This window comes from Saccopteryx leptura, chromosome 5 (assembly GCF_036850995.1).
Source record: "Saccopteryx leptura isolate mSacLep1 chromosome 5, mSacLep1_pri_phased_curated, whole genome shotgun sequence".
Lineage (NCBI taxonomy): Eukaryota > Metazoa > Chordata > Mammalia > Chiroptera > Emballonuridae > Saccopteryx > Saccopteryx leptura.
The window spans coordinates 90,761,184-91,037,491 of NC_089507.1; the positions used below are offsets into that span (position 1 = coordinate 90,761,184).

The window sequence follows — 276,308 nt, forward strand, 5'->3', positions numbered from 1 at the left end:
GTCTGCTCTGGCCTGCACCAGTCTTCCCCATTCTGCTCTGGCAAGACATCGTCAGTGTTTCAGCTGAGCCAGGAAAACACAGTCTTCAGTGAAAAGGGCAAGTAAGCTTCCCAACCCAGAGGAGAGCTGTCTTATATACACAGAAGTCCCCGCTTTTGGTCCCTGATTGGTTGATCATCATGTAAATGAGGACTCCAAATCCTGGTGATCCCTATCTCCATAGATCTTTTAGTACTTTAATTTTTTTATTGATATGAGAGAGATGAAAGAGAGAGAAAAAGACATCAATTTGTTGTTCTACTTTATGCATTTATTTGATTTTTTATTCATTTTTAGAGAGAGAGAGATAAGGGGGAGGAGCGGGAAGCATCAACTCTCATATGTGCCTTGACCAGGCAAGCCCAGGGTTTTGAACTGGTGACCTCAGCATTCCAGGTTGACGCTTTATCTACTGCGCCACCACAGGTCAGACACTATTGTTCGATTCTTATATATGCCCTGACCAGGGATCAAAACTACAACCTTGATGTGTCAGAATGATGCTCTAACCTACTGAGCTACTGAGCCAGGGCTTTATTTTGTTTTTAAAAGATTTAGAAGATAGTTTCTATACACCAGGCATTGTCATCGGCATCTGAAGTTGCAAAGATGGTATGACAATCTTTGGCCCCAAAGAGTTCAGCAGATCTATCAAGAAATGCTAACTCCCTCTACATTAAAAGCACCCACACTTAAAAGTCACAGAGTTGCTCAGATCTCTGACCTTACAGAAAACAGTCTGTTTTAATCTGAAAATCAATTACATTAAGAGGAAGAGAAACTATTTTAAATCATCTTGGTGTTAACTGAATGGTTTATGAATTTGTGGGATTTATTCCTGCTTAATGGTAATTTATACTCTCGAACTAGTGGGTATATGTTGATGTTGTTTGTAGGCATTATGCCACAGACTTTCATATGCTAACCTCCGATAGCTCCCATGTTTGAGACCTTGGTTTATTATGGGTCTATGTATTAGTCAGAGTTCTCTAGAAAAGCAAAGCCAGTAGGATGTATATATAAAGAAAGAGATTTTATTATAAGAAATTGGCTTATGCAATTATGGAGACTGGCCAGTGATGCTGATGAAGTCCAAAGGCAGTGTGATGGAGAATTCCCTCTTGCTTGCATATGCTGGTCTATTTGTTCCATTCATGCCTCTAACTGATTGGACCAGGCCCATCCACATTATGGAGGACAGTCTACTTACAGACAATTCACTGATTTAAATGGTAATCTCATGGAAAATATCCTCCATGTAGACACACAAAATTAACCATCACAGTTCATTGAGTTTTAAAATTTAACTGTGTCATTTAGTCCTTATCATCACCCTCTGAAGCAGGCATACTATTCTCTTTTAATAGATAAAAAAAATAAATCTTAGAGGGTCAGCAACTTGCTAAAGGTCACACAGCTAGTAAGTGGGGAAACTGAGATTTGAAACCAGGTCCGTTTGACTCTTATTATGTGGATAAGATAGAGGACTCTGGAAATTAGGGAGAACAAAAATAGAAAAGGAACTAACTGCATTATGAAATGACACCTGCATGTCTGCAAAGTAAAATAGCTCTTCTTCAGACCACTTAATGACTGTAAACACTCAAATAATCAGTCTGTAGTCAATTAATGACTATGCAATTAAAATAGCATCTTGGATAGTCATACTCCATAGAACATTTCCCTGGCTAATGGTTTATGGTGGAACATCTTTGGCTTTCGATACCCAGCCTTTGTGGAGCATATGCATCTTTCAGCTCATGTTTTCATAGAAAGAATTTATTTTTTGTATCCCTAAAACTCATTGTGTTAGGGCTCCCCAGAGAAACAGAATGAATATGATATATACAAAATGTGTATATCCAGTGGTGGGATTCAGCCAGTTCACACCAGTTCTGCAGAACCGATACCTAACTTTTTGTTGAGTTCGGCAAACCAGTTGTTAAAATGGCACTTGTAATCAGAGTTCTCTCTGAGGTGGGTGTCTGGGCAGCCATCCAATGTGGAAATCACACATTTACATTCCTTACTGTTTTTTAACGTTAATCTGCGCAACAGCGTATTCTAAGCGCCTGTAATAATGTTCATTCTGTCCGTAGGTGAAAAAAAAAATTGCAGGTGAGGATGTCAATCAAGAAGCAATATGGAAATATCTTAAATGAAAGCTGATTGTGTTCAGTCTGCATCTGAAGATCTGAAGGCGAGGACCAGGGGAACCAATGATGTAAGGCCAAGTCCGTAGGCTCAAGAATCAGGAAGCCAATGGTAAAAACCCTGGCAAGGAACCAAAGGCCAGATAATCAAAAGTGCTGAGGTCAGAGGGCAGGAGAAGATGGATGTCTCCACTCAGAGCAAATTTGCCTTTCCTCCTCCTTTTCGTTCTATCCAGAACCTCAGGGGATTAAAAGATGCTCCCCTGCATGGGTGAGGTCAATCTTCTTTACTCAGTTTACCAATTAAAATGCTAATCTATTCCAGAAACAAGCTCACAGACACACCCAAAAATAATGTTTTACCTGCTCTCTGGGAACTCTTTAGCCAAGTCAGGTTGATACATAAAATTAACATCAAACTTACTACAACATATTAAAATACTGGATAGGAAGATCCTACAATTCCAAATACGAATGTCAAAGTGTCAGACTCTACACAGACTTTTTTAAAAACTGGATTCTCACAAAGGGGAAGTACAATGTGCTGCTACATGCAAAGCAACATATTTATTAATCACTATTTTTATTTTATTATACATGAGAAATATATAGATAATTACTGTTTCAGTTCCTTTTAGGAAACTGGCAAGGAGGGAGTAATATATTGAAAGACAGCAAAACATGCCTCCCCAAAATATGCCACTTTAGCATATTGATTATTTTGAATTAAAGTTATTTAAGAAACAGTTGGTGCAAGGACACTCTGAGCCTCCTTTGTCCACCTGAGAACAGGAGATAAATATCCCATGTTGCAAGTTAGCCTCCCTGTGCCAAGAGGGTGGAAGTCATTCTCATCACCACAGATAGGGAATTTAAAGCCAAGAAGGGTATATAAGCAAATCTTGTTACTTCATTAAATTATTATCCCAAGCCCAAACCCTTCTGTCTTGCCAATTCTTCCAAACTTGTTTCTTTGTCTAAAAAGTACAAAAGCCGCCTGCTTGGTTCACTTCGTTGAGACTCACATTTTTATGAGTTCCTGCACATTCAAAATTGAATTTGTTTTTCTCCTGTTAATGTTTTATGTCAATTTAATTATTAGACAAACCAAAAAACCTAGAAGAGAAGAAGAAAAATGTTTTCTTCCCCTATAATACCATACTTGTATATCTTATTTAAAGTAATGGGAAATGAGCTCTGAGTAGACATAAATTAGAGCTTCAGAAATGAACTTTGGATGTTAAGAAGGTTATGTGCAATTTTATTTTAATAATTCAGGTGGCAGTGAGGTTTTACTGATACCATAACCCTTTCTTAAGGAATACAGGCTAGAAATTAGCAAATTTTAATTGCTTCCTCCTTTTGGAGGACTTGATTTCATTAAAATCATGAGCATCAGTGGATAAACAAAGTCAGAAGATTGCTCATTTTTCCCTTCAGCAAGCACCATGATGGTGAGCTGGTCTTTGTAATGTTGTGAAAACTCCTATGGAAGGTTGCCGATGCTGTAAAAAACGTTTGCACAGATGTTGTCTGGCAGGACTCAGTAGCCTGGAGTTAGAACTTCCAAATATTTGCTGTGTTAGGCAAGTACTATGATTGTATTAATTGCTTAAATACAGTTAATTAACAGAAAGTCCTGATACCTCTTCCCTCAGAGTCAAAAATGGACACACAAACGTGGACATGTACTATCGCAGCTTTCAGAAGTGGAGGAAGCGCCTGAGATAGTCTGCAAGATCTTCTGTTTCACCACAAAAGATATAGTCTCCACTTTGTGAATGAGTAAGTTCACTATGGTGAACTTTGAGCACAAAAATGTACTCAAAGTTGCTGGAACATTGTTAGGTGACACTTCGAATTTAGACCTTGATGCTGTCAAAAATACAAAAGTAATCATTCCTCACAGATAAAAGAGAATGATAATAGAAGGGCTGCTCTTTGTTTAAATCCATCATGTCTCCATTTGGAAACACGTGAGCTAAAGGAAAGTGTATTTTTAAATGGATCAGTACATAAAGTTAGATCTGCTTCTATATGTAGAGATAAGAAAGCCATCTGCTTCAAAATCTCTGTATTTTACAAATGAAAAAGTTTGTGATTCTCTGTTTTTAAATCAAACGTATACAATATAATAGATTTTCATCAGTAATCTTACCTTCCATTATCTCTGTTTGTGGGGAGGACAGATTATAACTGTTAATCTCAGTTTGCAACAAAACAAAATGAATTTACTTGTCCAATCAGCACATTAAGATATCTAAATACAGAAACATTCATCACATTTTAAAAGGGGGCTGACAATTGACTCTTCAAAGCAAACATATATTTTTCTCTCCATAAGAAAAAAATGCCTGACCTGTGGTGACATAGTAGATAAAGTGTCAACCTGGAAATGCTGAGGTCACTGGTTCGAAGCCCTGGGCTCACCCGGTCTAGGCACATATGGGAGTTGATGCTTCCTGCTCCTCCTCCCTTCTCTCTCTCTCTCTGTCTCTCTTCTTCCTCTCAAATGAATAAATAAAATCTTTAAAAAAAAAAAAAAGAAAAAGAAAAAAAGGTTACATAGATATTCAACCAAATACACACACACACACACACACACACACACACACCTCTATGATCTTGTATTTTCAAACTAAGGAGCACATATTTACATATTTAGAACATAGATTACCTTCCATATGCTGTATATTAGTAGTTTCCTTCATTGACCATGCCACATGTAAAAACTAAAGCATATGCATACAACACATTCTCTTTTTTCTTCCCCAAACATTCAGATATGGGGTGTCTAAACTAAAGTAGATACTCAAATTTTTGTTTCTTTCCTTTCTTTATAAAGAAATATAAAAATATACAATCCCTTTAGGTACTGTAATGAGAAGAGACAACAGCTCATGATTGTTACAGATGGAGAGACTTTATGGCAATGGAAATTAACTTCCCAGATGCCTGTGACAATAGGAATGAGTCCCATCAACATAAAATCGAGTGTCAGAATCCAGACAAAGGAATACACACTGTGACAGCATATATATAAAGTTTTAAAAGCAGGCAAAACCAAACTCTAAGATTTAGGGATAATTGCTTCAGTGATAAAACTATAAATAAAAGCAAAAAAGTGCCTCCCCAGGAAAAGACTGTGGTTTCCTTTGTGGAGACAGGAATAAATGACTAAGAGGACATGAAGGGCACTGTTGGAACACTGGCAATGTGAGTAAACTGGTGTTTGCTGTGCAATAAATAGATGAGAAATGAACTGTGCTTGTGGGGGTGTGCACTTTTCCGAAAGTGTGTTTCCTTACATAAAAAAAAGTTAGAAAAAATAATTTATGAATCCAATTACACATCAAGAACAATGATATACAGTGGTACCTTGAAATACAAATTTTTTTTATTATTATTAAATTTAATGCAGTGGCATTGATAAATCAGGGTACATATGTTGAGAGAAAACATCTCCAGATTATTTTGACATTTGATTATGCTGCATACCCCTCACCCAAAGTCAAATTGTCTTCCGTCACCTTCTATCTGGTTTTCTTTGTGCCCCTCCCCTCCCCCCACCCCCTCTCTCTCCTTCCTCGCCCCCTCCACCCCAACCCCTCACCCCATTATCATCACATTCTTGTCCATGTCTCTGAGTCTCATTTTTATGTCCCATCTATGTATGGATTCATATAGTTCTTAGTTTTTTCTGATTTACTTATTTTACTCCGTATAATGTTATCAAGGTCCATCCATGTTATTGTAAATGATCTGATGTCATCATTTCTTATGGCTGATTAGTATTTCATAGTATATATGTACCAAAGCTTTTCAATCCACTCGTCCACTGATGGACACTTGGGCTGTTTCCAGATCTTCGCTATTGTGAACGATGCTGCCATAAACATGGGGGTGCATTTCTCCTTTTGGAACAGTTCTATGGTGTTCTTGGGGTATATTCCTAAAAGTGGGATAGCTGGGTTAAAAGGCAGTTCGATTTTTAATTTTTTGAGGAATCTCCATACTGTTTTCCACAGTGGCTGCACCAGTCTGCATTCCCACCAGCAGTGCAGGAGGGTTCCCTTTTCTCCACATCCTCACCAGCACTTATTCTGTGTTGTTTTGTTGATGAGCGCCATTCTGACCAGTGTGAGATGATGTCTCATTGTGGTTTTAATTTGCATTTCTCTAATGATTAGTGATGTTGAGCATTTTTTCATATGCCTATTGGCCATCTATATGTCCTCTTTGGAGAAGTGTCTATTCATTTCTTTTGCCCATTTTTGGATTGGATTGTTTGTCTTCCTGGTATTAAGTTTTACAAGTTCTTTATAAATTTTGGTTATTAACCCCTTATCAGATGTATTGTCAAATATGTTCTCCCATTGTATAGTTTGTCTTTTTATTCTGTTCTTATTGTCTTTAGCTGTGCAAAAGCTTTTTAGTTTGATATAGTCCCATTTGTTTATCCTGTCTTTTATTTCACTTGCCCCTGGAGATAAGTCAGCAAATATATTGCTCCTTAGGATACAAATTTAATTCGTTCTGTAACCAAGCTCGTAAGTCAGTCAACTTGTATACCAAACTACCAATACTGGACCTGTGTGCCAACGCGGCAACTAGCAGCAGCTTCCTGAATCATGACTTGTATCTCAGAATTTCGCTCGGATCTCAAACAAAAATATGGACCGAGTCACGGCTCGTATCTTAAAAAAAAAAAGCGTTTGTTGGTCTGTTTGTATTTCAAGGTACCACTGTATAATAAAATGTTAAAAATGAGTTTGGGGAGTGGGGTTCTAGCAGATTTCTTCGTCATGTTTTACCTGATTTCTCTATTTTTCTCTTGTCAGCCCTTATTGATTTAATTTTTTTAAATAGACTGCTGCTGTCCAGTTTGGAAAGACCTTTAATAAGATTGTGACTTAAGACTTATATTTGCCTGTGCAACATGTTGTAATGTCAAAAGCCTTACTTCTTCAAAGCCTCCTATGAAATTTATAAAGAAAAATTATCATTCCTTGGTTAGTTGAAGTATTAATAGTAGAAGCACATGGTTTATAGCACACAATCAGGAAGTAGGGGATCCAGGATTTAATCCTATTTTTCTTTTTTCAAAATTCTGAAATTCGTCAAATTATACCATATCTCTACATAGGGTTCCACAAACACAATTAGATATAAATAATAAGAGTAACTAAATCCCTCTTAAAAATATAGTAATAATGTCCAATAGTGAGATCCCAACTCACTGGGCAGATATTCCGTAACCAGTGAGTCTCAATGTATTGTGGGAAGGAGGCAGGTGCCTGTAAGACTCTTTTGAAAAAAAGAAAAGAACACACACGTGTGCACACATGTGCAGTTTTATTCCATATAATTTCAGGGGGTTCATGAAATTAATGGCATCTATCCATATCCTCCTGGTTTTAAACCCTGCCTACATGAACACGAATTTCAGAAAGCAGTAGACTAGGACTGAATATCTGAATGGCTGGGGAAAGGCAGTTTAATTAGGTAGAAAGGAATTAAAACAAACTTTCTTTTCTCCTCAAGTTTCAATAAAATTCCACAGCAAAGACAGTGAAAACAGCCCCATAGTTTGACCACTTTTCCCTCCTGCCCCTTTGTATTGTAGGAAAGAGACACCAAGGACTTTCTCTGCAATTACTTCCCGTGCACAGTCCTGGATCCAGATGGGTAAAATAGGGATATAGTAAGACAAAGCTGATGAGAAAGCTCCAGGCATGGAACCAGCCTCTCTTGTTCAGATCTTCCCTGGCAAGTGGATCTGAGATACTTGAAGGCAAGAGCAAAAGAGACCCTCAGAGCCCTGATGTGATCCAGTCCACGCTTGCCAGGAAGCTCCCAGCCCACCACCCTGGGCCAGATCAAGGCTCATACATGTTTGGCCATATTCTCTCATCCTCGCTCCTTACCCCAAAACATACTCATTGGGTTATGACTCAAAGCCAATTTATGTTGCCCTGTACCCCACCATCTCACCCCCAAGATAGAAATACTCAATTAAAACTTGGTAATATTTAAGGTTATAAATATAAATATCTGGAATCCCACACATCACAACAAACTGACTCCCATATGCTGTACCACAGAGTTGGGGACCAGGTTTATAGTGCTTAAACTGGTGTCTGTTTTCTCATGCAGCCATGACCTGAATCCACACTGCCCACTTCCTCCAGAGAGGAAGAGGCTCTGACCCAAAAATATGGGAGGACCACAATAAAATACAGAATTAACATGTATGAATCTTACTATGTGCCAGCTGCTTTCAAATAGCTTACCAAACCCAAAATCTTGTGAGATCCCCATTCAGCCAACAAAACTGAGGCTCAAAGAAGTGAAGTGACTTTCCCAAGGACACACTGGCTTTGACTCTTGCCAGGAAAACAGAGCATTTGACTCAGAGTCTGATTGAAATAAGCTGTCTAACAATTACCAGCCATCGCATGCAATCAAGGACACTGTCAGTTTATGAGCTTAAAAATCAAGATAATACTTTGATAAAATCAAGGTAATACTCAACAATACTTTGCTAATGGATCCTTCCCAGACTTATCTTCCACGTCTCTTGGGAACTTCACCATTATGACAACTGATTGCCTGACAGTCTTACCTAAGGTTTCTATGCTTCTATTTTATATAAAATGGGGGAGGTGATATCAGACTCTTACTTCCTAAATTTATATCAATAGCAAACATAAGTTATGTGGATTAATATAATAAGTTATAATAATATACATAATAAAGCATATAATATATAAATAAAATTTATGTAGTAAAAATTAATATAATAATAAAGACTAACAGAATTTTTAAACAGAATTTTTATTTTGATGTCTTATTTGATTCAGGCACACAAAAATTAACCTGGGTTATAATCTCTGACCTGATGTAGAAGCCCTGAATAGGAACATAGAACAGGAACAGAGTTCAGTGCCTTTAGGCAAAGGCCACAGTGACTTTACTGACAAAAGTACTGAACACAGTACTGTGCTGAACGCAGCACAATAAGGATAGAATTAGGAATTCTGACTGATCAATAGGTGGGGACATTTGAGCTACTTCACTTGCCCTTTAATCTTCTCTGAAGTAGTTCCCCTCCCTGACCTCCTCATTCTCTTCTCTGCTTCCTGAATTCCTCATTCTTTTCCCTGCTTCTATTTTGTGTGTATCAACAAATACCATAAGGACTGAGGGTTATGGCCATCTCATGAAATCTGTATAGGGGATTGTGGAGTGGTCTCCCCTGGTCCCTCAGTTTGATACCACGTGGTCTTTGAGAAGTCATTGTTTTCATGACAAGCCAGCACAATGAGTGGATGAATAGAGCAACTTCACTTGTACAATAAATAAGAAAAGGATTTCAAGCTTATAAAACATAAATAGTTAATACAAGATATCTCTCACTCATTTTCTCATTATCCTAATTTTATTATTCAGTTATTATTTTATTATGCTTTCTCATATGAATTCTCATAATACATCTAAATTTGGCAGGGGAAATAATCAAGATTATTCTTCAAGTTGTAACAGACACTGGCTAAATGCTCATTAGTCTCTAACATTTCCTAAGAATTCAAAGAAACTACATTTCCCAGCCTTCCTCGCCATTAGTTTGGAGTCATGTGACCAATCCTTGCCAATGGGATGTGGATAAGAAGCAATAAAGGCCATTTTCAAGCACCCTTGCTTGATCAACCCTGCTCTCCTCTTCCAAAGTAATCAAGGAGGAGGTTCTCTTTAAGGAGCACACCCATGCTGTGCCTTTTCCCAACCCCTTACTCCAGGCGTGATTTCCTTGCCTATCTCTGTAACTTGTTTCCTGAGTTAACTTCTACCTCTGTGACTTTACAAATAAATGTTCTCTAATTAAAAAAAAAAAAAACATGATCAAGGACTGTTTTTGTATTGTTATTGAGAGTTTGAGATTATTGTTATAGCAGTTAGCATTGCTTTTTCTGATAATATGGTAAGAAAATTTTTATTATTCTACTTTTTAAGGCTGGCAAATAATAGGTAGAAAAAAATAATGTTTGAAACCCTGGTAAAGACTTATACAAACTTATGGATCATTAAGTTAAGCTCATGTTTCAGTTTTTGGCTGAACCCTTACTATGATCCTCTGTTACTCATCCTGGCTCCATATATTTGGCCTTTTCTTTTCATAAGCTGACAATATTCTTTTAATATCTTGGGGTTTTATGGTTCAGTGGTATTTACCCTGCCAACCACACTCCCAAAAAAGATATATTTACAACCTACTCCCCAGAACCTGTAAATGTGAACTTACTTGGAAAAAAGGTCTTTGTAGATGTAATTAAATTAAAGATCTTCAGATGACAGCATCATGAATTACTCAAATGGATCCTAAGTTTGATCCATTTATGAGTATCTTGCAAGAGCTAGAAAGAAAAGAGACACAGACATGGTTGAGAGGGTGTAAGACCTGTGGTCATGGCCATGTATGTTCCACCTTGCCACTGTGGGGCAATGCTCTGCCCATCATCCACATGCTGGGCCAACACTCTACCACTGAGTCAACTGACTAGGGCTTAACCATTTTTTAGTGTATATTTCAGTGGCATAAGTACAGTCACAGTGTTGTGATATCATCACCATTATACATTTCCAGAACTTTTTCATCATCCCAAAGAGATATTCTGTAACTATTAAGCAGTAATTCCCCATTCCCCTCAGCCCCTGGTCACTTCTATTGTGCTTGCTGTCTCTATGCATTTGCCTATTCTAGGTAATGCATATAAAAAGAATTATACAATATATGTCTTTTCATGCCTAATTTATTTTACTTAGCTTAATGTTTTCAAGGTTCACCCATGTTATAGCATGTATCAGAATTTCTCTCTGCCTCTCTGCTTCTTGCCTCTCACTTAATATAAATAAATAAATAAACAAATAAATAAATAAATAAATATCTGCTGTGTAGCCATTTGCCATCACCGAAAAGAATAGCAAATTTGGAACACTCATCTTTTGTTTTAAAAAAAAAATGAAAAATACATCTTTAAGTTAAACAACTTTTTAGTATTTGCCATGAGAAATACAGTTAAACTGTTATGGTACAAAATATTTCCATATTCTTTTCCCATCTTATTACAAAATCTCCTATTTTATTTTGTTTCTATAACACTAAGCACATCAGTATGCTCTGTACCAGGGAAAAGGCAATACTTCAGGATAGGGTTATAGCAAATGAATGAGGGGGGGCACCATCAGGCCCACTGCTTGGTGGGATTCCCACCTGTGACAAAGTGCAAAAATGACCACAAGATATCTTCCTCCTTGTATTTTTACAATCCAGGGATCCCCAAACTTTTTACACAGGGGGCCAGTTCACTGTCCCTCAGACCGTTGGAGGGCCAGACTATAAAAATACTATGAACAAATCCCTATGCACACTGCAATTATATATTTTTTTTTGTATTTTTTTTTCCGAAGCTGGAAACGGGGAGGCAGTCAGACAGACTCCCGCATGCGCCCAACCAGTATCCACACGGCATGCCCACCAGGGGGCAATGCTCTGCCCATCTGGAACACCGCTCTGTTGCGACCAGAGCCATTCTAGCACCTGAGGCAGAGGCCATGGAGCCGTCCTCAGCGCCCGGGCAAACGCTGCTCCAATGGAGCCTTGGCTGCAGGAGGGGAAGAGAGAGACAGAGAGGAAGGAGAGGGGAAAGGGTGGAGAAGCAGATAGGCGCTTCTCCTGTGTGCCCTGGCCGGGAATCAAACCCGGGACTCCTGCACGCCAGGCCGACGCTCTACCACTGAGCCAACCGGCCAGGGCCTCACATTGCACATATTTTAAAGTAAAAAAACAGGAACAAATACAATATTTAAAATAAAGAACAAGTAAATTTAAATCAACAAACTGACCACTATTTCAATGGGAACTATGCTCCTCTCACTGACCACCAATGAAAGAGGTGCCCCTTCCGGAAGTACAGCGGGGGCCGGATAAATGGCCTCAGGGGGCCACATGCAGCCCACAGGCCATAGTTTGGGGACCCCTGACTTCACAACTCCTTCCATCAATCAATAGAAAACTACACCCACTGCCCTTGAATTTGGGCCACCTTGTTACTTCTTTTTTAAGTGAGAGGAGGGGAGGCAGATAGGCTCCTGCATGCACCCAACGAGGAACTACCCGCAAGCCCCTTACAGGGTGATGTTCTGCCCATCTGGGGAACTGTTCCATTGCTCAGCAACTGAGCTATTCTTAGCAGCTGAGGCAGAGGCCATGGAGCCATCCTCACCACCTGGGGCCAACTCACTTCAATTGATCCATGGCTGTGGGAGAGGAAGAGAGAGAGAGAGAAGCAAGAGGGGGAGAGGTGAAGAAGCAGATGGTTGCTTCTCCTGTGTGCCCTGACCAGGAATCAAACCCAGGACATCCACACACCAGGCCAACGCTCTACCACTGAGCCAACTGGCCAGAGCTCCTTATTACTTTCTTTGGCCAAGGGAGTATGGCAGAATCACTATGGTTTAAGTTTAAGTCTGGCCTTCTAGACTCTGCATGCATCTGTTCTTCCTCTTGAGACTAGGCCTCTGGGTGGTCAAGCGGGGGCTTCTTTGACATACAGATCCCCAGGCTTCTCTTCCCAAACATTCTGATTCGCTGGGTCCAGGTATTTACATTTTATCCAGCATCAGAAGCAATTCTGACTCAGGAAATCTTCAGAAAACAGAAAACCCTATGAGTCTAGATTATGAAGCAGCCTCAACTCCAAGCCTATTAAAATAATCAGAAAATATACATAAACTAGTGTCCACGTATAGCGTAAAATGTGAGCCACCCTTACAGAATTCCTGAGTTTGAATCTAGTCCTGATTTTGCATTTTACTAGCTTTGCAATTTTGAATAATTTCCCTAACTTCTCTGGGCTCCAGTTGCCTATTTATGAGAATTTTACCTAGCTCTTAAGTCTATGACAAGAATGAAATAAGTTGTATAAAGCATTTAACACAGACCCTGGTACATACTAGACGTTCAACTAATTATTATACTTGTCTTATTATATGGTTATCTTAACGTACCTACAGTTTTCAAAGGGCTAATTTATATTTTTGAACATTTCTAAATTCCTCTGGAAACTAATTCATACATAGGCAGACTCTGGAATCAGTCACGACTTGGGTCCTGTCCATCAATGATTGGTTTGTGACCTTAGGGCTTTATCTCAGTTTTTGCCTCTGTGAAATGGGTACAAGGAGATACATCCAGTATTTGGAGCTGACCCAAGAGAAACAAATTTGGTTTTGCTGGGCTCACCCTGTCAAAGCTCCCTATGAGTGAACAATGAAGCTTGAGCACATGCAGCCACCAAAGAACAGGTCAGGGGGATAAGGCCCAGGGAATTGTTTGGGAAGATGGTAAAGGCATTCTATTCTCTCTTCTCCACTACCTCTTTCAACACCTAAGCCAGGTCCCCCCCCACCCCCTGTCTGAAAAAGGATGGCCCTTTTACCTGGTCCCTCTGTGTCTTGCTCTTTAGTTCCCTCTCTCCACTCAACACACCGTGGCCAAGGTTACCTACCTAAAATCCTGCTTGCTTCACGTCACGCTCCTGGATAAAAACCCCTGGTGGCTACTCCTACCAGGTCAAGTGTAAACGCTTCATTCTTGCTGCAGTAGGCCTCACCCCTGCACACGCATGAAATTCCTCTCATTCACAGCACGAGTAATCCCCCAGCAGCCCCTGGTGGGGAGAGGGCGGTGCTCTCCTGAACATTCTGGTAGTCCAAGGTAGATGGCTTGGAGTCGGCAAAATTTCCCCACACAGTCACACCTTACATCTAATTTCAATGCATTCTAGCCCAAATGAAACATGACCCTTCAAGTTGTTTAATTTGTAATAATAATGAATCTAGTATAGCTGAACATTTTCCCATTTCTGTTTTCACCAGTTATATTTTATTCTTATTTTTTGTGACAAGATTTTCTCAAACACTTTTAAATGTTTTTCATATTTTAAGCTAGCTCCCAGAACCAGAAGCCCTGGTTATCATAAACAGTCACTTGCTTGGTTAGATTCTGACTTCTGACCTCCCCTAATCAGGTCCTGTGGCTGGAGTGGAGGGTGGGACTCTCCACCGATGATTCTTGGCAGCGAGCTATCTCTAGTGATAAATTGATGCCTAGACTCCACAAAATGTGACAGAGCTGCTTTGCATTCCTCTGAGCATGAAGAAAACTGCAGAGAAACAAAAACAGAAAACCGTACCGAGCATTTTTCCTGAAACTGAAGTGATCCCTCTAATACAGTATCTTATTATCGTTCCATTGTGGTGGGATTGCGATGGAGAAAGAGGGGGAAATGCAGGTGAACTGGGAGACTGGCTTGGCCCTGAAGAGAAAATGCCTGTGCTGTGTCTCCAACACCTCAGCCGAGAGAGCAATGGGAAACATTGTACCACATGGGGCTACGCCACCTCATTACCTAGTGCCGTGGTCTTCTGTGGCAGGATCCACTATGAGGGAGTCTGGAGATGTCTACAGACACCTCATAATGCCTGTGCACTGTCCCTTTTTTGAAGTTGAAATCTCATTTAATTGATTATAAGCCTTTCAGCTAAGGAGCCTGGGCTACCTAGAGAGTGTTTGTCAGTTCCTGGAGATAGAATTGAACTGAAAACACCTGAAAAGGTAACCTAGGATCCAAAAAGAGAGACATTAAGAAGCGTTCTTATTGTTATTGTTAGTGGTGGTCTTGTTTTGTTCCATAAAAAGATTATATGAACGCTTAGTATTTCAGTAATCTCTGAGAATTATTAATGGGACAGTCAATATGGGTTAACATTTTAGCAAAGGAGAAAAATCTTATAAAAGCTGGTTCAGGAAGGAGCATCCCTGTTTCCTCTTCGGCTCCAGCTGGGAACACGGCAGTTACTCTCAACTGAAATAGTCTCAATGTGCAGAGGAGCAGAGAGCCAAGTCCAAAGCTTAGTGCAGTCTTTCATTGGAATTCATATCTAAATTAAAATATATTATAACTTTTAAAGAAAACTATTCAAAAGAACTATCCATCTCAGCTGTGTTGGCACCAGATATCAAACTTCAGGATACATAAGAATGGCATGCAAACGCAAAGTTAAAATGCATATTCCTGGCTTCAACCCAGAGGTAGCAACCCAGGTGATTGTAATACAGATGGCTAAAAATCACAGTTTGTAAAACATTTTTTAGATTTTTTTTTTTTAAAAAAACTAAACTAAAAATGAATTGCTAAATACCATTCATTGTATGTCAAAGAAGCATTCTTAAGTCTGCCTACCAGACAAAAACAAAAACAAAAAGGACCTGTCATGTGGCTAGCTATGTCTCTTTTATGAGGAAAGCAAAGCCTCCACCCCGACAAAATTCCTCTTAGTCTCCTTGGCCCGAATTGGTCTAATGGCCAATGATAGCGATGATGGAGGCTGGGAAAGCTAGGAACAGACTGTCAGGGTCAGTCTAAGAGCTTCATGACCCAGCCCTAAAGACTGACACACTGCCAGCTGCAGCACGTCTAGATCCTGTCTATAGAGAAGGTGGGAAGAAGACCAGACACTCACAGTGCGACCTCAGAAAGGAAGGCAGCAAACATATCCTGAATATCTGCTACATGAAAAGTTCTGGAACAAGAGTGTCATATATTTTTAAATTCTCGTTTAACCTAATACCTCCAACTGCTGAGGAAGCAGAGCTCTTTGCTTTTACCACATTACCTCTGTTCTCTTTCCGAGTCATCACAGTGGAAGTCATCATTCCAGGCCCTTTTCTATAAAGATTGCCTTTTTAAAGTTTCCATGTAATGTAATTTTAATCACTCAAAACTGAGTTCTCAAGTTTGTCTCTTAGCTATATACAGTAATGCCTCAGTTTTTGTTGACTTTGGTTATCGTAAGCTTTGGTTTTTGTCGATTTTTTTCCTCAAAAAATGTGTCTCGGTTTTCATTGGTTGCCTCAGATTTCGTCAGCGTGCCCATTTGACCTCACTGCAAATTTTGCGAAAACAAAGGGCTATCCACACGTTCTCCTGCTCAGTGTGGTGTTGTTTCTCGTTATATGAGCATCAACCTGTGCATCTAGCCAAACAATTCCATTGCTTTCCAATGTTTTATTATTGATTACAAGTGCTAATACTACAATTACATGTAAGTGATTACTGCATATACAGTGTTCGGTGTAATGTTTATTTTGCGTCCTGGCCGGTTGGCTCAGTGGTAGAGCATCGGCCTGGCGTGCGGAAGTCCCGTGTTCGACTCCCGGCCAAGGCACACAGGAGGGGCGCCCATCTGCTTCTCCACCCCTCCCCCTCGCCTTCCTTTCTGTCTCTCTCTTCCCCTCCTGCAGCCAAGGCTCCACTGGAGCAAAAGATGACCTGGGCGCTGGGGATGGCTCCATGGCCTCTGCCCCAGGCGCTAGAGTGGCTCTGGTCGCAACAGAGGGATGCCCCAGGTGGGCAGAGCATTGCCCCCTGGTGGGCATGCCGGGTGGATCCCGGTCGGGCGCATGCTGGAGTCTGTCTGACTGCCTGTTTCCAGCTTCAGAAAAATACAAAAAAAAAAAAAGTATATAACACATGTAAGATAAAATCACATGTGTTCAAATCTCATTGTCCCTGTTAAGTGTTTCCCTTGCTAATAAGTTAACCCTTTCCTTTTTGCTCCATCATGGGACCAAAGAAAGTTTCCAGAGCCAGCAGCCCTTCTAAGAAGAAGGCCAGGAACACAATTGAGTTGAAGAAGGACATCATTGAAAAATACAAAGCAACTTCAAGATTGCTGAAATTGGCTGAATGTATGGAAAGTCACCATCCACAAGTTACATTGTGGCAAAAAAAAGAAGCAATAAAGGAGGCTAATGTAGCGAAAGGCATGAATGTGCTGACAAAACAGAGATCACAAGCAATTGAAGATGTCAAACAGTTAATTATTAATTTGGATCAATCAAAAACAGTTAGATGGCAATTCTGTTTTGGAGGCTGTCATATGTGAAAAGGCCAGACTGTTGTATGCCAATCTCATTAAGAAAATGCCTGGGACGAGTGCTAGTGTACTTACTGATTTTAAGGTAAACAGAGGCTGGTTCAAAAAATTCAAGAGGTGCACTGGCATGCACAGTGTTACTAGGCACGGTGAAGGTGCGGGTTCGAACTAGTCTGGGACTGAAAAATTTGTGTCCAAATTCAAAGATTACATAGAAGTTGAAGGATTCATTCCCAAACAGGTCTTCAACTATGATGAAACTGGTCTCTTCTGGAAGAAAATGCCAAAGAGGATGTTTACTACACAGGAGGAAAAGGCACTGCCAGGACATAAGCCTATGAAAGATAGGCTAACTCATTTGTTGTGTGGTAATGCTAGTGGTGATTGTAAAGTGAAGCCCTTACTGGTATACCACTTAGAAACTCCTAGAGTGGTTAGCAGAAACAATGGGATTAAAAGTAAATTGTGTGTGATGTGGAGGACAAACAAGAAAGCATGGGTCACAAGGCCAATTTTCATTGAGTGGATGAATGAAGTGTTTGGCCCAAGTGTGAAAAAATACCTCCAGGATAATCAGTGGCCCCTTAAGTGCCTCCTGGTAATGGACCATGCTCCTGCACATCCTCCAGGTTTGGAAGACACCTTGTTGCAGGTGTCAGTTTTATCACAATGAAGTTCTTGCCCCCTAATACCACACCACTCATCCAGCCCCTGGACCAGAATGTCATCTCAAATTTCAAGAAACTATACACAAAAGCAATGTTTCAAAGGTGCTGAGGTGACATCAGATACAGAATGGTCCTTAAGAGAGTTCTGGAAAAAACATTTCAACATTCTCAACTGCATTAGTCTCATAGATAAGGCTTGGCAGGGAGTGACATGCAGGACGATGAACTCTGCCTGGAAGAAATTATGGCCAGAGTGTGTGCGTGAGATTTTGAAGGGGTTGAGCCTTCCCCTGATGACCCTACACAAGTGGTGCAGTCCACTGTTGACTTGGGGAAGTGCATGGGTTTGGAGGTGAGGGGTGAGGATGTGGAAAAGCTGGTGGATGACCACAGTGAAGAACTCACCACTGAAGAGCTGCAAGACCTTTACCCAGAAGTGCAGCAGACGGCAGATGAAGAAGTTGCTCCAGATGAGGAGGAAGATACAGGGAGAATGTGCCTTCTTCAGAGATTAAGGACATCTTCTCCGTGTGGAGTAAGGTACAGGGGTTTGTGGAGAAAAATCACCCAGACAAAGCTGTTGCAGGCCGTGTCTGCAACTTGTTTAATGATAATTTCTTGCCCCATTTTAAGCAAATCTTAAAGAGGCGGCAGAAACAAACCTCTTTGGACGCTTTTTTTTGCGACATGGGTCCACTGACTCTGATGCTGGTTCTAGTGCCAAAAGACCAAGAAGGGAAGTGACCTCAGATAGTGCCTTGAATCCTAAGGTCCTATGGAGGGTGATTTCCCTCCCAAACAATAATATCTGCACTTTTCTCTTCCCTCCTCACATTCTTCCATATGCCAAGAAGAGTCTTCAGGAAGGAAAATGCCATGTTAAATGTTCATTTATTCTTTGCATTAGTCTTTTAGATTCATTTTATATTAATTTCTTATTGTTTTTAGTATTAAACACTACATTTATTCTCTATAAAATATGTTTTGGGTATGTATTTTGGACTGTCTAAAAAATTAATTGGATTTACATTGATTCATATGGAAATAATTGCCTCAGTTTTCATCGGTTTTGGATTTCACCGATTGTTTTCAGACTGATTCACTAGGGAACTTTTTTTTTTTAATTTTCTGTTGCATGAGGTTTTAGAACTGTTTCTATATATTTCTGCATTGCTGATTCCAAATCTGTTTTTCTGTGCATGCTCTAGTTTTTATGCAATTTTAATTTTTTTGTTATGGTTAATGGCATGCATTGGTTTTTCAATTGGAGTTAAAGGGCAATGACTCTTGGATTGAACATAACCACAAGGCAATTAATGTTTTTATAAACATCACTTTTACATAATTGTAGTTGTTTTTAAATGTAAAAAATTATTCTCTGATTAAAACACCCTCTTATTTTGTTTTAAGATTGAATCATGGCTTCTTCGAGTATGCGTAAATATATATAAGAATAGTCCTGACACCTTCTGTTATATATGTGGCTGTTAAACACTTTAATGTCAAAGGCGCAATATTTCATCATTTGGGATACGTGCATATTGCCTATTTTCAAGTTCCCCTTGGCGATCAAGACAAGAATTGGGCTCCTCATATTGTGTGTCATAATTGTGAGGAAATGCTTCGTGACTGGACAAAAGGAAAATGCAAAGAAATGTCTTTTGGTATTCCCATGGTTTGACATGAAACCTAAGGACCACAGCAGTGACTGTTATTTCTGTCTGATCCATACAAAGGGCATTGGCAAGAAAAAATGGCATATGATCACATATCCTAATATTCCTTCAGCAGTACGACCTATCCCACACTCTGAGACACTCCTGGTTCCAGTTTTCAATGGTTTTATTTCTTCTAAGGACAAAGAAAGTGAGCATGGTGATCAAGTGTATTTTGAGAAGACGCATGAGGCAATAAATGGTTGTAGAATCTGAAGGGTCTTCTTCTGATGCCAAGTAGTCATTAACCCCTCAGCAGTTTAGCCAACCCAAATTGAATGACTTAGTAAGAATGACATAAAAATTGTCCTCAACCTTCTGAAGTATGAGGAGCATAACTGGATCATTTGTGTGGATCTTAAAATGGTAAATTTCCTACTAGGACAACAGAGAGGTTTCACGAAGTACCCTTGCTTTCTGTGTTTGTGGGACAGCTGAGCTTGGGAGAAACACTGGACACAGAAGGAGTGGCCGAAACATGAAGCTCTGGATGTAGGGATGCAAAATATTGTGAATGAACCTGTAGTTAATCAAGACAGGATCATTTTCCTCCCACTTCACATCAAACTTGGCATAATGAAGGAGTTTGTTCAGGCTTTGAATAGAGAAAGTGAATGCTTTCAACATATTATTTCTGCTTTTCCTGCCTTGTCTTTTGAGATGATAAACGCAGGTGTATTCTATGGACCTCAAATTCGAACCCTCATACGTGATGATGAATTTGCCAGGAAGATGAATAAGGAGGAAAAGCAGCATGGCAGTCTTTTGTGGCAGTTACAAAGAACTTCCTTGGCAACAAAAAAGCAGAAAACTATGAACTTCTGCTTCAAAGGATGCTGTTGGCTTTCTGTGACATTTGATGTAACATAAGCGTTAAGATTCACTTCCTGAACAGTCACCTTGATTAGTTTCCTGAAAATCTTGGAGCTGTTAGTGATGAGCAGACTACTGCTGGAGCATTAAACAAGTTTGTCCTCAACAAGTACACAAATGCAAGAGCTAAAAACGCAAATTTTTGCCTGAATAGAATTTAAGGAAGTTTTACGCAAATTTTATGATTAAAATAAGTGTTTTAATATGTTCTATTTTGAAATTATAGACAAATTCTGATGTAATATCTTTTAGTGTATTAGTGTATTTACTGCATTATATAAATTATATTTTCACAAAGGTGATGCCCAAGAAGACATTCTACTTCATTATGTTAAATTAAATGTTGAAAATTTTACAATAAGATGAAAACCCAAAATTTTGAGTTGCAAAAAAACTGTAGCTTATAGAGAAAATATAATGTCAGATTTGAGATCAGTACACTCGAATTAGGTAAGAACAAGTGTTTTTGTGGATGCAACAAAAATTTTGTTCCCCAGTGTTATCAACGAAAACTGAGGCATCACTGTATTTTCTTTTCTTTACTGAGGTTCTTTGCTCTTTTGTTTATTTGTGGCAGTAAAAGAAATAATTTTATGCAAATTTGGAGCATAATATTCTGAATCCATTAGCAATATGAAAAAAAGGAACCAAATCCTCTCCTTATTATTCCAAAGATTAAATATCATAAAAATCTTATTCCTCGATGCAGCTATTTTGTAGTATATGGTAATAGCCCTTCGAGTTTGGGAAATTAAAATTTTTTTGTTCTCATTCTTTTTAAAGGTAAGTAGGCAAAAGGGAAAATGTTTAATACAATGCACAGATTACAAATTAAAGATGAAAGTCAGGAAATGTAAAGGTAAATATTCTCAAAGGAACTTTAGCTAATGTACCCTGACTACATGCATGATGATCTGTCAGCACTACACATTTGGTGTTTCTACTGATGAATTTGACATTCCAGTCACCAACCTTAGTGACGCTGTAATTTATTGGACACTAATTTAAATGTAGACATGAAAAACCTACTATGGGAATTATTGCTTATTAAAATTCATATTTATTTTTATTCTCTGCATTATATCTCTGGATAATTAAAATTAAAAATCTAATTATTTATATTCACAGATTTTTACTTCCCATTACGAGAAGAAATGTTGCTGAATCAACATGATGCTAAAAACTGATCTACTTGGTAAACTGTTCAGTCAACATAGCCCAAATTCTAGTCAGAATGGATGGCTGACACTTAATTGAATCACTGAGACATCCAATCTCACTCACTTAATCGGAGGCAATTGAGTATGTGCCACCCTAAGCTTTGACTTCAAGGGGATAAATTCAGTAAAATTTCTGGATATCTTCTCTTTTGCCATCTCCCCTTATCCTCCCCCTACCCTACAAGTCAGAGAAGGGAACAAAAGGGTGAGATAATGCAGATGAAATATTTTGTGTATTTCACGCCGGGGTGGATGACGTCAGAGTAATGGCGCAGTAGGAAGCGATACCAATAAATCTCCCCAAAAACTCAACAAGATCTTCAACCAGAAACAGAAAAATCTATCCTTGGAGCCTCCAGATGTTCCGCAATACACCTGAAGGTATGGTGGAGCGAAAAATTGGTTAAATATATAATTAAACCCCAAAGGAAATAGGGAGTAAGAAATGCTCTGCATTCCTCACTAACCTAAATAGGGCTATTTCACTGGGAACTGAGAGTATAGGAGCTAAGGTAGGCAAAGGGGGTGAATAGATCCAGGCCGCGGCACAAACAGCCGAACCAGGCTGTGGCACGGAGATCCAAGCCAAGGAAAAACTGTGCCTGTGGCAACCCAGGCAATACAAGCTACCACTCGCGCCAAACCCAGATAAAGAAAGACAAGTGGGGCAGCCATTTTCCCGATCTCCTGGTCGGCACACACAGATAGTGGGCAAGAGATTCCTCCGAGCGCCCCGGGAGTGGGCACCCGTGTTACCCCACAGAGAGGCAGAGTCAGAGGCCTTTGTGTGGGCTGAAAAGCAGAATCTCGGGACCTCCCCAGCGCTCTGGAAAAGCTGTGCACGGGGAGGGAGCGAGAGCTAATTCCAACACTGAATCTTTTCCGTGCGGGCGTGGGTTTCACTCGGAGTGTGAGACTGCCATGCCAGCCTGATATCCTGGTCGGCACGCACGGAGAGTGGGCAAGAGATTCCTCCAAGCGCCTCGGGAGTGGGCGCCCGTGTTATCCCACAGAGAGGCAGAGTCAGGGGCCTTTGTGTGGGCCAAAAGCGGAATCTCCAGGCCACCCGGTGCCCTGAAAAAGCCGTGCACGGGGAGGGAGCGAGAGCCAATTCCAACGCTGGAACTTTTCCGTGTGAGCAGGGGTTTCACTCAGAGTGTGAGACTTCCGGCCAGATATCCTGGTCTGCACACAGATAGTGAGTGAGAGTTTCCTCCAAGTGCCCCAGGAGTGGGCACCGCCCGTGTTACCGGACAGAGTGGCAGAGCCAGAGGTCTTTGAGTGGGCGGAAAGCCCTGCCTGATTATGCTAGCAGCTCTGACTGACTGAGCCTTACCCAGAGCCCTGTGCTGAGTGGGAATAGAGTGGGGAGTGACCAGCTCTTTGAGCCTCTTACTATCCAGGCAGAGGCAGCAGCAACCCCATAGCTGGATTATCAGGCTACTAATTGAGGAAGGAAAGACTAGGACAGAGGCTCCGGGAACACGGACTTTCTCACTGTCAGAGCCTACAAATGCTAATGAGCCTCGACTGCCAACGAGACTGAAGCCCAATACATGACATTGCCATAGAGACAACTGCAAACCTCTACCTGAGCATGCCACAGGGGCAGAACCCGGGGTACAGAGTTACTGACCAGGAAGAGGGAGAGAAAAGAAAAAGCAAGAAGATAACCTCTCAAAATCAAGAATAATCCACAGACTTTATAACCTATCCCATTTTATTATATTTGTTTGTTTCTCTTATCTTCATTCTTGATTTTTTTTTTTCTTTTTCCTCTTCCAATTTGTTCGTTTAATTCTCTGCTGGTCTTACTCTCTCCTCTCCTTGAACTACACTACCTATAAGTGTTACATCTCCCATTATCTTTTCTTTCCTCTTCCTTTCTCTCTATGAGGGTTGCACTCCAAACTTAACTCTCTCTCTCTCTCCTTTTTTTCTTTTTTCTTCTTTTAGTGGTTCCCTCTTTTTTTCTCTCTCTCTTTCTTTTCTCCCTCTATATTAGTTTCTTCCTTTCTCCTTTACGTCTCCTCTCATTCAATCCTCAATAACAAACAAATTATCTTATCTGAGACTCAAACTTATGTTTGTGGCATTTGGGGGGGGGGGGGGTTTACTTCACTTTTTAAACTCACTAGCAGTGCTCCCAACCCTGGATCTCAATTTTATCTAGTTCTTGTTCCACTAAATACAATAGTAATTTTTAAATTTTTTTCTCCCCATTTTCCTGTTTCCCTCTTATTCCTCTCATCATATCTCTTAGTCAACCAACACCTAAAAGCAAATCATTTTATTCTTGACCCAAATTTTTTCCTTATTTGCATTTTGTGGGTCCACACCCCCTTCTTTTGCCCCTTTATTACTTCTCCCCAACTCAGGCCCTCCACTACAGGCATTGTTTGTTCTATTTAGTACAATATAATTCACAGTTCACCACAAGATTTTCTCAAGAAAGAGGGGAGAGGAGAGGAGAGGAAAAAAGGAGGGGGGGGGAATAATTTTCTTTTTCTTTTTTATTAATTTTTAATTTATTAAAAAAAACTATTTTCTATTTTTTATTTTTATTTTTTTAACTTTTTATTCTTTATTAAATCTCATTAATACTATCAACAAAACCACCCTCAAATGCCAATAAGGAAGATAAAATCGAATATCATGGATACAAAAGAAAGAGAGGTAACACAGCTAGATGAGGAAAAATCTATGGAGAAAAAATTTAATATATTGGAAACCTTGGAGCTAAATGACAGAGAATTCAAGATAGAAATCCTAAAAATCCTCCGAGATATACAAGAAAACACAGAAAAGCAATTTAGGGAGCTCAGAAAACAACTCAATGAACACAAAGAATATATTTCCAAGGAAATTGAAACTATAAAAACAAATCAAACAGAGATGAAAAACTCAATTCACGAAATGAAAAACGAGGTAACAAGCTTAGCTAATAGAACAGGCTAGATAGAAGAGAGGATTAGTGAAATAGAAGACAAGCAACTTGAGGCACAACAGAGAGAAGAAGAAAGAGACTCAAAAATTTTAAAAAATGAGATGGCCCTATAGAATTATCTGACTCCATCAAAAAGAATAACATAAGGATAATAGGTATATCAGAGGGAGAAGAGAGAGAAAATGGAATGGAGAACATATTCAAACAAATAATAGATAAGAACTTCCCAAGCCTGTGCAAAGAATTAAAGCCTCAAATTCAAGAAGCAAACAGAACTCCGAGTTTTCTTAACCCCAACAAACCTACTACATCCTAATGAAATTGGCACAAACCAACAACAAAGAAAAAATTCTCAAGGCAGCCAGGGAAAAGAAGAATATAACATATAAAGGAAGGACCATTAGATTATGATCAGATTTCTCAACAGAAACTCTACAAGCTAGGAGAGAGTGGACCCCAATATTAAAAGTCCTGAAAGAGAGGAAATTCCAGCCAAAAATACTATAACCATCAAAACTATCCTTCAAATACAAAGGAGAAATAAAAATATTCACAGATACAGAAAAGATGAGGGAATTTATCATCAGAAAACCCCCAATCCAAGAATTACTAAAAGGGGTTATCCAACCAGATACAAAGAACAAAACAAAATAAAACCACAAGTAAAAGCTCCAATAAGAAAACAATAAAACCAAATTTAAACTGTGACAACAAAAACAATCAAAAAAAAGGGGGAGAGAATAGAAATTAACAGTAGCAAAGGACGTTGGAGTACAGAAGTACTCACAAAATAGTGCATGACAATGAACAGGGTGGGAACCCTTTTCATTACTTAATGGTAACCACCCTTGAAAAACCACCACAGAAGCACATGATTTAAAAAAGATAACAAAGAAGAAAGAAGTATGGAATACAACAAAAAAAAACAAAGGATAAAAAAACAAAACAAAACAAAAGAATCAAACAAGACACAAAACTGACAGAAAGCAATGTATAAAATGGCAATAGGGAATCCACAAGTGTCAATAGTTACACTAAATGTAAATGGATTAAATTCACCAATAAAAAGGCACAGAGTAGCAGAATGGATTAAAAAAGAAAATCCAACTGTATGCTGCCTACAAGAAACTCATCTAAGCAACAAGGATAAAAACAAATTCAAAGTGAAAAGCTGGAAAACAATACTCCAAGCAAATAACATCCAAAAAAAAAAGCAGGCATAGCAATACTCATATCTGACTCATATCTGATAATGCTGACTACAAGACAGGAAAAGTACTTAGAGACAAAAATGGCCATTTCATAATGGCTAAGGGGAAACTGAATCAAGAAAACATACCAATCTTTAATATATATGCACCAAACAAAGGAGCAACAAAATATATAAGACAGCTACTTATTGACCTTAAAACAAAAACTGACAAAAATACAATCATACTTGGAGACCTCAATACACCACTGATGGCTCTAGATTGGTCAACCAAACAGAGAATCAATAAAGATATATTGGCCTTAAACAAAACACTAGAGCACCTGGATATGATAGACATCTACAGGACATTTCATCCCAAAGTGACAGAGTATACATTTTTCTCCAGTGTACATGGATCATTCTCAAGAATTGACCATATGTTGGGCCACAAAAATCACATCAGCAAATTCAGAAAAATTGAAGTTTTACCAAGCATATTTTCTGATCATAAAGCCTTGAGACTAGAATTCAACTGAAAAAGAGGAAAAAAAACCCACAAAAATGTGGAAACTAAACAACATACTTTTAAAAAAATGAATGAGTCAAACAAGAAATAAGTGCAGAGATCAAAAGATATATACAGACAAATGAAAATGACAATACAACATATCAGAATCTATGGGATGCAGCAAAAGCAGTGATAAGAGGGAAGTTCATATCACTTCAGGCATATATGAACAAACAAGAGAGAGTCCAAGTTAACCACTTAACTTCACACATTAAGGAACTAGAAAAAGAAGAACAAAGGTAACCCAAAACCAGCCAAAGAAAGGAGATAATAAAAATCAGAGCAGAAATAAATGAAATAGAGAACAGAAAAACTATAGAAAAAATTAATAGAACAAGGAGCTGGTTCTTTGAAAAGATCAAAAAAATTGACAAACCCTTAACAAGACTTACCAAGGAAAAAAGGGAAAGAACTCATATAAACAAAATCCAAAATGAAAGAGGAGAAATTACCACGGATATCATAGATATACAAAGAATTATTGGAGAATACTATGAAAAACTTTATGCCACTAAATTTAACAATCTAGAAGAAATGGATAAATTCCTAGAACAATATAAGCTTCCTAGACTGAGTCCAGAAGAAGCAGAAAGCCTAAACAGACCAATTAGTAGGGAAGAAATAGAAAAAAACTATTAAAAACTTCCCCAAAAATAAAAGTCCAGGCCCAGACGGTTATACTAGTGAATTCTATCAAACATTCAAAGAAGACTTGGTTCCTATTCTACTCAGTCTTCAAAAAAATTGAAGAAGAAGCAATACTTCCAAACACATTTTATGAGGCCAACATAACCCTCCTACTGAAACTGGGCAAGGACAGCACAAAAAAAGAAAACTACAGACCAATATCTCTAATGAATACAGATGCTAAAATACTAAACAAAATACTAGCAAATCAAATACAACAACATATTATAAAAAATAATACATCATGATCAAGTGGGATTCATCCCAGAATCTCAAGGATGGTTCAACATACGTAAAATGGTTAACGTAATACACCATATCAACAAAACAAAAAACAAAAACCACATGATCTTATCAATAGACACAGAAAAGGCTTTCAATAAAATACAACACAATTTTATGTTTAAGACTCAACAAAATGGGTATAGAAGGAAAATATCTCAACATGATAAAGGCCATATATGATAAGCCATCAGCTAACATTATATTAAATGGCACAAAACTGAAGGCTTTCCCCCTTAAATCAGGAACAAGACAGGGTTGTCCACTCTCTCCACTCTTATTTAATGTGGTACTAGAGGTTCTAGCCAGAGAAATCAGACAAGACAAAGAAATAAAAGGCATCCATATTGGAAAAGAAGAAGTAAAGGTATCACTTTTTGCAGATGATATGATCCTATACATCGAAAACCCCAAAGAATCCACAAAAAGTCTACTAGAAACAATAAGCCAATACAGTAAGGTCTCAGGATACAAAATTAACATACAGAAGTCAATAGCCTTTCTATATGCCAACAATGAAACATTTGAGAACGAACTCAAAATAATAATCCCCTTCACGATTGCAACAAAAAAAATAAAATACCTAGGAATAAACATAACAAAGAATGTAAAGGACTTATATAATTAAAACTATAAACCATTGTTAAGGGAAATCAAAAAAGATATAATGAGATGGAAGAATATTCCTTGTTCTTGGTTAGGAAGAATAAATATAATCAAGATGGCCATATTACTCAAAGCAATATACAAATTTAATGCAATTCCCATCAAAATTCAATGACATTTTTTAAAGAAATGGAGCAAAAAATCATCAGATTTATATAGAACTATAAAAAACCCCAATTAGCCAAAGCAATCCTAAAGAAAAAGAATGAAGCTGAGAGCATTACAATACCTGACTTCAAACTATATTATAGGGCCACGACAATCAAAACAGCATGGTATTGGCAGAAAAATAGACACTCAGACCAATGGAACAGAATAGAAAGCCCAGAAATAAAACCACATATATATAGTCAAATAATTTTAGATAAAGGGGGCAACAACACACAATGGAGAAAAGAAAGCCTCTTCAACAAATGGTGCTGGGAAAACTGGAAAGCCACATGCAAAAGAATGAAACTGGACTACAGTTTGTCCCCTTCTACTAAAATTAACTCAAAATGAATCAAAGATCTAAACATAAGACCTGAAACAATAAAGTACATAGAAGAAGACATAGGTACTAAACTCATGGACCTGGGTTTTAAAGAGCATTTTATGAATTTGACTCCAAAGACAAGGGAAGTGAAGGCAAAGATAAATGAATGGGACTACATCAGACTAAGAAGTTTTTGCTCAGCAAGAAAAACTGATAACAAAATAGACAGCCAACTAAATGGGAGATGATATTTTCAAACAACAGCTCAGATAAGGGCCTAATATCCAAAATATACAAAGAAATCATAAAACTCAACAACAAACAACCAAACAATCCAATAAAAAAAATGGGAAGAGGACATGAACAGACACTTCTCCCAGGAAGAAATACAAATGGCCAACAGATATATGAAAAGATGCTCATCTTCTTTAGTTATTAGAGAAATGCAAATCAAAACTGCAATGAGATATCACCTCACACCTGTTAGATTAGCTATTATTATAAGACAGGTAATAGCAAATATTGGAGAGGCTGTGGAGAAAAAGGAACCCTCATACACTATTGGTGGGAATGTAAAGTAGTACAACCATTATGGAAGAAAGTATGGTGGTTCCTCAAAAAACTGAAAATAGAACTACCTTATGACCCAGCAATCCCTCTACTGGGTATATACCCCCAAAACTCAGAAACATTGATACGTAAAGACACATGCAGCCCCATGTTCATTGCAGCACTGTTCACAGTGGCCAGGACATGGAAACAACCAAAAAGCCCGTCAATAGATGACTGGATAAAGAAGATGTGGCACATATACACTATGGAATACTACTCAGCCATAGGAAATGATGACATCGGATCATTTACAGCAAAATGGTGGGATCTTGATAACATTATACAAAGTGAAATAAGTAAATCAGAAAAAAACAGGAACTGCATTATTCCATACGTAGGTGGGATATAAAAGCGAGACTAAGAGACATTGATAAGAGTGTGGTGCTTACAGGAGGTGGGGGGAGAGGGAGAGGGGAAGGGGGAGGGGGAGGGGCACAAAGAAAACTAGATAGAAGGTGACAGAGGACAATCTGTCTTTGGGTGATGGGTATGCAACATAATTGAATGACAAGATAACCTGGACATGTTTTCTTTGAATATATGTACCCTGATTTATTGATGTCACCCCATTACAAAAATTAAATTTTAAAAAATATATTTTGTGTATTTCTCCATTCCCGAATCCTGTCACCTCTTTCTAGAAGTAACTCTGATGTAGAAACTCCATACTAAGGAAACCAGTGTCAGTCTAGAGCAGCAATTTTCAACCAATGTGCTGCAGGAATTTATTTTTTTATTTAGAAAATTAATTTTAACAGGATGACACTGATCAATAAGTGTACATAGGTTTCAGACAACTACCACTCCATCATTTGAATAGTCAATTATGTTTTATATCCATCACCTAAAGCCAAATTATTTTCTGTCACCTTGTATTTGTCCTTCCTTACACCCTTCCCTTCCCCCAGCCCTTTCCCCCCATCCCCCTCCCCTGGTAACCACTGGACTCTTATCTATGTCATGAGTCTCAGCTTTGCATCCCAACTATGTGTGAAATCATAGTTTTTAGCTTTTTCTGAAGATCCATCCATGTCATCATAAATGACCCTATGTAGTCATTTCTTATGGCTGAGTAGTATTCCATAGTATATACAATATGTACCACTTCTTCTTTATCCAATCCTCTATCGAGGGGCACTTTGGCTGTTGCCATGTCTTCTGCAAGAAGTTTTAAAACATGCAATACCTATTTAGTCAAGGGCACTGACCTCTTTTTACTTAAATTGTCAAATAAAAAATAACAACAGCCAACAATAGCTATCCAGTGTGAATAAATCAAAATTATACCTAATTTTTGTCAGATTGGCAAAATATATTTTTTTGGTATGCCACAGAATTTAATTATTAGTTTATGTATGTCATGAGATGAAAAAGGTTGAAAATCACTGATCCCAAGCAAGAGTCAGCACACTGTTCCTCTAAAGGGGCAGATAGTAAATATTTTCAGCTTCTCAGGCCATAGGGTCTGTCTCAACAACTCAGCTCTGCTGTTGGGAACACAAAAGCAGTCGCAGACACCACGTGGACAGATGTGTGTGGCTGTGTTCCAATACAACTTACTTACAGAAACAGGCAGCAAGCCAGGTCACAGTTTGCCAGCTCCTGGTCTAAAGAATTCTGCTTATCTGATTTTTTCCTATTTTATTAAGGTTATGTTCTATTTTATAGTTGGAAAACTCAATGCTGTTTATTTTTTTAATTTTTATTTACTTTTTTTTACTGTGTAACCCACTTTAGTGCCTGCAGCCTCCAGGCAGAGGCCAGGCAGTTGTTCAAGCCCATAGTTGGCTCTGGTATGGGGCACTATGAGATACCCAGGGGCAGGCCTGCCATAAATCCAGCGATGGGATTCAGCCAGTTCGCACCAGTTCAATAGAACCAATACCTAATTTTTTCCTGTTTGGTGAACCAGTTATTAAAATCACATTTATAATCAGAGTTCTCTCTAAGGTAGACTCCTGGGCAGCCACCCAATGTGGAAATCACAAATTTAGAATCCTTACTCTTTTTTACTGTTCATCTGCGCAATAACGTATTCTAAGCAACTGTAGTAATGTTCATTTTGTCCATAGGTGAAAAAAATTGCAAGTGAGGATGTCAATCAAGAAGCAATATAACTTGACGTGTGGTGGCACAGTGGATAAAGCATTGACCTGGAACGCTGAGGTTGCCAGTTCTAAACCCCAGTTTTGCCTGGTCAAGGCACATATGGGAGTTGATTCTTCCTACTCCCCGCCCCCTTCTCTCTCTTTCTCTTTCCCTCTCACCTTGCTGTCTAAGCTGAATTTTTTTTAAAAAAGAAGCAATATGGAAATTGTTTTTTGTCAGGTATTGTTTAATATTTTATTAACCTTTTACTTTTTGATTAATTTTAATGGGGTAACATTGGTAAATTAAGGTACATATGTTCAGAGAAAACATCTCTAGGTTATTTTGACATTTGATTATGCTACATTCCCATCCCCCAAAGTCCAATTGTCTTCCCTCACCTTCTAAGTGATTTTCTTCGTGCCCTTCCCCTCCCCCAGCCCCTCCCTCTCCTCCCCACACCCTATAACCCCCACACTCTTGTCCATGTCTCTGAATCTCATTTTTATGTCCCACCTATGTATGGAATCATATAATAATTAGTTTTTTCTGATTTACTTATTTCGCTCGTATAATGGTATCAAGGTCCATCCATGTTGTTGTAAATGATTCGATGTCACCATTTATTTTTTTATTTTTTATTTGTTTTAATAATTTTATTTTTTTTAATGGGGTGACATCAATAAATCAGGATACACTTATTCAAAGATAACATGTCCAGGTTATCTTGTCGTTCAATTATGTTGCATACCCATCACCCAAAGTCAGATTGTCCTCTGTCACCTTCTATCTAGTTTTCTTTGTGCCCCTCCCCTCCCCCTTTCCCTCTCCCTCTCCTCCCTCCCCCCGTAACCACCACACTCTTATCAAAGATGTCAGCATTTCTTATGGCTGAGTAGTATTCCATAGTATATATATACCAAAGCTTTTTAATCCACTCGTCCACTGATGGACACTTGGGATGTTTCCAGACCTTCGCTATTGTGAACAATACTGCCATAAACATGGGGGTGAATATCTTCTTTTCAAACAGTGCTATGGTGTTCTTGGGGTATATTCCTAACAGTCGTATAGCTGGGTCAAAAGGCAGTTCGAGGCCCTGGCCGGTTGGCTCAGCGGTAGAGCGTCGGCCTAGCGTGCGGAGGACCCGGGTTCGATTCCCGGCCAGGGCACACAGGAGAAGCGCCCATTTGCTTCTCCACCCCTCCGCCGCACTTTCCTCTCTGTCTCTCTCTTCCCCTCCCGCAGCCAAGGCTCCATTGGAGCAAAGATGGCCCGGGCGCTGGGGATGGCTCTGTGGCCTCTGCCCCAGGCGCTAGAGTGGCTCTGGTCGCAATATGGCGACGCCCAAGATGGGCAGAGCATCGCCCCCTGGTGGGCAGAGCATCGCCCCCTGGTGGGCGTGCCGGGTGGATCCCGGTCGGGCGCATGCGGGAGTCTGTCTAACTGTCTCTCCCCGTTTCCAGCTTCAGAAAAATGGAAAAAAAAAAAAAAAAGGCAGTTCGATTTTTAATTTCTTGAGGAATCTCCATACTGTTTTCCACAGTGGCTACACCACTCTGCATTCCCACCAGCAGTGCATGAAGCTTCCCTTTTCTCCACATCCTCGCCAGCACTTATTCTGTGTTGTTTTGTTGATGAGCGCCATTCTGACTGGTGTGAGGTGATATCTCATTGTGGCTTTAATTTGCATTTCTCTAATCATTAGTGATGTTGAGCTTTTTTTCATATGCCTATTGGCCATCTGTATGTCCCCTTTGGAGAAGTGTCTATTCATTTCTTTTTCCCATTTTTGGATTGGATTGTTTGTCTTCCTGGTATTAAGTTTTACAAGTTCTTTATAAATTTTGGTTATTAACCCTTTATCAGATCCATTGTAAAATATATTCTCCCATTGTGTAGTTTGTCTTTTTATTCTGTTCTTATTGTCTTTAGCTGTGCAGAGCTTTTTAGTTTGATATAGTCCCATTTGTTTATCCTGTTTTTTATTTCACTTGCCCGTGGAGATAAATCAGCAAATATATGGCTCCTAGAGATGTCGGAGAGTTTACTGCCTATGTTTTCTTCTAAGATGTTTATGGTTTCACTGCTTACATTTAAGTGTTTTATCCATTTTGAGTTTATTTTTGTGAATGGTGTAAGCTGGTGGTCTAGTTTCATTTTTTTGCAGGTAGCTGTCCAATTTTCCCAAACCATTTGTTGAAGAGGCTGTCTTTACTCCAATGTATGCTGTTACCTCCTTTGTCAAATATCAGTTGTCCATAAAAGTGTGGGTTTATTTCTGGGTTCTCAGTTCTGTTCCATTGATCTATATGCCTGTCCTTATGCCAGTACCAGGCAGTTTTGAGTACAATGGCCTTATAATATAACTTGATATCCGGAAGTGTGATACCTCCCGCTTTATTCTTCCTTTTTAAGATTGCTGAGGCTATTCGTGATCTTTTTTGTTCCATATAAATTTTTGGAATATGTGTTCTATATCTTTGAAGTAAGTCATTGGTATTTTAATCGGTATTGCATTGAATTTATAAATTGCTTTGGGTAATATAGACATTTTAATGATGTTTATTCTTCCTAACCATGAGCATGGTATATGCTTCCACTTGTTTGTATCTTCCCTGATTTCTTTTATCAATGTTTTATAATTTTCCAAGTACAAGTCTTTAATCTCCCTGGTAAAATTTATTCCTAGGAACTTTATTTTTTTGGTTGCAATGGTAAAGGGGATTGATTCCTTGATTTCTCTTTCTGACAGTTCATTGTTAGTGTATAAAAACGCCTCTGATTTCTGAATATTAATTTTATATTCTGCCACCTTGCTGAATTCATTTATCAGGTCTAGTAGATCTTTTGACTGCGACTTTAGGGTTTTCTATATATAATATCACATCATCTGCAAATAATGATAGTTTTACTTCTTCTTTTCCAATTTTGATGTCTTTTATTTCTTTTTCTTGTCTGATTGCTGTGGCTAGGACTTCCAGAACTATGTTGAATAAGAGTGTTGAAAGGGGGCACCGCTGACTTGTTCCTGATTTTATGGGGATTGCTTTTAATTTTTGCCCATTGAGTATGATGTTGGCTGTAGGTTTGTCATAGATGGCCTTTATCATGTTGAGGTATGTTCCCTGTATTCCCACTTTGCTGAGAGTTTTGATCATGAATGGGTGCTGGATTTTATCAAATGCTTTTTCTGAATCTATTAAAATTATCATGTGGGACTCTTCAACCAAGGAACACTGAAGAAGCCACACTGAGACTGGTAGGAAAAGTGGAAATGCGGAAAAGCAGAGAGGGCTGCCCAGCTCCCCAGAGCGAACAGCACCAGGGAGAGACTCGCGTGGCAGGAAGTGAGTTTAGCAGAGGAGAAAGGGTCCTGAGCCCCAGGAACAAAGCCCCAGCCTGCAGCCCCAGAGCCCAGAAGAGGCGTAAGGACAGTATTTAGCTGGAAACAAGTCAGGATACTGTTTGTGAGAAAGAGTCTGATTTCTCAGAACCAGGATCCTTCTTAAAGGGACCGCGCAGAACACCTCTCTCACAACCACTCACCCGGGGCTCCAGGGGATGGGGGGGAGAGAGGAGAGGACCAGAGTAACAGGAAGAGAGTGTAATCTAGGAGGCACAGGGAGAAACATTTTGGGAGATAGCCACCCTAACCCCTGGGACGAGTCACTCCCCAAAGCTGAAGTGAATAACCCCCCCGAAAACAGCAATACCAGTGAAGGGAAGCAGGAGAGCAGCCAAACAAGCTCCCCCATGGCACTCAGAGCAGAGTCGCATAGAAGGAGGGAGCTTTTGGGTCTACAGTAGCGAATCTTAGGGTCCGAGCTGCAAAACCCCCACCCACGCGGCTGAGGGCACGCCGGAGGGCGGGCGGCAGCGGGAGACAAAAGCGTGGTTCTGCTAGCAGGGGCGGAAGCCGGCTGGCCACCACTCGGCTCAGGTGTGAGCTAAATCTTGCCTGGCTGGGGAGAAGGGGGTGTGCAAAAGTGGTCAAGCTCAGCTGCCGGCAGCCTGTAATCCAGCCTGTGGGAGAAGGGTGGGAACCCCAGAAAGGGTGGAGACCAGCCCCTGAGCAAGGGCAGAGGAGCACAGCCTTGCCCCACCCGTGTAACACAGGCTTGCGGTCTGACTTGGTATCTGGCTCCTCCCACGAGGGTGGAGCCAAAAGGCCAGAAGAGGTGGAGTTCCACTACTGAGCTCAGCTTGGGCACGCAGTCCTGCCCGGCGGTAGAGCCAAGGCTAGCAGCTGTTCCTCGAGTGGGCTCCTCCTGTAAGGGCAGGGCGAAAGCCCGAAAACAGGCAGAGACCCGCAGCTGAGCAAAGGTGCACGCCAGTGCCCTCAGGACAGAGCATAACGTCACACACGGGGGCGGGGCAAAGCCCAAGGCCACCAACGCTTGTGCACCCGAGCACGTGATCACAGCCACTCCTGTGAAGAAAATGCGGAGGCAGAGAAATACAACACAAATAAACCAAGAGAAATCCCCAGAAAAGGACCTAAGTGAATCAGATATAACCAAATTACAAGATGCAGAGTTTAAAATAATGATTGTTAGGATGCTCAAAGATATTAGAACAACCATAGATGGCCATTACGAAAACCAAAATAAAGAGATAACAAATATAAAAAAGGACATTGAAATAATAAAAAAGAATCAGTCAGAAATGACAAATACAATATCTGAAATAAAGAATACAATGGAAGGAATGAAAAGCAGGATGGATGAAGCAGAGAATCGAATCACTGAGTTAGAGGACATGATAAATAAAGGCACGGAAGCAGAGCAGAAAAAAGAAAAGAGACTCAAAAAGTCTGAGGAAACTCTAAGAGAGCTCTGTGACAACATGAAGAGAAATAACATCCACATCATTGGGGTTCCTAAAGAAGAAGAGAAAGAACAAGGGATAGAGACTTTGTTCAAACATATTATAGCGGAAAACTTCCCCCAATTAAGGCAGGAAAACATTTCACATGTTCAGGAAGCACAGAGAACTCCATTAAAGAGAAACCCAAAGAAACCAACAACAAGACACATCATAATTAAAATACCAATGCTAAATAATAAAAAGAAAATATTAAAAGCTGCTACAGAAAAAAAGACTATCACCTACAAAGGAGCCCCCATAAGGATGACTTCTGACTTCTCAACAGAAACACTTGAGGTCAGAAGGGAATGGCAAGGAATATTCAAAGTAATGCAGAACAAGAACCTACAACCAAGACTACTTTATCCAGCAAGACTATCATTTAAAATTGAAGGAGAAATAAAAAGCTTTACAGACAAAAAAAACCTCAAGGAATTCACTGCAACCAAACCAAGGCTGCAAGAAATGCTAAGGGACCTGTTGTAAACAGATCAAAGGAAAAAAAGAATATAGCAAAAGAGGAATCCAGTTTTAAAGAAAAAAAAATGGCAATAAACAATTACATATCAGTAATAACCTTAAATGTTAATGGATTAAATGATCTGATCAAGAGACATAGGGTAGCTGCGTGGATAAGAAAACAGGACCCATACATATGCTGTCTACAAGAGACACACCTTAAAAAAAAAGATGCACACAGACTGAAGATAAAAGGATGGAAAAAAAATATTTCACGCAAATAGAAATGAAAAAAAAGCTGGGGTAGCAATACTTATATCAGACAAAATGGACTTTAAAACAAAGACCATAGTTAGAGATAAAGAAGGTCACTACATAATGATAAAGGGAGCAGTCCAAAAGGAAGATATAACCATTATAAATATCTACGCACCTAATATAGGAGCACCTAAATACATAAAGCAGACTTTGATGGACTTAAAGGGCGAGATCAACAGCAATACTATAATAGTAGGGGATTTCAATGCCCCACTCACATCACTAGATAAATCCTCAAGAAAGAAAATTAACAAAGAAACAGCAGACATAAAGGACATATTAGATCAACTCGATTTAATAGATATCTTCAGAACCTTTCACCGTAAAACAAGCAGAATATACATTCTTCTCAAGTGCTCATTGTACATTCTCTAGAATAGACCGCATGTTAGGGCACAAAAGTGGTCTCAACAAATTTAAGAAGATTGAAATCATATCGAGCACTTTCTCTGATCACAATGGCATGAAACTAGAAATCAACCACAATAGAAAAATTGAAAAACATTCAAACACTTGGAAACTAAATAGCACGTTATTAAATAATGAATGGGTTAACATTGAGATCAAAGAAGAAATTAAAAAATTCCTAGAAACGAACGATAATGAGCATACATCAACTCAAAATTTATGGGACACAGCAAAAGCAGTCCTGAGAGGGAAGTTTATAGCATTACAGGCATACCTCAAGAAGCTAGAAAAAGCTCAAATAAACAGCTTAACCGTGCATCTAAAAGAACTAGAAAAAGAACAGCAAGTAAAGCCCAGAGCTAGTAGAAGGAAGGAAATAATAAAGATCAGAGCAGAAATAAATGACATAGAGGCTAAAGAAACAGTACAGAGGATCAATGAAACCAGGAGCTGGTTCTTTGAAAAGTTAAACAAGATCGATGCACCTTTAACCAGACTCACCAAGAAAAAAAGAGACAGGACTCAAATAAATAAAATTAGAAACGAGAGTGGAGAAATAACAACTGACACAACAGAAATACAAAATATTGTAAGAAAATACTATGAAGAGCTGTATGCCAAAAAACTAGACAACCTAGATGAAATGGACAAATTCCTTGAATCATATAATCTTCCAAAAATCAATCTGGAAGAATCAGAAAACCTAAACAGACCAATTACAACAAATGCGATTGAAACAGCTATCAAAAAACTCCCCAAAAAGAAAAGTCCTGGGCCTCATGGCTTCACAAGTGAATTCTACCAAATATTCAAAGAAGAACTAACTCCTATCCTTCTCAAGCTATTTCAAAAAATTCAAGAGGAAGGAAGACTTCCAAACTCCTTTTATGAGGTGAGCATAATTCTGATTCCAAAACCAGGCAAAGACAACACACAAAAAGAAAATTATAGGCCAATATCCCTGATGAACTTAGATGCAAAAATCCTCAACAAAATATTAGCACACAGGATCCAGCAATATAGGAAAAAAATCATACACCATGATCAAGTGGGATTTATTCTTGGGAAGCAAGGCTGGTACAACATTCACAAATCAATCAATGTGATTCATCACATAAACAAAAGAAAGGAGAAAAACCACATGACAATTTCAATAGATGCAGAAAAAGCATTTGATAAAGTCCAGCACCCATTCATGATCAAAACTCTCAGCAAAGTGGGAATACAGGGAACATACCTCAACATGATAAAGGCCATCTATGACAAACCTACAGCCAACATCATACTCAATGGGAAAAAATTAAAAGCAATCCCCTTAAGATCAGGAACAAGGCAGGAGTGCACCCTTTCAACACTCTTATTCAACATAGTTCTGGAAGTCCTAGCCACAGCAATCAGACAAGAAAAAGAAATAAAAGGCATCCGAATTGGAAAAGAAGAAGTAAAACTGTCATTATTTGCAGATGATATAATATTGTATATAGAAAACCCTAAAGTCTCAGTCAAAAAACTATTAGACCTGATAAATGAATTCGGCAAGGTGGCAGGATATAAAATCAATAGTCAGAAATCAGAGGCATTTTTATACACTAATAATGAACTGTCAGAAAGAGAAATAAAAAAATCAATCCCCTTTACCATTGCAACCAAAAAAATTAAGTACCTAGGAATAAATCTAACCAAGAAGATTAAAGACTTGTACTCGGAAAATTATAAAACATTGATAAAAGAAATCAGGGAAGATACGAATAAGTGGAGGCATATACCGTGCTCATGGTTAGGAAGAATAAACATCATTAAAATGTCTATATTACCCAAAGCAATTTATAAATTCAATGCAATACCGATTAAAATACCAATGACTTACTTCAAAGATATAGAACACATATTCCAAAAATTTATATGGAACAAAAAGAGAACACAAATAGCCTCAGCAATCTTGAAAAGGAAGAATAAAGCGGGAGGTATCACACTTCCGGATATCAAGTTATATTATAAGGCCATTGTACTCAAAACAGCATGGTACTGGCATAAGAACAGGCACATAGATCAATGGAACAGAACAGAGAACCCAGAAATAAACCCACAGCTCTATGGACAACTGATATTTGACAAAGGAGGTAAGAAAATACAATGGAGTAAAGACAGTCTCTTTAACAAATGGTGTTGGGAAAATTGGACAGCTACCTGCAAAAAAATGAAACTAGACCACCAACTTACACCACTCACAAAAATAAACTCAAAATGGATAAAATACTTAAATGTAAGACGTGAAACTATAAGCATCTTAGAAGAAAACATAGGCAGTAAGCTCTCCGACATCTCTAGGAGCAATATATTTGCTGATTTGTCTCCACTGGCAAGTGAAATAAAAGACAGGATAAACAAATGGGACTTTATCAAACTAAAAAGCTTCTGCACAGCTAAAGACAATAAGAACAGAATAAAAAGACAAACTATACAATGGGAGAATATATTTGACATTGCATCTGATAAGGGGTTAATAACCAAAATTTATAAAGAACTTGTAAAACTTAATACCAGGAAGACAAACAATCCAATCCAAAAATGGGAAAAAGAAATGAATAGACACTTCTCCAAAGAGGACACACAGATGGCCAATAGGCATATGAAAAAATGTTCAACATCACTAATGATTAGAGAAATGCAAATTAAAACCACAATGAAATATCACCTCACACCAGTCAGAATGGCACTCATCAATAAAACAACACAGAATAAGTGCTGGCGAGGATGTGGAGAAAAGGGAACCCTCCTGCACTGCTGGTGGGAATGCAGACTGGTGCAGCCACTGTGGAAAACAGTATGGAGATTCCTCAAGAAATTAAAAATCGAACTGCCTTTTGACCCAGCTATACCACTGTTAGGAATATACTCCAAGAACACCATAGCACTGTTTGAAAAGAAGAAATGCACCCCCATGTTTATTGCAGCATTGTTCACAATAGCAAAGATCTGGAAACAGCCCAAGTGTCCATCAGTGGACGAGTGAATTAAAAAGCTTTGGTATATATATACTATGGAATACTACTCAGCCATAAGAAATGATGACATTGGATTATTTACAATAACATGGATGGGCCTTGATAACATTATACTGAGTGAAAGAAGTAAATCAGAAAAAACTAAGAACTATATGATTCCAAACATAGGTGGGACATAAAGATGAGACTCAGAGACATGGACAACAGTGTTGGGGTTACAGGGTGGGGGGAGGAAAGGGAGGGGTTTGGGGGAGGGGAGGGGCACAAAGATCATGGCTTTTCAGCATTTGCCATATTCCCCCCTTAATCTATAGACAGGCAGCAAATATTTACTTATGGTGTTTCCACTATAAAGAACGCTGTCTTAGGGACAAATGCTGATGAACTATTTCAGCAGTTCCTCCTTCTTCAAAGACTTATATGTCAACATAGAGCTCCATGTTTCATAGGACATACTCAAGCTCACTCCATGCTCCCTGGAGCTTTAGCACAAGGGAATGCCCTTTTTTTTTTTTCTTTTTCTCTTTTCTTTTTTTTTTTTTTTTTGTTGTATTTTTTCTTTCCTTTATTTCTTTTTTGTATTTTTCTGAAGATGGAAATGGGGAGGCAGTCAGACAGACTCCCGCATGCGCCTGACCGGGATCCGCCTGGCATGGCTACGGGGGGGGGGGGGATGCTCTGCCCATCTGGGGTGTTGCTTTGTTGCAACCAGAGCCATTCTAGCGCCTGAGGCAGAGGCCATGGGGCCATCCTTAGTGCCCGGAGTGGCTTTGCTCTGGTGGAGCCTTGGCTGCGGGAGGGGAAGAGAGAGACAGAGAGGAAGGAGAGGGGGAGGGGTGTAGAAGTAGATGGGCGCTTCTTCTGTGTGCTCTGACTGGGAATCAAACCCGGGAATCCTGCACACCAGGCCAATGCTCTACCACTGAGCCAACCGGCCAGGACCTAGGAATGCCCTTGTTGAGCAAGCTACCCAAAAGAAAATTATATGGAGCAACCATGACAGACCGAGCAAGTCAGTCTCATACTATTCATCACCAGAACGCTGCAGCCCAGTGTAAACAGTTTCAACTTTCTCAGGAAGCAGCACGGCAGATTGGGAAATCCTGTCCAAGGGGTCCTATACTGCCCCTTCATTTGGAGTTAACCCTCAAGGACCCCTACCAGGACAACTTTGGCAGATGGATGTTACTCATATACCTTCATTTGGCAAACAGTCGTATGTCCACATGACAGTGGATACATATTCCGGATCTATAGTAGCCTCTGGCAGAACAGGAGAGGCTGCTAAGCATGTTATAGCTCATTGTCTGTATGCATTGTTCTATTATTGGATTTCCTAAACTGGCTAAACTGAAAATGCTCCTGTATATGGAGCAAAAGCATTTACTGTATTTTGTCATGCTTACAATCTTTAAAGTTAAGGTATTATTAAAGTGTACTCAGCAAACATTTTAAGGTCAATTAAAAAAAATTTAAAAGGGGGTAGGCATATCCTGGAACTCCTACAGGTCTACCATATCATGCTTCTTTCTTAAAAAAAAATAAAAAAATTTACATTTCTTTTGAATGCTGATGAACAGGAGACACCAAATCTTTTCACCTGCAAACTACTACCTTCTTTATTAGATCCAGCTAATAACACTGTTTTGTGTTTTTCCAAATAGCTCCAGATATATGGAAAAGATTTATATAGGTGGATGGGGATCCTCAAACCCCTCAGCGAGATCTTCTGAGCATGGCTTTTAAGATACCTAGAGGCAGAAAAAGCCCAATAGAGATCAGGGGAACTACTAGCTTTTAGGATACACCCTTAAAAGCTCCAATGCCCCAAAGGGGTCTCATAGGATGCCATCTGGGTCCTGCTTCAATAGTAGAAAGGAAGGTCATTGAGCTAAAGCCTGCCAGGCTTACAGGCCTCTGCTGTGAGGAAACAGGGACACTGGAAGGTAGGCTTCCCCCTCGCTCCTCTAAGGGAGGGTTCAGTCTCTTCCAGCCCTGCTCCAGCCACCTATGACCTAACCTTGCCCAGAATGCTGGGGTTAGCCACTGAAGGCTGAAGGTGCCCAGGGCTGTTGGCCCCATCTACGACACTGTGGACGAGCCTAGGGTATTCCTTCCAAGAAGCAGGTAAACTGATCTCATTTGCACAAGGGCTACTTAACGATGTTTTTCCTGAATAGTCAGGTTTTTTATTCTTCCCTCAAAGATCTCTGTTGTGGGTGTTGATAGTCCTATTTTCTGCTGCTTTGCTTAATATATAGTGTTTCCTTTATTCCTCCTACCTCAATGCCCCACTCATATTTCAGGCTGGGACCTACTCCTAATTTAGAGCTCTCTTTCCCCCTTTTGCCAACTTCTATTATGAATCTACCTTTGCCACCCAGCTTAGTGTATCCCAAGGTTCTCTTTACCATGCCACAGTCGCAGAGCTCCAGGAAAAAGCAACCTGGTCTCATCTCTCCAGGCAGAGGAGAACAGAAGCTCCATATCCACGCATGCTGCAAATGGCCTTTCCAGTCTACCTGAATCATTACCAGCTAGAAGCAGTGGTCATAGGGACTTGGACATGAGCTGCAAAGTATAGAATGGTGACAACAATTCCAGTGCCATGAGGACTTTTCCTGGATGCAGACTTTTCCTGGACTCCTGCTCCCTGTGACAGCTCCTAACAGACTGAACTGTGGTTGGGTTGCATTTTTCAGGGATTTGGCATGGTGATGGGGGCCAACTTGGACTTGGTGAACATGTTAAGGACACTACTCTTTTATGGATTCTTGCTGTATTGGCCAAGAGCTTGCTTAAAGGCTTTTAATCACGATAAAAAAATTAGAAGACTGGATAAAGAAGATGGGGCACATATACACCATGGTATACTATTCAGCTAGGAGAAATGATGACATCGGATCACTTACAGCAGAATGGTGGAATCTTGGTAACATTATGCGGAGTGTAATAAGTGAATCAGAAAAAAACAAGAACTGCAGGATTCCATACATTGGTGGGACATAAAAATGAGACTAAGAGACATGGACAGGCGTGGGGTGGTTACGGGGGATGGGGGGAGGGGATGAGGGAGAGGGGGAGGGGGAGGGGGAAGGGTACAAAGAAAACTGGATAGAGGGTGATGGAGGACGATCTCTCTTTGGGTGATGGGTATGCAACAGAACTAAATGACAAGATAACCTGGAAATGTTTTCTTTGAATATATGCACCCTGATTTATTGATGTCACCCCATTAAAATAAAAATTTATTTATAAAAAAAAAATTATCATATGGTTTTTCTCCTTCCTTTTGTTTATAGGATGAATCACATTGATTGATTTGCAAATATTGTACCAGGGATATTGACCTATAATTTTCTTTCTTTGTGTTGTCTTTGCCTGGTTTTGGAATCAGAATTATGCTTGCCTCATAAGAGGAGCTTGGATGTCTTCCTTCCTCTTGAATTTTTTGAAACAGTTTGAGAAGGATAGGAGTTAGTTTTTCTTTGAAATTTGGTAGAATTCACTTGTGAAGCCATGAGGCCCAGGACTTTTCTTTTTTGGGAGTTTTTTGATAATTGTTTTAATCTCATTTGTTGTAATTCGTCTGTTTAGGTTGTCTGATTCTTCCAGATTGAGTTTTGGAAGATTATATGTTTCAAGGAATTTGTACATTTCATCTAGGTTGTCTAGTTTTTTGGCATACAGCTCTTCATAGTATTTTCTTACAATATTTTGTATTTCTGTTGTGTCAGTTGTTATTTCTCCACTCTCATTTCTAATTTTATTTATGTGAGTCCTCTCTCTTTTTTTCTTGGTGAGTCTAAAGGTTCATCGATCTTGTTTAACTTTTCAAAGAACCAGCTCCTGATTTCATTGGTTCTCTGTATTGTTTCTTTAGCCTCTATGTCATTTATTTCTGCTCTGAACTTCATTATTTCCTTTCTTCTACTACCTCTGGGCTTTACTTGCTGTTCTTTTTCTAGTTCTTTTAGACGTAGGGTCAAGTGGTTTATTTGAACTTTTTCTAGCTTCTTGAGTTATGCCTGTAATCCTATGAACTTCCCTCTCAGGACTGCTTTTGCGATGTCCCATAAATTTTGAGTTGATGTATGCTCATTATTGTTCGTTTCTAGGAATTTTTTAATTTCTTCTTTGATCTCATTGTTTACCCATTCGTTATTTAATAACATGCTATTTAGTTTCCAAGTGTTTGAGTATTTTTTAGTTTTTCTGTTGTGGTTGATTTCTAGTTTCATGCCATTGTGATCAGAGAAAGTGCTCGATATGATTTCAATCTTCTTAAATTTGTTGAGACCGCTTTTGTGCCTTAACATGTGGTCTATTGTAGAGAATGTACCATGAGCACTTGAAAAGAATATATATTCTGCTGTTTTAGGGTGAAAGGTTCTGAAGATATCTATTATATCGAGTTGATCTAGTATGTCCTTTAAGTCTGCTGTTTCTTTGTTAATTTTCTTTCTTGAGGATTTATCTAGTGATGTGAGTGGGGTATTGAAATCCCCTACTATTATAGTATTGCTGTTGATCTCGCCCTTTAAGTCCATCAAAGTCTGCTTTATATATTTAGGTGCTCCTATCTTAGGTGCATAGATATTTATAACGGTTATATCTTCCTGTTGATTTCTCCCTCTATCATTATGTAGTGACCTTCTTTATTTCTAACTATAGTCTTTGTTTTAAAGTCCATTTTGTCTGATATAAGTATTGCTACCCCAGCTTTTTTTCATTTCCATTTGCATGAAATATTTTTTTCCATCCTTTTATCTTCAGTCTATGTGCATCTTTTGTTTTAAGGTGTGTCTCTTGTAGACAGCATATGTATGGGTCCAGTTTTCTTATCCACGAAGCTACCTTATGTCTTTTGATCAGATCATTTAAGCCATTTACATTTAAGGTTATTATTGATATGTAACTGTTTATTGCCATTTTATTCTTTAAAGCTGTATTCCTCTTTTGCTATATTCTTTTTCTCCTTTAATCTGTTTACAACAGGCCCCTTAGCATTTTTTCCAGCCTTGGTTTGGCTGTAGTTTTCCTTGAGTAGAATTCCTTGAGGTTTTTTTTTTTTTTGGAAAGCTTTTTATTTCTCCTTCGATATTAAATGATAATCTTGCTGGATAAAGTAGTCTTGGTTGTAGGTTCTTGTTCTGCATTACTTTGAATATTTCTTGCCATTCCCTTCTGGCCTCAAGTGTTTCTGTTGAGAAGTCAGAAGTCATCCTTATGGGGGCTCCTTTGTAGGTGATAGTCTTTTTTTTCTCTAGCAGCTTTTAATATTTTCTCTATATCACTTAGCTTTGGTATTTTAATTATGATGTGTCTTGGTGTTGATTTCTTTGGGTTTCTCTTTAATGGAGTTTTCTGTGCTTCTTGAACATGTGAGATGTTTTCCTGCCTTAATTGAGGGAAGTTTTCTGCTATGATATGCTTGAACAAAGTCTCTATCCCTTGTTCTTTCTCTTCTTCTTCAGGAACCCCTATGATGCGGTTGTTATTTCTCTTCATGTTGTCACAGAGCTCTCTTAGAGTTTCCTCAGACTTTTTGAGTCTCTTTTTTTTTCTGCTCTGCTTCTTTGCCTTTATTTATCGTGTCCTATAACTCGCTAATTTAATTCTCAGCTTCATCCATCCTGCTTTTAATTCCTTCCATTGTGTTCTTCATTTCTGATATTATATTTGTCATTTCTGACTGATTCTTTTTTATTATTTCAATGTCCTTTTTTATATTTGCTATCTCTTTACTTAGGTGTTCGTAATGACTGTCTATTGTTATTCTAATATTTTTGATCATCCTAACAATCGTTAGTTTAAACTCTGCATCTGGTAATTTGGTTATATCTGACTCATTCAGGTCCTTTTCTGGGATTTTTCTTGACTCATTTGTGTTGTATTTCTTTGCCTTCTCATTTTCTCTGTGTAAAAGAAGGTTTTGGCCCCTGGAGTCCACTGGGTGTGGCCTCTGTGTTCCCTAGGTATGGTCTGTCTGCAGGCCCACCAACCCCTCTGCTATTGCTGCCTAGGTGCCTGCCCACTGGGGCTGTTGCTGTGGTTTCTGCCTCTCCTTCACGAGAGTGGCTGTGATTACGTGCTCGGGTGTACAAGCCTTGGTGGCCTTGGCCTTTTCCCCGTCCCTGTGGGTGGCATTATGCTCGGCCCTCAGGGAAGTAGTGAGCACCTTTGCTCAGCTGCAGGTCTCTGCCTGTTTCTGGGCTTTCACCCCGGCCCTTGCAGGAGGAGCCCACTCATGGGACAGCTGCAAGCCTTGGTCCCACAGGCCAGACGGGACTGCGTGCCCACGCTCAGTAGTGGGACTCTGCCTGTTCTGAGTTTTTGGCTTCACCCCCACGGGAGGAGCCGGCTCCCAAGTCAGGCCACAAGTCTCAGTTCCACAGGCGGGGCAAGGCTGTGCTCCTGCGCCCTTGCTCAAGGGCAGGTCTCCACCCCTTCTGGGGTTCCTGCCCTTCTCCTGCAGGCTGGATTACAGGCTGAAGGCAGCTGGGCTTGACCGCTTTTGCATGCCTACTCCTTCCCAGCCGGGCAAGACTGAGCTCACACGTGAGCCCAGTGGCAGCCAGCAGGCTTCCGCCCCTGCCGACAGAACCGCGCCTATGCTTCTCACCGCCGCCCACCCTCCAGCGAGCCCTCAGCCATGTGGGGTGCAGGTGCTGCAGCTCAGACCCTAACACTCACTACTGTAGACCCAAAATCTCCCTCCTTCTAAGTGACTCTGGTCTAAGTACCATGAGAGAGCTTGTTTGGCTGCTTCCCTTTGCTGGTATTGCTGTTTCCAGGGGAAATATTCCCTTCAGTTTTGGGGAGTGACTTTTCCCAGGGATTAGGGTGGCTGTCTCCCAAAATGTTTCTCCTTGTGTTTCCTAGATTACACTCTCTTCCTGCCACTCTGGTCCTCTCCTCTCTCCCCGTCCCCCAGAGTCCCAGGTGAGTGGTTGTGAGAGAGGTTTTCTGTGAGATCCCTTTAAGAAGAATCCTGGGTCTGAGAAATCAGTCTCTTTCTCACAAACAGTATCCTGGCTTGTTTCCAGCCAAATACTGTCCATATGCCTCTTCTAGGCTCTGGGGCTGCAGGCTGGGGCTTTCTTCCTGGGGCTCAGGACCCTCCCCTCTGCTAAACTCACTTCCCGCCACACGAGTCTCTCCCGGCTGCCATTTGCTCTGGGGTGCTGAGCAGCCCTCTCTGCGTTTCCACTTTTCCTACCAGTCTCGGTGTGGCTTCTTCAGTGTTCCTTGGTTGAAGAGTCCTCTTAGTTTAGTCCAAAGTTGGTTTTTCCAGATGATAGTTCTTAAAATTAGTTTGTAATCCACTTTGGTTCTGGGAAGTGGATGTTGGTATGTCCACCTACTCCAGCGCCATCTTGTCTTCCTTTATTAATATTTTAAAACCTTTTTATAACATAATCTAGTAGTGTGTACCTCTTTTATTGTTATTTAAGTATTAAATGCATAAAATGATAAACTATCTTTCAGTATATTGTTTTTTGTACTTAAAACAATCATTAGGGCAGAGAACCAGGTGTTACATTATTTGAATCCTACCACCGCATAAATTCAAACCTATGCATACCATCATTTTAATACACACTTTCGCCTAGTTGTGTTTCCTATCTTGCCACCTATTCTAATTGATTCTAGCATTGAGCCTGCAATAATAAAGCTTCTAGATCCTACTCCAGATTCCTTTATTTCCCTTTGAGGGGCTGCTGAGTATAACTGAGTTAGGGTACATAAGCTGTAATCCCTGTATTAATTAGTTATTGCTGTACAAAAAAGCAGCCCAAAGCTCATTGGTTTAAAACAACTTTTTCTTTTGCATGAGTTTGGGTTAGCTAGTAAGTTCAGCCTCCCTTACTTTTCTCGTAATTTTCTTGCCTATTCTTGGTATTTATTATTCTAAATAAACTGATAAAATTATCTCGTCCTAATCTTCCCCCTCAAACATGTCTTGAGGTTTTAACTGTCTCAACCATTTATTAATTTTAGGAAGGCTGACATTTGTATGATATCAAGTCTTTTCCCCTAGGACCATAGTACACTTTTCCATTTACTTTCAGATGTTGATTTATGTTCTTTCATAAAGTTTTATTGCTGTATTAAAACAGATCGTTTTTTTTTTCCTTCTTAATTTTGTTCCTAATTATCTTAAGGCATTACAAAGACATAACTTGGAGGTTCCCGTCCGAGAAATCTGAAGCCTGCCCTTTGTACTTGGAGGGCTAAGGAAAGACCGAAGGAAGAGGCAGGCCACTGCTTACGGGTAGGAGGTGGTTTAATAAGCAAGGGGACTGACATGCAAGGCTTGTTTTGGATGCCAAAAAATAAGTAGATCTCCACACTCACTCACCATAATCTTAAAAGTTTATAAAAAGGGCCTTACAGTTGTTCAGCCACATCTACTGTCTAGATAAGCGGTTCTCAACCTGTGGGTCGCACGACCAAAACACAGGGGTCACCTAAAGCCATCGGAAAATACATATTTATTATACAATATATTTTTAAATAAAATATGTATTTCTAATGGCTTTAGGTGACCCCTGTGTTTTGGTCGTTCGACCCCCGCCGGGGTCGCGACCCACAGATTGAGAACCGCTGGAGATGGTCAGATGATCTCAACACAGTGCTCTCGCAAGACTGTGTCCTTGAAATGGCTCCCACTCTGGGAACTGGGAGGGGGGAGAAGTGTGGCATGTACATTCTAAGAACCGGTGGGCTGGCGGTGAGGGAGGGGGGTTGAGGAGCCTCTGATTGCCCAGGTCCAGCTGACAGGTCAACTGGTGGTCACATCTTCTCGATGACCTTCTCTAACAGATATTTTCATTTGTAGTCAATCATTATTAATAGAGATTTTGGTTTTTGCACCTTTACTTATGCCCAACCTCTTTGTCAACACTAAATTTAATTTTGTCAGAGGGAAATGTGACTATAGAAGAGTGGTTAGAGAAATGCAATGTTGCTGGCTTTGGGGATGGAAAAGGGGGGGGGGCAAGAACCAAGGAATGAGGGTGGTTTCTAAAACCAGAAAAGATATATCGACAATATTTCATCATCAATCATTATTGAACATTCTTTGAAATCACTACTAGAGAGCCACTGTTTGGTAAGAACCACATTATGAACACTAACCCTGCCTGGCCTCACTTCAGAGCATCTGAGAGGATAACTGGGCCATATACACAATTCAATTAGGAAATCCTTAGTATTACCACACATCCATTCAAACGGCCAGTTCCAGAACACTGACAACTCCAAATGTTGACAGAGATGTGGAGCAATAGGAACTGTCATTTATTGCTGATGGAAATGGTACAGCCACTTTAGAACAGTCTGGCAGTTTCTTATAAAATTAAACATACTGTTACCACATGATCTAGCAATTGTGCTCCTTAGTTGTTATCCATATAAACTGAAAATGTACACACGCACACACACAAAGTTAGTTAATTTTAGTTTCTCTTCTAAAAATATCACACTCTTAATTCTTATTTCAATCCTTCAATCCTCATTAAAATTTTCTTTTGTTTTTTTCCAAGTATAAATAAAATAACTTGTAAAACAGTACAGTGACTAGCAAATAAAATAGTAAGCACTCAGTAAATGTTTGGTATTATTAAGATTTTGATTATAGAATTTATTCAAGATAAATTTAAATTTTATGCTATTTTTTATTGATCATCCTACTCTTTGCTCTGAGATCTTTCAACTATATGAACAGGGGGAAAAAGTCCTCTGTGGAAACTCTGGGACACATTATACAGTTTTGTATTTCATATTCCTCATACATTAATACCTGTTATAGAAGATACAAATAATTTGCTAGTACATAAAGCACTGCTTATAGTTTCAATTAAAAAATTAAATAGTTACTATTTTATGCTTTGATCAGTAGTATCAATATACTGAACTCAGCTTTTATATAAAAAGTATGACACTTACCTCAGTGACTGAAGTAGAGCTTCCTCATTAAACTCAATGTTGAGAATAAACTATCTTTCTCATCCCTATCTTCCACTCCTCAAATTTTAAGGTATACCTTCCACTTGATTACACTTTCCCAAAGTGTTACCAGTTTTGCAGTGATTTTTCTTTTGAATTAGTCTATGCTTGTTTTAGGGAAATGCGTATATTTTTTGTGAATTTTTTTTGTAAAAATGTACTTGTTTTTTAAATCTAGAAAGCATATTAGTTGCACACAAGGAAAAAGTGAGAGGAAAAAATTGTGGCTGAACAGTTTGTGGCTGAATACTGTGCTTTTAAATGCCTTCAGATTTGTATGTAACATGTCTGTATTCAGTGATTTTGCTCAGTGGGCTAGAGAATGGTATTATGAAGCAGAAATTAAAAGGTCTAATCTCATAAATGTTGGCATCAGTTTTTTGCCCAAATAATTTTATCTTTAAATAAAATAATTGTAATAATTCTAGAGCAGTGCTCTGCATGAATTCCTGACTATAACTTTCTTCAGATCAGGAAATCAAGGCTGCATGAAGCTTAAGCTCACACACCCAACAAGGAATCGGTCAAGTTTGATTTCAGAGCCTGTATACCAGGGGTCTCAAACTCGCGGCCCGTGGGCCGCATGCGGCCCGCCGAACAATTTTGTGCGGCCCGCAGACTAATCCACGAAGTTCAAAATATTTTGGATAAAATTAAGTAAGCCTAGGGCCTACTTGTATTTTTCATTTCTCTAGCATCCTAGCTAGATATTAGCTTAGTTAACAGCAGTTGTGATGCGAACTACAGTTTCTGGTTGTTTTGTGACCCTGAGTAAACTGCATGTACGATTGTGCTTGTTGTACTGATTTTTTTTTTGTTTTCAACTGCAGTGAGAAAAGTGTTGCGTAACAGTTGCCTTTTGTAGACCTAGTGCGGCCCGCCTAACGGCTGTGATCTTACTCTGCGGCCCACATGCTGAGTTGAGTTTGAGACCCCTGCTGTATACTTAACCTCAAAACTATACTCTCCCTTAGCTTGTGCCTCTGCTTAAGACAAAATATCTAGGTAACTAAGCTTTTAATTTATTTTTTACTCAAAATTCTTTAGTGGCTGCCCATTGGCATTTTCCCACATCTCAAAAGTCAAATTCTTACTTACGTACCTATATAAATATGCCCCTAGTTGGCACAAAATAGCACAGCCACTCAGATTGAAAGTCATTTATAGCAGCTGCCAGGCAGCCAGGCAGTGGACCCAGATATGTCAGACATAACTCAGGATTTCATTTGAATCACTTAAACTTAGCTGTTTTTTCTTGGGGAACTATTGTGCAGCAAAGCCTTAGCAGTGTATGCTTGCTTTTAACAGATGCCTAAGTTCTCTTGGGCAATAGTAGTTAAGCTCTTAGAAAGAACAAACACTGAGCTGTTGGAGGGAGAGCAGAGGGTCATCGTCCCAGTTCATTCCTGTGGAGGTGTTTTCCTTTCCTTAACAAAAGCAGATCCTATGGATGTTCAGGGCTAGCGCAGGCCCAGCAATAAGTGTCTGTGATAAAATTTTCCGTGTTTCCTATTTCAGTTCCTCTGATCTAGACCCTAAATTCTGATATCATTTTCCTTGGAAATCTGGGGAAACAAGGCGTCAGAATAAGGAGGCTTCAATCTTCACACTCCTCTACTCAGGTACAGTCCTCAAGTACATATCTTTAGTGAGGCCAGCTTTTATCTTGGTCCAGAAAAGACTAGGAGTTAGGTGGGCAAGATGTTTTTTGCACAACTTCTATATATAGTCATTACATTCAGGACAAGACTATGTGGAGTGGGGAATGAAATCTAGCAGAAATATAACCAAAGAGGATTGTAGGCCCTCTAAGAAACATACTCCACACATAAGAGTCCCAGTGGGCAAATACTTCTTTCGTAAGCAAACTCACCCCTGGATAAAAATATACCATATGTGAGAAGCATGACTTCCGAATTTTTCCTGGTAAAAGTAATTGAATGCTGACTTCTAAGAGATAGACATAATTGCTCCGCTCTTGGATGGCAATAAAATTCAAATGCGTGGTCTTGATTATCATAGTGGAATAGAGATTTGACAGATTTAAAACATTATATTTCTGCCAAATTATTGCAGAAATCCTTTTCTCCTTCCTTCAAAAAAAAATTTTTTTTTTCCATTCACTTTTCCAGCTGATGGATAGATTAAAATGACACTGAGATTTCCAAGACCACTTGGCAGGAGGGTTTTGGTGTAAGGGTTGAATGTTTTAAAGATTGGTTTAGGCTCATTATTGTGAACTAGGAAAAGGAAAAACGATTTCTGCATATATCAGATTTGCAAATTAAAGTCACACGCACCAACCAGTGGGCTGGTGGGGATAACTGGGTGCTTGCTTTGCTTTCCCATCTCTCTGGAACACTCAAATGGTGGCCAATACCAAGGGCGCAGGGGCCTAGAATCATCATGTTTCCATCGTGTCGCTTTCTGGTAGGTTGGAGGCCTGGGAGCACAGTCGGAACTAAACTCAAAAAGGACAATTACATGATAAAATACAAAATGTTTGACTGCATTTCACCAGAATGCTATTAATCTTGATTTCATGAGTATATTTTTATAGTTTTGAAAGAACATTAAATTTTTCTGAGTGACAAGTTTAAAAATTTTTTTATTTTCTGTATTTAAATTTTTTAATGCTGCTGGCTATAAAAATCATCATGAAATTTAGCGGTAGCATGATTTTTATGTAAAATACATTTCTTTTTCACATCCCACCTGTTATGATCAGGGTACTTGGGAGCAAACAATAGAAATTCCATGTAATTTAGATAGCAAAGGAATTAATTGGAAGGCTGTTGGCTATCTTATGGAATTGATGGAAAATGCAAGAGAATGAGGCTTAAAAAATGGTCAGGAATGAAAGGAGGCTGGTGGCAGAGGACTCGGCCAAGGTCATGACATTGTGATGTTCTAGATAAGATACTGCTTCTGCACAGGAGACCCAACTGCCACAGGTGCCACCTTGACTGGACACTCACTATCCCCAGGATCTCGTCACTGCCACCATAAACCGTGATTTATTCTGTCTCTGCACCTTTCCATCACTTCCTACACGTTCCCCATTTCAGGTGGGAGTGTGCGAATCAGTTAAGGCGCTGTTACACCTTAGCCCTCTGTGGTTGAAGAGGGAGAATCTACGTTGGCTTTCAGCCTTTGTGGACTTATATAAGAGAGTCCTTCCTAAATAAAGAGCTTAGATACTGTGGTGCAAGAAAGTAGTATCGATGATCACCTCTAATTTTTCCCATCAACATATCTGTCCATATAGCCTCTAAATCACCCACTAATATACTTTGTTCAGTACCAAAGTGAATATATCTATCCACCAGAGAATACCCACTCATAGTCTTCACTTCTTTTCTATTTATCAACTTTCTTACTAATTGGTTCCCTCTATCATTAATTTTACCTTTTTTCCTTCTATTTCTTTTCCAAGTAGCATCTTATTCCCTTCTGCCTTAATGACAATAAACTATATCCATGTATAACCTGCCATTTCTTTACAATGCTAAATTTTTAAGACCAAATCATACAAGATTATTTCATCAGAGAAAATATGATTGCAAATGCAAAACAATGGCATCTCAACCAAAATTGTATATCCAGCTCCTAAATAAGCATCTTCACTTAAATATTCAATGGGTATCTACAAGAGCAAATTTGGTATGTTGCCTACCCCTCCCCTAAAAATAGACTAATTGACAACCCCCTACCTCCATCATTCTTTATTACTGTAATCACTGTCTTAGTTGTTTAGGAATATTAGAGAGATATTTGGGGAAATGGGTTCAATATTTGAAGAGGCTAAGAATGCATTCTTATTTTCCCACTTAAAAATTAATTATGAAACACAGTGTTAGAAACTAATTATTAGATTCCAGTAATAAAAGATACCTGTATTTTCCCTCCTCCATTAGAAACTTCACAAAAAGAAAGAGTATGTATAAACAAAACAATACAAGTATCATATAAATAAGAAGTCGAAAGGTTTAATTTTATTGAATAAAGAAAGTTCATTCAGGGCTTACACAGATCATAGGAATATTTTAGATTATAACAGATAACAAATCAATAGCTGATTGGAAGGAAGGAAGAAAGAAGTTTATATTTTCAGTGTAGGAAAAAATCTAATTGCTACAGATGTCTTGTAAAATTCCCCAAACACGGTCAGCCAAGTTTATTGTTTAGTGGATATTTTTTTCCCACAGGGGATGAAAAATGAGATTTAATGTGTATACTACTGATTATAACTAGTATACAGCTTAAAAAGAAATCATGAGACAGAAGCATAAATATAATATAAAAAGACAAGATTTTAAAATTGTATTATAGGAATATTAACTCTTAAGAAGTGGAAAAGATATATTAAAACCAGTAGTGGGTTACACTATTCAAAACAGAACTCCTAAGGCAGACCAAAGCTGATGCTAGTTAAGGAAAATGGTCTGTTTCAGGAAGTGTGTCCATACAGACACCAACACACAAAGAAATGCCAATAGTAACTACGTGGTCCCCTCTGGTTACTCGGTGAAGTGTAAAGGCAGACGGGCTGTTGAGCAGATTAAGCCTTCTCCAAGGATTTATAGTACTCCAGCAGCACAGTCCAGGCCTTGGGAGCCATGAAACCTTCAGGAGGTTTCTGGCCATCTCGAGCAAGTTTGCGCATTCGTGTTCCTGAAATAAATTCAAAGTCTTCATGGCTGAAAGAGAAAAAAATTATTTCACATTAAAAAAACCTTATAGAACAATATTAAAAAGCATTTGTTTCTTCTATACACAGTAGAAAAACTTATTTAAAAAAATGGGTAATAGGCCCTGGCTGTTTGGCTCAGTGGTAGAGTGTCGGCCTGGCGGGCGGAAGTCCCGGGTTCGATTCCCGGCCAAGGCACACAGGAGAAGCGCCCATCTGCTTCTCCACCCCCCCCCCTCCTTCCTCTCTGTCTCTCTCTTCCCCTCCCGCAGCCAAGGCTCCATTGGAGCAAAGATGGCCCGGGTACTGGGGATGGCTCCATGGCTTCTGCCTCAGGCCCTAGAGTGGCTCTGGCTGCAACAGAGTGACGCCCCAGATGGGCAGAGCATCACCCCCTGGCGGGCATGCCGGGTGGATCCCGGTCGGGTGCATGCAGGAGTCTGTCTGACTGCCTCCCCATTTCCAGCTTCAGAAAAATACAAAAAAAAAAGGGGTAATAGTAAAAGCTTATTTTAAAAATCTCTATCCAAAGCAATTTGAATATAATTTTATATAATGTAAGCATTGTATATTAATATATATAAGTTTATGTAGCATAACCTTTAATTAACCTGAAACCTCAATCAATCATTTGGGAACATCACCCCAATGAGAGCAGATAAACAAGATGCTACTGTAGCATTATGCTTACTTTTCTGGCCCCACAGGCATGGTGACAGCTATTCACTCCCACTTAAATGACAGACATTAGCGGTCCTTGTACACTCCCTTTTTTTTAAGTCTGGATTATTCGCACTAGATATTTCTGCATGTCCTTCGTGATCTCTCCAGTAAGCATCTTCAGACTGCCTTCTTTCCGACCTCACACACCTCACTAGCCAGGGGACCCGCACACCCTTTTCCTAACCTGGCTCACTGAGTCTGTCTGTGAGCTCTTGGGCTGTCCACTCAGGAAGTCTGGGCTCCAGACCAAGAAAATAAGTACTGTGAGTTCCTCACGACCCAGAGTGCATGCCAGCTTCTGTCCCTCTGGCTTTTCTGATTTTAATTGCCTGTGTGTTCAATAACCTGCCTGTTCACTGGGCTTCTGAACCTTGGACCTGGGTGCTACACCTGGCCAGCCCCCATACCTGACACTGTTGTCAGTCCTACCTTAACTCCTGGTACTGGATCTAGCTCTGCCTCTTAGATTTGCTGCTCATAATTCTGGCCTTTCCAACTTCCCAGTGATGTACCCAGACTTTACAGAATGTCCCAGCCCCCTTTGAAAAATATCTCAGTTTTATTCTGGAATGCTATACATATAGGATATGAATGTCAAGTCCTCTGACTCATTTAACCAGTCACTAGAATATCCATGTTAATAATGTTGATGATTATCAAGCAGAAGGCATGACTTCTTTAATTCAGATATGTGACATCTTCTTCCACTCACCCTGTTTGCTCTTCCCCTTATCTGTACTACCAGGAAATCAAGAAGATATATCTGTACATTCAACTCAGGATTTCTTTTTTTATAGCTTAGATTTTGTGTGTCTTTTTTCATTTAAAATTTTTTTTAATTAATTTTAATTTATTCTGTTAACATGGATTCAAGTGTCTCATTCAATATAACACCCTCACCCCAAACTCCCATGTCCCCCATTACACCACCTTTATTCCCCTCCCCCTAACTCCCTCCCCCTTTCCCTCTGGGATTTGCTGTCCTGTTATCTGTATCTATGTGTTTTTATATACAATTTCACTAATCCCTTCACATTCTCTGTTCCCATCCCCTCATCCCCCTTTTCTCTGACAGCTGTCCCTCTGCTCCCTGTGACCTGGCTTCTGCCTCTATTCTGTTCCTCAGTTCACTTTGTTCATTAGATTTCACATATAAGTGAGATCATATGATATTTCTTTTCCTCTGCCTGGCTTATTTCACTTAGCATAATAATCTCCAGGTCCATCCATGCCATTGCAAAAGGAAGGATTTCCTTTTTCATGGCTGTGTAGTATTCCTCTGTATATATGTGCCACAGCTTTTTAATCCACTCATCCACTGACAGACACTTGGGCTGTTTCCAGATCTTGGCTATTATAAACAACACTGCAATAAACATGGGGGTGCATATCTTCTTTTGAATCAGTGATTTGATATTCTTAGGATATGTTCCTAAAAGTGGGATAGCTGGGTCAAAAGGCAGTTCCATTTTTAATTTTTTGAGAAAACGCCATATTGTTCTCCACAGTGGCTGCACCAGTCTGCATTCCCACCAGCAGTGCAGGAGGGTTCCCTTTTCTCCACATCCTTGCCAGCACTTATTGTCTGTTGATTTGTTAATGAGCACCATGAGGTGGTATCTCATTGTGGTTTTAATTTGCATTTTTCTGATGATTAGTGACATTGAACATTTTTTCATATGCCTATTGGCCATCTGTATGTCCTCTTTGGAGAAGTGTCTATTCAGTTCTTTTGCCCATTTTTTAATTGGATTGTTTACCTTCCTGGTGTTGTGTTTTAGACGTTCTTTATAAATTTTGGTTATTAACCCCTTATCAGATGTATTGGTGAATGTGTTCTCCATTGTGTGGGTTGTCCTTTTATTTTGTTAATGGTGTCTTTTGCTGTGCAAAAGCCTTTTAGTCTGATATAGTCCCATCTGTTTATCTTGTCCTTTATTTCACTTGCCCTTATTAGCAGCAAACTGAATCCAGCAACACATTAAAAAAATCATACATCATGATCAAGTGGGATTTATTCCCAGGAGGCAAGTCTGGTACAACATTCGCAAATCAATAAATGTGATTCATCACATAGACAAAAGGAAGAATAAAAATTACATTATTTTATCAACAAATGCAGAAAAAGCATTTTATAAAATCCAGCACCCATTTATGATCAAAACTTTTAGCAAAGTGAGAATACAGGGAACATACCTCAACTCAGTATTTTAACAGCTCTCATCTTCTTAGGTAAAACATCTTTCAAGTGTCTAAGCAAATTTTCAAATATGATTGATGAAAAAGAAAGGATAACAGATAATGATTCAAAGCAGGCTGGATTCGAACAGTTTAAATCTAGAGGGTATCTCCCATATCTACCATCTGTTCACTATGCAAGAGAAGTCAGAGCTACCTTACTATACTGGCCTGTGAAGATGAGCTAGTTCCCCCAGCTGATTCAGGAAGTCAGTGATCCTTTCTCCTGCATGAATGATGACATAAACAACTACAACTTGTAGTGAGAAAAAGAAACTGACTACATGTGAGACAGGCCTAGCAAAGAAACAAAACTATGAGAGATTCAAAAAGTTCAGAAAAGTCTGGGGTTAGTAAATAACATAAATAATAAATTTATAACACTAAAGTGAGAACTGAGTGTGAGGAAACAGATAAGCTCAGCAAAAGAGAACGTTCTTTGTCCAAGGATAGGAAGAAAACCAAGGTGATTATATGAAAGTCGTGGAGGAAGAGAAATTAAAATTCTTTAAGAATTAAAGAATTAGGGCTAAGGAAGATGACCATGAAGAAGGGGGATAAAACCCAACACTAGATTTACAAACCAGAATTTAAATTTTCTTTAATCTAAGAGGTTTAGTGGATGATGAAGAAAACAGAGGAAGTGGTAAAGTGACAGACACACACAGTGGAGAAAAATGTGATTTTTTTTTTCAGGAAAAGGGAGGTCTTAGTAAGTGTAGGCAGAAGAAAATACTGTATTTTTCACTCCATAAATATTTTTTCCACCCAAAAGTGGAGGGGAAAATGCCCATGCATTTTATGGAGTGAAAAATACGGTATTTTATTAATTATTTTAACACGCCATTTGGTTCAGAGTATTTTTTTCTTATTTTCCTCCTTAAAACCCTACGTGTGTCCTATGGTCAGGTGCGTCTTACGGAGTGAGAAATATGGCAAATGGCAAGAATGAGAAAGGGAGGAGGATGAAAGCCAGGAGAGGGGAAACAGGAGAGAAATGAAAGATGGAGGAGGAGGTCTGCAAGAAAGAACACAGGGAAGGGAGCTTTGACAGGGAGGAGGGTCAAGAATGAAGAAAAGAAAAAAGAGTGATGATCTGAAGTCAGAAGAAGGCGAGGCGGTGAATGTTTCAATAGACATATGGTTGACTTAAGACGGTAACAAGAAGCTGTGTGAGAATGAACTGATAACAGGATCCATCAGCACAGTCAACTTCTGCCCCGGCCAGACAGGTTACACCTAGCAAAGCCAAGCCTCAACTCAGGAGGCCCAGGGAGCTGAGGGGTCCACATCGCCTTCCAACAGGATCTCAAAATCCTTGCTCCATTCTCATGTAAACCTGGTTACTGAGCTCAGAATCATTGGACAGAACATTGATGGAATGTTTCAGTGCCTTAGGACATTCACTTACCAGCTTCCTAAATAAGCTTCACTGAGGAAATTATGATCCTGGAGCTTTCCGGCCATGCAAATTTTAAATTTTGATTTCAAAAAGAAAACCTGTGTCACAGGCATAAAGTGCTTTTACTGATGGCAATCAGAAAGACACCAAGCAGAGCAGCTGCTGGATGATTCTGACTTGACTTTTTGATTAAAGGAAAAAGCCAGACCAATTAAAGTCTTTCTTTCCCTGAAATGCCAAGCTGTCTGAAATCCCGAGGTTTGCTTGCATTCCTTCTGAAATTGCATTTTAAAACCAAGGTCCCTGGGTCCCTCTTTTCCTGACGCTATTTCACACTCCATCTGCCCTGCATGCCACAGGCATTTCTTCATCACATGAAACTGGGAGTTCGTGCTTCCACATGGTGGTGGTTCCACACTCCACCCTGACTACGAAAAACACATTTGTACTGCCAGTGGCCACAAGAGCCAAAGCAGTCGCTGAAGAGGAGGTTTGGGCTGAAGCAGCTGTCAGCCGGCTCAGAGCCGGGCAGGTCACCCAGAAGTGTCTCAGGGACAGGCACAACCCCCTCTGCAAGTACTGAGCACTCTGGGTCCCACCCTACACCCAAACAGAGCTGGTGGAGTTAGGGGAGAAATTCAGGCAGAAACCTACCAAGTCCCTGGCAGCTCGGCTGCTGTGGTTGTGGAACATAAGGGTGGTGGCATCATGTTCTCCGGAACAAAGATGGAGAAATTGGCTGCCATTACCATGCACTCCTTCTTGAGGCAGTGTCTTCAGAACTTCCATGACAACCCAGGAAACCATTCCCTATTACAGTGGATGAGGGCTGCCATTTGTATGGTCTGGCCGAATGCTGGGGACTTGCCAGGGGCAGTGAGTTGGTGGCAGTTGTATACTGAGCTGTAGCAGGTCCTCCAGGAATTAGGTATGAAGAATGCTGTTTTCAACCTGAGGTCCCATGGGCCAGATGAGGACGTATTTACAGCCGGGATGAAGAACCTTATTCTCTGTAGCACCTTGTCAACCCTTTTTGGGTCACTAGTGGCTACCTTGAACCCCTGTGTGGGGCAGCCCATCAACAGCATTACACAGACAGTGACAGATTTAGGGGAGGTGGAGGCAGCATGGAACCATAAGGCTACAGGTACGTGCCTTCAGGGCAGATTGAGAGGAACTATTTTGCTGTCTGTTAGCCTGCAGCTGTGAGAAGCAGTATTCCCCTGCCCTTTTGCTTGTCCGCCAACGCGAGAATCTACTGAAGAAGAATGGCCCACAGCGTTCAGGCTCCACACTTCCTCCATCATCTGCCCAAATCCAATGGGAAACTGCCTGGTCTCAGCCACTGGCATTACGTTTATTTTCCTCTACCTCATAATTGTACTTCTATTTCTCACATAAGCATCCTACTTTTTATCAGAAGTCAGGTTCAAAGACTTGACACAAGAGTCACTACCTGTAATCAAATCATAGTGTTTACAATTATATATTTAAATGATCATTTTACAGAAATAATTAAATCAAGGAAAAATGGACACATTCCAGGAATCATCTAAAATTAGCTCTGAACTTGACCTGTGAGGAATCAGGAATCTGCTGGAAGCAGATAAGGCTACTGAATAAAGGATGTTAGGGATGTTAGGCTTTGACTACAAAGCAATTCTAATTAGGCCATCTAATTTTACTAGTAACCAAACTCCTATGGCACTTGAAAAAAAAATCCATGTATGTTTTGTTCTTTTCCTTCTCAAAACCACTCAGTCATAGATCTTACAATCCACAGCGATGCCTGCTCTCAAAAAGGGGGGAGGGAAGGGGGTCATGTGCAGGAAGGGAAATAACCAAACCACCTAGCAGAAAATGTGGGACCCTGTGAGACCAGCATCTTGTCCCATGTGGAACACACTAACCCCATGTGGCCAGCATCTTGATTAACTCCAACATACAGTAACTCTTGGCCTCCTGCTGGAAATTTTAAATCTTTACAACCATTTGCTGTCCTTCAGCCCACATATGTGGTTATCAGCCGAAGCTGTTCACATTGAGAAGAGCTGGGATCAGCTGATAGCTCTTTAAGTGTATTTTCTGATGGTTCATATTCAACTAGGCCAGCTTTAAAATAAAACTGCTAACTAGATGACAAACAATCAGAGAAGCAAAGGAGAATTTCTTCTGTAATATAACTACAAATAGCCTGACCAGGTGATGGAATAGTGGATATAGCATTGGACTGGGACACAAAAGATCCAGGTTCAAGACCCCAAGGACACAAGCTTAACGTGGAATCACAGACATGACCCCAAGGTCGCTGACTTGAGCAAGGGGTCACTCACTCTGCTGTAGCCCCCTGGTCAAGGCCCATATGAAAAAAAGCAATCAATGAATAACTGAGATGCCACAACAAAGAACCGATGCTTCTCATCTCTCTCCCTTCCTGTCTTCCTGTCTGTCTATCCCTCTCTGTCTCTCTCTATGTCTCTGTCAAAATATATATATATGCATATAAATATATATCTATATCTATATATATACACACAAATAATGATGGTAACTTATAAGTAAATCTAATGGACTATTTGGGGTCTATTTAACTTTTCACCCAATTTGAAAGAAACATATATAATACACTGTACATCAAAAACCAAAGAACTCTTAGGAATGAGGTTAAAAAAAAATCACCTTTCAAAACCAGATAAATAGCTATATATGGCTTTCTGTCCAGGAACTTTTTTAAAGCATTGGTTGATATCATACATGACAAATTCAATGACTTTTATTTTCAAACCAAAAACCATCTGAAATACACAAAACATTTAATTACTAGAAACTAACCCAAATCCTTAATTCATCATGTTTTTCTCCCAGCACCCAGTCTTATAAATAAAAGTTAGAGAATAGCTTCTATCAGATATTCAATCAAGTATCGAATTGCCAGGGTTTTCTGAAGTCCTTGCCATCAACTCAACTTTCTTTACCATAAAGTGTCATGACTCTGGGGCAGTCAACCTTTTTATAAAAACCGCCCACTTTTGCAGTGCTGGTCAACCTGGGCCCTCCCATGAAAGCTGGAATGCCCATTAGTGGGCGGTAGGGACCAGTTAATCAGCACTGCAAAGCGGGCAGTTTTTATGAAAACAGAGAACAGAGTTTTTAGTCTGCTTACTTTTTGTTTGAAGTGTGTTTAACATAGTATATTAGTTTCAGGTGTACAACATAATGATTTGACAATTGTATTGATTGGGAAATGGTCACCACAATACATCTAGTTATAACACCTGTCATCACATACGATTACCCAAAAACAAAAGTTTTGTCTTGTGATGAGAACTTTTAAGATCTACTTGCTTAGCACCTTTCCAATATGCAATACAGTATTATTAGCTGTAATCACCACACTGTACATTACATCCCCCTGACTTATTTTACAACTAGAAGTCTGTACCTTTTCACTAACTTCACCCATTCCCCTGCCTCTGGTAAGCACCAGTCTGCTCTCTGTACCTCTGAGCTTAAGAACAGTGGTTTTTAACTGAGTGCCAATGGGCAGGTTTCAAAAGGACCCACAAATATCCTGATGGGCAAAACTGTGGGTTTCTGTGCTTTCAACTAAAAAAGGTGAATCATTTTTCATCTGTTCTAATAGAAGCCTCTGCTTAGTAAAGAATGGATCTCAATTTTCAGGAAACTAATCCTAGAAGCTCCCAGATGCCCATCACCAAACAAAACGGTCTGGGATGAGGCGCATGGCTGAGCTCTCAGGACTGCCCTGGACTACTGTGAGCAGCAACTGACATCCATGGATGCTGCTTCCCCTAGAAGGCCTGCAACTATGACAGGTTATAGAGACAGAAATCATACATTTTCAAAGGGTCTTTAAAAAGTGGTAGCTCAGGCTTGGCCAGTTGGCTCAGTGGTAGAGCATTGGCCCAGTGTGTGGAAGTCCTAGGTTTGATTTCCAGTCAGGGCACACAGGAAAAGTGACCATCTGCTTCTCCATCCCTTCCTTTATCCCTCTCCCTGCCTGCCTCCTCTTCTCTCCCACAGCTATGACTCAAATGAGCAAGATGGCCCCAGGCACTGAGGATGGCTCCATGGCCTCCCTTCAGGCACTGAAGTAGCTCAGTTGCCAAGCAACAGAGCAGTGGCCCCAGATGGGCAGAGTGTTAACCTGTAGGGGGCTTGCTGAGTGGATCCCGGTGGGGGGCACATGCAGGAATCTGTCTCTCTGCCTCTGTCTCCCCGCCTCTCACTTAATACTAAAAAAAAAAAAAAAAAAAAAAAAAAAAGTAGTAGCTCAAATAGTTTAATTTACAAGTTCATCAGAAAAACTGAGTGCATTTTAGGTAACAAGGACATTCGTCTAACTATATTAAACAATTTCCTTTATATTTGTCACCAAGATTTCTTTGTTATTTGCTTTCTACTTTTGTGACACATGAGAAATCAGGATTTCTAGTACTCTCAAATGTATTGATCAGCTCCAAATATGAAAGCAAAAAGAAGTCTGGGGGGGGGGGGAGAAATGCTTATTTTTGATTTGTCAATAATAATGAAACAATTAAGAGAATAAGGTATCCAAATATATCAGTATTGTTACAACACTGATTCTCAACAGAAGTGATTTTGCTACCTTATCTCCCCCTCCCCAGGGCCAACATCCTACAATAAACAGGACAGGACCTGACACTTGTGGATGCAAATGTCAACAGAGCCAAGGTTGAAAAAGCCTGCTAACTGGCATAACAGAAGGGGGTAAAAATCAATGCATGATACATACAACTTACAGCTACTTCCTCCTGACTCTGCAGTAGGTAAGATCATTGACTAAATACCGCACTGCTCTATAGTCAGGGGAGATCATAGCCAGGTCTCAACAGTGCAACCTTTGAAGGTACAGCTATAGAAAAACGGTACCCGTGTTTATAAGGGAAAGGGGTGGGAAGGGGTGGGAAGGGGTGGAACTGGATGGGAGAGGCAGGTGCCACCCGCCCTCAGTGACACCTAAGGACATGACTGAAAGCCTTTCCAGCCAGTCTCATTCTGGAGCACAAAGGGCACCTTCACAAGTGTCATCATTCATCCGCATGTTGTACACACCCCATCAGGACTTGTAGCACAGTGTAGTGCCACGAGTGACAATTAGGAGCCATTAAAATGTGAACAGAGAACTTCTAACAGTATAGGAAGATGCTCATAAAAAGTCAATAATAAAAAGCAAGGAACAAAATTCTACCATATTATACGCTCAATTATGTTAAATGAATGCATAGGAAAAAAAGCAAAGCACACAAAAATGATGACGTGTGCTATTTTTCTCCTTTTAAATGCTTTCATAATATTTTTATAACTTTTTTTTACTGTTAAACTGGAAGAATTCATTCCATTCATCCTTTATTCACCCAAGAATATGTCAAATCAGGGTATCCCACTCACTCACAAAGAAGGAACTTCCTAGGAACAGGGTTTTCAGAGGGCAAGCACACAGGACAAAGACCTGTTTTCCTCCCACCAGCTGGAGTATTAACAGCACCTTGTATGCTCGACTGGGAGACTCAGACCACTCCACCCTGGGCGCTAAGGGAAACATTTCCCTGAGAACGGTCTCATTTGCTTCTTCTACTTTTCCTTTCGCGCTGATAGGTGTATCCATTCATCCCACAAGAGCAGTCAAACCTGGTCAGGGTTTGGGGATAGAAATAAGGAGCAGACCACTGACCTCTGGTTCCAGGCTACACTGGCTTCTCTGGCATTAAAACGATCAATCTTCCATGTACTACTCTATGACAGCTCGCTAGAGTTCTAATTGGGAGCCTTACTCAGTGCATGCCCCCCCCCACTTTCTCTCATATATCATATTATGACTGATTAAAAGCAGCACATGGCTATTGCTGGGTTTTATACTGGAAATACCACAACACCTCCTTAGGATGTCCTATCATTCATTCCTAATGTCAACCATCAGAGAAAAAAGTTTACTTTTACTTTATTTCTAGAAAACATAAGCTTCTCGCCTTTCTAGAATGTTTTGCAAACAGGGGTCTAGGAAAGGATAAAGACAGATAAGGTACATTTCCATTTCATCTATTTCACTCTGATCAAAGGAAGTGATCATTGTCTACTCGTTGATAAATGACTCTCAATTAAGGGAGCAAAATGTAGAAAATCTTTTGTTCATGAAATTTTATAAATTGCAAAATCAGAATTTTGCCATCAGAACCCTTTCAGAATCAAAATATTTGTTGTTACAGAAAGCTTAAAATGTACCTTGCATACAATAATGATGTTGCTAGAAACATAATCACTATACTAATTCCATTGTACTTTTATACCTACCAATTTTTTCCATTAAAACCCCCTGCCTGTTACCTCTGGAATTCCAGAGAACGCTGAACTAAAAATGTTTTGTTGTTTGATTTGAAATATAGGGGTGAGGGGGACATGAGGGAAGATATTAGATTTATATATTTAGTAAGAAAATAAATCAGCCTTTATTTAATATAGCAATTATATCTTAAGTCCTAATCGGTGTGTCTCCTAAAGATGTTTTGAAGCAATCCCACTGTCAAAACCTACGCAAACCTAAGCTGCCATCAGCGCCTCCTACACTAACACCGCTTCACACTGCGAGTTTCACAGCACAGTGTTGTGACCAAATAGCTGGACCCTCTTCCCGATTTGGTCTTTGGCTCTGTCTGTGTGACTGAACAGCTTTGCAGTGTGGACTCTTGGAAAAACTTTGCAGTTTGAACTCCATGGCAAACCGCACTCCCTGTATTGACTGCTTAACCATTACTTATTCTACAAATTTGTTTTGCAAACTCCAAGGGAAACCCAGGTAGTGGCCAGTGTCTTGTGACACCCTCTACTGACCTTATGATACCAACCCTTGACCATAGCTCATGACCCTACATGCTGATCCTATATTAGCAAATATTGGAAAGCCTGGTTACTCTAACCAACCTGTTAGCAACCAATCCTCTTAAAGGTTAGCTTCCTGTGGCTTTTGCCCCTAAATACCCTGGTCCTACCCTCTCCCTCTTCAGAACTACAGTCCTAGATTGTACTGGAAGCTGTGTCTCCCTGGCTTACAACCCAAGTTTTTGAGAATAAACCTCTCAATTTAAATTCTAGGATCTTGGAAATTTCTTAACACTGACCACCCCTCCCATCTTTTTCTTTTCTATATTGCTAAGTTATTTCTGTATGTTTATATGCCATGTAATTTCAAACTTATCTTTGTTTTTATAAACACTGGAAGCTAAAAGAAATATGTCTGGTAATTTCCTACATGAAGTCTGCACAGGTCTGCTACTGCTGACTGTAGCTCCTCTCTGGCTTTGGTGCTCTATTTCCTTGTACTTTATCATTTTTGGCTGCAATTCTTCATCAAGCTTGGGTAATTATTTACTGGAATAAGTTGAGGCCCAAGAAAAAAGAGTAGCCCTCCAGAAGGATTTTCTGTTTGCTTCTGCTAAATACTTTCAGGCACGCCTAGTCAAGAACCACCTAAAATTCACTGTAGGGCAGGAGGACTTTTTATCTGTTTTGTTTTGATACCACACAGGTCGTATGTGTTTAGTCCACTGGAGCAGAGTTTTGAGCTTTTGAGCTTAAAGCTCAGCATTCTGCTCACGTTCTCCTGGAGTAGGAGAGTAGGCTGGGTTCACTGCCGGTTCCTCCTTACAGTTAGGTGGGAAGAAGTCCCAGCTCAAGAGGATTGTCAGACTCCCACCTAAGTCGGGGCCATGAAAGTCAACACTCAGGTCTGTTAGGTCCACCCAGACAAAAAGCAGCTTCGGTGCTCAGCTTACCTGAAATCTAGCTTTCACTTAATAGTTTGGCTTTACAGTTTTTTTCTCTTTTTTTAAGTGAGAGGAGGGGAGATAGTGAGACAGACTCCCACATGCTGCTGAATCTTGATCCACCAGGCAACCCTCACCTGGGGCTAATGCACAAATCAATTGAGGTATTTCTAGTACCTGAGGCAGATGCACTAGGACCAACCAACCAAGCTATTCTCAGTGCCTGGGGCAAAGCTCAAACCACTAGAGCCACCAGCTGCGGGATGGGTAGGGGGATGGAAGGAAGAGAGGGAGCTGGGAGAGAAGTTGATGGTCCTTCTCGTGTGTGCCCTGACTGGGATGGAACCCGGAACATCCATACTCCAGGCCAATACTCTATCCACTGAGCAACCCAGCCAAGGCCAGACTTGATGATGCTTATCATCTTATCAGCACCACAATAATTTTATGAAACGTTTTCTTTTAGCTAGCATTTTTAGTTAATTTCTCAAGAGATTCAATCTGTATAGTCTAACCTATTTACCAAAACCCTGAACTTCCTAATATCTAATGCACACTGTAACAATACTACCTTTTAAAAAATCAATATTATAGTAATTATGTACAGTGTCATGTGAGCACTGGAAATATAGGGAGAACACTTTGTAAAGTATGTGATTATCTAACAACTGATTAGTACACCTGAAACTAATACAAAATAATATTGAATGTAAACTTAATTGGAAAAAAAATGTTTTTAAATAAAAATCTATTCTAGTTCCTACCTTTCAAAGAACTACTTTATCTGGTCCCTGTCTATGTCATCATCCTCCTGTCACTCTGTTCTACCCCACCCCAACCTTCTCTCCAAACACTCCATGAGTCTTCTCACCTCAGTACCTTCCAGAATGCTATTACCTCCTCCTTTATCAAGGAAATGCCTACTAGTAATTTTTTGGAGCTCAGCCCAAATGTCATTTGCTCCAGAAACCTACCCGATAGCCCAGAGGTGGTCAGACAAGAGCTAGCAGAGCAAGTCTTCCGCAAAGCATGACCACCCTTAAACCACTGTGTTGTTAGTGGTTTCTTATCTGTCTTCTTCTCTAGAACGTAAGTGTCATGAGGAAAACAACAATACCTGCCTACTTCTAACTACTGTGCCCACACTAACACCTGCATGCACATAGTAAAGACTCTCAATAAATAGTTAATAAATGAATAAAGCACAGCAAAGTCAGCAAGTTTTGTACTAATTTCAATATAACTGTTGACTTTAAAAGACTTATATAAAATTATAGTATATAATTTTATCCTCAAAGATATACATAAGTACATCCCTAATTAAAATTCAAAGGTATAGTAAAACAAAGAAGACAGATAGATTATAAATTAAATCTTATCTATTAACTGTCATGCAGTAACTCTCCTTGGTAAAATATGTGCAAAATCTACAAACACAGGCTGAGACTCAGTAAAGTTATGCAATTACAGTCAAAACTTCTACAAGTGTTCAGAAGAAACATCAAAATTAATGAAAACAAAGTATTTTATAAATTAATGGAGAAGCAAGTTCCCTAGTACTCTAACAAAAATCCTTGTATACCAAAAAGACTATAATGGCAAGGAAGGGAAAGAGAAGAATTCACACAAGAAGAATTTTTCAGTGGTCAGCATGGCAAGACTTGGGTGTGAAGAGTGAGATGAAAGAATAAGAGACTCCCAAGATTCTACATAACGGGAGGAGCAAGTAACCAAGGATATTAAGGATTTGAGGATAGATGGATGGAGAGGTAAAGTTGCTGCTAGGCATTTTAAGTAATATCAAAAAGTCTACACAGAAATGCCCATTAGTGGGGTCGGCAGAATTTTAAGATAGCGTTCATGACCTTCACCCCATAGCATTACTACCGTGATATGTCATCATATATAGCAAAAGGAATGTGCAGACACAGTTAGTTACTAATGTATTGACTAAAAATAGTGAAACTGAGTGGGTTTAACCTAATTATTCAAGCCCTTTAAAAGTGGAGAATTTTCTTGGCTGACAGCAGAGGGGAAGCCAGGGAGATTTGAAGCATGAGAAGGATTGGCCCCGAGGAAGGTTCTAGGCTGAGAGGGAGGGGCTCACGGGGAAAGACTTCAAAGTGGCTTCTAGGAGCAGATAACAGTCCTCAGCCAACAGTCAGTAAGACAAGGGCCTAAATTCTAAAACCATAAGAAACTGAATTCTGCAAATAAGAGTCATCTTGAAAGTGAATTCTCTCTAGAACCTTCAGATAAGAGCCCAACCTGGCCATAATCTAGTATAGCCCCCCACACCCCTCTGACTTCTGACCTACCTAAAGAACTGTGAGGTAATAAATGAATATTGTTCTAAAGCTGCTAAATTTCTGGCAATTGGTTAGAAAGCTAACACAATTACCAACCTGGAAACAATGAAGTGTATATAGCTTTAAGAGTCCTGTACAGAAACCGCTTGAACAGATGAGCTCTCCTGTGGAAAGTATATAAAAGAAGGGAAGAATATATGAAAAGGCCTTGAAGAATACCTACATTAGATTTTTTTTAAATGGTGCTACTAGCACATGATTTCAGGTATACTCCAGCATCAAAACATGAAAGAACTACTCTGTGGATAATGTGAAATAACTGAACAGCAAACACTTGCATCCGCCTGACCTTCATTTACCATTTCCACACGGCACTGTCACTCACGTGTGCTCTCTTTCTGTTAGTTGCTATTTCAATCATGTGAATCATAATCTTACATCTAGCCAAATACAAAAAAAAAAAAAAAAATCACTGCATAAAATAAAAAATTACAAAATAGTCTCTCTTAAACTTTATAAAATCTGAAATAGGCTTTAATCTTGTAGTCTTAAAATTACTAAATTTCTGAGTCACTATTAAAGCTAATATGAATCCACTTAACTTCCTAACTGTAAACAGATGGATGTTATCATAATTCCTATCAATAATATCTTGCCTGAAATCTTTATGAAGTTGGTTTTTTCTCCTTAAGCCTTGTCTTACACTGGTATTTAGTCAAATCAAAAGCTATAAAATCATTAATTACATATAAGTTGGCATGGAATAACATCTATTAATCAAACTTACAACAACCTCACATGTGCATAATTATAATTGTTTTCGCACTACATCAAAGACTATTGCCTTTTCATAAAATTTTAATCACTATCCAACATATTCCCATCAACTTAATTATATTTGAACGCAATATAAAAATTTAAAAAACTAAGGCAGTTTTAAAGCTTCGCAAGTTACAATTTATTAAGACTTGCTAACTCAAAAAAATTCCAAGAAAATGAGCCACTCATGCAACTAATATAGAATTCATCATTGGAAAATCTTATGAGAACTGATGTAATTATTTAGCTTTTGAATGATTAAAAGAGAGACTTAAAGCAATACTACACAGAAAACATGAAAGTTATCAAGGGCCTTCCAGCACATCAGTCAACTAAGTACAGACAGATGGTTCTAGAGTCCTGCATGTGATTAAATCAGCTGATCATGCAAACAAGCCACAGTAATGAAACGTTTCGGCAGAAGGAACATAGTAAAGAAAAGTTCCAATTGTTTAGTTTTGTCTCCTTAACTCATAATAATGGAAACTCACCTAGGTTTTAAGTATTTGGCCACTAGTGGAATAATTTTTTCTCTCCTCACGCTGTAAGTGATTGATCATTACTTTCAAAGCATCTTGTACACAATTAAACAAATAAATTGCATGCTGGGTGCAAAGCAAAATGTTGGCTGGCCCAGCATTCCATCTCTGACACTATATGTGTTATAAACTTGTAGAAAGGTGATGCTGGGGAGCTTTCAAAAGAATTCCAAAGTAGGCTTCTCCCCAGACTAAGCTGAGTAGTCCCCCCTTTTATGAGGGGTATACATTCCAAGACCCCCCCCAGTGGATGCCTGGAACCTCAAGAGTACCAAACCCTATATATACCATGTTTTCCCCTATATATACATACCTGTGATAAAGTTTAATTTATAAATTAGGCACAGTAAAAGGCTAACAACAATAACTAAAAACAGAACTAAAACAATATACTGTAATAAAAGTTGTGAAAATGTGATCTCTCAAATTCTATTATTGTACTGCACTCATGTTTTCACTCAAAGCTTCTCTTTGGCATATACGAATCACCAGCATCACTACTTTTGCACATGAGGGCCTTTATTAAGTAAAATAAGGCTGGCTTGAACACAAGCATTGTGATACCTCGACCATCTGATAACTGAAAGGGCTATAAGTGATCCACAGACAAGGAACACAGCACAGGTACGCTGGGCAAGGGGATGATTCAAGTTGGGTGGACGGATGACAGATGAGATCGTGTGAGACTTCATCACACTACTCAGAATGACCCGCAATTTAAAACTTGCCAATTGTTTATTTCTTCAAAACTTGTCAACTGTTACATTTAATATTTTCAGACCAGAGTAGACAGAGGGGTAACTGAAACCCCAGCAAGCAAAACTGTAGTTAAAGGGGGACTACTGTAAGTTAGTATCTCTGTTGGTGACCCTTCATAATTTCAACCACAAAAGGAAAGAATTATATTCAAAAGATATCTACTTTTCTCCATATTTAATTTATATTTTCACTGTCAACCTCAACTTTTGTGGTAATATAATTCAAGGTTTACTATAATTGCTTTTATTTTTCTTAAAATTCCGTTTTTAAGCTTCTAAGGCATCTCTCTGGTAGGAATAGTTTATTTACAACTCAGCACACCACTTTGATAGCTGCATATCATTTTGACAGTGAAATCACAGTGTGCGCATATTTACATGTAAGCACAGACAGATGGGGGCAAAAGTAGGTTTACAGTTGTGAGGACACAAAACAGTTTATTCCTGTATTATTATTTATTAATTACTGTATTATTTCCTATACAAATAACTGTAAACATACTTTTGCCCTACCCTGTATCTACACTTATACATACGTGTGATTACTCACACACACGCACACATGTATGTATAAGTGTATAATACATATATATATATATACTCACACACATTTTTAGGCTAAAGCAAAGCAAATCATGTCACAATTCAGAACTGTTTCTAGGTGTTGGCAAACCCAAATTTTGTACTAGGGTAAAAATGTTCTGCTTTATTGCAAATTCTCTCATTGTGTGTTTCAGAAGTGAATCTGCGCCATACTTCAGATGTTCAGAAAAGAACAGTCTAGAACTGCTCTGGTCTTGAATTCCATAGGGCACACATAGCTGGTTTTTGCTTGCCCGCACCAGGTAAATAAGCCTTTTCTCCTCACTGACTCAAGATTCTCCTATATTTTAGGTACAGTTCATCACTCAGGAAAGCCTATCATCTAAAATTGTGCATTTTCTCCAGAATTATTTATGCCACTAAATGAGAAGCCAACAAATTCCTCTGATAATAGTCTTTCTTTATCCAGACAGCTTATCATTTATTCCAAAGAATTTAAACGACACATTTATATCCCTTTTAGGGAAGAAAATGTTTTAATTTTTTAAAAGGTTTCCTTTTCTTTCTTGCCCCCACCAATACAAAACAGGCTGCATCAAATGAAGACAGGGTCAGGGTTCAGTCAAGATCCTGAACACCAAGTCAGTTGTGCTCTACCATGGGAGAGAGAATGAGAGCCCTCAGAGTGAAGGTTATTATGGTCAATTTTCAATTAGCACCTGGCAGTAACGGAGACACTGATAAAACTTGAGAAAAAAAAATAATTATCAGTTTTATTTGCTGAACATGAATTGTAAGTTGTACTAAAAAAGCAGGTGTACTCAATTAGCAGATGTAATTATACTAAAAAAGCATCAGTCAAGAAAACAAGTCTTAGGTACAAGTGGCCACTAAGACATAAAAATAACTAGGTGCTACAGACCATGGAAAGAACTCCAGATTTCGAGCTAGGAGGGAATCACCTTGTCCATGGCCACCATTACGGAGACGAAGATACAAAGCCGGAGGTCACATCAGCCTCTCAAGTCACACAGCAAGGCTGGGCCAGAACCCACGATCTCTGATTCTAAAGCCTCGCCCTGCCACTCTAAATTACCGAGTGCAGTATCTCTGATATCATCTACAGATAGAAATTAATACAAGTTCATCAAAGGGAGATAAATCCATTCATAACACTACTACCCATAATTTATACTAAAAGCCTGTTGGTTTGTGGCTCCTCCTACGACCCTTGAAGAAAGAAGCTACACTCTCAGTGGTCAGGAGCACTGGCTGTGAGGCCACCATGCTTGGGTTCCATTGCTGGGCTGCCGTTTACTGGCTTTTATAATTATTTGACCTTTGTATGCCTCAGCTTATTGCTAATCTATATAACGGGAATCATCTCAGCACTTACCTCATAAGAGTGTTGTAGGGAATAATTAACTTAGTATCTGTAAAATATACATAATTAGGATGGTGCGGGCCACACAGTGATTGCAAGAATATGAAACTCTTTCTCACTACCTAGATGCTGTGGGCTTAGCAGAGTAAAAATTAATAATCATCACTAAGTCCCTGGACCACTTCTGTATGCTCTGTAAGATAAGTAGATAAGGCAGACATAGAAATGTCAATACTGCCCTTAAGTCCTTCACAACAAAATTCCTGTAATCATGAACCATGAACCCAGTTTCAACTGTTATTTCTAACTTCTGGGATATCGAGAAATGAGTTTGCTCAGTTTGTCTTTCCCTGAAATAGGTACGACAAAGCTCGTCATCAGCCAAGTTGTTATAAAGATGAGACAACGCATTAGAGCCCTGGGAGCAGCTCAGAACACAAGGTATTTCACAGATTCGTGCAGAGAATGTAAGACTTACTGTTCAGAGTCATAGTAGTCCATACGCTTCTTCTTTTTGTTGTAAGCTGCAACTCGAAAGGGAACTATTTCCAGAGTGATTAGGCCAGGGGCCATGGTCAGCACTTTGGCGCCATGGGTTGGCTCATACAGATCCTTCCCTGTTTCGGGATGGGGCATGCCAGCGGGGTCTCGTCCAACAATGTAAAAATTGGCTCCTGCAACCATCCGTGCTCTGCAATGCCATTGGACCTAGAATAAAAGTTTTTATATTAGATAACTATGCTTTTATTACCAGTCTAGAAGTTAATATTAGATAACTATACTTTTACGACCAGCCCTTTCATATTAGATAACTATGCTTTTATGACCAGTCCTTAGAAGTTTTACCATTAGATAACAATGCTTTTATGACCAGTCCTTAGAAGTAGTAAATAATAAATGAACATGCTTTTTATGTAATCCACATCTATCAATAGGAAATCTCAACAAATTTAAATGTATAATCTTGGAAAGCCAGAAAGAGAACTGGCAAGCCACCCTCCCCCCCAAATGAAACCTAAAAGTATAACTGTGTATGGGTGTTTATGCATACATATTTATATGTTTTTACTTAAAGAAAATATGTGAGTATGTATGTGCCTACATGTATCATTTTTCAAAACTACTAGATGTCATTTATATGTATATATAGTTCAAAATCTAATCCAGAAGGCTAGAAGTCAAGATAGTGGTTGATCCTTTGCAGGAGGCTTCTGGAAGGAGCTTCTGGGATAATAGTAATGTTCCACTGGGTTTGTTTTTTGGGGTTTTTTTTTTGTAGTTTTTTTGACAGATAAATTGACAAATAAAATTGTATATATTTAAAGTATAAAACATGATGACTTGATATAGGTATATACTGCAAAATATTTACCACAGTCAAATTAATTCACACATCTATCACCTTTCTGTACGTGGTGAAAACACTTAAGAGCTACTCTCCTAGCAAATTTCAAGTATATAACCCAGAACTATTTATAAACTATAGTCACCCTACTATACATTAGATCTTCAGAATTTATCCATCTTATAACTGAAAGTCTGTACCCTCTGACCAATTTTGGGAATAGGAGATAGTCCCTAATTCACTTTAATGTCAATTCTAGGAGTTCCTAGTAATGTTGTGTTTCTTGATCCAGGAACTGGGTGTTGGCAACCAGAATGTGCACACTGTGAAAGTTCATTAAACTGAACGTACACTGTGACTTATATACTTTTCTTATGTTACATTGTAATTGGTTAAAAAAATTAAGATGAAAATGATTTAAATGTTTTTAATACTGCTATAAACTGGTACTGAGAAAATCATGTAGCTAAGTGACTATGACCCAAGATACTAGGTAAGAATTAAGGCATTTCCTGCATCCAAAACGAGCTTTGAAGCTTATACTTTCACATTAAGCCATCATTTAAAAACAAAAACTAGTCTAACACCTAGAATATAGAAGTTAAAGTAACTGTAAAAGATTATCATTCTCATTAAAATGTGAAGAAAGTAAACCCAAGTATAAGCGACTTGGCCGATAAAGTGTAGGAAAAAAACCAGTTTTAGAGATCTGTTTTTAGCTACCTCTCTACGTAAGGCTCCATTACTTAGTGATTTTTACAAAACCACCTCCGTTCTATGTGAAAATAAGGTATTCATAATGAACACTACACATCCTTTTCATTTTCTCTCTCATGACCGTTTCTCTAACAGGTACTTGCACACTTATCGACATGTTTAGAAAGGGCAACAGCAGGAGGGGCAGTCTCACCATACACCTGAACTGGTCAGCCTGAGCACTGTGTTTTCTTCAGCTGTTTCTACTGACACCAACTCTTTACTTCCAAATGACATTCATATCCTGCCATGTCTTGACTGTTTAATTTTAGATATTATAAAATGTAGCCATAATTTTCCACATTATTTTTCCTACTATAAAAGATGACATTTGGCTTTCACTCCACCCTCATTCCCTACCCCATTTATTCAATAAATACAGTGATCTCTACACGTTTGGTGAAATCAACATTCACCTATAAAAATAAAAGTTATGAGTTACAAATATATGAAACATGTGAGGACTTAGAACAATAGCTGGTACAGAATAAGTAGACAATAAATGTTAGCTGTTATTATCATCTTTATTTTATTCTCCTCCTTGTACAACTATTTGTTTTTCCTAAAGTTAATAATTGTCTTGTGTGTTTTTTTTTCACTCAGTTTTCCGCATACCTATGTACCTTGTTGTAATGCTGGTAGCCGAGACCATGCAGGTCCACATTGGATGTGGGCAGACGGTAGAGGAACTGTGGGGCTGGAAAGCAATGGACCATTCCCATTTAATAGAATCTTGCAAGGGCAGTCAAGCAAACAGGCAGGAAAAACCGCTTCTCGGGCAAATAAATAAAACAACCTCTCACAGTGGCAGGCAGGCAGGCAAGCTGCCATCTGCAATCTGCAATCTACTATGCAAGGGCGAGCACACATAGCCTCACATAGACTATACATAGCATGGCCACGTGCTCATGCACTAATCAGGCAGTGCTTGTAGCCGGTAAACCAGAGAGCAAGCCTAACATAGCTGTTTTCCCAGCACTGTACTATCCTTTTTCCTGAGCACACAGTTGAATGCAATTCCCAGCCTCCCTTGCAGGGTGACCATGTGGCTGAGTTCTGGCTAAAGGGATGAGAGCTAAGTGATATGTACCACTTCTAACTGCGTTATCTTAGTTCTTCTCTCCCCATTTGCCAGCTGAATAGAGAGGACCTCAAGGTCCTATAACTATACCATTTTCTGCTACAGGATTCATTCTGTTTGCATTGAGCTGTAATAGTTCTGTCTGAATAAAACAGCAAAGCATGATGCTAAGACCTCCCTTCCCCACATACATCATTTCTTTCTCCACCCACCCTCAGATTCAGCTCTTCATGAAAATTCTGCTCAGTCCCTTCTGCCCCTTCATGGTAGTCACACAAAAGATCGTTCCTAGTTCATCAGGCAAAAGGTCAGAATTTCATTGTGAATTAACCACTCTTAAATTCTACTTAAATGAAAAATCTTTTATGCCGCATGCAAATTAATGGCTGCTTACACAGCGTTCAACTAAAAGAGTAGTCTAAGCTCTCTGAATTCAGGTGAACTTACTTTGCTCATTAAGTATGTATGTCCAGATAGTTAAATATTCAAGTACCAGAATGTCCCCATAAACTGGGGATGTATGGCTTAATTTTAATATTTAAGGAAGTTCAGATCATTTATCCATCTCCACCCTCTTCAAACAAGAGGAAACTGCCTGACCAGGTGGTGGAAGAGTGGAGAGTATCAAACTGGGACATGGATGACCCAGGTTCGAAACCCCAAGGTCCCCGGCTTGAGCGCGGGTTCCTCTAGTTTGAGCAAGGCTCACCAGCTTGAGCCCAAGGTTGCTGGCTTGACAAGGGGTCACTCGGTCTGCTGCAGCCCCACCACCACCTGGTCAAGGCACATATGAGAAAGCAATCAATGAACAACTAAAGTACAGCAACGAAGTATTGATGCTTCTCATCTCTCTCTCTTCCTGTCCGTCTGTCCTTATCTTTCCCTCTCTTTTTTTCTTTGTCTCTGTCAAAGATAAATAAAACAACAAAAAAAAGGAAACCAAAGTCATGAAAAATTCGCACCTTATAGGGTCACAAAGTATGTGATTAGTGGCAGTGGCCAGTTCTCATTTTGTCTTGTAAAATTACCAGTTAAATTGCTCTTAGACTTCTAAAGATTACATGAGTAAATTAAAGGTAAGCACGCCAAACAAGGAGTCAACAGGTGACCTGAATTATTTCAATTTACATTTTCATGAGTGGCTTCCCTAATAGAATACTTTTAAAACTGTAACAGACGTGAATAAGCAAAACACATGTAACTCTTCCAAGAATACCGGATGTGAGTTAACTTAGAATGTACTGAAAAGGTAATATGCTTTAATCAAGAGAGTACAAGTCAGTCCAGAGCCATTGCTGTATTCGGTTAGGCACACAGGCTTTAGAGTCAGGCTGTCCTAGATTTGCACTCTGACTTTGCCCTTTACTAACTAAATGCCCTCAGGCAATTTCCTTATATAAGCCTGTTTCTGAATTTATAAAAATGAGGATACTGATGGATGGAGACTTGACTTGGGGTGGGTGAACACACAAAACCATGTACAGATAGATGTATTATAGAATTGTGCACCTGAAACCTGGTTAATTTTGTTAAACAGTGTCACCTCAATAAAATCAATTTAAAAATTAAGATATAAGATAGACAGGAGATTTGACAGCACTCAGAACAGCACCTGGCTCTCAATAAAGGACGAACAGTGCTGCTGTTACTATTATTCTGTAAAACACTCCCTAACAATCCCATTTGAATTAATTGCTTCCTAACCAGAGCTTCTAGAGAAAATCATTTGCTCTGTGAAAAAAGATGACACACTGCCTAGAAGATAGTAAAAACAAACAAACAGTTGGAGCTGCCTGTTTCTCCAGCAGACTGAAGTCAAAATGCCCAGTGGCAAGCATGATGTCTGAACTCCAGTATGCATCTTGAAGAAATACAAGGGGGTAGCAAAGGTTTTGTGCCAGGCCCTAGCTTTCCTGGTCTCCCCTGCTGTACAGCCCATAGAGCCCATACTGCCCACACAGTGTGGGCACCTCAGAGCAAATGGTGTGGCTCTTGGGAAGTCTCTTGGCAGAATTCTAAAAAGCTTTCCTTCCCCAGTAAAATTTTCAACTCTCATTAATCTGAAATGTCCTTACTTTACCTTTATTTTTGCTGGAAAACAAAAATTTTAGAATAACAGGCTTCTTTTTTAGTATTTGGCTTGTTTTTCTTAGCGATGCTAATTCACTGCTTGCAGTTCCCACTGCTGAGAGGTCAGACATTCTTCCTGTCCCCTATCGTCCCCTCTCCTCCCCTCCCTCCCCATCACTGTGCTGCTGAAGTTCCTCTTTACATCATTAATATTCAGCAGCCTGACCACTATGGGCTTAAGTGTGGTTTCCTTCGAATTGATTTTTTCTAAGATTGTGGCCTTCTTGAACTTCTAGGTTGATTTTTTCACCAAATTCAGAAAACTTTCAACCATCATTTTTTCAAAACCTTTTTCTGCCACATTTCTCTCTCCTCCTTTCAGAATTCTATTATATATTTATTACACATTAGATGGCTTGATATTATTCACAGTCTCTGAGGCTCTGCTCATTTTTTCCATTGATCCCCCCCCCCCCCCAAATATCCATTAAGCTGACTTTCAGCTCACAGACCTTTTCTTTGGCTAACTCTAATCTGATCTTAAGTCCATCCAATACATGTTTTCACTTAAGATACTATTTAGTCCTGGACTTTCCACTTGATTTTTCTTATTTTCCATTTTTTTCTGAGATTTCCCCATCCAGAGACCATATTTTTCTTTAAAAAGCTTTAAGGCTCTTATTTGCTAATTCTAACATCAGCAGCATCTCAAGGTATGTTTCTAGTGACAATTTTTATTCTGCATTATAAATCACATCTTCCTGTTTCTTCATATTTCCAATAAATTGTTATTATATGCTGGACTTGTGGATGACTTGTTAAAAGGAGTCTGGATTGTTTTTTCCTTTAGAGTGCTAAAAGCTTCATTCTAACAGGCAGGTGATTTACTGACACCTCTTCTTATCTTTCTGTGCCTTGGTTGCTCTTAGACTTCTAAAGATTACACGAGTAAGCCTTGTTGGGCGGGTCCAGTCCAGCTTTTTATGCCAGCTATCAACCTATTGGCTCTCAACTCCAAATTCACCCTTCAGTAATTGAGACAATGGAATGCACTCTTGAAGCATTTCTCTTTAACAGCAAGCACAACGTTGTTTTATCAGCAGAGGGGCTGCATAGGGACACTGGAGAAGGAAGAGGCCGTCAGTGGTGTCTGTGAATGGGGATAACTGGTGGTGTTCTGGTCCACGAATAAGCGATTAAGCCCCAAGTGCACAGTTCCTCACAACTTCAAAGCCCTAGCCTGAACCTAGTGATCAATTTGCTGCAGCCCTCCCTTCTAATATAGACACTGGTACACTCGGCCCTCCCACCAGAAGGGCCTCCCTGACTCCCTTCTGTTCCCCACCCACCAGCCTGGGCTCACCGGTGCCCAGAGAACTGTTCCCTGCATCCCTCTCAACACAGGTATCACACACTGTGCACACTCTGGCAGCAGGTGGGCTCCCAGTCACCCTGACCCACTCTGGGCACCAGGCATTCAGCCTCAGCCTGTGCACCAGTGTTGTTCATGTTTTCTGGCTTCTGTGAACCAGTTGTGGTCCAAGCAATGCACTGAATTTCTCCATCATCCACTGAGATAAAACCATCCCTTTTTCATTAAGTTCTGGAGCCCACCCTTTCTTAAGTCTGTCCTTCCTTTGATAACATCTCTCAACCCCAGGGTACCCTTTAGAGTTCACATTACATTTTTACAATTACTCCCCAACTGAAGTTTAATGATTCCTTTTTTAAAAATTTTATTTAGACAATTTTTACAGGATGACACTGGTCAACTAGAGTACATAGATTCTGGGCAAACATCACATCATTTCGACAGTTGATTATGTTGTATATTCATCACCCAAAGTCAAATCATCCTCTGTCACCTCATATTTGTCCCTATTTATGTCCCTCCCTTGCCCCCCCTTCCCCTAGTAACACCACACTCCTATTTCTGTCCATGAGTCTTAATTTTGTGTCCTACCTATGTATAGAATCACACAGTTCTTAGCTTTTTCTAATTTACTTCTTTCACTCAGTATAATGTTATCAAGGTCCATCCATGTTGTTGTAAATGATCCGATGTCATCATTTCTTATGGCTGAGTAGTATTCCATAGTATATATGTACCACATCTTCTTTATCCAATCCTCTATTGAAGGGCACTTTGGTTGTTTCCACATCTTGGCCACTGCGAATAATCTTGCGATGAACATGGGGGTACATGTGTCTTTATGTACCCAAGTTTTCAAGTTTTGGGGGTATATACCCAGTAGAGGGATTGCTGGGTCATATGGTAGTTCTACTCTTAATTTTTTAAGGAACCACCATACTTTCTTCCACAGTGGTTTTACCAATTTGAATTCCCACCAGCAGTGAATAAGGGTTTTCTTTTCTCCACAGCCTCTCCAACATTTGTTATTACCTGTCTTGTTGATAATATTGATAGCTAATCTAACAGGTGTGAGGTGGTATCTCATTGTAGTTTTGATTTGCATTTCTCTAATAGCTAATGAAGATGAGCATCTTTTCATATATCTGTTGGCCATTTGTATTTTTTCCTGGGAGAAGTGTCTGTTCATGTCCTCTTCCCATTTTTTTATTGGATTGTTGCATTTTGTGAGTTCTTTGTATATTTTGGATATTAGGCCCTTATCTGGGCTGTTGTTTGAAAATATCTCCCATTTAGTTGGATGTCTGTTTGTTTTGTTGTCAGTTTCTCTTGCTGTGCAAAAGCTTCTTAGTCTGATGTGGTCCTATTCATTTATCTTTGCCTTCACTTCACTTGCCTTTGGAGTCAAATTCATAAAGTGCTCTTTATAACCAAGGTCCATGAGTTTAGCCCTTATGTTTTCTTCTATGTAATTTATTGTTTCAGGTCTTATATTTAGGTTTTGACTCATTTTGAATTAATTTTGGTGCAAGGGGACAAACTGTAATCGAGTTTATTCTTCTGCATGTTGCTCTCTAGTTTTCCCAGCACCATTTATTGAAGAGGCTTTTTTTTCTTCATTGTATGTTTTTGGTTCCTTTATCAAAGATTACACTGGGGAATAATTTTTTTTCATTTTCTGTTGCATGAGATTTTAGAACTGTTTCTATGTATCTCTGCATCGCTGATTCCAAATCTGAAATCTGTTTTTGGTGCATGCTCTAGTTTTTATGCTATTTTAATTTCTTTTTGTTACAGTTAATGGCATGCATTGGTATTTAAATTGGAGTTAAAGGGCAACAACTCTTGGATTGAACATAACCACAAGGCAATTAATGTTTTACAAACATCACTTTTACATAATTGTAGTTGTTTTTAAATGTAAAAAATTATTATCTCATAAAAACCCTCTTATTTTGTTTTAAGATTGAATCATGGCTTCTTCAAGTAGGAATAAATGTAAGAATAGTCCTGACACCTTCTGTTATATATGTGGCTGTTACACACTTCAACATCAAAGGCGCAATATTTCATCATTTGGGACACGTGCATATATTGCCTATTTTCAAGTTCCCCTTGGCGATCAAGACAAGAATTGGGCTCCTCATATTGTGTGTTATAATTGTGAGGAAATGCTTCATGACTGGACAAAAGGAAAATGCAAAGGAATGCCTTTTGGTATTCCCATGGTTTGGCGTGAACCTAAGGACCACAGCAGTGACTGTTATTTCTGTCTGATCCATACAAAGGGCATTAGCAAGAAAAAAATGACATATGATCACATATCCTAATATTCCTTCAGCAATACGACCTATCCCACACTCTGAGACACTCCTGGTTCCAGTTTTCAATGGTTTTCTTTCTTCTAAGGACGAAGAAAGTGAACATGGTAATCAAGTGTATTTTGAGAATATGCATGAGGAAATGGTTCTAGAATCTGAAGGGTCTTCTTCTGATGCCAAGCAGTCATTAACCCCTCAGCAGTTTAGCCAACCCAAATTGAATGACTTAGTAAGAATGACACAAAAATTGTCATCGACTTTCTGAAGTATGAGGAGCATAACTGGATCATTTGTGTGAATCTTAAAATGGTAAATTTCTGCCCTGGCCGGTTGGCTCAGCGGTAGAGCGTCGGCCTAGCGTGTGGAGGACCTGGGTTCGATTCCCGGCCAGGGCACACAAGAGAAGCGCCCATTTGCTTCTCCACCCCTCCGCCGCGCTTTCCTCTCTGTCTCTCTCTTCCCCTCCCGCAGCCAAGGCTCCATTGGAGCAAAGATGGCCCTGGCGCTGGGGATGGCTCTGTGGCCTCAGGCGCTAGAGTGGCTCTGGTCGCAACATGGCGACGCCCAGGATGGGCAGAGCATCACCCCCTGGTGGGCAGAGCATCGACCCATGGTGGGCGTGCCGGGTGGATCCCGGTCGGGCGCATGCGGGAGTCTGTCTGACTGTCTCTCCCTGTTTCCAGCTTCAGAAAAATGGAAAAAAAAAAAATGGTAAATTTCCTGCTAGGACAACAGAGAGGTTTCACAAAGTAACCTTGCTTTCTGCGTTTGTGGGACAGCTGAGCTCGGGAGAAACACTGGACACAGAAGGAGTGGCCGAAATGTGAAGCTCTGGAAGTAGGGATGCAAAATATTGTGAATGAACCTGTAGTTAATTGAGACAGGATCATTTTTCCCCCACTTCACATCAAACTTGGCTTAATGAAGCAGTTTGCTCCGGCTTTGAATAGAGAAAGTAAATGCCTTCAACATACTATTTCTGCTTTTCCTGCCTTGTCTTTCGAGAAGATAAAAAAAAGGTGTATTCGACCTTTCATGGGTTCCATATATTCACAGTGAGTGACAAAGCAGACATTTAGTTGTATAGTGATCATCTACTAAAATATTACACTACCTTATTCTTTTTTTTTTTGTATTTTTCTGAAGCTGGAAACAGGGAGAGACAGTCAGACAGACTCCCGCATGCGCCCGACCGGGATCCACCCGGCACGCCCACCATGGGGCGACGCTCTGCGCACCAGGGGGCGATGCTCTGCCCATCCTGGGCGTCGCCATGTTGCGACCAGAGCCACTCTAGCGCCTGAGGCAGTGGCCACAGAGCCATCCCCAGCGCCCGGGCCATCCTTGCTCCAATGGAGCCTTGGCTGCGGGAGGGGAAGAGAGAGACAGAGAGGAAGGCGTGGCGGAGGGGTGGAGAAGCAAATGGGCGCTTCTCCTGTGTGCCCTGGCCGGGAATCGAACCCAGGTCCTCCGCACGCTAGGCCGACGCTCTACCGCTGAGCCAACCGGCCAGGGCCTACCTTATTCTTATATGAATGAAAACTGGTATAAAATTTCTGAAAAGCATGTTGATCAAGGTCAAAAACCTAAAAAATTCCAATTCCAGATGGGATTGGTACAAAAACCTGGGAGACGAAGTTATACTTCTCAAGTCAGAGGTAATTCACAGCTGTTCACTCAATAATTTTCAAAAATAACATACACGCACATACACATACACGCACATACACATACACACAAACAACAAAACACACACACACATACATAAAAACACAACTTATGGCCCTGGCTGGATAGTTCATTTGGTTAGACCATCATACCAATATGTTAAGGTTGCAGGTTAGATCCCAGGTCAGGGCACATATAAGAATCAACCAATGAATGCATAAATAAGTGGAACTAATCGATGTTTCTCTTTCTTTCTCCCTTCATCTCTCTAAAATCAATCAATATATAAAAATTTTTAAAAACCTCATGAACTGGCTCTAGCTGGTTGGCTCAGTGGTAGAGCATTGGCCCGGCATGTGGACGTCTCAGGATCGATTCCCAGTCAGAGCACACAGGAGAAGAGCCCATCTGCTTCTCCACCCTTCCCTCTCTCTTTCCTCTCTATTTCTCTCTTCCTCTCCTGCAGCCAAGGCTCCATTGGAGCAAAGTTGCCCCAGGCACTGAGGACGGCTCTATGGCCTCCGCCTCAGGTGCTAGAATGGCTCTGGCCGCAAAGGAACAAAGCCCCAGATGGGCAGAGCATCGGCCCTAGTGGGCATGAGCCCAGTCAGGCTCATGCAGGAGTCTGACTGCCTCCCTGCTTTTAACTTTGGAAAAATGCAAAAAAGAAAAAAAAAAAAAAAAACCCAAAAAACAAAACACCTCATGGATCAATGATGACAGTGTACCATATACCACAAATTATGATTAATCTAATTCTGAGCATCTAAGGTCCATGCAAGATTGTTTAAAAAGCAATATTAATTTCTTTTCCACCATGTTTTACTTTTTCAAAGTAAGTGATGAAAAACTTTAAGTTTCCTATTTCCCAACAAAATTAAGTAGATAGGGTTTCTACACATTATTTAAAATAAACCTAAAAAAACAACAACAAGGAAACCATTTCTTAAAATGTAGCTTAAATTTTACCTAAATCTAGCCCTGGCCAGTTGGATCAGCGGTAGAGCGTGGGCCTGATGTGTGGAAGTCCTGGCTCAATTCCAAGTCAGGGCACACAGGAGAAGTGCCCATCGCTTCTCCACCCCTCCCCCTCCCTCTCTCTACCCCCCTCCTCTTGCAGCCATGGCTTGAATGGTTTAAGCAAGTTGGCCCTGGGCACTGAGGGTGACTCTATGACCTTGCCTCAGGTCCTAAGATAGCTTGGTTGCCGAGCAATGGAACAGCAGCTCTAGAGGGCAATGCATCATCCGGTAGAGGACTTGCCGGGTGGATCCCAGTCGGGGCACATGTGGGCGTCTGTCTCTACATCCCTGCCTCTCACTTAATAAAAAAATAAAAGAAAAAGAAAATTTTTTTATCTAATCTCTTTCATTGGGTTTCTACCTCACACTGCTTAAATGTGTTTCAAATTACACAAACCACAGATTTTGTATTCATTACCCAAGCTGGAAGAAAATTAAAGGATGTCTAAACTTTACAAAAATATTCACAAGAGCTAGTAAAGAGCTAATATTTCCATAACACTCTTGATTATATTTTTAAGGTTTTGCTTAAACTGTGTTATTTTTTTCTTTCCTTTTATAGTTTATTGTCCTTAACTAAAACAAGAATACTCCTCTATAACAGAAGACTTATAAATTAGTTTCTTGACTAAGGAAACCCACTCATTGTCTTGAAAAGATAATATGTTCCCTAAAAAATGACTGTCAAAAACAAAGAGTGGGGGAAAAAAAACTTGAGGGGGGAAATAAAAGGCTTGTATATGTGGTATATATTTGCTGATCTTTACTCCTTTGGATACAACTTAATATAATCCAAAATAAGGAATTAAAGGGAAAAACAGATGCACTGAAATTATTTTTTGCCATTACACAAAAGGCAAGAAGATCTTCATACGATACCTGAAATCAGTGACGTCTTCAAAGTCGCATGGAAAAGCAGGCTAATCAAAGGAACAGCTGGAAGGAAAAAAAGACCATTTCCCTCTACCTATTTCGCACTTTCTAGAAACTGTTTTTGAGCCAAACTAAAAAAAAAAAAAACCAATCAGAAATGACCAAAAGACCAGAGGGAAAGGGGACTAGAGGGAGGTAGCAGACGGTGAAGGAAGAATAAATGGTGATGGCAGGAGACTTGACTTGAGGTGGTGAACACACATGCAATGTACCGAGGAGGGAGCAAGCCTCTCTTCTCCCTTGAGAGGGAAGAGACCAGATGAATACAGGGAAAGGAGCCAACAAGGATAACCGAGTCAGCCAGTTATAACTTAACTACATCCCATAGTTTTCTAAATGGTTGCTTGGAGTCGCTTGCAACACAAGCAAGAAAAGTAGGATCTGTATGTAGCTATAACCAGTGATTCGGAAACCCCTTCCTCCATGCTGACCCACCAAAACTCCCCCTCCCCTCTCCTTGAGTCCTGGGAAACCCTAAACAAAGGAATCACAAGCCCACTGCTTGGCTACTGTAAAGGTATATAACCTGTAAGAAAACCTAATTCGGGGAGCTAATGTTTTGGTGCTAACAAGCCCCATGTGCTCTGCTGGCTACTAATAAATTCTCCCTCCTCCATTAATTAAATTGTCTGAGTGTCTCCTCTGTCAGAGTCATTTTCCTGCCACAATACAGATGATGTGTTATAGAACTGTACAACTGAAACCTATATAATTTTGTTAACCAATGTCCCCCCAATAAATTCAGCTAAAAAAAAGAAGTCACAATGGTTAACATTTTAAGAATAATCAAAACCACTAACAAAAATTTATATACTGGGAGTAACTCAACCCTATTGAAAGGGAGATCTATATACTGAGATAATAAAACCAAGAATTTATGTAAAAATATTATTTTATATAACAAAACATTAAAACACTCTTATCATCCAAAATAGTACAATTCTTGAATGGTTTGGAAACTGGTATTTCTAGGACTTAAAGACATAGGTTCAACTTCTGGTCAAGATAGTGGTATTGGTAAATGCAGGACTCAAATCCTACGACAACCACATCAAAATTACAACTAGACTACAGAACAACTATTCTCAAAACCACCTGGAATCAAGCTAAATAAATAGAGGTCCGACAAACTAGTGATTTAAAGCCACAGTGAGACTGATAGTGGCAGCAGAGACAGGGAAGGGCTGGTCCCACACCTACATGTGGTGGTTTAAAATTGGGAGGGTTAACTTGGCTGTAGAGGTTCCTGCTGAGGGGAAAGGGGTCCCAGAGCCAGGAAAAGAAGTTCCGTAAACAGCTGTGGAGAGAAAAGGAAGGAGGGGATGGGATCAAAGACCGTGAAAGGATTAACCAAATTATATATACATAACATAGATACAGACACCAGGGCAGCGAGTCCCAGAGGGAAAGGGGGGTAGAGGTAGGGCGAGGGGGTAAAGGGGTAAAACAGGGTAGAAAGAGACTGTGCATGGGGCAGGGGGGCACAAGGCTGTGGGTAGAGGGTGTTATATTGAGTGGGACACTTGAAAACATGTCAACACAATAAATTAAAAATTAAAATAAAAATAAAAGTCCCAGCAGGGTTTTAAGGGGAGGGACCTGGAGGACTGCTGGGGTCCCTGGCACTCCTCCGAAAGGGACCCACTCCCTGAGCTCCAGCACTGGGGCAGCAGCTTGAAAGGAACCAGGGACATACAGGGAGGAACTGGACTGCCTGGTATCAAGGCAAGCACTGGTGGGGGGCGGGGGGCAGCTCTCTGCCAAACAAAAGTGCTAGACTAGCACAGGTCATTGTTCCTTTTCTGAGACCCTGCCCACCCCCGCAGCACCAGCAGGCAGGCCTCATATCTAAGTTTCCATCAACCTGGCTCACCCAGGAGATTCCCTGAGACCCCACCTCACACAACTTGCAGACCCACTCAAACCCTTTCCAGTGGCTTTTACATACAATGGTCTCGCTTGCCTCATGCATCAGACTTTCCTAAAATCTCTCAAACAAGCATCATCCGGCCTCTGCACACGCTATACCTCTTGCTAATGGTCCCGGGACTGGTACTAGAGGCGCCAACTTTGGTAGACAGCTGGTGGGCACCTCCAAGCCCAGCACAAGTGGCAGCCATCTGCACACTGCTCTGTTGCTTGTGCCGGGTGTCCCCAGGCAGGGCACAGGTAGTGGCTGACTCTGCACCTCCCAGGAGGCCCCAGAGCCAGTGTACCCGGTGGACAGCTGCAGACCACACCAGACTACAGCCCTACCACCTCCACAAGCGACACACTCGAGTGGAAGACTTGGTGAGCACCAAAGCCCTAGTGAAGCAAGTCTTGCTCAGTAAGTTCGATGCCTGCACAGCAGCTCTACCACTGTAGCCATAGCTGCTACTTGCAGACAACTGAACTGGAAGGGAGGGGGGATGAACGCTTTCCAGTGATGCCAACAGCAAACAAGGCTCAACCACAAGAAGACAGTGCACACAGCCCACACAGGGTGCACCTGGAGTGCCCAGCTCAAGTGACAAGCCTTACAGGACATCTACTACACAAGGGCACTCTACCAAGTCTGGGAGACATAGTAAGTAGCTCTACCTAATACATAGAAATAAACATAGGAAAACATCCAAAATGCAGAGACAAAGAAATATGTCCCAAATGAAAGAACAGGAGAAAGCCCCAGAAAAAGAACTAAATGAAATGGAGACAAGCAAACAACCAGATACAGAGTTCAAAAGTTTATAAGAATGCTAAAGGAACTTAGCGAGAACTTCAACAGCATGAAAAGGACATAGAAACCAGAAGAAAAAAACCAGTCAGAAATGACAGATACACTAACTGAAGTAAATAATTTACAGGGTATCAAAAGTAGAGTAGATGAAGCCAAGAATCAAATAAGTGATTTGGATACAGGGAAGCAAAAAACACCCAATCAGAACAGCAAAAAGAAAAGGAAATAAAAAAATATATACTGTAAGGAGCCTCTGAGACAACTGGAAGCGCACCAATAGTCACATCATGGGGTGCCAAAAGGAGAGCAAGAATTTGAAACCCTACTTCAAAAATTAGTAACAGAAAACTTCCCTAACCTTAAAGGGAGAAAACATACAAGTCCAGGAAGTGAAGAGAGTCCCAAACAAGATGAACCCAAAGAAGCCCACACCAAAACACAACATAATTAAAATGTAAAAAGCTAAAGACAAAGAGAGAATCTTAAAAGCACCAAGAGAAAAGCAGTTAGCTCCCTATAAGGAAGCTCCCATAAGACTGTCAGCTGATTTCTTGACAGAATCTTTGCAGGCCAGAAGGGAAAGGCAAGAAATATTTAAAATTATGAAAAGCAAGGACCTAGTACCCTACTCTACCCAGCAAAACTATCATTTAGAATGGAAGGATATATAAAGAGCTTTCCAGACAAGAAAAGACTAAAGGAGTTCATCACCAACAAACCAGTATTACAAGAAATGTTAAAGGTCTTATTTAAGAAGAAAAAATATATATAAAAAATATGAACAATGAAATGGTCATAAATATGTATCTGTTGACAACTGAATCTAAATAAACAAAATAAATAAACAAGCAGAACAGAAACAGATCCACAGATACAGAGAACGTTTTGTTGGTTGTAGATGGGAGGGGGAGTGGGGGGATGTGTGAAAAAGGTGAAGGGATAAAGTACAGATCGGTTGTTACCAGAACAGTCATGGGGATGTAAAGGGTAGTCTGCAGAATACAGTCGGCAATATTCTAATAACTATGTATGGTGTCAGGTAAGTACAAGGCTTATGGGGATGATCACTTAGGAAGTTATATAATGTATAATCACTGGTTTGTAAACCTGAAACTAATATAATATTGTATGTCAACTGTAGTTGAAAATAAAGAATGATTTTAAAAAATGGCATAGGTTCACAAATATTAATAAAAAACCTGGCTCAATAAATATGCCTCCCGCCCGACCAGGTGGTGGCACAGTGGATAGAGCATCGAACTGGGACGTAGAGGACCCAGGTTCAAAACCATGAAGTCACCAGCTTGAAAGTGGGCTCATCTGGTATGAGCAAGACTCACCAGCTTGAGACCAAGGTCACTGACTTGAGAAGGGGTCATTCGGTTTGCTGTAGCCCCTTACCCCTGCTCCAGCAGGGCACATATGAGAAAGCAATCAATGAACAACTAAGGTATGCAATGAAGAATTGATGCTTTTCATCTCTCTCCCTTCTAGTCTGTCCCTATCTGACCCTCTCTCTGTCTCTGTGTCACACACACACACACTAAATAAATAAATAAATATGCCTCCCTGTTTATCATGTCAGTCACAAAGAACTACAATGGGCTCCAGAGATTCAAACTCAGTGATGAAACAGACATTTAAGTGCATAGTAATCACCTGTCTAATTATTATACTCACTTAACTGGTATAAAATTTCTGAAAGGTGTGTTGATAACATATCAAACACCAAAACAATTCCAGATATTATCTTGAGACCTGTATGTGAAAATGTTCATTTTAGGATTCATTGCAGGGTTATTAATAATAAAAGACAGGAAACAACCCAAATATCCTTCAATGGGATGTTGATGTTGATTAAATTAATTTCCTAACACTAGAAAACTGTGAAGTGATTAAAAAATAAAGTAAGATCCTGGCCAGTTGGCTCAGCAGTAGAGCATCGGCTCGGCGTGTAGAAGTCCTGGGCCCAATTCCTGGCCAGGGCACACAGGAGAGGTGCCCATCTGCTTCTCCATCCTTCCCCCTCTCCTCTTCTCTCTATCTCTCTCTTCCCCTGCAGCAGCCAAGGCTCCACTAGAGCAAAGCTGGCCTGGGCACTGAGGATGGCTCTATGGCCTCCACCTCAGGCACTAGAATGGCTCTAGTAACAGCAGAGCAACGCCCCAGATGGGCAGAGCATTGCTCCTTAGTGGGCATACCAGATGGATCCTGGTCGGGTGCTTGTAGGAGTCTGTCTGCCTTCCTGCTTCTCACTTCAGAATAATACAAAAAAATAAAAATAAAGTAAAATCAGTATTTAAATTTACATGGAATGGTATTTATAATATATAATGTTTAAGAAGTATTTTTATAAAACAAAATACAAAATACATAATAGAAATAAAGGCTTTTCTCTCTATCACCGGCATGTGCATTCTACAGAGCTAGATCTTAGAAAATTGTTCTCTGAATTGTGAATTCAATGTTATTAGTGAAATGACGGCAAAAGCATGCAACTCAAAACAAAGCAGGGATCTGATTTAGGAGTCTGAATTCCAAACGACCAAAGAGGGTCCCAGCAAAGCAGGGCGGGTTTACACTCCCGAGACAGAATAATGAAAGCCCAGGCATGGACCTGATTCACAGTGTAGCACAGAATTTCCACACTGCCTGCTCTGAGGGAAAAAAAGGTGAAGTGGAGGAGAGGAAGTAATAGGAGGACCTAATACAAATGCCAAGTGCTAAGGTTCAACAACTATCTCATTCACTTTCAATTAAGACTTTAGAATTGTCTTATCAAATTAAGTATATATTTTTAATTTTTCTTAATCAAAAATACTGAGGGTAAGGTATAGAGCTATTTTTTAATTGATTTCAGACACAGAGACAGAGAGAGGGAAGCATTCATTTGTTGTTCCACTTAGTTGTGCATTCACTGGCTGCTTCCCATACGTGCCCTGACTGGGATGAAACCTGCAAATTTGGTGTTTGGGATGACACTCTGACTGAGCTAACTGCCAGCGCTGTGGATAGAACAATTTTTTTTTTTTTTTGTATTTTTCTGAAGCTGGAAATGGGGAGAGACAGTCAGACATGTCTCCCGCATGCGCCCGACCGGGATCCACCCGGCACGCCCACCAGGGGGCGACGCTCTGCCCACCAGGGGGCAATGCTCTGCCCCGGAGGGGGGGGGGGGTCCGCTCTGCTGCGACCAGAGCCACTCCAGCGCCTGGGGCAGAGGCCAAGGAGCCATCCCCAGCGCCCGGGCCATCTTTGTTCCAATGGAGCCTTGCTGCGGGAGGGGAAGAGAGAGAGACAGAGAGGAAGGAGAGGGGGAGGGGTGGAGAAGCAGATGGACTCTTCTCCTGTGTGCCCTGGCCGAGAATTGAACCCGGGACTTCTGCACGCCAGGCAGACACTCTACCACTGAGCCAACCGGCCACGGTGGCTTTCCATCTTCTTTGTACAACTGGTATTCCAAATGGTTCTACCAATTTCTTTTACTTTGTACAGGCACTGAACAGTATTCAGTCTGCCCAAGGGTCATACTTCTGATTTGCAATGCAAAAGTTATGAAACCTATTTAAATGTTTCATTCTCCAGCTTGAAAATGAGAACTAGACACATCTTATAATCACTCTCATCATATAATCTTAAGAGTTGAAAGGCAGTTTTAGACGGTGAATCCAAATTCTTCATTCTGCAAATCAAGACACTGACTCATGCAAAGATTTCCTTACCTTCAAGCAATTCAGTCTTCAAAATGACATAACTCAAATGTAAAAGATGTATTTGCTCTCAACCCATCAGCAACCAAACTAATTTTTTCGTATATATTACCTTGCCCTGGCTTAGCCCAACCTGGCAGAGTGAGTGAAAGCAAGTCCACTGTGGCCCAGCCTCCCCTCCTGCTCCTGCCTGCTAAGCTCAAGAGCCCCCAAATTTGTTTCTGATTAAAGCCAAAAGGGCTTGATTTTCTTCTCCCTCTCCACCCTCTCACTGATCATTATTTTAAGAAACCTAGAAAAGCAACCACGGTGGTAAGGCATTAGAAAACATTTCATGAAATACTTTACTGGGGTGAGAGAACATAAAAATAGGTACCAATTATATTGAGCTCTTCCTAACATGCCAGTCAGTGTACAAAGGTGTCTTATAAATAGTATCTCATTTAATGTTTACAGCAAATCAATAAGAAAGTTACTATTTCTGTTTTACAAATAAGAAAAATAAGACTTTAGTATTTCAATAACATAACCAAGGCTGCAAGATGAACAACTGAGAGATCCAGTATTATTCCTGGGTCTCTCCAACCCCAAAGGCCATGCACACCTGTTCTGTTCTGCGCTGGAGAGAAAATATAAGTCAGTGTATTTAGGGAAGAAACAATATAGATTACTAACTACAGGAAAACTGGAAAAAACAGCCTAACAGAAAATATTAAAACTTGATGCTGCTTTAAGAAGAAAAAAAAACAGATTCTGAACTGAAAATCTATAGAAAAATTAGAAGAAAAAGGACATTCTTCCCCCATAAAAAAAAAAATCCTAAAACACTTGTAAAATCTAATGTCTGAATTAGTCATTTCCATTCTCAAGATATATACAAGCTAAAAGTATATAAAATATCAGACTACACAAATCCCAATAATTACTTTCAAAATAAATCAGCAAATCTAAAATGTCTTAGTGGTACTGACCCAAAATTGCTTATCCAAAAATCTGAAATCCAATATTTTCCAGTTTTATTGAGATATAATTAACATAAAACATTCTGTAAGCTTAAGGTATGAAATATGATTTGATATATTTTTGTGAAATGAGTACCATAATAAGATTATATAACATCCATCTGAAATTCAAAAACCTCCAAAACTAGTTTTTAAACTAATTTAATAGTAAAACCTGATCAAAACTGAGATGAAGTTATTTATAGGTTTTACTGATCCCACTTAGTGTGAGAAATCACTCACTCTGCTACAGTAATTACTGTGTTCTTTATGTCCCACACCCACCAGTAGAATTAAGTAATACATGACCCCAAAGATTTTAGATAACAGATTGTGAATCTGTGTTGCACTACTCCAGAAAAATGAATACAATAAATGAGTACAAGACAAAAATTATCAAAGGCGGCTTGGCTGGTTGGCTCAGTGGTAGAGCGTCGGCCTGGCATGCAGGAGTCCCGGGTTTGATTCCCAGCCAGGGCACACAGGAGAAGCGCCCATCTGCTTCTCCACCCTCCCCCCTCTCCTTCCTCTCTGTCTCTCTCTTCCCCTCCCTAGCCAAGGCTCCATTGGAGCAAAGTTGGCCCGGGCACTGAGGATGGCTCTATGGCAGGGGTCTCAAACTCAACTCAGCATGTGGGCCGCAGAGCAAGATCACAGCCGTTCGGCGGGCCGCACTAGGTCTACAAAAGGCAACTGTTACGCAACATTTTTCAGTGTCACAAAACTACCAGAAACTGTAGTTCGCATCACAACTGCTGTTAACTAAGCTAATATCTAGCTAGGATGCTAGAGAAATGAAAAATACAAGTAGGCCCCTAGGCTTACTTAATTTTATCCAAAATATTTTGAACTCCGTGGATTAGTCTGCAGGCCACACAAAATTGTTCGGCGGGCCTCATGCGGCCCGCGGGCCGCGAGTTTGAGACCCCTGCTCTATGGCCTCTGCCTCAGGCGCTAGAATGGCTCTGGTTGCAACAGAGTGATGCCCAGATGGGCAGAGCATCGCCCCCTGGTGGGAGTGCCGGGTGGATCCCGGTTGGACGCATGCGGGAGTCTGTCTGACTGCCTCCCCGTTTCCAAATTCAGAAAAATACAAAAAAAAAAAAAAAAAATTATCAAAGATCCCAGAAGGGGTCAAAGGTTACAATTACAAATTGGGAGTCCATGGCTCCCATAATTAGGCTCGGATCTCAAGAAATACAGTCCCTTTAGGTTATCAGAACTCTAATGAGGCTCGGATCTCAAGAAATACAGTCCCTTTAGGTTATCAGAACTCTAGCAAGTGTTTATAGGAACAGATTTATATCCTAACAGACATTCTATTTACTGTCCAGACAGATAATGCTATAATGCATTGACTAATTAAATGAGTATACTGGCATCCCCCACCCCCAAGCCATGGTATCTGCAGCTTTGCTTTCTGTGGTTTCAGTTACTTACAGTCAACAATGGTATATTACATGGAAAATTCCAGAAATAAACAGTTCAGCACTCTATTCCATTCTGACCAGCATAAGATCTCATGCTTTCCCACTCCGTCCCACCCGGGATAGAAATCCCTTCGTCCAGAATCTCCATGTTGCACAGGCCCCCATCTCAGTTACCAGATCCACTGTCTTGGTATCACAGTGCTTGTGTTCAAATAACTAAGTAAAATAAGTATTTTAGTTAATGATGGCCCCAAAAGCCTAAGAATAGTGATGCTGGCAAGTCCGATAAGCCAAAGGGAAGGTGCTTCCTTTAAGTGAGAAGGTGTGTATGTATAGGAAAAAACATAGTATATATATATAGGGCTCCGTACTATTCATGGTTTCAGGCATCCACTGGAGGCCTTGGAACATGTCCCCTAACGATAAAGGGGACTACTGTATGTTCCTACCATCCCTGTGTAAGAACATCTGCTCACTTACACAGAACCAGTCTCTATTAAGGGATCACTTATCAATGCAAACACAACTTTCAAGGCAAAGAAAGATTCCTACCTCCAACAATGTGCATTCTCTAAAACTGAACTGCCAATTCTCATTTGAATATCTTAAAATAAGGTATAGCTGTTAGCTATACATATATATACACATTCCAAAATATATTTACCTTCTAAGACATACAGGTCTTAGAAAGCATTATCTGTCCTTTAGAAAAACGAATTTAGTATTCTGTAAGAAGGGACAAACACAACTTCTACAGTCAATTAATAACTCACAAAAATATAAGTGTACACATGTAACACCTTTTTAGTATTAGAAAGCAACTCTCCCTCCACATGCTGCTCCCTACCCACCCAATTCCTAAAATGGAATCTAGGAATCAAGCCACTAAATCTTTACACACTGGAAAATCAGGGACATCCTGCTGATAACTGAATAGGCTTGACAGCTGCTCACTGTTCTGAAAAGCATGTGTGCTAGGGAAACAAATCTGGTACTCATGCCTTCTAAATGACCTACAGAAAATGATTAAAGGAAAATGTTTTTATTTTATTATTATTAGTTGGCAAATAAGCATTACTGGCAGATATTTTACTGATGTCACTGGAAAAGCTACAAAAATTAATTACAAAAAAAAAGTATTCACTTAAGGCTGTGAATAAGCCAAACAAGTCAAACAAGCGAGGCACTTGAGAAAGAGAAATGGACAGTTTTCATAAGCTGCTCAATTTCAGAGTTTAAATCCCTCCAGGTCATAAATATTAAAACACTTAATGGTTTAAAATATGAAGATGTTTACTGAAGTTTCTAAAGTTTGTTCTTTAAAAGTTCAGAAGTTAAATAATGCCTTTTGCTCATGCACCAGATCTGATGCTTCTCGACAAGAACCGCACCTCTAAGCTCATAATTAACACTCCAGACAGAGGTCAATAGATAGACTGTTATAACTTTAAGGTGACTTTGTATCTCTCAAAAACCTGGGCGTGGTATGTAGGCACCCATATTCTTTGCCCTTACAACACATGCCAAGGCACAGACCCCTTAGAGGCTTCCAGAGAGCAAGGAGGACTGGTAGAAATAACACAAGGCCTGAGTTCCCACCCCACCTCTGTGTCGTGCTGTTGTAGGATCTGATAGACTCTCTCCTTGACCTACCTCTTGGAAGCCCTCTAGGCCTCAACCTTCAGTATGTACTCTTGCAGGGCCCAGACATACTGCCCAGCTGTAGCTTGCTAAGTCAGTTTACTGAGAATTCCCCATCCTCCATCTCTGATCCAATTCTTCATCCCCTACCATCCCCCAAGTGATATCTGATCAGACTGGCCTGCTTTCAGTAAGATACTGCTAGGTCTATTTAACCAGAATCATCTCTCGACTGTTATTTCTGATGCTTCCTCTTAGTAGTTTTCCGTCCATAACCCCTAGCCCCCTCCTTAGGTATAATTCCCCCACTAGTCTGTCCATACCAAATTCAGAATTGAGCTCAATTCTATGCTGAGATCTCTTTTCCTCTATTGCAATAGTTTCAGGATAAAATCTACTTTTAACATTCTAACTAGTGACTTGCTCTAATTTTCTCTAGCAGACCAGTTACTTGGCCTCTCTGAGCTTCACTAATCTTATCTGTAAATTGGAATAAAACCTATTATATAGTAAAATAAAAAAATATTGTGTGAAAGTTAAATACATGGCTCCGAGACCAGACTATCTATGACTACTATGTGACCTTGAACAACTATTTTAACCTCTCTATCTCAGCTTTCTCGCCTTTGAGCATAATAGTACCTTTCCTCAGTGTTGTTGTAAGGATTCAGTTAGCTAATACATGTAAAGCACTTGCAAACACCTGGAAAATACAGTAAGAGCAAGAAAAATGGGCCCTGAATCACCATTTACTGAGCACTTAACATAGCCCAGAGATGTCTAAGCAAACATCACAACCCACCTGGTGGCAAACCAGGCCTACATCCGTGCCTGGCCTCCTTGACAACAGTCCTCTAGTGTTTTATCTAGACTATGCTCTCGTGAACAACAACAGGAGCCGAATCTGGAGCCTCCTGCAACCAGCCTACCGACTAGTGAGCTTTGCCTTGCAAGGAGACAGGCTCTAAGGGAAGTCAACATGCAAGCACCCACGAGGTTCCTTTACATGTTCCACGTCTGAGTCTTCTTCTAGAAACATAACCTGCTCTAAAATCAGAAGACAAAACAGCAAGCTGGAACCTTTGTAGTGTTATTTCAAGAAAGGATTATCTTTTTTATTATAGCAGGCTATATTTATTGTTTATCTATTCCCCTCATTCCCACCTTTTAAAAAGCAGTTTTTAGTTTATTTAGTTAATAAAATGTACTATCTTTTCCCCTTTTAGAGAATAAGAAACACAAAGAGGACAAATAAATTGTTCACTTTCCTACCTGGCTCTTAATAAGGTTATTGATCACATACCCATTTCTGATACTAAACTCACTGGGTCATTTCCCCTTTGAAAATCATTCATCTTGTAATTCTGGAGACCTCCAGACCAAAAGGTTCCCTGATTGTGATGAAGATGATGATGATGATGATGATGACGATGACGACTACAGAGAGCACACCAAAAGAAAAGCTGGGAAACTACTGTAACAAAATTGTTACTTTATTTCCAAAACAATTTAGTTCCTCTTTGCGATGTAAAAACTCAAGGTCATGGCAATCTTTAGAAAACTCAAAGGTCTATCACTACCCAATTCTTATAAACATTTTTAACCAGTGAAGAGGGAAGAATATGAGGAATTTTACCTGCATTAGTTAGACTGGATCCAAGAGAATTGTAAAATATATTTTAATCACTCAGCTTGCTGTGGTCGTATTTTTTGTTTGCCTGTTTTTCGTGGAAAGAGGTAAGAGAAGGCCCTGGCCGGTTGGCTCAGTGGTAGAGCGTTGGCCTGGCGTGCAGAAGTCCCGGGTTCGATTCCCGGCCAGGGCACACAGGAGAAGTGCCCATCTGCTTCTCCACCCCTCCACCCCACCCCCTCTCCTTCCTCTCTGTCTCTCTCTTCCCCTCCCGCAGCCGAGGCTCCATTGGAGCAAAGATGGCCCGGGCGCTGGGGATGGCTCCTTGGCCTCTGCCCCAGGCTCTAGAGTGGCTCTGGTTGCAACAGAGCGACGCCCCGGAGGGGCAGAGCATTGCCCCCTGGTGGGCAGAGCGTTGCCCCCTGGTGGGCGTGCCGGGTGGATCCCGGTCGGGCGCATGCGAGAGTCTGTCTGACTGTCTATCCCCGTTTCCAGCTTCAGAAAAATACATAAAAATAAAAAAGATAAAAAGAGGTAAGAGAATATACAACCCCATAACTCCCCTCTAATAAAATTTTTTAGGCTTGATCTCAAAGAAGAGCCAAACATGCTTGGATTTCCTTCCAGATAAATCTAAGTAAACTTATCTCCCTTCAAGGTGGAAATGAAAAAGAATGGAATAACAATGTGCCTTCCAGCCCTGGCCAGATAGCTGGAGCATTGTCCCAGAGCAGAGAGGTTGCCAGTTTGATTCCCCAGTTAGGGCTCACTCAGGAGCGGGTAGATGTTCCGATCTCTCTCTCTCTCTTTGCCTCTCACTCTCAAAAATAAATATAAAAATAAATAAAAATAATAAAATAAAATAAAAAGATTGTATTTTTAAAAAATGTGCCATCCATTCTTTATCTTCAATATTCAACAAGAAGCTGGTAAGGAATTCCCCATACTGTTTTTTTAGGTCATTCATTGATTTACTAATTCATTCAACAAATATGTTTTGAAAGCCTACTCTGCTTTGAAGCAAAAACCTAATTAAGTCCTCTTTATATAGTTATAAAAGACCTCAAAACGCCCCTTCGGACCTCTACACAGAACTCCAGAACCCTCTCCCACCCAGTATCAAGAAGCAGTTTTACTTCCTGACGCAGAAGAACAGATGAAGAATGTCCCTTGAAAGTCTTTAAGATACCACGCCTTTCCTCCTACTGAAATACCTTTGGCCCTTCTGAAATTCAGAAGAAGTAAAAATTAGACCAAATCTGCTTCCTGGGAAGGGTGGCTTAGGAACTCTGTTAAAGGTAGGTCGGTGCTGTCAGAGCTGTGTCTGTAACACGGCCAGCAGTCACAAGAGGCGCCTGTGTCACACCTTTCCAAGCTCGCCACGCCCTCCGTCTACAAGAACTTGCTCCACAACTGGGACCAACAACTGCAATAAAATCAAGAGAAGCATGCCCCTGCCTGCCTTCCCCCTCCCAAGAAGGCTGCCCATTGGAGACCACCCCTAGAGAACAACCCTGAAAGCACAGGAGAGAACTGTGGACACACCTATGTTTGCAACAGACCTAGAGATAAGGTCTATTTGCCAACACCAGCTGAGTTAGTAAGTGCTGCCGCGAAAATCTGAAAAGCAGTCTACCTCAGTTGGTCCTGCATACATCATAGGAGATGGGAAGATGGCCACCACTGTGGTTTCAGGATTCAGCACGCCTTCTTCCAGCACTGCAGCATGCTGCTTCATCCGCCACATCAAAGGAACATCATCATCCTTGGTCCAGCCCCCAAGAGGGTGAAGGAGGAGGACAGGGCGCCGGTAGCCCCTCTCCAGAAGTTGTTTGTGAGTATCCTGCATTAACAGAGCGTGTCCATTGTGCACTGGGTTGCGCAACTGAAATGCAAAGACAGCATCTGAAAAGAGAATTTCCGGAGTTAAGAGCAGCATGTTTAACAGATTACCTTGCAAAGGATAAACAATTCTTGAAGCCTGAGCTTAGGATTAAGTAAATATGCATTCTCAGAATCAGAAGCTGGTGAAAACCATATACTTTTTTTTTTTTTAAAGCAAGAGACAGGAAGGGATGCCGGGAGGGGCGGTGGAAGGGAGAGAATGAAAAGCGCCAACTCGCCTGACCTGTGGTGGCTCAGTGGATAAAGCATCGACCTGGAAATGCTGAGGTCGCCGGTTAGAAACCCTGAGCTTGCCTGGTCAAGGCACATATGGGAGTTGATGCTTCCTGCTCCTCCCCCCTTCTCTCTCTCTCTCTCTCTCTCTCTCTCCTCTCTCTCCCTCGCTGTCTCTCTCTCTCTCTCTCCCTTTCTCTCTCCTCTCTAAAAATGAATAAAAAAAAGAAAAAAAAAAGAAAAGCGCCAACTCGTAGTTGCTTTACTTTAGTTTGTCTTCTTTATTTTTTATTTTTAACTGATTGCTTCTCTGATGTGTCTTGACTGGGGAGGGGGATGTTCAAGCCAAGCTAGCGACCTTGGGCTCAAGCTAGCAACCTTGGGATGATGTTAATGATCCCGCCCTCAAACCTGCACTCAAGCTGATGAGCCTGCTCTCTAGCCAGCAACCTCAGGGTTTTGAACTGGGGACCTCAGTCCTGGGTTGACGCTCTATCCACTGCATCACCACCAGTCAAGCAACATGCACTGTTTTGACCATGCCAACATGATCTGTACTTCTACTACATTTTTACTTTACAAATCTGACATGCTTGAGGATGTGTAATATAACAGTGATGGATTTATAACAAATACTTTCTCCATTAATAGGAAACTTGGGAATAACTATCAGACTTCTGGGTCCCAACATCCTGGTTCTGCTGCTTCATGAATATAAATTCTTGGTCTATGTCTTAACTTCCCATCAGGTCAATCCTCCATAGGATCTAAGACACTTCTTTATTAAAAGAAGACAGTAAGGTAGAGAAATTCATAATTCAAAAAATGTACTGGCTATCCAGTACATTTATACTCCTTTATACTGATTACTTTGCCTGGAACCCTATCTGGCTTTGTGATGCCAGGTTGAGATTCTGGTTAGAGTTCAGTAACACCAATATCCCTTGCAAGGGCCACTGCTATTACCCAAGTGATGGAAATTACTAGATTTATTAGACTGGTTAACCATGCATTTCCAGTTTACAACCCTGGCTTCACTCCTACATGGGCTGGCTACTAGGAGTCCTTTCTTAGAAGGCATGGTTCTTGAAGTCACAAGAAAATGTCACAGAACAGAGCAACAACCTAATTAGCGGAGCTCAGAATTATACTGCCTTCACAACACCTGGTACAGCATCGCGCCATGTTAACCCAAGCGTGACTCAGAGAGACGAGCATCTTCCCCTCCTTTAATAATTTTAAGTCAAACCGTACAATGACTTCTCCAATCTGTTCTCAAGTCTAACCCTTTTCTATCCTGTGACAAAAGGCCGAGGAGGAAAACTGTGGCACCCCACTTGACCAGGGAGTTTTGGTTGCAATCTCTGATATTCCAAGATCTACAGCATTATACTTCAAAGTTCCTCAAGTTACCTTTTATACATGAACAAAGGTGGTTTTCACCCAAGAAATAACTGATGTGACATAGGTACAAGGAACAAGAAAATCTTGATACAAATATATGAGCATTTAAAATTACTCTGCTTTAAGAATATGGGAGGAGGGGTAGAGACCTGTGTTTCTCTCCTGAATTCACTTCAAATTTTGTTTTCTGTATCATATAAAAAGACCATCAAGGAGAACTGCAGAACTCCGCCCCCCCAAGACCAAGAAGCAATTTTCCTTTGTGACTCTACTATACTCTTGTTCTTCAAAAAATAACAGAAGAATGCCATTCTCCTGACATTAACATGAATATTAATGTCCCTCCATTAGAGGATCACCGTCTGAACTAAGCTGCCGTACTCACGCTGCCCACTCCTTACAGACCGCGTTCCTGAGTCTGATGAGCGTAACAGTATGGTGAGAAAGGAGACTGTCCTTCTTTTTAGGAAATATTAAGGGATAATGAGGTCTCATGTCTTCAACTTTCAAACAGAATGAAAAAGCAAATAAAATACAATATCAGTAATTATAGAATCTGGGTTAAGAATAAATAGTAATTTTGGTACTATTCTTGCAATTTTTCTTAAAATTTAAAGTTATTTCAAAATAAAAGGTATAATAAAAGTAAAAAATTATGATATGAGACATATGAAACAATTATAGATCTTATTTAGATCCCGATTCAAACAAACTGTAAAAAGATGTGATTATAAAATTAGAAATTTGAACACTGACTGGTTATTGGATAATATTAAGAAACTATTATTATGTAGGTGCAACAGTGGTATCACGGCTGTGCGTTTTTAGGTCTTTACCTGTAAGAAGTATGTACTGAAATATTTAGATGAAATGATATGGGGTTTGAGATCTGCTTCAAAATAACATGCAGGCGGGGTAGCAGTACAGATGAAACCTGCAGCCAAGAGCTGATAAAAAATGACGCTGGCTTTGAAGTGCAGAGGAATTCAATATACCGTTCTCTCTACTTATAAATACTAACTATTAGATATCTGCAGTTTTCCATAATAAGTTTTAAAAGAGAAGATATTTGTAGGGTACCAGAACAAGCATTGCTTTGGAAAAGAATATTTATGGGTTCAAATCATAGGACAACCAGTTGCCATCTTCACTTTCTACATCTTTGTAATGAGGATCATACTAAGGCTATTGTTATGAAGATAAAATAATATAAAGTACACAGCATGGTTGAGATGTGCAGTGCAGTCACTCAATAAATCCAAGTTCCTTAAAACCATTCTTTAAAACACACATACACACACACACACACACACCCCTAAAAATTCCTGGCAGGAAACTGAATCCACTGTCCCACTGGTGGTTCAAGGTCCATTTCAGTACAAACCATACTCCCAGGGAGTGTGTCCAAGGTAAGGGTGTGTTAGCTCTGTGCTGGATACAAAGCCTGTGTCTTCTTTAATCAGGTACAAGAGTCTATCTCTGAATACAACCGTTGGTTAATACATCTCAGGTGTGTGATGAGTACATTCACAGACTTCAATCAGGTCAAATCTGATTTTGTAAAATCGCCATTTAGCAGAATTATGTATGACAGGATGTGCAAAAGGAAACAAATAAATTCTGTCTCAAGCGTACATATTTCACAGATTCTAATAATTTATCTACCTAGGCTTTCTTTCCAAAAAGAATTAATCTAGCTCCACGCTGGACATTTAACAGATAAAGTTAAGATGGATGACTTATTAAAAGTTCACATTAGAAACATTTATAAAGGACTTTACTGCCAAAATTTCCTCCAGGTAGAATTCTTCCTTACTATCAGTTCTACCCAGCAACGCAATGACCATTTGATCTGTCTGCCCAGTTTTTTCTTGCCAACAGAACCAGATCTTTCTCAAATTTCTAGTCTTTTCAATTCCTTATAACTATTTATCAATGAATTACACAAATGGCTTTGACTGTCTGTATTTCCAGGCTGTTGTTTCATCCTTACCATCTAGTTCCTCCACTAGAGAATTTCCGTGAATGAACTGTAATAGGAGTACCTGACCCATTGGGAGCCACATTCCCAGGTACTGTCCCAACAAACCTAACCCAATAAGCATCACTACTCAAGTTTCTCCCATCCATCTTCCATCAAGAATAAAGAATGATGGGCCACTAGGAACCTGGGGCCACTGATATTTACAACTTTCACTAATGTCTCACATTCTCATCCCCATTTTCTAAAGAGCAGTGATTTCCCCCATTGTCACGCTGTAGTCAGTGTAAAGCATTTGCCTCTTCACTTATAATTCCTTACAGCTTAGTTTAAGCTCGCTTTACCTACGATCATGGTTTCAACTGTGTTTGAAAAAAGGAGAAAATCTACAGGACACTGAAATGTAATATTAATACTGATGATTTCCATTTCTTTTCAGCCCTCCATAACCCTGTTTCTGGGAAAGAACCAGGTATTCCATAATCCTGACTTACAGAAAGTATACTGCAAAACTGCTGAGACCATGAATGAAAGCAAACCTTTTCCTTAAGTAGCCAGAGTGAAGACTTGAGGCTTTGCATGCTATGGGGTTCATGCAGCAACTATCCAACCTGCTATAGTAGTGCATAATCAGCTACAGACAATGCATAAACAAGTAAAAATAGTTTTCCATAAAACTCTATCTACAAAAACTAATTACGGGCCAGATTTGGCCTTCAGGATATAGTTTGCTGACCTCTGAAAGACAAATGAAATGTGGCTGATTGATAAGAGGTAAAATCAGCATTCCAACCATGCCAGGCCAGCAGGTGTGAGCAAAAGGGAGGACGCAGAAAAGCAGAGATGCGTCTGAGGAACACAGGGCCACCCATTCTGTCAGGCAGATATAAAACCTGGAACGAGATGTTCATGTAGAAGAACAAACACCAGGTTAGGCAGGACACCGCGCACCCAACGGGTGGTGAGCTCATCAGTAGTGTCTTACAGAAAACTCGTCTAACAGGAATGTGCAGGGCTGACGTGGGGGAGAGAAGAGAGCAAGTGTGTAGAATGGAGACAGCAAAACGAGAGGACTATTACTGAGGAGCCGGTCCCCACATTTCCATATAAAATAAAACTCCCCCCAACTCTTCCATTCTCTCCTTCCACTTAACCCATTCCTTCCCCAGGATACAGAGTCCCACCCGACAGACCACAACCTACACACTGGTGAGTGGGGCCACACTGTGACAACCGGGCAGGCAGGCACCGCCCTCTTCCTCAGCACTCCCCCACCCTGCTCCCAGCAGCCTGGGGTGACCATAAATCTGCAGCTGCTGACCAAAACCCTCCCCTACGCTCCAGACTGTCTCCCCAACGGCCTCTTAGTGCTCCGTGGACCCCTCAGGTTGGACCCTCCCAGCCCCCCGAGAGCATCGCTGGCCTGCCCCTCCCCCTCTGGGAGCACAGCACCAAGACTCATCCCCGAGTCTTAGTTCCTTCCCTTGCCCCCACCCCCGCCCGCCACAGGCGACAACTCCCGACTCCCTGCTCCCTAGCTCTCACCAGCAGCTCTCTCTTCCCTCCACCCCGCCCTTCACCACCTGCTCACAAGACATATCCACTAACTGGTCTTCCCCCCACGTCCAGCCCCGCACTGCACCACAGCAGGCAGGGACACAGGAGAAACCAGTCTGGGGCAAGAGGAAAATTCCGTTTTAGATATGTTGTCCCGTGGCAACAGTGAAACTGGTCCTGTCCCAGGAGCTTACAACCTTGTCAGAGGAGAAGTCTCCATTCACTAACCAGAAAATAAATGCAAGTGCAAAGGAACACTATACAGGCAGTCCCTGGGTTACAAACGAGATAGGTTCTACAGGTTTGAAAACGTTTCAGTATTTATATGCACAGAAAGGTAAAAGTAAGTACTAAATTAAGACAAACATCTAAGTTGCATCTAATAGGTAAGTGTACCTGCTTTAACTTACATACAAATTCAACTTAAGAACAAACCTACAGAATGCGGGGACTATCTGCTCTTCAAGTGCATACAACAGGAATTAGATCTCTGCTTTCAGAAGGTAAGTCTGGCGCCAGTGTGAAGGATAAAATGATGGAAGAAAAACCGGGGACTGGATTCATTCGTTCGACCAACCCCTTCCTGCTCCGTCACATAGCATGAAACGCCTGCCAAATACAAAAGGCACTTTCCTGTTCTGAATGTTCCTAACCTCTCTACTGCTTCTGACATTTAAAACAAAACAAAACAAGCCCACGTTCCTCAAGACCTGCTAACCATGACACAACCTTTTCTATTCCATTTGCTTCTTTTTTCTTTCTTTTTTTAAAGTAAAAACCATGAAACACTGAAGAAAATTTGGGATGAAAACACCCACAATGCACTATCCTACTCAGCTGGCTTTTTCATTTTTTTTTTTGGGGGGGGGGGGAGTTGGTATTTTGCATAGTCTTGTTCTCCGTCTGCATACATTTTTACACAGTTCTGATCACAGATGCATAGTCATATGCATTTTACATTCTGCTTGGCCATTCTGGTGTGATCACCTGTTTCTGACATCTTAGAGGCTCTCTCAAAGCAACAGGGTTCATTGCTGGGTCCAGTGACATTCTTTCTCTACACACTCATTCCGGAAATTTACCCTTCACCTGGATCCAATTACTCTGTGCATACAGATGGCTTCTGTTAGGTTCATCTCTAAGTCCTGACCTTCCAATTCAGCAGTTTAAGAAAAGCATTACTGAAAACATTTCAATATATATTGCTAATCACTGCACCTCGTCCCCTCATTTCTTCCACCTCCAGTATTACTGCCACATCTCAAGCCAAACACAGGTCTAACCCCCAAACCCAGTCCTTTTGCTGTATTTCATGCCCTCCTAAAGGAATAGCCAGTAGTAAAGTTCCTGCCCTTTTCCTCTGGATTGGACACCATCTAGACCAGGAGCCAACACATTAGGAAACAAGCAGTCTGACCCTTTCTTTCCTTCCAGCAGTTGGAAGGGGAAGAGGAACGTGGAGAAGGTTCTTCTGAGCAAGTGTTGCTCTGTAACAGGGCAAGTAAACGGCAGCCACTAGCACTTCCTAGCGGGGGGCAGAGGGAGAGCACTCACTCCCTGGATAGTGTAGGACATGGGGTCGCCTGATCTAATAACACAGCATCAAACACTGGAGCGCCGAGCAAAGAACCTGGTCTGGACCCTGCTCTGCAATTTCTCCACTGAGTGCTCCTGGCAGGACTGTTCTGAGTAACAACTAAGGCGATGATCAAGGGCTCCTAAGCCCCGTCCCCCTTCTCCCAGCCTTCTGAGAGCGTGCTGAGCTCCCAGCCCACAGGCACCGCCCTGGCACGCATCCCAACCACTAAACCCAGAATAACATCTCCCGGCTTCCCCGCTTTCAACTCCTTCTCTTTAAAACTGTCCTACGTACAGCAGTAATTAATAAGTCTCCTCGTTCCAGTCTGAGTCAAGCTTTAGTATCTGCCACATTCTGTACCCCAAAGCTCTAAAAACAGGCACTTCTGCTTTCCCTAAATCAATATAGTAGCTAAACAAGAGAGTACTGACAATACTTCTAGAGTTGTTGGGGGGGGGGAGGTGAGCACATGCACATGTAATGTTTGTTTCTGTGGGAGTTTTCTGGAGACAACTGGAAGAAAGGCTTTGATCTCCCTGCCTCTCTCTGGACTGTCATAAATAACCAGTATTTCTTTTACTTAAACTGCTTATGAGGGAAAACTTTCAGTAAGACCTTGGCCACTTGCGTAAATATAAACATATTAATTAGAATTCTTCACAAACAGGTACTCTTAAACCTCAAAGTATGCAGCAATAATATGTTTTCCATTCTTATGACTATAAAAGATTTCAAATTAAATTAAAAATAATAATGTGGACTATAAGGCTTTTTGCCAACTAGACTGTGCTGTTCCCCATCCGTTTTCTGTCTTGGGCCTGCGAGCACACTGTGGTGCATGCGGGAGGTGGGGCGCTGCGTCCTGCCTCCCCCACGGGAGACAACAGCAGCAACCAGAAGCGGGAGACACACCTGCAGGAGCTCCTGCCCCAGCAGCACGCTGTCTCGGTGCCGTGACTCTGGCTGCGTCTACAGCCTGCAGCGTGCTCTGCCCCACACCACACGCTGTCTCGGTGCCGTGACTCTGGCTGCGTCTACAGCCTGCAGCGCGCTCTGCCCCATACCACACGCTGTCTTGGTGCCGTGGCTCTGGCTGCGTCTACAACCTGCAGCGCGCTCTGCCCCACACCACACGCTGTCTCGGTGCCGTGCTCTGGCTGCGTCTACAGCCTGCAGCGCGCTCTGCCCCACACCACACGCTGTCTCGGTGCCGTGCTCTGGCTGCGTCTACAGCCTGCAGCGCGCTCTGCCCCACACCACACGCTGTCTCGGTGCCGTGACTCTGCTGCGTCTACAGCCGGCAGCGCGCTCTGCCCCACACCACACGCTGTCTCGGTGCCGTGACTCTACTGCGTCGCAACCGGCAGCGCGCTCTGCCCCACACCACACGCTGTCTCGGTGCCGTGACTCTGGCTGCGTCTGCAACCTGCAGCGCGCTCTGCCCCACACCACACGCAGTCTCGGTGCCGTGACTCTGCTGCGTCTACAGCCTGCAGCGCGCTCTGCCCCACACCACAGGCCGTCTCGGTGCCGTGACTCTGGCTGCGTCTACAGCCTGCAGCGTGCTCTGCCCCACACCACGGCCCCTTCTCACGGCTCCCACTCCTTTGCCCAGGCTTCAGAACAGTCTCCTGCCCGTGTCCTTTCCAGAGCAGGCACACTATCCAAAACTGCTAGGCCCTGGCCACAACACTCCTGTGGGTTCCCTTAAACTGACCACCTTTCCTTAGACACTCACTTTGTTAAAATCATGTTCAGAGACTCACTGGAGTATGCTCTGATATGACTGACAATCTCTCTTCCCCCAACCTCAGATCACACTATCTCCAGCTCAGCACCATTTATGGTCAACACAGCCCAGTGCCTTCATAGACAACCTACCTGCGTCAGCCTCAGCTTTCTCATGTACCGTTCCCAGCTTTGCCTAAGACATCTAATGTCTCTAGCCACTCACTTTTAAATATACCTTTTAATTCAACAGCTCTACAAAGCTTTCTTAGACTCGTTCAGCACTGTGCTACCACATACTACCTTGAAAGAAATTATGTCAACTTTTTCCTTTGTAACCTGGACACCAGTGTTCTGTGTGGAATAAATACTAACTGGCCCTTACTTGGCTTAAATGAAATTCACTCTTTCTTTCCAAGATAAGTGGTCAACCGGTGACCAGTGATTCAAAGAACCTGCCATCCGTAACCATGTCACCTTGCAACCACTGATGTGGGTATTAAAGCCCTCTCACTCCTTCCAGCTACAGAATGGTTGGAACAGCAAAACTGATCACATCAATATGCACAAGACAACAGCCCACAAGTTCTTCTAACACTAGGGAAGAAGAGAGAAAGGTTAAAAAAAAAATTTTTTTTAAACCCTAGGTAAAAATAAATAAATATTCCCTGTTTCCTCTCCCCTGAACTGTTTCAGACACATCAGCAGAAGACTTATTACTGGTTTCCTAAGAGTGAACAAGAACTACAAAGGAAACTCCTCAGTCTGTTGCTTATTTGCCTGAGTCTAAAATGGAAAAGTAAACAAAATAACACTCCACAATCTTTCTTTTTTTTTCCCCCCACAATCTTTCTTGGCTAATATAAGGCTAATAACTGGCTCTCAGCTACTTTACACAAAGTTGCAACCATTCATTATGCAAAAAATTTTCTAACTGAACTAAAGAAGAGTATAATCCAGATGTAATATTAAAGTCTCTAATTATGAATGGTAATTCCCTGATAAAACTCCTTAACAATGCCAACAATTAATATACTGGCATGATTTTAAATGTGAATTCCAATTTTAGCAAAAAATTAAAGTAAATAAGGTTGTCTCAGCAAGTCCTCCATTAAATATGTTTCTATTCACTAGAAAAAAAAGAGAAATCTACAGGTTAAAAAAAAAGAAAAAAGAAAACCCTATCAGATGCTTCTGGTTGCAAATAAAAGAAGACCCAACTAGAAATGCCATAAGGAATTCAAGCATGAATTAGGTCTCTGAGTATAAAGTCCAGAGATAGAGGAGTCCAAGGTTGGATCAGAAACTCAAGCAGTGTAAGGTTCTCATGGATTCTCGTGAATACAAAGTGACTTCCATATTTCGAACCCTGCACTTCACATGACAGCATCCAGAGCACTTCCTCCTTGAAGAGAAGGACTGAATGATGGCTTTTTGTCCTAAGCCAGTTTGTTGGGAAAGGAATGCCATCACCGACTACCTAAAGAGTGGTCGATTCCCATGACTGGGCCCAGAAAATGTTAGCAAGAAACAAGACAAATAAGCTGTGATATAGGTTAAATTCCTGCACACGGAGTTGAAGCCAAATATTTGCTTCAAATTCAGAGGAAAGGAGTCAAGTTTGGAAGGGTCTGAGGTGAGAAATTCTACACTCAGAGACCCCACAGGGCCCCAGCAGGAACCACGGCTGAAGCAGGCCGGCCGGTGGGAACTCTGGGGCTCGGAAGAGTGTATGGCCTCCAGTTCCTGATCTTATTTTTAATATCAGAAAACTACAGTAAAGCTTAAAAAGAAACAGATACTCTCTTACTAACTTGCACACAAATACAGGTAAGACCAGCTTTATATTCACATAACAGCAACTAGGACCTTACCCTCTTACTAGTGCCAGGTACTGTTTACAGCGCCTTAGGCACCTTATCTCGTTTCACTTTTTAAAACAAAATCCTGTGCATTACTGCACCGTCCCTCACTTTTACAATGGAAGGAACTGAGCCTGAGAAACGAAGGCAATATCCCAGAACCACATAAGCACTCGGTGGTGAAGCAGGGACGCTGTGCACAGGACTCCAAACAACTGCTAGCGTCTGGGTTCACAGAAGCTGAACACGACTGAGGAAACGGCTGCTCTTGCTCCGATTCCCAGTCACTTGGGAGGGAAGCTTCTGGTTAACAAATACAGCATGGTGCCAGCTAGTTCCTTAAAAAGCAACCACATTCACCTGACTTTTCTCAGCCATCTCTGCCTGATTTCTACACTGAAAAAATATATATATATATTTTAAAAGCAGCACTAAAACCCTCTTGCTTAAATATTTCTATAGAAAGTGAGAATTAATTAGCACCATGATTGTAAGATTCTTCAAATTCTTCAGATCTTAAAAAAGCCTCCCCAAATCTACAATGAATGCTGTTCCCTCACATAGCACCTTGAACTTGTGTTAGCGAGAGAGAGTGGGTATACCAGTGTAAACGCGTCACTTACCCACCTCCATGTGAAAGACCTGCGAATAGCAGATACCTAATATAAGAAGCCTGCCCTGTAGTACTTTATAATATGTAATATTATAAAGAACAGTATCTATAGACTCTCTGCTCTTACACTCCCATTTCAGCCTACTCCAGAAATTTAAAATCATTATTAACTTACTCTCCAACAACCTTTTCTGCTATCTGTTTAATGTCTCTTTTCCGCCATAAGCTCCTGTCTTATTTATTAGGGATCTCAGCACTTGGTACTCTGGCTTATAAAGATGAATAACAAACATCTGTTGAATGAATAGCAACCATGATAAAAGTTCTGTTGTCCTATTACTTTCTATAGTGAGGCATTCCACTCATATACTATGACATTTGGAGACATAAAGCAGCACACTGATATGAGTGAGCACAGGAAAAAAAGTTCTCTTCAGCTTTAACGAGTTCTATAATAAGTAACAGGCCAATCTGTTATTAGCATCTATCTTCAACATTGTATACAAAATAATGTATAACATAGTATACAAACAATGTTAGATCAAATTATACCTTTCCTTACATATTCCAATTTCTACCTTTACATTTTACTCACCATTCTGTTCTACATAATTAAGTGTTGGGGGGAAAATCTTCTAGAACTTTCCCCATTAAGTAGAAACCCCAAATAGTCCCATATTAGATAATTAGGTCCATGTCGTACCAGCATTCATATCTTTAAACTTCTGCTTTAGCTCAGCAGGAGTAAGACGATACTGATCAAGACCATCATTCCAGTAAATTCGGTCCAAGACTTGAAGATCTCCTCCAATCAGCCAATCTCCTTGTTCCATGACCATCTAATGGGAAGAAAAAGAAGATAATTGTTTTCAACAGAAACCAAGAGAAAATAAGGAAGAACATTTCCCTCCTACAAGTTAACTACAGATGTAAACCTCTACTTTCATCTCACGCTCAATGGTAAATCTGTTTAGTTTACAACTGAACTGGGATTGGAAATACTATAGAAACAGAATATATTTTATCATTTCTCGAAGGACTTGTGAAACAACTATTACATTTACAAGCAAAAGGCAAACAAAACCAAGATGAATAATTACGACTTTTTAAGTAACAAAAACATTCTTTTCATTGTTGTTGTATGTTAATTAACAGAGAAATTTGTAACCCTGGGTCGCCCCCTATTTTGTGCTCTCCAATCCTAAACTTTTGAGCAATTAAATTAATTGAGTTGAACACAAAGTCACACCTTCCGATCTCACCACCTCAAACTTCTTACAGCTTCTCTCATCCTCGTTCCCTGCATCTGGGAAGAGGACATGATTTTCTAGGACATGTCTGCTCTCAGTAGCTCAAGCTCACCTTTCTTCCATGACTGCTTCGGCTCGTGTGCTAACAATGTACCTAAATCACCGCAGTCACCTCCTTCCTGGTCTTTCACTAGATGGTCTATCCCCATCCATCAAACCACTCATTCAATAAATATTTACTGAGTAACTGGTAGTATGTGCCAGAGCCTACACCAGGCATGGGAAATACAGCCGAAAACGAGGGAGAAAGAACTTCCTCTAATGGAGCTTCCATAACCATGACGGAGACAGGAGACACCAGAGAAACACCAGCTGGAACCGAACGTTACAGAGAAAATAAACAGGGCAATAGAATCTTGAACCTAGCATGCAGGCATACAGGAGCACTTAGGCAAATGGAGGCAGTGAAGGCCTCTCTGAGGAGGGGGACATTTAACCTGAGATGATGAAAAGCAACCAGTCATGGAGGGAAAGTATTTTAGGCAGAGGGGCAGCAAGACAAAGTCCTGGAACAGCAACAGGCTTTGTCTTTGAAGAACAGGAAGAAGACTAATGTGGCTAGAAAGTCAGAAAAGGTAAAAGCAAGCACAGGAACAGAGGCAGAGTAAGAGAGATCGGGAGTAAGAAGACCATGGCTGGCCGGACCAGGGAGTGGCACAGTGGATAGAGCATCGGACTGGGACACAGAAGACTCAGGTTCAAAACCCCGAGATCACGAGAGTGGGCTTATCTGGTTTGAGCAAGATTCATCAGCTTGAGCCCAAGGTTGCTGGCTTGAGCAAGGGGTCACTCCATCTGCTGTAGCCCCTAGGTCAAGGCACATATGAGAAAGCAGTCAATGAACTAAGGTGCCACAATGAAGAACTGACGCTTCTCATTTCTCTCCCTTCCTGCCTGTCTGTCCTTCTGTGCCTCTCTCTGTCTCTGTCACAAAAAAAAAAAAAAAAAAAAATACTACGGCTGGATCACGTAAAGCCAGCCAGGCACTTGGGTTTATTCTAATTCCAATAAGCAGTTTACTGGAGAGTTTTAAAGGGTAGAGTGATATTACTCAGGTCTGTATTTTTAGAAGACTCAGTTTGGTTGCTCTGAGGAGAATGGAGAGAAGGGGGTATAAGAAGAAGCATGATTCCAGCCAGGAGACAATCACAACAGCCTAGCACGGAAACTGGATAACCTGGGTGGTACTGGTGGGAGCAGAGGTGGAGCGTGGACCTCCAGCACAAGATGTCCAGGCTAAGCCCAAAGCACTACTTGGTGATCCTCTCATGCTCCCAACCTGCCTGTGATGACCTCTTCGTTCCTAGAAAGACGCAGTATAGTAAAACAGAACACGAAGACCACGGATAGACTTGAAACCTGACTCCTAACTGGTGTCTCCGCAGCTCTGGGCAAGGGGAACCCACTCTAAGATTCTCCAGGACAAAGAAAAACAGCATCTCTACCTCCAAGCTTCACGGTAAGGACCAAAAAAAATAGAAGTAGGGTTGAAACATATAAATAACATATAAATTGTTATTATGACCAAATGTCTTAAATTTGAGGGTACAACGGTAAGCCCTCCATCTTTCCAAGGTCCTCAGTCCCACTCGACAACCAGCTATTTCTCAAAGGCACTGACTGCTCCTCCTGTGCCCTGAGCCTGGAGGCCCAGTTCCCCAGCTCCCGCCTGTCCAGATTCTTCCTGTTCCTCGAGGTTGCAGACCGGGTACCAACAGCACTAACAAGTCTGAGAGATCACTCTTCAAAACAATGGTACAAAACACAAACAGCATGCACATTTGTTGAGTGATTAAAAAATAAAGGTCTCTTCCACCGAATTCACATGAAAAGTACCCTCTAGTGACACATGTTGTGGACCATAAATGGCAAAAAGGCATTGTAGATTCGAGGCTTAGTAAAAGGCTAAGCTCTCCCCCCACCACCTCCATATTGGCTATGATGCTGAGTATTTGCACCCACTTCACTTGCTTGCTTAAGTTGCTGGTAGCAATTTACATGCCCTTCCTCTCACCCTTTGTTTGTTCAGATGTTGGTTGATTTCACTTATGCATGGTAGGGAGATTCCTGCTTATGCCTTGGGAGAGTTCCTGTTTTAGCCTCCGATGTGTAACTTTGTATCAAGGACTTCCTTGATTTGCATATGGCTATATAATAAAGCTATCATATAGGGGCTATGGGACACTCGGATATTAGGATATTACCATCCGCATTGAAGAGTCCTCCCGATCCTATCCTTTCTTCTTAATGAATCTGTTTTCTTAATTCTGCATCGTTCTCACTCAAAACCCAGAATTAGGAGTTGCGCTGGTCTGCGGCAGACACAGGCTACACAATATGTGAAGCTCCACATATAGCAATCATTGCTGTCTTTTATGATTATGGGAGATGGCTTTGATGCCCACAGCGACTTGGGTTAAAATCAGACCCTCATCCAACCTATTAACTGCTTTGGTCTGGTCGAAACATCCCCTCTAGGTCCCACTTTCTCCCTGTGTACAATGGACATGCCATCCATCCTTCAGGTTTACTATGGGGCTCTAAGAATTGACATGAGCGTGTTTTGGAAACTATGTTACTTGTTACTAATAACTAGGACTTTTGTGTTGAAGGAATACCTGACACCATCACTAGTTCAATCTCTTTATTTTCTAAGAAAATGCATCCTCTGGTTTAAAAAGGTTATCACTTCTTTGTCCTCCACGAGACAATAAAATGAGATTTAGCAGATTGCCATGATCTAAACCAGGGATCCCCAAACTTTTTACACAGGGGGCCAGTTCACTGTCCCTCAGACCGTTGAAGGGCCGGACTATAAAAATAACTATGAACAAATCCCCATGCACACTGCACATATCTTATTTTAAAGTAAAAAAACAAAATGGGAACAAATACAATATTTAAAATAAAGAATGAGTAAATTTAAATCAACAAACTGACCAGTATTTCAATGGGAACTATGGGCCTGCTTTTGGCTAATGAGATGGTCAATGTCCGGCTCCATATTTGTCACTGCTAGCCATAACAAGTGATATGACACGCTTCCGGAGCCCTGATGCATGCATCCCGCATCACCGGAAGTAGTACTGTATGTGAGCGATGCTGTGCTTTGCATCCGCATCCTGTGCTCCTCTCACTGACCACCAATGAAAGAGGTGCCCCTTCCGGCAGTGTGGCGGGGGCAGATAAATGGCCTCAGGGGGCCACATGCGGCCCGCGGGCCATAGTTTGGGGACCCCTGATCTAAACAGAAATTTTCTAGGCCTGACCTGTGGTGGCACAGCAGATAAAGCGTCACCCTGGAACACTGAGGTCGCCAGTTCAAAACCCGGGGATTGCCTGGTCAAGGCACATATAGGAAGCAACTACTATCAGTTGATGCTTCCTGGTTCTTTCTCTCTCTCTCTCTCTTTCTCTCTTCTCTCTAAAAAGTCAATAAATAAAAAATCTAAAAAGAAATTTTATAAATAACCTACTATACAATTTCTTTTAATGCCCAAAATGTACTCTAAAACACCTAACAACTGACAGAGATTTAACTTCAATGGTAACATTTCACACATAACATACAAAATACGTGAGGCACTTTGGGGAGACTAATTATATCTCACCGCTTTCATACTGGAAACACAATGTTCCATTAAAAACCCAGACTAGCCTGACCAGGCGGTGGCGCAGTGGATAGAGCATCGGACTGGGATGTGGAGGACCCAGGTTCGAGACCCCGAGGTTGCCAGTTTGAGTGGGGGTTCATCTCATTTGAGCAAGGCTCACCAGCTTGAGCCCAAGGTTGCTGGCTCGAGCAAGCGGTCACTTAGTCTTCTGTAGCCCCCCTGGTCAAGGCACATATGAGAAATCAATCAATGAACAACTAAGGAACTGCAACGAAGAATTGATGTTTCTTATCTCTCTCCCTTCCTATCTGTCTGTCCCTATTTGACCCTCTCTCTGACTCTGTCTCTGCCACGCAAAAATGAAAACAAAAAACAAAACAAAAAAAAAAACCCAGACTAGATAACCCTATCCTGCCATGGGCTCCCACAGCACCCTGACCTCACGTCCTACCATCAAGTACATGACTGACGTCTCCTACACCATCAAAAGGTCAGAGCTCCAAGTGTGTGAAGACTGCTTGCCGTGTCCGTCAGCCCTGTAGTCCTAGCACCAGCACCTCGCTCAGTGCCTACTGCACAGCAGATGCTTAAATAGTTGAACAAATATTCATCTGGCCAAATGATAAGACCATAATCTCATCACACTAATCTATGATACAGTCTTGATTCAGCAAAATATTAACAGTTCCGATGTAGTAGCCGATATACAGGTAATATTCACATTTTTGGCGCAAACATTTGTAAATCAAGGTAAAATGCAGGAATGTCTGTACAAGACCTTGATGTAGGGGTGGTTCTTGCATGCCGTTCCCCACTGTCGGGCACAACGCTCCTCCTTCCTGTGCTCAAAAAACTCCGGATTGCGCAGAATAGCCACTCGGCGGCCCTCATACATCAGAGCAAAAGCTGTACAGCCATCCAGCCTTTCTTTATCTTCATGAGAAGCCGACAGAACTATAGGCACCGACAAGTTAATGACACCCCCTGCAGAGCACAAAAAAGCACACAGCTTGGATTACTCAACAGGTCTTCATGTCCACCTTCCAGTCAGTGGACACCGACAGTGCTCCGCTGGTGCCTGGCCCGGAAAACTAGGAGACGGGACAAGCAACAGAGGTTAAAAAAAAAAGAAAGAAAGAAATAGCAAAAATTGAGAACATCAACAATGTGTGTAGCAATACTCAAAAATACTCCTGAAACTGTCTTTTTGGGGAAAAAAATATGGTATGTAATCACAGAAGTAAAAAACAAACAAAACTGTGTAATAAGGAAAAAGTCAACTGGTTAAGTGTAACATCACCTAAAATACAGTGAACATCTCTAATTTAAGAATAAGATAAAGAACTATCACTCAGGGCCTCTTCAAGGAAAAACTTAAATTCTTGTTGATAACTAACCTTTTGAGTGGCAAGATGGTTAAATATACTTGAGTATATTGGAGCATTCTTGAGACAGGAAGACAAAAACACCCAGAAGGCTTTTCTGTTTTTTGGTTTTTAATCAGAATTGAACCGATGTCAGCTATCATTGGCCAAGAAACAAAAGCTGTAAGGAAATCAGTTCTCCACGAAACCAAAATATGTTCCACTGAGGCTAAAGGTACATTCTCAGTTCCCAACCTTTCAAGCTCTAACAGTTGTTTTCTTCTACTCATTGTGTGCAGATTACAGAAGTAAAATGCACTCTCAAATTCTTCTATAAACCTTATTTACATACCAAATAGAAACCATACTTTTTTGGGGAATCAAGGCATGACTTCTTTGATAACTGCATGGCTGTTTTAAAATTACCACCACTAAGTAAAATTCAAAATACAAAATTAGTAAGTAGATCTGCACCAAACCCAAGACTAAATCATTACTCTGGACACAATCCACAAAGACTTTACCATTAGTCCAAAAGAAGAAAATCAAAAAGCAATATTTAATCCTTATGTTCTTGTGGATAAAATTTTCCGAGAAGATTAGAAATGACATTTTCTAATATTCATTTCACTTCCCCAGTTAAAAAAAATCATAATACAGAGGATATGGTAGCAATTTAGTAGGGTTCTGTGACATTTAACAGTATTTTCTTTAAGGTAACAAATTAATCTTACCAACAGTATGCAAAGTTTAAAGATAGCTGGATTATAATTACTATATAATGAACATCAGTTTCTTTGGCATTTTTGTGGGTTTTTTTAGTGTTTTAAAAGAATACGCAGCATCCTTTTAACCACTTATCTCAGGATTCCTTCAACTTGGAACCCCTGGCACCTCATTAGAATGCTTGGCTTAAGTAAGCACAGGCTTCAGTATAGCAAACCTAAGTATGTGCACTTTTCAGGGAGATGAACATGATCAGGTGGACATGGCACAAGGAAACTATTTGCTTTTGAATTCATTTTCACCCCTAAACTTCAGGTTTTCCTCCTCCTCCTGCAATAAATCATAGCCAGGAAAACAAAAAAAATTGAAAAGAGATCTCACTATCCACTTAAATGTCCAGTACTGATATAATTTAAGTCTTATCATAGTACCTTCTTTAAATGGTACCACCATCCCTGCAGCTGTGCGATCTCTCTTCCACACACAATGTGCTAGTGATGTAAAAGGTCTTACCATCCAGAAGACAATCAAAATGAAGACACTGCAAGTACTCCCTCTCTCTCATAAAGCCATTCAGGGGGGTGGCCCAACCTTCGGCCAAAACCTGCACCCACTGCATATCCACCTGTCAATGAGAAAGGAACACTGTCTGTCTCATACACTTACAATCAAAAGCAGTAATGGCCTTTAGGAAATTAATTTAGAAAGTGATGGAAACAAGTATCTCAAGAATGCTTACAGATTATACAAGTCTAATAAATAAGGGCAGTAGAAAAATACACATTGCTCCTAGTAAGTTCAGATAGCACTAGGCTTGCAAGCATTCCCAGTAAGGACAGCATCTCCTAAACCAGAGGTTCTCAAACAGTAATATGTATAAGAAAGTACTAGAAGCTTGTTAAAATGAAGACTGCGTACCCCCCTCCATTTCTGATTCAGTCATTTTGCTGTAGAGCCCAAGAATTTGTATTTTTAACAAGTCCCCAGAAAATGCTAACAATGATGTTTGAAAACAATACTTTAACCACTGTCCTAAACGAAAACCAGATAAAAATACCAAAAATAGCCCCTCCCCAATGACAGAGTACCCTGCATTTTGCAAAGACTGTATCTAAACTTTAAGATTTGTAGTATATCCATTAGAATGTTAAAGAAATGATGATCGATGTTTGTTCGTGTAAGCTGAGTATGCTCGTTTTTAGCTGGGTACGATCCATACCTAACAGGGCATTCTCAAATGAAAAAAGATGAAGCATCCGGCCAAGTATTATGTAGTAAGATGTTGCTTACTATTTATTTCCAAAGTAGGCTGGCCAATGTGTTCCACTAAAAAATCAAACTCTTCTTCAATTCACAAGAAAAATTATGGATATATTCACGCACCAAGTTGTTTTCATCTTATTAGTATTTCCTACACCTTTGATCATGGCCACTATTTCTCTATATTAGATTCCAATTCTAGATGGTATCTATTATGGATTAAATACCGGTGTCCCCCTGAAAATCACACGACAAAGTCCTAACCCCCAATGTGAATGTATTTGGAGATGGAGCCCATGAGGAAGTGATAACACTGGGGAACAATTTTTTTTTTCATTTTCTATTGCTTGAGGTTTTAGAACTGTTTCTATATATTTATACATCACTGATTCCAAATATGAAATCAGCTTTTTGGTGCATACTCTAGTTTTTATGCAATTTTAATTTATTTTTGTTACAGTTAATGGCATGCATTGGTTTTTCAATTGGAGTTAAAGGGTAACAACTCTTGGATTGAACATAACCACAAGGCAATTAATGGTTTACAAACATCACTTTTACATAATTGTAGTTGTTTTTAAATGTAAAAAATTATTATCTGATGAAAACACCCTCCTATTTTGTTTTAAGATGAATCATGGCTTCTTCGAGTAGGCGTCAATGTAAGAATAGTCCTGACACCTTCTATTATATATGTGGCTGTTACACACTTCAATGTCAAAGGCACAATATTTCATTATTTGTGACACGTGCATATATTGCCTATTTTCAGCGGCTCCAACTGGTTATTCAACTCATCTGCGAGAAGATTATAATGACATAAAAATTGTCCTCGACTTTCTGAAGTATGAGGAGCATAACTGGATCATTTATGTGGATCTTAAAATGGTAAATTTCCTGCTAGGACAACAGAGAGGTTTCACGAAGTATCCTTGCTTTCTGTGTTTGTAGGACAGCCAAGCTCAGGAGAAACACTGGACACAGAAGGAGTGGCTGAAACATGAAGCTCTGAACATAGGGATGCAAAATATTGTGAATGAACCTGTAGTTAATCGAGACAGGATCATTTTTGCCCCACTTCACATCAAACTTGGCTTAATAAAGCAGTTTGTTCAGGCGTTTATTTTATTTATTTATTTTTTTTTTTTTTTGGCAGAGACAGAGAGAGGGACAGACAGGGACAGATAGACAGGAAGGGAGAGAGATGAGAAACATCAATTCTTCATTGCGGTTCCTTAGTTGTTCATTGATTGATTTCTCATATGTGCCTTGACCACCGGGGCTACAGCAGACCGAGTGACCCCTTGCTCGAGCCAGCGATCTTCGGCTCAAGCTGGTGAGCCTTGCTCAAACCAAATGAGCCTGCACTCAAGCTGGCGACCTTGGGGTCTCAAACCTGGGTCCTTTCGCATCCCAGTTTGTTGCTCTATCCACTGCGCCATCGCCTGGTCAGGCTGTTCAGGCTTTGAATAGAGAAAATGAATGTTATCAACATATTATTTCTGCTTTTCCTGCCTTGTCTTTTGAGATGATAAACAAAGGTGTATTCGATGGACCTCAAATTTGAACCCTCATACGTGATGATGAATTTGCCAGGAAGATGAATAAGGAGGAGAAAGCAGCATGGCAGTCTTTTGTGGCAGTTACAAAGAACTTCCTTGGCAACAAAAAAGCAGAAAACTATCAACTTCTGGTTCAAAGGATGCTGTTGGCTTTCTGCGACATTGGATGTAACATGAACATTAAGATTCACTTCCTGAACAGTCATCTTGAGAAGTTTCCTGAAAATCTTGGAGCTGTTAGTGATGAGCAGACTACTGCTAAAGCATCAAACAAGATTTTCCTCAACAAGTACACAAACGCAAAAGCTACAAATGCAAATTTTTGCCTGAATAAAATTTAAAGAAGTTTTGCACAAATTCTATGATTAAAATAAGTGTTTTAATATGTTCTATTTTGAAATTGTAGACAAATTCTGATGCAATCATATCTTTTAGTGTATTAGTGTATTTATTGCATTATATAAATTATTATATTTTCACAAAGATGATGCCCAAGAAGACATTCTGCTTCATTATGTTAAACTAAATGTTGAAAATTTTAAAATAAGATGAAAACCTAAAATCTTGAATTGCAAAAAAAACTGTAGCTTACAGAGAAAAACTAATGTCAGATTTGAGATCAGCACGCTTGAATTAGGTAAAAACAAGTGTTTTTGTGGATGCAACAAAAATTTTGCTCCCCAGTGTAATGGTTAAATGAGATCATAAAGGTGTCTTAATCCAACAGGACTCTGCCCTAGGAGAAGAGCAAGCAACACCGGACCCCCCTCTCCCTACCCTGTGAGGATATGGTGAGAAGGAAGATGTCCTCAAGCCAGGAAGAGAGTCTCACCAGGGACCAAATCAGCCAGCACCTAGATCTTGGACTTTCCAACCTCCAGATTGTGACAAACTAAATTTCTGCTGTTTAAGCCATACAGTAGGGTATTTATTATGGCAACCTAAGCTAATACATTATCTGACTTAGCATGAAGTTTTTAATTAATTATTTTTCATACTTCTGTGCAAAGAATCAACTACTGTATTGAAAAAAAGTTCACAGTTAGAAAAGGCCTGATGAGCCTGTATTCATATTCATTCACTGTCATTCTTCCTCTGCGTGTGTATGTGTGCAAACGTTCCTTCCACGCAAAGTCACCAGTGAAGAAACCCGTTGTTCCTTCGCAGCACTCAGCCTCCTGAGCGGCTCCCTGACTCCCACATGTCTGTCCTCCCAGCATGTCTTGGCTTCTGGTCAGAGACCCAATCATGGAAAGCAGATCGGATCATCTACTCCTATCAGAGATTTGGAAAACTACCTGAAAATTCTTCCTCCAAGCCCAGAAGTTTTGGGGTTTTTTCCTCTCTCCTTACTTTCAGATTCGGCACTTTGCTGGATGTTTCAGATTTTTACCATACTGAAGAAAGACTGGGCAATTCTGCTCCCAGTCCAGGTTCTTCTGCTTTAATCTCTGTTTAGAGTTCACCTAATGATAGGATTTGAAATCCTCTAGGATTTCAAACTGGTGAATTATCATCTCTGTTGTCATCATATCTACATCATATCTACAGAGCAGTTTTTCTTATAGGGAAAATAGCTGACGATATCATTACAGCTAAGATAAACAATTATTCTTAACAATACAAGGGAGAGTGAGGACTTTGGTAGGAGATTAGAAAAAATGTTTTTTAAAAAGTTCATTTTTAAAATTAATTATTAATTTTCAATTAATTATTACAGGTTAATATTTCTTAATCTTTTAGAACTCAAGTCTTTTGGTAAGCCTAAAAATCTTACACAATCTTTGCACTGTAATATATAAAAATAAGCCTGATCTGTGGTGGCGCATTGGATAAAGCGTTGACCTGGAATACTGAGGTCACCGGTTCGAAACCCCAGGCTTGCCTGGTCAACACACATATGGGAGTTGATGCTTCCAGCTCCTCCCCCTGTTCTCTATCTCTTTCTTTCTCTCTCTCTCTCTCTAAATTTCTCTATCTCTACCTCTTTCTCTTTAATAAAAATGAATAAATAAAATCTAAAAAAAAATTTAAAAATAATATATATAAAAAATAAGTATTATATCTAAAAAGAAAAAAATCAAAGCCCAGTATGGGAATATGGTTTTTACACATTTCCTGCCCTGGAAATTGTGATAAATACAACTAACCATGCCCTAAAACACAACTATAAAAACACAAATTTTACAGACTACTAACTATGAAGAAATTACTTGGTATGAAAATAACAAAGCACTTACTTTACTAATTTTCAATGCTGGTAATGTTTCTGCATCTGTTTTTGCCAAATGAAGTTTATTTTCTGGCACATACAGTTCTTTTACTTCATAAGAGGCATCTACAGGTACAATATCCTATACCAAAAAAAAAAAAAGTACAATTAAATATCTGATTTAACAATTCAGAGTTCTACAAAGAATATCTTAATAAAGAAAATTAAAATTTCAAAATAAGACTTTATAAAGTAAGTATAAGAAAGGGCTTTGAATGCTGTCCCTCCCCATTCAACTTTCCAAATGCCTATTGGTCTACTCTGAAGCAGATAAAATCCCCCACAATAGAAGTCATCATGCCTCATTATCTAGTGAGAAAGCAATTCCTAGAACATACCACATATGTCAAAATCAAGCAACTACAGAGAAAATGTGACCTCAAAGATGTAATGAAAAAAATAATTTGGGACCCTGGTTGGTTGGCTCAGTGGTAGAGCATTTGCTTGGCATGTGGATGTCCCAGGTTCGATTCCCAGTCAAGGCACACAGGAGAAGCAACCATCGCTTCTCCACCCCTCCCTCTGCCCCTTCTCTCCCTATCTCTTCTCCTCCTGCAGCCATGGCTCGGCCAGTTTGAGTGCATCAGCCCTGGGTGCTGAGAATGGCTCTGTTAAGTTTCAGCCTGAGATGCTAAAAATTAGCTCAGTTGCGAACATGGCTCCAGATGTTGGTTGCTGGGTGGAACCAGGCCAGGGAACATGGGGGAGTCTGTCTCTCTATCTACCCTTCTCTCACGTGGAAAAGAAGAAAAACAAATAATTTGCAAACAACAAAAGAAAATACTCTAAACATAATCATGGTTTAACATGTCATGAAACCATGTCACTAAAGCCATCTTTTCAGAATGCAGCACAGTACTCCAGAGTATGCCTGCCTTGCTCCCAGCACTGCTGGTTTGAGAAACAGCACCTTTGATCCCATGTGAAATGTCACCTGGAAATTTTATGTAAACTCCAAACATTCATTTGTATAACACTGGGACAGTCCTTATCCTTATTAATCCTACAAGACTATATTTGTAATTACAACATAACCACTCACACACTGCTTATCAGGTTATCATTACAAGGCTTGTTCACATTTGTCATACTCCTAGGAATAATTACTAAATGTATTTACTTAAAAATATTTAAGCCGAGGTCCTGGCTAGGTGGCTCAAGAAACAAAGCTCAACCCGGCATACCAGAGGTTGTGGGTTTGACCCCCCAAATCAGGGCACGTGAGAGAAGCAATCAATGAGCACAAAACTAAATGGAACTAAGTAAAACGAGTTGATACCTCTCTCTCTCTCTCTCTCCCTCTCTCTCAAATCAACGGAAAAAAAATTTTAAGCAAAATTTATCAGTAACTTCAATAAGCATGTAAAACTGTCACTGACAGACGTCCCCAAACTACGGCCAGTGGGCCGCATGCAGCCCCCTGAGGCCATTTATCCGCACTTCTGGAAGGGCCACCTCTTTCATTGGTGGTCAGTGAGAGGAGCACTGTATGTGGCGGCCCTCCAACGGTCTGAGGGACAGTGAACTGGCCCTCTGTGTAAAAAGTTTGGGGACCCCTGGATTAAAAGCTTTTCATACATGTATCTCATCCAAGCAATACCTGATTATTCAAAATAAAGTAATTCTCAAGAAAATGAGAAAACAAGCCATTGACTAGGAGCAAATATTTGCAAAACGTTACTCAAAGTATAAAAGTAACTCTTAAAACTTAACAAGAAAACCCATTAAAAAATGAGCCAAAGATCAGAATAGATACCTCACTAAAGAAGATATACCAATAACAAGTAAGCATATGAAATAATCCTCTATATCAGGGGTCGGAAACCTTTTTGGTTGAGAGAGCCATGAACGCCACATATTTTAACATGTAATTCCATGATAGCCATACAACGACCCCTGTACATTACACATTATCCAATAAAAATTTGGTGTTGTCCCGGAGGACAGCTGTGATTGGCTCCAGCCACCCGCAACCATGAACATGAGTGGTAGGAAATGAATGGATTGTAATACATGAGAATGTTTTATATTTTTAACATTATTTTTTTTATTAAAGATTTGTCTGCGAGCCAGATGCAGCCATCAAAAGAGCCACATTTTGCTTGTGAGCCATAGGCTCCCAACCCCTGCTTTACATCATATGTAATCAGGAAATTGCAATTTAAAACAACAATGAGACCTATTAGAATGGCCAAAATCCAAAACACTGATGAGAATATAGAGCAACAGAAACTCTCACTCATTGCTGGTGGGAATGCAAAATAGCTCAGACACTTCTTTGGAAGACAGTTTGGTCATTCCTACAAAACTAAACATACTCTTATCATACAATATAGCAATCATGTTCCCCGGTATTTATCAAAGTAAGTTCAGAACCTACGTCTACATAAAAGAGCTGCACACAGATGTTGACAGCAGCCTTATTCAAAATTGTCAAAACCTGAAACAACCGAACAGTCCTTCAGCAGATGAATAAATAAGCTCTGGTGCATCCAGACAATGATAATGTTCAGCACGAAGAAGAAATGAGCTAGGACATGTTGGAATGAAAGGCATGGCGGAAACTTAAAAATGCATATTATTAAGCAAAAGATGCCAATGTGAAAAGGCTACATACTGTACATTTCTAACTATGTGACATTCTGGAAAGGGCAAAACTATGGAGACAGTAAAAATGGTCAGTGGCCGCCAGGGCTGGGGCGGGTGAAGGGAGAAACGGCCAGGCAGGGCACCGCGGATTCCTAGGGCAGTGAAACTACTCCGCACGGCACTACACTGGTGGATGTACGTAATACACCGTCAAAACCCACAGAACGCACAACCCTAACGTGAACTATAAACTATGGGTGACAATGATGTGTTGACAACATTAATCACCTGCAACAAATGCACCATTCGGAAAGGGGTGCCGCCAGGCGGGAGGAGCCTCACTCCCCATACTGCCCACTCAGTTTCGCTGTGAACCTAACACTGCTCTATACAGTCCACTTAAAAATAAATAACAAAAAAAGTTACTCAAAATAAATGTTAATGGAAGAACCAGGTTTTTAAAGACACTCCCTACTATGTATTTTTCTTGAGGACTGAGTCTGGGAAGAAACTTCAACTTACATTTAGACTTCCATTAATATCTTCAGTAAAAGAAAAAACAGTCAGATATGCATACCAAAACTAGATGATCTCAAGAAAGGTCTGGGTGCCAAGGCCCAAGCAGTCCCTGTGGGTTAGGAGAATCTAGAAACAACCATTGCACATTTCCCCAACACTCTGTTCCCTCAAAGACAAAACAAAAGAGAGAGAGTTCAGCACCAGCTACATCATGTGCCCAAATCAGGCTTGCCTAGCAGGTAAATTCAAGGTCTCTGATGTTTCTCATCATAAACCCAAGAATAAAGAAGAAGAAACATGAAGGAAAAAAAACAGAAAAGAAATAATAAAAGTAAAAGAAAAGAAATCAGGAGACTGCTTGCCGCCACATCAAGCCCAGCCAGCTGGAGTGCTCCTGGAGTGCAGACACCAAGTCACTTTCTGGAGGCCCCGAGACTCGAGCGCCTGCCCCACCTCCCGCAGAGGCCAGTGGAAAAGCGCATGTTTGAAGCACAAGCACTGCACAGCACAGGACAGGACACTTGGTAAACCTTCCAGACATCTTTTGCAATTAAGTGTCTGGCAGGCGCCCAGAGCTGAAAGTATTTATTGTCTTCACTGATGGTAAAGACTCCGTCAGGGCACTTTAAAGAACAATGGCAAAGGAAGAAAGGCTGCTTCCACCAGCCACCTCTGTCTTCTCTTTGTATGTATAAATACTGCACAACTTTGTATGAATGAGAGATTGTTTCCAATGAACCTATGCTAGAGGACATCTTAAATTTTGCTGAGAGGGTCTAAGAAGTAATAAGTAAACACATAATTTATACATAATACTTGATTTCACTGTACTCCTGAAAAGAAAATCAGAAATAGAAAAGCTTCTTCATATCTAACAAGAAAAATAGATTAATTTAACGCAGTCCATTCTGGAATTATTTTAATATATGTTATCTTCATGCACTTAATACATTTTTAAAGTATAAAATAGCAGCAAAGAGAATTTGGAAATGAGAAAAACAAACCACCCTGTATATGGTTATCATTACCATTTTTGTATATTCCCTTCCAACTGTTTTTTGCCCATAGGCACATCACAGGGCAATCAGTACAAAGCCTATTACTTCATCAACAAGAAAATAAGAATTCGGGATCAAATTTCCTGGAAGAATAATGTAACGTGCACTAAGTGCACTGCACACACCCTATATATTCAATTAGCTTCTTGGATCTGTACAACTGTCAGAGATATCTTGAGACATACACATTTTCCCAGCTGTAAAATAAAGAATTAAAATCCTCCAGACTAAGAACAAATGCTAAAACTTAGTTATGTTACACAAAAACTCTGACATTCATTAAGACTTTTGTGAGGAAGGGTATGACAAAACAGACTTAAACTTAAATATTTACATTAATCACAAAACATTAGGGACACACCACCTTCAAAACCTTTTAAAAAGAAATACAAGAAAGCAACAGGGCTCTACAGAAAGGTTATTTCTGCGGTATTTGAGATCTGAGTACAGATCCTAACAGTGCAACTTTGAACAGGCTACCTAATGTTTCTGAACCTATCTCCTCAGTTGTTTATAAAACTTTTATTGATTTACTTATTTCAGGGCCATTGTGGCAACTCAAAGATGAAGGTATCTGAACTGCAGGAGTAATATTTACTGGATGTGGTCTATGATACCAGAGTCATCCTAAGAGCTTCACATGAATTAATCTTCATGCAATTCTACCGATGAAGGAAGAAACTACTGCTCTCCTCCTTTTACAGACGAGGGCGTTGAGGCTTAGGAGAAAGGAAACTAACTAACTTGTCCCCAAGTCCCTGTTATACTGTCTTCCACAAAATAAACACACAATAAATAGTATTGACAGTTTGCTTGCTACATGCCTGGAACAGTTCTAAGCACTCAACACATTAACTCAGAGTCATCAGTACAACCCTAAGGCAGACAGGTACTATTATTGTTTCCCGTTTCACAGAAGAGAGAACTGAAGCCACAGAAGGTAGGTTATTTTCTGAAGTGTACAGTTAACTAGTAAGTGTAGATTCCAATACTACCTTCCTCCAAAAACAAACAAAAACCTTTACTGTTTCCCTCATGAAAACTAAGTCCTAAAACATTGGATCACACAAGTTGTTTTTATAGTTTATTTTCATGACTTTATTAAACATGTATAATTCCCAGGGTTTCTGGTTCAGCATGTGGTATTTCTGTGTCTATAAAGGTCATAACAAAAAGTAACGATACTCAACATTTCAATCACTCCTACATATATCCCTGTGAACGATTTTCAACCAGCTTTTTCAAATCCCATCTCTGTAAATAAAATGAAAACGAAAACCTCCATTTCCACCACTCTAGATCCTTTAGAAATTCGAAACCAGAACCCAGTCTAGGAACAAATGACATAAAGATTCCAGGAAAGAGAAGAATTTCACTCTCAACTTCAAGGATACAATAACTCTGAGTAAAGCTTCCTTTGCCGTCTGAGAACCCTGTGTCACTGGAAGGAAGACCAGTTTTAGGTTGTGCTGGGACTACTCTCCTCCTCCCCAACATTCACCACTGATAACTGTCAACAAACTTGGAGGGTCAGGGTTGGATGCAACAGGGCATGTTTAGCTAGTTTCTTAAACCAGCATCACGAGATTCGCTCCACAAATAGTACTGCTGAAGAGCAGCACAGAGCGCTCATGGCGACGCCCCACAGGGCTGGGTCCGTGCTCCCCACCTCCACCCGGAGTCACCCTCTCCAGAAGGCCACGACGCGGGAGGCTACACTCAGGTGTGTGCGGTGATTCCCTCTGAAGAGATGTCCAAAGTAGGAACTGAGAACTAACAAACGTTTCTACACATTACATCTAAAGTTTCCTTCCAACCATACCCACAGTTAAAACACAAATGTATAAATAATTTGTGAGCAAATCTAAGTTTCCAAGAGAATTACTTTGAACCTGAAAGGGTAACATCTATACCATCAGCCTAACCAAGTTATTTTTTAATGTTTTGTACACTAATAAATCCACAGCATTTTTAGTAATGACCTGCTTTATATGTATGAACATAGATGCTATAATCAGTTTTCAAGAAAGAAAAAATTTTCCATGAGTCAAAATATTTTCATTACAAGCATTTCACACAATTCTTCCCTTTTCAAAATTCACATCCAACAATACTTTTAAGTGATTTTTAGCCTCACAACTGAGATACAAAATTCTTCTGATGACTAGCCAATGTCAAAATAAACGTTCAAATGGCTGCTATTGTTTCCCTTGTCTAAAAAGATTCATAAAGTGAATATTTTTGCAATTAACACAAACATAACAACATGAATCAAGATGAACATGTGACATTTGCTCCGAGGAAGCGAGTTCTAAAGTAGATTCTAAGTGTAAAGAGAACAGAACTATCAGGAATACAAAAGTATTTTTTAAATGTAGACACAGCCAGTTTCTAGCACATTCTAGTGACAACACATCTTTTTAGTTTCCAAAACCACTACTAAACTTTTAAAGAGGAACAAAACCACCTCAGAGTAGGACAAGGTACCCAGAAAACAGAATGTGACGGCCCTGCCACACAAACTTTCCATTTATTTGGGATTCATCAGGATTTCCAGAGATACAGTCAGCTATTAGCAAACAATGTATTCTTCAAACTATACATATAAAACCCTTTATTTGCTTTAAACCAGAAACAGCTCATCAGCGAGGCCAGGAATCTGGGTTTACATACCTAACCCCTCATCTAAACTTCAGAGCGCCACAGTCACCTACCAGCTCAGGGTAAAGCGAATTCAGGGACCCCCCTGCCTAGGGCATCAGGACACAATTCACAGGCTACCAGTGAGGTAGGTTTAAATGTTATGAGTGTTTAAATATTAATTTTAAAATGTAACATGAATACTCAAGACATTTTTTGCTTGGCTGACTAAATGCAATCTAAGATCTAACATATGCTGTATCCACCTTTGTTCAGAGACAATTGTTCATTTTTTATCTGGAAACCGGAAGGCAGAAAAATAATATTGACTATATTCACAACCTGAAAATACATAGTAACTCTTGCCTTCCCTTTTTAATCTTCCTAACGAACTTTGAACATGTTAATAAACATAGTGAATCCATATTTTAAGATTTTCCTTTCTGTATTTTCTGTACTTTTTTCTTGAGCCAAATCTGCTCAAAAGATCAGAACATAAAAGTTCATTCATATTTTTGTGTAACTACTAAATTCCTACTATCTAAACTACATGCATCCAAAGCATAAGCACCAAAAAACACACTAGCAAGACCTTAAAATTGAGCTGCAAAGTCTGGTTTTTATGTGCAGTACAAAATCCATTTAGAGCACTAAACCACCATTTCATAAAAAGATACACCTTTAAATAATTTATAGCACTAGTAAATCTAGAGTTCCTGGTAGATTTTAAAACAGTATTTAAAATATCACTTTAGATTAACTCCAGCAGCAAGAAGCCTACTTCCTCATGTTGTAACACACCAACTTAAAATGTAATACCAGCAGGCCATCTAGTGACCATTCAAGGATTAGGGGGAAATGTTTCATTCAAAACCCTCAATATTTTTCAGTGTCTTTTGTTTTCTTGAACAAATATATGTTACCTGAAGCACATTAAGAAATAAACATGCTCTGACAAATACTGAGAAATGCAGTCTTCATATGAACGACCACATTAACCTATCCGGTTACTTACATAGGCCAGAATGAAAGACAAAAAGACAATCCAGAGATGACGGGATATTAACCTAATGAAAACATCCACTACCCTAAAATACTCATCATACAACACACTAAAAACATTATTCTTGGACATTGAAACCAATGCCATTTCTTAGTAAAGAAGATTAATGAAATAATTCCTGGTAGAACTCATTTCAGAAGAGTCACTCCAAAGTAATACTAAAACCACATAGGAAAATTTGCTCTTATTACCACGGAGACAGCACTTTTCAAACACCTGCATTCTCCAGAGGCCCCCAAACATACTACTCTCCTTGCTATTATAAAAAAAAACTGTAGTACAAAGGGAATATATATGATATTTGGTCTTTGTACCCATTTCCTAGCACCGAGTTCTTAAACCCCTGGAATCTACTGAATGGTAAGAGCCTTTAGTATGATGATGAAATGGCTCCAGGCCAGCAATCTTCAACCAGTGTGCCATAAGAATTTTTAAAACACGCAATACCTGACTGTGTAGTTAGACGCACTGAACTCTTTTCCCTTAGATTGCCAAATTAAAAAATGACAACAGCCAATACAATAGCCATCTGGTGTAAATGAATCAAAATTACACCTGTTTTTTTCTTTTCTTTTTTGTCAGATCAGGAAAAAATACATTATTTGGTCTGCCACACAATTTTAGTCATTACTTTATGTGTGCCATTAGATGAAACAGGTTGAAAATCGCTGCATTAGACGATTGGAACTTTCAGCTCCACCCCGAAATGATTGTGGGTGGAGGACTGGAGATTGCATTTAATTACCAATGGCCAAAGATTTAATCGATCATTCATGCATGCTAAAACCTCCATAAAAGCCTGAAGGACAGGTGCAAAGGGCTGGGTTGGGGGACACATCAAGGGCAGCATGCTCAGAGAGAGCACTGAAGCGCTGTGCCTCTCCCTGGCCCCTGCCCTTGCCCCGTGCATTTCTTCAATTCGGTTGTTTCTGAGTTGTACCCATTATAATAATCGGGTAATAGTAAGCAAAGGGCTTTCCAAACTTCCGTGAGTGGAATTACTGAAGCCAGGAGCGGGCATCGTAAGAACCCTCAAATCTGCAGTCAGGTGGGCAGAAAGGCAGGTCGCCTGGGCACCCTATCTGCAGCTGGCATCTGAAGCTGAGGCAGTCCTGTGAGATAGCCCTTGACCCATGGGGTCTGAGCATCTGCAGCTGGCATCTGAAGCTGAGGCAGTCCTGTGAGATAGCCCTTGACCCATGGGGTCTGAGCGTCTGCAGCTGGCATCTGAGCTGAGGCAGTCTTGTGAGATAGCCCTTGACCCGTGGGGTCTGAGCATCTGCAGCTGGCATCTGAGCTGAGGCAGTCTTGTGAGATAGCCCTTGACCCGTGGGGTCTGAGCGTCTGCAGCTGGCATCTGAAGCTGAGGCAGTCTTGTGAGATAGCCCTTGACTCGTGGGGTCTGCGCGTCTGCAGCTGGCATCTGAAGCTGAGGCAGTCTTGTGAGATAGCCCTTGACCCGTGGGGTCTGCGCGTCTGCAGCTGGCATCTGAAGCTGAGGCAGTTTTGTGAGATAGCCCTTGACCTGTGGGGTCTGTGCGAACTTTGGACAGTGTCAGAACTGAATTAAATTGTTGGGCACCCAATTAGTGTCAGAGAAACAGAGATCTGTTTGGTGTGAGAAAAACCCTCAAAGGATAACAAACTTTGAAGAGATAAAATTTCATTAACTTGACTGTTTTAGAAATGAAATTTTTGTTATATATGGCATAAAACCCAAATAAACTCATTTACCAGTTAGATTTGGGTTTTAAGACCTAAGGAAATCATAATTCACCTGGCAAAATGTGCCTCAGCTTACAAATACTTTTCTTATTTCACACTACAGATCAAACATTCCACACTAACCAAGGACAGGCGTGGCAGTTTATTTATTCACACAATAAAAATTCTTTCCAGCCCAGATAGTGTTGTCTTTGATCTGCTCTGAGGTATTTTAAAAGTATTCTAAAAATATTAAATCAATGAAATGCCCATTCTCCTCAATTTCTTAATCCCAACTACACTTAGGGAACAAATGGCCGAAGAATGTAAAAGTGAGTTAAAGAAAAGATTCAGGCCCCGGCCGGTTGCCTCAGTGGTACAGCATTGGCCCAGCATATGGATGTCCTAGGCTCGATTCCTGGTCAGGGCACACAGGAGAATAGCCATCTGCTTCTCCACCCCTCCCCGTCTTGCTCCCCTCTCCAAAGCCATGGCTCGATTAAAACGAGTTGGCTCTGGGTGCTGAGGATGGCTCCACGGCCTCTGCCTCAGGCGCTAAGAAGAGTTCAGTTGCTGAGCAACGGAGCAACTCCCCACATGAGCAGAGCATCACCCCCTAGTGGGCTTGCCAGGTGGATCTCAGTAGAGCACATGCAGGAGTCTGTCTGCCTCCCATCCTCTCAAATAAGGGGAAAAAGAAAGAAAAGGTTCATATTTCATAAATAAACTGGAAACTGAAAGCATCTAGATAATAGGAAAGGCAATGTAATGGAAAGACAAGGGTGGGCTGCTGAATCCAACAAACTAAGTTTAAATCCTACTGAACCTGGCTGAAACTACCCCGGGACAAACAACTTCACCTCCCAGAATCTGCTTCCTTATCAGTAAAATGAGAATAAACATAACTATTCCCAGACTTTTAAAACAAATGAAACACAATACTACTATTCAAGTACCTAATACAGGGCCTTATACATTATAAGAATTCAACTAATGGGAGTTACTGTTGATGGTCCATCTCTGCTGATGATATCTGCTTCTAGCACACAAAATTATATTCTTACAACCACGGGTAATGTAGAAGCTCAGATCTTCACATCCACATTCAAAACAGAACTATAAAGCTATGATGATTTGGTTATTCTTCCTTGCTCTAAAACACTACTGCACTCTACCTCCCAATCTACAGTGTGTCCATAAAGTCATGGTGCACTTTTGACCAGTTACAGGAAAGCAACAAAAGACAATAGAAATGTGAAATCTGCACCAAATAAAAGGAAAACCCTCCCAGTTTCTGTAGGATGATGTGGCAGCATGTGCGCATGTGCAGATGATGACGTAACACCGTGTATACAGCAGAGCAGCCCACGGCCATGCCAGTCAAGATGTGGACGGTACAGAGGAAAGTTCAGTGTGTTCTGTGGCTTGCTAAATTCGAATCCATGACCAAAGTGCAATGTGAATATCAGAGCGTTTATAACGAAGCACCACCACATAAGAATAAGATTACTCGGTGGGATAAGCAGTTGAAGGAAACTGGCAGTTTAGTGGAGAAGCCCCATTCTGGTAGGCCATCAGTCAGTGAGGAGTCTGTAGAGGCTATACGGGATAGCTACCTAAGGAGCCCTAAAAAATCTGTGCGTGAGCCCACATTGAACTGCACTGAATAGGTATGAAATTGGGAGAGTTTTTCTTTTATTTGGTGCAGATTTCACATTTCTATCATCTTTTGTTGCTTTCCTGTTACCGGTCAAAAGTGTACCATGACTTTACGGACACACTGTATATCTGAACTCTATGATGTGAGCTCACATAACTCACCATCAGAAAACCCAACAAATGCCTCTGCAATGACAATGAAGCTGAACTGCCCTTGCCACCCCTGGGATCACCAGGAGAAGAAGTATGTTATGCAAAGTGCACATAATATCAAGTCACCTCACAATAAGGGTGCAGCAGGCAAATGTATTCCTTGATCACCAACTAGCCATAAACTCGGCGCTGGACGTCAGGTATTCACAGGTTTGCCTTGTGCCCTAACACTCATTTAAGGTTCAACTTTGTTGAGAAAAATCAATGGAAGATCCATTCCAGAACAGAAGCAGTCATGTATGTGTGCATATGTGCAGTCTTCCTTCAACAGTATTTTAAAATTCCACATCATGTTACAAAAGGAAAAAAAATTAATGCCTTTTATATTGCCATTCTCATCTATAACTATAAATGATGGTGGTAAAGACCAAAAATTAAGCGCTATTGCAAAGGAATTTTACAGTTTAATTCACTACCACATCCCCAGTGTGCATGGCACTAAATATATATGAAATTAACTAATAGTATTAGCCATGTGCAATATAGACATGCATGCTTCAATGAGCAGAGAGGATTTTTACTTAGGAAAGCACACAATACAGTATAAATAAATAAAAACTATCAACAACCCCAACAGCAAAAGGTAGAATATGCTGAAAAGGAAACAGATTCTGCAACAGAAGATCACATAACAAGAGGAAAGGCCAGCAAATCTGTGAAATCATAAACTTCCTTGAGCCCATTACAGAGCTGAGGTCCTGAAGCAGTGACGTAAATGGATTCTAAGAAGTGACAAGTCCCACCAAGAAAAGACGAGACACGTGAACTACTACTCCCTTTAGTAGAGCATGGGAGGAAGAGGAAGCTGCAATAAATGTAGAAAGGGAGAAACAGCTGAAATGTTTTTAAAACTCTGAAAGGCTGAGCAAGGTAGTGTGACTGGTTAGTTAGTGTAAGTGGGAGCCCAGGCACAGAGCGCTCTGCCCTCACTCAGTCAGGCCTAGAACTCAGGGGAAAGGTCAAGAACAGGTCTGGAGGAGCTCTCCTCAGTGGGACACAGGCATCCGACTCGCTCATCTCCCTGGATCCTTGGCTCACTTAACAAAAGCCTTAAGCTGACAGAGAAGGGCAGGAAAGCCCCCCAGGGTCCACTTTCCCTGGGGGAGGGGTAGAAGCAAGTATGGTCTGCCAAAGGGAGGGGTGTGGAGGACACTCGTGGCTCCGGATCCTGACCTGATGCAAACCAGAGATCTGCGAATGCATGTGAGGATGCAGAAAGCCCCCCAAACCCTCCCAGGCTCAAAGCGGAGATGGCTACCATGGTACTAGCTATGTACCCTAACTGAAGAGTAAAGAAAAAATGTAATAATGCCAAGTTGTAAAGCTGACTGAATCAAGGATGAATTTCCTCTGTTAGGTACTGTGTGGTAAAATTACTGGTAAAATAAAAAATTATTGACTCTCAAGCCTCCTGTGGGTTACACTGATGGGGTATTTCCTTCGTTGTACATACACAGTGCCCCCCCCCCAACACCTAACACAGCGATGTACACATACAGGACACTGTTAAAGAATTTACAATACAGATAGTCCTCCGTACCACCACCACCTATTTTTCGGAAGATGTGGTTATGCAATGGATAGAATTATTCTCTGCTGATTCCCTCTTTGACCTTCTCTTACCCGTTCTTGCAGAAGCTCCACAACTTGCTGCACACAGTCATTGACATCACAGGAGTCTGTTTTCAGCACCAACTCAGGGGCCTCTGGTTTCTCATATTCAGAATCAATCCCAGTGAAACCTACAACAGGCACCAGATATAAAGGAGGCTGGAAATTAAAAATAATTTACACTTGTTTCATCAGCGCCAGTCTCTGCTATGTTGAAGTTAATATTTATGCTGCTACAGGTTTAGAGTATAAAAGACCCTTGGGAGAAGATTTCTAATTAAACTTTGTTTCTTCTTGAACATATACAGTTGAATGTCATTATGCACAGTAATTGTCTTTAGGGAAGTTGCTATAAACACTAAATTAGTGAATACTGAAACACTGTTTGGAGAATATGGAGTTAGGTTCCTATGAGCCTCTGGCAACAAAACCTTTGTCAACTGATTAATCTATAACTCTGTTTTACATGTGTTTCTGTTTAATGCAGCTTATTTAATATATATTGTTCATTCATGAACACTGAACTCATGGCCAACAGCAGTCTAACTCATGCTTAAAGAAAAGTGTATGTGATCCATATTTCTCCGTGGGACACATGGCAGCGTTCCTGCACTTAGGGAACATTAGACCTCATATCTCAGCACTATGGCTGAGGGCCATCTTTAACAGCAAAATCGTCAACAACAACAAAAAAGCACAAAAAAATGCAAAAACCATGGCATTAAACAAGCCACAAAAGGACATTTCTTTACAGTACAACAAGGGAAACACAAAGGTCAAATGTCACCTTGTTCGACTTCAGTTAGGAATACATGGCTCGTGTGACCACAACTGACTGCCAAATGCCCTAAGTACGCATGTGAGGTTACCAATAAATGGTAGGGAAAGCCGCTCTACAAACAGGAGTCTTTCATTAATGAGGACCAACTACATCTCTGGTCACCTCTTTTCTTCTTTTTAAATGCCTAACCTGCCTGTAAAGACAGAGGAATCGAATCCAAGTGATCCGGAGCACCTCATTTCTCCGCAGGAATACAGAATACATTACCTGTGCCCTGGGCATAAAACTAAAATTGACAAGCTTTTTTCTTCTCAATGCAGAAACCAACATGCAGGCTTCTTTCATCACCAGATTAAGTGTTCAGGCAAGACAATTTAATTACTATTTAGTTTAAGCAAAGTACAAATCAGGAAGGTAAACGTGTTATATCACAAAACATACTTCACAATCAAATGCAATCAACTGAGTTATCAACCACTATTTAGGTTTTCTCATTGCTAAGAAAAGAAACAATATATGATGTTTCCCTAGAATGGGCTAGCTGAGCTGAGGTATGCTATTCCTGTCTTACACTTCTGACACCACCCATGCGCAAGTCATTCAAGGCCTGTCGGCTTTGGAATGCTTAGGTCAATTTAAAATAATTAAGAGCTGCAGTTCTCAAGAGAGGTCTAAAATATACACTACAAGTCTACAGCCCTCTGATTTCATTTTTTTTCTATTTCGTATTTCTCAGTATCACATGTGGTCCTGGAACCAGAATATTCAGCTCATGCTCCTGTCACTACAAATCCAGTATGCAGAGATAGGGACTGAATCTCTTTGGGCGTTTTTCCCCAACAAAAACCATCTTAACACCTCGTCTGGATCGGCCTTTTCGTGTGAAGGAAATAAAAGACAGTGAGGGTACTGGAATTCAAGGGAAAACGTTAATTGCTCTCTGGTTCTTCTGGAGCCAGGATCCAAGAGCACTCACTGCTTTTTGCTTGGTGGTGTCAGTACAGTCCCGTGTTTTAAGGATACCACTTTTGATGGACTGCCGTCCTCCCAAGAAAGGGCTTGTTTAGTTCACTGTTTGCAGCTCCTGAAAGGACAGCCTTCTACACAGATTAATCACTAAGCCTACTAACTACACAGAACTAAAGCTACATACACCTTCTGAACTTAAAAGTTCCTCTATCACTTGCAGGCTTCCTGAAACAACTACATGCGTTAATTTCTAAGCCCATCAGTTGAGACTTAAAGCTTAAGAATTAAAAACTAAGCCTATTGACTATAACTAAAGTAAAGCAGTCCTAAATCTGCTTTACTAGTATTTCCAGCAGTATTTAGTACTGAGTCACAATGACTGGGGAAAAATAATTCTGGTTTAAATACTTGGTAAGGTTTGATTCTCAATTCTCATATGTAGTTAAGACACTGGAATCACTGGTCCCATTCCAACGAGATTCTGATTTCATTGGTTTAGGAACAAACAGCCTTGCCACTTTTATAAGAAAAAGTTTATTTAGAAAATTACAGCCTGACCAGGTGGTGGCACAGTGGATAGAGCGTCGGACTGGGACGGAGAGGACCCAGGTTCGAAACCCCAAGGTCACCGTCTTTCATCTGGTTTGAGCACAGCTCACCAGCTTGAACCCAAGGTTGCTGGCTTGAGCAAGGGGTCACTCAGTCTGCTATAGCCCCTGGTCAAGGCACATATGAGAAAGCAATCAATGAACAACCAAGGTGCCACAACGAAGAATTGATGCTTCTCATCTCTCTCCCTTCCTGTCTATGTGTCCCTCTCTCTGTCTCTGTAACACAAAAAAAGAAAATTACATATAGAAGAAGAGATTTATAGAAGAAATCAGCTTTAGGAAACAAGCTACAGAGGCAAAAGAAGGGCCCTGAGAGCTCAGCAGAGAGAAGCGTAAAGGTAACACGCCTTTGGGGGTGGAGAGGGAAGACTAGAGGAAAGCTCAGCACAGGATTTCTTTCCTTTTTCTTTTTTTAGTGAGAGACAGACAAAGAGAGAGATGAGAAGCATCATCTCATAGCTGCATCATTTTAGTTGTTCAGTGACTGCTTTCTCATATGTGCCTTAACCATGAGGCTCCCGCTGAGCCAGTGACCCCTTGCTCAAGCGTCAGGCACAGGATTTTCAAAAGTTCCCCAGGTAATGCTAATGTGCAGCAAAGTTTGACAATCAGTATGTTAGAAAACTTGGGCCTGACCTGTGGTGGCGCAGTGGATAAAGTGTCAACCTGGAACCCTGAGGTCACCAGTTCAAAACCCTGGGCTTGCCTGGTCAAGGCACATATGGGAGTTGATGCTGCCTGCTCCCCCCCTCCTTCTCTTTCTTTCTCTCTCTTCTCTAAAATGAATAAAGTCTTAAAAAATTCTTTTAAATAATAATAAAATTTTCTAAAAAAAAGAAAACGGCTTAACAGTTTAAAAGTTGAGGAATTCTCTTCCTAGCAAATTTATTCCTTAAGTTATTATAATACACATCCAATGTAAGAAAAACATTTATATTCAAGTAGTTAATAATGACTTGAGCAGTAATCATGATGATCTAGGTACTGAATAGCTGACAGAGGGATACATTTACAGTTCAGTAAATGCCAAACAACCTGTAAAACCCTGAGCTCTGCCGAATGCATGCACTTTCTCCTGTCCATGAATGTTTATCATCATGCTCAGAAGCAGCAATGATAGGGAACTTTTGAAGCACCATGTAAGGAGTAATTATTACAAACAACTCTATAATCAGGAACTCGAGCACTATGGCAAACCTAAAATAAATGTGCGTACACACGCATACCCACGTACATATTTGAACCTGAGGAACATTTTATCAATGTCTACACAGGAACTGAGAAACACTCGGGAAATTAAACAAGTAACACATAGAAAAATAAACTAATACACACACACTGTAATTATATATAGAATGCAAACTGTAAGTGACTCAAAGTATTTTGGATGCAGTCTTATTCATCTTTGCATCCCAAGCACCAAATAAATACCTTGCAAATAGAAGGCATGATAAGTGTGTGCTGAGTATCCGCTTTCCACTCCCCCTTCTAATCCATCCACCAAGCATTTACCAAGTGTTTGCCAGGTATTACACTTGGGGCCAAGCACTGTGCTAACTTCTAACAATATAAAAAAATTCAAGGGCAAACAAATCTACCTCCCTCAATGATTCATCTTTGCAAAAACAATAAAAACCACAATTAAAATAAGTAAAAGATTTAGACTTCAGAATCCTGGACACATCATTTTGCTTCTGTTTGTCAAAACTCTATTACAATAAACTGAAGTAAAAACTGGTCATCCACAGAGAGAGAGAGTGATATAGTAGTTAAAGGGTAAAACTGGTTTCTTTCTCATTGTCATAAATTATTCAGGCCAGACAGCCTGTGCTTTCTGAGTCAAGAAAATGCCAGTTTAATAGGCGAAACTGGGTCTCCAGGGTGGCACGACTGGATATTAGCCTTGAGCAAAGACCCAGATTTCCCACAGCAGGTGGATTTTGACGCAACCACTAAAGTCTGCCCATGTCCAAAACACAGAAGAGCCCAAAATAGCAAGTATTTTTCTTTCAATCCACCTTTTCCTTTTCAGGGCTAGGAGCTGAATGCCAAAAATCTATAACTCACAAGCTCCTGGAACTCCTAAAATAGTCTCAGGCTATCGCACTCCCTGTTGGGAAGGTAAACAGAAGTCACCTACAAGACTCACTGACTCCTAAACCAGACTGACTGAGTAATCTATCTTTGATTGTTTTTAACACTGCCATGTCCTCCATTTCTGTTAACAACAGAACAAGACTAATGTCAAAGGATGTCTAGAAGGTAAATAATATGATTGGTATCACAGGCTACAGCTAACAGGTTCTAATGTCTCCCTCTACATCCATACGCTCATCACAGCTGGAACGCTTGGAGCAGACCATAAAACCTAAAGAGCAAAATGTATATATTTTGATGGAATCAGTGATATATTAATTCAATCTAATCCAACAATTGTGCACAGAATGAATAAGCAATCATTCCAACCACCATAATATTAATAAGAACAAGACATTGTCCTTGCTCTCAAGATGCTTATAATTCAGGCATTTTCCCCCCTGGCTCTGAACTTCCCTACATTATCAATGGAACTAAGAGCTGAAGTGGCAGTAGCTAGCCATTGATATTCCTCTAATGCTAGGCACCTAATGACATCAAGTAGGTTTCCACCAGTCCCCAAAATGCCAACCCTCTAAAATTCTGTCTTCCGATTAGCAACAACCCAATCAGCAGCAGTCACTGTGCGCGTACAGTGCCAGGCACTGCTGCTAGGCCTGAGAGCTGCAACACTAGGAGACCGATTTCTCTTTAAGGGGTTCTAAGTCGTTGGAATACTCCCAATCTCTTAGAAAAGATCAGTCTCAGACATAGTAAGACAAAATACCTAAGCAAAGAGAAACTGGGGAAAAAACATTACTCACCTTTAATTTCTCCAGCCCGTGCTTTTTTATAGAGTCCTTTGACATCCCTCTGTTCACAAACATGCAGAGGGGCATCAACAAACACTTCAAAGAAAGGCAAACTGGCGCCCTCATGGATCTGCCTTGCATTGTTGCGATCCTTAGGAAAAAAACAGGTACAGAAACATTAAAAAGTGCTCATACAAATGAAAGGTACTACGTGAATACCATGGATGAGTAAAATAATATAATTAGATAAAATTTATATTTCTAAAATTTAAACAAAAAAGTCCAAGAGGTTATTAGGTTAACATTTCCATTCTTCATAACAATTTAAAAGGGCATACTAGTCTTAAAAGCAGAGCTATTGGGGGAATTGCAGGAGGGAAAACAATGGATGCCTAATAAAGACTTTCCCTTTAATTTTATGAGGAATCTGAGCCAGAGCCCAGCTCAAACGCAGGTGTCATCGGGCCTCTCCCTAATAACGTTCAACCTCAGCCTGAGCAGGCATGAGAGCAACTTCACTATTCAAAACTCTGAGGCCAGTTTATGCATTTGCCAGATGCAAACCCTCATCTCTACCTGGATGTCTGGGCTTAAGCCTTTGCCATCTCACCGGAAGACACACCCCTACTCTTCTAGCCAAGGCAAGGTGCTCCCGCACAACACACGTCCAAGGGGACATGCTCCAGGAGCCTTCCATGCATGCCCAGTCTATGGGCCCTTGCTTCCCCTGGCTTCCCAGAGTCCCCACCATGTACCTCTGTCATAGATCTTATTCTGATATGTTAAAATAATTTCATTAGCTTTATAACCACAGTGTCTGGTAGAGTGACTATTAAATTATGACCTTACTTCTCCAGCTGTCTGTTTAAGTGAAGGTGTTCCTGAGTTTCTGTCAATGACTCTTCTCTCATTCTATATACTCTTCTGTATACTCAGCTTTATCTAGGTTTCAACTAAGAAAGTTAATGATTCCTAAACTGTATCTCAATTCTACTTTCCTGAGCTCCAGACCCAGTGACCATCTCCACTTAGACATCCCATTAGCACTTCAAATCTAATCCACCTAAAATGAAATACTCCACTTCTCCCTTCCTCCCCTGTATTTTCTAACTCAATCATACCATCTTTATTCAGAAAGCAATAATCAACCAGGCACCAAGTCCTCGCTGCTACTACTGGTTCAACAGCCCTTCAATATGTCCCCATCTTTTCTATTCCCGTGGCTGGTGCTCAAATTTACTCCAAATGCCTCCTAACTAGCCGCCTACCGCTAGGCCATTCTCATTCCGGGCTTCAAGGATGACCTCCCTAAGACGCAAACTCCATGAGACTACTACCCAATATAACCTCAAACTGTTACCTACCCGCAGGGTACAATCCTGCACCGTCCACAGTTCATCAGAAGACCTCTACGAATCGCTCTAGCTTCAGTTACCCTTACATTTACCCTACACAGCAGTTTTACCAAACTACCAAGAGTCCCCCAAAGACCAAACACCCTCACATTTTCATGCTTTTGTAAACACTGTACTGTCTCTTCCATCTGAAACAGCTTCCTCCCTCCAGTCTAACTGGTATACTGATTCACCCTTCGTAACTCATTTCAAGCACCTCCTCTGTGAATCTTCCTTAGCACCTTTTATGTACATTTACCTAATCATTCCCTCAAGATATTATAAGTGTTCGCATCTGTGTGTTCCTACAAGACTACCTACCATACCAACTACTTAAGCATAGGAATAATCGAGTTTATTTTAGAATCAAGGTACTCAAGTTCAGTGGTGACATGCAAAAATACACATATCCTATATTATATGATTCAATCCAAACAGTATCATAGATTCTGATATGCCCTAAGCACAGTCCAAACTCTATTCTTAGAGCTCTGAGAGATGATTTCAACAAAAGTTTTGCTCCACACTATAGAAACAAGGGGGCCGAAAAGCAGATCACCATACACTTCCAAATACCCTGCTCTCCAAATCAGGTGTTACTGATTTCTCCTTTTCCAACAGTTGCAAAGATTCCCAGAAGGTAAAAGACTACTACAGTTATTTCATAACTATAAAACTCATTTATACCCAAGGATTCAGGAACTCTAAACACCTCACATTCTGCTTATACACTTCATTATCAACATACTTTAAAATTATATATTGACACAGATATCAACACTTCAGGAAGAAAAGAAGCTACTCCCACACAAAACTTTTTAGAACTCCTGCCATGATTCAATTAACTGATTAACACTCAACCTAATACTATCTATAAATCTTACAGCTCAAATTTTGTTTTGTTTTTATTTATTAAGGTCTAAGTCGCCATCCAAATTTGTTTATGATAGTACTAGTATTGTGTGATTACTTATTACACATACTGAATATTTAGTACACACCAACCACTGTGCTGAGAGCTTTAAATGTAATCTTCAGAGCAACCCAATGAGGCAAGCATTCGTAAGCTGGCTTAGGAAGGTTAAGTGAACTAGCCATGGTCATAACAGTAACGGGCAGAGCTGAGAGTTCAGCCCGCTGTGTCTGACCTGTCTGTCCTTTGATGCAGTGGCTTCCTAAGGGGCTATGCTAGCATTTAACAAACATTAAATATCTACTGAGTTCCAGGAGCAGGGCTTGGCATCAAGATTACAAAGAGACATAAGATGCAGTCCAGGTCCTCAAGGAGCAGCAAAGGACAGCAGGCAAGAGCACAGGTTCCAGGGACACTGTCCAGGTGCAAATCCTGTTCTACCGCATACAGTGTAATTCACACCTTTCCTCACCTCTACCTTCCTCACTGGGTGGTGGAAACTAAATGAGTTAATTCACATAAAAGTACTTTAGAACAGTTACCAGTACAAAGTGTTTGATAAATGTTAGCTACTGTCATTGCTATTATTTTTGCTGCTGCTGCTGCCATTACCATCACCAACCAAAGAACTGGTATTTATAACAGAACAATATATTAAGGTACAAAAACAGTGATATCAAAAGGAGGTACCCAACAAAGCCTGAGGTTTCGAGAAAGGGAAAGTATTTAGGAGGAGCTACCCGAGTCTCAAAGCATGAACAGGACTGAATGATGCTGAGAAGAGGGGACAGCAGGAAGGAGACGAGTGCATTTCAAGAGGGGAAACAAAACTCTTGCAGTAAGAAACGTGATTTTTTCACTTGGCCTGTGGTGGTACAGTGGGTAAAGCATCAACCTAGAATGCTGAGGTCACCAAATCAAAACCCTGGGCTTAGTCAATAGATGACTGGATAAAGAAGATGTGGCACATATACACTATGGAATACTACTCAGCCATAAGAAATGATGACATTGGATCATTTACAGCAAAATGGTGGGATCTTGATAACATTATACGAAGTGAAATAAGTAAATCAGAAAAAAATAGGAACTGCATTATTCCATACGTAGGTGGGACATAAAAGTGAGACTAAGAGACATTGATAAGAGTGTGGTGGTTACGGGGGGAGGGGGGAGGGGGAGGGAAAGGGGGAGGGGCACAAAGAAAACTAGATAGAAGGTGACAGAGGACAATCTGACTTTGGGTGATCGGTATGCAACATAATTGAACGACAAGATAACCTGGACATGTTATCTTTGAATATATGTATCCTGATTTATCGATGTCGCCCCATTAAAAAATAAAATTATTAAAAAAAAAAAAACAAAAAAAACCCCTGGGCTTACCAGGCCAAAGGACATACAACAAGCAATCAATGAACTAAAGTGAAACAACTAGCAGTTGATATGGCTTGCTCCTCACCTCCTCTCTGTAAAAATCAATAAATAAAATCTTTAAAAAAAATATTCAAAGAAAATAAATGTGAGTTAAAAAAATTTTTTTTTTCAGAGAAACACAAAAAAGTGCATTGATGCTGCTATGGTCTCTCAGAGGAATATGTTGAGATGAGACTCAAGAATTCTGGTAGGACACATGTTAAGAAAAATGATTTTCCCTGGTGGTGTCTGATACCTGCTGACTATTTTCTACAGACATACTGAATTGAAGAGTCAGATTGAAACAATTTGGTCATTGACTTAAAACCAACAATTTTGGTTACATTTTGGGGTATGGGGGAGTACAGCAGGTTTTATTAAAAATGAGTTTACTCAGAAAATCACAGCACAAAAATGTTGTAGGTTAATTAATTTAATTTGGATTTAGCCTCATAGAATGTGTTACTATCTAAACTACATATTTGCTTTCCTAATAACATATTCCTAATAAATGTAATTAGCACAAATCACATACCTGAGTATAAGGCGATATAAAACTTGTGATGCATACTAAGCCAGCATCTGCAAACAGCTTAGCAACTTCTGCAATGCGTCGGACATTCTCTTCTCTGTCTTCAGGACTAAAGCCGAGATTTTTATTGAGACCTTGACGAATGTTGTCGCCATCTAAAGTATAGCATGGAATACCATGGCAAACCAAGTACTCCTCCAAAGCCATGCTCACAGTGGTCTTCCCTGCTCCAGATAAGCCTGAAATTATACAGTTCACACAGATTCCATACATAAAAGTTAGAAGGATAACTACTTACTAATAAAGAAGTTTAATACAGATTTAATTACATTCATTATTCACAGCAGTCTCTCAGTAACAATCTTATAGCTATTTCTCCATAAGATTTACCCCTAAGCTAGAAAAACATCTATAGTTTAAATATAATAAGCATGTATGTTTTTAATAACTCTTATCTATGACCAAAGGTATGTAAGAAATCATGGATGAACTTCAAAGAGCTTAACCAATTTTAATATGAGACAAGGTTGGGTAGATACTTGCTTTGTCTTCTTGTTACCACTATTCTAAAGCTGCATGCCTATTTTAAAACAAAGTTATATGTCCAAATTATTTCTAACAAGAGAAGAAAAAGAAAGGACAAAAGTAAGTGAAATATTAAGTTACACGTATTATTCCAGGATCATCACCTTTCACAGATAAAAGTATCTGGGAATCCAATTTATAATTAACCTTGAAAGAGTATCTTCATTTCAACTCACTTTCCTCCACCAATGATGCTGATTCACTAAACAATGAGAAGGAAAGGAGAAGGAAGGCGAGAGCACATTTACGCGCTAATACTCGCCACCCTGGTGAATGTGTAATTACAGAATTCAGAACTAAGGCAGCTCTGAGGCAAGAGCTGCATTCTGAAGTCTAACTTACTGCTGCTCTTGAAGAAAGTCATGGTAATATGGAAGGCTAACTGAAAAAAAAAATAGAAAAGAGTATGTTGAGAGGATCAATACAGTTACCTGCTTTATACATGAAAAACCTGTATTAATATGAGTATATGTTGGAGACTTGCAAGCTGACAAGGTCCTTGCGGTTTACATTTTTGGGGGACAGAGGTGTGGGGGACTGGCAGTAAGCTGACAGTCTGCCCAACCCCCCACCTCACTTGCTTACGTTGCTAAGGTTAAGTTCTTCTCCACACCTCCGTGTTAGCTGTGTTTCTAATCATCCTATCCCCCATGTCCCTCAGAGAGAATGGAGGCAGTTTTCTTTTTATCCTTTGTTTTGTGAAGTTAAGATGTTATGTATGGTGGGGCTTTTCTGCACTGGGAAGAATTCTTGGGTTGCCTTGGAAATGTGACTTTGTATCAGAGATCTCTTTGATTTGCTAATGACTTTACTCTGCCCTATAAATAAAGCGATTTAGAGGTAGAGACTCACTCTTGCAAGCTATCGGCATTGCAGAGACCTCCCGATCCCATCCTTTTTCTGAGTTTATTTCTTCATTCGCACGGTTCTCACCCAGGACCTGGACAACTACTAGCTGCGTTGGTCCGCAGCAAGTATAGCAGATTATATTTCCAAAGATGGCCACAACAGATATTCTCATCCTGCAAGGTCTTCTACAAAGTGATGTTGCCAATTAAGGTATAGCTTCAATCCCTGCCATTGAATCTGGGCTGTCTTTATTTATGCCTTACTTTTGGGCAAAAAATGTAGTAAAACAATGAGATATCTCCTCAAATCTATCAGAAAGGCTGTTTCAACTAAATGAGCTTTAAACTAAACAAAACAGACTCATAGATATACAGTGTGTCTGTAAAGTCATGGTGCACTTTCGATCGGTCACAGGAAAGCAGCAAAGGACGGTAGAAATGTGAAATCTGCACCAAATAAAAGAAAACCCTCCCAGTTTCTGTAGGATGATGTGGCAGCATGTGCGCATGCGCAGATGATGACGTAACACCGTGTATACAGCGAAGCAGCCCACGGCCATGCCAGTCAAGATGTGGACGGTACAGAGGAAAGTTCAGTGTGTTCTGTGGCTTGCTAAATTCAAATCCATGACCAAAATGCAATGTGAATATCGGCGCGTTTATAACGAAGCGCCACCACATAGGAATAACATTACTCGGCGGGATAAGCAGTTGAAGGAAACTGGCAGTTTGGTGGAGAAACTCCATTCTGGTAGGCCATCAGTCAGTGAGGAGTCTGTAGAGGCTATACGGGATAGCTACCTAAGGAGCCCTAAAAAATTTGTGCGTGAGCCCACATCAAACTGCACTGAATAGATATGAAACTGGGAGAGTTTTCTTTTTATTTGGTGCAGATTTCACATTTCTATCATCTTTTGTTGCTTTCCTGTGACCGGTCAAAAGTGCACCATGACTTTACAGACACGCTGTAAAGAACAAATTGAGTGTTGCCAGAGGGTTGGGTGATGGGTGAAGGGGATTAAGAGGTACAATGACATAAAAAAGTCATGAAGATGTAAAGTACAGCATAGAAAATACAGTAAATATCACAATAACTTTGTACAGTCACAGATGGTTACTAGCCTTCTCATGGTGATCACTTTCTGTCAAATCCACATTGCATACCTGAAACAAATGTCATATTGTATGTCAACTACACCTCAATAAAAAAGAGCTTTACATTTCATAATGAAAAAAAAAAAGTGTACTAAAATGACAATGTGTGACTTCCAAGGTCGAATCAGAAAAGAAAAGACTATGCAGTTCTCTTCAGATGCTTAAATTGGGAGAAGCCAGCTATGAAATACCCTGAGATCTCAAGTAGGTATTCCAAGTCATTGTCCCAGCCAGCTGAAATCCCAGCTGACAAGCGCCATCAACCGAGTCACCACAGCTTGCCCAGCTGAGCCCTCAGATGAGTGCAGCCCACACCTGCACAAGTGAAAACCACCTGCTGAGCCCTTCTGAATTCCTTACCCACAAAATGGTAAGCAAATTAAAATGGTTGTTTTATACCACTGGGTTTTGAGTATTTTGACAGCAGCAATCCTGAAACAGAGACAGAGGCTGTGGATGAGTCTCAGTTTTTTTGCAGTTTTTTTTTAACTACCAGTTGAGCAACAAGTATAAAAGGCAAAACTGAAACCTGAAAATTTAAACTTGTTATAGAATAAAGACAACCTAAATTACAATAAAAGTGTCTACTTTTACACTCATGTATTTATATTTTTTATGTATACATTTAATTTTAAAAAAACACAAGAATCGACACTGCTGAAAATTGAATTACTGACACAGAAAGTTTTTTTGTTTTGTTTTTTGTATTTTTCTGAAGTTGGAAACGGAGAGGCAGACAGACTCCCACATGCGCCTGACCGGGATCCACTGGGCACGCCCACCAGGGGGCGATGCTCTGCCCATCTGGGGCATTGCTCTGTTGCAACCAGGGCCATTCTAGCGCCTGAGGCAGAGGCCATGGGGCCATCCTCAGCACCCGGGCCAACTTTGCTCCAGTGGAGCCTTGGCTGTGGGAGGGGAAGAGAGAGACAGAGAGGAAGGAGAGGGGGAGGGGTGGAGAAGCAGATGGGTGCTTCTCCTGTGTGCCCTGGCCGGGAATCGAACCCAGGACTCCTGCACGCCAGGCCGATGCTCTACCACTGAGCCAAAAGGCCAGGGCTCTGACACAGAAGGTTTTAATGAAATGATTACAGTGAATGAACATGGACAAAAATGTGAAGAAAGTAAAGCAGTTACAGAAAGACAATAGATAAAATAAGAGACAATCCAAAACTAAGGTATGATAAGAAACCAACCATATGGCTTGAATAAGGTCCTCCCAAAATTAAAGACTACATGGAACCTCAGAATGTAACCTGATTTGGAAAAAGGGTCTTTGTGGATATAACTAAATTAAAATTAAGTCACACAGGATTAGGATAGACCCTAAATCCAATAATTTATATCCTTATAAGACAGCTACAAAAGAGAGAAGAAGGTGTGTGAAGCCAGCAGAGATTAAAATAATGCACCTACCAGCCAAGGACCCCCAGGACTGCCAGCAGCCTCTACAAGCAAGGAGAGGCATGGGCAGGTTCTCTCTCAGCACGTTCAGAAGGAGCCAGCCCTGTCCACACCTTGACCTCAGACTTTTAGCCTCCAGAACAAGGAGAGGATAAAATTCTGTTGTTTGAAACCACCCACTTTGGTCCTGGCTGGTTTGCTCAGTGGTAGAGCATCAGCCTGGCACATGGATGTCCTGGGTTTGATTTCCTGTCAGGGCACACAGGAGAAGCGCCCATCTACTTCTCCAACTCACTTTCTCTCTCTCTTTCTTCCTCTCCTGCAGCCATGGCTAGATTGGAGCAAATTGGCCCCAGCTGCTGAAGATGGTTCATGGCCTCCACTTTAGGCACTAAGAAAAGCTCAGTTGACCAGATGGGCAGAGCATCACCCCCTAGTGGGCTAGACAGGTGGATCCCAGTCAGGGCTCATGTGGGAGTCTATCTCTGCCTCCCCTCCTCTCAATGAATAAACAAACAAAAAAAGAAACCACCCACTTTGTAGTGATTTGCTTCAGCGGTCCTGGGATACTATTAAACCAACCAATGTAAAAATACAAAAGAAGAAAATTTGCCAGAAATAATATCTGAGAAAAAGCAAACCATGCTCCAGGAGAATGGCATACACACCACCTACTACACAGATCCCAGTCAAGATACCCAATTGGCCCTGGCCAGTTGGCTCAGCGGTAGAGCGTCGGCCTAGCGTGCGGAGGACCCGGGTTCGATTCCCGGCCAGGACACACAGGAGAAGCGCCCATTTGCTTCTCCACCTCTCCGCCGCGCTTTCCTCTCTGTCTCTCTCTTCCCCTCCCGTAGCCAAGGCTCCACTGGAGCAAAGATGGCCTGGGCGCTGGGGATGGCTCTGTGGCCTCTGCCTCAGGCGCTAGAGTGGCTCTGGTCGCAATATGGTGACGCCCAGGATGGGCAGAGCATCGCCCCCTGGTGGGCAGAGCGTCGCCCCATGGTGGGCGTGCCAGTGGATCCCGGTCGGGCGCATGCGGGAGTCTGTCTGACTGTCTCTCCCCGTTTCCAGCTTCAGAAAAATGAAAAAAAAAAAAAAAAAAAAAAGATACCCAATTGCAAGAAAAGAAAGAAATTTGACTTCCATTTCCAACATCATCAAAAAAAATCAATGAAGGCCATAGAAGATTTAACAACATAACTAAAAAGCTTGATCAAATGAACACACACAGAATATTGCACACATCAGAGAAACATGTTCTTTTTTAATACACACTTATGAAAACAATACAAAACACAGGTCCATAAAGCAAGTACCAAAAAAAAAAAAAAAACTGATAAACTATTTATATGCATCATTAGTGGTATAATAAATGGAATTATATCACGTTCAAGAAAAGGAGTACCCAATATCCAATATTCTAAAGATCAATTTTCCACCAAATTTTTAAAAGATTTTATTTATTGATTTAGAGAGGAAAGGAGGGGAGGGAGGGAAAGAGATAGAGATAGAGAGACAGAGATAGAGAGAGAGAGAGAAAGAGGGGGAGGAGCAGGAAGCATCAACAGGTAGTAGTAGCTTCTCATATATGCCTTGACCAGGCAAGCCCAGGGTTTCGGACCAGCGACCTCGGCATTCCAGGTCAGTGCTTTATCCACTGCGCCACCCCAGGTCAGGCAATTTTCCACCAAATTGAGCTTTATATATAATATAATCCCAAACTAAATCCCAACAGCGTTTTGGTAAAATTGGTTAAACTTGTTAAAAATTTTATACTATGCAGAGATAAAAAAAAAGAAAAGTCTTATTCCTAATGAAGAATAAAGTAAAAGGACTTAACTCCACCAGATATCAAGATGTATAAAAACACAGTAAGTAAGACAGTGTGGTATTAACAGAGGAATTGACAAGTACTCCAGTGGAACGGGTCAGAGAGCCCAGGAACAGGTGCACAGGTAAAAGGAAACCTGAGGACAGCTGGTGCTACAGGTCAGACCAAGGACACGCGGCCACAGGTGCTCTCGGAGCAACTGATTATCCGCAAGGAGAAAAAAATGGGTCCTTCCCTCACTCTACACACAAAAATCAACCGCAGAATGATAAAGGGCCAAATGAGAAAGGTAAAACCTCTAAAAGAAATACATATAGAAAAAGAAACAATTCTTCAGGCATCAAGATGAAAAAGGAGAGATGACGTCAGAGTAATGGCGGGGTAGGAAGCGATACCGATAAATCTCCCCCAAAACTCAACAAGATCTTCAACCAGAAACAGAAAAACCTATACTTGGAGCTTCCAGATGCTTCGCAATACACCCAAAGGTATGATTGAGTGAAAAATTGGCTAAATATATAACCAAACCCCGAAGGAAATAGGGAGTAAGAAATGCTCCGCCTTCCTCACTAACCTAAACAGGGCGGCTTTCTCTGGTAACTGTGAATATAGAAACTGAGGCGGGCAAAGGGGGTGAATACATCCAGGCCGCGACACAAACAGCCGAACCAGGCTGTGGCACGGAGATCCAAGCCAAGGAAAATCTGATCCTGTGGCAACCCGGGCAATTCAAACTAACACTCGCGCCAAACCCAAACAAAGAAAGACAAGCGGCGCGGCCATTTTACCTGGTCTCCTGGTCGGTGCGCAGTTAGTGGGCGAGAGATTTCTTCCTAAGCCCCGGAAGTGAGTGCCCGTGTTGCCCCACGGAGAGGCAGGGTCAGAGGCCTTTCTGTGGGCCGAGGGCAGAGTCTCTGGGCAGCCCCAGCGCCCTGGGAAAGCCACGCACGGGAGGGAGTGAGAACTAATTCCAACGGTGGAGATTTTCCGTGCCGGAGGGTGTTTCACTCAGAGGGAATCGCGGCCGGCCTCATATCCTGGTTTGCGCGCGCAGATAAGGAGTGAGCGATTCCTCCGAGTGCCTCGGCAGTGCGCACCCGTGTTATCGCACAGAGGGGCAGAGTCAGGGGCCTTTGTGTGGGCCAAAGCGGAATCTCGGGCCGCCCCAGCGCCTTGCAAAAGCCGCGCACGGGGACGGAGCGAGACTCAATTCCAACGCTGCAACTTTTCCCTGCGGTTGGGGGTTTCACTCAGAGCGTGAGACTGCTGGCCGGATATCCTGGTCTGCGCGCGCAGCCAGTGAGTGAGAGTTTCCTCCAAGCGCCCCGGAAGTGGGCGCCCACCTGTGTTACCGGACAGAGTGGCAGAGCCAGAGGTCTTTGAATGGCCGGAAAGCCCGCCTGATTATGCTGGCAGCTCTGACTGACTGAGCCTTACCCAGAGCCCTGTGCTGAGTGGAAATAGAGTGGGGAGTTTCCAGCTCTTTGAGCCTCTTACTATCCAGGCAGAGGCAGCGGCAACCCCATAGCTGGATTATCAGGCTACTAATTGAGGAAGGAAAGACTAGGAGAAAGGCTCCAGGAACACGGACTCTCTCACTGTCGGAGCCTATAAATGCTAATAGCCTCGACTGCCAACGAGACTAAAGCACAATACATGACATTGCCATAGAGACTTATCAACTGCAAACCTCCACCTGAGCGTGGCAAAGGGGCAAAACCCGGGGTACAGAGTCACCGACCAGGAAGAGGGAGAGAAAAGAAAAAGCAAGAAGATAACCTCTCAAAATCAAGAATAATCTGCAGACTTTATAACCTATCCCATTTTATTATATTTGTTCGTTTGTTTCTCTTATCTTCATTCTTGATACTTTTTTTTTCCTCCTCCAATTTGGCCGATTAACTCTCTACCGGTCTTACTCTCTCCTCTCCTTGAACTACACTACCCATAAGTGTTACATCTCCCATTATCTTTTCTCTTCTCTTCCTTTCTCTCTATGAGGGTTGCACTCCAAAACCCTTAACTCTCTCTCTCTCTCTCTCCTTTCTTTTTTCTTCTTTTAGTGGTTCCCTCTTTTTTTTCTCTCTCTCTCTCTTTCTTTTCTCCCTCTATATTAGTTTCTTCCTTTCTCCTTTACATCTCCTCTCATTCAAACCTCAATAACAAACAAATTATCTTATCTGGGACTCAAACTTATGTTTGTGGCATTTTGGGGGGTTTTTACTTCACCTTTTTAACTCACTAGCAGTGCTCCCATACCTGGCTCTCCATATTATCTAGTTCTTGTTCCACTAAATACAATAGTAATTTTTTAATTTGTCCCCCCATTTTTCCGTTTTCCTCTTAATCCTCTCATCATAACTCTTAGACAACCAACACCTAAAAGCAAATCATTTTATTCTTGACCCAAATTTTTTCCTTATTTGCTTTTTGTGGGTCCATACGCTCTTTTTTTTCTTTTTTCTTTCTTTCTTTCTTTTTTTTTTTTTGCCCCTTTATTACTTTTCCCCAATTCAGGCCCTCCATCACAGGCATTGTTTGTTATAATTCACAGTCCACCACAAGATTTTCTCAAGAAAGAGGAGAGAGGAGAGGAGAGGAAAAAAGGAGGGGGGGAATAATTTCCTTTTTTTTTTTTTTTTTTTTTTTAATTTTTATTTTATTTTATTTTTCTTTATTTCATTATTAATTTTTTTTAAAAAAACAACTCTTTGATTTTTTTTTTATTATTTTTTTAAACTTTTTATTCTTTATTAAATCTCATTAATACTATCAACAAAACCACCCTCAGATGCCATTAAGGAAGAGAAAATCGAATATCATGGATACAAAAGAAAGAGAGGTAACACAGCTAGATGAGGAAAAATCTATGGAGAAAAAATTTAATATATTGGAAACCTTGGAGCTAAATGACAGAGAATTCAAGATAGAAATCCTAAAAATCCTCCGAGATATACAAGAAAACACAGAAAGGCAATTTAGGGAGCTCAGAAAACAACTCAATGAACACAAAGAATATATGTCCAAGGAAATTGAAACTATAAAAACAAATCAAACAGAGATGAAAAACTCAATTCACGAGCTGAAAAACGAAGTAACAAGCTTAGCTAATAGAACAGGTCAGATAGAAGAGAGGATTAGTGAAATAGAAGACAAGCAACTTGAGGCACAACAGAGAGAAGAAGAAAGAGACTCAAAAATTAAAAAAAATGAGATAGCCCTACAAGAATTATCTGACTCCATCAAAAAGAATAACATAAGAATAATAGGTATATCAGAGGGAGAAGAGAGAGAAAATGGAATGGAGAACATACTCAAACAAATAATAGATGAGAACTTCCCAAGCCTGTGGAAAGAACTAAAGCCTCAAGTTCAAGAAGCAAACAGAACTCCAAGTTTTCTTAACCCCAACAAACCTACTCCAAGGCATATCATAATGAAATTGACACAAACCAACAGCAAAGAAAAAATTCTCAAGGCAGCCAGGGAAAAGAAGAATACAACATATAAAGGAAGGCCCATTAGATTATCATCAGATTTCTCAGCAGAAACTCTACAAGCTAGAAGAGAGTGGACCCCAATATTTAAAGTCCTGAAAGAGAGGAACTTTCAGCCACGAATACTATACCCATCAAAGCTATCCTTCAAATATGAAGGAGAAATAAAAACATTCACAGATACAGAAAAGATGAGGGAATTTATCATCAGAAAACCCCCACTCCAGGAATTACTAAAGGGGGTTCTCCAATCAGATACAAAGAACAAAAAAAAACAGAGCCACAAGTAAAAGCTCCAAGAAGAACACAATAAAACCAAATTTAAACTGTGACAACAACAAAAAGAAAGAGGGGGAGAAGATGGAGATTAACAGTAGCAAAGGACGATGGAGTGCAAAAGTACTCACAAAATAGTTCGCTACAATGAACAGGGTAGGGACCCTTTTCATTATTCAAAGGTAACCACCATTGAAAAAACCACCACAGAAGCACATGAGATAAAAAAGATAGCAACAGTGGAAAGATGTATGGAATACAACCAAATAAAAACAAAAGATAGAAAAACAAAAGAGAAGGATCAAACAAGACACAAAACTAACAGAAAGCAATCTATAAAATGGCAATAGGGAACTCACAAGTATCAATAATTACACTAAATGTAAACGGATTAAACTCACCAATAAAAAGGCACAGAGTAGCAGAATGGATTAAAAAAGAAAATCCAACTGTATGCTGCCTACAGGAAACTCATCTAAGTAACAAGGATAAAAACAAATTCAAAGTGAAAGGCTGGAAAACAATACTCCAAGCAAATAACATCCAAAAAAAAGCAGGTGTAGCAATACTCATATCGGATAATGCTGACTACAAGACAGGAAAAGTACTCAGAGACAAAAATGGACATTTCATAATGGCTAAGGGGACACTGAATCAAGAAGACATAACAATTCTTAATATATATGCACCAAACCAAGGAGCACCAAAATATATAAGACAGCTACTTATTGATCTTAAAACAAAAACTGACAAAAATACAATCATACTTGGAGACCTCAATACACCGCTGACGGCTCTAGATCGGTCATCCAAACAGAGAATCAACAAAGACATAGTGGCCTTAAACAAAACACTAGAGCACCTGGATATGATAGACATCTACAGGACATTTCATCCCAAAGTGACTGAGTATACATTTTTCTCCAGTGTACATGGATCATTCTCAAGAATTGACCATATGTTGGGCCACAAAGCCTTTCTATATGCCAACAATGAAACAACTGAGAAGGAACTCAAAAGAATAATCCCCTTCACGATTGCAACAAAAAAAATAAAATACTTAGGAATAAACATAACAAAGAATGTAAAGGACTTATATAATGAAAACTATAAACCATTGTTAAGGGAAATCGAAAAAGATATAATGAGATGGAAGAATATACCTTGTTCTTGGCTAGGAAGAATAAATATAATCAAGATGGCTATATTACCCAAAGCAATATACAAATTTAATGCAATTCCCATCAAACTTCCAATGACATTTTTTAAAGAAATAGAGCAAAAAATCATCAGATTTATATGGAACTATAAAAAACCCCGAATAGCCAAAGCAATCCTAAAGAAAAAGAATGAAGCTGGGGGCATTTCAATACCTGACTTCAAACTCTATTATAGGGCCACGACAATCAAAACAGCATGGTATTGGCAGAAAAATAGACACTCAGACCAATGGAACAGAATAGAAAGTCCAGAAATAAAACCACATATATATAGTCAAATAATTTTTGATAAAGGGGCCAACAACACACAATGGAGAAAAGAAAGCCTCTTCAATAAATGGTGCTGGGAAAACTGGAAAGCCACATGCAAAAGAATGAAACTGGACTGCAGTCTCTCCCCCTGTACAAAAATTAACTCAAAATGGATCAAAGATCTAAACATAAGACCTGAAACAATTAAGTACATAGAAGAAGACATAGGTACTCAACTCAGGGACCTGGGTTTTAAAGAGCATTTTATGAATTTGACTCCAATGGCAAGAGAAGTGAAGGCAAAAATTAATGAATGGGACTACATCAGACTAAGAAGTTTTTGCTCAGCAAGAGAAACTGATAACAAAATAAACAGAAAGCCAACTAAATGGGAAATGATTTTTTCAAACGACAGCTCAGATAAGGGCCTAATATCCAAAATATACAAAGAACTCATAAAACTCAACAACAAACAAACAAACAATCCAATAAAAAAATGGGAAGAGGATATGAATAGACACTTCTCCCAGGAAGAAATACAAATGGCCAACAGATATATGAGAAGATGCTCATCTTCTTTAGCTATTAGAGAAATGCAAATCAAAACGGCAATGAGATACCACCTCACACCTGTTCGATTAGCTGTTATTAGCAAGTCAGGTAACAGCAAATGTTGGAGAGGCTGTGGAGAAAAAGGAACCCTCATACACTGTTGGTGGGAATGTAAAGTAGTACAACCATTATGGAAGAAAGTATGGTGGTTCCTCAAAAAACTGAAAATAGAACTACCTTATGACCCAGCAATCCCTCTACTGGGTATATATCCCAAAAACTCAGAAACATTGATACGTAAAGACACATGCAGCCCCATGTTTATTGCAGCATTGTTCACAGTGGCCAGGACATGGAAACAACCAAAAAGCCCATCAATAGATGACTGGATAAAGAAGATGTGGCACATATACACTATGGAATACTACTCAGCCATAAGAAATGATGACATCGGAACATTTACAGCAAAATGGTGGGATCTTGATAACATGATACGAAGCGAAATAAGTAAATCAGAAAAAACCAGGAACTGTATTATTCCATACGTAGGTGGGACATAATAGTGAAACTAAGAGACATTTATAAGAGTGTGGTGGTTACGGGGGGGAGGGGGGAATGGGAGAGGGATAGGGGGTGGGGAGGGGCACAAAGAAAACAAGATAGAAGGTGACAGAGGACAATCTGACTTTGGGTGGTGGGTATGCAACATAATTGAACGACAAGATAACCTGGACTTGTTATCTTTGAATATATGTATCCTGATTTATTGATGTCACCCCATTAAAAAAATAAAATTATATATTAAAAAAAAATAAATAAATAAAAAAAAAAAAAAAAAAGATGAAAAAGGAAAGCTCCTAAAAATAAAAGGAAAAGATCATTTTAGCCTCACAGATTTCATACTAGAAGACAATGGAATGATGTTTTAAGAATTCCAGACAAAGAGAGTGTGAACCAAATATATATTTTATAAGACAAGCTGTCATAACAGACAGTCTCAAAAATAATTCAGAACCCAGCGGAAAACCATCCTACCAAAACTTAACAAATGAAACACAGAAAATTAAAACTTGACTCAAGAAAGAGGTCATGAGAGGGCATGCCCTAATAAAAGAACTGATGGTGAGGTAAGTTTTGAATCAATTTACTTATAGAAGTCAAATACTAATGACTATAGAAATTTAAGATCTGAGAACAGTATGTTAAGTATTACAAACCTGGATAATGGAAAAGGAGCAATTTAATAACCATCTGGTCTGCAGAATGAGGAGATGGGAAGATGTGAGAGTGCTATCTTCTTTCATACAAAAACCAAGAGAGCTGTCTAATATTGAAACCAAAATGGAAATGCTTTTAACATCCAGCAAAAATTGTAAGGGCTGGTAGTACCTAATGTTGTCAGAGACAACAGAAAGTGAATCCTCTTCCCACACTATTGGTGGGAGAGTAAAAAGGTATAAAATTTAAGTAGGAAATCTGGTAATATGTATCTAAATTTTAAATACACATTTATTGAATATTTCCAGGAGTAAAAGTATCCATCATTTTTAAATCTACCTTAAAAATCTGCATGAATTTACCCTGTCCCCAGCCCGCTATGACTAAGCCCAAAAACTCTGGGAAAACCAACACAATTCTCTCTCTCTCTCTCTCTCTCTCTCTCTCTCTCTCTCTCTCTTCCTCTTTCAGTGAAATCAATAAGCAAATTTAAAAAAGAAAAAGAAATCGCTTGCCCTGGCAGATGGCTCAGCTGGTTTGAGCGTCATCCTGAAGCCCAGAGGTTGCTGGTTTGACCCCCGGTCAGGGCAAATGCAGGAACGGCTACATGTTCTGTCTGTCTGTCTGTCTGTCTGTCTGTCTGTCCCTCTCTCTCCCTCTCCCTTTACTCTTTCAGTGAAATCAATAAGTAAACATTTTTTTAAAAAGGAAAGAAAAAACCAACATAAGAACCAATCAGAGACAAAAGCCGAATGACAGGAACAGAGTATCTCTATTGCTCACTTTCTCTTCATATGGTTTCACAATTATAGCTGCTTAAAGGCAGAATCCAGGCCTTTCACGCAGAAGTCTAAGGAATGTAAAGTAGTTATCAACTAGAAGGTAGTTTTAGGATGCATCCCTTTCTTTCAACAGCAATTCTATAAAGAACAATAGCAATTACCAAAAGGAAATACGTTATTAAGCAACTCTGTCAGTTATATGTTATGACACTCCAGTTACAAGACTGAAGCTCAAAATTTAAATATGCTGACCTACAGTTCAAGGCTCTTTATAATACTGTTTCTGAAATAAACTGGTTGACCTCTTTTTGACTGTACCTGTTAGCCAAACTGTGCAACCACGAAAGCCACCTCTGGTCCCCACCACTTGACCTCTCTTGTTCCTGCTGACATGATGAGCTTGATAGGTGACATTAGTTGCTCTCTGCATCCCCTGAAAAAAGAAGACAAAAGAATTCTTGTTCACTTGAATCTTTTAAAAGGTAAAATTCCTTGCATGCATGTAGTCATTACTCTATGCAACAACCAAAAGCAAAGAAAAAGATTAAAACAGCTGGTTTTTCTTTGGAGTACCTGGCAGTGTATAATGCTTTATATTCACAATTAATTTAATCCTAATAGACACCTCAGGGTACAGAAACTCTTACTATTGAGATGTTGCAGATGAAGATGTTAAACCTGAAAAAAGTAAAATAACTTGCCCAAGTTTCCATAACTAGTAATTAGTCAACTACAGAGCCCATTTTTTACTCATTCATTCGGTCAGTCATTCAAACTGTATTTACAAGGCTCTACTATAATAATACCCGAAGTGAACAAAATAGGGTCCCTACATTCACTGAGCTTACAGTCCACTATGGGAGACAACCAATAAAAATTCTATCAGAGGGTGAAAAGAACACTGTAGAAATACAAAAGAGGGTAAGACTAGAAAGAAGCAGGGAATGGTAATCCCTCTTCAGACAGGTATGTAAGAAAGGACTCTGAGAAGGAAGCATCTGAGTGGCCTCCTGGAACACATTTGGCAGCGGTGTTTGCAGGTATTATGAAATGCATAATGAAAAAAAAATGAAACACTTCTCCCTCTCTTTCTCTCTCTAGTATTTGTAGTTATTCCACAAAAAAATAGGTGGAATGTAATTGTTGTTCTCCCAAATTTTCTTACTGGGATCCATCCAGCAAGCCCAATAGGGGGTAATGCTCTGCCCATCTGGGGTATCTGCTCTGTTACTCAGCAACTGAGCTCTTAGCACCTGAGGCAGCTGGGGCCAACTCACTCCAACCGAGCCATGGCTGCAGGAGAGGAAGAGACAGACAGACAGACACACACACACACACACACACACACACACACACACACAAGCAAGAGGGGGAGGGGTGGAGAAGCAGATACATGCTTCTCCTTTGTGTCCTGACTGGGAATTGAATCCAGGACATCCACACGCCGGCTGATGCTGTACCACTGAGCCAGCCAGCTTGGAAGGACAATTCTTATCTTCAGTCGCACTTACTATTTATTGTCTGTCTTTTTGAGTATAGTTATTCTATTGGATGTGTAGTGGTATCTCATTGTGGTTTTGATTTGCATTTCTCTGTTGACTAATGGTGTTGAACATCTATTAGTGTGCTTATTTGTTATTTGTATTTTTTCTTTTTAGAAATGTCTATTCAGATCCTTTGAGGCCTATGTAATTTTGGTTTTTTTGTTCAGCTAAAACATATCCATCAATAGATAATTAGATAAGTAAAAAACAAACAAAACTGTATGATCTATCCACACAATGGAATAGTATATGGCAATAAGAAGGAATGAAGTATTGATACATGCCACAACATGGATGAACTTCAAAAACATTATGCGAAGTGAAAGAAGTCAGTCACAAAGACCATATTTTGTAATTCCATTCATATAAGTTTTCCAAACTAGGCAAATCTATAGAGATAGGAAAGAGATTAGTGGTTGTTTCCGGCGGGGAGACTGGGACAGAGGGGGATTAAGAGTCACTGCCAATGGGTTCTTTTAGGAGGTGACTAATATGCTCTAAAATTGATTGTGGTGATTATTGCACAACTCTAAATATAGTAAAAACCACTGAATTGTACATTTTAAGGAGGTGAATTAAATGGTAGGCAAACTATATTTAACTAGAGTTATTTTCCTAAAAACAAATTACACAGCCTCCATGTCTTCTTCCAATGGAGCAAAAACATAGCTCTTTGCAACAAGTTATATCTTTATAAAATAGGTGTCAGCATTCTTTTAATAGGGTATTTGCATTTGATATTACTTGTAGCTTGTATTTTTTAAAAATTATATTCATTATTTAAAAAATATTTTCTAAATATATACATGTCTACATTCTTCCAGGTGCTGATGAAACAGAAGCGATAAACTCGGTGTCCTCGTGGAGCTTTTCTAGTCATCATTCCTAGTCACTAGGAATGCAAAGTCAAAGTGCAGCCCTTGACTGTCATCTTCAGCATCTCCTGGGAACTGAGAGAAATGCAAATTCCTAGGTCTTGCCCTAGGTCGACTAGGGCAGAAACTGGGCAAGGACCCAACAATCTGAGTTTTATAACCCACTAGCTGGCGTCCCCAAACTGCGGCCCCCTTAGGCCATTTATCCGGCCCGCCGCACTTCCGGAAGGGGCACCTCTTTCATCGGTGGTCAATAAGAGGAGCACTGTATGTGGCGGACCTCCAACGGTCTGAGGGACAGTGAACTGGCCCCCTGTGTAAAAAGTTTGGGGACCCCTGCACTAGGGCATTCAGATGCAAGTTCAAGTTTGAGAACCAATGGACTAACGGGAGAGACAGGGGGGAAAAACCCACCAAGATAAGTTAAGTAAGTAATGTAAGTTAAACAGGGCCACATATCAAAGAGGGAAAGAAATACATAGAGCAAAAGCTGTAAAGAAAGATCAGAGAAGGAGTGATGCTGAGACAGGGTGGACAGAGAAAGCTTCACCAAAAGGACATTTAATGAATGTAGTACTCACCTCCTCCCACAACCACATCAAAATTACAACTAAATAACAGCAAAACCATCATTCAGAACCACCTGAAATCTAGCTGAACAGAAGTCCTACAACTAAGGATATAAAGAAGCCACGTCAAGGCTGGTAGGAGGGGCAGAGACACAGAATGGGCTGGTCCCACACCCATATGTGGTGGTTAAAATGAGGCTGCTGGAGTCCTGGCATTCCTCTTAAAGGGCCGGCATACAGACCTACTCGGTCAGACTCACTCACTCTGAGATCCAGGACTAGGGCAGCAGCTTGAAAGGGACCACAGATAGACGGGAACTGAGTTGTCTGGCATCAGGCAAAAGCTGGTGAGACAGCTTTCTCACAGACAGAACTGCTGGCAAAAGCCACTGTTTCTTTGCTGAGCCCTACTTCCAATGAAGCTGGCAGGTAGGTACCATATATGATCTCCATCAACCTGGCTCTCACTGTTCTCCTGGCCCTGGTGATTCCCTGAGACCCCACCCAACCCAATTTACAGTCCCAACCAAGCTGTTTCTAATGGCTTTTCCATATTAACGGTCTGTCTTGGCTCATACTTAAGACATTTGTAAAATCTCTCAAACAAGCAGCATCTGGCCTCACTATGCCCCACTCCTCTCACTAAGTGGCCCCAGGCCCAGCATTAGCAGTAGCCAGCCTTGGTTTGCAGGTTGGCCTCTCCTAAATATCTCCAAGCCCAGCACAAGTAGCAGCCATCTGCAGATTGCTTTGTAGCTCATGGTGAGTGGCCCTGGGTGGAACACAAGTAGCAGATGACCTTGCATGCACTTCCCAGGAGGACCAAGAGCTGTCCTGGTGGATAGCTTCAGACCACATCAAAGCAATACCCAACCATCTCTACAAGCAACACACTCAAGGGGTGGACTCAGGGAACATACTGAACCCTGCTGAAGTCAGTCCTGCTCTATGAGGCAGGCCCCTGCACAGCTAATAAAGAGCTTCGTAGACAAGAAAAAGCTAACGTAGTTCATCATCACCAAACCAGTATCACATGAAATGTTAAAGTGTCTTCTTTAAGAAAAAAAAGATAAAAAAATCTTAATAAAATGACAATAAACACAAATCTATCAATAATTGAACTTTAAAAATACATAAATTAATAAATGAGGAAGCAGAACAGAGACAGACTCACAGATACATAGAGTATTTTAGCAGTGGCCAGACAGGGATGGGAGGTGGGAGAATAGGGGAAAAGAGAGGTACAAATTGGTAATTGCAGAACAGCTGCAGGGATGGAGAGTGCAGAATTGGGAGTATAATTGTATTGTGGTAGCTGTGTCTGGTGTCAGATGGGAATGAGATTTATGGAGATGATCATCTAGTGAGTTATATAGTATCTGGTCACTGAGTTGTACACCTGAAACTGGTGTAATGTTTTATGTCAACTGCAATTAAAAAATAAAAAAATGCCTGACTTGTGGTGGCGCAGTGGATAAAGCGTCAACCTGGAAACGCTGAGGTTGCCGGTTCAAAACCCTAGGCTTGCCTGGTCAAGGCACATATGGGAGTTGATGCTTCCTGCTCCTCCCCCCCCTTCTCTCTCTCTCTCTCTCTCCCCCCTCTCTATAATGAATAAATAAAATCTTTAAAAAAATAAATAAATAAAATAAAAAATAAAAACATATTTAAAGTAAAAAATAAAAAATACATAAAATAAAAATGGTAAGAAACAACAACAAACAAAGTGCTCTAACCCCTTCACAATTTGAGGACACAAGGAAAAAACAGTCATCTACAAGCCACCGAGGACACCCTCACTAGACACCAAATCTGCAGACACCTGATCTTGAACATTGCAGTCTTCAGAACTATGAGAAATTTCTATTGTGTATAAGCCAACTGGTCTATGGCAATTTGCCAAAGTAATTCAAACGGACTAAGACAATCATTATGGGAACAACCCAAATCATTATCATAATTGTGATCAGCACAGAGAAGCAAAATTTCATTACTGCATATGTTCATTTCTTAAGCCCTATATGAGCACTGATTTCTTTAGATTTCATAATGGAGCCAAGTGATAGGAGAATCCCTGGCAGCATTACTATATATGGGTCTTTGCTACTTTTACTTTAATTTCTTTAAGTAGTTCATTTATCTTCTAATTATAGATGGCATACAATATCATTGATTTCGGGTGTGCAGCATAGAGATTAAACATTTGTGGTACCCATCTGACACCATACACAGTTGGTGCAATACTGTTGACTGTATTTCCTGAGTGGTGCTTTGCATCCCCATAACTTTTTTTTTTTAAGTGAGAGGCGGGGAGATAGACTGCTGCATGCACCCTGACCCAGATCCACCCAGCAACCCCACTCCCCACTCCCAACCCTCCCTGTCTGGGGCCAATGTTGGAATAGCAACCTCAGGAGCTATCCTAATCTCCTGAGGCCCACGCTCAGACCAACCAAGCTATTCTCAGCTCCCAGGGCCAATGCTCAAAACAGTAAGGCCAATGGCTGCAAGAGGGGAAGACAGAGAGAAGGGGGGAGGCAGGGGAAGAGAAGCAGATGGTCACTTCTTGTGTGTGCTCTGACTTAGGATTGAACCCAGATGTCCGCACACTGAGCCTTCGCTCTATCCACTGAGCAAACCGGCCAGGGCCCCATGACTACTATAATAACTAGAATTATTTACTTCTTATATCCCTTTCACTGTTTTCATCAACTCCTCCAACCCCCTTCCACCTGGCAACCGTCAATTTGTTTGCTGTATTTATGGGTTTGTTTCTGTTTTGTTTGTTCATTTTTTAGATTCCACATTTAGGTGAGATCGTGTGGTGTGTCTTTATCTATCTGGCTTATTTTGCTTAGCGTGATACCCTCTAAACCCAGCCATATTGTCACAAACAGCAGGATTTCATTCTTCTTTGTGGCTAAGTCAGTGGTTCTCAAACTTTTTGAAGTCAGGGCACATTTAAAATCCTACAAATAATCATAGGCGCACTATATACAAATTTCTGAGAAATATGTTATAATAATTAAGTCAAATATTAAAGAAAAATATATAAAGTTCAAGCGTGCTTTTATGGTAATTAAACAAAATAAATACGACAAAATTAAATTTATTCTCACATTAAAAACTTTTGTTACATTTTTTGAGTTATGCTTTTTAGAATTTGTAAAAAAGGGTTAAAAATTTAAAAATGACAAAAAGTTATCTTTTTATATATATAGATACATTCTTAGTAAGATTTAGTGAATTTGGCAGGTCCCGGAGTAAATATGTTTTTTCATTCTTGTGTTTATGAGAAACATGAGCCTGATGTGTCCTAGCGATTTCTTCAATGTTTGGGCATATATTTGAAAGGCAAACTCTCATTTCCTTGTCAATACAATGAAGAATTCCTCTCTTTTTACTCTTAATTGTGTTGAGGGTAGAAAATCCTAATTCACATAAATAGGATGTTGAAAACTGTAGTAAAATGTTCAAAGCTTTTTTAGATATTGCCACATATTCTTCTTTTATAGAAATCCAAAAGGCTTCAAGAGACAATTCCTTATGTTTAATCATCAATCCACTATTAGTGGACACAGCTGCCAGTTCTTCTTCTTCTGTTAATGTAAACCAAAATCACTTGAATCTCCCATGAATGGGTCTCTAATCCAGTCGTATTGTTCAGTGTTAAGTGATAGAAAATGCTATAAATTAAATTCTACCCATCAACCTTCAAGTCCTATTTTATTTACACTTAACTTTTGCTCACTTCCAGAATCGGATTCTTCAATATCATGCTTCTGTAAGGTCGGTGGGCAATGGGGGAAGGTCACGTGAGGAACCAGACCCAGGAACTTCAGATGGAATGGCTCACACCCATGCGTGCCAAAAGAAACTTCCCAGGGTCCTTTAGAAAATAGCAACTGTCTGTCAGCCAGTGAAATTCGCCATGTCATATTACCTCGACCGCCCTAAATGATCCCTTTGAATTTCCCCCACATGGTTTCCTCCATGCGACTTCTCTGGCCCGTCCCCCAGACCAGAGACCCTCACCGGGCAGGATGCACTGTACTAAATAAAGCTTTTGCTATTCCACACTTCGTGGCTACGCCCTTCCTTCTTCCTCGGTGGGGAAAAATACCTTACATTTGGTGCCAAAACCCGGGAGGAGTTGAAGCCCGCTGGGGCTGCTACTCTCCCCCTCTTCCCTTCCGAAGAAGAACCAGGATCTCCGACTTCCCACCCACTTCAGCACACAGTGCAGTAAGTCCCCTGCCTCCAGCCTCCACTCAGTTCTTTCCGCCAAGACACCCTGTCCGTAATTGCAGCTGCATCAGGGACCTCTTTTCGTTCCAAGTGTGTGTGTGCCTGTGGAGATGTCCCGGTCACTTCCACTCTACCTAACCATCCAGTGGCCAGAGCTTGAGTTGTGGGACACCAATTCTCATCTCTGACCACTCCGAGAACTAAGGGTGGCCATGGAAGGCACAAGAATCTAAACCTGACTCAAAAACACTCCTGAAGTTGCCTTATCCAGAATCTCTCCCTCCCTAAAGAAGAAGAAACTGTTCTTCTTCTCTGCTGTGGCCAGGCCACAGAACCCACTGGATAACTGAACCAGGTGACCATCTGAAGGGACTTTCAATTTTAACATCCTCACCAATTTAACTATCGCCAAAAGAACTGGGAACTGGTTGGAGATCCCTTACATTCAAGGCTTCTAGTATTTGCACTCCCATCCTAATCTCTGTGCTGCCTACTACACGGCACAGGCCCTTTTTGGCCAGAGAGACCTCCACTCCTGATCTTTCCTCCTTAGCCGACCTCCAACTCTCTTCCCCTCCTGCATAGCTCCCTCCGTCCTATTGGATTCCTCCCTTCCCGGAATCCTGTTTCTCATTCACCTGCAAATACCAGTCCCTCTTTCTCCTCCCCTGCTGGCCAGGGGCCCCTCCCTTCTCCACTGTGTTCTTAAGCTCCTCCTCCATCAGCCCACCCTCTGCTCGGCCATTGGCCATCACAGCGATTTGCAGGGCTCCTGACCCCATGGCCCAACCTCGGTCTTCTTGCAGGAAGGCCTGACTCTGTCCTGCCTCTGGCTCCAGCATTTCTGGCCGTATCTGGTTGCCGGGCTCCCCAGGAGCCCCCCTCCTCTTATTCTCACCCCCAAACCCATATCTGAGACCTGTGAACATGGCATTTAAAGTTTTTAATGGTCGGCCCTGGCTGGTTGGCTCAGTGGTAGAGTGTCGGCCTGGCATGCAGGAGTCCCGGGTTCGATTCCCGGCCAGGGCACACAGGAGAAGCACCCATCTGTTTCTCCACCCCTCCCCCTCTCCTTCCTCTCTGTCTCTCTCTTCCCCTCCCGCAGCCAAGGCTCCACTGGAGCAAAGTTTGCCCAGGCACTGAGGATGGCTCTGTGGCCTCTGCCTCAGGCACTAGAATGGCTCTGATTGCAACAGAGTGACGCCCCAAGATGGAGAGAGCATCGCCCCCTGGTGGGCATGCCGGGTGGATCCCAGTTGGGCGCATGCGGGAGTCTGTCTGCCTCCCCGTTTCCAGCTTCGGAAAAATACAAATATATATATATTAAAGTTTTTAATGGTCACGGCTAGTAGAAAAAGGCCGAGGCTACTAACCAGGCCCGCATGCAGCAGAAGGTAACGCTCCAAATCCACATTCTTGTGGCAGCCCTGAGGCCAGCAGAGCAACAGGGGCAAGGCACAAGAGGCGCCCAACCCAAGTCCAGGCCACAAAGAGGAACCCCACCAGGAGTTTGCTTTAAATGCGGGAAGGAGAGCTACTGGTCCCAACAGTGCCCCTGCCCGCGGCTGCCCCCTGAGCCTTGCCCTGACTGCAAGCAGCCCAATCACTGGCAGACCGATTGCCCCTTTTGGGTAACAGGCCCTTTCTCAGCGCCTCCACACAGAGGATGAGCCACCCAAATGAGAGGCCAAGCCAGCCAGGCGGGCCCACTGCTTGAACTTCTTGGTCTCATGGACGACTGACACGGCCCAGACTCGAAGACCCCCATCACTCTTGCCAACCCCCGGATAATGCTGCAGGTAGAGGGTAAGTCCATCTCATTTCTTGTGGACACGGGGGCTACCTTCTCTGTTTTGCCATCACATTCTGGACCTCTAGTTCCCACAGGTGTCAGTTATGGGAATGGATGGGACCCCTTCTTTTCCTCTTTGCACACCACCCCTGACATGCAGTTCAGACGGAATCCCCTTTTCGCATTCGTTCTTAGTTATGCCATCGTGCCCTGTATCCCTCCTGGGTCGAGACATTCTACAAAGTCTCAGAGCCACTATCCAGCTGACAACATCTTCTCACTTACTCCTAACCATTCCTCACTACCAAGGGCTTTCCCCATAATCAATACTACCCTCATTTCTAACCATGTCTCTCACCTCAAGCTTGCCCTCATGCAGGACTGCTGGCAGTCAGAACCACTGGGCCCTACCCGTCTCTGGCTCACCAAAAGGTTGGGCCCTGCAGACCCTCCTGTTGCTCCTGTCCCTCCCACCGGGAACCTGCATCCAGAGTGAGCTAAAGCAGGGAGCAATGCTGTTCAATGAGACTGGCCCAATGGAAGAAAGCATCAATGTCCTCAACCGTCTGCAAGAGAAACTGAGCAAGAATCTCTCCTCCTACAACCCGCTAAACCCCTGATGGCAGCCACCCATTCTCACCTGGACTGCCTCTATCCTAGGGGCCTCTTCTAATTATCAGCATATTACTCATATTTGCTCCTATTTTTTTAATTCTTACAGGACCGCATCCATGAAGTTTCTCGAGTCACGGTCAAACAGATGTTCCTACACCCATATACGCGACTCCCCTCAAAGCCACCACTTTCTGACCTCCCCTCTCCACGGCACCCCTAACCAGCAGGAAGTAGCCAGATGAATAGCAGCACCTCTATCTAACATAAAAGGTCAGAATGTAAGGTCGGTGGGCAATGGGGGAAGGTCACGTGAGGAACCAGACCCAGAAACTTCAGCTGGAACCACCCACACCCATGCACGCCAAAAGAAACTTCCCAGGAGTCCTTTGAAAAAGAGCGACCATCTGTCAGCCAGTGAAATTTCGCCACATATTACCTCGACCACCCTAAACGATCCCTTTAAATTTCCCCCACGTGGTTTCCTCCATGCAACTTCTCTGGCTCCTGTCCCCTGGATCAGAGAACCTCATCAGGCGGGATGTGCTGTACTAAATAAAGTTTTTGCTATTCTACATTTTGTGGCTACACCCTTCCTTCTTCCTCGGTGGGCAAAAATACCTTACAGCTTCTTTTTTAGAAATCTATCTATTTTATTTCAGTGTATTTATCTAAAAATAATACAATAATGTGTTCATAATAAATATAATAATGATGTGTTAACAAAAAGAGCGGTATTTCCATAATGAAATGGTATAATAGAGTAACTATATTTATTTTTATATCTGGGCACATGCCGCAAACCAGTGCAGCTAGTAATTCCAGGTCCCAAGTGGGAACAGTGTGGAATTAAGAAAATATAGGGTCGGGAGGGCCTTGTAATTGCTGCTGGCAAGAAAAAAGCACACCCAAAATCCACATCTTGCTTTATTTATAAGGCAAAGTGAGGCCATTGGCAAATCTTAACTTTACACCAAACAAAGGATAGAAGAAACTTGCCTCCAGTCTTTCCGGGGAACATGGGGGGTAGTGTAAACAATCCAGCACCACAGCTTAACAGCCTTTTGCAACCTAATCAGGCAAGTGAGGTGGGGGGTTGGGCAGACTGTCAGTTTACAGCCAATTCCCTACACCTCTGTCTCCAAAAATCTAAATTCCAAAAACCCTATTGGGTTTTTGGTCCCCAACAGGCACATATTTCTCTGGAATACCATAGGGCACACCTGGAAATCTTCTAGGGTGCACCAGTGCACCCTGGCGCACACTTTGAGAACCACTGGGCTAAGTGGTGTTTCATTGTGTGTATGTACCACATCTTTTTTGTCCACTCGTCTATTAATGGACATTTGGGTTGCTTCCATATCTTGGCTGTTGTGGATGATGCTGCAATGAGCATAGTAGGTGCACATGTATCTTTTTAAATTGGTTTTTAAGATTTCTTTGCCTGGATACCCAGAGGTGGAATTCTTGGGTCACACAATAGTTCTATTTTGAAGTTTCTGGGGATCTGCATTCTGTTTTCCATGGTGGCTACCCCAGTCGGCATTGCCACCAGCAGTGCACGGGGGTTCCCTTTTCTCCTCATTCTCACCAACACTAGTTGTTTACTGACTGAATGATAGCCATCCTGACAAGTGTGGGTGGTATCCCACTGTAGTTTTGATTTGCATTTCCCTGACAAGGTGAGGTTGAGCATCTTTTCATGTGTCTGATGGCAATCTGTGTGCCCTCTTTGGAGAGTTGTCTATTCGGGTCCTCTGCCCATTATTTTATCTTCTTATGTCAAGTTGTGTGAGTTCCTTGTATATGTTGGATATGGACCCTTACTGGAAGTATCATTGGGGGGCATCTTCTCCCATTCAGTAGTTGTCTTTTCATTTTGTTGACTGTTTCCTTTGCTGTGCAAAAACTTTAGTTTGATGTGGTCCCATTTGTTTATTTTTTTTCTTTTGCTTCCCTTCCCTAGGAGATAGATGTATCAAAAAAATATCACTAGGAGCAACACCACAGGAGAGTATGCTGCCTATGTTTTCTCCTAGCAGTTTATGGTTTTAGGTCTTATATTTGGGTCTTTGATTCATTTTGGGTTTGTTTTTGTGTGTGGTGTGAGTGGATGATTTGTTTTTTGTTGTGTTTTGTTTTATGTATCTGTCCTGTCTTACCAACAGTTTTTTTTTAACATAGTTTATTAAAAACACTGTCTTTGCCCCATTGTATAAAAAAAGGAAAGAGCCCCATGGGAAGCACCATCCAGAGGGACCATTAAACACAAAGTAGAAAAGTGACTAGGGAATCCGGAATGACTGGGCAGCCTGAAGCGCTCATGTGACGTCAATGACCATAAATTTAAAGCAAGATCAGTCACTGTGACCATGTTTTCCACAGCCACAGGTTCAGGCAGGTAACAGAAATGAATCCACCCAAGGCTATGGTTTGGCCCAAAGGTCTTCACGGTGAGGAACAAACACACTTGCAGGGATGTAAGCATGGGCTCTGTAAAAGAAAATACTTCCATCCAGCTCTTCAACTTCCAGAGGTAGTCTTTTCTCAGAGTCTGCCTGAGAGGTGTATAAGGTTCAGCATCTCTTTCTATACTCCCCCACTATGTGCCGGAGAAAAGTCTCTCTCACTGCCCTCAGTGGAAAATCCTCTGGGACCAAAAGAACAATTGAACAATTCTTTTAATAAGCATAACACAAAAGCCACTACACCAGGGGTCCCCAAACTTTTTACACAGGGGGCCAGTTTACTGTCCCTCAGACCGTTGGAGGGCTGGACTATAAAAAAAAAAAACTATGAACAAATCCCCATACACACTGCACATATCTTATTTTAAAGTAAAAAAACAAAATGGGAACAAATACAATATTTAAAATAAATAACAAGTAAATTTAAATCAACAAACTGACCAGTATTTCAATGGGAACTATGGTCCTGATTTTGGCTAATGAGATGGTCAGTGTCCAGATCCATATTTGTCACTGCTAGCCCTAACAAGTCGATAGGACGCGCTTCCGGAGCCGTGACGCATATGTCCCACGTCACTGGAAGTAGTACTTACTGTACGTGAACGACACCGTACTTTACTCCTCTCACTGACCACCAATGAAAGAGGTGCCCCTTCCAGAAGTGTGGCGGGCCAGATAAATGGTCTCGGGGCCGCATGTGGCCCGTGGGCCGTAGTTTGGGGACCCCTGCACTACACCCACCCCAATAATCATCTCATTAATAGATGTATTTCAAAAAAAAGTGATATATTCATTTGTTCAATAATCACTTCCGAAAGTTATGTAAAGGGTCTCCTGATCCATTTCTTTGCAATAAGCTGATGCAACAAACATAACTTTCCAGCTCTGCACTTCCAATATCTTGAACAAAAAACAAGGTTTCAAACATAGACACCTGCATCTCTTGGGAAGCAGCGACACCTCCTCTTGTTTTGCTCCCAGCCAGGCCGCCCAGGAAGGGAGCTGAGGAAGAGATATGTGGAAGCACCAGGAGATTGCTTACAAGTCAGTTCCCTTCACTTGCACAACAGGTTTGACTGGGTCGTTTTCTTTGGGGACTTTTTCTCCAAGTTACTATGCTTGGGGCAAGAAGAAGCATGTACCTGATGAACTTTGATTCATTTCAGCCTTCTATGATTCTTCTGCTTGCCCTAGTAAATTGAGTAGAATGTATAAAAATTATCTGACAAGCTATAAACTACTGAGGATATGGCTGAAAGAAAATATAAACAAGCACAGTTCTTTTGTTTTAATCACTATTAAAAAAATGGCCCTACAAAAATTTCTGGCAGCAAATATGGCAGTCTGGGCATAAGAAGGCATATTGTTTAAATATGTTTGATATTTTTCAAATAAAAAAACAAACTTTTTAAAAAAGCATTTGTCACATTCTTCTTCCTCCCATTTGATTTTCAGAGTAAATCAAAAAGCACTTTTTAAAACTAGTGGAACTGCAAGGGGGTGGGAATATGCCTGAACTTTTCATGAAGCATCAAAAGGTCACTTCCATATGCAATCTTCCTCCCCTTCCCCTTTCATTCCTTTCCACCCTTTTCTAGACAAATCCTTACTATAACTCTGCCAGGAAAATATAGCATGAATGACTCACTAAGAAGCAAGAAGGAGTTACTATATTTCCCAATGTATAAGACAACTTTATATAATACATCTTTTTTCAAATTTCGGGCCCCAAAATTAAGGTGCATTTTATACATGGGAGCGTTTTATACATGGGGAAATATGGTAAGTTAGTATTCCCTTCTGACTCTACATTCCTTTTCTCAGTCTTCACTGGCTTAGTTACATGTTATAGACCCTGCAACATTTAGTGCCCATATCATTTGTTAGTTATTTATGGACTGTTTTAAACTTTCAGGTGTCTTTTTGTGCATATATATTTTTATTTGCTTGGAAGGCAAGTCAAGCACTCTGAGTTACAGTTCTTTGTTATTTCCAATGCCCACACGTTCTTCTTGTGCCTAGCCAGTACTCACAAAAAGTTAGATACAAGGCATTCATTTTAAAGTATGATTTATGTTCTCCATATAACGTAAATGAAATGATGACTGACATTCAGAAACCTTAATTCTACCAGAACTGGGATAATTCACTTCAAAAGAATTTACTCCTACCTGATCAGGCAATGGCACAGTAGATAGAGTGTCAACCTGGGACACTGAAGACCCAGGTTCAAAATCCCAAGGTCGCCAGCTTGAGCGTAGCATCATAGACATGTCCCGATGGTGGCCACTGGCTTGAGCCCAAGATTGTTGGCTCAGCTGGAGCTGCCCCCACATCAAGACGTATATGGGAAAGCAATCAATGAGCCTAGCCTGTGGTGGTGCATTGGATAAAGCATCAACCTGGAACTCTGAGGTCGCCGGTTCAAAACCCTGGGCTTTCCTGGTCAAGGTACATATGAGAGTTGATGTTTCCTGCTCCTCTCCCTTCTCTCTCTCTCTCTCTCTCTCTCTCTCTCTCCCCCCCCCTCTAAAATGAATTTTTTTAAAAAAAAAGCATTCAATGAACAACTAAAGTGTCACAACTACAGTTGATACATCTCATCTCTCTCTCTTCCTGTCTGTCCCTTTCTCTTTCTTGCTTAAAAAAAAAAAAAAAAGAATTCACTCACTCCATATTTGGGACTAACTGATTTCAGTCCTGTTGCTAGGCCAAAGTCACATGGTCTCTGATATTCATGCTGTACCTTTTCTACAGATTTTACAAAACTCTGCCCTCATCACCCACACAAGCGGACCTGTGCTCCTTTTTGACCCACTTTAATTTCCACATGAGCTGTTTTATTATTTAGTCACTTCCCTGTGGAGCAAATTAACTTTTCCTATGATGCCATTTAGAGAATTTCATGCTTTGTGACAATTTTGACTTTATAAAGAACTCGGCATTTTTAAGTGAAATTTGTAAAGACACAGAGCATACACCAAATACCGAGCATTATTCTGGACTTTCACTTCTATAAACCATCCCACGATCTACTTTAAACTGACTGCTAAACAGCGTCTCCCTCCAAAGAAAACCCCTGAAATGGTAATGGGCACATTACTTTCATGTCCCAAGACATAACTTGGATAAAACTGAAGAGATGGTAATATACAATAGGAAGAAACCCTTAGTTCAGAGTTATTGATAACTGAAACCTTTGTTTGTTTACTGATCATTGAAATCAGTATTTTGAACATTAACAAGCCAAACAGAAAAAGTGAAAATCATACACTCCCAGAGGTTGAGAAGGCTGCACTCAAACCTGTGACCACAGCCTGAGTAAGCAAATCTCAGGCCCTACCCCAAACCTCCTGAATCGGAACTAAGTCACCAGCATGCTTACCTGAGCACCATCAACTGTCATGCATGCTTTGCAATTATATTTTGTCTCCACAACTATTTTAAAGATTAAAAATATATTTAAATATTTACTTAATAAATTTTTTTAATATGAATACCTTCAATAGAAGGGCCTTGGACAGCCTCCGGGGGGAAGCCTAGCCCTAAGAGATTCCCAGAAGTCAGAAATGTGTCTGGAACTACCTGTTCATTCATTTATTCAGTACTGTTAACTGATCCCTTCTAGATAAAAGAAGAAAATGGTTCAGAAAATGGTTCACCAACTACAAAGATAAAGAAATCATTACAGCCTAACCAGGTCGTGGCACAGTGGATAGAGCATCGAACTGGGACGTGCAGGACCCAGGTTCGAAACCCCAAGGTTGCCGGCTTGAGCAAAGCTCACCAGCTTGAGCCCACGATAACTGGCTTGAGCAAGGGGTCACTCGCTCTGCTGTAACGCCACAACGAAGAATTGATGCTTCTCATTTCTCTCCCTTCCTGTCTGTCTGTCCCTATCTGTTCCTCTCTCTATCTCTGTCACACAAAAAAATAAAGAAATAAAGAAATCATTACACTGTAACAGACCCATGCCTCCACCATAGTGACAGCAGGGCAGTCCCCACACATGAAGGGAGTTCAGAGGCTGGGCATCCAAAAATACACTAATGTCTGCCTCAAAAGTTGAAATTAACTATTATAACCATGACAGCACACAGAAACACTTGCACACAAATGTTCACAGCAGCATTATCTTTATTATATGCGGCTTAAGTGTTTGTCGCTGATAGCTTATTGGTTGCTTGCGTAACTGTACTAGCCAATGGGGTGAAGTTGCCATGGCATTCAAATAGTCCCGCCTTCTGGCATGCCACCTCACAAATTGAGGTTAAAGATTGGAGCAATTATTATGCTGTTAACAAATCTTAACACCAGAAGGGGTCTTTGCAATGATACAAGACTAGAGGTTCTCCAATTGAAAAATAATGTCATAATAGCTAAGTCTTTGGCTCCTCTAAAGGAGAAATACATGTCATTCCAAGAATGGATTTGGCTCCATCTCAAACAGGGTTGCTGTTTCAATTGAGACGTAGACAATTTCCTGTAAAACTTGCCTTTGCTATGACCATCAATAAGTCTCAGGACCAAACGCTTAAGCGTGTTGGCATTTTTTTACCTGAGCCTGCATTTGGACACGATCAACTTTATGTTGCCTGTTCAAGAGTTCGTGAAAGAACAGACATAAAATTAAAAATAATTGATGGTCCTCTGCAAGGCGAGCTTAAAAATGATGGAAAGATCTACACAAGAAATGTTGTGTACAAAGAGATCTTTGACATGTGAATTAACATTTTATTATTTAAATCACCTTTATTTATTGAGCTAGCGGTGGCTCTTAAGAAATGTACCGCCAGTGGTTTCCTTCATTGCACTCTACTTTAAGCAATTAAGCAAGTAGAAGGGGGAAACCCCGTGGGGCAGTAAGCAAAGGGGTGTCCTCGCCGCCTGCCCTGGGTAATTCAGTTTGAATTAGCAAACACCTTTGCACAAATCATTTTAATTACAATTTATAATATCTAGAACAGTGGTCATTTCGTATGACCGCCGGGCTTTCTAGTTTATAATAGCCAAAGAGTAGAAACAGCTCAAATGCCTGTCAACTGAGGAATGAACAAAAAGTAGTATATCCACACAATGGAATATTAATCAACTCTATAAAGAGATGAAATACTGAGACATGTACAACATGAACTAACCTTGAAAACAGAGAGTATATTATCTGCTGTCAGGGGCTGCAGGTGAGGAAGCAGGAAGACAGGGAAAGACTGCTCATGGGTACAGGGTTTCCACTGGGGGTGAGGAAAATGTTCACAAACTAGATACTGGTGATGGTTGCGCAACTCTGTGAATATACAAAAACATACTGAATTGTACATTTAATACAAAAGAGAGATAAACACAAAGAAGGGATGAAACATCAAAGAAACTAGTGAGAAGAATAAAAGAAAGGAACCTGAATAATGGCTGCATTCATCTAAAGTTAGAAAATGGACTTTTATACAATAATGTCTAATATTTCCATTATTGTTACTCGCTTAAAACTTATTTGGGCTAGTTAGCTCAGTTTTCTAGAGTGCCATCCTGATATGATAAGGTTGTGGGTCCAATCCCCAATCAGGACACATACAAGTATCAACCAATGAATGCAAAAATAAATGGAACATTAAATCAGTATTTGTCTTTCTCTCTCTCTCCCACCCCTCCCCCCCTCTCTCTTTCTCTTTTAAGTCAGTAAATTAAAGCTTTTTTAAAAAAACGTCTTTGGAGCCTGACCAGGTGGTGGCACAGTAGATAGAGCATTGGCCTGGTACACAGAGGACCCAGGTTTGAAACCCCAAGGTCGGCAGCTTGAGCTGGCTCAGCCAGCTTGAACAAAGGCTCACCAGCTTGAGTGCAGGGTCATGGTTTGAGCCCAAGGTCACTGGCTTGAGCAAGGGGTCACTGGCTCGGCTGCAGTCCCCAGTCAAGGCACATGAAAAAGCAATCAAACAACTAAGGTTCCACAACTATGAGTTGATGCTTCTTATCTCTTTCCCTTCCTGTCTGGCTCTCTCTCTCTCTCTCTTTCTCAACAAAAAAAAAAAAAAAAAAAAAAAAAATTTCGTAAAGAGCCGTGTTCTTAGGAAAGGATATTTCACTTAAACTGATTACCATTTAAGTAAACACACACACACAAAAAAAAAATTCTATTATCAACTGGATTGGATTTTATTATTTATTTATTTAATTAATTATCTGCAAGTAAAGGACAAATTTATTGGCCATGCAGGAGGAAAGTCAAAGAAAGGGGGCTTGGTCCAGGACAAGCTGCCGCTGCCCACTGCTCCCCAGCTGCAAGTCTCAGAGGGTCCCTTAGACTAGAGCTCAGAAGAAAAAAGAGGCAAGGAAAACACACATGGGGGAGAAAAAGAGGAGGAAGGGGAAGGTGCAGGCATGCTCCCAGAAGGAAGAGCACTGTATTTTATTTTAAATTACTACTTTTGCATATAAATTTCCATAACTTTTCTCCATTTTTCTAACTAAAAGCCAAGAGCAGAACAGGGTTTCTCAACTTCAGAAACAATAATTTTCTGGCCCAGATAATCTGTGTGGGGCTGCCTTGCACACTGCAGGATGATTAGCGGTATCCCTGGCCTCTGCCCACTACGTGCCTGAAGCACACCCCTCCAACCCCCACCCCCCACACACACACCTGTAATAACCAAAAAAGTCTTCAGATCTGCACAAGGCCATGGAGTGGGGGGGCAACATTTTACCGAGTTGAGAAGCACTGGAATATAGAACTACTCCTCAAAAGTCAATGTCAACAAAGCCAGGCTGGGGAAGCTTGCATATTTCAAATATAGAGGAGCAACTATACCAGACGCTAACACTGATGGGTACCCTGCCAGAAGCCAGGGCTAGGAAATGCCTAAAACTGTGATAGTAGCCACTACCTCTTGACATTTCCTTGCCCTGGGACGAAAGTATAAATAAAATATAAATACAAAATACATAGATGAATGGAAAAAATGTTGGCATCCATCCCAAAGTGACTATCTAAACCTGCTCTGTCCAACAGAATCATTCTGAGATCCTGGAAATGTCCTGTACCGCATGGTCCAATACAGTGGCCACCAGCCACAAGAGGCAACGCAGCACTCAAAAGGTGGCTAGTGAAACTATGGAAAAGAATTTTTCAATTTTATTTAATTTTAACTAAATTTTAGTTGCCACAGGTGGCTAGTCGCTACCAGATTGGACAACGCAGATCTAGACCTTACTATCACTGTAACTACTGTTACTAGTCAACATTGAGAGTACTTTCTTAGTAAAAGTCCAGTTTTCCTCTTTGGGCAATTATTCCAGCAGCATCTTCCTGGCTCCTAGGGTAGGAAGATCAATCAGTACCTGTTCCTGACAACAGTCAGATCAATGTTCCAAAGAAGAGACTGGACTTTTGCTTGGCCTTGGCAACATGCTGTGTCCAGTGTAAGGAGCAAATTGTTCAGAAAAGATAAAACTGGTAAAAGGGAAAATTATGTCATTCATTTACTTGTTTGTTTACATCCATGAGAGCAAAACACATTTTTGTGTTTTACCACTGCATCCCAACACATGTAACAAAGGCATGTGCCAGCCATGCTTCCAACTATTACAGCCATACATCAGAAATATTGGCCCTGGCCGGTTGGCTCAGCGGTAGAGCGTCGGCCTAGCGTGCGGAGGACCCGGGTTCGAATCCCGGCCAGGGCACATAGGAGAAGCACCCATTTGCTTCTCCACCCCTCCGCCGCGCTTTCCTCTCTGTCTCTCTCTTCCCCTCCCGCAGCCAAGGCTCCCTTGGAGCAAAGATGGCCCGGGCGCTGGGGATGGCTCTGTGGCCTCTTCCTCAGGCGCTAGAGTGGCTCTGGTCGCAATATGGCGACGCCCAGGATGGGCAGAGCATCGCCCCCTGGTGGGCAGAGCGTCGCCCCCTGGTGGGCGTGCCGGGTGGATCCCGGTCGGGCGCATGCTGGAGTCTGTCTGACTGTCTCTCCCTGTTTCCAGCTTCAGAAAAAATGAAAAAAATAAAAAAAAATTAAAAAAAATAAAAAAAAGAAATATTGCAGGTTCGGGTCCAGACTACTACAACAGAGCAAGTCACAGAAATTTTTGGTCTTCCAGTGCACACAAAAAAAAAATTTTTTATTTTTTTATTTTTCTGAAGTTAGAAGCAGGGAGGCAGTCAGACAGAGTCCTGCATGAGCCTGATCGAGATCCACCCGGCATGCCCAGCAGGGGGCGATGCTCTGCTCATATGCAGTGTAGCTCCATTGGGGCCGAAGCCATTATAGCGCCTGAGGCAGAGGCCATGGAGCCATCCTCAGCACCCTGGCCAACTTTGCTCCAATGGGGCCTTGGCTACTGCGGGAGGGGAAGAAAGAGACAGAGAGGAAGGAGAGGGGGAAGGGTGGAGAAGCAGATGGGCACTTCTCCTGTGTGCCCTGACTGGGAATCGAATCCGGGACTTCCACACGCCAGGCCGACTTTCTACCACTGAGTCAACCGGCCAGGGCACACAAAAAAATTATTTTTACACTATACCATAGTCTATTAGTGTGCAGTAGCATTATGTCTAAAAAAAAATACACACCTTAATTTTTAAAATTACCTTCTTGCTAATAATGGTAACCATCACCTGAGCCATGTTGATGAAAACACAATAATCTGTGAAGCACCATAAAATGAAGTATGCCTATAATTTATTTAAACCTCACTATAACCCTGTCTGTTTTCCAGGGCTTCCACATCTGGAACAATATCTAATTGTCCAGCAACCAGTCTTCCTGGAACACCAGTTTTATCATGAACTGGGAACATTAAAGGTGTATGGCTTCTCCACATCTGTTGTCTATCCATTGATGTAAGTAACAGGGAAACATGGTGGGTGTTTCCTACTGGGGCAAAGAAGGCTTACAAAGTCCAGAAAATTAAAAATTCTAGCCCCATCAAAAATCTCCCACAGAGGCCCTGGCCAGTTGGCTCAGTGGTAGAGCGTCGGCCCGGCGTGGAGGAGTCCTGGGTTCGATTCCCGGCCAGGGCACACAGGAGAAGCGCCCATCTGCTTCTCCACCCCTCCCCCTCTCCTTCCTCTCTGTCTCTCTCTTCCCCTCCCGCAGCCAAGGCTCCATTGGAGCAAAGTTTGCCCGGGCTCTGGGGATGGCTCTGTGGCCTCTGCCTCAGGCGCTAGAGTGGCTCTGGTTGCAGCAGAGCGAAGCCCCAAGATGGGCAGAGCATCGCCCCCTGGTGGGCATGCCGGGTGGATCCTGATCGGGCGCATGCGGGAGTCTGTCTGACTGCCTCCCCGTTTCCAACTTTGGAAAAATACAAAATTAAAAAAGAAAAAATCTCCCACAGAGCCTGAAGGTGGTAGTGCAGCAGATAAGAGCATCAACCTGGGATGCTGAGGACCCAGGTTTGAAACCTCGAGGTCGCTGACTTGAGTGTGTGTTTATCCAGCTTGAGCACAGGCTCACCAGCTTGAGCATTGGGATCATGGACACTATACCACGGTCACTAGCTTTAGCCCAAAGTTCACTGGTTTGAGCAAGGTGTCATTGGCTTGGCTAGAGCCGCCAATGCATGTATGAGAAGCAATCAATGAACAATGAAAGTGATGCAACTAGGAATTGATGCTTCTCATCTTTTTCCCTTCCTGTCTCTGTCACTCCCTCTTCCTCTCTCTCTGTTAAAAAAAAAAAATCTCCCACAGAATCAAGTCTTAACTCTGAGGCAAACATTAACAATTGCATAACCTAGCCCCACCCTATGGAATTTATCTCTACTCCTCAACAAAAACTCTCCAGAGAAAACTCTAAACTGATCCTGGAATAAAAAAACAATTATTCTTATTCCCAGCCCTTATTCCCTCAGCTCAGAAGTCTGAGCACATTTCTCCTCCATAAATGCTCCCAAAACACCCAAGTTAAATTAACCCCTCCTTCAAACTGGAAGGAAAAAAAAACCTAACACCACTCGCTGTGGTCATAATGGCCAACTCATCACTTGGCAAAGTTATTTACAACCCCAATCAGGCCGTGAGCAACAGAATGCAAACACTTAGTCCCTCATTTTTCATCTTTTCCATTTCTGGCACAGATTCCTACAAGAATACACGTTTATTTGGCAAATGGAATAGTAAATAAATCAGCAACAGACAGTGTAATTGAAATTACCTTTAAATACCTTAATTTAGCCCCTTATTTTCCTAACCAGGAAATACTCAGAGTAACAACAGCAATAGTTTCATGGCAGTGGCTTCATTGCACTTTCAAATTCATTATCTTCTTTACTCCTCAAATAACCCTGTGAATTATTTTACCCTTCTTTAGTCAGCTGACATTTAAAAGAAGTAAAGTTATTTTCCTCAAGATCATACACTAGTAAATGGCAAAGCTGGTACCAGAGACCAGGCCAGAAGTGCCTTGTTCTTTCCAATGTTCTAACTCAACTTTACTTTTCTCCCCTTAAAACCTAAAGAAAAGATAATAACTAAAAGGAGAAAAGAACCAGGTAAGAATCCTTAGCTACAGGTATTGTAAATGAATGACTGCAAATAAACATTTGCTTGAAATGGCTTTTTTTCCCTTGACTCACCAAGGGTAATGATTTAAGCTCCCTGCGTTTGTTTTACTGTGAAATAAAATGTCCACCTAAAGTTAAAGCCAGCACCTTTCCAGACTGCCAAGTTCGACACTACCTCCCCACCCCACTCCACCTCAAGGGCACTGACGATCTTAGATTAAGACTGCCTCATATCAAAGAATAAGGAAGGAAACAACCCAAATGAGGACACACCACCTATCATTGCCAAATGGGAGTCGTTGCTAAACGTTATAAACCATTAGTCTTCCCACTCTTTTCTGCCTCCAGGAATCGACTCTTAAAACTCCATGTCATGTGTTGGACATTCCAATTTAACACTGAGCCACAAAGAAGCTCAGTTCAGGGCAGCCTCAACTCATGAATAGCGACATTGTTGGGTACTCTCCCTTCACACTGAAACTCAGCAATGGAAAGGCTTGGAAATGGACCCAAACCTGGGGTAACTACACTGGCAGAGCCAGGAAAAACCAGCAACACACTGAAGACACCCGCCTTGGCCCCGCTGCAGACCTTCACGCCACTCCAGGGGATGCAGACAGCAAACCCGTCCAGGGTGCAGGTTTCAGCAGCCTCCAGCTCTCTCCGGAACGACTAACTCGAGGTCTCATCTGAGCCGAGGAACCGGAGAAGGGGCGTTTTTCCCAATAAGGTGGGTCGGATCGCACGCACAGCTCGGCCCCAGACCCCCGCCGCACCACTCCTCCGGGCACCACCCATCACCCCAACTGCAAGGCGCCGCGGCCTCGGGTACCCATTCCCGGCGCATAAGGAAGATGCAGAGGCGGCGAAAGGGAGGCACCGGCTCCGGAACCAGCTGCAGTCGGGGTCTCCCAGCCCACTCTGGCCCCACTCACCCAGTTCTGCGCGTCGTTGCTCAGCTTGACTTTCTTGCACAGGCTCCCGGGCACCTCCATGGCCGCAGAGCGCGCGGGGACACAGGCGCTAAGCGCCGGGAGGCCAGCAGGAGGAGGGAGCCGGGGGGCGGGGCGCGCGGGAGGCGGGGCCTCTGGCGCCGGGGCGGGGCGCGCTGACGTACGCTCGTGCTCGCGACTCTGTCTGCTGCCGTGGTTGTCGTGTTTCTCAAACAGGTCGGGAGCAGAGGTGTGCGGGGAAGGACGAAACAGAAGGCAAGAGACTGGGGACGACTGAGGGCGGAACTTGCAGTGTCCACGACGCTCCTCCCTCTTAATTCTGAAGAAGGGACAGGACCTGGGAAGATAAAGGTGGAACACTCAGGCCTCTCTGGGTCAGCTGCTCTGCGCCACGCATGCGCGGAGGCGGGGCTGAGTGCCGCACCGGCGTCCGGGAGAGTGGCTCCTGGTGTTTTCAGCCAATGCTTCTTAAAAGACATTGATGTGGGCTCTCACCCTTCTGGTATTATTATTATTATTATTATTATTATTATTATTATTATTATTATTAGAATTATTAGAGAGTGTTGTTCCAGTCCTTTATGTATTCACTCGTTGATTCATGTGTCCTGACCCAGCGTCCAGCTGCCACCTTGGCATATCCCCACCAGATTCTAACCAACTGGGCTACCCAGACAGGGCCCGCCCTTCTGGCTTTTACTCCATAAACCCAGCCAACAGCCTCGTGTCCATCCAGTCTGTGCCCTGTTATCTGGGCCACATTTAATAACGGATTCTCCAGACTTGCAAAAGGGAGAATGGTTCCCTGGACTTACTTTCCACGAGTTCCTCTTCACTTTAAAATTCTGCTCTATGCCAAATTTTTTTTTTTTTACGAAGTCATTGCCCCGTCTCTGGACATCAATAATTAATATCTCTTCGGGGCTTAGTGGTTATTTGCAAAGTCCCTCCTTCCCCATGATAATGGAGGAAATATAGTGAAATAAGCATTGCTAAGATAGGCACTTAAAATAGGTACCTATTAAGGAGCTGGAGCCTATAACACCTTGTGCCTCAGTCCTCAGAGCTGCTATTATGTCACTCACCTATTGCTAAACTCTGCTCAACGCTGAGCCCTAAACATTCTAGAACAACAGCTGCATGGAAATATATTAACTTTGCTTCCTTCTTGTAGCTGTTCCCTCCCTCATTTGCATATTGGAAATAGAACTGACCAATACCTGTTAACCTATCCTTCATTTGCATGGAAGAATTATAATGTGCTTTTTGCCTTTATAAACCCTGCTTATCTTTGTTAAACTCTTTAGAGCAATTGGGTTACCACTTGAATCTGAGTCTCAGATTGCAATCATTTCGCTCAAATAAACACTTTTTTCTTTTATTACAGCTTGAACCTCTTCTTTGCTTAACACCCACCTGGAAACCTCTCTTCTCATCAGATTTCTGTCCCTGTACTTCTCACCACTAGGCTGAAAAGGAGCCTCTGTATTATTAGTTCCTTGGGAAATCCTTAGAGGACAGAAATTTAGGTTTAAGAGGGTGGCTGGTTACCATAGGGTAGAATGCTCACCTGTGGAGGAAATTTTCAAATTCACCCCATCTTTCCAGGGCTAGAGCATAGGAGGATGAATTGGAGAGTATGGGGGAGCTTTCTTTATGAGTTACCTTCTCTTCCATGGCTGTCAGTACTCTGATTGCTTCGCCACAGCTTGTCTCTGGCACCAAGATAGTTATTGGAAGCTCTGCTCGTCCATAACCCAACACCCTCTCCCCTCAATACATGCTCACCAATCTCTAAGACCTGAAGCTGCTGTCTCTTACTTGCTAGTAAATAAGTCCCCTGTTTATTTACTACTGTCTCAAATTAGGCCTTTCCCACTCCAACCTGAATCACAAGCCCCTTAACTGAACATTCTCCCACCTGCACAACTGTTCTCTACACACTTGCCTCCCATAATGTTCTTGAAACTTTTGTCACAGTGATATTCTAAAATTGAAATTTGATCTTATTATTAAACCATTTAAAATGTCAGTGGTTCCCTATAGCTTTTTCTAAAGGATTTTAACCAGGAGTCTGTATACAGAATTGAATCTCGGTATAATTCTTAATTCTGCCAATGACGGGAAGAAGCTTGGAAGAGCATTCCAAGCTTCAGATGAGAACACAGCACCACAATTGAAATCAGCCATTTTCCCAAGGAGTCCTGGTTATTGTTAGAGGGAAATGGTATTTAGATGTCCTATACTCTAGGAGTGCTCAGTGCCTATGAGTTAGTCCATATTTATAAACTTTTTAATGTAAGACTCTTTTTAAGGCAAATTATATCTATAAGTTTATACTGGTATCAATTCATATTCATGATTTCAGACATGAGTCAGGCAGATGAGCCTGAAACATCTTGTCAAACCAGAAACAAGGAAATTATCAAACAGTACTAAAATATGTCAAAAGGACTTAGGAGCCAACTTGAAGAAGCTTCCCTGCCTTGGCCAGGTTGCTCAGTGTCATCCTGATATACCAAGGTTGCCACTTCAAACCCTGGTCAGGGAACATATAAGATTCAACCAATGAGCCTGACCAGGCAGTGGTGCAGTGGATAGAGCGTCAGACTGGGATGCAGAGGACCCAGGTTCGAGACCCCCAAGGTCGCCAGCTTGAGCGAGGGCTCATCTGGTATGAGCGAAGCTCACCAGCTTGGACCCAAGATCGCTGGCTTAAGCAGGGGGTTACTCTGTCTGCTGAAGGCCCACGGTCAAGGAACATATGAGAAAACAATCAATGAACAACTAAGGTATAGCAACGAAAAACTAATGATTGATGCTTCTCATCTCTCTCCATTCCTGTCTGTCTGTCCCTATCTATCCCTCTCTCTCTCTCTCTGTCTGTGAAAAAAAAATTAACCAATGAATGCATAAATAAGTGGAACAACAAATCGATGCTTCTCTCTCTCTCTTTTCCTTTTTCTCTCTCTAAAATCAATAAATTAATAGAATAAATGAATAAAGACATTTGCTCATAAAAATTAAAAAAAAAACCTCTCCCATGTCAAAGACAGTACAATTAGAGCACTGAGTAATAACTAACAGGTATTAAAGCAAATCAAGGCCCTGGCCAGTTGGCTCAGTGTTAGTGCATCAGCCCAGCATGTGGCTGTCCTGGGTTCAGTTCTCAGTCGGGGCACATAGGAGAAGCAACCATCTGCTTCTCCACCCCTCCCACTCCCCCTTCTCTTTCTCTCTTTCTCTCTCTTCCCTTCCTGCAGCCATGGCTCCATTGGTTCTAGTGCATCTGCCCTAGGCACTGAGGAGGGCTCATGGAGCCTCTCCCTCAGGCACTAAAAATAGCTCAGTTGTGAGCTTAGCCCAGAATGGGCAGAACATTGGGGGTTGCCGGGTGGATCTCATCGAGGTGCATGGAGGAGTCTGTCTCTCTGTCTCCCCCTCCTCTCACTTGGAAAAGAAGGAAAATAAATAAATAAATAAATAAAACAAATCGAGTATTTTAAATCTAGGTTGTCATAATAATGATAATTTAAAAAGAACTCATTCTCACATTTGAATGTTGGTGAACTTACTCATTATTTTGAAAACAAATAAAGGGAAATGGTTAAGCACTTACTCTGCATTTCCTATATGAACTGTATGTCAGGAAATGAAAAAGTTGGTAAGGGAAAATTTCTCTTTGGAGAAGTACAGCTACAATAAATAAGGAAAGATAGAATTTTACAATTTCTAATGAAATAATGGATAAAAACTGATCTTTAGCCTGACCTGTGGTGGCGCAGTGGATAAAGCATCGACCTGGAAATGCTGAGGTCGCTGGTTCGAAACCCCGGGCTTGCCTGGTCAAGGCACATATGGGAGTTGATGCTTCCAGCTCCTCCCCCTTTCTCTCTCTCCTTCTCTCTCTCCTCTCTAAAAATTAATAAATAAAATTTATAAAAAAAAAAACAAAACTGATCTTTAATGGCTGCTCATATGAAAATAAAGAATATCAAAACTTTTTCTTCCTGATGAAGTAGTAATGCCAAATATATATGTGTGTGTGTGTGTGTGTGTGTGTGTGTGTATATATATATATATATATATATATAAAATCTTATTTTAATCAAGCTTTCAGATCTAATCAGTTAGGAAAAAGAAAGATGTAAAATCACCAGAAATGCAATCAGCCAAGTCCAAACTGTGGAAATTGCTACATCATAAATTATCTGATTCTTCAATAATTTAATGACAAGGAAAAATAAATGAAGAAAAACTAAAGATTAAAATAAAATGAGAACATCAAGGACTTGAAATACACGGACTTTATTTGAACACTGGATCAAACAAAAAAACTTTAAAAATGTATATAGCATTTGGAAAAATTTGAAGAATCTCTAGATTCTTGATATTAAAGTCTTACTTTTTTGATGTGATAATGGAATTGTTATATTTTTAAAGGAGTACATTTAGAGATAACATACTAAAAGATTTATCAGCAAAATGGCAAGACTTCAAGAAACTCTTGGAAGTTAAAAGCAAGATAAGAATGGTGGGGTGTGTGTGTGGGGAGGGGGGTGGATTGAAGCTATATCCCAGAATGCAGAGTAAAAATCCCAAAAGAGTAAAAAAATAAAATAAAAAAAAGACGGAATATTTTAAAAGAACAGTCTAAGAAATTCAACATTCAAATGTTAGCAATTCCAAAAAGAGAAAACTCACGGGATGAAGTTACCAAAGAAATTATCCCCCAAAATTTCCTAGCACTGAAGGACTTGAGTCCTTCCCTGAATGTCCAGCTCAACAGATAAAAATTAAACACACAAAGGATAGAACTATAAAATTTTACAACACTGTTCTCCAGTGTTCTGAAATTGGGAATGCTACAAGCTTCCAAGGAGAAGGCGAGTTCACAAAGAATTATAAATAAAAAATAAAGAATTAAAGCTCTCCATAAAAACACTGAGAGCTAGACGACATTAAATGGAAAAATATCTTCATACACCTTTTAGCACCATTAGCATACACCTTTTCTCAAGGAAATGTTGGAAGTTTTGCTCCCCCAAATTAGAAAGAGAAAGATGGCATCGAGAAAACAGGAGCCTACCCACAGGAGATAGCCAAAGGGATTTCCCAGACTGATGGAGAAGGGAGATCCCAGGATGACTGCTATATACTAGGTCTAGGAAATAATTAGATGCCTTTCCAAGAGGTGGGAAGGCTCTTAGAAGGCCTTGTTTAAGAAGATGGATTTGATGAGGATCTGATGGGAATGAGCATATTGAAAATGATTCTGACAACTGACAGAATTTGAGGTTAAATTAATGATAACTACTTAGAAAAATAAGTTATCAAAAAGGATGCACTTATAGCCCTGGCAAGGTAGCTTAGTTGGTTAGAGTGTCGTCCCCCTATACCAAGGTTGTGGGTTCAATCCCCCATGAAGGCAGTTATAAGAATCAACCAGCCTTGGCCAGGTAGCAGTGGTCCCCAACCCCCCGGCTGTGGACCGGTACCGGTCCGTGGGCCATTTGGTACCGGTCCACAGAGAAAGAATAAATAACATATTATTTCCTTCCGTTTTATTTATATTTAAGTCTGAATGATGTTTTATTTTTAAAAAATGACCAGATTCCCTCTATTACATCCGTCTAAGACTCACTCTTGACGCTTGTCTCGATCACATGATATATTTATCTGTCCCACCCTAAAGGCCGGTCCGTGAAAATATTTTCTGACATTAAACCGGTCCGTGGCCCAAAAAAGGTTGGGGACCACTGGGTTAGACCTTCATACCAAAGCACAGAGCTTGCTGATTCAATTTCCCAGTCAGGGCACATACAGAAATAGATGTCCCTGTTCCTCTCTTGTTCTCTCCCTTTCTCTCTCTAAAATCAATAAAATAAACATTTTTAAAAAAAGAATCAGCCAATGAATGAATAAAGGAGACAACAAATCGATGATTCTCTTTCCCTTCCTCACTAAAATCAATAAATATAAAATAAAATATTGGACACATTTATTGTAACCTTTCTGAACAAACTATATTCAGGGATCAAATAGTTTAGTGTTAGAGTTTTAGGTTAATGAATGCATAAAGAATATTGGTATTTAAGAATCACCCTTTTCAACACCTGATGTGGTCATTGGTATAGGCAATAATCATTAGTAGCTGCTAAAAGTATCAGGTGAAAGATAGTATGATGGTTAATTTTATGTGTTAACTTGGCCAAGCTACAGAGTTCCTGGGTACTTGGTTGAAAATTATTCTGGGTATGTCTGTGAGGATGTTTCTGTATAAGATTAGCATTTAAATGAGTAGACTGAATAAATAGATTGTACTCCCTAGTGTGGGTGCTCCTCATCTAATCAACTGAACACCTGAAAACAAGAAGATGACTCTTATGCAAGCAAGAAGAAACTCCTCCTGCCCTCCTGACTTGAGCTGAGACATTGGTCTTTTCTTGCCTTCAGACTCAAACTGAAACATTGATTCTTTGGTCTCGAGCCTGTTGGCTTTCGATTTAGAACTTCAACCATTAGCCCTCCTGGTTCTCAGACCTTGGATGCAGAATGGAAGTGCACCATAAGCTTTTCTGGGTCTCCAGTTTGCTGACTACAGCTCTTATGACTTCTCAACCTTCATAATCATGTGATCCAATTCATTATAATAAATCTCTATACTCTTGTTTCTATTTCTCTTGAGAACTCTAACTAATAAAGGTAGAAAAAGGGATTTTATAATGGAGGGATCAGACTGATACCACCTGCAGCACTGATCAATTGTAGCTTCTCTAAGACTGGGGCACCAGATATCATGTACCTTCAAATGTGATGTAATAAGAAAAACTCAGCACTAACTGTCTTAGTTTGGGTTGTTCAAGAAGCAGGCTTGGAATAAGGATTGAAGAACAAGTCATTTATTTTGGAGGTGATCCCAGGAAGTACCATTAGTGGAGTGTGAAAGCAATACAGGAACAGGAAGAAGTCAATAAAGAGTGTGCTATCAAGCAGCATTGTGGGCAACTGGAGCTTAATCCTGCCAGGGAACTCTAAGAAAATGATGAACATGTGCTTCAGAATATATTACCTGAGAGGACAGAGCTGGGATATTTATACAACTTCCTTCAGTCATTATTTAAGGACTACTCCCAGGGGTGTTTACCCCCTGGTACTTTGGATGGCAATGCACATGGGTAGAGAGGACACCAGTCCCAGAGAAAGTGGGGGAGGTCTACTCACAGGTGAAAGTCAGAACGGCACAGGAGAAAAAAAAAGCAAAAGCAAACAAGTAAACAAAAAAAGAGAGAGAGAAAGAGAATGAAAGTCAGAATGGCATGTTCCACAATAGTAAGGGCTAAGGGGATATGAATGGGGCACAAGAAGTGTTTGCTATAATCATTTATGAAATATTTTTTAGAATATAAAAAGCAGTGGTGTGCCCTGGCCAGGTAGTGCAGTTGATTATAGCATCCTCCTGATACACCAAGGTTGCGGGTTCAATCACCAGTCAAGGCACATACAAGAATCAAACAATGAATGAAAAAAATCACTAAAAAAATTTTTAATCAAATCAATTAATTAAAAATATTAAAAAGCAATGGTATATCTCCCCCTCCCCTTGGTAACCACTGCACTCTTATTTATGTCTATGAGTCTCAATTTTGTATTCCACCTATTGTGGAATCATACAACTTCTAGCTTTTTCTGATTTACTTATTTCACTCAGTATGTTATCAAGGTTCATCCATGTTGTCGTAAATGTCACTATATCGTTGTTTCTTATGGCTGAGTAGTATTCCATAGTATATATGTACCACATCTTCTTTATACAATCATCTATTGAAGGGCACTTTGGTTGTTTCCATGTCTTGGCCACTGTTAATAATGCTGCAGTGAACATGGGGGTGCATGTGTCTTTATGTACCAATGTTCTTGAGTTTTGGGGGTATTTACCCAGTAGAGGAATTGCTGGGTCATATGGTAGTTCTATTCTTTTTTTTTTATTATTGATTTTTTAGAGAGAGAGGAGTGAGAGAGAGACAGAGAGAGACAGAGAGAGAGAGAAGTGGGAGGAGCAGGAAGCATCAACTCCCATATGTGCCTTGACCAGGCAAGCCCAAGGTTTCGAACCGGCGACCTCAGTGTTCCAGGTCGACGCTTTATCCCACTGCGCCACCACAGGTCAGGCCCTCTATTCTTAATTTTTTGAGGAACCACCATATTTTCTTCCATAGTGGCTGTACTAATTTACATTCCCACCAACAGTGAATGAGGGTTCCTTTTTCTCCACAGCCTCTCCAACACTTGTTATGACCAAACAGTACTTCTTTTTAAGAAGAGAAAAAACAATTAGAGAATGCCACAAAGAAAATCACAACAAACACGAAAGAGAGGAAGAAAGAAAGAAAGAAAGAAAGAAAGAAAGAAAGAAAGAAAGAAAGAAAGAAAGAAAGAAAGAGAGAGAGAGAGAGAGAGAGAAAGCTATCTCCAGAAGATAACTGTCATTGCTGGAAAGGAAGGATAATAATAGTTTTACTATATGGATTGGCTGTAAATCACAGATTCTTAGTCATAACGCTATAAACTCTGAATATAAACCATAACAACATTGTAGTATGACTAGATGGAGAGGTTGAGGGGATAAAAGTGTGTGTGTGTGACAAGTAATAGGAGAGGAAGAAGGAATAAATTCTCATTTTTCATAGTGAAAAACCAACAGATATTGTCTAAAACATAAAGACCAAAAATAGTAATACATCCATTATTTCAAGATATGGAAATATATATCAAGCAAATTAGCTAAAAGACTTAAAAGTGGTTGCCTCTAGGGTAGGAAAATTGGAGCAAAAGGGGAAGATGACCAGGGCTTTGCTCTTTGTTTTAAAATTACTTGCCTCTGAACTATTTGGATGCAAAAAAAAAAAAAAAACTTAAATTTTTCTAGAGAGAAAAAGACAAACAGGAAGGAAAAGAGATGAGAAACATCAAGAAGTAGCTGTGTCACTTTAGCTGCTCATTGATTGCTTCTTATACATGCCTTGACCAGGGGTGTCTGGCGTAGCTGGACATTCAGGCCGATGATCCCATGTTCAAGCTGGTGAGCCTGCATTCAAGCCAGTGACTTTGGGGCTTTGAACCTGGGTCCTCAGTGTCTCAGGTTGGTGCTCTAACCACTATGCAACCACCTGATCACTTTCAAAAAAATCCTTTTTTAAAGAGGGAATTAGAGGTCAAAGAAGTGACCAATCGAGAACAAACCTTAAAATAACATTTTAAGTCTTCAAAATGGAGCAGAGAAATGAGACATAGCTGCAGGGAAATACAGAATCAAGATAGGGTACTTAGAAAGGCAGAGGAGGAGTAACCAGAACAAACTGTTTGACGATGAGAATAATCCAACAGGGAGCAAGAAAGTAATACAGGGTGTCCTCGGGTTCTGACACAGTTCCATTCCTACAACAGTGACGTCACCCGAATTGTAGTGTAAGTCAAAGCACACCCTAGGCTAAGTCACTTACCTATCCTACACAGTTGTAAAATCATAATCTAGAACATAAAAACACAACTAAGCCACAGAGAAAGAATACTGCGTATTCTTTCACCACTCACAACCAGACTAGTTCACTCACATAGTCCGTAAGAATGGCACTAATGGTGTAAGCCGAAACACATCTCAAATTTTTAAAGTTTTTATGGGAGTGAGTGTCCAAAGCACCAGTGAAGATGGAACTTTGAAAAGAAGAAGGTAATTCTTGCAAAATAAAGTAAAAGAAGATGGGGGCAGATATCAGCCCATTTGTATAGGTGGTGCAAGGTTGCGGGAATTTCCATTGAGGATTTTTATTTTCTCATTTAAGCATGAGGCAAAGCCATTAGTGAGAGACAGCTATATTTTCATAGATGAAATATATGCATTCCTACAGATCTATAACTAAGTAAGGTTAGGCACTGAGATACTATCTCCTCATAATTTAACTGTATATTTCAAAAGTCATCACAATTAAATATTTTAAGCTAAACTGAGGTATATAAGTTGGGAAACCCAGAGAAGAGTGTATTTTAACACTTCAGGTACATAGGAATTCTCAGTAACATAGTAATAGTTAAGTAAATAAGCTTGATAATATTGTAAGTCGCTCACCTTGGTAATATTGGAGCATCTGTCTCAGATGTTAGCCTGGGACAATCAGAATTTTCAGAAATGACACATAAGCCAGGAGTAAATGGTCATTAGGGTCTCATACCCCCTCCATACTCCCTGTTGTTAAATCCCCACCAGTAGAGAAAGGGCTGATTCTAGGATTAGCAAAAAAGTATACAAGATGAGCCTAGAACATCTTGGAGTGTCAGAAAGTAAGGAAGTACAAACAATAAAAACAAGCGAGTACAAACATTAAAATCAAACAAAATAATAAAAAACCAAACCACAAAAACAACAAAACACCACATTCATGTGGATCTGTCAAAGAAACTAGGAGCCAAATGAAAAAGTTCCCAATAGCCAAAGCTGGAACAAATTGAGCAACAAAATAAATAAAATAGTATTGGATTATCACAAAAATAAAGTAGGCCCTGGATGGTTGGCTCAGTGACTAGAGTATTGGCCTGGCTTGCGATGTCCCCGATTCCATCCCCAGTCAGGGCACACAAGAGAAGCAACCATCAGCTTCTTCTCCCCTCCCTTCCCCCTTCTCTTCCTTTTCCCTTCTTGCAGCCAGTGGCCCGACTGGTCCGAGCGTGGGCCAGGGGTGCTAAGGATAGTTCGGCTGGTTTGAACATCAGCCCCAGATGGGGTTGCCGGGTAGATCCTGGTCAGGGCACATATAAGAGTCTTTCTCACTATCTCCCCTCCTTTCACTTAAAAAAAAAAATAGATGAATAAATAATTAAATAAAATGTCTGAGTCTATATCAGTATAAATAAATGATTGAATAAAATAAATAAATGGGAAGAAGAGACAATCTCCCATGCAAAAGAATTTAAATAATTTATGTAGGTACTCAACACTCAAGGAAGGGGGGTCATAAATCTCCACTTTTCAAAAAGTGACAGTGCGCACTTTCTTCCAAATAGTGTCATGGAAATGGAGAGTTAAAGAGTAACTTCACAGTGAAGAAACTTGAAAACATGACCTCCGCCAGATAATCATGATCAAGGTTGACAGTGATGATAAATCATATTGAGAATATGTAGTCTTGATGTGACGTGATGAAAATGACACTTTACCACCTTGGCCGGTTAGCTCAGTCAGTTCTGTCATCCTGAAACAACAAGGTTAAGGGTTCAATCACCCATCAGGCACACACAGGAAGCATCCAGTAAGTGCATGACTGAGTGGAACAACAATTGAGTGCTTCTCTTCCCCACCCCTCTCTCTCCCTTCCTCTCTCTGTTTATAACAATAAATTAAAAAATCAAGCCCTGGCCAGATAGCATGGCTGGTTGGAGTGTAGTTCCAGAGCGCAGAGGTTGCCAGTTGGATTCCCTGGTCAGGGCACGTAGAGAGAAGCAGCTTGATGTTCCTGTCTCTCTCTCACTCTCTAAAAAAAAAAAAAGAAAGAAAGAAAGAAAAGAAAAAGAAAAAATTTAAAGAAAAGAAAAAGAAAATGATATTTTACCTCTGTGATCTTCCTTCAGATGCCCATAACCCCAGGTGAATCGTGGGAACAAATCTAGTAGAGGGATAACCCACAAAATACCTGACCAGTACTCCCCAAAACTGTCAAGGTTGTCAAAAACAAGGAAAATCTGAGAAACTATCACAGCCAAGAGGAGCCTAAAGAGACATGACAACTAAATGTAATGTATCTTAGATGGAACCTGGAACACATACAGGAATTAGGTAAAAACTAATGAAATCTGAATAAACTGTGACTTTAATTAATACTATAGTAAGATATCAGTATTGGTTCATTAAATATCACAATGTCCCATACTAAGGAAAAACATTAAGAATAGGGAAGCTCTGGCCAATTGGCTCAGCAGTAGAGCATCAGCGCGGCATGTGGAAGTCCCAGGTTCAATTCCCAGTCAGGGCACGCAAGAGAAGTGCCCATCCCTTCCCCCTCTCCTTCCTCTCTGTCTCTCTCTTCCCCTCCCACAGCCAAGGCTCCACTGGAGCAAAGTTGGCCTGGGTGCTGAGGATGGCTCCATGACCTCTGCCTCAGGCACTAGAAAGGCTCTGGGCTGCAACAGAGCAATGCCCCAGTTGGGCAGAGCATCGCCCCCTGGTGGGCATGCTGGGTGAATCCCAGGAGACTGTCTGCCTCTCCACTTCTAACTTTGGAAAAATACAAAATACCAACATCAACAACAACAAAAAAGAATAGGGAAAACTGAATGTGGTGGGGTTTGGGAACTCACTGTACCATCTTAAAGTTCCTCTGTACCTGCTCAATTTTTCTGTGCATATAAACCTGTTCTAAAAAAATAAACACTATTTTTTTAAAAAAAAAAAGAATCCTGACACCCAAACGCAAACAGATTTCTTTCTTGTGACAAATCCCCAAATGTTCAGCCTGCAGTGAGGCTGTCTAGGCAACAGTAGGCAAGTTCTTTTTGTTCCTAGCATCTCAACTTCATTTCTTCTGCCTCGTGAAATTTGCAGCTGTAACCACTGATTGACTTGGTGTTTGGATGTCAGTATTCTGTCTCTTCTCACTGACATTCTAGATCTGGCATTTCTGTGGACTTAAACTAAACTTACTGGCTGCTGTTCCCCATTCCTAAAACTGCCTCCTAATAAATACCCTAGAGAGTGATGCTGCTTTGACGCCCCCGTAGCTTAGACTAGTGGCCTGCACACCTTTCTCCTGGTTTTCCGTGGCTTCCTAGACCAGCTCTGCTCTAGTTATTGGCTAAATCTGGCACAACATTTTCAGCTTCACTGCTCTCCATATACTCGCTCCTTCTACCTGTCACCTTTCTTTCTTCAATTAACTTTCTCCTTATTCCTTTCTGGTAGTCAATGGGGAAAATTAACATGCCCGGAACTAGAACTTTCAGCATATATTTCTGAGATTTTTTGAAGAAAAATTCTCACCTATAGCCAATTTCTTCTGTAGCTATTGACCAAAGAGTTTCCTACAACAGTTGAAAACAATGCCTGAGCCACTGGTTTGCCAGCCTACCCTCCTCTGCCCTACCTGTTGTTGAGCCCCTGGTAGGAATTGCCACTGGCTTTGCACACACCTGTGAAAGGACAGAGGGTAGTGGAACTTCCTCCCTGATGAGACAAGTGAATAGAGTGTTTTTGCACTTTGGATAAGAGAGCACAGATCTCTCTTCCTGATGTCATCTAGTAATTAGACTTTTTCAGATAGTAAGAAATAGAGACATAGATGGGCCACCTCAGTGAAGGGGGTTTTCTTCTAAAGGTGGGGGAAGAACCGGAAAGAGGAAGTGTTTTCAGCAGCCAGACACCAGGATAGTGAAGAAGTGGCCCCCAGGGTTCCACGCGATGGAAATTCATTCTCTGCTTCTGCTGCAGCGTCTTCCCTACCAACCACCTGATGGCTTCCTCACATTCCGACTACCCACATGGCAGGCTCTGATTTGGTCTGCCTATCCCAATCCAATTTAGGCTATCCCTAAAAGCTCTTGTGCCAGATTAACTTTTAAGTTGCTGGCCAGCCTACAGTTCCTTTGGGTCACATGCCCATGTGGAGTCTATTCACCACAACCAGGAAAAGGGGTCATATAATCTAAAGTACAAAAATTAATTCATTAGGAAGCACCTAGATGTGGGTGGTAGGTCAGGAAGAAACCAGAATTACATACTCCCCTCTTGCTAAGAATAGACCTGTTTTTCCCAAAGTTCCTTCTATAGGAAACATCAATTTTTTATCATGTCAATGAGTGTTTTGTGAAAAAATGGTCCTGTGATAAATTTCATTCAACAAATATTTACAAAGGAAGTGCCAGGCACAGTTCTGTGCACTTAAATGTTTGGGAAATGCTGGGCCGGGCAAAGTAAACAGATTTTTATACTGCAAAATCCTTACTGTGTTTAACTCAAGAGAAAGGTTATAGTTTGCACTGTCTCCCAAATTTATTAAACCAGTGCTCTTTTCCTGAAAAGTATCTCTTAAGCCTTAGGTTACACAAAAGATATGTGGTATCCTGAGAAACACTGGATTTTACAATTTAGGATCCAAGAAGTGAAGTTGTCAAGAGACATATAGCAGCCTGACCAGGAAGTGGGGGTGCAATGGATAGAGCATCGAACTGGGACGCAGAAGACTCAGGTTCAAAACCCTGAGGTCACAGGCTGGAGCATGAGCTCACCAGCTTGAGCATGGGGTTGCTGGCTTGAGCATGGAATCATAGACATAACCTCAGGGTCACTGGCTTGAGCCCAAAGGTCACTGGCTTGAAGCTCAAGGTCATGGGCTTAAGCCAAAGATTGCTGGCTTGAGCAAGGTATCACTCACTCTGCTGTAGCCCCCGGTCAAGGCACATATGAGAAAGCAATCAATGTACAACTAAGGTGCCGCAACGAAGAATTGATGCTTCTCATCTCTCTCCCTTCCTGACTGTTTGTCCCTATCTGTCCCTCTCTCTGTCTCTCTCACTGTCTCTGTCACAAAAAAGAAAAAGAAAAAGAAAAACATATATCATAGGAGCTGGTCTCCACAGGTACCTCTTCTGCCCTGATGAACCACTCCTCCTGGTATTCCCACACTTGTGTAGTCCTTGCCACACTGAATCCAGGCTGACACTGTGACTTACTTTAGCTAACAGAATGTGGCAGAAAGCACTGTGTGTCCATTCCAGACTTAAGAATGACAACGTAAGAAGTATGGCTTTCTTGTCAAAAGAACTACATGGAGAAGCCACATGGAGACAGAGAGGCTCTGATACTACATGAAAAAGACTAAAGAAACCAACCTACAGTGAGAACTAAAGCTCCAAATATCTGACCACAGAAGCATTGTTTCAGCCAGACCCTGTTACCAGAGGTGCTGGCTGCAAAAAAAAAAAACAAAAGCCCTGGCCGGTTGGCTCAGCGGTAGAGCGTCGGCCTAGCGTGCGGAGGACCCGGGTTCGATTCCCGGCCAGGGCACACAGGAGAAGCGCCCATTTGCTTCTCCACCCCTCCGCCGCGCTTTCCTCTCTGTCTCTCTCTTCCCCTCCCGCAGCCAAGGCTCCATTGGAGCAAAGATGCCCGGGCGCTGGGGATGGCTCTGTGGCCTCTGCCTCAGGTGCTAGAGTGGCTCTGGTCGCAAAATGATGACACCCAGGATGGGCAGAGCATCGCCCCCTGGTGGGCAGAGCGTCGCCCCTGGTGGGCGTGCCGGGTGGATCCCAGTCAGGCGCATGCGGGAGTCTGTCTGACTGTCTCTCCCTGTTTCCAGCTTCAGAAAAATGAAAAAAACAAAAACAAAAACAAAAACAAAACAAAACAAAAAAAAACGGTACCACCTGACCTGTGGTGGCGCAGTGGATAAAGCGTCGACCTGGAAATGCTGAGGTTGCCGGTTCAAAACCCTGGGCTTGCCCGGTCAAGGCACATATGGGAGTTGATGTTTCCTGCTCCTCCCCTCTCCTCTCTCTTTTCGTCTCTCTCTCTCTCTCTCTTTCTCTCTCTCTCTTTCACTCACTCTCTCTCCTCTCTAAAAATTAATAAAAGAAAATTTTTTTTAATTTTTAAAAAATGGTACCTTGGCTCTTGAGTTCAGCAAAGAAAGAATTCAGAGCTAAGAACACAAGAGAAAGTTTATTTCATAAAGTTACAGAGGAAGTAAAAGTGAGCTGTAGAAAAAAATGGGCTCGGGAAACAAGTTACAGAGGCAAAAGAAGGGCCCTTGGAGCTTAGGAAAGAGAAAAGCAAAGGCAAAGCCTGGGGGAAAGAAAAGAGGAAGGAAAGGTGCCCACATGCTTCTGAGAGGGAGAGCGCATGCTGGGTCCTTCACCTTGAGGGTTTTAAAGGCTGGGAGTTTAGGGGAGGTCTCAGGGGAAGACCTTAATGGATTATTCATAAGCTTTACGCTGATATGCCAAAATAAGATTTATCCCCTGGCTTCATCTGTTTTTGGGTGTGGTTGATACAAATGGCACTAATTGGACTTCTGTTACCTATCTCCCTGAGTAGGGTGATTAAGCTGTTTACCCTCTGGCTGGGGGAACTGTATTGTAAACCATCTACTCTTAGGTATCCTTGGTATGGGAAGATAGGATTTTGTGGTATACTAGATGGCTATAAACTGCTCTGCTATTTAACTATCTATCTCAATTTTCCTATTCCACTTGTCCTCGCTTAACTAACCCGTCTCAACTCCATTATTCAATCCATCCTAGCTAAAGTGGCAAGAATTATGAGTAAAGAACCATCTTGAACATCATTCCAGTCCCAGGAGTAAAATAAACAAGCCTTACCCAAATCCCAATCTGCAGAATTAGGAGGCATAATAAAATGGTGGTTATTTTAAATCACTAAGTTTTCAAGTAGTTTTTTAGGCATCAATGAGTAATCAAAAAATATATGAACTGGTCCTAGCCTGGTAGCTCAGTTGGTTAGAGCATTGTCCCAATACACCAAGGTTGTAGATTTGATCCCCGATCAGGGCACATACAAAAATCAACTAATGAATGCATAAATAAATGGAACAACAAATCAACATTTCTCTCTCTCTTATTTTAAAATATCAATTAATTAAATATATATATCGACTGTTTTATAAAAAACTATGGCATAAACTTAATATATTGTGCCTAAATTATATTTATAAATACATGTGTGTTTCAGAAATTACCCACTTTAGAGGCTATAGATATAAGAAATGTCCAAACATGTAAAGTATTGTGATAAGATTTTATTTAAGCTAGACTGATGATACGCCTGAAAACAAGATTGGAGCAGGCTGAGAAAAATGCTCCTCAGAATGGCAGGTCACTGCTTCTTTGGTGCATTTGGAGTTAAGGAGGGAACATAAGGAAGATTACATGTGTGGGAGAAAGCAAGGGTGGGGCAGTGGACGACAGGACAGTTAACAAGGCCATGTGCTCTATGGAGGGTTGTTAGGCCTCTGAAAAGAGATGTTTCAAAGATGTGTGAACCTAGATGCACAGAAACAATGGACAGGGCTTGCTTAAGACAAAAGAAACTTTTTAGGCCCTGGCTGGTTGGCTCAGTGGTGGAGCGTCGGCCTGGCATGCGGAAGTCCCGGGTTCGATTCCCGGCCAGGGCACACAGGAGAAGCGCCCATCTGCTTCTCCACCCCTCCCCCTCTCCTTCCTCTCTGTCTCTCTCTTCCCCTCCCGCAGCGAGGCTCCATTGGAGCAAAGATGGCCCGGGCGCTGGGGATGGCTCTGTGGCCTCTGCCCCAGGCGCTGGAGTGGCTCTGGTCGCAACAGAGCGATGCCCCGAATGGGCAGAGCATCGCCCCCTGGTGGGCGTGCCGGGTGGATCCCGGTCGGGTGCATACGGGAGTATGACTGCCTCCCCATTTCCAGCTTCAGAAAAATACAAAAAAAAAAAAAAAAAGAAACTTTTTACCAAAAAAGTTATATGCCTAGGGCATGACTTCCCACCATGACCTGTCCAGTAAGGAATTTCTGATCAGATCACCTTATGATCCACTTACCATAGAACCCCCTTTTCATCCACAAATATTTATTTACAAATAGTTAAATAATTTCACTGTTTACTACAATCATTTGCCTTTATTTACTTTTAAAAATAAGTACTTTGTCAGTGAAAATTAAAAATCAAATAAAGTTATAAAACATTTAATCACAGAGAAGCCAATTTAATTGTGCATATGTCTTGCAGTAAAAAAATTTAAAATATTTTCATACAATAAACAACTAAGAAAAAATTGGATTGAACTTGAGACATCCATCTGTTTATAATAGGCAAATCTAATTTAAAAGCACGTCTGCTCATTTCAGTTGCAATAGATATCAATAGCAATTAGGAAATTATAAATTACTAACATAAAAACAAGTGCCTAATTTCAATAAGGGAATATTATCCTGTTATTTAGAAACTTGGATATACTAATTATTTGACCCATCGAAAATAAAATGTTACCACAATTCTCTCTCTCCTCCTCCACCTTTCTCCTTACCTCTGCCCAGCCTTCCCCTCATCCTAAATCCTTTTCTCTCTGTATGTCCAGAGTATTAAGAAGGTCACACTGGTGTGAGATTTTGTGAGGTAGGATTCTGAGAAGTCTATGCATTCAATTCAAACAAGCAAATCGGAAGTCCAGATGTTGTGTTACTAGGTTGTAATAATGAGAAATCTTGCCTATTTTAGGAGTTCCCCATTTCTAGTTTGAGTATTCTAGCAACATAAGATACACAGAATGCTAAATCACAGCTCTTCACTACTTACTCTTAACTTTATTGGACATGACTTCCAGATATTCACTGGGAAGTTATTCCATATAGAAATTTTAGTAAATGAAACTCACTAAAGCAGAGATGTAGAATAAATATCTAAAAGTAAGTTATTATTTTGGAATCATGGGAGTACATGTCAAGATAATATGAGAAGATAAGTTAAATAACATTATGTCCAAGAAACTACAAAGTTAATGTTTTTAAATGAAAAACTAAAAGAAAGGATGGCATTGTGGAATATTAGAAACAAAGCTTCTATTCTTCACTCTAATGCGTCATGGTACTTGCTATGTTTTAAATGTTTATGTGATAGCACTGGCTGAGTAGCATCATTGGTTAGAGCGTTGTTTTGATACACCAAGGTTGCAGGTTTGATCCCTGGTCAGGGTACATACAAGAATCAACCAATGAATGCATAAATAAGTGCAACAACAAGTTGATTTCTCTCTCTCTCTCTGTCTCTCTCTCTCTCTCTATCTCTCTCTCTCCTGCCCTTCCTCTCACCCTTCTCTCTCTTAAAAAAAAAATCAATAAATTGGAGGTTTATGTCCTCTCCAAAACCCATATGTTGAATTCTAACCCCCAAAGTTGATGATATAGTATTTGGAGGTAAGGTCTTGGGAAGTGACCTAGTCATAAGGGTGAAGCCCTTATTAATGGGATTAGTGCCCTTATAAAAGAGATGCCACAGAGATTTCCAGTCCCTTCTATTACATGAGAACACAATGAGAAGGCACAGGCTATGAACCAGGAAGATAGCCCTCAGTAGAAGATAACCATGCTGGTGTCCTTATCTTAGACCTCCCAACTGCCAGAACTGAGAGAAATGAATCTGTTGTTACAAGCTACCCAGTCTGTGATATTTTGTTATAACACCTGAACAAACTAAGACAGTACTTATGTGTATAGTTGTCCCCAGGGTACTCATTTATGTCTCAATCAGTTTGTAATTTATGCAGAAACACTTGAGAAGTAGATTCTTGATATATTCAGGTACAGTACCTTTAATGAAATATTTCCTCCAGAAGAGATTTAGATTTAAGTTTGTGATAGTGATATGTTTCCTTTGATGTGACAGTTGCTCTTAAGATCCATATAGTTGGGGGGAAAAGAGTAGGGTCTGATTTATAATGAGAAGACAAAAGGACAGTTAAAACTGGACACTGCAGGCAAAAATGATGAAACGCAATGAAGCAGGATACTGTTGTTACTCATAAATACTTACAGAAGACAAGCAAGTACAAGTCAGCCTGAAATTATAATACTTCTCTATTAAATATGTGTTTATACTCCAGCAATTAACCAGGAACAGTCAGATGTAAGAATGAGATCAAAAGGTCAAACCTGGCCCTGGCCGGTTGGCTCAGTGGTAGAGTGTCGGCCTGGCATGCAGGAGTCCCGGGTTCAATTCCTGGCCAGGGCACACAGGAGAAGAGCCCATCTGCTTTTCCACCCCACCCCTTCTCTTTCCTCTCTGTCTCTCTCTTCCCCTCCCGCAGCTGAGGCTCCATTGGAGCAAAAGGTGGCCCGGGCACTGGGGATGGCTCCTTGGCCTCTGCCCCAGGCGCTAGAGTGGCTCTGGTCGCAACAGAGCGACGCCCCGGAGGGGCAGAGCATCGCCCCCTGGTGGGCATGCCAGGTGGATCCCGGTCGGGCGCATGTGGGAGTCTGTCTGACTGCCTCACCGTTTCCAACTTCAGAAAAATAAAAAAATAAATAAAATAAAAAAAGTCAAACCTGAAGAGAGTGAAGCCACACATGTTAAAAAGAACAAAATATAATACATGCAGTAACCCCCTATGCTAACCCCCAAGTACTTGGACACAAGAAACAGCAAAATAATTCTCTTATATTCAAGAATAAACCTAGATAAAACAAAAAATATGAAGTATATCCAAATATGTTTTATTGCTCATCAGATCCTATTAAGATGAATTTATCTAAAGAGAAAAACCAAGATGAACAAAATCTTTGATATTTTTACTCTGTGTGCGTGCATGTGGTATATATATATACCCAAGGTTTTTTTCTTCTTTTTTTGAACTCCAAGTACAAACTTTATTTTTATTACAAGGATGCTAGTAATTATAATAATAATAAACTGAGAAGAGGTAGATGGGTGCTCTGATACTTGGTTTTCAGAGCAAGTCACAGAACTTAGGCCTCAGTCCGGATCACAGCAGAACCCAGATGTTTTTCTCATTTGGACATCAAGTTAGAGGTACTGTTAATGTTTGTTAAAGCAGGATTATTAGGGGGAAATCTGCATTTATTGCCTGACCTGTGGTGGCGCAGTGAATAAAAGCGTTGACCTGGAATGATGAGGTCTCTGGTTCAGAGCCCCAGGCTTGCAACTACTGAGAGTTGATGCTTCCTGCTTCTCTCTCTCTCTCTCTCTCTCTCTCTCTCTTCTCTAAAAAATATATATTTTAAATATGTTGTTATTTTATCTAACCAAAATTAGTCAAGAGACTTTGATTGCAAGTGACTGAAATCATTCAAATGGATTTAAGCTGAAAATGACTGTATTGGCATAGGAAACAGGGAAGTCCAGATGCAGCACAAGCTTCAGGCAAAGTTGGTCCTAGAGCTCAAAGGACGTTGGGACTCTGTGTCTATCTCTTGGGACTACTTTCCTCTCTGTCAGCTTTACTCTTGGGAAAGTTGTTATCAGGGAGTATCAGTTTGGGCAGCAGCAGCTGGAGGATTACACCCAAGCCTAGCAACCACAGCAGAAAGAGAGAGGCCAGAGAGATGCAAGTCTGTCATGGAAGGAGATGTCCTGGACTGAGTCTTAGTAAATCCTGGACAGTGTGCCTACCTATTCTAGAGCTAATCACAGAGCTGGGAAAGCAGGACAGCGTGCATACGTTCTAACTGGCCAAGGGAACCGCAAGTCTGGAACTTGGGCAGGAGCAACAGAGTAGAGGCTATTACCCACACACAAACCAGAGGGAAAGGCAGAGGGAAAGGATGATTTACTGAGAAAACTCTACCAGCATAAGGAGGAATAAATACTTGGCAAGCAACATCTTCTTAGTAAGCAGCTTAATTTCTTCCTTAGAAAGGTATACAATAAGTTGGGGGAGGGGTCCAACTATTTGTTCTTGATAGTTATTTGAATTCTAGACAAGGAGAGTTTTAGCCATTGAAAATGAAAACAGAGTCATGAGAAGCTGGGCCTATGGAAATGACAACTAGGTCACAGAGAAATGGACCATCAGAGGAGCGAGTCAGAGAATCATACTGTTATGGTACTACCACCCTCTGAGTACCCTTTCCCCATCTAGGCAATTTCCTGTCTTCTTAAAATATTGATTTGAGGGAGAAAGACATTGACTTGTTGTAGCACTTATTTATGCACTCATGGGTTGATTCTTGTATTTGCCCTAACTGGGAATCAAACCTGAAACCTTGGTGTATCGGTACAATGCTCCAAACCACTGAACTACCTGTCCAGGGCCCAATGTCCTGCGTTTTGACCCACCTGCCCATAGCAGAAGCCAGAAAATTCACTCTCCCATCCCAGTAACAGCTAATTCTGTAAGCATGGAATCTAGGCTTCCCCGATCACACACCCATGTGAGACATCAAACCAGAGATGAGCTACACGACAAGGCAGGAGCTGCAGAAAATCCATTTTATTGATTGAGTGATTACAAACACAGCAGCTGAAATGTAATCTGTCACAGTTAGAGGTTGGAAGTCCTGGCATCTTATGTCCACAGTGAGGAGAAGTGTGCGCTATAGTGTCTGGCTCCACTGGAGCTTTTACTGGCACAGTCTCACAACATGGTTGCTGACTTCACAGCCTCCTCACCTGGCTCTCTGGTCCTCCAAAGATTCTCTGAGCTGTCTAATATTCTTTAAGAAGTGTCATTTTCCTGCTTAAGCTAGAAAGAGTGGGATTCTTTTGTTTTGGTTCAGTTTTTTTTGTAAACTAAGACCCTAATTGATGCTGTGATGGTATTAGTTTTCTAAGGCTGCCAAAAGTGAAGTAATACTAACTGGCTAACTTAAACAACAGAAATTTATTTTATCACAGTTATGGAACCTAGAAATGTGAGATCAGGGTGTCCAGCAGGGATGGTTTCTTCTGGGGCTTTTTTCCTTGGCTTATAGATGGCTGTATTTCCCGATATCTTCACACAGTCTTCCCTCTGGAACCATGTCAAATTTTCTCTTCTTAAAAAAAAAAAAAAAAAATTTCTCTTCTTATAAGGGCATATCCCAATGACTTTATTTTAACTTAATTACCTCTTTGAGGACCTTACTTCCAAATATAGTCACATGCTGAGGTACTGGGTCTTAGGACTGCAATACATGAGGTTGAGGGGGAGGGCATACAAGTCAACCCATAATAGTGACCACAGTTGTACTGGTGATCAGAGAGAGGACCAAGAGTTGAGGAGAAGAAATGTATGTACCATTACTACTAACGAAGCAGTTAATATGCATACTCTATAAATGAAATTTATGTACTGTAATATTTTTATAGAAGGATATATTGAGTACTAGAACTTATCAAAAATATAGTACAGATGTACAAGGAAAATTAAACAATTGTTGGATGAGTTTATCAATGCAAACACCAGATGCAGATAATAAAAATAATAAAATTTGATCAAAATTATTTGTATAATTGACTAAACTTTTTATCTAATGTTACATATCCAACCTAAGTTCTGTACTTAATTTAGAAGAAAGTATTTTCTTAATTTTAAATGGGGATAACTAACAGAGTGACTATAGAAGTCAAATATATATTATAAGAAAAGCATCTAACACTCACTAAATACCCGACAAATGGTAGTTTTTATTATCTAAAACAAATATCCCTCAAAAGTTGTAAATGTTTAATACATGATATTTTTAAAATTTCCCACCTAATACATTTCAATGACGGATTGCACTGTTTTCCTACCACTTCAAACAGTCAGCCTTCCCCTCGTGGTTTTTATTCACAGCAAAGGATCCTGTGGATTTACCGTTTTCTCTCTCTGCTGTCTGCCCTCATTCGTTGCTGTTCCCACGTGTACATACACATACAACGTTAGTAGCCTCCTTCTTTCATATTTTTTTAAATTTTATTTATTGATGGATTGATTTGAGGGGGCAGAAACATAGAGTGTTGTTCCACTTATTTATGCATGTATTGGTTGATGCTCATATGTGCCTGACTGGAGATGGAACCCACAACCTCGGCCCATCCACAAGACGTTCTAACCAACTGGGCTACACGACCAGAGCAGTAGCCTCCTCCTCTTTTTCCTTAATTTAATTTAATTTTTTTCTTTATTTCTTTAATTTTAAAAAGGTTCAGTTACCTTAGAAAACTCTCTCTTGAACTCTGGTTCCAATTTCAAGGAGTCAAGATCTTAACATTTTCAAATAATCTGTTTAAATTACATTAATTTTATGGGCCAGTTCTAAAGGAGACCACTAGGTGGCAACATTACTAAATTGTGCCGTTTTCCTAAAACTTAGTTTGATCATGACAATTGCCGAGACATCAAAATGGAAGCGTATGATTCTTCAGTTTCTTGAATTTTTACTTAGTGTTAAATATCAGATAATCGTTTGGGTCTCTTCATAAAGAAACTCTATAATGGGTCATTCTTAAAAATAAAATATACTTTTTTATACCTTGCATGATCACTAATCTTTACCTTAAAAAAATTGTTTTGTACTTTTGTTTCCATAAAAAACATTAAATATAAACTGTGTTTATAAATTATGTAAAATTCTGTTTGTGGCATTTTAAATAGACTTAGTTCTTTGGTATAACCAATTAACTTTTATTAAAAATTTTTAATGTAATATCACACATATCCAGAAATGATATTTTATGTAATATACATATCAGAAAGATACATTCATTTATTTTCTTTCTTCATATGTTTTTCCAAATTTCCATGGAAATTTGGTCTCAGGGACTAGAAAATAATAGCTTAGACTTTACTGATAGTAAATATGAGGAAGAGCAGAGGTATATTTTCTTTAAAAAGGGAATTATAAATCTTCTGTCTAATTTTCCTTAGAAAACTAAAATGTTAACTGTAATTTCATTGCTGGTAAAGTGTTAAACTTTATTAAATAAAAATACATTTCATTGTACTTAAAGCGTAAAGCTTTTAATACAAAAGATTATTTAGGACTCCAAGGCAAAAATGGACAAAAGATATAAATAATAAACTAAAGAAAAAATGCAAAAGTCGCATGAATAACATCAAAAATCACTAACATTTAAAAAAGTAAAAATAGCCTTGGCTGAGTAGCTCAGTTGGTTTTGTTAGAGCATTGTCATGATATGCCAAAGTTGTAGGTTCAATCCCCAGTCAGGGCACATACAAGAAGCAACCAATGACTGCACAAATAAGTGGAAAAATAAATCAATGTTTCTCTCTCTCTCTCTCTCTCTCTTCCTTTCTCTCTAAAATTAATCAATTGATAAATTTTAAATGTTTTTAAAAGTTAATGTCAGGCCTGTGGAGGTGCAGTGGATAAAGCATTGACCTGGAACGCTGAGGTTGCCGGTTCAAAACCTTGGGCTTGCCTGGTCAAGGCACATATAGGAGTTGATGCTTCCTGTTCCTCCCACCTTCTCTCTCTCCTCTCTAAAATAAATAAGTAAAATCTTTTTAAAAACTAATAAAAATCAAAAATAAAATTCTCTTTTGCCAAAAACAATATTTGGTTCCTTAGCCCCCAGACCCCCTAATAATACTGAGTATTAGAGAAAGTGCAGTAACAGGTTGACTTCAAATCCCAACTCAGAAATCTACCTAATTGTGTGAACTTGGTCAAATATTTTTACCTTCCATTGCTACAGTTTCCTAATTTGTAAATGGGATTAATTAGTAAAATGAAGGTTAAATGAGTTAATACAAATAAAGTTCCTAAAGAATTCCCCCATTGAAATGATAATACTTTGATATACAGTACTGAGTTAAATAAAATATATTATTGATTTCTTTTAAAAGAGCGCTTGGCAGCCTGACCAGTGGTGGCACGGTGGTTAGAGCACTGAGCTGGGACGCTGAGGTCCCAGGTTAGAAACCCCAAGGTTGAGCACAGAGTCTAGGCTTGAGTGTGGGATCGTGGATATGACCCCATAGTCACTGGCTTGAGCCCAAAAGTCACTGGCCTGAAACCCAAGTCACTGGCTTGAGCAAGGGGTCACTAGCTCAGCTGGAGCCCCTTGGTCAATGCATGTATGAGAAACAATCAATGAACAGTTAAAGTGCCACAGCTATGCATTGATGCTTCTTTCCTTTCCTGTCTTTCTCTCTCTCTTGCAAAATAATAATAATAATAATAATAAATAAATAAATAAATAAATAAATAAATAAATAAATAAATAAATAAAAAAGAATGCCTGACACACACGTGTTTAATTTAGTAACAGTTATGTTAGCACTATATAAATGTTATGTAGGCCCTAGCCGGGTAGATCAATTGGTTAGAGCATCCTCCCAATATGCCAAGGTTGTTGATTTCTTGTCAGGGCACATACAAGAATCAACCAAAGAATACATAAATAAGTAGAATAGCAAGTCAATGTTTCTTTCTCACTCTGTCTCTCTCATTTCCTCTGTCTCTCTCAAATCAATAAATAAAAATTAAAATGAATAAATAAATAACTGTTACCTAGCATAACTATTATAACTTTACCATAGAATGGAGAATTAGGAATAGAATATTTATGGAAATAAACAATAGAATTATTCAGATTACAATGGAATTAAAGATGAGCAGGAAGAACAAGACTAATAGGAATAATCTTATTGAAAAAGAAGTAGGGTTTTCTAGGAATGTAAAAATGTTAAAAACTTTTTAAGAAATCAATAACCAGATTAAGCAGAATTTAAAGATATATAGAAATAAATTTGACACATAAACATAAATTAACTAAACATACCAACTAAATGACCGATTGTGCAATTGCATTTTTTCTTTATTTAGTGAGAGGTGGGGAGGCAGACTGACTCCCACACATACCCTGACCAGGATCCATTCATCAAGCCCACTAGGGGGTGATGTTCTGCTCGGCTGAGGCATTGCTCCATTGCTCAGCAGCTAGGCTCTTCTTAGCACCTGAGGTGGAGGCCATGGAACCACTCTCAGTGCCAGGGGCCAACTTGCTCTGATCAAGTCATGGCTGTAGGAGAGGAAGAGAGGAAGAGAGAGAGATAGAGAGAGAGATAGAAAGAGAGAGAGAGAGAGAGAGATACAAGAGGGGAAGGGGTGGAGAAGCAGATGAGTGCTTTTCCTATGTGTCCTGACCAAGAATCCAACCTGGGACATTGACACTCTGGGCACTCTACCACTGAGCCAACTGTCACAGGGCCAATTGTGTTTTAAAAATCCACTTAAATACTATTTAGAAGAGAGGAAATAAAACCAAAGGACATATGGACATATAAAGGTTGAAAATAGAAGCAAAAAAATATACTTGGAAGATATTAACCGAATGAAAGCTTGGTGGCATGCTAATACTAAAATAGGTAGCATGACCAAACAAAAAACGAACAACAGACACAAAATAGTGCTATGAGAGATGAAGTTCATCAAGAAACTCTAACAACCTTAATTTTATATGCATCTGATATAAAGCCTTAAATATATAAAGCAAAAGTTGATAGAATTACAGGAAGACATTAACAAATATGCTATATAAAGGAAGATTTTAATATTGATTTACTCATTTTATTCAATAAATATTTTTGAGTGTTCTCATACTAGGAATTTTTCTACTCATTGGCTTTGAATGAAACAAAAATCCTTAAGCTTTTGAAGGTTATGTTATAAAGAAAGAATATATATATATACATATATATATATATATATATATATACACAAAAAAAAAAAAAACAACAGTGAAAATACACTTAGGATAGCATGCATTCTGAGATTATAGAATGGATGATTTACTCTCATCTACCACCCACCCGCACAAATGGAGCAGAGGAAGGAAGGATAAAGCTCTTATCTTCTGAAATTGGGTAATAAAATAGGACACCGGGGGTAGGGAGGTAGAATACACAGAACCAGAGGGGAGGTGGTGTTTAAATCCTACTTGCTCAGTAACCTCCCAATTCAATATTCTCAAAACTGGGCCAACAAAACTGGTGCTGTCTAGCTAGGAATTTCCTGGAATAAATGAAGTCCAATCAGCTACAGACCCTGAATTTTTCCCATAAAATGTAAACTAGAGTAGACAGTTACCACCAGATGGTGCCAAACTCTAATAGGGACCAAGATGAGTTTGCATAGTGAACCAGCAACCCCATAGACAGTGAAGCAGCAGCCCCACGACTGTGCGGCTCTCCTATTCAATTTATTAATCTCATACTGAAAGATAAGAAAAATAAATCAAAGGCAAAGTTTGGAAAGGAGGACAAAGGATTTCATTATTTCACAAACAATGATGGTCTATAAAAAGAATCTAAAAGATGACATACTAAAAATAGTTGAATTTACCATCAGATCAATCTTCAGAATTCAGCTGCATTTCTATAAAATTCAATAAGTACTCCATAAACATTTCTGTAACAATAAGCACATAGAAAACATATTTTTAAAGGAGATTTAATTTAAATAGCTCAAAAATAAGATATGTAAAATTAAATTTAATAAAAGGTGGAGAAGGTCATATAGAAAAACTATTACAGTATTAAACGATACTCAAGACATCTAAGTAAATGGAGAATAAGCTATGTTTGTGGAAATAAAGGCTCTATTTACTTTTAATTTTTATTTTTTTATTTATTGATTTTAGAGAGAGAAAGGAAGAGGGAGAGAGAGAAAGAAAGAGCAAGAGAAATATTCATTTATTGTTCCCCATAGTTGTGTATTCAGTGGTTGCTTCTTATATGTACCCTACCGGAGATCAACCCACAACCTTGGAATATCAGAACAATACTGTACTCTAACCAACTGAGTTACACAGCCAGGGCCAAAAAAAGCTCAGTTTTAAAAAAAAGTGAATTCTCTCCAAATTGACTTACAGAGCTAATGTCACTCCAATCAAAATATTAGGTTTTGTGACAAACCTTTTGTGTCAAAAAGGTTTTGTGACAGCCGATTCCGTTACTTTTATGGAAAAGCAAGACTATCCAAGGAACTCCTCCAAAAAAGAAAGTTGGCCAACCAGACATTGAAAATAATATGAAGCCATAATAATTGAAATAGTGTTGTTTTGACACAAAGAAGGCCAAATGACCAATTGAATGAGAGAGCCCAGAAAGACACAAGAACATATAGAAGCTTGATATATGACAGAGGTGGTAATACATATCAGTAAGGAAAGTTCATAGAGAGATTAAATAAATAGATGAGTGTCTACTAATAAGTAAATAAATAGAGAAGAAAGAAAAGTTCTTTCTTACCGTAGAATTCCACATAGTAGAAATGATAGAGGTAAAATATCACCATTTGGCAACCATCATAGTAATAGTTGAATCAGGCAAAATTGTCAATGGATGCAAAAATTTGGGGGTTAAAATTTTATGAAGAACAACATAGTTCCATAGTCTCAAAGCATCTCTACAAATTACTTTTTTTTTTTTTGTATTTTTTTTTTTCTGAAGCTGGAAATGGGGAGAGACAGTCAGACAGACTCCCGCATGCGCCTGACCAGGATCCACCCGGCACACCCACCAGGGGCGACGCTCTGCCCACCATGGGGCGATGCTCTGCCCCTCCGGGGCGTCGCTCTGCCGCGACCAGAGCCACTCTAGCGCCTGGGGCAGAGGCCAAGGAGCCATCCCCAGTGCCCGGGCCATCTTTGCTCCAATGGAGCCCTGGCTGCGGGAGGGGAAGAGAGAGACAGAGAGGAAGGAGGGGGATGGCGGTGGAGAAGCAAATGGGCGCCTCTCCTATGTGCCCTGGCCGGGAATCGAACCTGGGTCCCCCGCACGCCAGGCCGACGCTCTACCGCTGAGCCAACCGGCCAGGGCCTCTACAAATTACTTTTTAATTACAAGGGGAAAATAGCACTTTTAGAGTGGATAAAAGTGGAAGACATCACCTTAACCAAGTAATCAAAGTTGACATCAACAAAAATGGAGAAAACTGACGTCATATGTTTCTTGAGTGTTGCAGTAGAAAGAACACAATTTTACTTACTGTATATAATATTTTTGTCAAAAATTCATAACCTAAATCTAATTATGAAGAAGCATCCACAAAGGAAATCATAAAATCACATTGAGGGAAATGCTACAAAATAATTGGCCTGAAATGTTAAAAACTGTCAAGGTCAAGAAACACTATGATAAACTGAGAAACTGTTGCAGACTAAGGGAGACTGCAGAGACAACTAAATGTAATATGTGATCCTGGATTAGATCTTGCAGGGTGTTGGAAGGTGGGGTGTGGAGGGATGCAGTAAGATGGCTAGAAAGGATATTTTATTAGGACAACTGGTGAAATTTGAAGATGAACTATATTAGGTATAACAATGTATCAGTGTTAAATTTTCTGATTCTGATAATTGAATGTCCTTGTTTTTAGAAAATTTACACTCATGTATGTAGAGGCAAAGGGGCATGATATCTAAACTTATTCTCAAATGGTTCAGAAATAACAACATTAGTAGAGGAAAAAAATGAGAAAATAACAGTGGCAAAATGATAACAATTGTTGAATCTGCTGAAAGTTATATAAGAATTCTTTTGTAATATTCCTTAAGCATTAAAATGTTTTGAAATAAAAAACAAAAAATATTAAGGGGATGATAAATACAAAACGGAAACAGTAGTTACCTCTGGGAGGAAGGGGAGGCTGGAGGGTGGGAGAGGGAAGAAGAGATAGTACTGATTATGTTCTAGTTCCTACATTAGATGATGTGATGTGGACATTCATTTTATCACTTAGCTTTAACAATTATGTGTACATTATATGCATATTTTGTACATATCAGATATTATATTTTAAATAAATGGAAAAGCAAAGGGAAAAGATAATAAGGCATGTATCAGGTGCTTCTGGTGAGCTCTGTGTATGTATGAGCTGTGTGCCCGTGAGCGCGCTTCTTTTCCTCTCTGAGGTTCACTTTCTTCACCTACAAAAGGGAAATAGAAGATCTACTGTGTAGTTTTGCTGTCAAGTGCTTGGCAATAGTGCTCATGAAGTGGCAGTTTCTGTTGTTATTTTCTCTAACAGGGCAGAGGTAAGGGGGGTACACCTTCAGTGATATGGTTGATAAAAGTGATAAAAGTTCAAAATAGTCTTTGTGGTCAGTTGGTAGGAAAGTTTTCTAGGGAGTAAAATTGAGTTAGTGTTGGAAATCATCAACTAGACATAGATACAATGGACTTTGTATATTGTTTCCAAGCTACATTCCAGTTTGAAAATAAGACTTGGGAAAAAGGTGGATAATTATGTTGAAACATCTAGAGGAAGCTCAATGAAGCAGAAAGGGTTGTTAAGAGTGGTCAAGGAATCCTGCCTACGTAGCAAGTTTTCTCTTATTTAAATTTTTGAGAAAGAAAACAGTTTGGGGGAAGTGGAAGATATAAAGTGAGCAGATACTTTGCTAGATTAACTAGAGTCTGAGTGTAAAAGCACACCTACTAGAGTAATGATTTTCCAGTACCGAATAAGAGAATCCTTTCCTATCTTCTTTGCAGCAAATAAAAAACAAAATTCTTACATGATATATGTATACCTAGTTTGAACAAATTCACCTATCATTTAATTAATTTTTATATAGCAAAAGCCTTAAGCAAATTGCAAAATAAAACAAAAAACAATAAATCTACAATAATAACAAAAATAAGCAAATATGTATTGAGCAGCAACTTCATTCAGGAAAGCTCTGCTGTGGCCCCGGTGGGGGAGCTCAACTGATTCAAGCTTTGTCCCAATATGCCAAGGTTTCGGGTTCAATTCCCGGTTAGGGCACTTATAAGAATCAACCAATGAATGCATGGATAAGTGGAGCAACAAATCAGTGTTCTCTCTCTCTCCCCCCCCCTTCCTTTTTCTCCCTCTCTAAAATCAGTAAATAAATTTTTAAAAAGAATAGCTCCGCTATAAGTGATATAGAGGAGCTGTTATAAGCCAATCTCTGATTGATTAAACTTTAATTTTTCAGTGTTAACTGCTGTATTAGTATATACACACACAGCTAATTTAAACACATCATACATGAAACTAAACTCAGAAAGAATGAACAGTAGAACAAATTTGATGATACTTATACTAACAGTCAAATTCAGTGAAGAAAATAAATAGTATCAATTGTTTGGCATCTCAAACTCCAAATGTTTTTTACTTAAAATTTATTTTTATTTATTGATTTTAGAGAGAGAGATGAAGGGAGGGAAAAAGAGAAAGATAGAAACATCAAATTGTTCGACTTTGTAAAGCCAGTATTCGCGGCCACCATCACAGCCGCCTGGCCCATGCAGGTTCGCATTTGATTTGGACAGACGATAATGAAACAACAGAGCCAAGAACTGGTGGGCCATTACCTTTTTAATTCTAGCTCACACCCAGTGGGTGAGAAAATATACACAGTGGGAAAACACTTCCCTTTCCATTCAGGGCTCCCAAAGCTACTGACTCATCCAAGTTTTTCTAGAATCAAAGGTTTCTACCTCACCAGCCTTATTCACCTCTGTTCCCCATCTCCTTCTCTCCGTACAAACTGGCTTCTTCTTCAGCACTCCATCATCTTGGCTGCTTCTCCTTGCAATGCTAATTTCAGGAAATGAGGGAGAGTGAGCCCCCGGTCTGCCTCATTTTATAGTGTAGAAATCAAAACCTTTAAGCCAATATACAAATAAGGAAGTCTCTGATACAAAGTCACTTATCTGAGGCATAAATGGGATTCCTCATAAGAGTGTACCACCCCACATCATGCAACAGTCAAGGGGGTGGGGAAAAGCTTAGCTTTGAAAAGAGCTTAATATTAAAAAGACAGGAAAGGCTTAGTCTTAAAACTAAGCCTTAGGCTATAACAGGGGTCGGGAACCTATGGCTCACAAGCCAGATGTGGCTTTTTTGATGGCTGCATCTGGCTAGCAGACAAATCTTTAATAAAAAAAAAAAAACATTAAAAATATAAAACATTCTCATGTATTACAATCCATTCATTTTCTACCGCTCATGTTCATGGTTGCGGGTGGCTAGAGCCAATCACAGCTGTCCTCCGGGACAACACCAAATTTTTATTGGATAATGTGTAATGTACACAGGTTGTTGTATGGCTCTTATGGAATTACATTTTAAAATATGTGGCGTTCATGGGTCTCTCAGCCAAAAAGGTTCCCAACCCCTGAATTAGAGAATCATTTGAAAGTCTCCATAAGAGACAGACCTCAAAGAGCTGGTGACATTCCCTCCTGAATTCTCAGATTTGGGATTGATCCCTTGTAAACATGAATCAAAAAGATCTTGGGCTTCAAAACAACAGCAGGTATAGGCCCTGACAGATTGGCTCAGTGGTAGAGCCTCGGCCTCACGTGTGGAAGTCCCAGATTCGATTCCCAGCAAGGGCACACAGAAGTGCCCATCTATTTTCCCACTCTTCCACCTCTCCTTTCTCTCTATCTCTCTCTTCCCCTCCTAAGGCACTGGAGCAAAGCTGGCCCGGGTGCTGAGGATGGCTCCATGGCCTCTGCCTCAGGTGCTAGAATGGCTCTGGTTGCAACAGAGCAACAGCCCAGATAAGCAGAGCATTGCCCCCTAGTGGGCATGAGGGGTGGATCCTGATCAGGTGCATGCAGAAGTCTGTCTCTCCACCTCCCCATTTCTCTCTTCAGAAAAAAAAAGGCAAATACAGAAAAGCTCAAGAGCAGCTGATGGGCACACCCCCCACTCTTCATCAGCTCTCTTTCTCTATCCAAGTCCCCAAGCACCTACCTGCAGATACGCATAAAACTTGTGTCTTTCTGTGTAGAAACTGAATGACTCCTGAGAATACCCTACAGATTCAAAGCCATTTTCAGGCATGCAAAGGTTCAAACTGGCAGAAAACCAGTGAAGAAAAAAAACCAATTCAGGAAACAAGAAATCCAACAAAGAGAGAGAGCGGGAATTTCCCAGGATAATAGCAAAGCAGGCGACAGAATGACAAATCATCATATGGAACTAGAAAGTAACCAGTCAAGATAGGATCAGGAAAGCAAAGGTTTCTAGAAATAAATTCAAAATGTAACTCAGATTATCTGGCAAGTATGGGTCATATGAAAATGTATTTAGAAGACTACTAAATAAACAATAGACACAATTATTAATTCTGAGAAAAGAGAAAGGAAGCATAGTCAGGGTACGCTACTAAATCCAGCAAGGAAATATATGTAGACAGTCAAAATCATGTAAAAATACAGAATAAAACTTAGACAAATCTATGATTTAATTATATTGGAAAGTTGGAAGAAGGGAAGCAGGGTGATTGTATCAGACAGCTAAATTCTCACTGACCAATGTTTAAAGTCAAGAGATCATATATAAAATGGCTATATCAAGATATAGTAGCATAAATACATAATTTTATGTATAAAGATAAATATCAGAAGACACGGGGAAAGGATTAGAAATTGAGAGGTGAGAGTAGGTACAGGAAAAGGTGTGTCATTTTTAAAAATCATAACTGTTCCGTTATATCCGATTATTTTAATTAAACTGTAGTGAAAAGTAGTAATACATGAGCTTGTACTCTGTTTTGCAACAATTTTTAATCCATTATTGCATTTGATAAGCAAAACCAAAATAATTTTCTATGTATTCTTTTAATATTATTTGAAGATGGAAATAAAGTAAACTTTGTGACTGAAAAAAAAATTAAAGCAATGAGACAAAATGCTGTTTTGTTTTCAAACTGAACATGCCCCTTATTCTCCTCACCCCAGAATTAGATGAGAACATACCTCCTCATCCTGCTGAAGATAACAACTGTTCACTTTTTCCCAATTCTTGGCTGCAAATCTTAGAGTGTATCCAGATTTCAATCAATCCAATCTAATGTATTCAATCCAAATTATTTTCTGCCTGGCTTTCAGATGCCTTCCCCTCTCTCCCTGCTCTCTGCCTACCTAACCTTAATTTCCATTGTGTTACAACCACACTCTCTCTTCAAGTTAGATGGATCTCTTAGAACTGCACATACCTTGGGCCACGGCTAGCTTTTTCTTTTGGGTCAAGCTATCTGGACCCATCTCCTCTGTTCCTGGCCAAGATCTTCTTGTCCTTCTTGTCCGTCTTGACCAGTGGTGGCACAGTAGACAGAGTCAAACTGGGATGCTGAGGTCCCCGGATCAAAGTCCAGAGGGCGTTGGCTTAAGCGTGGGCTCACTAGCTTGAGTGTGGGATCATCAGCATGACCCCATGGTTGCTAGCTGAAGCCCAAAGGTCTCTCTGGCTTGATGCCCAAAGTCTCTGACTTGAGCAAGGGGCTCAAGTGAAAAGTAGTAATACATGAGCTTGTACTCTGTTTCTCAACAATTTTTAATCCATTATTGCATTTGATAAACAAAACCAAAATAATTTGGTAGGCTAAACAATTCTATATGCCTTATAGAATTGTTTCAGGATTGGAAAAGGTATTTTTCTTTTTCTTTTTTAATCTTTATTTGTTTATTTTATAGAAAAGAGAGAGAGCGAGAGAGATGTAGATTTGTTATTTTACTTACTTGTACATACTTGATTGATTTTTGTATGTGCGCTGACCAGGTATCAACAGCAACCTTGGTGTATCAGGACAAGGCTCAAACCAACTGAGCTACCTGGCCAGAGCAGCAAAGATGTTTCTTATCATATTTTATTTTATCATCTTTGGAACTATTTTCATTATTAAAACTTTAAATACTACTTAAGGAGGAAAAATATAAATGAAAGACTCCCTTTATAACATTCTGAGGCAAAAGAAAAGTTTAAACATATGAACATTTGTTCAAAATCAAGAGACTGTACTAAATCTACAGGTCGGCATACCAGTAATTTTCACTATGTGACGTGCCAGTGATTTTTTTCAGCACATGACATTCTCTATTGAAGAAATTTCATCTTTTTTTTTTTTATGCACATGTGTGTGAGAGAGAGGAAGGGAGAGAGCTGAGAAGCATCAACTTATAGGTGTGGCATTTTAGTTGTTCATTGATTGCTTCTCATACGTGCCTTAATGAGGGGCTCCAGCCGAGCTGGAGGCCCCTTGCTCAAGTCAGAGACTTTGGGCGTCAAGCCAGAGAGATCTCTGGGCTTCAGCTAGCAACCATGGGGTCATGCTGATGATCCCACACTCAAGCTGGTGAGCCCACGCTTAAGCCAACGACCTCTGGACTTTGATCCGGGGACCTCAGCATCCCAGTTTGACTCTGTCTACTGTGCCACCACTGGTCAAGCAGAAGGTTTGTCTTTTTAAAGCACTTAGTCCCAATATGAACACACATGAAATTTGTCATTGTCTACTTAATGGATAAATAGCAATTCCAGGCTAGACTGAGACAAGCCAATAAATCTGGTATTTATTTTTATACTGATCTTTCCTGTTTATTATTTAAAGGTTACCATTTTATTGTATTTATTGCATAAACAATATAATAGTACTACCAGAAAACAAAACAAAAATAAAAACCAAAAAAAAGTTATTTCTACATCTACCACCCAAACTGTTTTCACTTTTTCACATACTATTATATTTCTCATCCCTGTACATAAATAAGCATTCTACTTTATATTGTTGGTAATATGCTATAAATATTTCATGTTGTAAAACTTCCTTTATACTTAACATTTTAGTATTATACAGTAGCTATCTATTAATATCTGTATAATAATTCATCTACTGCAGTACCATTAGTCATTTATAATTCTTTCTAAATTTTTTTTAGTGGGCTGTGGGCAAACAGGCACTCTTATGTAGTGACAATATTTATCAAATTTAAAATTTACATATCCTTGGTCTTAGCCAAGTAGCTCAGTGGATAGAGCATCATCCTGGCATGCTGAGGTAATAGGTTTCATCCCTAGTCGGAGCATATATGGGAAGCAATCAAAGAGTGCATAACTAAAAGAAACAACTAAATCAAATAAGTTGATGCTCTTTCTCTCTCCTTTATCTTCTCTTTCTCCTCCTTGTTTTCTCTCTCTTTTCCAAATCAATGGAAAAATTAAAAGAAATAAATACAGTAAATAAATAAAATGCACATACCCTCTGACCTAGCAAATTTATTTCTTAGTATCTATCTTTGAGAGGTAATTATAGAAATGTGTAAACATATATATACTATTTTCTGTATTATCTAACAGTAAAAATAAGAGCTTCCATAAATTATCAACAGTACGGTAATATTGGTATAGAGGTACTTATATATAATATATGATAATGAGTTAGGTCAGTTTGGGTTAGCTTGAATGATAGCCATGATAAACCAATGACTCACTGGTAGAAGTGGCAAAATAAGTTTTAGATAAATAGAGCTCATTGTTGTGGGAAAAATACTATATGTGTGTGTTTACAATAAATATATACATAGGTATTTATACCTACATAAGAAACAGATCTGGAAGGCTTCATAACAAACTGTTAGTAGACATTATTCTTAGGAAGTAGGATTAGTCCAGGCAGTAAGAGAAAGTGTTTTTCCTCATATCCTTCAGTATTATTTGAATTACCATAAACATCTATTACTTTTGTTATTTTTGAAAAACCAAAAATATAAATGATCTAAAGAGAACTCATTAGGGACTTGTTACTTGACCTTCAGAGACGGCCCACTCTGGCAGCTTTTTACAACTGCTCCAGAGGAACAGGCAGCTCGGCCAGGCTGGCCAGCCCTCGCTCCCTCAGGGGACATGAGGGAGGCCCAGGGTTCTCCAGAACTGAACTCATTCTGAATCACCAGTGTGTCCACTTATAGTCAGCTTTGTATTTTGATTTGTTATTATTTTAAGTAACAGAGGAGCCTAATCAAATTGATAAAAAAATAGGAACCTGGAAAAGTTACTTAAACTCTTTGTTCCTACACGTCTTTATTCCTAAAATATACTATGATAGGATTAAGTGCCTATCGTACAACTAGTGTGAGGATTAAATAGATTTAGGTAAAATGCTTAGAACAGTATTTTGCATAAATGTTGTCATTTGTGATCATCCTCGCCATCTTTTATGAAAATATAATATTCATAGACTATCTTTGGAAAAGTTTATAAGAAAACTGGTGACAGTGGTTTCCACTGGGCAAAGATATGGCTAGGGGCTCAGGGAAAACATAATTTACACTAGATGCTCTTTGGAAATTTTGAATTTTTCTATTATCTATGCAAACATTTAAAAAGATAATTTAGTTTTAAAAGGTTATATAAGCATATGTTGAACTCCTATCATAGTTTTTAAACAGATAGATTAAACTTCTGAGTAGCCATGTTTCATCTGCTGCTAAAATAATAAAAATTTGGTTGTCAGTAGATTTCCAAGTAATATCAAAATGGTGCCTTTTTATTTTATTCCTGGGGGTAGGAGAAAAAAACAAAGAAGCTTCATTCATTTCCAGTCACTTCAGCATAATTACAACTTTATCTGACCTTATTGGTTAAACATCTTATTTTATAGTGAATTTAAAGTTCCCAGAAAGAGGAGGACCAAGTGTTAGATTCTTCAAAATAATGTATGACCTTACAATGTGATTTTGTACCTACAATTCAATGTAAGTATGTCTCAGCAGCATTAATGTCTGTACTAAAAAAAAAAAAAAAAAAATCACTCTAACAGTGGAGAGGCAATAAAGTTAATCTAGTAAGTAATGGCAGCAGGTTATTAGAATATGTAGTTTTAACAGTGGCAAGAATGCATTTATTTGAAAATGTATACAACTGAAAGCCCCCTGCAGTGAAATATGACAGAAAGCCAACTATTAAAAGAGAATAGGTACTGTTGGTGGGAATAAAAATTGGTGCAACTCCCATAGAAAGCGCTATGGAGTTACCTTAAAAAATTCAAAATGGAACTGAATTTCATCCAGAGATTCCACTTCTGGAAATATACCTGAAGAAACCCAGAACACTAATTCAAAAGAATATATGTACTCTTACGTTCATTGCAGCACTATTTACAATAGTGAAGATTTGGAAGCAGCCCAAGTGTCCGTCAGTAGATGAGTGAATAAAATGACTGTGGTACGTTTACACAATGGAATATTAGTCAGCCATAAAATGACAGAAACCTTACCCTTTGTAATTGCTTAGATGGACCTGGAGATCATTATGTTAAATGAAATAAGCCAGTCAAAGACATATAAATACCATATAGCTTCACTTATATGTAGAATCTAATAAAAAAATAAACTAACAAAATAGAAACAAACTTATAGATAAATGAAGAGACTGACAGCTGTCAGAGGGGAGGGGAATTGTAGGGTGGAAAAGGTGAAAGAATTAGGAAAAAAAAAACATATAGACACGTGCAACAGTATGTTGATTACTATAAAGAAAGGGTAAAGAAAGGGTGTGGGAAGGAGGTAGAAGAGGATAAAGGGAGAGCAGAATAAAAATTGTCTTGTTGTGGTGAATTCACAATACATATATAGATGATGTTTTATGGAACTGTATACCTGAAACCTTTATAATCTTTTTTTTTTTTTTTTTTTTTTTTTTTTTTTTTTAGTGAGAGAGAAGGGGGCTGGAGAAAGAAAGACAGTAGTGTGGCACTAAAGTTGTTCATTAATTGCTTCTCATACGTTTCTTGACCAGGGGGCTCCAGTCGAGCCAGTGACCCCTTGCTCAAGCCAGCGACCTTGGGCTTCAAGCCAGCAACCATGGGATCATGTTGATGATCCCAGTCTCAAGCTGGTAACCCTGAGCTCAAGCTGGTGAGCTTGCTCTTAAGCTGGCAACCTTGGGGTTTCAATCTGGGACCTCAGAGTCCCAGGTTGAGTTTCTTCCAACTGTACCACCACTGGTCAGGCTGAAACCTATATAATTTTATTCATCAATGTCATCCCAATAAATTCAAAAAAAGGATAATAGGAAGAGAACCTAGATTTCTAGTACAGCATGTAAGGAGCTTAGAAGTCAGTACTTGGTCCTAGCAGCAAGTTAGAAACTGAACAAACAGAAGAAGCAGCAACTCTTCTTAGATTCTTCAGAGAAGTGAAGTCACAGGGCAAACCACTTCTCCAAAAGATGGAGAGACAGACAAGCAGATTCAAAGAATCACCATTTTCCATATAAGAACCTCCATGGGAAACAGTGCTGGGCTGACATGGTTATCTATGTAAAAGGTCTGAAAGAATGAAAAAAAAAAATCCTGGTACTAATAAGCAGTTATAGCAAGGTTGTAGGATACAAGGTTAATATTCAAAAGTCAATTGCTGTCTTAAATACAGCAATGAACAAGTGGAATTTAAAATTAAATATATATTAACATTTATTAACTAAAAAATTAACTACATATACATCTAACAAAATATGTACAAGATCTATATAAGGAAAATTATAAAATTCTGATTAAAAATATCAAAAAATCACTGAATAAGCAGAGATATTCCATGTTCATACATAAGAAGTCTCTATATTGTCAATAAAGGCAACTGATCTTTGACAATGAAACAAAGATTGTTTTCAACAAATGATGCTAGACAACTAGTCAACCACATGCAAAAATGAATCACAGACCTTATACCCTTCACAAAAATTAACTAGAAATAGATATAGATCATAGGTTTAAATGTAAAATGCAAAACTATAAAACTTCTAGAAGATAACATAAGATAAAACCTAATTGACCATGGGATATAAATGACTTTTTAGTACAACACCAAAGGCACAGCTCGTGGAAGAAATAATTGAAAGCTGAACTTCATGAAAAGTAAAAACTTGTACTCTATGAAAGGCAATTTCAAGAGAATGAGAAGACAAGTTATAGATTGGGAGAAAAATATTTACAGAAGACACGTCTGATATAAGATAGGTCTTCAAAATGTACAAAGAATTCCTTTTTTTCCCCCTCTAGGGTTTTTATATTTATATGAGAAAAAACTTAGAAACCATTTGATACATCTGTAACACACACACAGAGCAAGTGAAGCATCTATTTTTAGAATCTGAAATATGATCTATTGGATAAGGCGATAGCTATAGCTAGCATATCAGTTTCCAAACTGAAAGATTCTCTTAGTTATTTCAAAATTAGAGTGGGAAAGGCTAGTTGTACAATATTAACCATCTCTCCTAAGAGATCACTTGACCAACGCAGAGACATGACATTTATCTTCACTATACACATATCTTTTGCCAAAACTATTTGAAATGTCGTTCATTTGGAAGGTTTAGTTAATCAATCTCATTTGCAGCCAAGACAACTTCCAGTCCTGCAGTCAAAATTTGGAGCATAATTTTCAATCCAAACTGGATTCCATATGTAAAAAAAATAACGATGAACTAAACCTTAGTAAAACAACCCATAGTAACCACATAGTAACCACTGCTCAGTTAAGTTAAAATTATATTTATATAAAAAGCACAGAAAAAAACTTTTCTTTTATTTTTACGGCCAAAACAAACCAACCAGACTGTTTAATTTCCTTCTTTCTCTTCAATTAGAGAAATTCTCTAGTTTGCGGGACAGTTTGGTGGTTGAGACTACAAGTTCTGGAGTCAGACTTCCTGCATTTGAATTGCACTTCCCACCACTTACTGCTCTGCCTCCCCCCTCCCCCCTCCCCCCAAGTTATATAACTTTCTCAGGACCTCAGTTACATTTTCTGTGGAAGAGCAATACTAGTTTCATAGGGTTGTTGTTAGTATTAATTAGAAAATACAAGTAAAATGTTTAGAACAATATCAATAGGTAGTAAACATTTGCTAGTTATTATTTTTATTATTTAATACTATTGTAATTCCTCATTTAATTTCCCAATTATTCGTCTAAGTCTTGCAACTTAGAATATAAATTGCTTTTAAGAAGGGATTAGGTCTGTCATGATCATGTCCCCAGACCTAGCACAGTACACAGTGCATAGCATCAACTCGCTACATGTTTTATGGAAAAAGAAAGGGAATAAAGGAAAGAGAAGAGAAGGAGGGAGGAAGGCAAAGGAGAGAAGAGGAGAGGAGAGGGGATGAGCCAAGGAAAGGAAAGAAAAGGAATAAAACTGAAAATTTATAGTCAGAAAGAGAAAGCCAGTAATAATATATAATAATAATAGAACTACCCTATTAATTTCACAGGTCATGTGATTGTTCTTTTTCTAAATCTACTTATTCATACTTTTGATATATACTGACAACATTTTGAATACATTACAGACATGCTTTCTGGTTAACCTCCCCCAAATTTTAAAGCATTTAGTTCATTTAGTTCACACACAAACACTGAAAGTACTGTAAAAGGGAAAACATAGAATGAAACAAAGATTCATTTACACAAGCTAATTCAAAGTTCAGTTTTTAGATTTATTTCAAAGCATTGCCATGGGTAGGTATTGACCATTCAATTAAGTAGTTTAATTTGTTAATTTAAAAGTTTTATAATTTTAACAAGAAATAAGACTGTTGCTTTATTTAAGATATACTCTTTTTTTAAGTGAGAGAGAGAGAAAGAGAGAGAGGAAGGGAGACAGATGAGAAGCAACACATAGTTCCATCACTTTAACTGTCTATTGATTGCGTCTCATATGTGGTTTGACTGGGAGACTGCAGTCAAGCCAGTGACCCCTTGCTCAAGCCAGTGACCTTGGGCTCAAGCCAGTGATCTTGGGCTCCAGCCAGTGACCATGGGATCATGTCCCAAGCTCAAGTCAGTAACCCCGTGCTCAAGCTTTGGAGCCTTCTCTGAACCCAAATGAGCCTCCAATCAAGCCAGTGACCTCAGGGTTTCAAACCTGGGACCTCAACATCTCAGGTTGATACTCTAGCCATTGTACAACCAATGGTCAGGCTATTTAAGATATACTTTTAAATTTTGGAATCAATTATTTACTGGATAGTGAAATTATAACTGTACACAGTAATAAAAAGAAAGATAATATAATAAAATGTGAAAGTAAATTTAAAACTGGAAATTACTGTGCTAACTTAACTAAATCCAATTAGAAAAATGTGGGTGGTCTAAATGATCTACTTTGACTGATTTGATTTCCCCTTAGTAAAATAGTCAGTTTTTCTATTCACTTTGTATCTGATAAACTTTTTACAAAGGTATTTGTTTATAATTTGAAGTGAGATGTTTTTCATGATTTTACAGTAATGCTAATTTCTATGGAACAAATACTTTCTAAAAATATCTTTCAAATATTTTCTCAAAATCTTGTGTGTTCTACTGATAGAGTATTTTTCTTCACTAAATTAACATTGTCTTGTTTTTATTCTTGTGTGGCATAGTTCTTTTTAAAACCACTCTAATTATCCATCTATTTATCTTACAAGTGGGATCATAATTTTTGTAGCTGTTTAATTTACTATGAGAAGAATGCAGTGTTTTACTACAAAAGGACACTAAAACGGCCTGTAATTCTGGTAGTTCTTACTCATAAATCATAAAAAGCAGGCTAGGATTATGGAAGAAACAAAGATTAGAAGGCAGTGTTTATAATCTTAGGGAAAACTATACCCTAAACTAGTTGCAAAGTATGTCATTTTAAAAACATCACATTCAGAACTATGATTCTCAACCCCTTAATTTAACTTTGCTTTGCCTTTGAAGGCAAAAAGTCCTTGAACTTTAAAAAGCTTTTAAAATTTAACTCTACTCTCTCATTGAATTTTTCAAGTCCCAAAGCCACTTTGTTGGATTACAAACAGCATTTGTAGGAGAGGCCCCTCACCATGTGCGTGTACTTGCCAACTACCGTTTCCAGAGCTAATTTCCATACTAGTGACCAAAGGGTAAGGTTATAATAAACCCAGTGGGTAGAACAAAGGCTAAGAGAGCAAAACTCCATTACTTTCAAGATCTCTATCTTTCTCATGTTGAGTTTTAAAAGGTACTAAATAAAAGAGGAAAGGAAGAGAAGGTAGAGAAATTTTGTGGAGGGGGAGAGGCTTATAAAAGAGTGGGCAAATGCATATATTATGTCTCATAGGAAGCCTAGGTTATTAGATAGTATGTCTGTAAAATGAAAAAAAAATGTAATCAGGTAAAAATTAAAAGAAATTTCAAAAAAAAAATAACATAGTTGCATAAGTGGTTGTCAGCCCCAGTACATATTAGAATGATCTGGAAAAGTTTTTTAAAAATTTATTGATTGATTTTAGAGAGAGAGAGAAGAAAGGAGAGAGAAACAGACACAGAGAACGAAACATTAATCTGCTCCTGTAGGAACCCTGACCTGGAATCAAATCCACAACTTTGTGTATCAGGAAGATGCTCTAACGTTCTAACCAACTGAGCTATCCAGCCAGAGCTGGAAAACTTGTAAATAATATGAAATACTTGGGCCCTGTCACCCTGAGACCCTGACTTATGTGTCTTGTCGTGGAGCCCGAGCATTTTTCAAAATCACTAAGGTGGTTTTAATGTGCAGGAAGGCTAATAAAAAAAAAAAGTAACTTTTTATTTAATAAAAATTTTACACCATTTTATGCATTGTCAATCAAAACCACAAATCTTTTAAATGTTTATAAACAACTTCAAAATAGATTTTTAAAAGACTAACAGAGCCTGACCAGGCAGTGGCGCAGTGGATAAGCATCGAACTGGGATGCGGAGGACCCAGGTTTGAGATCCCGAGGTCGCCAGTTTGAGCACGGGCTCATTCGATTTGAGCAAAGCTCACCAGCTTGGACCCAAGGTCGCTGGCTTGAGCAAGGGGTTACTCTGTCTGCTGTAGCCCGACGGTCAAGGCACGTATGAGAAAGCAATCAATGAACAACTAAGGTGTTGCAGCGAAAAACTGATGATTGATGCTTCTCATCTCTCTCTGTTCCTGTCTGTCTGTCCCTATCTATCCCTCTCTCTGACTCTCTCTCTGTCTCTGTAAAAAAAAAAAAAAAAGACTAAGAGAATATCTTGTTTTTTATATCTACAGTCTTACATATATTTTGGTTTTCAGTGATACTCAAATATGAATATCTTTAATTCTCTAAAAATCTACATAGAAAAATGTTCACTATAACATTACTGAATATAGCAAAAAAAAAATACAACACATAAGAGAATATTTTCTGAGACTTTACAAACATGAAGAAATTCTCATTATATAATTAAGTCAAAAGATTCTTTTTCAATACAATCACAAATTTCTTTGAAAAGTATATATATGTGTATGTATATATCATTTTTAAAATGTTAACAATTTTTTTTAAATTTTATTTATTGATTTTAGAGAGAGGAGAGAGAGAGAGGGAGAGGGAAGAGAAAGAAGAAGTTGCTTCTCATGTGTGCCTTGACTGGGCAAGCCCAGGGCTTCAAATCCCAGGTCAACGTTTTATCCACTGTGCCACCACATGTCAGGCTATGTATCATTTTTAAAGGACTAGAAAGAAAAATACAACATTAACACTATTCACATATACACATCAATTTTTAATTAAAAGTCCTTAGAGTAACAATGTCCATCACTTAACTATGAATAGGGCCAGAGATCTCTCTCAACACAAAGGAGGTGATAATCCCAAATAGTAGCTAGAAAGCAGAAAAATGCAAAGAAACCAGTTCAGGCTAGAGCTTTATGACAGTCAGAGAGGAAAGGCTGCTTCCCACCAGTAAGATTTTGAATAATTAATATTAAGGAAAATTCCCCATCCTCCTCACCTTGATATTTTATATGGTTTTATACCTCTTGATATATGAATTCTAATGAATCATAACAGTCCCTATTCAGTTGTGAAAACAAAAACATACTCCAAAGTTAAGTGAAATTATCTGTAGATTATTAATAAATGAATTTAAAAACCTTAATTTGAGGCCCTGGCCGGTTGGCTCAGTGGTAGAGCATCTGCCTGGCGTGCATAAGTCCCGGGTTCTATTCCCGGCCAGGGCACACAGGAGAGGCGCCTATCTGCTTCTCCACCCCTCCCCCTCTCCTTCCTCTCTGTCTCTCTCTTCCCCTCCCGCAGCCAAGGCTCCATTGGAGCAAAGATGGCCCGGGCGCTGGGGATGGCTCCTTGGCCTCTGCCTCAGGCGCTAGAGTGGCTCTGGTTGCGGCAGAGCGACGCCCCGGAGGGGCAGAGCATCGCCCCCTGGTGGGAAGAGCGTCGCCCCCTGGTGGGCGTGCAGGGTGGATCCCGGTCGGGCGCATGCGGGAGTCTGTCTGACTGTCTCTCCCCGTTTCTAGCTTCAGAAAAATACAAAAAAACAAAACAAAAAAAAACACCTTAATTTGATCCATAAAAGGGCCCTTTCACAAAAAGTGAGAGACTGACTTTTTAAAAAGCACAAATAATATCTTGGACTTTATATAAGTACCCAAATTATAAACATTAGTGATAGCATTATGACCAGCAGTAAAAAGGCTTAGCTCTGAAGAATAACTGTTGAAGCATTTTCAGTGTATTTCCTTCCTATCTTTTGGCTTGCCTTTTATACCAGTGATCTTTTAAGTCTTTTAATTTATTGACTTGAGAGAGAGAGAGAGAAAAAAACACTGATTTGTTGTTCCACTTATTTATGCATTTATTTGTTGACTTTTATATGTGCCCTGACCAGGCGTCAGTCAGGGGAGGCGGGGGTGGGGGGGGGGGGGAGGGGACCACAACTTGATGTAATCAGACAATTTTCTAATCTAACCAACTGCACGACCTGACTAGGGTCAGTGTCTGTGATCTTGAGTACCAACCTCCATGACTTCTCCCTGTTTCCCTCTATATGTATTCAAACCTGCCCTTTTAGAGATTCCTGGGTCATTCTCTGTCCTCCACATCTGTGCTTTAATGCAGTGGTCCCCAACCTTTTTTGGACCACAGACCGGTTTAATGTCAGAAAATATTTTCACCGACCAGCCTTTAGGGTGTGATGGATAAATGTATCACATGACCGAGACAAGCATCAAGAGTGAGTCTTAGACGGATGTAACAGAGGGAATCTGGTCATTTTTTAAAAATAAAACATCATTCAGACTTAAACATAAATAAAATAGAAATAATGTAAGTTATTTATTCTTTCTCTGCAGACCGGTACCAAATGGCCCACGGACCGGTACCGGTATGCAGCCCGGGGGTTGAGGACCACTGCTTTAATGCACAAGGAACTGCACCTCCCTTTCTACATCCCCATGGTTGTCATTCCTTCCTTCCCATTTCTCCCTTATCAAAAACTGGCAAAAGGAAAGAAGCAAAACCCAAATGACCAGACAGAAGTCATATATCAAGAGAAATAAAGCCATATTCTTCGAAACATACCAAAGCATATAATAAATCACTGGGAGACAACCTTTCAGGTCTCAAAGAATAGAGATAGAAGTTGTCATCAACAGAGAGAAAGGAAAATATTGCATGATTTCATTTATGTATAGAACTTCTTAAAAATCAAACAGAAAAAACAAAGCAAAACAAAAACAGACTCATAGAAACAAAGAACAAACTGATAGTTGCCAGAGGGTGGAGAAGAGGGATGAGTGAAAGGGTGAAGGAGAATATAGTCAATAATGGTGTGATAACTTTGCATGGTGACAGGTGGATACTAGACTTAGTGGGCTGTTCACATCAGAAGATATATAAATGTTGAACTGCTATATTGTACACCTGAAATTAATATTAGATGCCAACTATAATTTTTTAAAACTTGTCATCAACCTATGTCTCTGGAGAATAGATAGTATGCAAAATGGAGTCTTTAGTGTTCAACAGGAACCTATTGAAGTATACTTTAATCTCTAACAACAAACGGCTTATAATTGTCTTAGTGATTTTCTTCATGAGTCAATATTTCTGACACAAATTTCAGAAAGTGTGTATTGCTGTGACTTCTTTGAATGGCATTTTGGAAATAACTAGGAATGTAAACTATACCTATGCTTTAATCAGGAGTTTCATTTTCAGAAACATTTTCTTCAGACCTACTCAAATAAGTACACAAAAAGTATGTACAATAATATTAGTAAATCATTGTTTCTAATTGAGCAAAATTAGAAGTCACAGACATGTCCATCAGTTAGGGGCTGTTGCAGGTGCTGGAGACACAGAAAGGTGTCCTCCCTCGTGGAGTTTCATTCCAGCGGCAGGCTGGCTTATCCTACAGTAGCTGTCTTAGTCTAAAGCACACTCGGAGAATGCATCCTGGAACTGCTTCGTCGTCACTTCAGATAGTATCACTGAGAGGACATAAAATCAGCTTTTGTTTTTTTAACAAGTTTATACTCACAGGTCCTGGAGGAGGTACACAACACACCCGAGGAGCCCACATGGGGAGGTCAAGGTAGGGTGTTGGTAGAGGACAGCAGGACCTGGGACACAGACCTTCATTAAGACCAATGGGTGTAGTGCATTTTGAGGTTCCTGGGTTAGGTTGGATTGGTCAATTTATATTATACTAGTCATACACATATATAAGGAGTTCTTCCACAAGGAAGAACTCCGCATCTCCCAAAACAGTCCATTCCTTCTTGGGCAGCTCTAACAATTAGACCTGAACTAGCAACAATGCATCCTCTGAAACTTGCTATGTTTGCTATTGACCTTTCTATTGCAGAAATCAATACCCGGTTTTTAATTTATATTGCTTGCACTATGTGGAGCATTTGACACTAATGACAACACCTTTTTTTGAACCTCTAATTTCATTTCTTCCCCTTAAATTAGATCAGGTCCCCTAGTTAAAACCTATTATAGCACCCTTTATGTTTCCTTCAGAACACGTAGAGAATTTTGTAAATAAATGCTTATGAGCATGGACCTTGATACCAGACTGCCTGGATCCCAGTCTTGCTCTAACACACACTAACTGTGTGACTGCGGGCAAGTTTTCTTTATTCTCGGTTTTCTTATTGATAAAACAAGAATAATAAAAGTACCTATCTGATAGGTTGTTATGAGTATTAAATAAGACAATATTTACAAAGTGCTAGAACAATGTAGCAAAGTACTGAGAAATATGTATTTGTAAGTTAAACTTAAATTGATGATTTGATTAAAAATGGTGGTCTCGAGCAATTTTAATCAAATCATGAGAAAATCCCATGAGTATAAAATGAAATCGTGTCTCTTCTGCTTACTATGTTATGTCTACTGCTTGGTTCTGTCTTTCACGTCAAAGAGTTTATGGAGTAAGTGAAAGAATAAATGTACAAGTGAAGGAAGAATCAGTTTAAGTGAGATAGATTTATTGTCTCATATGAAGAGTACACCCTCCCAAGGATCATCCCACAGCTGCCCCATACTGGTCACTGGCAAACACCTATTCTAGACAATTGCTCTGAAATGTTCTCTCCTTGACCACACTCATCTACTGCCCTTGGTCTCTTCTCCTGACTTTCACATTTCTGGTTATATAAGCTGAGCTTTGAGAAATGCTTGTGGCCTCTCAGCCTTGGCAACCTGATAGATACCACTGTCTGAACAGTGAATAGGCCCGCACTGTAGCCTTCAATTTTGCTCACTCTCTTGAGTTCGGTGTTTCTCCGAAGCCTTAGGCACAGCTGGTATGTGCTTAAGCTGACACTGGAACACAGGTCCTCTGACTCATGATATATGTTGTCATTTAAATTCTAGAAAGTTGCAGCTCTTGGATAAAGAGTTAAGAAGCTTGGAAATCTACTACTCAGAGTATGCTTTACTCTCCTCTTTATTTCTCTGTGTTATGATCTTTCTACTTTGGCCAGATCTAAATGTGTAGCTCCTATTCAAAGTTTGCCTACTATACACTTGATAAAGGCAGCTTTGAATCTGCAAATTTACTATGTTTTCTTCTTACTGCTGTTGAGTTCTCTGTCATCTTTTAAAGGGAGCATTTTATAGCATTTAGATCCTGCAAAACACTTGCACCATACTAGAAATTATTTGGCAAAAGAGAAGAGTATGGGGTAATAAAATCAGTATTGCTATTAAATAGTGGCAAAGATCCTCATAGTATCTAGGTTTAAAGATATTAATAAGATGTGGGAGGAAAGGCATAACAACAAGTAGACTTTGTCTAAAATTTCTTTGAGCAGTTTTCTCATGTAATATTTAGTGATTGTGTTGTGAATATGAGCCTTTTGTAAAATACCTAGTCAAGGAAACAAAATTTGAAAGCTACTATATAACAAATTCATGGGTATCAAAATAAGACTACCTTTCCATATTCATTTCCTTCAGGGAGAACTATTAGTAAAGCTTGGTTGAAAAAGTAGACAGACCTCTTGGCCCTTCAAAGTTAAGACCATTAATATAACAAAACCAGAGGTGGACTTAACAGTGGGAGCACCGGGCATGCGCCCTGGGCCCCAAGTTCTGAAAGGCCCCGCAAAACTCCAACTTCACACATTTTTCTAATGACACCAAGTTTGGTTTCATATGTGCAATTTTAACATTAATAGTACATAATATTTTTTATTTATTTAAAAATATGGTTAACATGTATTTTTATTTTCCCTGTCTCTTTTTTTTTAAGGGGCTCAATATTTTCTTCTGTGCCCAGGGCCCTTACCGACCTTAATCCGCCTCTGAACAAAACCATAGCAAAACTGAAGTCAAAGGTCAAAAAGGACTCTTCAAATACATTATTTCTCACTACCTCAATTTCCCCTCTGGATAGTTCTCAAGAAAATAAAGCTACAAGTGTTTATTAGGTATATATAAGCAGACTCTATTTACTCAGTAACTAGTCCCTCTCTAACGCTAAGACCAGAGAAGTGGTAGTCAAGTCAACTTCAAATTATGTGAGGTTTTTTATTTATTGACTTTAGAGAGAGGAAGGGGAGGGAGAGAGAGAGAGAGAGAGAGAAAATGCATGAAACAGGAACATCAATCTGTTCCTGTATGTGCCCTGATGAGGGATCAAACCAGCAACCTGTGCACTTCCAGATGATGCTCTAACCCAGTGGTAGTCAACCTGGTCCCTACCGCCCACTAGTGGGTGTTCCAGCTTTCATGGTGGGCGGTAGCAGAGCAACCGAAGTATAAATATAAATAAAAAGATAGATTTAACTATAGTAAATTGTTTTATAAAGATTTATTCTGCCAAACTTAGCGAAAATCTGACATAAAGTACATGGTAAGTAATTATTATTATATGCTTTAACTTGCTGTAACTCTGCTTTATAAATTTTATGAAGTAAAGTTACTTCCCTACTTTATAAATCACCATTACTGTGGAACCGGTGGGTGGTTAGAAAATTTTACTACTAACAGAGATACAAATGTGGGTGGTAGGTATAAAAAGATTGACTACCCCTGCTCTAAATCATATCTTGTTTGTGGTTGTTATTGTCACAAGTCCCAGGACTGTTAGAATCATTAAGATTTATGAAATGACTAAACAGACATGAAGCTGCAGAAGTGCTCAGGCTAATCCTGCTACTATTCACCCTAATCTAGAGATTTACCATTGCCTTAAACCAGTGGTAGTCAACCTGGTCCCTACCACCCTCTAGTGGGCGTTCCAGCTTTCATGGTGGGCAATAGCCCAGCAACCAAAGTATAAATAAAAAGATAGATTTAACTATAGTAAGTTGTTTTATAAAGATTTATTCTGCAAAACTTAGCAAAAATCTGACATAAAGTACTTGGTAAGTAATTATTATTATATGCTTTAACTTGCTGTAACTCTGCTTTATAAATTTTATAAAGTAAAGTTACTCCCCTACTTTATAAATCACCATTGCTGTGGAACTGGTGGGCGGTTAGAAAATTTTACTACTAACAGAGATACAAAAGTGGGCAGTAGGTATAAAAAGGTTGACAACCCCTGCTCTAACCAATTGAGCTATCCAGGCAGGGCTAAATTATGTCTTTTTTTAATTATTAAAATATTCCAACTCTTCCAAACACATATACATAAGCATACACACATACATCATATCACACTTCTAAGTTAGTATTTGAGAATTTCTTATAAATGTAAATTTTTTTGTCGTTGTTGATATTATTTGCCATTTACTTGGTGTTAGGGTAAAAGTTTAAAATTTTGTATCAAAGGAACAACACTTCAGTGGAGTGAAAATTATGACACCTCTTTTTCTCCCATGTAATAGTCCCACAGGGACACATTCATTCAGGGGTCTGAGTTCTCTTCATCTTTATAACTTACTTCACTTGCCTTTCAGGACATCACACTTCCCTGGTATACCCCTTGGATTTCTGCCATTGCTCAGAGAGGGCTAGTTCTCTCTCATCTATGCCACCTATAAAGGTTAGGAAACGGTTCAGTTCTTAGATTGTTTCTTTTCTCTGTATCACTCACTCTCTGATCTCACCCAGTCTTGTGGTGTTAAATAACATTCACATTGGTGACCTCTAAATGAATACTTTTAGTCTGAATTTCTCTTCTGACCTTCAGACCCATGTTTTTACTGCTCATAGTTGGAATGTAATAGGCATCACAACCTTGTCCAAACCTGGAATTACAGATATTTCCCCCCAGACCCTCCTATAGTATACCCAATCTAAATTAAAAGCAACCCATTTTTTTTTCAAGTTTCTTAAGCCAAAATCATGGTGTTTTCCTTGACTCTTTTTTCTTCCTCTCTCATGTCCCGTATCTCGTCTCTCTGCAAATCCTCTTGGTTCTCCACTTTCAACATACACCTAGAATGCAACAGCTCCTTCTTCCATAACTTTGTCTAGACTGTTATTTGATCTCGTTTAGTTTCCTGTAATGGTTTAATACCCAATTAACATTTCCAATCTCCCTTCCTGGGCTTATTTTTTTCCTTAGCATGTATTTCTAACAAACTATATATTATACTTATTTACCATTTTTATTGTCCGTCTGAGCTCAAAAGGACAGGGATTTTGGTCTCTCTATTCAGTGATGTATCCCCAGCATTTAGAATGTTGCTAGCATGGAGTCGACTCTCGGTTAATACTAATTGCAAGAATGAATGAATATGGTTTCTCCTCTATTTACCTAGGGTGTTGGGTTTTTTTACCTACGTGGTTGAGACTTGGTCCCAGGATGGTACACATTTAATACCTAGAAATGGGAAAAAGCATGAAGGACTGTACATGTACTGTTTCAGGGTTTGAACCTGGAAATGGTACACATCACTTCCATTTATATTCTGTTAAGGAGAACTTAGAAACCTGGCCATACACAGTTGTAAGGGGTTGGCAAATGACATTGCCAGCTTGTAAGCCATGGGCCCACCTTCAGTGTTATAATTTAGAAGAAGGATGGAACAGAATTTGGTAAACAGCTAGCAGTGTCCATCCTACTTATTATTACACAAAATAATTATTATTATTTTGTCCAGAATGACGGCTCAACCCACTTTGAAGTCCCAGAAGTAAATTACAGGCAGAAGACAGACCTGTTCAAAAGTGTGAAAACCCAAGAGTGTTTTATAAACCATTGGTACCAGTTTGTTCATTAAGGCGTGTCTGAGGCAAACCCCATTTGAAGGCTCTGCCAAATCCTAGAGATTTTTACTAATTGCGTTAGACAGACACTCCCCGGAACATGTGGACCATATTTTTACACTTTTATTATTTTATTGCTTAGTGCAACCTGCAAAAGTTGTGCAGAAATACTGTAATATTGAGAATGAAGGAAACAAAAGAAGTATATGTGAAAATTCCTGGAATTGTAAAATAAACTTCTTGTTTCTATTCTTAGCTCCTCAATTACTAGAACTCTTGAAATAAGACAATGAATTACCTTCCCTCCTCCTAATAGAAACTTGCAATCTATGAAATGACTTCCAGAGAACTGAATGATGTAGAAGTATAGGGTGTGGAAAATCTATGGTCCAAAGTCTAAGCATAGAGCTTTGCAGGAAACATAATCTCAGGTATTAAAATCAATCAATAGACCCTGGCCGGTTGGCTCAGCGGTAGAGCGTCGGCCTAGCGTGCGGAGGACCCGGGTTCAATTCCCGGCCAGGGCACACAGGAGAAGCGCCCATTTGCTTCTCCACCCCTCCGCCGCGCTTTCCTCTCTGTCTCTCTCTTCCCCTCTCGCAGCCAAGGCTCCATTGGAGCAAAGATGGCCCGGGCGCTGGGGATGGCTCTGTGGCCTCTGCCTCAGGCGCTAGAGTGGCGCTGGTCGCAACATGGCGACGCCTAGGATGGGCAGAGCGTCGCCCCTGGTGGGCGTGCCGGGTGGATCCCGGTCGGGCGCATGCGGGAGTCTGTCTGACTGTCTCTCCCCGTTTCCAGCTTCAGAAAAATGAAAAAAAAAAAAAAAAAAAAAAAAAAGAAAAAATAAAAAATAAAAAAAAATAAAATCAATCAATAGCCCAGAAATCACATTACTGTGCTTTATCTAAAGTTTAAAAAAAAAAACAACTTAAATCCTTTTAAATTTTTTAAAATTAATGAATTAAAGTTGATTTCTACAGTTGGCAAATAGTTGTACTTCAGGATATAAACTTAACACAGAAAAAGCATTTTTAATGAGGCCTAATCTTTCAGCAAATAAAATGTATTAAGTACCTGAAAACAACCATGGTTTATATCAAAAAAGTTTACTATTGCTTCCTTGAGAGAACTTACCCATTTTAAGCAGTGAGTTTGTTCCTCTGCCAAAGAATTCAAGGAAACAATTGCAAGTCCATATCCTTTCCTCCACTTTTCACTGTGTCATAAAGGGTGTTCAAGTAAAGGCAGCTGGTGGGAGCACGCCATTTTCACAGCTGAGGAGTGCTCATCTTCTTTGTACCCTGGGATAGAATCATCTGGACTTTTAAAATAGGACTCAGTAGGCAGTCAAGAATCAATAATAATAATGAAGTATTAATGTAACAGTGAGTCTATAGCGGTTTTGTTTATGTAACACTTTATGACTAAACTGTCTAGTCTGTGAGCTATATCCATATTCCATGGTCCGGGTCTATAGCTCAGGGATAAGAATGGTCAGTCTATGCTGTCTAGAAGCCAATTTCACAATCCTGTGACAAACAGAAATTGAGAAATATTTGTTTAACCCTCATACTGTTCCGTTCTGTAGATCGAGGCCTATCTGCCAATGACTTTAGAATCATTTTTCTTCATGGCCATACTTCTAGCTGTCAAACAAGTTATTATTATTTTTCCACTTTACCTAAGATATGCAAATGAGACAGAGGGAATTACTATTCTATGAAATAAAGCACATAACAGGAAAAGTATTATTTCAGATTTACTGCCTTAGGACAGGAGTCTGTTGGTCATCTGGTGAGCAGTATACAGAATTCATGTTATTCCAGCCTATTTCTGTTTTCATTTTCAGTCTTCTGAAACAATTATTCCATTGCCTCTTCAACCCATTCAGATTCATTCTGTAGCAGTCATGGCTGTGATCTGTACTATATACTCAAAGCCAATAATTCATTATTCTTCTGATCTAATACATCTATAAATAATAGATCATATAATCCATCTGGTAGTCTATAAAAACAATGCTTTTAGCCAACAACTTTCTGTTTTAACTATTTGATAGTTAAAACTCATAAAAACGTAACTTGAAACTGTAGCCTTTTCTCTACTAATCCATAAGGTTTCCTCTGGTTCATTGGCATTGCAGGTTTTGACACATAATTGTACTTATGCTTCCCATGTATCACATTTAAAAGAAAAAAAACTATTTCCTAGAAGAAATACAAACCATATTGAATTTCATACTTCCAAGAAGAATCTTAAAAGGTATATTCTCCTTGGGATTATTATTAGGATTTTAATAATAATAAAAATCCCTACCCCAGGATTTGCAAATGTGGGCATCTTTGCTTGGAATGTTAAAGATTTTTGCTGCTTGGTATTTCTTGGTGACTGTTTCTAAAAAACATTCAGAGAAAAAGATTTTTCTTTAATTTTTTAGAAAGATCTTATATATTGTTTTTTTGTTTTTTTTTGTATTTTTCCGAAGCTGGAAACGGGGAGAGACAGTCAGACAGACTCCCACATGCGCCCGACCAGGATCCACCCGGCACGCCCACCAGGGGGCGACGCTCTGCCCCTCGGGGCGTCTCTCTATTGCGACCAGAGCCACTCCAGCACCTGGGGCAGAGGCCAAGGAGCCATCTCCAGCGCCCGGGCCATCTTTGCTCCAATGGAGCCTCGGCTTCGGGAGGGGAAAGGAGAGACAGAGAGGAGGGAGAGGGGGAGGGGTGGAGAAGCAGATGGGCGCTTCTCCTGTGTGCCCTGGCCGGGAATAGAACCCGGGACCCCTTGCACGCCAGGCCGATGCTCTACCACTGAGCCAACCGGCCAGGGCCCCTTATGTATTGTTTTAATGAAATTAGAGGTGGGAAAGGAGCAGAAAGCATCAACTCGTAGTAGTAGTTGCTTCTTGTATGGGCCTTGACTGGGCTTCCCTGGGATTTTGAACCGACAACCTCAGTGCTCCAGGTCGGCGCCTTATCCATTGCACCACCACAGGTCAGGCAGGGAGAAAAAAAAATTAAGCTTAAGAGAGGGGTCCAGTAAGCAAATTATTTAAAGTTCCCTGCTGTATCTTGAGCTGAGGTGTAGGAGGGAACAGCTTACAAGGGGATGTTCTAGTAGGGCAGAACATTTGCTTTCAGATTCCATTTTCAGCAGGGACCCTCTCTGTTCACTGGCTCTGCCTCCATGGATGTTTGCACATGTGATCATGGCATTTGAGGCTTGGGAATGCTCCAATCAACATTAAGCATTTTTCTGCATGATTGCATATCTTTCTCACAATTGTGATAAAACGCTATCGCTATCATTGATAACCTACAAAATGAGTTATAGTTATGAAATGTGACTCCATTTCCTGGCATTGCACCCAAGGTCACATTCCAATCCCTGTTTACTTTAAAGAATCACTGCTGAGAAACTCTGTCATTCGGGTCAGCAGCTGGGGTATGTACTCTAATCCATCTGACCACTGCTGGTCACCAACAAGCGCACTGTATCCTTAGAATCTAATCACAAATGCTCATCATGGCCTACAAAGCCCTCAGCTGGAGGACCTCTGCCTATCTCCGACTTCAGCTCCTACCCACTGCTGCCCCAGGCACCACATGACAACCACCATGGCTTTGTTTCAGTTCCTCAGAAGAGCCATGCTTTCCCCACTAGACCGGCGCTGTTCCTTCAGCTCAGGATACTTCCCACCTCTCCAGCTTCATCTCCCACCCTCACACACACAGGCACATGTACACACACACACACACACACAGGCACATGTACACACACACACACACACACACACTCTCTCTCTCTCTCTCTCTCTCTCTCTCCCCTTCTCCCTCTCTCTCTCCTAATTCCAACTGCATCTTTCAAATCTTGCCTTATAGACATTTACTTAAAATATGGTCTTCACAACCCCCAAATCTATATTAGGCTGTCCTCTAACAATGCCTGAAATTATCCTATATTTATCTTTTATATCATTATTTGAAAATATATATAATATTTATTTTTGTGACTTGATTTTAAAGGGGTTTTTTTTTCCTCACTAGGCTAATAACAAGCTCCATCAAAGTAGGCTGGTTCTCCCACGATGGTAGTCCGAACAACTAGCATGTAGCAAACCCTCAGTAAGTAAATACCAGTTGAAAGAAGAAACTTCACTTCCACATTGCTTGCTATGAGGAAAGGTCTCAGAACATTGGCCAACCATTTTCCAGATTCTGGGTCCCCTCCTTATAATTAAATTTTTGAAAAAGACCAGGATGTGCCTTTTTTCATTTTCACAGAGCTAGCTCATGTCCAGAGATTGCTAACCAGCCCTGGTCACTGAACCACCCTACAGATGGACAACTAGCTCATTCCCTGCCTGGCTCTGGCAGGAGAAGTTTCAGTGCAGGTGGCCACAAAGTCACTGTGCATGATAACCAGAAGCTATGTATATGCTTCCCTATGTTCTCCACACAGACTGCCCACTTTTCTCACTTTCTTTTGGACATCTTCCTCCACTTGCACAGTTAGGAGGCATGAAAGCACTCCTGATAACTGTTTCCATGTCTTCAAATGTTGTTAGGTGGAGTTAAGGAATGTTATCTTTTGCAGTGCCTCAAATCAGATTGCCCCATATCAGTTAGCCTGAACTCCAAGGACACCACATTATGTAAGCGCTAAGTCCAATCCTTTATCTATGGAGTTCTCTAACTAGGACAACTTAATGTGCATGTTACTACTTGGTGGCAGGATAGCTGTTGGCTCAAGACCATTTCTGCAACTATGGGACAAAGCATTGTTGAAGCATATTCAAATATGAAGTGTCACTGGCCCTGATATTGAACAACATACACTCCCTCATGCTCTTCTGTCATTTCTGTCCCTATAATGGCATGAGGAGAATGCGGCTCAGTTAAAAAGGACACAGTCTCATGAGAGGAACTCTGTGACCCTCTGTGGTCAGCCATCTGTCCACATAGTCCTGGAGCCACTTGCAATAATAACTTCTAGTGCTAAGTACCGAGTCATGCGTGCCCTCTCCAAAGCTGGCAGCTGACCTGTAGCTGTAGCATCCTCCACGGCCATGAACATGACTAGCAGCAGTTACAAATAAATTATTGTTAGAAATTCTTGCTCTAAGCCAGCTGACTTTACAGTTCTTAGGCCATTTGTTTTAAGTGTGGTTCCTTTGCAGTTTCTAATAGGTCTTCATCATACATAATTTATGGCTTCTATTTTTAAGAAGTTCCGTCAGAAATCAATAAGAATATAAACACACCCACCCTTATAAATGTCCTAACGGCAACGGTCATCCCATGCTGTGCTATTCTTTTCACAGAGACAACTAGAACAATTGATGTCCTTTTCGTGTCGGTTGTTTTGCTCAGGATGAGACACAACTGAATAAAATATTGCCTAGTGTTAAGAAAAAACACTCTACCCTGAGATTTTCCACTTAGGATGAATCACTTAAAGCATAGTTAGAACTCAGCAAGCAGCACTGTAACACAGTTGATGTTTCACTATATTTAAGAACGTATGCTGAGTAGATTATGTTGGGAAATATTGGCAACCAGGAAATCTAGCTAAATTACTACCATGCAAGTCACTCTTTGGTATTCATCAAAGTCTTTGACTATATTATATGTATTTTATAGTTTAACAGTGCAATGTGATAATTACTTAATTAACATATGACTAATAACTTCATTAAGTCATTCAATAAACATTTATTAACTGACTACTATGTGACATTAACCATGCCAGGTATTGGTGCTACCATAATTAATAAGACCCTACTTCTGCACTTATGGTGTGTTTAGTCTACTCCATGTCCATGTTAAAACTCTTCCCTAACTCTGAAGAATGGGCATAGGCCTCATTCATCTGTATATTCTCAGTGTCCTACTGAGCCTTGGCACACAATAGATACACAATAAATGCCTGTTAAATAAATTAACAAATGAATAAATAAATAAATAGAAGCCACTGACCAAATATTTAAAGATATAGAGCTGCCCAGAGACCAACCACCAGACCAAGAAGCAGCAACCATTTTAGAAAAGAGAAGAGACATACTTTTTGCCACCATGTCTACCATTTGGCTCCTACGCAGCCTCTAACAACTATTTTCCCATGAACACTTTATTTCCCCTTGCTCTTTCATTTGTTCTATATGAAAAATAAATTGTCTAGCACAGGGGTCGGGAACCTTTGGCTCGTGAGCCAGATGTGGCTCTTTTGATGGTTGCATCTGGCTCGCAGACAAATCTTTAATAAAAAAAATAATAACATTAAAAATATAAAACATTCTGCCCTGGCCGATTGGCTTAATGGTAGAGCATCAGCCTGGCGTGCAGGAGTCCTGGGTTCAATTCCCGGCCAGGGCACACAGGAGAAGCGCCCATCTGCTTCTCCACCCATCCCCCTCTCCTTCCTCTCTCTCTCTCTTCCCCTCCTGCAGCCAAGGCTCCACTGGAGCAAAGTTTGCCTGGGCGCTGAGGATGGCTCTATGGCCTCTGCCTCAGGCGCTAGAATGGTTCTGATTGCAGCAGAGCGACGCCCCAAGATGGGCAGAGCATCGCCCCCTGGTGGGCATGCCGGGTGGATCCCGGTCGGGTGCATGCGGGAGTCTGTCTGACTGCCTCCCCATTTCCAGCTTTGGAAAAATACAAAAAAATAAAAATAAATAAAAATATAAAACATTCTCATGTATTACAATCCATTCATTTCCTAGTGCTCATGTTCATGGTTGTGGGTCGCTGGAGCCAATCACAGCTGTCCTCCAGGACGACACCAAATTTTTATTGGATAATACGTAAGGTACACGGGTCGTTGTATGGCTCTCATGGAATTACATTTTATAATATGTGGCGTTCATGGCTCTCTTAGCCAAAAAGGTTCCCGACCCCTGGTCTAGCATAGCATAAGGACCAGAATGTTTGGTTTAATAAGCAGCTATTTGGCTGGAGCTCCCTTCCCTTCCATTTCCCAAAGCAAGTCACAAGTCAGTTACCAATAGATTATTTTTTCATTAATTTTAATTTTTGTGTTTACATAGATTCCCACATGTCCATCTTGACCTATGTCTGAGAGGCTTGACTCAAATGGGGGAAGTAAGTGAGGCAGAGAGCTAGTAGTTCATATTAACAAATCCATTAGCAAACCTCCTTCTCTAAACAGCTTTTGTTGGTAGCAAAACCAATAATTTGGTCACTATCTTATTTCCCAATTATTTCTGAATTTGAAGTAGGGAGAGAGGACTGATGTTCTGACCTAAATTCCAAATCTAGTCTAGACACATAGTGTACATGTATTAACTCATTTAACCTTTCTGTCATCCCTATAATGGTATGTCCTGCTATTATGCCCATGTCATGGATGAGAAAGCTTAAGCATGAAGAGGTCAAATAACTTACTCACGGACAGTGAATACTGAGGATCAGGGGTCAGAGTCTGTTTTTGCTGCCTCTGCAAAGCAAGCCATTAAAAAGCAAGCCATTAAATGGTCCTATTAAAAAGGATCCCATGGCCAAATGAGTAAAGAGAAATTTCAGTAAAACAAAACAAAAGGTAAATTTTAATCTCTTCTGACCTTTTCGGGGCCTTTACAATACCAGGGTGCCTTGTGACTCTATCAAGATATGGAGTGCAGCATTTGACTGAAAAACACTTTTTTAGGGAGCATCTCTTCGGACTAATGTTCTAAGGAACATCAGTTTGGGAAACATGGAGAGAACACTTTGGATGGGAGCTATTCTTTTGTTTGGATGTCGTTCTAAGATTTTTAAAATCATGTCTATGTACCTATCAAAATACTCAGAAATTTCTTCATTTAAATTTTGTAGAGTTCTATAGGTATGTGTAGGTAAGGCTGGGCCTTGTGACCCAGCAGCTGAAGCTGACACATATCCAAGCCATTGCAATACAAAACAATGCAATTGCTATAACATGCAAGGTCAGCAGAAGGTAGCGCTCAGTCTCAGAGGAGAAAAAAAGATTTGTGGAGGAGCTGGGGTTTGAGCAGGTCCAGAAGGATAGGTGGGACTTCAGGCAGTCTTTTGAGTTAACTATTTTTGGATTTAATTTGTTCTGCTCTAGGATGGAGTCAAGAACCCTGGAGACCCTAGAGGTCAGTTATAATCCCAGAGTTAATAGAGGGATATTATTTCTACAGCCAAGACGAGATCACAGATTGGTAGCTAGCTCCTAAGAAGGATGTGGCTAGCAGACTTTTATTCAGCCAGCACGGTGTGGCTGGTGTGTGTGTGTGTGTGTGTGTGTGTGTGTGTGTGCGTGTGTGTGTAATGTAGGTTTAATTTCATGCATGCACTCTTGGGTCCCACCATCACTCCTAGTTTACTGCCTGCCTGGTCCCTGAGGGCATCTGAGTTTCTCTCTTCTGGGTGGCTGTAACCTCATGGCCCAGCTAAAAGTTATGGGGGCTTCACTTTCCTATCAACATTTTAGTATGATGGCAGAAAGTATCCTGGGAAACAGAGAGTTAGGTCCCTGATGGTGAAGACTTATAAAATATCCCTCTGGAAATTGTTGGATGATTTGCCCCAAGTTAGTTACTATGACTTCCCTCCAAAATGAATTCCTACTCCAGGGCAGCGGCATGTATTGTGCACTAGCTCTGCTCAGTGGTGGGATTCAAGTAATTTAACAACCAGTCCTCTGCCCTAATGACCGTTTTAAGTATAAAAAAAATGATATACCAAAAAGTAGTTTATTATTTTATGCATTTAATACTTAAATAAGAACAATAAAAGTACACAAAACTAGATTATAAGAGTTTTAAAATATTAATGAAAAAATATTAAATAATACCTGACCAAAAAAAAATCTGTTATTTAATAAAATATGGAAATAACTGCTATTTCCATATTGCTTCTTGATTGGCACCCTCACTTGCAATCTTTTCACCTATAGACAGAATCAGCATTACTGTGAGTGTTTAGAATATACCCTGTTGCACAGATTAATGTTAAAAAAGAGTGAGGAATGTAAATGTGTGATTTCCACATCGGGCGGCCGCCCAGGCACCCACCTTAGAGAGAACCCTGATTACAGGTGCCATTTTAACAACTGGTTCTCCAAACTCAACAAAAAATTAGGTATCAGTTCTGCCGAATCGGTGCCAATCAGCTGAATCCCATCACTGGCCCTGTCTATAGCATTCAAATTCAGTAATGTTTATAATGGATTATATTACTTCAAATTCAGCAGATCTGTCATTCTCTTAAATATGCCGGGAAAAGGAAAAGGATAGGATACTAAGTAATTTAAAATGTAATCTTTAACCTGACCAGGCGGTGGCGCAGTGGATAGAGCATCGGACTGGGATGCCGAGGACCCAGGTTCAAGACCCCGAGGTCGCCAGCTTGAGCACGGGCTCATCTGGTTTGAGCAAAGCTCACCAGCTTGGACCCAAGGTCACTGGCTCGAGCAAGGGGTTACTCAGTCTGCTGAAGGCCCGTGGTCAAGGCACATATGAGAAAGCAATCAATGAACAACTAAGGTGTCTCAATGCACAACAAAAAACTAATGATTGATGCTTCTCATCTCTCCGTTCCTGTCTGTCTGTCCCTCTCTCTGACTCTCTTTCTGTCTCTGTAAAAAAAAAAAACCAAAAAAAACGTAATCTTTAAAAATCATTAAATAATGATCTGCAAGCCAGTTAAGTCATTTTCCTCAGAAGCTTTTTAGGTTTGCTTTGAACTTTTTCATCGTTTTAGTTGTTTTTTGTACTAACTAATATGGTTGTTTCATCAATGTCCAGCAAGTGAACACTGTAGGTTTACTTTCAAAGTACATTTACAATACATCATTACTGCTATATGCAATTGGGTGCAATAAAATGCATCCCTACTTACAGAACTCTCAATAGAGGTGTGAGCACAGAACCATTCTTGCCTCTTTATAATTATGATGACACAGGGTCTGGACAAAGACATCAACAGGAACCTTTTGTGAGCCTCCTCTCACCTTTTCTTCTCAAGCTGTGCAAAGGTAGAAAATCACTCTTTACTCCCCCAGTTGAATTCAGGCCTCACAGCTTTAAGCTGTGCAGCAAATACAACTGGTGCTTTGTTGTTGTTATTTTTACCTCTTGGCACAAGCATTTTTCTAAGCACAGTGAGAACACTGTGATTCTGAGAGATCATAGGCTTCCGCAGAGTAGGGCCACAGAAATGCCCTAATTGTAGCCTTCTAGCATCCCATCTGGGCAGTCCTCCCTTTGCAAGGGCTGCTGGTGGTAAGACCTGGGCCAACAATGTGCCGGTCAGACGGCTAACTCACAAGAAAGTGCAACATCCCTCTCCCTCTGCAGAATCTCGTCTGTGCTCTCCTCTCTCGGGCAGGAAACTGTGCTCCTCCTGTGTCCTTCGGGGGAGATGTCAGGCCTCTAAATGTTTATAGTTGAATGAAAAGGCATGAGTTGGAAAGGGTAGGGCAGGACATTTTGTTTTTCATTATAAACCCAGCACTGTTTGATCTGCTAACTAGGTGTTATTAATTTAATTTTTTTAAAATTTAAATCTACCCTCAAGGTTTGGGCTGCTGCCTCCTCCCTGCTGTAGGCAAAGATTTCCTGAAGGAGCTATCCACATTTCCTGCCTCCCTTTCTTCACCCCCTGAATGATATATTTGAACAAGGTATAATGTGTAACTGACTTTTACTGCATGTGCATATAATAGTGTTTTAATGTTCCACTAGTACTAACAGGCTTCAGTGAGAACCAGCACTCCCCTGCCCAGTCTGCAATCCCTCCCCTGCACCCCACTCCTGGGGGGGAAACCACTTTCAACTTCTATGCGGTATCTACTAGAAATTATTTACACATTTTAAAATTACGAACTTATACTGTTATTTCTTCAACTATTTAAAACATTTTCTACACACCCTTTATTATAAAATTTAAAGTATATCATCACCACGCACACAACTTCTCTTTCTTTATCCTCTCAATATAGCTGTGAGGGCACAAAAAAATAACTTCTTTCTCACTTTTGTAAGTTCTTCTGGCTGGGCTAATAATCCAATAAACAGACAGGTCAACAAGAGAAAATGTCTAAAATGTATTGTGGATGTACACACAGGGATGTCATATTCCAGAAGAATATGAGGCCCAAAGAGACACTGGGCAGTGGAGGCTGCTAATATGCCATTCCAGACAGAACAAACATAGGCAGGGGTCTGGCATTCAAAGAGAAGGAAGGCAATTTATAGGCAACTGAGAAAGAGCAAGCATGTGGTAAACAAGTTTTTGCCTGGGCCACCCAAAGACCGTGGAGCACAGAGGGCACACTGGCTTTGCTAGATCTCTCTGTCTGCCCATTTAGTTTATATTATGATGCTAGGGTGAGGGTCCCTTCCTTTAAGCAGGTTTTTCTACCTGAATTCCTTTGGGCTGCTAAGGGGGGAAGGATCAAAGGGTCTTTCTGAATTTTTTTTTCTTAATAACCAGCTTAAAATCAACATCACAAATGATATTGTTGTCAGGGTGGCAAAAACTTTGGTCCCCTTCACAGCTTTGTTTTAATTTTGGCTAAGTCAGCAGTCACTTACCTTACTATGACCAGTGAATATTCACTGTTCAACCCATGTTGCATGTTATGAATATTTCCTCTTCATACAATGTTTTACTTTTCCTGGAACTGAAATTACCTTTGCTCAGCTTCCTATGTGTCTACCACTTATTTTTTCCCACGTGTTCCAATAAATCTGCTGAAACTTTACCTGTAATTTTCCCCAGATGTTTAAACATATCAGCTGTCTTCTCTTCCAGGTGGGAGAGGCTGGCTGCCCTCTAGAGAGGCCTGGGGCATGGCTTTCTCATTTTCTCATCACTACCCTCCTCTACGGAACCCCCTTGTATTTATATTAATCAGGGTAGGATAACTGCCATTGTAAACAGATCCCCAAATGTGTAAAAAGTCACACTGTTGATGTTTATTTCTTGTTCACTGCTATGGACTGAATTGTGTCCCCCGGAAGTTCACACCTTGAAGCGCTAACCCCAATGTAACCTATTAGGAGATAGGGCTTTAGGAGGTAATTAAGATTAAATGAGGTCATAAGGGTGGGTCCTAATACTGCAGGATTAAAGGCCCAAGGGAAAGAGAAAGAGGGAGAGAGATGTCCTTCTCTATTATGTGAGGACACAACAAAAAGAGAGCTGTCTGCAAGTCAGGAAGAGGACTATCGTCAGACATCATCCCTTTCAGCACCTTGATCTTACACTTCCCAGCCTTCAGAACTGTGAATAAGAAATGTCTACTATATTGTCTATGGTGTTTTGTTACAGCAGCCTCAGCACACTAAGATGGTACTTTTTTTTATTGGACGATTCTGACTATATCAATATCTGTCAGTCTTTTCTCACAGTTACTTTAGATTCTCCAGGGAAGACCGCTCCTATCTACTATCTAGTCTTTTCACAGAATTCCAGGAGTGCAGCAGGGAAAGAGAGTCTAGGGACTGAAATTCAGTATGAAAATTTTTACCTAATCCCCACATTTCTGACTCCATGCCCTGTACTGTATTCTCCTTGTGCTGGACCTCGTGTCTAAAAGTCAAGAATCTCTCTCTAATCCAATCTCTCCAGGGACTAAAACTTGGGCAGGCTGGAGGTACATGGAGATGTAGTCCTCTGGCTGGATCATGTGAGAAAGGGGCCATGAGCTCCACCATTCTATAAAAGTTTTCAACCACCATCCCCGTTTTCATCCAGGCACCTCACCTTCACCGTCTGTAAAACCTGCTGAATCCAAGTGCAGAATGTCACAAACTGACTTATTTCTCATTAAAATCCCTCACCCCTGCCGCTGCCCCCAGGTACAGAGGTGTATATCCCCCTGCCCTGTAAATTAAATCAGCTTCAACTTCTCCACATGTTTTCCATCTTCCAAAAATGTATTGACGCTGCTTATCATCCACTGCCTCCTTTTCTATTAGTTTTGACTTTGTGATTTTTTTTTGTTTGTTTCGGAGGGTTTTGGGGAGGGGTTGTTTTGTTTGTTTGTTTGTTTGTTTGTTTGTTTGTTTTGAGAGAGAGAGAAGCATCAACTTGTTGCTCCACTTAGTTGTACATTGATTTCTTCTTTGTGCATTGACACATCTTCACCGGGAATCAAACCAGCAACCCCAGGCTCAAGTTGGCAACCTTGGGCTCAAGTCAGTGATCTCAGGATTATGTTGATGACCTCAGGATTGTCTCAATGACCTCAGGATTGTGTCAATGACCCTGGGGTTGAGCTGGCAACCTCAATATTGAGCTGGTGACCCCAGGCTCAAGCTGACAACCTGAGATAAAGCTGGCGACCTTGACATTCTAGGTTGACACTCTATCCAATGCACCACCGCCACTCAGGCTTGACCTGGTAAGTTGTTATCTCTTATATCCCTTTGTCCTTATTTAGCGAAGATATTAATGAGCAGACCCCCCAATATGTCTTCAAGGCATTTTGGCAAACTCCACCTCAATTTCCATTTCCCCAGAAACTGTCTTTATGAAGGGTGGCAAAGATCTCCATTGTTGCCAGTATAAATGGAGGCTTTTCTACTCCTCTCCAGGCATCTCTTGGTTTTCACATACATTATTGGTTCCAATTATCGGAATCCTTTCTTGGTTTCTCCATTTCTACCTGATGTTGAAATGTTGGTGTTTCCCAAGTCTTAATAGTGAAACTTCTCTTTTCTAGTCGTGTTTTTTCCTTGGTGATTTCATCTATTCTCATAGGTTTAAGTACTATCCACTTCCAGATTAATGTCTCCATACCATACCTCTCCTCTGAGCTTCAGACTTATCTATTCAACCATCTGTTTGACATCTTTTAGACATCAGATAATTATTTTTACTCTTCAACCAATATTTATTGGGTATTTACTATGTGCCATGAAATATTCTAGGTACGAGGAATATATTAGTATCAAATCTCTCTCTCCATGATGCTCATATTCCTGTGAGAGGAGACAGAAATGAACAATTAACCATATAAAACAGTCATAGAATAATGTAAGGTGATAAAATAGAAGCACTACAAAATAAAAAAAGAAACAGAGAGTAAAGTGCTGGGGATGGAAGAGCAGTTTGGATTTTATTCTTTTTTTTTTTTTTCTATTTTTTTGAAGCTGGAAACGGGGAGAGACAGTCAGACAGACTCCCGCATGCGCCCGACCGGGATCCACCCGGCACGCCCACCAGGGGCGATGCTCTGCCCACCAGGGGGCGATGCTCTGCCCCTCCGGGGCATCGCTCTGCCGCGACCAGAGCCACTCTAGCGCCTGGGGCAAAGGCCAAGGAGCCATCTCCAGCGCCCGGGCTATCTTTGCTCCAATGGAGCCTTGGCTGCGGGAGGGGAAGAGAGAGACAGAGAGGAAGGGGGGGTGGGGGTGGAGAAGCAAATGGGCGCTTCTCCTATGTGCCCCGGCCGGAATCGAACCCGGGTCCCCCGCACGCCAGGCCGATGCTCTACCACTGAGCCAACCGGCCAGGGCCTAACAGTTTGGATTTTAAGGGTGGTCGGCACAACTTCAGTGAGATGCTGAAATCTGGGCAAAGTTTTGAAGAAGGCAAGGTCAGGAAGATACCTAAGATATCTATAGGAAGAGCATTCCAGGAAAAAGAAAGAAACACTATAAAGATCCTGAGGTTGGTGTGTATCTGGCGTGTTCAAGGGACAGCAGGGAGCCCAGTGCAATTAGAACAGAATGAGCAAGGGGAGTGTACAAATAAGGTGATGACTTTGGCTTTTACTCGGAGTTAAATGTGGAGTCACTGGATGACTTTGAGTTACAATTTAAAAAATCCTTTTGTTGTTGCATTGTGAATAGATACTATAATAAATGAGTAAAACAAGAGAGACCAGGTGGAACCCAAGTGCAGAAATTTCAAACTTAACATGTACACATTGAATTTTCAAATTTTCTCCCCTTAACCTATTCCTCCCCCAAAGACTTCCCTATTGCAATAATTGGCTCGACCCAGAAGCTAAGGTCAGACAACTACGAATTTTCTTCTTTTTTTTTTTCAAGATTTTATTATTTTTTAATTAATTATTTATTTATTTATTCATTTTAGAGAGGAGAGGGAGAGACAGAGAGAGAGAGAGGGGAGAGAGACAGAGAGAGAGAAGGGGGAGGAGCTGGAAGCATCAACTCCCATATGTGCCTTGACCAGGCAAGCCCAGGGTTTCGAACCGGCGACCTCAGCATTTCCAGGTCGACACTTTATCCACTGCGCCACCACAGGTCAGGCCACGAATTTCCTTCTTTCCTACCACCTGCTTCTCCCTAAATCCAATAACAAATCCCATCCTTAATCTGTGAGCTCTTCCCCATCTTCACCCATCATTCCTGGTCAACAACTGTTGTCTTTTGTCTCTAACAAAAGGCAGCAGCCAACCAAGTCAAAAAAAGCTTCTGGCATTTGTGACAATTATTGAGGTCTTCTACACTGGAGCCATCAAAGCTACAGGAAAATACCTTTCGGTGATTGGGGGAGTGTCGCCCACTCACTGAGAGATCCTTTTCCTTCATGTCCCCCAAGTCATCATCCTCCATCTATCCTACAAAAAGTAAAAATTTTTCCCATTAATTATTCAAATTTCTTCTATTTTATAAAATATAAAGGAAAAGAAATGCTGAGAGAATATTTTAAAACAACTCATTGTGAAAGAAACCACCAGAACAGTGCAGAAATCAGAAGAAGTAGCGATTTCCATTTTGGGAAAGGAGAAAAACACAACTATGAAAGCATTCCTTCGCTTTTTTCCTCTCTGCCACCCAAGCTCTATTTGTACTTGACAAAGCCAAACTAAACTTTTTTGCCTTGTTTGGAACCGCAAGGATTTTTCCATTCTTCTGTTTTTCCCAGACCACAGCAGTCCTCTAATAGAGCTGGTTTTCTCCAACTTTTCACCATAATCCCTTTGGATTTCTCTCCCCATGTTCTCTACAGAATGTGATTTGAATATACATTTCAGTGCCAAAAAGGAAATTTTAGCTGAATTTTTTAAATCACTGATTACTATCAGTGAAGTTGGAACCCTCCCAGATTAAAAAAAAAAAAAGATTCAGACATGTTTTCATTTGGCAGAAACTATGCATCTATCCTTCCGTCATGCGTCCTGTGGAAGAGTTCATGGGAGTCAGTCTAAAAGACTAACAAATTGCCTTATTAATGGTGATCTCAATTTGCTTTACTTTATTGACAGTTTTATTTGTTCCTTTAACATTCCTGCCATCTAAGAAGGTTTTGTTCACGCAGGGAAGAACAGTATAGCCATTAAGAGTGCCGTAGCTCTGCAGCCAGCTGCTTAGGTTAAAATCCCAACCTGGCTACTTCTTAGTTATGTGATTATTAGGTCACTTAACTTTTATCTTCCAGTTTCCCCATCCTACTAATATAAGAATGAGAAATGGCCTGACCAGGCAGTAGTGCAGTGGATAGAGTGTTGGACTGGGACGCAGAGGACCCAGGTTCAAACCCCAAGGTCGCCGGCTTGAGTGCACAAGCTCATCTGGTTTAAGCAAGGCTCACCAGCTTGAGCCCAAGGACGCTGGCTTGAGCAAGGGATCACTCGTTCTGCTATAGCCTCCGGTCAAGACACATATGAGAAAATAATCAATGAGCAACTAAGGTGCCACAATGAAGAATTGATGCTTCTCATCTCTCTCTCTTCCCGTCCGTCTGTCCCTCTCTTTGTCTTTGTCTATCTTTGTCACACACATACACACATATACACACACACAAAAAGAATGAGAAATGATCAGTACATTCTAAGTGCAATGTAAGTACTAGTTACATCTAAGGACTAGGTATACAATTGTTGTTGGGTATCAAATGATAGGACAGATCGATACTATCTTGCCCCATGGAGCTTTCTAGCTATAAGCCTTGGTTTAATTATTTAATTATTTGTGATCAAGCTCCTCTCTCACAGGATCCTTATAGGAATCACATGAGATATGACAAGCAAAATGCTTAAATAGGGTACAGTGAATATTAAATAACACTGGGGAACAAAATATTTGTTGCATCCACAAAAACACTTGCTCTTACCTAATTGGAGTATGCTGATTGTAAATCTGACATTAGTTTTTCTCTATAAGCTACAGGTTTTTTGCAATTCAAGATTTTAGGTTTTTATCTTATTGTAAAATTTTCAACATTTAGTTTAACATAATGAAGTAGAATGTCTTCTTGGGCATCATCTTTGTGAAAATATAATAATTTATATAATGCAGTAAATACACTAATACACTAAAAGATATGATTGCATAAGAATTTGTCTACAATTTCAAAATAGAACATATTAAAACATTTACTTTAATCATAAAATTTGCATAAAACTTCTTTAAATTCTATTCAGGCAAAAATTTGCATTTGTAGCTCTTGCATTTGAGTACTTGTTGAGGACAAATTCGTTTGATGCTCCAGCAGTAGTTTGCTCATCACTAACAGTTCCAAGATTTTCGGGAAACTTATCAAGGTGACTGTTCAGGAAGTGAACCTTAACACTTATGTTACATCCAATGTCGAGGAAAGCCAACAGCATCCTTTGAAGCAGAAGTTCATAGTTTTCTGCTTTTTTGTTGCCAAGGAAGTTCTTTGTAACTGTCACAAAAGACTGCCATGCTGCTTTCTCCTCCTTATTCATCTTCCTGGCAAATTCTTCATCACCTATGAGTGTTTGAATTTGAGGTCCATCGAATACACTTGCTTTTATCTTCTCGAAAGACAAGGCAGGAAAAGCAGAAATAATATGTTGATAGCATTCACTTTCTCTATTCAAAGCCTGAACAAACTGCTTCATTAAGCCAAGTTTGATGTGAAATGGGGGGAAAATGATCCTGTCTTGATTAACTACAGGTTCATTCACAATATTTTGCATCCCTACTTCCAGAGCTTCATGTTTCAGCCACTCTTTCTGTGTCCAGTGTTTCTCCCGAGCTTGGCTGTCCCACAAACACAGAAAGCTAGGATACTTTGTGAAACCTCTCTGTTGTCCTAGAAGGAAATTTGCCATTTTAAGATCCACACAAATGATCCAGTTATGCTTCTCATACTTCAGAAAGTGGAGGACAATTTTTATGTCATTATAATCTTCTCTCAGATGAGTTGAATAACCAATTGGAACCACTGAAAATAGGCAATATATGCACATGTCACAAATGATGAAATATTGCACCTTTGACATTGAAGTGTGTAACAGCCACATATATAACAGAAGGTGTCAGGACATTTATGCCTACTCAAAGAAGCCATGATTCAATCTTAAAACAAAATAAGAGGGTGTTTTTATCAGATAATAATTATATAAAAACTATAATAATGCATGTCATTAACTGTAACAAAAATAAATTAAAATTGCATAAAAACTAGAGCATGCACCAAAAAAATGGATTTCAGATTTGGAATCAGCGATGCAGAAATATATAGAAACAGTTTTAAAACCTCATGCAACAAAAAATGAAAAAAAAAAATTGTTCCCCAGTGAATCAGTGTAAGCTAATATCGTGCTGCAAGACAGGCTGATAAAACAACCTAAGGGATGTACCAATTTATGCTTGGAGAAGTTTAGGGTGCCTTAGCCACTAGACTATCTAGATTGAGTCTTGATAAATAAGAAGGAACCAGCCAAAAAGAGAAGGGGAAAAGAATTCTCAGGAGAGGAAGCCAGAAAGTATCACTGGTTTAAACAAACCAGTAATGAGGAATGGGAACTGGGAGTGGCAAAATTTGAAAGTGGGGTGGTAGGAAGAATTTAAGTTATAACAGACCTTATCAGCTATACTTGCTTGGAGCCATACTTCACTGTGAGAAATGGGAGAAACAGGAAACCATGTAACGGGCTTACATAGGGGAATGATAAAACCCAAATTGCACTTAAAAAAGAGCCGATGGCTGCAGATTGGGACTGGAATAGAGGGACCAAGGCCGGAGAATGGACTCCCTTTGGGAAACTGCTGCTAGTTCTAGGTTCTGAATGAGGGCTGGACAGTGGCTACCTGGGACAGTCATGACAATGCGATGGAGAGACCTGGCATCCTTCCTCAGCTCTGCTGCTTTGGTGAGTATTTCATGTATTCACTTTGGAGTCTTTTGTCTTCCCGTAAATGCTAATGTGACCATTTTTTGTTTTTTTGTTTGTTTGTTTTAGTGAGAGAGAGAGAGAGAGATAGGAAGGGAAAGAGATGAGAAGCATCAACTCGTAGTTGTAGCACTTTAGCTGTTCATTGATTGCTTCTCATACATGCCTTGACCGTGATGCTCCAACAGAGCCAGTAACCCCTTGCTCAAGCCAGTGACCTTTGGGCTCAAGCCAGCAACCATGAGATCATGGTGATGGCCCCATGCTCAAGCTGGCAACCCTGCACTCAAGCTGGTAAACCCGTGCCTAAGCTCAAGCTGGTAATCTTGGGGCCTTGAACCTGGGTCTTCAGTGTCTCAGATTGTCACTCTATCCATTGTACCATCATCAGACAGGCCCAATGTGGCTTTTTTTTTTTTTTGGTTCACGCCCTCTCACGTACCACACAAAGGGGTATTATTTTGTTGTCCTGAAACTTTCCAAAATATCCTGCCACCTAGCTGAAGGAGAGTTCACCAGTTTGCCTGTTTGAGGGCTTATTGTCTCCCACAAACAGATCAATTCTTAATCAAATATTGCTTGAGGCCTGTACCATGTGTTTTACATACTGCCATCTGGAGCTGCCCCCAGATATGCCATGTAACCCAGTGCCTCTGGAGTTGACAAGGATGGCAGTTTCCAAATAGAAGGTTAATGTTTACCTCACTGGGATAAGGAGTACAAGTACTTCTTCATAAAACAATGAGGTACAAGCTTCTTCACCATCTGACTGTACTTGGTCCAACTATTCCTTGAAAAGAAATTGGCTGTTGTGTAGTGGGGAGGGTACACAGAAACTCTTTCATGGGATCTAATCACCTAATTACCCTTGGAGTTCAGTGTGACTCATAATCCAGTATAGAGGTTGTGGGTTGTAATAAACAAATGTGCTATAAATATCTTATTCAAAAAAAAATGTGCAATTTTAGAGGTCATTGGCCTCTCTTTTTTTCTCCTAAACCCTTATGGTATTTGGGATAGAGGGAGTTTTATAGATTTTCTATTATCATTTTTGGTAAGTAGAAGCTGTGGGGCAGCTGTGTTAGGTTGCTCATGGGGTTACCAGTTACAAGCACCTTGCCTGATTGATGTGTGTAAAGCCAGTCGCCGCGGCCACCGTCACAGCTGCCTGGCCCATGCAGGTTCGCATTTGATTTGGACAGATGGTAATGAAACCACGAAGCCAAGAACTGGTGGGCCTTTAATCTTAGTTTGCATCCAGCAGGCGAGAAATACACACAGTGAGAAAACACTTCCCTTTCCATTCAGGGCTCCCAAAGCCACTGACTCATCCGAGTATTCATAGAATCAAAGGTTTCTACCTCACCAGCCTTATTCACCTCTGTTCCCCATCTCCTTCTCTCTGCCCAAACTCTGCACACACTGGGTTCTCCTTCAGCACTCCGTCATTCTCCACTGCAATGCTAATTTCAGGAAGAGAGAGCCCCCGGTCTCCCTTATTTTATAGTGTAGAAATTAAAGCCTTTAAGCCAATATACAAATAAGGCAGTCTCTGATACAAAGCCGCTTATCTGAGGCATAAATGGGATTTCTCATAAGAGTGTACCACCCCACATCATGCAACAGTCAAGGGTGTGGGGAAAAGCTTAGTTTTGAGAAAATCTTAGTATTAAAAGGATGGGAAAGGCTTAGTCTTAAAACTAAACTTTAGGCTATAAGGACCCTGCCTGCTTACAGCCTGTCCCCACACACAATGCAAACTATAAATGAGCAAACATATATATCATATTTGCAAACTTATTTGACCCACAGTATGTGAGTGTGTGTCTGCGCCACGTATGTGTGGCCTATGTAAGGCTATGGGTGCTTGTGCTCAGGAGGATTGCAGATGGCAGATTGCTTGCCCACCACTGTGAGGGGCCATTCTTGCTGTTTCTTTGCCTGAGAAGTGGTTTTCCCCTGCCTGTGTGCTTGTTTGCCCTTGTAGAACTTGATTAAACAGAATGGCCCAACATTTTTCAGCTCCACAGTTTCTCTACCATCTGCCGGAATCCAGTGTGGACCTGCCTGGCCTTGGCCACTGGCATGACAGAAGCCCAGATCAAAATAACCCCAAGCAAAGGTGTAAGCAACAAGTAAATTTAAAAATTTTCCACATTTCACTACTGTTAGTCAAATAAGTTTGTAAATATGATATATATGTTTGCTCGCTTATAGTTTGCATGGGGTGTGGGAGACAGGCAAAGTCATTATAGCCTAAGGCTAAGTTTTAAGACTAAGTCTTTCCCATTTTTTTAATACTAAGATCTTTTCAACATCTTTCTAATACTAAGATAGTCTCAAAACTAAGCTTTTCCCCACACCCTTGACTGTTGCATGATATGGGGTGGTGCACTCTCATGAGGAATCCCATTTATGCCTCAGATAAGTGGCTTTGTATCAGAGACTTCTTATTTGTATATTGGCTTAAAGGCTTCAATTTCTACACTATAAAATGAGGCAGACCGGGGGCACATTGGCTGAGATCCTGCCATCAGCATTGCAGAGGAGAGGCAGCCAAGATGGTGGGGTGTTGAAGGAGAACCCAGTGTGTGCAGAGTTTGTGCAGAGAGAAGGAGATGGGGAACAGAGGTGAATAAGGCTGGTGAGGTAGACGCCTTTGATTCTAGGAAACTCGGATGAGTCAGTGGCTTAGAGAGCCCTGAATGGAAAGGGAAGTGTTTTCCCACTGTGTGTATTTCTTGCCCGCTGGGTGTGAACTAGGATTAAAAGTAATGGCCCACCAGTTCTTGGCTCTGTTGTTTCATTACCATCTGTCCGAATCAAATGCGAACCTGCATGGGCCAGGCAGCTGTGATGGTGGCCATGGCTACTGGCCATAAAACTACTCTCTGCATTCCTAACCTTAAACACCTTCACCTGATATTCTCTTGAAAGCAGGAAAATGAATGAACTAATTCACAGTAAGACTTTAATGTGGGTGTTTTAGTGTATGGTGGATCCAATCCCAGGGAGGCAAAGGTGATCACAAACTGAGAGGGCCCAAGGAATTTGTTGAAAAACATGGATTTAGGGTGATGAAAATAAAATGAAGAAGTACAAGTCAGAACTAGTTCAATTAAGATCAATATCCAATCTGAGAGCCATTAACAGCAAGTCTTCCTCTCCTCTGGCCAAATCCTGTGCAACTTTAACATTTAACTTCACAAACCTTCCAACACCCTGACTTCAGATCTTTGACTACCACAAGCTTCAATCCCCTAGTACTTATGCAAAAATACTTCAGCCAGAATTTGATGAACTACCACTTAGACCTGTGCCCACTCCAAAATTATAAACTTATAAATTGTCTTGGACAACAATGGTCTCAAACCTACACAGAGACTTCAGTCTCTACCCCTTATCTCAATCTCAGCCCTTCCTAGTTTTAGGGCCTCTCTATGCTAACCCAAATCCAATTCCCTTGCTTATTAAACTAAATTGACTAGGTTTCTACTTTATGCTAGACATTGTTCTAGACTAGTCATTCTCATCCTTGGTTGTATACACTGAAATCATTCAGAGACCTTTAGGAAATACTGTGCCAGGAACCCACCAAGAGATTCCAAATTAATTGGTTTACAGTGCAGTTGAAGCATCAGGAATTTCGGAAGTTCTCCAGGTGATTCTAATTCTCAGGTAAGGTTACGGATCACTGCTCCAGATACCGGAAATACAGCAATGAGCAAGACAAACAAGGCAGCGCTCTTATTAGAACAAGTTCAAATTTTATCCTCCTCTGTTGTTACCAGCTGTCTGAATTCTCCTGACAGCTGATCCTTCTACCATGCTTGCTCTTCCAGGTCTTGGTTCTAGATAAAACCACCTAACCACTGTCTCTACTCAAGCCCCCAGATGTTCTGCTGCAGCTGATTAAATATATAACTCTACTGATTAGTTCCATTGTAATTTATGAGTTTCATTTTCAGCTTGGCTCTCATCACTGGAAAATTTTTATTTATTCTTTGCCAGATTCTTTTTATTTTCTTTTATTTCTTTTCTTTCTTTTATTTTGTAGAGAGAGAGAGGAAGGAGAAAGATGAGAAGCATCAACCTATAGTTGCATCACTTTAGTTGTTCATTGATCGCTTTTCATATGTGCCTTGACCGTGGATCTCAAGCTGAACCAGTGACCCCCTGCTCAAGCCAGCAACCTTGGGCTCAAGCCAGTAACCTCAGGCTCCAAGCCAGTGACCTTTGGGCTAAAGTCAGAGTCCTTCAAATCATGTTGATTATCCCATGCTCAAGCCAGTTCAAACCAGTGACCCCATGCTTAAGCTGGCGACCAGGGACCTCAGAGTCAGGTTGATACTCTATCCACTGTGCCACCACAGTCAGGTCCTTACTCTTTTTTTTTTTCTTTTCCAAGTGAGGGAAGGGAAGATAGAGAGACAGACTCTCGCATGTGCCCCAACCGGGATCCACCCAGCAGCCCCAATCTGGGGCTGATACTCTCCTCATCTGGGACCATGCTTGCAACTGAGCGTCTGAATCAGAGGTTCCACAGAGCCATCCTCAGTGCCTGAGGCCAATGTGCTCAAACCCATCAAGCCATATCAGTGGGAGAAGGGAGAGAGAGAGAGAGAGAGAGAGAGAGAGAGAAGGATGAGGGGGAGGGGTGGAGAAGCAGATGGTCGCTTCCCCTGTGTGCCCTGACCGGGAATCCAACCAGGGACATCTACACTCTGGGCCCACATTTTACCACTGAGTCAACTGGCTAGGGCTGGTCCTTACTCATTTCTGACAGCAGATATTTCAAGTCTTTATCTCCACCTTAAAACTCTCCATTAGGATCCTGCCTCTCTCACTCTCAGCAGATAACTCTATCTCTAATTTAAAAAGAAAATAGTTGTCAAAGTAGTGTACTCTTTCAGCACTCCTCCTTTCCACCTTAACATTAAGTATCTTCTCTCTCTCATATATCTTTAGTTCCTCTTTATGGCCAGATCATTCTCTATTCTTTTCTTTTCTTTTCTTTTCTTTTCTTTCTATGAAAAAGTGAGTGTGTAAAATAGGGTGGGATAAATCAGACTACCACAATCCAGAGCACTGGGTGGGCAATAAGCTAAATTGTAGTAGGGTGTTTAGTGTCTGTCTATGGTTGATGTGTGTTGATCCTGGGGAAGTAATTCTTTTTTTATTAGTTTTAATGGGGTGACATTAATAAATCAGGGTACATATGTTCATAGAAAATATCTCCAGGTTATTTTAACATTTAATTATGTTGCATACCCATCACCCAAAGTCAAATTGTCTTCCATCACTTTCTATCTTGTTTTCTTTGTGCCTCTCCCCTTCCCCTCTCCCTCCTTCTCCACCCCCCCCCCATAACCACCACACTCTTGTCCATGTCTCCTAGTCTCGTTTCTATGTCTCACCTATGTATGGAATCATGCAGTTCTTAGTTTTTTTCTGATTTACTTATTTCACTCTGTATAATGTTATCAAGATCCATCCATGTTGTTGTAAATGATCCGATGTCATCATTTCTTATGGCTGAGTAGTATTCCATAGTATATATGTATCACATCTTCTTTATCCAGTCATCTATTGAAGGGCTTTTTGGTTGTTTCCATGTCTTGGCCACTGTGAACAATGCTGCAATGAACATGGGGCTGCATGTGTCTTTACGTACCAATGTTTTTGAGTTTGGTGGTATATACCCAGTAGAGGGTTTGCTAGGTCATATGGTAGTTCTATTTTTAGTTTTTTGAGGAACCACCATACTTTCTTCCATAATGGTTGTATTACTTTACATTCCCACCAACAGTGGATGAAGGTTCCTTTTTCTCCACAGCCTCTCCAACATTTGCTATTTATTACCTGTCTTGTTGACAGGTAACAGGTGTGAGGTGGTATCTCATTGTAGTTTTGATTTGCATTTCTCTAATTAATGAAGATGAGCATCTTTTCATATATCTGTTAGTCATTTGTATTTCTTCCTGCAAGAAGTGTCTGTTCATGTCCTCTTCCCATTTTTTTATTGGATTGTTTATTTGTTTGTTGTTGAGTTTTATGAGTTCTTTGTATATTTTGGATATTAGGCCCTTATCTGAGCTGGTGTTTGAAAATATCATATCCCATTTAGTTGGCTGTCTGTTTGTTTTGTTGTCAGTTTCTCTTGCTGTGCAAAAACTTCTTAGTCTAATGTAGTCCCATTCATTTATCTTTGCCTTCACTTCCCTTGTCTTTGGAGTCAAATTCATAAAATGCTCTTTAAAACCAAGGTCCATGAGTTTAGTACCTATGTTTTCTTCTATGTACTTTATTGTTATATTTAGGTCTTTGATCCATTTTGAATAAATTTTAGTACAAGGGGACAAACTGTAGTCGAGTTTCATTCTTTGGCATGTGGCTTGTTTTCCCAGCACCATTGGTTGAAGAGGCTTTCTTTTCTCCATTGTGTGTTGTTGGCCCCTTTATTGAAAATCATTTGACCATATATATGTGGTTTTATTTCTAGGCTTTCTATTCTGTTTCATAGGTCTCAGTGTCTATTTTTCTGCCAATACCATGCTGTTTTGATTGTCATTGCTCTGTAATATAATTTGAAGTCAAGTATTGCAATGCCCCCAGCTTTGTTCTTTTTTCTTAGGATTGCTTTGGCTATTCGGGATTTTTTATAGTTCCATATAAATCTGATGATTTTTTGGATCATTCTCTATTCTTTACACATGTGTTCAAGCATCTGCCTATTAAACCTGATTAAAATGGTCTATTCTCTCTTTCCTTTCTTTCACTGACATACATCGTGAAAGAATTCTCTACACTTGCAGCTACCACATCCTCCTGAGTTTTGATTTGACTTCCACTGCTATCACTCTACAACTGTGCTTTCCAAGCTTTTCCATGTCATGACAACCAGAGAAAATTATTACATTTATTTGGCTCCCTGATGGCAGCAATCAAGGTCACTCTAACCCCTCCTGACATATGAGGAACTTAAGGGCTTATTCTTCAGCTCACCTGCAATCATTCACAGTTCACTGGCCTGCTCTAGCACACCAGGGTGGAAGCGCTCTTCCATCGAAACTGCTCTAGCAAAGGATACCAATGGCCTCACTGACAAATGCAGTGTTGGCTTCTCTGTCCTCATCCGTTCTATAGCAGAGTTTATTGATCATCGAGATTCTTTACTTAAAATGATCACAGATTTTTCATGATAATGTGCAACTGGTGGCCAGGAAGTAGGTGGAGATAAGAAGAGCAGGCTACTTTCCTTTCACTGTCCACTTAATTAAAGCCCAGTTCTTTAGCCTGACCAGGCATTGGCACAGTGGATAGAGCATTGGACTGGGACATGGAGGACCCAGGTTCAAAACCTGAGGTCAGCGGCTTGAGTGTGGGCTCACCAGCTTGAGTGCGGGGTCACTGGCTTGAGTGTGGGATGATAGACATGACCCCATGGTTGCTGGCTTGAGCAAGGGGTCACTCACACTGCTGAAGCCCCCAGGTCAAAGGCACATATGAGAAAGCAATCAATGAACAACTAAGGAGACTAAGGAGCCACAACGAAGAATTGATGCTTCTCATCTCTCTCCCTTCCTGTTTGTCCCTATCTGTCCCTTTCTCTGTCTCTCTCTGTCTCTGTCACACACACACAAAAAAAGCCCAGTTGTTTAGCCCTGGTCAAGGAGCTCAGTTGGTTAGAGCATTGTCCCAATATGCAAAGGTTGCAGATTTGTTCTCCCGTCAAGGCACATACAAGAATCAACCAATGGATACCTAAATAAGTGGAACAACAAATCAATGTTTCTCTCTCTCTCTCTCTCTCTCTCTCTCTCTTCCTCTCTCTCTAAAATCAATCAATAAATAAGAAATGTAAAGCCCAGTTGTTGAAGAGAACTCTGCCATTAATAGGCAATACCCGGGATCCATGGTCAGATTACATGGTCAGAGAAGGTCATTACTGCAGGCAAGGAGCCCTAAAGTCTCAATGGACTATGCAAGTGGTAAATTTTGATACTCATATCATTTTTATATTAGTGTACCTCTAAAATGTTTTCCCAAATTAATTCTAATTAAGATAAGGATTCATTAAAATAATCTAGGCATGGATTTTCTGCCTTTTTCTGAGAGGCCATTTGAAGAGAGTGCATACAGAGCTTGGCATGGTTTCCGTCCTCTGTGTGGTTTACCTTGGGGTTGTCCAGGGCGAGCCTGCACACCTGCTTATCTCACCTTCAGGCTGGCTTCTCTTCTTTCCTAGTTGGCCTTTCCTATAGAGATAAGGTTTAGCCCAACAAAAAAGTATTTTTTCCACAAAAATAAGAGAGGATGTAATGTTAACAATTTGGCTACATTTGAACTGTGTGGTAGTTTGGAGGTAGTTTGAGAGAGTGACTGGTGAAGCTAAATTTTGAGGTCACTAGTCTCTTAAATTTGCCCTATATCATTATTTCCAACGGGGCTGCAGATGCTGAAGTTCACTGCCTTAGAAATACCTTATCATAAACCCACCTGTAATGGACTCCCAAAACACTACAGGGAGTTGGCTGGTTACTCTCCATTTGCTATTCCAGATCCATTCAGACCTTGCTCAGCCCTGTCTATACCCCTGGACACTGAATCTTTACCTGCGCTATCATCTGGGATTCCTCACCCACAGCTTGGGGTTGAGGTAAGTCACCAGCAGGAAATCTGAGGGCAGCAGGAGGAGAAAGGTCAGAATCATTATTTTCTCACCCTCTCCTCTCTTGCTGCAATCCTCCACCTAAGGCCACAGCAGACCCTTTCCCACAGTGTTAGCCCCTATCTGGCCCTGGAAACATCTTTCTTTCTCTTCCCCCTTCAGACCTAGAGGTGGAAATAACTTCAGTGTTCCTGGGTGCTTCATTGTTCTTGTTGTATCTTTATTATCCATTTATTTATTTATTTATTTATTTATTTATTTATTTATTTATTTATATTCAGTGAGAGGAGGGGAGGCAGAGACAGACTCCCACATGTGTCCCGACTGGGATCCACCTGGCAAGCCCACTAAGAGGTGATGCTCAGCTCCTCGGGTGTTGCTTTATTGCTTAGCAGCCAAGCTCTTCTTTAGGGCCTAAGGCAGAGGCCATGGAGCTGTCCTCAGTGCCCGGGGCCAATTCTTTCCAATCACGTCAGCCACTGTTGCAGGAGGGGAAGAGAGAGAGAGAGAGAGAGAGAGAGAGAGAGAGAAATAAGAGGGGAAGGTGTGGAGAAGCAGATGGGCACCTCTCCTGTGTGCCCTGACCGGGAATCAAACCTGGGACCTCTACATGCCAGGCCAACACTCTACCACTGAGCCAACCAGCCAGGGCTCTTGTTGTATCTTTATACTAGTCTCTCTGACTAGACTCTTTATAACTAATCTCTTCATTGAACTCTTTTTAGTTAGACTCTTTGGGGAAGCACCCTTCTAGTGGCTAGATAGGATGCTGCCCAATTTATGACTCACTTAATGAAGCCAATTAGACCTTAAAAACAAAACAAAACTCTGGGTATGCCATTTTTTTCCTGCTACTACTTTGTCTATATGAGTTAATGCATAGCCAGATGCTTATAGTTCAGCAGCATTTTGGTAAATATAATTATTATTATTATTCTATGTTTTTCTCCTAACTTTTTTCTTATTTAGTTATCTACAACTTGTTTTAATAGGTTTAGTTATCTATCAAGCATGTTTTAAAGGGTGTTATCCTAGGGATGAAGAGGCAGTGGGAAGAAGCTAGCCTGTTGACACTGGTAGACACAATTAAAGTGGATTCTAGGTAGACTGGTAAATTGTCCATTAGTTGGGTTGAAAACCTTTGAAAATAAATGTAAAATAAGAATATTAAGTTTTAAGTTAATTCCAGATGAAATATGATCACAATATGAGAATATAATTGTAATGTGTTTATTTTATTTTCCCAACTGTATTGAGAACACTTTGAAAGCAGGGTATATGTTACACTTCTGTCTCTCTTATAAAATTCAGTTCAAAGTAGAAAGTACAGTACTTGAGAAAGTTTATGGGATTGATGGACTCAAAATGGGTGAAAAGTACAATATCAAATTTATTTATTGGCCTGACCTGTGGTGGCACAGTGGATAAAGCGTCGACCTGGAAATGCTGAGGTTGCCGGTTCGAAACCCTGGGCTTGCCTGGTCAAGGCACATATGGGAGTTGATGCTTCCTGCTCCTCCCCCTTCTCTCTTTCTGTCTCTCTCTCTTTCTCCCTCTCTCTCTCCTTTCTAAAATGAATAAAAATAAAAAAAAAATTAAAAAAAAATTTATTTATTGAGTAGCAACAGGTTGCTAAGTGGAGAAACCTAGAATAGGTACAATAAAAATAATATAAATTCTTTCTTTCAAAATTAATTAGAAGAAAAGTAATACTAGAAATGAAACCAAACCAGAGGAAGAAAAGGTTAAAAGGACAAGATTAATTTATGAGAACTGGATAAAAAAGGTCAAGGTCAAGAGAATGAAGAATGCTCAGTTGGCTGTGTGTGTGTGTTGGGCGGTGGTGTCAAGAAATTAAATAGAAAACAATGAATTTTAAAAGCACCAAAGAAAATAGAAAAAAAATTTATTATAGCAAACACTTTCTTCTGAATCTCAAGGCCTTTGATATTAAATACTGAATGCAGACTAAAGAGTCAATGAAATTTAGTTTAAGAGGATGTTACAAAGGTATCATAAATGAGTTGATACATGAAAGAGCTCTGGATTCTTTTCAATAACATTAGTATAAAAATTTTTGTCTATTACTCCTCATCTTTTTTGTCTCTTTATCACTGACTGTATTTAACTACTAGAAAGCTGTAAAGATGATTGATATAGTATTTATTACATCTGATGTCATTGACTGAATATTTTCATATAGGAAGTACAACACTGTAATTATTACCTCTTCTTCATTATAGAGGAGCCTTAGATCAACAGGTGGAGTTTGGACCTTTATAATTAGATATTTTAGTTTGAACTGACAGTTGAAAAGTCAGGGCTGCTGACAGTTAGCATGTCCTCCTACAATATCATCCTCCTTCACGTTTTAAAGTAGGAAATAAATAGTCTGTTTTAATTTGCAATTCAAGCCCCATCTCTTTTAAGAAAGGTCAGTTTGAGTGAGGTGATATAATCATCTATAGTGCCCTAATAAACTGTGGCAGAGAATGTGTGTGTGTGTTCACAATCAAATTGGAATAGAACCAGGGAAAACAGCAGGAGAGGAAGCCAATGAAGAAAGTGAGCATGGATGTGAGACTAGCAGGCTGTCCACATGTGTCCTACAGGTAGTTCCTGGTGTGGATATCAGTCTGTGAACTCTGTCCTTAGGTTTGTTTGGTAGGCTTAACATTTAACTTTGCTAGAATAGCAAGGTGACTGGCCTTCTAGAGACTGACTCACAAGAATTACAATTACAGAACACTTTAAACATCAGGATATTGGCACAGTGGATAAAGCATCAACGTGGAAATGCTGAGGTCACCGGTTCGAAACCCTGGGCTTGCCTGGTCAAGGCACATATGGGAGTTGATGCTTCCTGCTCCTCCCCACCTTCTCTCTCTCTCTCTCTCTGTCTCTCTCTCTCTCTCTCTCCTCTCTAAAATGAATAAACATCAGGATATAACTGTTTACCTTGTTAGTGACTTCTCTTTCTCTAGACTAAATTCTGAGTGAGACCAGTGACAATCAAAGAGGGAAGAAGGCTGGGAGTGGGATGGTGGCAGATGGCCCTTCCTGTTGAGAAGGAGCCTCAGTTTCTCTATGGAAGCTGTTTAAAGCTACTAAATTCCCTCTATCCTTCCCATCCTCTTACCCAACCCCAGACAACCTTGAAATACTGAGAGCCCCTTCTAAGATGTCATGGTCTTTGATTGAAAATTATGGCTAGCCCTGGCCGGTTGGCTCAGTGGTAGAGCGTCGGCCTGGCGTGCAGAAGTCCTGGGTTCGATTCCTGGCCAGGGCACACAGGAGAAGTGCCCATCTGCTTCTCCACCCCTCCCCTTCTTCTTCCTCTCTGTCTCTCTCTTCCCCTCCAGCAGCCAAGGCTCCATTGGAGCAAAGATGGCCCGGGCGCTGGGGATGGCTCCTTGGCCTCTGCCGCAGGCGCTAGAGTGGCTCTGATTGCAACAAAGCGACGCCCCGGAGGGGCAGAGCATCGCCCCCTGGTGGGCAGAGCGTCGCCCCCTGGTGGGCGTGCCGGGTGGATCCCGGTAGGGCGCATGCGGGAATCTGACTGTCTCTCCCAGTTTCCAGCTTCAGAAAAAAAAAGAAAAAGAAAAAAAAAGAAAATTATGGCTAATATTTCTTTAGAAAGGAAGTAATTTGCTCAACTATATATTTTTTAAAAGGTAGAGAATCATTGCATTTTCCAATTTTTTCTCTACATAAGAATCATCTCAGTCATTTACTTTAAATGATATCTGGAATTACTTCCCTAAAATTCATGTGAGCTTCACATAATGATGATTCTTATGAAACTGGAAAGTTTGGGCGACGTTGCTCCTGGCTGCTCTATCCAAAATTAAATCTTTGTCATCATGCTGGCCTCCTTTCTGCTGCTGCTGAATTGTCCAAGTTGCCTATTCCCGCTGCGCTGCAGGAGACTCTCAGAACTTTATCTGCCAGTTCTCATGTGGCCCCAACACTTAATCCTTTATGGTGGAAGCAAGGGTCAGAGTAAAAACAAAGCAATGTCAGTGTTAGCCAGTTGTGGGAAAACAGCTGTGTTAGGCTTGTCTGACTGGTGCGTGGGCATGTGGCAGTGCCACGTGTGTAGGGTAGGGTCTGTGTAAGGCTGCAGGTGCTTCCCTCAGGGGCAACCCTACCAGATCACTCTCCTGTCGTCACGAGGTGCGGTTTTCCCTGTTCCCTTGCCCATCACTGAAAAACGCAGATTTTTCTTTGTTTATTAGTTTGCCTGTCTTTGAGAGCCTCCAATAAGTGGGTATGGCCCGACATCTTCCAGCTCCACGGTTCCTCTGTTGTCTGCCCAAATTCAGTGAGAACCTGCCTGGCCTCGGCCACCAGCCCTGTACCAGGCAAACATTTTCACAGAACCCCAGCAGTTAAACCAGCCCTTTCTTCCGGCTCAGGTACTGTACAACAACCACAGACCCCCTGAGTGATGGGTTTTCGGCACTGTTCTCTCTAGTCCAGTCAGTTTACTCCCTTCCTACTCCTGCTCCACCACAGCTGTATATTATCCTAATAGACCCATGGCTTCCTCTCTTGATCAGCAGAGGCTAGTATTTTTTGGATCCACAGAAAGGAAAAGGGGAAGAGTAGGGATCCTCATAGCTGTTTGGCCTCTGAATGGAACAGCTCATATATTGTAAAATGAGACCATGTGCTCTAAGCTTAACCTTCTCTTCATGTATCTCCTGAATTTTTTTATTTTTATTTTTTTACAGAGACAGAAAGAGAGTCAGAGAGAGGGATAGACAGGGACAAACAGACAGGAACGGAGAGAGATGAGAAGCATCAAGCATCAGTTTTTCACTGAGACACCTTAGTTGTTCATTGATTGCTTTCTCATATGTGCCTTGACCGCAGACCTTCAGCAGACCAAGTAACCCCTTGCTCGAGCCAACAACCATGGGTCCAAGCTGGTGAGCTTTTTGTTCAAGCCAGATAAGCCCGTGCTCAAGCTGGCAACCTCGGGGTCTCGAACCTGTGTCCTTCGCGTCCCAGTCCGATGCTCTATCCACTGCGTGACCGCCTGGTCAGGCTCTCCTGAACTTCATTGTGCTAGAAAGGTTTGTCTTCATTCCTGCCTTACACAAGACCACTTCCTACTGCCCTGGCTTTAGTAAAGGGTCCAGCTGTCAGCTCCAGAAAAGATAGGGGGTAGGTTTAGGAAGACAACCTCCCCAACCCCACTCACATGCCTATTCCATCTCCATAGACTTATTTCCATAATACTCTGATTTATTTCCCCTGATCTCCCTGACTCTACCCATTGCTCCCTAACCTGTCCCATGTAGCCTCTGAAATCCCTACCTTATGATCACAAACTCTCTCATATGCTCGATCATTTCTTGTAATATTCCCTATTTTTTCTTTTTTTTGTCCTTAACTTGGAACATACTTTTCAGTGGCCCGTCAAGGGTGTCTGATTATCTTCTCATGCTCTCTGTCCCTTGAGTCGATAGGTAAAGTCTGAGTCCCCTGGATTTCTAGGAATTCTTCTGAACTGAGGTTATGCCAGGCTTTAGTGAAATGCCCCGCTCCTTTGTGGCATTCATATCTTACCATCTTCTTCCTTTACTGACCCCAACATATTATTAATTGTTTGGCATCTGACTTACAGTCTTCTCTACCTCTGGTCTGGCCATCAAGCTGGGTGTCTTTAGCACCCATGAGAATTACTCTTCTAATGCTCTGAACTCTGAAGTGACCTCTTTCTCTTCTGCTTCCCTCCACCTCACTCATCCGCTCACAGCCACATTCCAAGGCCCTGCTGTTGGCCCAAACTTCTCAGATTAATAGTTCATAAATTTCACCACCTCATTCTTATACTTCCAAATTCTCCCGTCTGTTATCCCTGGTTCACGTGTTCCACAACATCTCCAAATTTTAGGCCATTGATCTGTTTACTCTCCTTTTATCCCTTGGCTCCCTCCTCTCTTTGCTTCTTTCCCTGACCATCTTTTCTTCCTGAGTCCTTTGTTTTATTGACACTATCTCAGACTCCCTCCCTCCTGCCTGTTGTGGGGAAAACAGCTGTGTTAGGCTTGCTCACTTGTACTTTCTAAGATTAGTGTGTGAGCACGTGGCAGAACCACACGTATATAGTCTATGTGAGGCTGTGGGTGCTTGCCTTTGGCGCAGATTGCTTGCCCACCACCGCAACCGGCTGTTTGGTGGATTGTTTGCCTGCCACCACGAGAGGCCATATTGCTGTTCATTTGCCTGCTGCCATGAGGGGTGATTTTGCTCTTTGCTCCCCTGCTGCTATGAGAAGCAGTTTTCCCTTCCTATGTGCTCACCTGCTGTTGGGAGACTCTAATAAACGGGGATGGCCCGATGCTCTCTGGCTCTGCAGTTCCTGTACCGTCTGCCCATATCCAGGGTGGACCTGCCTGGCCTCGGCCACCAGCACTACACCTGTGTATCCCATCCACCACCTCCATTCTTTGTGCCATGCCCACCAGCCTGAGTGCTGCTGGAGAAAGACACTCTAGGCACCACTATGGCCCTGAATTAAATTCAGTCTTCAGTGCCATCTGTCAAATTAATGAAGCTTCTGCCAGTGGTCAGCAAACTCATTAGTCAACAGAGCCAAATATCAACAGTACAACGATTGAATTTGAGAGCCAAAAAAAATTTTTTTTTTTTGTATTTTTCTGAAGCTGGAAATGGGGAGAGACAGTCAGACAGACTCCCGCATGCGCCCGACCGGGATCCACCCAGCACGCCCACCAGGGGGCGATGCTCTGCTCCTCTGGGGCGTTGCTGTGTTGCGACCAGAGCCACTCTAGCGCCCGGGGCAGAGGCCAAGGAGCCATCCCCAGCACCCGGGCCATCTTTGCTCCAATGGAGCCTCGGCTGCGGGAGGGGAAGAGAGAGACAGAGATGAAGGAGAGGGGGAGGGGTGGAGAAGCAGATGGGCGCCTCTCCTGTGTGCCCTGGCCGGGAATCGAACCCGGGACTTCTGCACGCCAGGCCGACGCTCTACCACTGAGCCAACTGGCCAGGGCTAGAGCCAAATTTTTTAAACTTAAACTATATAGGTAGGTACAGTCCTTACTGAGGTAGCGCCCGCATGTGGTATTTTTTGGAAGAGCCACAGCCAAGGGGCCAAAGAGCCACATGTGGCTCATGAGCCGTGGTTTGCTGACCAGGGCTCTAGCCCATGTTTTACTCTCCAGATTGGCTACTTCAATTAATTTCCATTCTTTCTAAAACCTCCCACCTGTTCCACTTTTTTATTCTCAGTTGATGATGTCACTTTGTTGTCAGCAGAGTGAGTCCCAAAGTCTACAATCCCTGGAACCTATGAATGTGTTATGTTACAAAAGGGCTTTGCAGATGTAATTAAGACTTTGAACCTTAATATAGAAAGAGCAGCCTGGGTTATCCAGGTGGGCCCAATTAAGTCACATGAGCCATTAAAAAAGACCTTTCTGCAGCTGAGGCAGGGATGAGGTAGAGATGAGGTGGAGGAATTCAGAAAGATTCCATGTGAGACAGATTCAACAACACACTGTCTGCAGCTGGCTCTGGAACAGGTGCGTCTAGCTGCTAAGAGTGGTCCAGAGCTCACAGCCAACAGGGAAATAGAGAGCTTGGTTCTGTCACTGGAGGGAAGTAGATTCTGCTAACCACATGAGAGCCTTTGGAAGCTTACTAGAGCCTGCTGATTAGAGCCTCAATAGACAACACCCTGATTTCAGCCTTGTGAAACCCGGAGCTGAGAAACCAGCAGAGAAGTCTATAGGACTTCTGACCTGAAGAACTGTGAGATAATACTGTTGTGTATTAAACTGGTAAGTCTTTGATCACTTGTTATAGCCGCAATAGAAAACTAATAAACTTCTTTGTTTTAAAACTTTTTTTTTAATTTATTTTTTACAGAGACAGAGAGTGAGTGAGTCAGAGAGAGGGATAGACAGGGACAGACAGACAGAAACGGAGAGAGATGAGAAGCATCAATCATAAGTTTTTCATTGCACATTGCAACACCTTAGTTGTTCATTGATTGCTTTCTCATATGTGCCTTGACTGCGGGCCTTCAGCAGACCAAGTAACCCCTTGCTCGAGCCAGAGACCTTGGGTTCAAGCTAGTGGGCTTTTTGCTCAAACCAGATGAGCCTGCGCTCAAGCTGGCAACCTCGGGGTCTCGAACCTGGGTCCTCTGCATCCCAGTCTGATTCTCTACCCACTGCGCCACCGCCTGGTCAGGCAATACACTTCTAACTCAGAAAAATGGAAGCATCAGAAGGAATGATTTTAACTTCCTGCAGGTGGTCTACAAAAGTAACTGCATCACTCCCTTGCTTTTTCATCCTTTTCCCTTTTGTTTTATTGGAAAGGCTGTTCCCTCTCACCGCTCAGGCCATTTTCCCATCTGCATTCTGGAGACCATCTCCTCCTGATTTCCTCTGAACTGCGACTATTGATTATCCTCCCATTGTCTCTCTCCTCATCTCCTTTACCGATTCCTCCCATCAGCATTCACTCAATTATAGAACATTTTTATCACTACAGTTCCCTGTGCCCACTAGCACTCATCCTCATTTTTCACACCCCAAATGGTATTTTATGAATTTATTCTTGTTTACTTTAGCACCCCTCATAGATGAGCACTTCAGGAAGCCAAATCACTGGCCCCTGCTGAGCTGTTCCTTACCCCACCCCATTAGGACTACCTCCACCATAGCATAACTGAACTCCCTCCAGGTAAGTCAACAAAGACCTCCATGTCACCAAATCTAATGGACGTTTTCAGTCTTTATTTTACTTGCTCTCTCAGGAGCATTTATATAAATCTCAACCTGTGGGTCGCGACCCCGGCGGGGGTTGAACGACCAAAACACAGGGGTCACCTAAAGCCATTGGAAAATATGTATTTCCGATGGCTTTAGGCGACCCCTGTGTTTTGGTCGTTCGACCCCCGCTGGGGTCGCGACCCACAGGTTGAGCACCGCTGATATAAATGGTCATTCCACCTTTCTCAAAACTCCCTTTTATTGGTTTCCTTGACACCATATTCTCGTGGTTTTCTTCCTCTCTCTTTAGTTACGTATTTTCAAATCTTCAGTGTTCTCCTTTATCAAACCTATAATATTGGGTTCTCTCTTGGACTTCTCCTCTTCTCTGTACTCTCACCAGGTCCTCTCATTTTTTTCTTATGGCTTCTTTATTATCTGCATACTGACTATTCTCAAATTTATAATATTAGTTCATGCCTCTTTTCTGAGTTCCAGGCTAATAGCATTAGCTGTCCACTTGGCATCTCCATTTATTCATTGCATATCTCAAACTCATCATGTTTAAAACTCATCATTTCCCCCCACCTTGGCTGGGTAGCTCAGTTGGTTAGAGTATTATCCCGATATACCAAGGTTGCAGGTTCGATCCCTGGTCAGGGCATAGACAAGAATTAACCAATGAATGTATAAATAAGTGGAACAACATATTGATGTTTCTCTCTCTCTCTCTCTGTCACTTTCTCTCTCCCTTCTTCTCTCTCTAAAATAAATAAATTAAATAAACTTCCTCCACAAACCTGCCTACTGTGGCAATCACTAATATTGCTTGGTAAAAGGCATTACCAACCACTCAAGTGCTCAAGCAAACAAACAAAAAAGTAGGAGTTATTTTGGCTTCATTCCCATATCTGACTGACCTGCAAATTCTGTCCCTTATACTTGAAATCCACTTTGCTTCCTACATTCTCATCACCACTGTCCTAACCCAGACCACTGCCATCTTGCACCTGGTCTGTGCAAAGCTGCTTATTGCTCTCCCTACAGTACCCCATATTGCTCCAGTCTAGAAGTATAGGCAATAATTATAAATATTATATTTGGCCAATATTAATAAAATGTGGCACATGGTACCTTTCCTTTACTTTCTGGAATATCCCAAACACTTTTATTATTAGAATATCTGTATACACAGATGTTATACACTCCAAGAGAGTAGTATTAACTATAAAAAAGATAGTCTAAAAGTTTTCATTAATAAAAAATGTAAAATATTACACTAACCTGCTCCCAAATGATAACTGGACTACCAGGTTTCAGATCATGTTCAATACATACACAGATGCACGACACATATGTGGTTTTGGCATACTGTGGAGCCACTAATATGATAATTGTGAGGAAAGAGCACGTGTTATAGAGCTAAGTTGTTTTTTTTTTGCTTTTGTTTGTTTTCAGTAAGAGCAAGAGAGACAGAGACAGGAAGGGAGAGAGATAAGACGCATCAACTTCTGAGTTGTGTCACTTTAGTTGTTCATTGATTGTTTTTCATACATGCTTTGATGGGGGCGGGGGCTCCAGCCGAGCCAGTGACCCCATGCTCAAGTCAGTAACCTTGGGCTCAAGCCAGCAATATCTGGGCTCAAGCCATCTACCTTGCACTCAAGCTGTTGAGCCTGCACTCATGCCAATGAGCTTACTCTCAAGCTGATGACCTTGGGGTTTTGAACCTGGGACCTCAGTTTTCCAGGTCAATGTTCTATCTACTGCATGACCACTGGTCAGGAGATATAGTGCTAAGTTTTTAAAAATCAGAATAAGAATCATATGTATGATGTTGAAATTACTTTAAGTAATAGAAATCTAAAGAATGCAGACCCAGATTCAAAACCCCAAGGTCGCTGGCTTGAGCAAGGGGTCACTTAGTCTTCTGTAGCCCCCAGGCAAGGCACATATGAAAAAGCAATCAATGAACAAAATGTTAACAGTGGTTTTATTTTTTTCTTTATATTTCAATTATTCTTTAACATGGTAATATTACCATATATATTTTATTGATGGATTGATGTTAGAAAGGGATGGAGAGAGAGAAACATTGATTTGTTGCTCCACTTATTTATCTATTCATTGGTTGATACTTGTATGCATCCTGACTAGAGAACGAACTTATAACCTTGGCGAATTGAGACAATGCTCCAACCAACTGAGCTGCCCAGTCAGGGCCTTATTCTTTCCTTCCTTTTAATTTTTATTATTGCCAACATAGAATTCCGTAACATGGAATCATTTCAGCATTGGTTTGTTCTTCAAGGTTGTTTATTGGTTTATTTCGCTCTAGTAAGTACATGCCAGGCACCATGCTGGATCCTGGGAAAATTATAGTGCTTCAATAAAACCCTTATGCAAATTTTAAAAGCAAACTATCCCATTGCTGAGACATATGTTTAAAGATGCACATAGTGATTCTTAGATAAACAACATGGGCACAAAGTGGGAACTCAATAAACATTTGTTGAGTAAATGACTTGGGAGCATCCAGAGTAGGAGTTTATTATAAAAGGAAATAGAGACTATATCTATATCTATATCTATACATCTATATCTATATCTATATCTATCTATCTATCTATCTATATATGTTTTCCTCACTCAGTATGTTTTATCAAGTCAAATGAGTATCTGTGAAACTTGATTTATAGAATGAAATGGTTTAGGGGGAAAATTATAAGAACACACTTGTCAGCCCTTTCCCTTAGAGCATTTAGCATTATTATATTTGGAATGTGACTTAGTAAACTTTGATACATTGTAAGGATAAAAAGGTGCAGTTAAAAAGAGAAGGAGCCTAACCAGGTGGTGGCGCAGTGGACAGAGTGTCAGACTGGGATACAGAGGACCCAGATTCAAAACCCCAAGGTCGCTGGCTTGAGCAAGGGGTCACTTAGTCTTCTGTAGCCCCCCAGGCAAGGCACATATGAAAAAGCAATCAATGAACAACTAAGATGCTGCAACGAAGAATTGATGCTTCTCATCTCTCTTTCTCTCTGTCTGTCTCTCTCTCTCTCTCTGTCTCTCTCTCTCTCTCTCTCTCACACACACACACACACACAAAAGTAAGAAATCACCTCTGTGTGAAATGGACATCTCTATTTTTCAAAACAGAAATTAAGATGAATAATTTGCTTTCTCATAGTTGATAGTGAGCAGAATGGAAAAATTTCATGCACCTCAATCACAATTACACTTTTGGATTTATTGGAGGGTATTTAAATGGTATAATAAAATTATCTAATTATTTATTTCACAATATTTAAACTGAGGCTCAATAGTAACCATAAATTCAAAACTATCCCCTCAGCCTTTTAGACAGAGACCTTCCTCTAAGAGAGCTGCAGGACTGACATCATGCAATAACACAGACAGGATGGCAAGTTTCATTTTTATCTTTTTTACTTCGTGTAGTTAGGCAAAAAAGCCCATAACATCATTTTTTAAGATCTGTAGAAAATCTTATTACATATCTATATATAAATATATCTATATATCTATCTATATCTATATCTATATAGATATATTGCCCAAATATTTGGGCCATAAAGTAGGAAATATGTGGGATATTCACCCAAACTTTTCTGTGGCTGCATATTTGAATCTAGTCCCTCTCTGTTACGGATGGACAGGACACCCAAGCTTCTGATTATATCTGTGACTGCATAAACTGTTGGTTTAAATTTCCATTTACTTTTTATTACATCCTAGCAAACCAATCTATTTGCTATTGCCTTCTGGGCAAAATGCCTGGGCTTTGTAAAATTAAAAATGAACTCCTATTGGAAAGAAAAAACAGACCCAAGAAAAATACATTTCTGTTGTTGGTGTTCTCTACTGAGTGTGTTTCCCACAACAATGATGTGGAAACTTGGGTTAATTTCAGCAGTATTTTCATTCGGGGGAGACTTCTCTAGTAACACCTCACATTTTTCTGTTTGGAAACTGCCCTTCATGTTTTTTTTCTGCTGCCATTATGTTTAATTACCATAGACAAAATATTGTTTACCTGCACTTTCTGCACGAGGCACCCAAAGATGCTTCTGGATTATTTTTGTTGATAATACGGAATCAACCATAAACCAGTGAAAATTCTAAACATAATTATCCTGTTCGCAGGTAGAAATGAACATAAAACATTTCTGTAAATTAAATTCAATCAAAATTTAGCCAAATTCCGTC

At 40.5% G+C, this 276,308-nt stretch overlaps 1 protein-coding gene and 1 non-coding gene across 3 annotated transcripts; both read right to left on the reverse strand.

Annotated features, from left to right (window-relative positions):
• Positions 1-30,814: 30,814 nt before the first annotated feature.
• On the reverse strand, positions 30,815-30,942 carry LOC136407380 (small nucleolar RNA SNORA42/SNORA80 family). The gene has a single exon (XR_010751922.1). It is a non-coding gene; the product is annotated as a small nucleolar RNA SNORA42/SNORA80 family (small nucleolar RNA).
• Positions 30,943-54,231: 23,289 nt separating this feature from the next.
• Positions 54,232-182,972, reverse strand: PAPSS1 (3'-phosphoadenosine 5'-phosphosulfate synthase 1). 2 transcript variants are annotated; one of them, XM_066385519.1, is made up of 13 exons: positions 182,829-182,972; positions 176,544-176,689; positions 159,616-159,730; positions 145,678-145,913; positions 141,432-141,570; positions 136,183-136,301; positions 123,083-123,196; positions 118,534-118,645; positions 116,709-116,914; positions 111,710-111,845; positions 99,801-100,069; positions 73,944-74,173; positions 54,232-54,958 (listed from the first exon to the last, which is right to left on the reverse strand). In XM_066385519.1, the coding sequence occupies exons 3-13, from the start codon at positions 159,725-159,727 to the stop codon at positions 54,820-54,822; spliced, it is 1,812 nt and encodes a 603-aa protein (XP_066241616.1). In that variant the 5' UTR covers positions 159,728-159,730; positions 176,544-176,689; positions 182,829-182,972; the 3' UTR covers positions 54,232-54,819. The 2 variants fall into 2 exon arrangements, with proteins under 2 accessions (XP_066241616.1, XP_066241615.1); XM_066385518.1 differs by lacking the exon at positions 176,544-176,689 and having other exon boundaries at positions 182,829-182,971.
• Positions 182,973-276,308: the final 93,336 nt, after the last annotated feature.

What these genes read in the sequence shown, in the direction of transcription:
- PAPSS1 (XM_066385518.1), bottom strand. Translation starts at nt 182,888, where the DNA reads ATGGAGGTGCCCGGGAGCCTGTGCAAGAAAGTCAAGCTGAGCAACGAC. An exon ending in TGGAGCTTCTGCAAGAACGG is followed by an intron (nt 123,197 to 136,182) that starts GTAAGAGAAGGT and finishes TTTTTGGTATAG; the next exon opens with GATATTGTACCTGTAGATGC. An exon ending in AGAACCACCCCTACATCAAG is followed by an intron (nt 111,846 to 116,708) that starts GTCTTGTACAGA and finishes TCTTCCCATTAG; the next exon opens with ATGGTCATGGAACAAGGAGA.